Source organism: Myotis yumanensis, unplaced genomic scaffold (genome assembly GCF_028538775.1).
Source record: "Myotis yumanensis isolate MYYU_CA2020_CCGP unplaced genomic scaffold, mMyoYum1.0.hap1 SCAF_4, whole genome shotgun sequence".
Taxonomy (NCBI): domain Eukaryota; kingdom Metazoa; phylum Chordata; class Mammalia; order Chiroptera; family Vespertilionidae; genus Myotis; species Myotis yumanensis.
Genome location: NW_027223755.1, coordinates 6,202,864 through 6,491,221, shown reverse-complemented (window position 1 = coordinate 6,491,221; position 288,358 = coordinate 6,202,864). Strand labels below are relative to the sequence as shown.

Here is a 288,358-nt window from a genome sequence, read left to right as displayed (position 1 = left end):
AACATTGAAGTGGATGTACACAGGTTGCAGAAACTTCTAAATCTTGTGTTTCATCCTAAAGTTTATATGAACTTTGCACCCCGTTCTGTGGTAGAGATTAATACTGTTCACTAAGTATTTCTAGCTCCTCTGGCCACATGTAGGAGTGCACTTCCCTGACCCTCTGTGAAGATAGGTGGGCCTACATGACATGCTTTGGTCAATGAAGTGTGTGTGGAAATGATATCTGCCACTTTCGGATCCAGCCCATCATTTACTCTAGCTGTCTTTCCCTCCACTAGACAAAAGGCAAAGTTCTACAGAGTCTGCCCCATGAATCTGGATCCTGAATGAGGACAGAGTGGGACACGGGTCTCAGCTGACCCTTGTGGGCATGTCATATGAATGAAAAATAAATTTTGTTGTTTTAAATCACTGAGATTGGAAATTTTTGTTGCCACAGCATAATCTAATTTATTGTGACTAATATGTGTTTCATGATATATTTGTAGTTGTTTAAATATGCAAATGTATTCCACTCCAAGTTTAGGATACTTTTAGCACTCCAGAGAGACACAGCACATTTATCTAGTGACTTGGTATTCTGTCTCCACTTCCTGCCATGGGAGAGGCACAGAACCAGATGGCTGTTGGATTCCTTCAAATGCTCATATTATGTCATCCTTTGTGCATGAGGAGGGAGCAGGCACCCATGAAGGTTGTGCCTCTGTCACTTCACTAAACCAAATACAATTAAATTAATTGGATTAGAGAGCTGTTATATCTAATTTTGGAGCAATTGATTAGATTTTCATGGGGTGAATCTGATTTGGTTGTTATTGTTTCAGTTATCTTAATGAGAGAATTGGATTGCACAGCGATCCCACTGATTGTTTTGGCAACTGGCCTGCCAACTGTTGGCCATTTCGCCAGCACCACAGTCTGACCCCAGGACAGGATGTGACATTCATTCACTTGCATGCTAAATTCAAGCATTTTTTCCTACAAGCTGCTATGTGTCAAGTACTGTCACATAATTAAAAGTATCAGCTGTAAATATTTAAAATGTACAATGTCCCCTGTATACATGCCACACCAAGAGCTCTAAATATTTTATGGTGCTATAAACTTTGATTGGGTCAAGCTTCGATTTGAAACTATGTGCAGACCTCTACTTCCCCGAAGGGCTTCATTCCAACATTCCTCAGGATCAAAAATTGATCGTTACTTGTTCTTAAAAACAACTGATTCTGATTCCATCGATTCAAAATGAAACCACTCGTGCAATGGTGGGGGAAAGGACTCCAGGCTCCAGGACGCCAGTCACTTGTCTGTTCCATTCATTGCTGTGTGCACTCAAACAAGGCCTGGGCTGGCTGGAGATGCTTAAAGATAGTGGATGAATAAATGAATGAGCAATTAACTAATGACTGAGAAGCACCAATATTTCCTTAGTTCAGCTACTTCCCAGAAGTGAAGGAACTGTTCTTCTGAACATATGAAGCAATGTCGCTTCGTGGCTAACTGCTTTGGGCTTGTAGTTAGTTGAGTTTGAATTTGATTTCTGATCTTGCCAGTGCAGCATACTGTATTTTCCAAAGATGGTCACAATAGTATCTCCCATTCCACACATTCTTTTGCGATATGAGCTTTCTACGCCCCCATCATGAGGTAGTTGATTTCTCCACTGTATTGAATCTGGGTGAACTCAGGGACTGGTTTGAGCAATACAACTGATCAGCAGTGAGATGTACCAGTTATAGACTTAGCCCTTAAACTGACCGGGCAGTTTCTGCCTCCTGCCTCTTGGAAACCAGCCATCAGGTAAAAAACAGGAACCCTGGAAATAACAAGGTTTTAATTAGATTACTAGATTATAGAGTGGATGATTAAAACGTGGGAAAAGGGTGCATTTTGAGAGAAAACAGGATAGATTCATTATTGGACATGCTGCATTTGTTTGCCTTTGGGGCACTCGACCTTAGCAGGGAGTTGGTTATACAGCTTTGGAACTTAAAAAGAGAGAGATGTATTGAAGATATAGTTGTTTCCACTTTTAAAGGACTCGATCTCATTTCATTCAACCCTATAAGCAAAACAAGGCAAGTGTTCTCGCTCACGTCCCTCTTACAGATGAGAAAACCGCTATCCTACAGAACTTGACTTCAACAGTCGATGTCACCAGAAACAGCAAAGCCAAAGTAGAAACTTGGTTTTCTCTCTGCTGGTCTTTTGGTGAATTGTGTAGGCTGCGATGAAGGAGGATGCAGCTTGGTTTTCTAAAGCTGGGGCTCGTGCAGTTACCGAGCCTATAAAATTCACTGAAAATAAACCCAGAAACACTAGGGTAGCCTGGGCTCCAAGGTCAACAGAAGCTGTGACAGCAACAGCTAATTGGATATGCTGAGAAATTGATCAGGTGCAATTGCAGCTCTCGAGTTAATGGATCAGCACTGAATCTCACCAAATTAAATTAAAACTGCCTCCCTGTAAAATTAAAATTTTCCCCGCTGGTGCGAGGACAGCCTGCAGGCTCAGGATGGTGACAGTATTCCTTAGAGAATGGCCAACATGACAAGCGTGCTTTCCCAGTCCGTGGGCTCGCTCCCCCCACCCCCCTCAAGACTGAATGATAATGCAGCACCACTATGAAATATGCTCAATCATCTGTCACTGCTTTTCCTGTGCCTCCACCAGAGATAGGAGTTCTGGCATCTTTAGTGTGTCATTAATTTTAGTTATGCTCTAAACATGGAGTAAGGAGGTCTCCCAGGCTACGGGTGACTGACAGTGTTTAGACAAGTCCAATTAAGTTTCTCGTGTTCGGAGAATCTTGGGAAGATAAATAAATCACTGAAACTTGCATGATGAACACAGCCATTTGGCAATGGGTGCTTCTCCCGGGACAGCGATGCGGGCCTGTCAGGGGAAGGGTGGAGACAGCTGAGCGAGCCGTGCTGGGACCAGCATCCCAGTCACGGATGACCTCGGCGCAGCATCAGGTCAGCTCTGTTCGCACGTCACCTCCTCCCTACCCCTAGGCGCCTGTGCCTGCATCTCTCTTGGTAAATTGTGGACCAAAGACACTTCCTTCCCTGTGGTGAGGAGGCCGTGCCCAAAGGCGATCGATAATTCTGTGACCAACACACCTGAACCCCGCTGTTCTATTCCCAGGGCCTCCCACCAGCCCTTGCTCTGCCCCTCAAGTCCTGACTTCCCAGGATGCCTTCCTACCCCAGGTGTGAGCAGCAGGTGCTAGTTCTTTCAGAATTCTCACCTGGAGCAGTAGACCGCCCTCCCCCAGCCCTCTTCCCGCTGCCTCCCTCCATCACGAGGGCATCTGTGAATGATGCTCACGAAGATCTCAGAAGCCATTAGGAAGGCCCAGGAAATGGATATGCAAAATAATTACTAACTGGCATTAAACACTCCTGTGAATGTTCCTGTTTGTTTACACCACGGTGGTTATCTGAAACATTTCAGTGCATATACGTTAGCCATACATCCTGGGGCACTTGCAGGGGGAATGGCATAAGGTCTGCTCTTAAAATACTTCAGAGAAAAAGGGGAGGGGGCTATCCGTCAGGGTCCTGTCAGGAGACAGAAACCACACAAGTCATCGTAATGGAGGACTGGGCATGAAGAATTAGTAACCAGGTCACCGAGAGGCAGAGAGAACCTCGGGTGCCGGGGGCATGGCAGCTGCAGGGAGCCTCGAAGGCCCCGGGGTTGGGCAGCAAAGGGAAGGGGTCACAATGTCAGGACCCAGAGGCTTGGGGTGGGCCCTCGGCGGGAACCAGAGCTCCCAGGAAGAGTGCTGGTCTCCGGCCCAGGGGGACCCCAGGGCCTCTGAAGTCCCCTGACAACTCCAGAGGCGCTCGGCTGCCTGGGGTCTCTGAGGAGGCTGGGGTGTGAGTTAGAAAACGTGCCAACTGGATGCTGCCATTGCCCTGGAAGGCTTGGCCGCAGCCAGGGTAATGCAGCATCACGGGGAGGTGTAACAGATAGGGGCCAACAGGAGAGGCGGGTCCCTCTCCCCCCACCTGCCTCAGTCTCCCCTGAGCACCCACACACGGGCGAGTCCAACAGGGAGCCAGCTGGCAAAGCAGAAGGGAGGTTTGTGGAGCCCAGGGCCCAGGGAACATGGAGGGAGCTGAGATGACAGCTTAACAACGGGCATGAGGGGCTCACAGAGCAGCAGGTCAACTGGTGAACCTGGACGAGGCATGGGGGCCGGGACACGATTCTCCCTACTCGTGTGTGTTCGGAAAGTTTCTATAGCATGAAATTAAGGTTTTAAAAAAAGGAGTTGACAGGCTCACTTTTTAAGAAATTTTTGAAACCGTTGGTGTTATTAGTATAAACACATCAACATATCAGCATTACTTTAATGGAAAACATTTTTTTAAAGATATATCTACAATACTGCCATTCAAGGAAAATGTTTTTCTTTTGTAGACATCATTTTAAAGACTTGCCTTATTGAGAATCTCAAACCTGGGGTAACTGGCCCACTCCGTGCATTGGGAATTCCATTTTAATCCTCTCAACGCTTTCTCCACGGTTGTTTTTCTATTTAAACAAAGTCAGTGCTCAGCCTCCATCTGCATTTAAGGATATGACCTAGCTCACGGTCAGACTGACAAAACTGTGGTTTAACGTTTAAACTTTTAACTTTCACTTTTCTCTATGTATCTTTTCTTTCATCCTTTCCTCATTTCTACTCTCTTTGAACCCCCTCCAGGTAGCCAATGGACACAGCATAATCCACAGGGTTCAATGGAATCACCAAGAAAGGCTGTTACGGGGCACGGCCAGTTAGCCTACCAGTGATGGTGAACCTTTGGAGCTCGGCATGTCAGCATTTTGTAAAAACCCTAACTTAACTCTGGTGCCGTGTCACATATAGAAATTTTTTGATATTTGCAACCATAGTAAAACAAAGGTTTATATTTTTGATATTTATTTTATATATTTAAATGCCATTTAACAAAGAAAAATCAACCAAAATAATGAGTTCGCGTGTTACCTCTGACACGCATGTCATAGGTTCGCCATCACTGGCCCAGATGGGCTCTGCATGTCACCCAGGTCACGGCGGGCATTTCCTTCCCCTTTCCGGACAACAGGTCGCCTCCCGGACCCCACGTGGAAATGGTCATGAACTGGGCTGGGTCTCAGCTGCAAGAATATGAGTGATTCCATGTGAAGTCCCACCCTGTCTTGTGCTTCAGGAAGGCTGCCCTTGCTGGAATGTGGAGAGTGGACGAAAGAGGAGCAAGGCTGGGGCCAAGGAGAAAAGTCAGACTTGGAATCAGTAATTCAGGCCAAAGCAGATGCTAACTTGGGATGAAGAACGGCAGTGGACGGGAACAGGGTCTGAGAAATGCCGGGGAGGCAGAACCAACAGGACTTGAATGCAGATGGGAGGTGAAGCAGCAAGACAGAAAAGTCAGAAATGCCTCCACATTTCTCTTGCGTGAGTGGTGAGTGGGTGATGCTCTCATTGGCCGAGAGAGAAAGTCCAGGAGACCCCTGGAGGGAGGAGGTGTTGAGCTGCTTGAGATCTGGAATGTGGGGATTCTGAGGGACACACGCAGAGGTGCACACTAGCAGGTAAGTATTCGGTCCTAGAGCCCAGGTTTTGAGGGATCTGGGATGAAGGTATAGGTAAAGAGTTCTTTTTTTCCCATAACTGTATTTATGTTTAATTCCACAAAGATACACACATGTATTTGAGTTGGAACCAACTCAAACTACACAGAAAGTGTCTCTTGAATGCCCTCCCCCAGCCTGGTCCCTCCCTGAAGTAACTGCTGTTGTTGCCTCACCTACACTCTCCCAGCACTCTCCCTACCTTTACAGACAGACCTGGACGTACCGAACTGTGTGCTCTTTGCTTGTTTGTTTACCTGAAAGGTGTGTGTCTGTTCAGGTCACATTCTCCAGGAAACAGACTCTTCCAGCCCACTTCCATCCTCGCCTCCAGACTCCCCACCCCATTGCCTGTGTCCCCAGGTTATGCATATATGCCTACAAGTTCACTGGTTTGATCCTATTCTTTTTAACGGCTACATAGTATTCCACCTGAAGATGTACCACGGTCTCTATCATTCTTGTTAATGGGCACTCCGGTTGTTTCCAACTCTTTACTGTCAGAAGCAATCCTGCAGATCAAACTGACTTCCAGCCTCTGGGAACGATGGAAGGAGTCCCTCCCGGAGGAACCTGACATGACACAAAAGCAGCTCCCCTCAGTCCCTGGAGAGCAGAAGAGCACACAGACTCTTGTGGGGGTGATACTCAGGGGAGGGGCGCTCTACAATGAGAGTTCCCCATTTCTGTGGCTTTTCATCTGGCAATTGATGTGGTTCATTTGGCATTTTGGCACCTGGTGGTGAGGGCACCGGTGGAAAAACCCACAGTCTTTCTAGTCAGCAGAATCAGAAAAACAAAGCTGGGAAGCGGTTGTGAAAGTGAGTTGAGGAATCCTGGCAGGGAAGAGAATGGAGACCGAGAAAGGATCCCTACACCTGCCTCCCCACATCTCAGGCCGGCCCAGGAACCATGGGCGCAGCAGGCGGAATGAGGCAGCTCAGCTAAAGCAAATGATTTGAATCAAGACCAGACCTGCTGCCCAAAGAAACACACTTTGCAGTTCCAGCCTCGCGAAGAAAATCGCCTGCTGCGACGAAGGAAAGAATACACATTCTAGAAAAGTAACAAAACACGGGATCTCCATAACTCCACATTCGTGGTATACACGATGCATTCCAAAACGACTTGACATGTGAAGAATCAAGAAGATAGAGCACATTTTCAAAAGAAAAGAAACTGAAACACATCTGACCCTGAGATGAACCCGATGTTGAAATGAACTGATATTGTCACAGCAGCTATTTTGACTAACCTTGATGAAGTAAAGCAAAATATGTGCTCAGTGAATGAAAACATAGAAAAACTCAGCAGAGATATTCAAACAACAAGAAAAATGTGGAAACTCCAAATCTGAAAAATACAGTATCTGCACATTTTAAATGACTGGATGAACTTAATAACTAAATGGATATGTTTTTAAAAGTAAGTAAACTAGAAAATAAATAAAATAGAAAAACAGGAAGAAAAAAAGATTGGAAGCTGAACAAGAGACTTCTCAGATAATATCAAATGGTTCAACACACAGTTTCAGAAAAAAATAGAGAAGAAAAAATATTTGAAATAATAACAGCCAAAAGTTTCCCAAATTTGTTGAAAAGCAGAAATTTACAGATTCAAGATGCTTTCTCAACACCAATTAGACACTCACATTGAAATGCATCAAACTGCTGAGCCAAAGATAAAAAACCTTCAAAACAGCAAAAGAAAAATGATGCATTATATCTTAGGGAACAGAATGGAATTAAGAAGTGAATTCTTATCAGAATCCATGGAAGCCAGAAAAAAAGTGGGAAAATGTCTTTATAGTACTGGAAGGGGGAAAATGATTTAGCAAAAGTATCCTTCAAAGATGAAGACAAAATAAAAACAATTCCAGATAAAAGAGACTTTGTTTCCAGCAGACCCAGACTATAAGAAATGCTAAGGGAAGCTTCTTAGGCTGAAGGGAAAAGATTCTGGATGGGAATTTGGACCTTCAGAAAAGAATGAATGGCATCAGAAATGGTACAAATAAATAAATGGGTAAATGGGAAAAAATTTTCTTTTTATCCCTCTTAATTTTTAAAATAAATCTGTTTAAAGCAGAAAGGAATGGCATTGTATTGTGAGATTTATAATGTAGGTATATAACACAAAGGACAGAGGGGTGGCTATAACTCTATGTATTTGCAAGGTTTCCATATTTTACACAGTTACCATGTTAACTGTGAACAATTAAGAATATATGTTATAATCACTAGTCAACCATTAAGAAAAACGCAAAGCTAAAAAGGCAATACAACAATTTAAACAGGATTTTAAATATTCAAATATTTTAAGGACAAGAAATGAAAAAAAGACAAAAAAAAACAGAAGAGAGGTGAAAAAATAAAATGGTAGACATACCTAACATATTAATAATTACATTAAATATTAATGGATTAAACAATTCAATAGACAGAAATTGTCAGAATGGATATTAGAAACTACCATCTATAAGAGACATATTTTAAATGTGAAGATACAAACTCAAAGTAAATGAATGGAAATATATACATACACCTACCCCCCGTCTCCCCACCCACCCCATCACCACCCCCCCCCCCCCCCCCCACACACACACACACAATTCTAATAGAAAGCATAGAATACTGCAGTGGCCAAATGAATATCAGACGAAATAGATTTCAAGATGTGGGTTGAATTGTGTTCCTCGAAAAGATACCTGTGAATGTGACCTTTTTTTGGAAATGGGATCTTTGCTGATGCAATCAAGGAGGTCATTGAGGATTAGGGTAGACCTAAATCCAGTGATGAATGTCCTTATAAGAAGAGGGAAACTTGGACACAGAGACAGACAGGGAGAAGAAGCCTGTATGACAACATAGACGGAGATTGGGTTGATACATCCACAAGCCAAGGAACACCAAGTACTGCAGGCAACCATCAGAACTGAAGAGGCAAAGAAGGATTCTCCTCTTCAGCCCACAGAGGGAGCATGCCCTGCCAACACCGTGATTTTGGACTTCCAGCCTCCAGAACTGAGAGAGAATACATTTATTTTGTTTTAAGTCACCAAGCTTGTGATACTTTATTTTTATAGCAATCCTAGGCAACTAGCAGACAAAACCAAAAGTATTATCACAGATAAAAGGGATTTTTTTTTCATTTTAATAAAAGGATCAATTCATGAGGAAGGCATAGCAATCATAAATGTGTATGTAACTAAAAAGAGAGATGCAGAAGGTATGAAGTAAAAACTGAATGAAAGAGAGAAATTGACAACTCCACAGTCTTAGAGATTTTATCAATCTTCTCTCAGAAATTAATAGAATAACTAGACAAAAAAAATCAGCAAAGACATAGAAGATCTGTAAAAACACCACCAACCACATATAAAGGAAACTGCATATAAAGAAAAGAAATGCTATTAGCCTTGGAACATTCTTTTCTGCAATTTTCCTGATGTCCTCAATTATAGTCTCTGTTTTTCTTCTGATATGAACATGTTTACTCTATTTCTCAAATTGTGGTTACAAATGTTTTTAATTTGCTTTTTAAAAATACCTTTCATCTTACATCATTTATGCAGCTTTTTTTTTTTTTTGCTTTCTTCTTAATCAGTCATTTTAAACTTCCTTTTTCTTACCAACTATCTCTCCCACACATTGATCTTTTCTGTTTTGTTCATATTTCTTTTTGTAGAGTTCTGGTTTCCTTAGTATAATAGAATAATAATAGCAAACACTTCCAAATGCTCTAAATATATTCAGTCTTAAAATCACTTGCCACAACCCTATAAAGAAGTACTATGATTATTCCCATTTTATTGGTCAGGAGATGTAGGCATAGAGAAGTAACTTAACCCAGGTCACAGAGCCAGCAAACGGTGGAAGCATTTTTAACCAGGCAGTTGGGTCCTAGCTATGCTCTTGGGCTATGGAATCTGTCTCTCTAGATTGCCAAATTACATTTCTTGATTCCTTTTTAATAACTTCTCTTTTATTTCCTCTTTATCAGTGTCCTCATTTTCAAATATTTTGCTCATTCTATTAGTTATATTATTCTTCATCAAATTACTTTCATGATGATAACACCTTTATCATCATAAAATTTTTCTTTCCATGCCTTCTGTAGTGGACTGAAAAATGCCCCCCACCCCACCCCCCCACAAAAAAAAAAAAAAGATATTCATGTACTAATCTCTGGAACCTGTGAAAGTTATTTTATGTGACAAAATCTTGGCAAGTGTGATTAAGTTAAGGATCTTCAGATGGGAAGGTTATCCTGAGTTACCTGGGTGGGCACTAAGTGTAATCACATGCATCCTTAAGAGAGAAGCAGAGGCATATTTGACATACACTGAGAGGAGGAAGTAATTTGAAGACAGAGCAGAGAAGGAGACTGAAGTGATGTAGCCGCAAGCCAAGGAATGTCGACAGTGACCAGAAGCTGGGAAAAGCAGGGAACAGATTCAGAAGCACAGCACTGCTCCCACCTAGATTTCTACCTAGTGAAACTGATTTCAGACTTCTAGCCTCCAGAACTGTGAGAGGATAAATTTCTTTTGTTTTAAGCCACCTGGTTTGTGGCAATTTGCAACCACAAGAAACTAATACACCCCTTCTTTCAGTTACACTGTTAAAACCTTTTCCTTGTTGCCTTCTTCCATGAAGAGGGATAATTTTATTCTTTCACTTAAAAAATATTAGCTATAGACCCACTGTGTGCTAGGCTGTAGGGATAAACATGTAAAATAGACAGTGTCTATTCTGAAAGACCTTGGGTCAATGTTGGGCAGAGTTGGGCAGGGTATTTTCAAATAAAATACTTTAAAGTAAGTAGCATGAGATTGAGAAAGGTTACGAGATCACACAGGAGGGGTATGAATTTGAGAGGACCAAGCCTGACTTCTTCAAAGAGGTAACATCTCATCTGAGGCTTGCATGGGAAGTAAGGATGAACCAGGCAAAGAGTGGTGTTCAAGGCAGAAGGAACAGCATGTGCAAAGGCAGCGATTAGTTCACCCTCTGGTCCTTTGCATCTGAAGGCACCCTTATTTTCCTTCAATTCACTGCTAAGACCCACAACGTGTATTTTCTTCTGTACCCTGTGCTTAATAGTGCTTTGTTCATGTTTATTAATAACTAGAGGCCCAATGCACGAAATTCATGCAAGAGTAGACCTTCGCAGCCCCGGCTGCCTCTGCCACCCTCGCAGTCCCGGCTTTGTCCAGAAGGTCGTCCGGAAGGTCATCCAGACAGTTGTTCCGCTGTTTGGCCATTTGGTCGATTTGCATATTACGCTTTTATTATTATAGATTTAAAGGATAAAACATACTTTTAACACAACCAGTTTCCTTGCTTTCTCTTCTGACAACATTCTTCAGTAGGAGACCCAGCAGCTGAGGGTTGGAGATGGGAGTCCTAGCTGCCATTTCCATGCTCACCTGCCCACGTCTATGATGTCTTTCCTCCACAGTCCATGAGTTTCTCGATAGAACACACAGGACAACAAACACGGACATGACCCCTAAACGTGACCTTCAGAAACTGACTTTTAATTTGTAATGTTCCCAAAGCCTCCGGAAGCCACTGTCTAATCTTTCTGCCTCTGTTTAAGAAGTCTTAGCCATCTCTAACAATGGCATGACCTCACCATCCGGCTAGATCGTTAACTCGCCATGGGCAGGAACTGACCCTTCATCTCGCTTGTATCTGCCCCTGCTCTCTGGCCAGAAACTGCACATAGAAGGTGAAGGGAAAATGTGTATGAACAGCTGTGTTTTCTTTCTTTCTTGCCTTTATAGTGTGTGTGTGTGTGTGTGTGTGTGTGTGTGTGTGTGTGAGAGAGAGAGAGAGAGAAAGGTGAGAGAGACAGACAGACACCCATATTTAGGTCCACGTTCTGTACAGTTCTTACCTCCGTAGACATGAGATCCTTTACCCATGTCTACTGATATTTCTCCACTAACCTCATCAACACCATTATAATAATGTGATATATTAAAGAGCAAGAACGAAATTGCACACTGTGCCTTCTGTGAGCTTTGAGCCTGCCAAACAGCTTTGAAGGTCAGAGGAAGCATTTAATAATAATGACCTCAAGAATTCGCACACATTTTTAAATTTTCTTTCCCAACTGAAGGCCGCAGGGGGGAACCCAGGGGTTCAGGAAACGGTTGGCTGTGTAGAGAAAATGGTGTCACTTCAGAGCACAGCTGAATATATAGAGCGAACCCCCCTTTCCTCCTCAATTTCACAAACATTGGGTTGGCTGAGTTCTCCAGCGGCCCAGCCCTGCTCCAGAAGGTCTTTGTTTATCTTTGCAAGGACAATTAAGTGACAGGAATGTGTAATAGAGTGAAGGCGGCCAAAACAAACAGCTCTCGGTAAACACTGTGTCAAAGTGGCTATTGTTGCTGGTGTGTCTGCAAGAGTCAGAAACCACTTGCTAATAGTTTAATTCCATTTCTCTGCAGACTGGCCGATCCTGTTGCAGAAGAGGGACCCTGTGGTCTGCTGGGGAGAGAGGAGCCTGGCCGGCCCCACATTTCACAGCATAGCTGAGCCACTGACTCATGGGCTCCACGGCTTAACCTCCGGGGGCTTGTTGGAAAATTCGATAAGATGTGAGGCTGCACTGAAAATCATTTGTGGTGCAGCTGATTTGCTTGACTATAGGGTAGTCTCAGACTGTGGGCTGAGGCTGACTGAGAATAGCCCTGAGGGCCTGGATTGGTCAAGGTAAGCCTCACACCATGCAGGGAGAGTCCAGGCTGGGAGGGTATCCTGGAAAGGACAGGAGAGGCCCTCTGCAGAATCAATAGGTGAGTCTTCCCAGTCTCATCCCCATCCAGCCTCAGCCAGTAATCACATTTCCCCATAAAATGGACCATGACTGGATCTTACCTATGTCTGGAGTCCCCAGCTCCCCGGCACACAGTGACTGCCCCGTGCTCCCTCGCTCCAGGATCTGAGACTGCGGGGACTTAGTGTGAGATCAGCGATGCTGAGACAGAGGTGAAGGTGAGGGGAATACAGAGCAAGCCCTTCCTGGGTCTGCAAAGGGGAGAGAGTGTAATAAAACACATGCACCTGAATGGAAAGATGACTGACTAAAATTCGGTGAGTTAAGTTAAAGGAGAAAACAATTCGAGGAAGGAATGCTTATCTCAAAGGAAACTGACATTTGGTTCTGCCATCAGGTTTCTGAAAGGCAGTAAGGGCCCCCCAGGGATGGTGGCCTCAGATCCGGGGCCTGGGACTGACAGCGTTTTCCTCCTGGAGGACTGGCCTTTGAAGGTGAGACTTCTGATAAAGCCTACAAAAGCCCCAAGGGAGTTTCCAAATTGCCTGGGAACCTGATAAACTGTGTGTGAAATGAGCTCCCAAGGCCAATAATAGCTGATTTGTGCTTAAAACACCTTTTAGCTAGGATAGCCCTGAACAGGTCAAAGGAGAATGGCTTTGGAGAAATAAGCCATTAGGAGGGGACCGGAAATAACCCGACAGCCATGGCTGTTTGCTGTCCTAACTGTTCACAAATCTGCAGACAGCATCTGAGTGGAGTACATTTTCCCCTTCGTCCTATCATGGATGAAACTGCCAAATTGGTAAGAGGGGTTGAAAAGTTGTTCTGAGTACCCACAGGAACTTGCCCTCTGCCTGGGGATTTGGACATCACTTTCAAGGCCTGCCTGGCTCAAAGTTCAAAGCCCTTGAGGTCTTCCATAGGAGGAGTACTTGGTTCCACCATCAACTCCCAAAGAACCAAGAGGAAAACATCACTATCATCTTGGGATGCTTGGGATGAATGAGAGAGGGGAGGACTGAGAATGAGAAGAAGATAAATCCAGAGGAAGCCAAAAGAATAAAGGCTTCATAGTAAGACTTTGAACCTAACTTCCCTGAGTAAAGAGATTTGGATAACAGAGGACTTCCCAAGAACCCTGCACTCACACGCTTACAACTACCAGTCATTCACCCATTCATTTTGTAAAGAGTCCTGATTGTCATCTGCTTGCGTAGCATTGCCGTAGGTATTGAACAGGATTCAGAGATGAGAAGCAACATGATCATCTGAGAAACATGACATTTGAGCACCTACCCAAAATACACATCATGAATGATAACATATACATGCCAAACTAGTAATTCAGTGTGATATGGGCATTTTTATTTAAAAAGAGAGATAGAGAGATCACTTATTTTATTTTTAATAAAATATGTGTTTTATTGATTTCAGAGAAGAGAGGGAGAGAAAGATAGAAACATCAATGATGGGAGAGAATCAATGATCGGCTGCCTCCTGCATGCCCTATGCTGGGGATCGAGCCCACAACCTGGGCATGTGCTCTTGACCGAAATCAAACCCAGGATCCTTCAGTCCACAGTATGGCGCTCTAACTGCCAAGCCAAACCGGCTAGTGTGAGATCACTTATTTTAATTAGATTGAATTGGGATAGAGAGAGAACAGGTGTATTCACAACAAAAAGAAGAGCATAAATAAGAGATCAGAAGTCTGATAATGCAAAATGTGTCTGTAGACAGTAGTTTCTATATACAGCAGCGTCCATTTAGGGGAATATAGGATATGAGATTCATAAGAAGCCTTGAATGATAGGCTTCACCCTATAGACAAAGGGCATATTTGAGGGTTTGAGTCACCCCTTCATTCATTCATTCAACAAGCATTGCTCGAGTATGTTATATGTACCAGGTCCTTTACCTGAGTGAAATGGACAGTGGGAAGCTCACAGGCAGAGAGGTTGATGTCTCTGTTGAGAAGCTTGTATTCTAAAATATGGATGGTTGAAATGACAGCTAACTAGATGTGCGGGGGAAGGGCAGGCTCCAGGCGCTGTGCACACCAAACATTTCTATCACACTCAGAAGAGGCAAAGAACCCGACTCTTCAGTGTTTTAGGAGCAAGGAAACCTTTCCTAGAAGGTCCAGAGTGGACACCCCCTCACACTTCTTTGAACAGAATTGGACCACGTGGCCATTCCTAAGCCATTCCTGGGTCCCTGAGAAGGGAATGGAATTGCCTGACTGGTTGGTTAGCCACATGGGTAGGTACTGGTGAGGAAATCTGCATGGCGACTAGTCTGAGCAGGAGTTACTGCCAGACTGCTAGTTAGGAAGTTTCAAAGGCCTGAACTTGTTTTGTGTATGGTGGTTAAATAGTTTTGAAAGTAGGATGTAAGAGATATTTTGAGGAGAGAACAGCCATTAATTGAATAGGGGGGAGGGGAGGGACAAGTGAGAGGAGGAAGAGGTTTCCAGGTTGAGTTTCTCCTCAGAATTGATCTATAGAACAACAGAAAGATGCGGAGCCACTTACTAGTTCCAGAAACTTGGGAACTGTTCCCAGACTTCAAGTTCAGTTGTGGTTAACAATGAACAAACAAACAAATACCAAAGTAACCAGCAGAATACAGGACTCAAGAGCATTTTATTATGTGGCAAGATAGGGGTGAGCTCAGCTAAGAACAACACACACAACAAATTCTTCACATGGCTTACGACCACTTCATCTCCCAGAAGGTTGAAGAAGTGATAAGGAGGACCATTGCTCTGCCCTGAATTTTGAGCAGCTGCAACAAACTAGTTAAGAAGAAAAGAACAAGGAGGCAGTACATAGTAGCTTATACTTTAGGAAAGGGGGACAGCACCACCTCAGTCACATGTCAGCTTTCAACATTAGGGGGCTGGATCCTCAGAGTTCAGAGAAGACACAGCAGGTGAGAGGCTCCCTGGAAGGCATTCTGACTACAATCCCACCCAACACAGATGGCCCAGGACTGGGAGGGGTGGTCACAGGAAGTTAAGTGGCTCCCTGAGATGCTCTCTGATGACCCCAAATTTTAGAAGAATATGCATTAAAAGATGGAATGAATCATCATCACAAGGTGGATATAACCTTGGCTATGAAGGAAGATAGAATGGGCGATAAATCCTGGCACTGACTCTTGGTAGCTGTGTGGCCTTAGACAAGTTGCATAACTGATCTGTGCCTTCTTTCCCCATCTTTAAACTTTCTTCCCCTTCTCCTCATCTCCTCCCGTCTTTCTTTTTCTTTTCCCTGTGTCAGGGTATAGGACTGAAGCTCATTGGCCTGAGAGAACTGAAGATCCATCCAAGAGAGGAGCTGGCCTGATGCCTGGTAGGTGTAAATGAGACCAATCAGGTGGGCCTGGCTGAATTTATCTGAGGGATCTGGGAGGACCTGGGGTGGGTGGATGGTGGAAACACTGCTCATTGTGTTTAAGGAAGTTTGGCCAAGGAAAGGGAATTGAATTCCAAATTTCAAAAGTGCATCAATATGGATGCCCCCAAGTATGGAATTTGAGCCACCTTCTAGAATAGGTTATTAAAGGAGATTTGAGTGGGAGATTTAGAGAGCCAACACTAGACCTATACCATTGTCTCCTCTGACAGGGTTACTAGACCAAGAATCAATAGGGAATGTCATAGACACAGTGGGTCTGGATGTCATGAGGCAGTTGACAAAGTTTCTTATGATATACTTGTGGGAAAATAGAGACTGTGGTCGGGGGCAAAGAGATTCATGTGGCTTCCTGCCCAGCTGGACCACCAGAGGCAAAGGATGCTGAGGAATGGTCCACTCCAGCCTGGAGGGGACCTGAGGCTAGTGTCCAGGGACGCGGCTGGCAGGAGACCTCAGCCTTATCTGATATCCTATCCTTAAGGGAAAATGTTTTATGTTGCATGTGTAAGTGAAAAATAACTTTAAAATTTGTAAATATTTTAACAAAATATTTCAATATAATATTATAAATCTTAATTATTAAAATGATATAATTTTAATAATAAAATATCCTTTTGTTATTCCCCCATCTTTGTCAAGAGAAATCCAATCATCTAAGTTCCTTGTGCTGAATTGATTGCAAAATGGTTTTAATTATTTACCTTTTCCTATATACATATCCTTGGCAAAGACCTTGCAGCATCTCCCATGAAGACCTGTCCCTTTACCTTGAATGAAATGGTCTGGAAACTTCCATGACTAATATAATGGGGCAGAAGTGATTGCATGCCATTCCAAACCCAGGTCTTCAGTGGGTGTGTGTGTTTCTGCTTTCTTTCCACCCCCAGTGTATAAACAAGGCTGGGCTATCCTGATATATAATAAAAAACACATCGTCTGGCACCCAGCCAACAGCCAGGGACCTGCCAGCAAGTGAGTGAGGCCACCCAAGACCAGCCCAGTCTGCCCTGACCACTTACACCTGAGCAAGCCCCATCAATATCACATGGTCTCGGCCAGTCCTGCCAAACTTCACAGCTGATCTGCTGACTCATAAGCATTAATAAAAGCGTACTGTCTAAATCACTGGCTTTTGGGGTGGTTTGTTACGTGGCAACAGCCAACTGTACTAGCCCATACAAACTTGTCCCTCTTTCTCTGTCTTAACTACTCTGGCACTCGTGTTCTTTGCATCAGCCACACTTTGAACAAATCATGTGTCAATTTCACAGCTTTACCTGGTCTACCCACCTCACCCATCCTTCTTCACCTGGCTGATCCTACTCATCCTTGGACTCATCTCAGGCACCCCCTTTCCCAGGAAGCATTCCCAGAGCTCCTTTCTCCAAACCTCTCCCCCCCTCTTGTTGAGTGCCTCTGCTATCCTGCAGATGGTACTTATCTGGGCCTTTATCATAGCCCCATCTTAGGTTACATTATCTATGTACTCAGCCTTCTACTCTTGCTGCACTCTGAATTCCTTGAAGGTAGAATCTTGTCCTTTATCTGTTACTCCAACAACTAGTACAAGTCCTCACAAGGTGTCAGTGCTCTCTAAATGTTTGTTAAGTGATATGAATTAAATGGAGCGTAAGAGACTGTAGCCTTGAAAAAAAATGATATGAATTAAATGGAGAGAAAGAGAATTTAGCCTCTAAAAGATAAGATACAAAGGGATGAACAAAGTTAATAAATACACCATTCGTTTGGGAACAGCTATAGGTTACTAATCAGATCTTCCTTGGTCCAGAGCAGCCGTGGCCAAACTACGGCCCTCGGGCCGGATCCAGCCTGTTTGAAATGAATAAAACTAAAAAAAAAAAAAGACCATACCCTTTTATGTAATGATGTTTACTTTGAATTTATATTAGTTCACACAAACACTCCATCCATGCTTTTGTTCCGGCCCTCCGGTCCAGTTTAAGAACCCATTGTGGCCCTCGAGTCAAAAAGTTTGCCCGCCCCTGGTCCAGAGGAACCAGTTGATACATTTTGGCTTTTTTATCCATCTACCCCTAGCAGGTAATGTGTTTCTGGAAGAAGGAGATAGCACCACCATGAAAACTGTTTTATCTGTAAAGGATGGCTGAAAAGACACGCTGAGCATTCATGTGAATTTCAAGACAGAATGGTGGGTATTGCCGGCTGACTGCCTTCTGACATGCCCACAGGGGAACAGAGGGAGCTGTTCTGCAGAAACATACAAAGCAAATGCTGAGGAGCAACTACTATACGCCAGGCACTGTTCTAGGCATGGGTGAGCCTGCCGGAAACAAACCAGACAAAATCCCTGCTTTTATGAAACTCATATTTAGTAGGGTCCGGGAAACAAAGAGGATAGGCAGTGAGAAGGAGTGTGTGTGTGTGTGTGTGTGTGTGTGTGTGTGTGAGAGAGAGAGAGAGAGAGAGAGAGAGAGAGAGAATGGCTGTTTCCTGGCAAGCCCCTGAGAATGAGAACCAATGGCCTGTGGGTTCTGTGACGACCCCCCATGGTTCTCCAATGAAGTTCCTGCTTGCTTATGCCAGTTAAAGTTGGTTTCAGTTACTTGCAACCCCAGGGGTCTTCACTGAGACTCATATGAAATGCATATGACTCCGCGTCCACTCCCTTCACCACCAGGTTGGGTCGGGGAGGAAGGGGACTTCGGAAGATCAGTAGGTCAGATGCCAGTGGAAGAGAATGAGAACAGGTCCGTCCCTTGCCGCTGCCCTGCGCCAGGTCCCAGGTTCTGGGTCTCGGGGCGCCCAGTGTCCACACGAAGGAAGACCGCGAGAAGCTGCTTCCCCCGATACTCGGCACGGCCGAGCAAAGGTTATGCGAGAGGCCGCGTTTTATGCTCTCTACCGCATCCAGGTATTATGCTTATTTCACATTTCTACACCACTGGGCGATAAGCAAGGAAGCACATTATCTACTCAGGCTTACAATAATAAATAAAATCATTCCAAAACAAGGAAAAACCCTCCTTCCCCCAGGGGCTCAGCGGGGAGAGGCGAGGCAAACAATACAGGACAGAAATATGGCCGTAGACGAGTACAGGAAGTGATAAATAGACCGTGGCGCAGCGTGGCCGGGCTTCCAGGGGCTTTTGGAGAGAGCAAAGGAAAAGCTATTTGGACGGCGATCAGGCTGGTGTGCGCGGCAGAGGGGCGCAGGTCCTAGGACAGCGTGTACCCCATCCGCGGAGGAGCCTCTGTTCTTGGGGCTTAGCTTTGGAACCGTCAGCTTATTAAGAGGATAGAGATTTTTAACAATTTTTATAAAAGCACCTTGCCATTTCGCCAAATCTGCTTTTATTTTAATGACTCCTACAGGGAGATGCAGACCTTTCCACTTTCCACTTGCTGATTAATTTCCTGTTGACTCTGAAGGTAACTGAAAACCTTTGGATGAAGCAGAAATAGCCTTCATGCGAGTGATTCTTGCTCAGGGATTGGGTCACTTGGGGCCAGCCTGTAGGGGCCTCCTCTGAGCTCTGGGTGGGTGGGTGGTTTTGGTTCTTGTTGATTTACAATGTGTCCACCAATAAACCATTCAACAAAGAGTCCTTCTTCTCCCTCTTCCAGTGTCCTGGGAGGTTCCCCTGCATGTTCAACTCCGCAGCCCAGCGCTAGGCTAAGTTATGAAATCGACTCTCCCTGACGCATCCTCCCACCCAACCCCTTCCTGTGGCTTTTCCCATCATTGGGATACTTTCTCCATGTTGAGGTTCCTCAATTTCATGCATTTCACCAAGTTTTCATAGCCCGCTGAAAAGAAAACACTTTCTGTAAGTCATGTACACTTGGGTATGAATTGAAGTCAGATGACTTCTGCTCCGGGCACCCATATACTGACCCTTGCATTTGAAGGACATGGAGGTTAAAGGGAAAAAGCAATGGCTGGTTGTTCCAAGACTCCACTTGACTCTGGCCTTTAGGCAAAAAGCCTGGGTTTTCGGGGCTAGGCTCTTCACTTCTTAGTCTTCATTTTCCTAAAAAAATGCTATTAACACCAGAAACTTCACTAAAGGTAATTTCTAAAGTTCATCCTGCTCTTAAAGCTGTGCATTCTGGGGTTAGGAGAGGGTATTTGAGGGGAACTGGAGCATCGCCAGTCACCAAGCCAATCACATTGTGTTCCAAATCCTTTTTATTATTATTACTTTTTTATTGATTTCACAGAGGGAGAGGGAAAGAGAGACAGAAACATCAATGATGAGAGAGAATCATTGATCGGGTGCCTCCTGCACACCCCACACTGGGGATCAAGCCCACAACCCGGGCATGTACCTTGACTGGGAATGGAACAGTGACCTCCTGGTTCATAGGTCAATGCTCAACCACTGAGCCACACCGGCCGGGCTGCTCCACCTCCTTCACCTCAATGCCAGGAGATCTGAAGTCGCCTTCCAGCAACTGACATCCAGGGTCTGCAGCTTTTCTCTCTGGGAACTTCCTGCCAGGATTTCAAGCCAGGAGAGCTCCATTCATTATTCTGAGTGTCTACTCAGACCTAAAATACCTGCTAGCCACTTCATAAGTCCTGTGCCCAGGGCACCTCCAGGACCATTACGCCAGCCTTTCTCACTGCAGCGGGACAGGACAGCAAGATTCCGGAAACGCGCGGGACTCCATGCTCCTCAGGCCTGAGGACCCGTTCAAGACCCGGGGAACACCAAGGTGGAGATGCGTCTTCTAGGCCCTACCCAGGTGAGGGAGCTACTCCACCTCACTTTCTTCTCTCCTCAGAATCTATGTAGATTAGGGGGTCTCCATGCCATGACTCTGTGTTTCACTGGGGAAACCACATTTTGTACCTTCTTTTCTCCCGACCTCTTGCATTACCTTGAATAACTCACATGTCAGCACCCTGGCTGTTCCAGCCCCTCAGGCTCCAGGATCTTCCTGTCCTCCAATATGTCAAATTAGATTTCTTTCAGCCTAGTGTTCACCCAATGAATCCGAGGACTCCCAAGTTTCCACGGACAGTTCTCCGTGCTTCCCCTAAACCAGTGATCGGCAAACTCATTAGTCAACAGAGCCAAATATCAACAGTACAACGATTGAAATTTCTTTTGAGAGCCAAATTTTTTAAACTTAAACTATATAGGTAGGTACATTGTTATTAACTTAATTAGGGGACTCCTGAACTGGCCTTTGCTAAAAACATCCTCAATCTGATTGAGGTACGTTCGCTGAGGTCAACCCCTTCCAACTCTCCACATCCACATTCGTCTTGTATACTTGTTTCGTCTATCTCCTTTCCGAAAACCGACTTCTGCGCATGGGTCATGAAGTTTCAATCGCAGTGTACGCGCGCGCCCACACGTATTTTGTGGAAGAGCCACACTCAAGGGGCCAAAGAGCCGCATGTGGCTCTCGAGCCGCAGTTTACCGACCACTGCCCTAAACTATTCCTCTCTACTCTTTGTACTGTCTCCGGTGACCATCCTCCGTCTTCTTCACTGTTTTCCTCCATCATTTGACACCAACCCCATTCCTTCATTCCCTCAAAGCACCACTAAAAGACTATGAGTGTAATTATATGGACAGTTTTGTGCGAATAAAGGGTGTTACCACACAGAATAGCAGGCATCGACTTAAACTTGAACATCAGACTTCACCATCCTCCAACCCAGCAGCCATGGAAAATTCCAGTTATGTAGATTTGCTTTTTACTTTTGGGGCCACATCCATCCACTCAAGAGACTTTTTCATTTTTCCCTCTCACTGTTACACTCTGCTCCCCCAAAATTCCTGATAATTTGCTGCATGCAGGGAAAGTCTCTTTTTAATAGCCTAGGCCAGTGATGGCGAACCTATGACACGTGTGTCAGAGGTGACACGCAAACTCATTTTTTTGATTGATTTTTCTTTGTTAAATGGCATCTACACTGATAAAAGAGAAACATGGTAATTGGCGTACGACCGCTACCCTTTTCATTGGCTAATCAGTGAGTATATGCAAATTAACTGTCAGCCAAGATGGCGGCCGGCAGCCAGGCCGGGATCAACGGAGCCGAGAGGCCTCCCGCCCCCGGGATCAGCGGAGCCAAGAGGCCTCCTGGCCCCGGGAGAGCCTGATGGAAGCCCTGTGTGTTTATGCACCCTGGGGGTGCAGAGGTCCTGTCCTAGGCAGAGGCCTATGGCGAAAATTTCAACTCTGAGAAGCAGCCTACGGGCTGGAAGGCGGCTCCTCTGACCTCAGTGCTGGAGAAGACCATTAAGCAGAAAACTAAAGAAACCGATTTTACATCATTTCTCAGGTGGAGAACAGTTGGCATGTAAGCCCCTGACCAGTGCCCAGCCTCTCCTCTGTCAGTCTATCTCACTCTTAGGTACCATGTTCTTTGTTCTGTCTTAACTGCAACTCATTTTTAAACTAGATTGCTTTTAAAAGAAGACTAAATAAAGTTTCCCTTAAGTTATTTAGGTGGTGCTGGGGCTGCTGGGGGCCTGATAGAAGACACAAACACGCAATGGGGGGCCTGTACCCAGCAGCCCCAAGGCCCGCCACCTTGGTGCTGGGGCTGCTGGGGGTATCAGAGACACAAACCCGCAGGCCCGGCACCCAGCAGACCCAAGGCCTTCGTGGCAGAACTAAGGAGCAGCAAGCCAAGCCGTAGGAAGCAGCAAGCAGGTGGGCAGTAACAAGGGAGGGGTCCCGGACTGCAAGAGGGCACATGCGGGGCTAAGGGACCCCCCACCCATCCCCAGTGCACGAATTTCGTGCACCAGGCCTCTAGTTTAAATATATAAAATAAATATCAAAAATATAAGTCTTTGTTTTACTGTGGTTGCAAAGATCAAAAAATTTCTATATGTGACACGGCACCAGAGTTAAGTTAGGGTTTTTCAAAATGCTGACATGCTGAGCTCAAAAGGTTCGCCATCACTGTCCTAGGCTCAGCTAGCCTCTGGGGACTAACACAGCCCTGTACTTATTCACTTGGCTAAACAGAGGGCAAAGGGGACGGAGAGTGGTTAACATGACATTTTCTTTTCAGCCGCATCACTACTTGAGCAGAGCACCCTCCTAGGTCACAATTTCCGTGTGTCCGCTGTCCCTGTTCTGCTGTGCCCATTCTGGTCTGAGGTCAATTTCTTGATGTAAAAATCCACCTATGTCCGAGTGTGCCAAACCACCCACCTGGTGCAGGTGGGAGCAGCAGAACATCAGAGCTGGGAGGGACCCACAGGCAGTCCCCTCCTCCACTTATGGGTGAATAAGATCAAGAGCAGACTGGGATCAGCTGGGCAGGGTAGAGGATTCATGGTAGGCTCCCAGCTTCCGGGGTTCACGTCACAGTGGTGTGGCTCTAGGTGGGTTACTAACTTCTCAGCAGGCTGAGAAGATAAATGAATGAATGCATGCCAAGTAGTTGGTATGGTGTCTGGACATAGTCCCTCCTCAATCTCATTATGACCCAGGGTCCCACAGCCAGTTAGGATAAGCTGGATCCAAAAACCAAGCTTCTCAGCTTCCAGGCCCCTGTGCCTCTTACTTTGCCAGGCAATGAAGGGTGACACACAGCTGAGTCCATCTCGCTGGGAAAAGAAAACCACTCCACCTGCAGCAATCAGGGGCTACGTGAAAAACAGGGGGCAGGACAAGGCCATGATTCTCCATCTTGGCTGCACATTAGCATCATCTGGGGGATTTTTCAAAATCCTGATGCTCAAACCAATAAAGTCAGAATCTCTAGGAGTAGAGCCGAAGCATCCATCTGTTTTAAGCCTCCCCGGCAATTTGAATATGCAGCCAAGGAAAAGAATCATTGGCTGGAGTAACCATGACACCTTGGTAGGCTACCTCAGTTCAAAGAGGTTATGCGATTTGCTTTCGATTACAACTTTGGAAAGCCTGAACCTGACCAAATCGTATGACTTCTCTTCCAATCATTTTTTTAAAGCTCTCATTGATTAGGCTTTTTTATGTTCCAGGCTGGACACTTGGTCCACTGACCCAACATAATAACCCTATGAGGCTAGTCCTTTAATTAGCTCCACTTTACAGAGGTGGAAACTAAGGCCTGGAAAGATGAAGTCAATTGGTCAACGTGACACAGATATTGAACAATGGATGTGAGACTCAGACACATGCCTTCCGACCCAGAGCCCATGGAACTAGACTGTGAGCCCATCGCACTGCCCGACTACCGAAGCGTCCTTTCTCCGAAATGCTTATCACCTGCCACCCACCCTCTGAGGGCAGAGCTCTCCCCAACCACCACTAGCACCACCTCCACCACCTCCTTGACAAATGGCATCCCCTCCCAAAGCTACAAGACTTGATGGAATCCTTGGCTGAAGAACTGTTCCAGACTTGTTAACATCAAGAAAAATGAGAGTTTGGTATAAAAAATCCTAAAGGAAGACTATCTCCCTGCATCCAGGACGGAGATGGCAGCAGCTGTGCTGTGGGTATCAGGTCATGGAGCACATATGTCGAAGCCATCACCGAGCCAGGAAAGTCATTCTTCCTTGCTTCCCTGCCCTGGTGAGGACAGAAAGGAGGCACCCTGAGGGATCAGCAGAAAGGGGCTGAGCCGCCTGATGCTCACAGCTGCCCTAACACATCTATTCTTCAACTCTCCTTACCTTATTGGTCCTAAAACTCCTTTTCGCTCTGCGAAGATCTAAGTTAAGTGTCTATCGTGGTCGTTTTGTTTGTTAGATCACTGGCAACCTGACTGCAGGGATGATTTCTACTCTCTCATATGCACCTACGTGGGCCTAGGATGCTTCCACTTCCCATGAGCCTTCAAAAAGGTCAAGGCCAACGTCCTGGCATTAGAAACACAGACAGTCCCCGAAAGGATGTGGGTGATGTTGCCGTACCTTCCCTGCCCAAAAAGTATACACAGGCTGGGGCAAAAGTGGGTTTACAGCCGTGAGTACACGCGACACAGTTTGTTCTTGTATTATTATTTATTAACTAGAGGCCTGGTGCACAAAATTCATGCACAGGGGTGGGAGGGTCCCCTCAGCCCAGCCTGCACCCTCTCCAATCTGGGACCCCTTGGGGGATGTACGACTGCCGGTTTAGGCCCCAGGATCAGGCTTAAACTGGCAGTCGGACATCCCTCACAATCCAGGACCACTGGCTCCTAACTGCTCACCTGCCTGTACCCCCTCACCACCCTGGTCGCCCCCAAGTGCCCCCCCCCTGCCAGCCTGGTTGCCCCTAACTGCCCCCCTGCTGGCCTGGTCACCCCCAACTGCCCCTCCCCACCAGCCTGGTCGTCCCTCATTGCTCCCCTCTGCCAGCCTGGTCACCCCTCATTGCCCCCCCTTGCCAGCCTGGTCACCCCCAACTGCCCCCCCCCCCCCCCCCCGCTGCTTGCCGGCCTGGTCACCCCATGCGGCCTGTTCAGTCTTCTGTTCGGTTGCGATGGTCGCTTAGGTTTTTATATATATAGATTATTGTATTATTTTCCATACAAACGACTGTAAACCTACCCTGTCTGCCCTGTATATTCTCTAAATGATAACGGGAGGTATTTTTAAAAAGTCAGTTACTTGTCCTCCATTCCTTGTTGTGATATTTCCAAAATACAATGAAAGAAACTTGGAGGTTTCTGAAGACAGCTGAGAGCTGGGCAGGCTCGTCCTGACTGCAAAGCCCCCTGCTGCTGGGACTGAGACCTGGTCCTTGGTCAGACAGGGAACAAACTGTGCAGCTGCACTTTCAACAAGTCTGGGCCCCGTGGTACACGGTAAACATGACTCAGGTTTTCTTGGCTTCTTCTTTCCTTTCAGTAAACCTGTCATTTTCATAAAAACAATATCACATGCAAATGGGACTTTCCAGTGTTTTCCAACAGATCGGCAGCTGGTCCTCAGATTCTCACCAAAACCTGACTTTTCTTCTGCCTGTAGCCATGGCAGGCCATCAGTACCCTGCCGGGCACAGAGCGGAGAGGGGGTTCTTCTCGTGTTTCCTGGGTTCTTGGGAATAGCTCAAATTGCCCCAATCTTTAGGGATTTGCCCCAGCTGGACATGTTATCTGATATGATAGTCATCTCTCTTCATCCTAATACCCCCTGTCAAACGTGCAATCACACATGAAAAGATGCTCGATGTCCTATAGGAGAAACACAAATTAAAATCACAACGAGGTATCTCCTCACATCTGTCAGAATGTAGATCATCAATAAATCAACAAACAACAGGTGCTGGCGAGGATGTGGAGAAAAAGGAACCCTCGTGCACTGGTGGTGGGAATGCAGGCTGGTGCAGCCACTGTGGAGAACAGTATGGGGTTTCCTCACAACATTAACAAGGGAACTGCCTTGGGACCCAGCAATTCCACTTCTGGGAATAGATCCGAAGAAACCCGAAACACCAATGCGAAAGGATGTATGCACCCCTATGTTCATTGCAGCATTATTTACAATAGCCGAGATCTGGCACACGCCCGTCAGTAGATGAGTGGATAAAAAAGCTGTGGTACATTTACCCCATGGAATGCCATGCAGCTGTAAAAAAGAAGAATCTCTTCCCCTCGCTACAGCATGGAGGAACCTAAAGAGCACTATGCTAAGTGAAATAAGCCAGTCAGAGAAAGGCAAATATCATATGATCTCATTTATATGTGGGATCTAATGAACAAAATAAACTAGCAGACAAAGTAGAAACAGACTCCTAGATACAGAAAACAGACTGACAGCCGTCAGAGGGGAGGCAGGTTGGGAGGCAAGGGGGAAAGGGGAAGGGATTAGCAAAAGAAGAAAATCCCTCATAGACACATACCTCCTTGAGACAAGTACAACTACATCACTGGTGCTGCAACCCAGCAGAGGCCCTCACAGGCCTCCCTCCAGGGCAATGAATAATACATGAGCATTTTCAGGAATTGCTGGAAGTATGACACCCACCCTACTCTTTCCAGATTTCCTGGAAGAATCTTGATTTCTTTCTGACGAATAAGTCCATTAAGCAGGTAATGAAATTTGCTTTGATTCTGAGACTTTTGTAAAGGTTTCTCGTCCATCAGACCATTCGGCAGGAAAGCTCCCCCTGTGCTGGGCCGTGCGTCGTGATGGTTGGCTTGGAAACCTGGGGCTGCAGCCCACATACAGAGTGACCTGGGTGAGGGGAGAGCAGCCTGAGCAGGCAGGTGTAGGCAGGTCTCCGGCTCCTCCCACCCCTCACCTGGCCCCCCGCACCCCAGGTCACGGAGGGTGAACACTGACACTTGCCCGGGAGCTCACGGTAACGGGAGCATTCTACTTTCTTCCCACAAAGCAAATTCCATGCTGCCTTTTGGAGAAGATCAATCTGACTCATTTTTCTTTCTTTTTTTAAAATATATTTTTATTGATTTCAGAGAGGAAGAGAGAGGGAGAGAGAGAAACATCAATGATGAGAGAGAATCACTGATCAGTTGCCTCCTGCAAGCCCCCTAGTGGGGATTGAGCCCACAACCCTGGCATGTGCCCTTGACCTGAATTGAACCTGGGACCCGTCAGTCTGCAGGCTGATGCTCTACCCACTGAGCCAAACCAGCTAGGGCAATCTGACTCATTTTTCCTTCTGAGGGTCACATGACGACCTGCCATAGGCCCCAAATTCAACAGTCACCAGGGCTGCGTTGCCAGATGTGCTCCCTCAGTCACACTGAAGGCCCAGAAGGCCTATGGGACTAAACCCACAAATGCAACCCAACAGCGGGCCCCGCCCCAGATCAGCAGGGGAGGGGTCTCCCTGCTGCTCCCTCACCATTTCCTCTGAACTCCACCAGCCCCTCTGGCCTCCTCCTCTCATCCTTTTCTCCCTCCCTCTCCCACCCCTCAAGTGCAGTCTGGTCAAGTGTGGGAGCAGGATTACACTCGCCCTGCGGCCCTGGCGGGAGTAAGGATCTCACCAACAGTGCCGGCCCGGCCAGAGCGTGCTGTGTCCCCACCCTTCCTTCCTGTCACCTTCCGATTTATTTCCTGCAAGCTGCGACCCTTCCTTGGAACATTAATTAGCTGTGATGCGTTTTTTATTAGAATTCTAGGAAAGTGATAGCCGTATGACTCACCCTTCACAGCTTAAAACAGTCTTCACTATTTTTTTATAAATATTTTTTTATTAATTTCAGAGAGGAAGGGAGAGGGAGAGATAGAAACATCAATGATGAGAGAGAATCATGGACCGGCTGCCTTCTGCACGCCCCCTACTGGGGATCAAGCCCCCAACCTGGGCATGTGCCCTTGACCGGAATCAAACCTGGAACCTTTCAGTCCACAGGCCAACGCTCTATCCATTGAGCCAAACTGGAGAGGGCAGTTTTCACTATATTTGGTGGAGGCAGATGAGTGTTTGGCTAGATGCTTACTGTATGGATTTACGACCATCTGTAAGCATTTTGGGGGTAGGGGGGGACCAGCACCACTGGTTCCTAATGAGGCTTCGCCATATCACTGAAACCCCGAGTGAAAACAGATGGGCTGAAATATCTTCGCATGATCTCATAAATGGCTTTATTTAGGAATACAACAGATTTCCTCAATAATGTTAGTTTTAAGAAGTTATAGTCTACCACTCCGCTGAATAAGAGGGTGATTTTACAAACTATACTGTTATCTAAGGAATTTCATAATCTATACAATCATGAGCTTATTAAATAAACTATGTAAATGTGTGTGGCCCGTCTAAATTAACTTAGGCCTAAATCAATCAAAGTCTAGATAGATAGACCATGATTTAATTAAACGTTGAAAGCGTGACTCAAGGCACTGAAGTAGACTGATGTTTACTGCCAAGAGCATCGTCAATACGACAGATGAATGAAGGGCAATGGGTCCTTCAGGACTGAAATAGACGGAGGCATCAAGGTGGACACAGCTGTCCGGCCGGTGTGGCTCAGTGGCTGAGTGTCCACCCATGAACCAGGAGGTCACTGTTCCATTCCTCGTCAGGGCACACGCCAGGGTTTTGGGCTCCATCCCCAGTGTGGGATGTGCAGGAGGCAGCCGATCATCATTGATGTTTTTATCTCTTTCTCCTCCCTTCTTCTCTCCAAAATCACATTGTTTTAAAAAGATGGACACAGCATTGGAAGTGTTCCTATAATTGCTCAGATACGTGCCTGTAGGGCAGTTTCAGAACAAGCAAGCCCACAATGTAGTCATGGGACGTCACAGCTGTGCATTTTCATTCTCAGCTTTTCTTGCTCTGGCTTTGGGTCTTTATGTTTCTCCTCACCTTCTTGTAAGGAAATGCCTTTTCTTTTCAGTCCCGTGCTCGCCTTGCACATATGGCTTTTGTAACACATCTTCTCCCTTCCACCTCATCTCTGAAACATGGCCCTGCCCCTGGCAGCCTGTGAGTCTCTGTGCTGTGAGGCGGGGCTCCCCTCCTGGAGTAGATGCAGACGACCCTCCGCCCGCCTGAGGCCTCTTCAGCCAGGTGTCCCCAACAAGGACCCGTGCCAGCTGTCGGGGCCCCAAGGCATGAAGCAGAAAATCCGTAGGCAGGAGTGTGGGTACCAAAGCTCAGTCACCCCAGCAGACTGGCAGGTGTGAGCTGGGGGAGCTGGGACAGGACGTCAGCCCAGGCTCTCCCGGGAACCTCAGGACACCCAGCCTGCCTCTGACTGAGGAGCCGTGGCCCCACCACCAGGCTGAGGAGGGGACGTTTGTCTCCATCCCGGCTCTTTCCTTTGGCCCTTTGCAGCCCACCCACCGGCCCCACCCATGCCTGGCTCCCCACTGGGGTTCACTGTACCATGGATTCTCTCTCTGGCTTTTCCAGTTAGAACCTTGCCATCACCTGTGTGGTTTAAGCAGCGTCTTTAATGCCTCTGGCAAAGGAGTCGGGAATTTGGGAGTTTCGGCCTCTGGCAGGGAGTCCACGGGCTTCCCTTCGGTCAGAGGCTCTTTGGGGTCCTCCAGACCACGCGGGGCTCTGGCCCCTGCGTGGCCCCATGGCAGGGCCTCTATTCCCCCATAACCAGCTGGCTCTCTGAGCTGCCGGGATGGAGAAAGGTGGTCCCACGCCCCACGGAGGCCGGGACACACGGGGCTCCCGGGGCAGGGCTGGGCTGGGATTCCCCCCTGCTGGCCATGCCTGCTGGGGAGGTTGGGAGGAGCCGGTGCAAACCTTTCAGCTACTGTCGCTTCCTTTCCTTCTTCAACAAGAGCTTGGTCCTTCCTCCCCAAGTTCTTGAACACTCTTGGGAGACTCAGACGGAGAGACGCATTGTTTAGGATCAAATTTAAGATTCCCCAGAATTTTCCTCAAGAATAGACAAAACCCAGGGCCTAAAACCCTCCTCACTGCCGACTGGGATCCATGAGGAAGGTAAATGGGGAGGGGGTGGGGAGAAAACAGCTCCTAAAATGACAGTGGTCAGAGTGTCTGACCAACTATATATATATAATTTTATTGATTTCAGAAAGGAAGGGAGAGGGAGAGAGAGAAACATCAATGATGACAGAGAATCATTGATTGGCTGCCTCCTGCACATCCCTCTCTGGGGATCGAGCTCCCAACCCCAGAATTAAACCCGGGACCCTTCAGTCCACAGGCCAACACTCTATCCACTGAGCCAAACCAGCTAGGCGCAGTGGTTCTCAACCTTCCTAATGCCGCAACCCTTTAATACAGTTCCTCATGTTGTGGTGACCCCCAATTTCATTGTTACAAATTGAACGTAATTAAAGCATAGTGATTCATCACAAAAACAATATGTAATTATATATGTGTTTTCAGATGGTCTTAGGCGACCCTTGTAAAAGGGTCGTTCGACCCCCAAAGGGGTCGCGACCCACAGGTTGAGAACTGCTGAGCTAGGGCCTGACCAACTCTGGAGCAGTGGGAGCTGAAAGCTTCTCTCTCCTCTGCATCCCTGGCTCCCACCCATGGCGCCTGCCCTCTGAGCGGCGCGGGCCATGCGCTAGCCTGCAGCGCCACCTAGCAGAGCCAGAGTGCACTGGAGGAACACCCAGCTGGAGGTTTTGGTTTCTTTGTTTTTGTTTCTTCCACAACCAGAAAAGGGGGTTTCCATGTCATTCACAGAGTTCTGGGAAGTGGGATCTGTGTAAAACCCTCTTGCACCTGATGGAAAACATTTATTAGCGTCTAATGAGAAAGCGTGGCCCAAAGGCGATAGCGATCAAAACAGCTGGGACTGCAGTTTTGCTTCAAGAGTAACCTGATTTTGCCTCCAGTTACAGATTTTGTCGATTTGGAAACTGACAAAGAACGACCCCTTCTCCTGTGTTCTTCCCTTTGCCCTGTCTCCTTTTCTCTCCCAGGGCAGATTCATGCCTGCAGGATGCCAGGAACCCTGGAGGGACAAGTGGTTCACCAGGGGCAGAGGCTATAGGCAACCTGGGTAGACTACAGTCACAGGGCATTCTGCTGGCTTCATGATATTGCTGTCCCCCTCTGGGTTCAGCAAAGTGAGCAGGGCTTCCCCTGCTCCCACAAACCCAGCCCAGGGACACTACATCACCCTCCCCACCAGGGACATGGCCCTCACCAGCAGGGTCACCAACCTCACTCACCATCATGGACACAGCCCCGCCCAGGCTGAAGCAGCCCTTCCCACAGATGTGGATAAAGCTCCAAGGAAAACAGAGACTCAAGGACGCATCTAAGCTTCCAGGGAAAAGATGGTTCTTTTTGTTTTTTGGGTTTTTTTGTGAGTCCTCACCTGAGGATATTTTCCCATTGATTTTAGAGAGAATGGAAGGGAGGGGGAAAGACACAGAGAGAGAAACATCGGTGTAAGAGAGACACATGGATTGGTTGCCTCCCATATGAGCCCCACCCAGGGCTGGGGATCGAGCCTGCACCTGAGGTCTGAGGCCGTGCCTGGCTGGGCAGCAAAAGCCGTTTTGATGCCCATGTTGGGAAGAGACAGTCTTCGCTGACTCCGTCCACACCTTTGGGAACACCTGGACCCCCGGGGCTGGACCCCGGCATCAAGTGCTGAGGATAAGGCCTGGCACGTGGAGTTGATTACCCCGGCATTTAAAGGAACAACCCGGAGCTTCCTTGTTCGCTAATAAACCAGCCGCCCCCACCCGCCACCCCCAGTGCCACCGCTTCCCGAGGCAGTCTTCATTCCTAACACAGCAAGCTGTGCCTGGGAGCCAGGTGCAGGGCAGATTTCTGGATCTCCCCACACTGGCAGCAGGAATGGGAGGAGGCAGAGAGCTTTCCAAACTTCTTTTAGGAGGAAGCACGCCCCAAAGCTTAAAGGCCACTGGTCTAAATGCTGCTCAGCTGATGCCATCCTCGGACTGACAACACCATTGCTTGTTTCCACCTGCCATCTGACCGCTCGCCAAACCCCAGGCCACCTCAGGCTGAGCCTTCAGCCCGCCCTATGGCAGCAAGGCCTCCCCTCATGTTTCAGTTATTAGATTGTAAGTTTCTCGAGTGCAGGGAGCCTGCCTGGCCACTCTGTGCCCCCAAACAACCATAAACTCATGTAATTTGGGGTTCCACACCCAGGCAATTTGGAGAGTGATGCCTTTTCTGGATCCATGAATATGACCGAGAGTCGGATATTATTAGTCAACTGGATTGACACTATAGCCAAATGAGAACACGTCTTCACTTTCAGAGCAGTGGTTCTCAACCTTCTGGCCCTTTAAATACAGTTCCGCATGTTGTGACCCAACCATAAAATTATTTTCATTGCTACTTCATAACTGTAATGTTGCTACTGTTATGAATCGTCATGTAAATATCTGATATGCAGGATGGTCTTAGGCGACCCCTGTGAAAGGGTCGTTCGACCGCCAAAGGGGTGGAGACCCACAGGTTGAGAACCGCTGTTTTAGAGCATCTCTTAAGGGTCAGCCTGTGTCTATTGTCACTGACTGAGCCATTATTGTCTTCAATCAATGCCTCACAAGAATCAAATTACAAAACAACATTAGGAATGGCCTATTTCTTAGGAAGTGGCACCCGGGTGTTTTTTCCCCGCAAGGTGAGTGAGTGCCTTAAGAGTTTACCAGAAAGCCTTCAACACGGTGAGTAGTGCCGATGAAACAGCGCTTTATCTTTAGAAGACATGGGTACACACCAACACACGTGACTTTTAAAGGTGGAGCATAGTACAACACGTCCCTGAACTTTGCTGACAAGATAAGTGAGGTTGTGCTCAGGCCTCAGGGTGGAAAGGTGGCTTGAGGAGTTTCATGCTCTAGTACTTCTAGGCCTCGTGTGGCGGTTTTTATTCAGTCCTAACTGAAATGCAAAAAAATATATGTATTATAAATAGCAATTTAATTTAAGAGCAAAGTAGTCTATACTCTTTCTATTTTTCATTCTCATCCTGCAGCCATAGTGCAGCATCACACTCTCATCTGAATTGAGTCAACAGATGACCAACAATTCTTAACTCTTTACAGATGGGAAGACATGAGTAGATATAAATGGCTTCCTTGGCTGCTATATTATATAGCTTTTGCCTCCAGGTCTGAATGCAATGTTTTGTCCTAGGCAAATCCAGAAACACAATCTTCACTTGTTTATAGTGATGTGCTTATGTCATAGTGATTGCAATGACTTAAGGAACAGCTCTTTATTTTTTTTGTTAATCCTCATCCACGGATATTTTTTCCATTGATTTTTAGAGAAAATGGAAGGGAGGGACAGAGAGAGAGACAAAGAGAGAGAGAGAAACATCGATGTGAGAAAGACACACATTGATTGGTTACCTCTTGCCAGAGCCCCGGCCAGAGCCAGGGATCAAACTGCAACCTAGGTACATGCCCTTGATCAGGAATTGAATCCAAGACCCTTTGTTCCATGGGCTGATGCTCTAACCGCTTAGCAAACCAGCTAGGGCGGGAACAGCTCTTTAAGTGAGAACTCTGGTCATGGCGAGTGGAGCACAGGCTCTCCTTCCATGCTGTTATCAGATACTGTTATACTGGAGCTGGGGGCGGGGGGTGGGGGGGGGCGTTGGGGGGGCAATGGCTTCATGCACCTCCATACCAAACCAACTCCCCGCCTCTGATATGTACCAATGATCTAATGGAGAATAATGCTGCACTAATAAACTACTGCTCTGCAAAATGTGATCAACTATATATGCACACATACATGAAGATACATTGTGAATTCAATATAATTCCAATCAAATCCCCTGGGCTTTGGAGAAACTTGGCAAGCTGATTCCAAAATGTATATGAAAGAGCAAAGGACAAAAAACAGACAAGACATTCAAAAAGAAGAACCATATGGGAGAAGTTACCTCCCAGATACTAAGTTATTCTAGGGATAAAGCAATTAGGATAGCGTAGGATTGTGAGAACTCATATGGATGGACCAGTGCAGCAGGGAATACATGCACAGAAATCTAACTGGTTTTTTTCTAGAGCTGACTTTGCAGATGCCTGGGGAAAATGATCTTTTTTTTCAATATATGGGTATGAAGAAAAAGAATAACCCAAATATTTAAAAAATAAAATTGAACCCTTCCCATCACACACAAAAGCAATTTTTACTGTATTAAAAACTTAAATGTAAAAGCAGAATTACAAAATGTATTAAAGATTAGTAAGGGCCGAAACCGGTTTGGCTCAGTGGATAGAGCGTCGGCCTGTGGACTGGGAGGTCCCGGGTTCGGTTCCGGACAAGGGCATGTGCCTGGGTTGCGGGCACATCCCCAGTAGGAAATGTGCAGGAGGCAGCTGATCGATGTTTCTCTCTCATCGATGTTTCTAACTCTCTGTCTCTCTCCCTTCCTCTCTGTAAAAAATCAATAAAATATATTTAAAAAAAAAAAAAGATTAGTAAGGGAAATTATTTTTCTGGTTTATAAAGATTTCTTTGAAAAAATATGTGCTATAAATAAAATTATTCTTAAAATGAGATAAACTATATTGTTTACATTCCTTAAAAGGCACCATAATGAAAGAAAAAAGTAAGTTAGAAACTGGGAGAAGGTATTTGCAACACAAAGAATTAATCTCCAGAATATATGAAGAACTCCCATAAATCAATAAGACAAAGACAATCCAACTGATAAATGGGCAAAAGTGGTAAAAGTGTATTTCACAGGAGAAGAGAAAGAAATGAACAAATATACATGGAAAATGCTCAATCTTATTGGAACATAAAAAACCCCCATACAAATGAAAACCACAGTAACCAGATACCATTTTATACTTAAACACACAAGAAGTAAGAATCCTGATAATACCAAATGTTACTGAAAATTCACAGCGATAGTTATACCACTTTGCAAAATAATTTGGCATCAGTTAGCAGGTTATAAAAGTGGCTAAACTTTCTGACCCAGTGTTTCCACCCCAACGTCCCTAGAGACACTCTTGCACGTGTACTGAGAGACTCATAAAAGGATGTTTATAGCAGCACTGTATGTAAAATAATTTAGACCAGACCAAGTGTTAATAAACAATAGAATAGATAAATAAATTGTGGTATTTTCACAATGAATACATCAATGAACAAATAAAAAAGATACACATAGCAGATGGAATTCAGAAAGGAAATACTGAGTAAAATAAAGCAAGTTGTGGAAGAATATATGCAGAATGATTTCATTTATGTAACATGCAAGGACATGCAGAACTAAACTATATTCTTTGGGGACATAAAATTACAAGGTAGAGCTATAAAGAAAAAGAAAGGGATGATGGGAAGAAAAATGCAGGCAGTAGTTATTTCTGCTCGGGGAGGAGGAGGAGAGGGGGAGGGAAGGAGGGTTTTGAAAACTTTCAGGATAAGGGCCATGCTCTTTGCTAAAGTGGGTTGTCAGTAATGGATCTCTGTTGTGTTCTTTTTATTAAAGCTCCTTGCATTTTACTAGATTTCATTAGTTTTTAGATATGTTTTTATTGAATTCAGAGAGAGGAAGGGAGAGGGAGAGAGAAATATCAATGATGAGAAGCATTAATTGGCTGCCTCCTGCTGCCTCCTGGGGATCAATCCCAAAACCCGGGCATGTGCCCTGACCTGAAATTCAACTGTAACCTCCTGGTTCATGGGTTGATGCTCAACCACTGAGCCACACAGGCTGGGCAAATTTCACTAGTTTTTATATGTACTCTGTGTAGTTCTATCAAGTTTCATCTCATGTATAGATTCACGCAATCACCACCACAATCAAGATACAAAGCTGGAATAGTTTGAATATAGATGTTAGTTCACAGAAATATATTAAAAAGACCATACACTGTGACCAACTGGTATTTATTCCAGGGATGCAAGGCTGGTACAATATTCACAAATCAATGAAAATGATGTATCACATAAACAAATTGAAAGACAAAAATCAAATGATCATATCAATGGATGGAGAAAAAGCATTTGACAAAATCCAACACCCATTTTTGATAAAAACTCTCAGCTAAGTAGGAATAGAGGGAGCATATCGCAACATGATAAAGGCCATATATGACAAACCTACAGCAAACATCATACTCAATGGGCAAAAACTAAAACCATTTCCCCTAAGAACAGGAACAAGACAGGAATGTCTGCTCTCACCACTCTTATTCAACACTAGAGGCCCGATGCATGAAATTCGTGCAAGAGTAGGCCTTCCTTTCCCTGGCTGTTGGCACCAGCTTCCTTGTGGCACCTGGGACCTGGGCTTCCCTCACACCTTGGCTTCATCCGGAAGGTCATCCAGTCTAATTAGCATAATATGCTTTTATTATTATAGATAGTACTGGAAGTCCTAGCCATAGTGATCAGACAAGAAGAGGAAATAAAAGGCATCCAAACTGGAAAGAGGAAGTAAAACTCGTATTTTTCGCAGATGACATGATATTGTACATAGAAAACGCTAAAGACTCCACCAAAAAAACTACTAGATTTAAAAGATGAATTTGGCAATTAGCAGGGTACAAAATCACCACCCAAAAATCTATGGCTTTTTTTATACACCAATAATGAATTCTCAGAAAGAGTGACTAAACAAACAATCCCATTTATCACTGCAACAAAAAAATTAAGACACCTAGGAATAAACTTAACCAAGGAGGTAAAAGACTTGTACTCAGAAAACTACAGGACATTGGAAAGAGATAGAGGAAGACACAAACAAGTGGAAGAATATACCATGTTCATGGATTGGTACAATTAACATCATTAAAATGTCCATACTACCCAAGGCAATCTGTAGATTCAAAGCAATCCCTATTAAAATATCAACAGCATATTTCACAGATCTAGAGAAAATGCTCCAAATATTTATATGAAACCAAAAAAGACCCTGATTAGCTGCAACAATCTTGAGAAAGAAGAACAAAGCTGGAGGAATCACAATACTAGATATCAAGTTATACTACAGAGCCATCATAATCAGAACAGCCTAGTACTGGCACAGAACAGAGACCCCAGAAATCGACCCAAGCCATTACACTCAGTTAATATTTAACAAAGGAGGCAAGAGCATACAATGGAGTCAAGACAGTCTCTTCCATAAATGGTGTTGGGAAAATTGGACAGATACATGCAAAAAAAAATGAAACTAGACCACCAACTTACACCAAACACAAGAATAAACTCAAAATGAATAAAAGGCTTAAATGTAAGTTTGGAAACCATAAAAATCCTAGAAGAAACCATAGGCAGTAAATCTCAGACATCTCTCATAGCAATATGTTTACTGATATATCTCCTACCTAGGGCAAAGGAAACTAAGGAGAAAATAAACAAATGGGACTACATCAAAATAAAAGGTTTCATGTCAGAGAAAGACAAGTATCACATGATCGCACTGATATGTGGAATCTAAGTAACAAAGTAAATTGATGAACGAGTGGATCCAGAGACAAGGAAGCATGGAACAGAGTGTGGAATCTCAGAGGGAAGGTGGGGGAGGGTGAGTGGGTAGGAGGTGATCAACCAAAGACCTTGTATGCATATATGCATAACCCATGGACACAGACAATAGGGTGATGAAGGCCTGGGGTGGGGTGGGGGGGCAGGGGCGGGCTGGAGGGGGTCAATGGGGGACAAAGGGGGACATATGTAATACTTTCAACAATAAAGATTTTAAAAAATATATAAATAAATAAAAACTAAAAAAAAAAAAAATACAAAGCTGTTCTATCTCCACAAAGAAGCCTGATAGTCACACTCTCCCCAACATGTAACCCCTGGCAACCAGTTGCCTGTTTTTATCACTACAGTTTTGTTACCCTATAACACATATTTTTAATGTTCTTTTGTATTTATTTAATTTTTGTTTACTCAGTTTCAGAAGGAAAAATGCTTAATACATAGAACAGTGATTCCCACCATCAATCATGAGCCCATGAGGGGAGGGGCGGGGTGGGGTGGGGGGAATATGCCCGCACCTGCTGAACTGCAGGCACTTCACGTTCACCCCAACTCACCTTGCTCACCCCTTCCTACCAGACCACGGGGGGAGATATGTACCTTTCTCCCCTTTAGAGGGTCATCTTAGAATCAGAAGACCGCCTGTCTTCCCCACCTGCCCCTCCCCTTGATCTCCAGCGCTGGTTCGGGTAACAACTCAGGACAGTCTCTGTTTCAGACTGCAGTGAGCCTGGCATGGGGAAAGCGCACCAAACACATCAGCACAGGCGGAGAAATGCCAGATACACAGAGGCATTTGATCTTGTCCAGCGGCCTCACACCTGAGGCCTGCTTTACCGGCCCCATCCCTTGCCCAGGCGGGCTGGCTCCCGTGAAGCAGAGGCCCTGGCCCATTCACGCAGAGCCAGTTTAGTTGGAAACCAAATGCTCTAGTGAGTCACAAATTCATTAGTCAACAGAGCCAAATATCAACAGTACAACGATTGAAATTTCTTTTGAGAGCCAAATTTTTTAAACTTTAACTATATAGGTAGGTACATTGTTATTAACTTAATTAAGGCTTAGGAAGAGCCACACTCAAGGGGCCAAAGAGCCGCATGTGGCTCGCGAGCCGCAGTTTGCCGACCACGGCTCTAGTCCACCTGAATCCCAGTCTCACTGCCTGCCTCTCCCGCAACCTACCCCACTATGCTTTAATGTGCCTCCTTGCTCCATCCAGCCTTCTGGGGATAAAGCCTTCCCCCACTCTGTTTTTTATTTAAAAACAAGCAAAGCTGTTGCTCATTGGGCTCTTATAATTAATTCTCCTTGATCTTTCAAACCTGGTTCAAAACAGCCTCCCCCCCACCCCATCCAGTTCTCCTTTTTCTAGTTTGGTGTGTTTTGTTTCATTTCCACTTTGTAGTGCTCAACCAGACATGCACAGGCAGACCCTGTTTGGGCCACAATTGGTTCTTGGAATTTTCCTCATAGAGGGGATCGTGTTTCCTTCCAAGAACAATGCCATGACTGGGCTGCGTTCCTGAAGGAAGCCCAGCCACAGTGAAATTAAAGTGTGCTCCTTAGGATACTCTCGTGGGATTTGAAATGCAGGTTGTGGACAAACAAATCTGGGAACCACTGGATGTAATCAAGTTAATTCTCAGCCCCTGCCACTGCAAGAATGCCCAGATCTTGTCTGGGTGACCCACAGACCTTTTCAGGGGAGCAAGGGGAGGTTTCTACTGGCAGGAGATTTGAGTGTAAAACCACCACCAAATTAAAACATATATGTGACAACAATGTACCTTTTTATCATTATTAAATGTATTGGATGGCCGTCACAATGGGCTCCCTTGCTTTTTACTCACGTTTCTTCCACAAGCATTGATCTCAAGAGCACTCCCCAGTAAATGAGTTCCAAACAACTCAACCTGTGATGAGTCAGATAGTTCTGTAGATCTTATAAGGAACAGCCACTCCCTTCCATATATATGGAGATGAGAGAGAGACTTACTTTAAGGAATTGACTCAGGATTGTGGGGGCTGGCAATTCTGGAATCTGTAGGGGAAGCAACAGGTTGGAGACTTGGTTAAGCGTTGATGCGTTGCAGCCCGAGTCTAAAGCTCAGGCAGAGGTTCTCAGTTGCTGTCTAGAGGCAGCGTTCCTTCTTGGGAGACCTCAGCCTTCATTTTGCAAACCCTCAGGTGACTAAACAAGGCTCACTCACTCCCTTTTTCTTCATTCCTCAAAGTCTACTGGTTTAAATGCTAATAGACCTGAAAGATACCTTCACAGCAACATCCAGACTGGATTTGACCTAGCCAAGCTGGCACACAAAATTAAATTAAGTTACTTAGCGTATATACTCAGTAGAGAATGGTGAGGAATGGTGAGAAAAGCAGACAAACAATAACCAGCTCTGAATATGTGTTACTTTTTCTCTTTTTTTAATGTTAACAAAACGTCACTGCCACCAACCCAAAGTGAACAGAAGTTTCTAACCTGGGGTGCAGTACATGAATAAATTTTATTCAAATAAATAATTTACAAACCTGGGAAACAGCCTCTGGTTGAAACCTAAAGTGAACAGGAGATGAAGGAGAGGCTGATTTATATAAAGTGCCCATGTTGGTCCCTGATTGGTCCGTTTTTCACAGCCTGCTTGGTCCAAATAACACTGTTCTGATTGGTTAAAATCTCAAGCTCTGATTGCTTAGTAAATATGCAAATGAGGATTAGTTGAGAAGCTCTGATTGGACAGGGCAGATCTCAGTCAATTGGTCAAAATAGCATTCCAGGAACTCCTTTATAAGGTTGGGTTCAGGCCGCAGGAACCCAGTGCAGGAGGCTTGGCAGCGCAGTCTGCAGCTTTTTCCTGAAATGCTGGGAGTGTGAGAGGCCTCTGTAAACAGTGGCTGCTAGGTTCCGGTTATGAATTTGGGCCCTGTTAACCACAATGACTCCTTTTGGCAGGTATATTCCTTCTCGGGTTCAACAATACACAAATAGCGATCTGTTATAAACAGTATTTCCTACCTTACTTTATTCACGTTTTATATCTTGGAGATGTTTTCATATTAGTATATGGTTTCCTCATTCTTCTTTTCTGACGTATAGTATTCCACGTTGTGGTTGTGCAACAGTTTATTTAACCAGTTCACTGCTTGGAAGCATTTACAGTTTTCCCTGGGCTTTTGCAATTACAAACAGTGCCACAGCAGATACTACTGAAATACATCACTTGCATCTGTGCAGGGATGATAAATTCCCCAAAGTATAATCACTGGGGAAATTAGTAGAAACATATTGTCAAATTGCACTTTGTAGTGTCTCATCAATTTATACTCTTTGTTAAATTGCATTTTTATTGATTTCAGAGTCAGAGGGGAGAGAGAGAGAGAGAGAAAGAGATCAATGATGAGAGAGAATCATTGATCAGCTGCCTCCTGCAAGTCCAACACTGGGGATCAAGCCCGAAACCTGGGCATGTGCCCTGATGGGGAATTGAACCTTGACCTCCTGGTTCATAGGTCAATGCTCACCTACTGAGCCACACGGGCCAGGCTCAATTTATACTCTTAACCAAAATATATGGCCTGTGTCCAATATAAAATGTTATTGAACTTTTGGATCTGTCAATTGTCTAACTAAAAGATGGTATTTCTACATTTTAACTCATATAAATCTGCACTTATTACATCAAAGATTTGAATAACAAGAGATCTTAGAATATGTATCTGTAGAATGGGATGCCAATACATCAAAATCTTGTAAGATTTTTCTGAGAATCACTGCAAATAAAATCCTTAGCATAATGTCTGACACAGGGTAAATATTCAATAATTATTTGCTTGTTGGATATTTGATGCCCCAAAGAAAGCAATTATGGTGATTTTGTCCTCCAGAATGAGGAAATGGGCATGGCTTTATAGGAAAATCAAGTAAAGAAAAACTGTATGCTTACTGAGAGAATTTTTTTTCTAGGTATTTTATGTAAAACATACAATGGATATTATTTTGCATATTCTTTTCATGTAAATAAAATACAATATATAATTAAAATATCACCAGTGCTTTATCCCTGTGTCAACCCTTGTTTGGGCCTTAGCTCTCTCTTTTGGGGTTCAAAATGTCTCAGGGACAGTGTGAAGATCAGTGTTGCCAGGGGATGGGGGTGGAGAAGAGGACTTTTAGGGGAATAAAAATACTCTGAATGACACTACAATGGTGGATACATATTATACATTTGTCCAAACTCATAGAATACACAACACCAAGAATGAGCCCTAATGTACACTATGGACTCGGTTGATTATGATGTATCAGTGTAGGTTCATCAACTATAACAAATGTACCACTCTGCGGGGTGGAGGTGGAGATGATAATGGAAGAGGTTATACATGAGTGGGGACAGGGAGTATATAGGAAATCCCTGTATTTTCCTCTCTATTTTGCTGCTCTATAAAAAAATAAAGTCTTAACCAATTATCTAAGGGATTTAGCTGTTGTTAGGCTGCCCTTTTCCCTCCCTCCCCCACACCCCTCCTTGGAACAAAGGAGAAGCCAAACCATCAGCACAGCTCACACTCTTGTGTCCGATCCAGAAGGTGTGGAGCCCTTCTCACGGTGTCCTGCCTGAGGGTGGAGGCGGGTGAGAGGAGCTCCAGGAGCTCCTACCAGTGGCAGGACTGGAAGTCACCCCTAGAAACCGGGCCGCAGGCCTTGCTGTCCTCCGTTGACATCCTGGGCATCACGGGGAAGGAGTAGCTGGGGGCTCCTTTGCATCTATTTACATTTTTAAAAAGGATTGGCCCAAGCTTCATCTTTCTCTGCTCACTTGAAATGATTTTCCATAGAAAATTCAGCCTGGTTCTGGCATTCCCATCATAAAGGAACATTTTCCACTGACAGCAGCATGTGCCTAAGACAGTGATTTTCAATCTTTTGCATCTCATGGCACACAGACTACATAAAATTCTATGGCACACCTGTCAACTTCATAATTTCTGAGCAGCTACTGCAACAGAGGTCAAATAATTTTAAAGAAAAACAAGAGCCCTAGCCGGTTTGGCTCAGTGGATAGACCATCAGCCTGCAGGCCAAGGGGTCTCGGGTTTGATTCCGGTCAAGGGCATGTACCTTGGTTGCAGGCTCCTCCCCGGCCTGGGCCCTGTTCCAAGCTCATGCAGAAGGCAACCAATCAATGTGTTTTTCTCACATTGATGTTTCTCTCTGTCTTTCCCTCTCTCTTCCACTCTCCCTAAAGATCAATGGAAAAATATCCTCAGGTGAGGATTAACAAAAAAAGAAAAGGAAAATAAGAAAAAAGTATACTATGACAGTGAAAATTTGCAGTGATGATTTTTTTGTTGTTGTTGGTTGTTGCTTTGTTTTTTTAATTAGTGAGCAAGCTACCAATGCTTAGGGCTGAATCAGAAATGCTACTTATCAACCTGAACCTTTCCAACTATATGCTCACATTGACACACACACCACCACCACCACCTTATTTCCAACTAGAGGCCCGGTGCACGACATTCATGCACTCAGGGGGCGGAGGGAGTCCCTCAGCCCAGCTGCGCCCTTTTGCAGTCTGGCAGCCCTCAGGGGATGTCCAACTGGTTGTGGGGAGTGGGCCTAACCTGTCAATTGGACATCCTTAGCACTGCTGCAGAGGCGGTAGAGGCTCCTGCCACCACTGCTGTGCTCGCCAGCTGTGAGCCTGGCTTCTAGCTGAGGGGTGCTCCCCCTGTGGGAGCACACTGACCACCAGGGGGCAGCTCCTGCATTGAGCGTCTGCCCCCTGGTGATCAGTGCACGTCATAGCAACTGGTCATTCTGCCGTTTGGTCGATTTGCATATAACCCTTTTATTACATAGGATAAGCCCTTGAGTAATGCTGATGATGACAGTATTCAATGTCTTGGGATTTAAACATCTGAAACCTGTTGAAGAGACAGTGACAGAAGCCAGAGCTGGAGACTACCATTGGACGGCTGGCTGGTGAAACCACTGCAAAAATGTATCTAATGTACACGTAGAAAAGAAAGTGGGTTTGCAGGAAAATGTAAGGAGAAGATATTTTAACTAATCTATGGGGGAAAAACATAATTTTTGTAAAATAAATAATTCTCTAGCAAATTATCCAAGAGCAGTAACAGGAGGCATTTAACAAACTGGCAGCTGAGCAGAATGTGGACGCCTCTTGTTCTGAATTCATTTGAACTAAATAGAACCAAACTGTCCCAATTAAAGTGAGTGGCTGAAGTGATATGTGCAGTGCCAAGCTCTAGAGATTAATACCTCTGTGGTTCACCAGTTCTGATACTCACAGAAGAAGAGGTTGTGTGGTTAAACTGTGTCCTGCCAAAAAAAAACAAACAACAACAACAAAAAAACAACAACAACCAATCAAATCATTGAATGTTCTCTTTAACAGCAATGTACACCTTACACTTATTTCATGTATAATATTGATCCTGACAATGGAATTCATGTTATTAAGTTTTGTGGGGTTTTTTTAATTTTTATTTTATTGTTTAAAGTATTACAGATAGTAGTACATATGTCTCCTTTTTTCCCCCATTGACCTTCCCCCGGCCTCCTCTACCCCCTGGCACATGCCCTCACCCCACCCCCCCAGTGTCTTGTGTCCATTAGTTACACTTATATGCATGCATACAAGTCCTTCGGTTGATCTCTTACCTCCCCCCTCTCAACACTCCCTAGCCTTCCCACTGTAATTTGAAGTTTTATAAAATATTAATCCTCCTCTTCTCCCCATGGGGGACAAATATACTCCCCTACCCCACTGACTCTGGGGCTTGGCCAGGTGTCTCGCTTTGGACAACAAAATGTTAGCGGAGGTGACAAGAGCAGCTCTGAACGTGCTTGGGTGACCTGGCTTCTCCCTTAGGCGTCTGTGACCTGCCATGGGAAGAACATATCCTGGGCAACTGTCAATCAAGAAGAATGTGAGGACACAGAGCAAATCTGAACACAATTATGACCGGTCACCAAAGCCTGAAGCAGAACCATGAGCAAAACACGCGCACACACACACACACACACACACACACACACTGTTGCAAGTCCCTGAACTTTGTGTTGTTTTGTTATGCAGCATTATAGCACCAGTGGCTGACCAACACAGAAATCATCTACATACATGAACTTGAAACTTGAAAGCAGAGGTGTTTTCTAAGGAGACTGTATAAAGTAATGACCCTTAACCTACCTAAGGGTTGTGGACTTCCTTAAGAATCTGTAATGTCTTGATCAGATTCTTCTCCAAACTTTCTTGCATCCGCCCTTCTCTACCAGGTCTCCAGGTGAGTCTGTCTGATTGGCAGAATCTAAAACACGTCTGAAACTCTAGCTGCATAGCCTTTGAAACCCAGGAGAATGTTATGATGAGATCTGAGGGAGACATCCTACTCTTTCTGATGTGCCACCATGTGGAGGAGGAGTTTAGGGAGGAAATGAGAAGATAAAGCCAGAGAGCATTAAGAGAACCCAGTGTCATAAAAATTATGAGAGTATGAAGAAGCAAATGGTTAACCACATGAGTAAATGATGCGAAGGAACACCATGTAAAAATGTAGAGAATCTACTGAATTGGACAATAATGATGTCCTGGAGACCAGAACAGGGGCTGTTCATAGGGATGGTGACCAGGTGAGAAGGTAGCCCTCTTATAGAAGCTTGGTTGGCCAGGGGAGGGCAAAGATGTGGTTACCATCCATGTGTTCTTGTGTAATAGTGAATTATCCCTCACAAAGGGACTGGTAAACTCGGTCTACCATGGACCCACTAGAAATAGTCTCCATCTCTCTCTTTGTCATTTTTTTTTCATTGTCTTCTTCTTAGTCTCTGGACCAGGGGTCTTCTTCTTGGGTCTCCCAAGTCTTCTGGTGAGTCCATAGAAGTGACTCTCAGATTTCCCTTGCATTTGCTGGTTGTCAGATTGTCACAGTCCAGCATCTGCAGACTTGCCTTTGACCCCCTGGCAGGAAGGCTTAAAGCAAGTATGTACTTTAAGGAGCCTGTTCTCTAAAAAAGGGCCACTAGAGGGCTCTTTAGGGCCTCTTTCCGCAGCTGGTCTGACAGTTTGGGACCTGTAGGAGGCCACGGAGGGACTGAACAGAGTTCTGTCATATCGGTTAGGCTGCGAAGGTGGACAGCCGCACCACAGAGGCCATGCTCGCCCACCACCCACTTTATTTCTGCTGTGTGAGTTACTCTCCGGCAAAGGGGCTTCTTAGAAGCTCCATTTCTCATGAAAGTAAACAAACATTTAAAATGTCGCTAATGTTGATGCAAGAAGCATCCAAACCTGCAGAGAATTTTTATGGGTTTACTTGAGCCAAACCGATGACAACTGCCAGGAAGCAAAATCTTGATGAACTGAGAAAATGCTCTGGAGAAATTTTCTTTTTAAAAAAATGTTTTACTTAAATGTATTGGGGTGACATTAGCTAATAAGGTTATATACATTTTAAGTGTGCATTCCTCTGACACATGATCTATATAGTGCATTGTGTGCCACCACCCAGAGTCAGATCTTCTGTCACCATATATGTGAACCCCTTCACCCTGAGCTTGTCAGGTGTAGCGTGTGGCTCCTTTTTTGTTCACGTTAATATAGTCTAATTTATACTCCCATCAACAGCATTTGAGAATTCGCTGTGCAGCCACACCATCAATAACATTGAACATGATCCATCTTGTCAATTTTACCAAAATGACGAATTAAAAATACATATTGAGCCCTGGCCGGTGTGGCTCAGAGAGTTGGAGCTTTGTCCTATGCACCGAAGGGGACGGCTCAATTCCCGGTCAGGAACATACCCAGGTTGGGGGTTCAATCCCTGGTCAGGGCATGCGATCGGTGTTTCTTTCTCACATTAGTATCTCTCTCTCTTTCTCTCTCTCTCTCTCTCTCTCTCTCTCTCTCTCATCTCATTATTTTAATCATTGGGGGTATTTTAATTTTTTTTTTACCAAGAAATATATTTATATGGGTAAAATTCAAGAAATACAAAAGGATAGAGTTAAAACTCTCCCCTATGTCCCTTGGCCACCCACTTCTCTTTCCCAGAGGCAACTGGTTTTGTTTCTTCTATATCCTTAGAGAGATTATTATTGACTAGAGGCCTGGTGTACAAAAATTTGTGCACTGGGGGGGGGGGGGGGGGGCAGTCCCTCAGCCAGGCCAGTGCCCTCTCGCAGTCTGGGACCCCACAGGAGATGACCACCTGCTGGCTTAGGCCTGCTCCCCAGGGGATTGGGCCTAAGCTGGCAATCAGACATCCTTCTGGCAACCCGGGAGCCCTCGGGGGATGTCCACTTGCCAGCAGGGAGCAGGCCTAAGCTGCAGTCAGACATCCTTAGTGCTGCTGAGGAGGCGGGAGAGGCTCCCACCACCACTGCTGTACTGACAGCCGTCAGCCTGGCTTGTGGCTGAGCAGAGCTCCTCCTGTGGGAGTGCACTGACCACCAGGGGGCAGCTCCTGCATTGAGCATCTGCCCCCTGGTGGTCAGTGTGTGTCATAGTGACCAGTCATTCTGCTGTTAGGGTCAGTTTTTATATTACCCTTTTATTATATAGGATAGAGGCCTGGTACATGGGTGGGGGCCGGCTGGTTTGCCTGGCCAGCCTGGGTAAGGGGCTGATGGGTGTTTGCAGGCTGGTCACACCCCCTTCAGGGTGTGGGTCCTTGCTGGGGTGCCTGGCCAGCCTGGGTGAGGGGTTGATGGCTGTTTGCAAGCTGGTCAAGCCCTCCCCAGTAGGGACCCTCACCCCATGGAGGTTTGGTCAGCCTGGATGAGAGGCTGATGGCTGTTTTCAGGCTGGCCACACCCCCTTTAGGGTGGGGGGTCCCCACTGGGGTGCCTGGCCAGTCTGGGTGAGGGGCTGAGGGCCATTTTCAGGCTGGCCAAGCCCCCGGGCGACAGAAGCTCCCATCCTTTCCTTTTTTTCTTTTTCTTTTTATTCTGGGTTTTATTTACCTTCTATAATTGAGACTTTGTTGCCTTCAGTGGAGCTCAGAGCCAGCCAAGATGGGCGGGAAGCTTGGCTTCCTCCATCACTGGAGCAACCAAGCCTCCTGCTCACTCCAGCTCTGTGGCTGATGGCCGCCATCTTGGTTGGGTTAATTTGCATATAGTCACTCTGATTGGCTGGTGGGCGTGGCTTAAGGCATAGCAAAGGTATGGTCAATTTGCATGTTTGTCTTTTATTAGATTAGATTATAAATTGAGCATAACAACCAAAATAAGTAACAAATTAGGCTCCTTCTGAATCATGGAACACAGTCTTTGATATTTTTAAATTATTACTTGTTAAAAATTAAAAGAACACATGATAAAAAAACTAATCTGCACAGACGGGTGAGAAATAAAAAGCACAAGCCTCCTTTACACACCAGCCCCTTTCTTCACCTTCTCCCCAAGAACAACCACAGCTACGGATTTCTTATAATCCTACTCAAAACACGTTCATGTGTACATCCCATAAATATCACCAAATAGATGCACAGACACACCAAACACTCATTTCTGATTCTTCCTTTTTTTTCACTTAATTATATATCTTGGACATATTTGCATAACAGCACATAGATCATCTTCCTTCTTTTGATTTTTATTTATGAACCATAAAAGGTTTTCCATCTTCTACTAGAAGGACTTTAGGTTGTCATTAGTTTGTTGTTATTACACACAATGCTCTTTTTTTCTACCACCTCCCCACTTCCCCAACAATGTTTTTCTAATGAGCATCTGTACATGTGTATTATAATTTTGCTCCTATGAATGTTTGTAAGCCTAAATTTTTAACCAAGTGAATATTCATTTTTCCCCCTAATAACAGGGGGTGGGCATTTTCAAGAGAAATTGTCTATTATTATCCTTTTTAAAGACATTTACACCTTCATCTTTAAGTATGTTCCAATAAATTCTAGGAAAACAAGTTCTTATAATGATTTTTGCTATAAGCTCCAATAACATTGATTTAATAACATTTTTCTCCATCTTGGGTGTTTCATCTTATTCTAGTTTAACTTGGTTATTTTGTGTTGAATCTGAATAAACATTTCTCCCTGGCCTGTTCCCCAGAGAATGCCTTGGGAGTGTGGAAATTACCCGCACATCATTTCAGGGGGACTAAGCATCATCTGATCATATTTGATAATGGACAAAATAATTGCTATTGTGTTAGAGCTGGATGAAAGAGGCTGCACTTAAGAAGCTAAGATTGAAGATAAAAGGAAGTGCCTTTAGGAAGTTTTCTGTTTAATCTAGATAAAATTGGTTTAAGCACAAATGGAATGAGAAAGATAAAGACACAGCTTATTCTAACTCCCTCAAATAAATTTTGTTTTTGGCATGTGAACAAAGTTCAGAGGAAATTCAAAGACAGGTAAATAGTAGAAATGAAGGATACATATTGTAATCCATAGAGCAGACACTAAAAGTCCTGCAAAGAGGAATAACAAAAACTCATAAAGAAAATTAAAATGTAAAAGAAGGGAGAAACCAAGAAAGAGAAGAACCAAATAAAAAGAGGAAACAAAACAGAAAATACATAGTAAAATGGTAGGTTAAACTCCAGCATGTTAATAATTGCCTTGAATGTCAGTGTGCTAAACACTTCCTATCACATTAAAATGCAGATTGTCAGAATGAATTTTTAAAGAGTGCCACCTACATGCTGTCTGTAAGTGATGCTATTTAAATATAGATAAAAATTAGCAAATAGTTCCCAAAAGTCCCCAAAGTTCCCATCTAATTCTTCCCCAAAGTATTTCCCCCCCTCACTGGATTAATGTTCTATTCTTTAGTATTAATTTCCGCACTCATATTTATTAATTCCCATAACCATAGGCCAACGGAATCAAACAAACACTAAGTCAACATTCCCCCTAAAGCCCATGGGGAGAAAGAAAGTAAAAGATCCAAACAAGTCCTCACCATTGCCTGGCTTTGGATGATTTCTGGAACCAGATGGGAACACAGTTACAATATCTAGGAGAAGGAGAAATGTGTAAAATCAATCAATCCATTAGTCAATCTTCAAATAATACCCACTTCAAGCAAGAAACTCCTTTAGAACTCTTAAGGATGAGGTCATACCTCATTTAATTTACTTTACAGATATTGGGAGGGGGGCAATTCATAATTAAGTAATTCTAGGAAATCCCCTGAAATTATTAAATGTGAAAGTTCTAGACAATTCCCACCTTTTTTTTGGAGGAGGGGGAACATTTGGAAGTGATAGATGTCTCTTAGCTAATCAAGCTTTGTGATATATCTTAGATTTAAAAGTTTCCAGAGGGCCTACTTTGTTTTTCACAATGCAAAATAACATTTTTATTTCATTAAGTTCTCTTAAAAATATTGCCAGTATCACCAGCAATCATAATCAGAGCAGCATGTTTTAAGACCTAAAAGTGACTCTTTAAAATATCGATTGTGCTAATACACCAAAAAAAAATTATATGAGAATTCGTATCCCTGAGGGCAATTGTAAGTCATCATCCATTACTTACTTGAAGCCACTTTCTTCAGAAAACTCCCAATTCCTTCACATGGGTTCTTGTGTAATATTGGCTACCAAATGCTGGCAAACATATATAGATATTTATAGAAGTTGAACAAATAGAGTAAGAATAGCTCATTTCATATACCCATACTTACACCTATATCTATATCCATATCTGTATCTATATAGTATATTAATGACAATTTTATAACTATTTTCCTCCTGAGAAGTTGGACAGGGTAGGGATATATCCCACTGAGGCCTCCCCTCTAATAGTTACACACAAGACTTTCCCATGGAAGGTGGAAGATGATGGAGAACGGATCAAGGATCATTCCCAGGTTTTTAAATTTGGTATCTAAATGAAAGGTTGGGCCATTCACATAACATAAGAGAATCAAATGGGGAAAAGTGACGGGTTCCACCTTGGACCTGTGGAGTGTGATGCACAAGTAAGTTGGTCTGGAGTGAAGAGGAGATAATTGCACTGGAAAGGAAGAATCTGGGGTTACCAAAGCACAAGCGATCACTGAAATCAGGACCATGGATGTGGTCATTCAGGAGACCGTCGAGAATGGAGGCCTGGGACACACCAACATCCAAGGGACAAGCAGAGAACAAGAAGCCCACGGAGGTGACAGAAGAGAGAGTCGGGAAAGGGGGGAGAGAGGAGAGAGCTGTGCCACTGACATCAAAGCAAGAGAGGACATCAGGGAGGAGTGTCAACTGAAGCAGAATAAATATGCGTTTTCCCAACACAACCTTGTCCGTGCTAAGCAAGGAAGGGTGTACCAGCCCTTGCCTTAATAAGCTATTGGTATTTCTCATCTTTTTCCTATCAGCTCTTTTCAGGCTAATTTTAAAAAGTAACCTTCGGAATATGTATCACATACATACTTTGCTAGGGGTGCTGTTACAAATTACCACAGATTTAGTGGCTTAAACATTACAGAAATTTGCCCAGCCAGTGTGGCTTGGTGGTTAAGAGTCAACCTATGAACCAGGAGGTCACAGTTCAATTCCCTGGCAGAGTACATGCCTGGGTTGCAGGTTCGATGCCCAGTGTGGGGCGTGCAGGAGGTAGCTGAACAATGATTCTCTCTCATCATTGATGCTTCTATCTTTCTCTCCCTCTCCCTTTCTCTCTGAAGTCAATAAAAAAATACTGTTAAAAAAAAGGCAATTAGAATGATGCGTACAGTAATTGAATTTTCTGTGGGCACCTGTTGGAAGAGGTCACTGAAAGGATGTGAGCTCAGCTGACCCCGGAACTGGACCTAGGCGGTCAGAGGCTCATCTCTCCCTCTGGCCTTGGAGTGTGTGTCCCTGTTTCCTTATTAGAAGCCTTCGCAGCGCGCTGTCCCTAGAGACTGTCTGTGTTCCTGAGACCATCTGGATGGTGTACTTTACTGAACAGCAGTAAAGCCTCTCCAGAAACTCATTAGATTCTGGCGGAAGGGGTGGAGATGTACTGCCTCCGGGCCCCCCAGAGCACTCTCCTGTGGAAGTTTCCCTGCTTATTGAACTGCCCCTCTCCGATCGGGCATGTGGGGCCAGCTTCTAACTTCTCCGGGGATCTCCCGAGGTTTGCCACCAACAACACGGAATTGTTTTGCACCTGAGCTTCCTTCTGTTGTAATCGGAGCCCAAAGTAACTTACCACTCCCTTTGCAGAAACTGTTCACTCTCAATACTTTTTATTTGGCATCTCATCTGCTCAGGGAGGTACCCCTCCCCTCTGAACTATTCTATCAAGAAGAAAGTCACTTTTTTTTTTTTCTCTTCTCAGCGAAATAGAGACTCAGAAAGCCTTTCCAACCCGCTGGGGCCTGGCTCGCCCGTTTCCACAGCCATGCAGATAGCTAAATGAATGGGCTCCCTAAAACCCTGGAGGTAATGGGAGGTGTGGCAAAGGCACACACACGTATTTAGACAAAAGCACCTTTTCTTCATCATCATCAAATATTTACTATGCGCTGCAGTAGTCTTCATGGCACCATTAAGTGTATTCAGGCATAAAAGAAGTCTTTCCGTGCAATGACATTGGGGAGGAGCAAAAAGTATGGGCAAACACAAAAGTGACATCTGGAAAAGTTCTGACATGAATTTGAGCCATTTGTCAATTCGAGAAGTCATTGTGAGGTATGATTCCCGGCAATCCTTCTCCATCACTTGGTCCCCTTCCAGCCCCACAGCCCCTGCCCTTAGTGATACTTTGCAGGGTCCCCAGACCCGGAGCAGAACAGGCTTAGTTGACCAGGCGCCCTGCCCGGAGGAGCCAGCCTCAGAGACCGCGCCCACGGAGACCCGCGCCCAGGCTGTCCTCCCTGCACCCAGGCTGTCCTCCCGGGTCCAGGCTGTGCTCCCTGCGCCCAGGCTATCCTCCCTCGCCCAGGCTGTCCTCCCTCGCCCAGGCTGTCCTCCCGGGTCCAGGCTGTGCTCCCTGCGCCCAGGCTGTCCTCCCGGGTCCAGGCTGTGCTCCCTGCGCCCAGGCTATCCTCCCTCGCCCAGGCTGTCCTCCCTCGCCCAGGCTGTCCTCCCGGGTCCAGGCTATCCTCCCTCGCCCAGGCTGTCCTCCCTCGCCCAGGCTGTCCTCCCTCGCCCAGGCTGTCCTCCCGGGTCCAGGCTGTGCTCCCTGCGCCCAGGCTGTGCTCCCGGGTCCAGGCTTTCCTCCCTGCGCCCAGGCTGTGCTCCCGGGTCCAGGCTTTCCTCCCTGCGCCCAGGCTGTCCTCCCTCGCCCAGGCTGTCCTCCCGAGTCCAGGCTATCCTCCCGAGCCCAAGCTGTGCTCCCGGGTCCAGGCTATCCTCCCTCGCCCAGGCTGTCCTCCCAGGTCCAGGCTGTGCTCCCGGGCCCAGGCTGTGCTCCCGGGCCCAGGCTGTGCTTCCGGGTCCAGGCTGTGCTCCCGGGCCCAGGCTGTGCTCCCTGCGCCCAGGCTATCCTCCCGGGTCCAGGCTGTCCTCCCGGGCCCAGGCTGTCCTCCCGGGCCCAGGCTGTCCTCCTGGGCCCAGGCTGTCCTCCCGGGTCCAGGCTGTCCTCCCGGGCCCAGGCTATCCTCCCGGATCCAGGCTGTGCTCCCGGGTCCAGGCTGTGCTCCCGGGCCCAGGCTGTGCTCCCGGGCCCAGGCTGTGCTCCCGGGCCCAGGCTATCCTCCCGGGTCCAGGCTGTCCTCCCAGGCCCAGGCTGTCCTCCCGGGCCCAGGCTGTGCTCCCGGGCCCAGGCTGTCCTCCCGGGTCCAGGCTGTCCTCCCGGGTCCAGGCTGTCCTCCCGGGCCCAGGCTGTGCTCCCGGATCCAGGCTGTGCTCCCGGGTCCAGGCTGTGCTCCCGGGCCCAGGCTGTGCTCCCGGATCCAGGCTATCCTCCCGGGTCCAGGCTGTCCTCCCAGGCCCAGGCTGTGCTCCCGGGTCCAGGCTGTCCTCCCAGGCCCAGGCTGTGCTCCTGCGCCCAGGCTGTGCTCCCAGGCCCAGGCTGTGCTCCCGGGTCCAGGCTTTGCTCCCCGGCCCAGGCTGCCTAGAAGCGGCAGGATTGGGGACTCCACACCAGCTCCCAAGTCGATGGGGCTCTCGACAGAGCAGCATACCTATAAAGAGAGGGCAAACGTATATTTGCAAAGTCCTCAATGTGAACTGTGTGCCTCCAAGATCCACAGCACTTTTCGGAGGAAAAGAAGGCCACGGGCAGCGCCCAGGGCTCTGTGAACCGCAGCTTCTGGACTGTCCAGGACGTTGCTGGAGGGACGAGGACCAGGCGCCGAGAAACCGCTCACGCACAGGACTTCTCTGAACACCAAACGGGGCCGCGGGTTCTGCCCAGGTGGGGGCCACAGGTGGCCGCGGGCTACCCCCCCTCCCCGCCCCCCACAGCCCTCGCGGGTCTGCCGCCTTCCCCAGCGCCCCGACGAGGGCACAAGGGGTTGTGGTCCCCAATTTTCCTCCCCAGGCCTCTCCCACTCCCCCCCCCCCCCCGCCCCCGCCCGGTCGCACCTCGTCCCCCGCAGGGTCCCATCCTCCTCCCACGGGACCCAGGGAGGCGAATTCCTGCGGGTCCCAGGGGTGCCAAGAGCGCCGGCAAGACGGGAAATTGCAAAAGGCCGCGGCCCTCGGCCCTCCCCCGCGGGTTTCCCGTAACTCCCGCCCCTCGGCGCCCGTCCCGCGGCTGATTCATAGCCCGGGCGCCCGGCCGCCTCCCCACCCGCAGCGCGCCCGCCATCCGCGCCCGCCACTCGCCGGCCGCCACCCGCGCCGTCGAGGACGCGTCGCGCTCGCGGAGCCTCCTCCCGCCCGGCCGCGGGTGAGTACCGCCCGCCGCCCGCGCCCTCCGCGCCCCGCTACCCTCGGCGGCCCCTCCGACCCGCGGACCCGGCGCGGCGCGCGGAGAACCGCCACCCCTCGCCGCCCCTCCGATGGCCCCGCGGTCGCTGAGCCCGGGCCCGATCCGCGGGGCAGCAGGGCCTCGGGGTCCGCGCCGCTGGCCCGCCCGCCCGGCGCGGGCACCGAAGGGCTCCTTCTTTCCCGAGCGCTCGCTGCGGGCCCCAGGCTCCTGCCCGCGTTTGCCGTCCCCGTCCCGCGGCCGCTCCTCCCGGGGTCCGGACGCTGGTGGCGTCACAATCCCCTCCACCCACCCCGCCTCTCTCCCCACACACCGCCCGGGGCGTCCGTGTGCTCCCCGGACGCCCACCCGCCCTCAACTCCGGGGTCAGTCCGTCCCTCCGAGCCGCGATGGCCCTCGGCCTCCGTGTACACCTGGCGGCGGGGCGCGCACCGCAGGCGGCGCCAGCACAGGTGGGCGGGACGGGCCGCGGAGCCCGGCCTGTGTACGCGCCCTCCACCCCCTTTAATAGGCAATCCTGGGGGTGCAGGGCTTAGGAAACTTGTCCCGGCCATAGGAGCGGGCTGTGGCGGCGCTGAAATCGCGGAACCGGCTCCTGACTCAGAGATTCATTTCCTGAGAATCCTTCGTCCACCCTCCCACCACCCGCCCGTCCATCCCGCTCGCTGCGCTGTGGCGGGAGGCGAGGTGCCACGGAGAAATGCCGTTTGGTAGCCGACAAGTTTGAAGACGTTTAGCGAACAAGCTCTCCTCCCACTCAAGAGGAATAGGGGTGGGGGCGGGTGTAAACAGAGGCGGGAAAGCGTTGGATAAGGTGCAGTTCACTGGGGATTCAGGAAAGGAGCTTTAGGTCTTATTCCCAGGCCTGAACCCGACATTGGGGCTTGGGTCAGGTTATGCATCGCCTTAGCCTCAGTTTCCTTGCCTGCAACATAACCATGGTCCATGCTTCCTAGGGACCAGGTACCATTGTAAGCATTTGACCTGTGCTCGCTCGTTTAACCTTCGCCACTGAGGTAGGGATAGTTTTGTCATCCTGTGGCCACACAGCAGGCAGGTGGCAGAGGCAAGTTTGACTTGGGAGTTTGCTTATCACAACCATGCCGTGCCTCAGACTGGGGGCCCTTTTAGGACGGGTCCCGGGGCTGGTGTTTCATTGTTCTTCTGCTCTGTCTCTCTCTCAGATCGTCTTAAAATGTGCCCAGAGACCCTTGAGGCTGAAGGACTTCAAATGGTCATAGCAGCCAGAGGTTCCCAAATTTAGCTGTGCCTCAGAGCCATCCCTGGGACTCTCAGAGCACTGGATGCAACCTCAGAGTCCTCAGGGCATGCCCAGTGCGCTGCCTCCCCTGGTAGCATCCAGTCCTGTTGTGGGAGGGAGCTCACCACCTCACATTGCTGGACAGAGCTAATTCTCAGCTGTCACTCGCCTCCTTGTGACTTACATCTCGGCCCCAGTTCTGCCTCCTGTTGTCCCAGCAAATGTGTCTAAGACCATCGCTTCCACACCGGTCTCCTTTCTTCAGGCTGGACGGCCAGGAGCAGCCACGGGAACGCACAGAGGCATTCCAGTCTCTGGTGCTCTGACAACCCTCTGGTCTTGAAAAAGGAACCGAAGCGGGAGAACCAAGTACTGTGGTTTTGAGAAAGGACGGGATGGGAATGCGTCTGACTAGAGGAAGCAGTATGCCCTCCTGTGGGATCTGGGCTGGGCAGCGTTGGCTCAGGTAGAAGGAAATCTTAGTGTCATCTGGCTCCCGGTCAGGAACTATGAGCCCTGGCCCTCCCTTCCCAGGGGGAGGCAGTCCTCCTGTTTGGAAAAATATATATGAAATGGGGAAGGAATCTTGTGAGCAACGGCCCTCCCTTTAAGCAGGCTTTCTTGTAGCTACATAAAGCAAGAATATCCTCTCCCACACCTGTATTCTGTGTTTTTCTCCCAGCGTTCCCTCCTGTCTCCTTTTAGTTCTACTGGTTTTCAGCATTTATTTTCTCCAGGTTGTCTGCTCTTTTATTTTTATGTTTTTAAAATAATGCAGCCCTGGCCGGTGTGGCTCATTGGTTAGGTATCCCAGGCACTGAAAGGTTGCCAATTTGATCCTCTCTCAGGGCACATGCCTGGGCTGTGGGCTCAGATAGGGAAGGGGGCACGCAGGAGGCGGCAGATTGATGTTTCAATCTCACATAGATCTCTCTCTCTCTCTCTGTAAAAAAAATCTTTTAATAAAAAGTACAAATAACTGAATAGATTCTCAAACAACAGAGAAGTAAATGGAATGAATTGTACGAGTACCATCATCATTCCTACTCTCACACAGAAGAGGGAAGGCTAAGTTTGGAAAATGCCATTCCAAGATTTTCTCTATATATTTGCACTGTGTGTGTGTATGTGTGTGTGTGTGTGTGTTCATATGTGTAAATGAGATCTTACTAGACATTGTGCAACTTACTTTTTCACTCCCAAGTCTTAGAGACCTTCCCATGGCTGTGAGCACCTCTGTTGGTGATGGCTACATGGCACTCATAAGTAGAAGTCCACTTCCTCCGCCCTTCCCCTTACTAATGGTCCTTTTAAAGTCCTTCCGCATTAGCAACGGTGCTGCAGGGGACACTGCCTTCATCTTGGGGCTCAGCCTGAGTATTTCTGTAACTAGATTCCCGAGGGAGCTATTCTTGCATCAAAGGGTTTGTTCCCTTTTTCACTTGACAGCTACAATCCTTCCATTGCACCACTGCCCCCAGGGCAGGTACTAATTCAAACTCAGTGCATGATAATTTGCTTTCCTCATCCTTCCTAATATCAGCTGTTACTGTTTCCAATTTAAATTTTCAAATCTGGTGAATGAGTGAAACGGAATAAGGCAGCCATCTCCCACCAGCCTTTTCCAGAATTCTCCTCATCTTGCAAAACTGAAATCTCTGTACCCATTAAACAGTAACTCCCCAATCCACCCCCACCTCCTCACCCACTAGCAACCACCATTCTCGATTCTGTCTCCATGAATTTGACTACATCTAGGTTCCTCCTCTAAGTGGAGTCATACAGCGGTTGTCTTTTTGTGCCTTGTTTGTTTCGCTTAGCAAAATGTCATCAAGGGTCATCCAAGTATCAGCACTTTCTTCCTTTTAAGACTGATTAATATTCCATTGTGTATCTATGCCACATTTTTGCTTACCTGTTCAGAATACTTTTACTTTAACTATTAGAGGCCCAGCGCACGAAATCGTGTGTGGGTAGGGTCCCTAGGCCTAGCCTGTGATCAGGGCCATCTTCTGCCCGCTTGCCAGTCCCCAGTCCTGCCCCATCGCTGACACCCACCCCGGTGCCCCATGGTTCCCTGTTGGCCATGCAGTGATTGGAGCCTGTGGAGCAGGGGCGGGAGGGGCGGGGGGTAGCGGGGAGGGACAGAGAGGTAGTCAATGCACCTCGTAGGGACTGGTTGATCAGCCATTCTGGTCATTATGCTGTTATGTTCGCTGGCCTTTTATTATATAGGATGTTTTGCTCCTTTTATTATATAGGAGTTTTAAATGTCTGTGTAATCAACTCTACAATCTCATGATTTCTGTGCTTTGTCTAGTTTAGGAAGGTCTTCACCTAAAAATTATTTTAAAAATTATCTTGTCTTCTAATACAGTATTTTGGGTTTTTACATTTAGCTCTTTAAAATATTATATTTTTGTAGAAGGTGAAAAATAAGGATTAATAATTTTTTCTAGAGTTCTGGACAGCTAACCTAATACTAGTTATTAATTCATCCATCTTTTTCCCCACTCGCTTGAAATTCTGTTTTTATAGTGAAATAAATTCCTATTTATACAAGGGTCTGTTTCATAACTTTATTCTATTTCACTGATCCTTTTTTGCCTCTTTCTATGCCAGTATTTCCCTCTGTTAAAAGCTATAGCTTTTACAGGGTGTCCCCCAAAAATGTATATACACTTTAACAGCTGACAACTCAATTTTGAAAATGAAATGTATTTTTAATAAACACTACCTTTATAGTTATTCAAAGTGTGTGTATACATTTTTGGGGGGGACACCCTATATTTGTACCTATTTTTAAAAATTTAGAAAAGATTCTTGTATATTTTCTCTTTTCATTAAACATTATAGATAGCTTGTCAAGTTTAATAAAATCCTGTTGGAATTTTTCTTAGTATTTTCTTGGATTTATAATTGCTAGTCATTTTGATATGCCTTCATGAACATTCTGTGTGAGGGGCTGTCCTTTGGCGAGTGACTCACCTGGTTTCAAGTTTGTGTTATTATGCCAACCTATGTCAGAGTGACTTTAACCTTCCTTAGCCTCGATTTCCTCATGTGTGTGTGGAGATAATGATGGAATCCCTGTCATAGGGCTGTTGTGAGTACAAACGCATGTAACTCACTCAGCAAAGTGCCTGGCAGAGACTTAGCTTCCCAGGTGCTAGCTGGGATTGTTACCATAGCAGGAAACAGTAAACATTTTTCACTATAGATCGATATTCTCCCAGGAGACAGAAGTGTGCCATAAATATTGAATCTATCATGTTTCTCAAACTCCAGTAAATCGCTTGGAGAGCTGGTTGAAGTACAGATTTTTGTTCAGTAGGCCTAAGATCTGACCTAATATTTGCATTTTTTAACAGGCTTGTGGGTGATGTCAGTGCTCCTGTTCTTTTGTTCACCCTTAGAGTATATAGTCTTTCCCTGATAGTTAAGATTATTCTGGTAGCAATAGTATTTCCTATGAGGATAAGTGTGATGTACAGGAATTGCAAATTGCTTTCTTTTAATGTTATATGCTACAGAACTACATTATAGTTGTTGCTTTCTTCTTCTCTTCCCTCCTTTCTCCTCCTTCTCCACCTCCTCCTCCTTCTCCTCCTCCTTCCAATCCTCCTCCTCCTCCTCCCCATCCTCCGAGGAAAGAGGGTTAGTGAGAGCACTAAATATAACATCAAGTTTTACTCTTAGATCTGAAATTCTTGATTGAATGTTGTGGTTGGAGGAGCCCTTATGTTGGGCTGAAAAGGCTTGTCTTGAGTGGAAGCAGCTGGGGGACGAGGGCTTGGTGTGAGTGTGCAGATGATGCAGCTGTGCAGCCCAGAGGCCGAGTCAGCAGGGCTCCTGCAGTGGGTTCTCCCGAAGGTGCGCCTGGGCACAGCTGTGCAGTCGCCACGCTTCTCTCCCAGAGATGGTTTCCTGTGCACACCCTTCTGGACCTTGCTTTTCCATTCAGTACGCTTTGGACATTCTTCCATGTCAGTTCATGTATGAGTTCATTCTTTGAAACAGTTTCATAGTATTCCTTTGTAAAAATGAATAATTATACATTATATTATACTAGAGGCCCGGTGCACGAAATGTGTGCATGGGAAGGGGGTGTCCCTCAGCCCAGCCTCCACCCTCTCTAATCCAGGACCCCTCAGGGACATCCCTCTCACAATCCAGGACAGCTGGCTCTTAATCGCTCGCCTGCCTGCTGGCCTGATCCCCTTAACTGCTCTCCCCTGCTGACCTGATCCCCCTAACTGCCCTCCCCCGCCAGCCTGATTCCCCCACCTGCCCTTCCCTGCCAGCCTGATCCCCCTAACTTCCCTCCCCTGCCAGCCTAATCCCCCTAACTGCTCTCCCCTGCCAGCCTGATCCCCCTTAATGTTCTCCCCCACTGACCTGATCACCCCTAATTGCTCTCCCCTGCTGACCTGATCCCCCTAACTGCTCTCCCCCGCTGGTCTGATCACCCCTAACTGCCTCTGCCTTGGCCCCGCCACCATGGTTTTGTCTGGAAGGACGTCTGGTCTAATTAGCATATTACACTTTTATTAGTATAGATAGAGGCCTGGTGCACAGGTGGTGGCCGGCTGGTCTGCCCTGAAGGGAATCCCGGATCTGGGTGGAGGTCCCCTCAGGGGGCGGGACCAGCCTGGGCAAGGGGCCTGGGGTGGTTTGCAGGCCGGCCACACCCAGATCGGAGTGGGGGGTCCCTGCTGGGGGCCAGGGCCATCCTGGGGGGAGGGGCCCCCAAGGCTTTGCAGGCTGGCCACGCCCTCATTGGGGTGGGGGTCCTCACTTGGGACGGTGCTGGCCTGGGTGAGGGGCTAAGGGCCATTTGCAGGCTGGCCACACCCCATTGGGGTGGGGGTCCCCATTGGGGGGCGTGGCTGGCCTGGGTGAGGGGCTGAGGGCCGTTTGGGGGTGGTTTGCAGGCTGGCCTAGCCCCCGGCTTTATCCGGAAGGATGTCCGGAAGGTCTCCAGAAGGTCTCCCGGTCTAATTAGCATATTACTCTTTTATTAGTATAGATTATATTATACTATATTTCCTCATTTCTTTTGATAGATATTTAGATGTTGTTTGCTTTTTCTCAACATAAATGCTACAATGAACATTATTTAAAAAATGTATTTTTGTATAGATACACAAACACCACACACACACAAACACACATACACACACTATAGGACACAATTTCAGAAATAATATTTCTGAATCAAAGGTAATGCATATTGAAATTTTATTAGATAGTGCCAAATTGAAGGTGATAAAATTGTACTTTTTGATCATTAGTAACAATGCCTACTTCTTCAAACGCTAACCAACGCTAGATTTCAAGAACTTTTTTGAACTTCCCAATAGGACACTACACAGAGACATACACAATTGCTGTTTTAATTTTAATTTATTTAATTATTAGTGATAGTGTCCAGTTTTTCTTTCTTCTCCTTTGGTTCTTAATATTTCCTTCTTTTTTATGAATTACACATGCATGCTCTTTGCCAGGTTTTCTACAGAGTTGCTTGTTTTTTTCTTTTGATTTCTAACAACTCCTTCCATAGTAGGGTTGGGGACCCTTCACCCTAAATATTGAAACTCCTGTTCTGCTGGTTGTCGGTCCAGTTGGAGCACTAGCACTTTTAAAGTATGTAACCAGGGTGGCCATCTTTATTTGTGTCGCTCCTGGGTTTCATACTGTGGTCGGATAGACATTCCCGTGGTTCTTTCACCAGGTGCACATCCGCACCTGTGCTGGGTGAACAGCGGAGCTCTTTCTTTCACACAGTCCTGGCACATGACATCATCGGGCGCCGGGCCAGTGTGATGTGTAGCAACACACCCGGGCGCTTGGGAAGCAAACGACTGGTCATGCTTCTCACGGGCATTTTCTGCACTGGGGATGCTTCCCAGGAATAACTGTTTCTGTAAGGACAGAGCGAGAAGTGCTGGTGCAGAAGAGCAGGCCATGCCCTCTCCAAAGCCGGGCTGTATTACGCAGGTCGTGTTTACACTGACAGACAGTCCACCGCATCGTCACTGTGCAGAGAGACAAGGTTTGAATGAGAAGCTCTACAAAATGAGTGGGCAGTTTTTCTTCTCTCTCCTCTCTGTTTCCCCGCGGAGAAGGAATGTCAGCGAGAGACCATAAAGCAGACAGCAGTTGGCCACAGAAAACGTAGAAGGGCCTGATAAATCATCTATTTTCATTAAAACGGGAAGTAGGGAGAGAATGTGAGACACATTTTTATTCATTTATCAAATATTTCTGGACAGCAAACGTGTTGTGGGACTGTGACGGACAGGGGGGAATAAATTCCAGCTGCTCATAGTCTAGTTGGGAATGACAATCTGAAAAATAGAGAGAAACAAAGAATGGGTTTGGGGAAGGACCAAGGAGTGTGGGTGAGGCAGGAAAGCATTTTTCCTTTCTGAATTCTGCTACTTCATGCTTCCCCGACTTCTTATTGGAAATCGGAAGTGCACACTCCTCACTGAGAGCTGTGGGGAGAGAAAGCCTGGGTGGCCTTTTCCATGTCAAAGGCAGAGCTTCAGCGGGGAAAACCAGCCCCCACTGGGTGTACCTGACGCAGGAGGGTGTACCTGACGCAGGTGGGTGTACCTGACCCAGGAGGGTGTACCTGACCCAGGAGAGTGTACCTGACCCAGGAGGGTGTACCTGACGCAGGAGGGGCACCTGCTGCTGAAGGAGCTGGCCAGCCGAGACCCAACACACAGCCCGTGCCTTTGAGGCGATGCAGGAAAGCCAGGCCTAATTTTGTATTTTGGTTTTGATCTATATGAGAGGGTGTAGATGTCCCAGGGCTCTGTGCTGGGTCCTCTCTTTTCTGTCTGTACTCCCTCTCTTGGCTCTATGTATGCCCTGAGGGCTCCTGCATTTATACCTGGGCCAGGACCCTCCCAGGAACTCCTAGCGTGTATCCAGCTCACTCCTTGATGTCTATTTCCATCTCCATGTTGCAATGGAGCCCCTGACACAGCCCACTGAATCTCTTCTTCTGCTTCTCCATTCCTGTCATTCCATCCTCCCAGGGGCTCGGCGAATGCTGGCTCACGTTGTCACCACCACGCCCTGCCAGCTCTGCCTTGCCATCCCTTTGGGATTCCCACCGCTGCCATCACCCTGGTCTCAGCCAGCGTGGTTTCCCGGACTGGACTGCTGCTGTGCCCCCTCCCTGCCCTCCCTGCCTCTGCCCTCAGCCCGCAGTCCCTTCTCACTCGGGCCTCCCTGCCCCTGTGAGGTGGAGCATGAGGTGCCGCGTGGTGCCCTCTTTCCCAGAGTAGAAGCCTCAGTGTCAGAAATGTTTCTCCGGTTTCTCTCCTCCCTGTGGGCCCCAGCTTCACCCCCTGCCCCTTCCCTCCTTGCTCACTCCCAGGCCTGGCTCCTCTTCCCTCCACACTGCCAAGCCCTCACCTGCCCCAGGATCTTTGCACAGGTCGCTCCCTCACCTCCAGGCTTTTCCCTATTAGTCAGGGGCCCATCAGCAAACAGCTGGGCCCTCCGAACTGAGAACTCGGGAGGATTTATGCATGAGGCGTGGAGGGGGCCGCGTGGGTTGTGTAGTCAGTCACCTGGGACTTGTAAGCAGCCTGCTCTGAGCCCGGGAGGGCTGTGTTTGTCCCACAGTGTGAGCCCCTGTGCTGCTGGGAAAACCATTCACAGGGCATTTCCTAAAGGGGGTTCCACGGGCATCGCTAGAGTGTTCCAGCTGCTGAGGCTCATTCTGCACATTTCGGTGAGCCAGAGTGTGTGGTCCTTCTGTAAGAGATGCTGAGGTGGTGGCCGTGCAGTGACACCAGGGAAGGAACAGCCACGTGGCTGGTGTGCGGGCAGTGGCTGCAGGTCACGGTTGCCACCTGCCCAGCATGCGTAAAACTGTGCACGTCATAGGGATAGAAATTAAAACAGCAAAGCTGAGCGGTGCTGAGCTGCCCCCAGGCCCAACCTGCTGCGTGTGAGCCGGCGGGAGGGGCAAGCTGTTAGGCAACACAGTCCCGGGGTTCCCCAGGCTTTGCCGCCACACCCAGGCCACGGCAATGCGTCCTTCCTCAGTACTTACGTACTTCACTTGTGCTTTATGACAGCTTTTATTCTTTAATTTCTGCTTACCCTGAATGAGGAGGCGGCTTCTAACTTTGGGTTTTACATTTCTCTACTCCTGTGACTTAATTTTGCAACATGTAAAGTATCGGCTCTGCTAGAACCCCACCTTTTTGTGAACACGTCAAACAGGCCTTTCATGCAGAGGACATGGGGCTGTGTGCCTGTCACCTCCTGAATTCTCTGCCTGGAAATTCACGGATGAGACTTCCTTGCGGGGGTGTGGGGGTGCCTGCGCCCTGGGTGACTTCACACACTTCTCCTTGGCATTTTCCTGGGCTTCCCTTTGGTTCCCAGCAGAAACTGTTTCTCTGACATGAGTCCCGCCTCCCTGACCTTCTATCCAGTTGCAATAGGAACCTATTTGAAGTTGAAAGTGCAGACTTTAGAGAGGTGTGGATGACCTGTTGGCCAAGTGCAAGTAGCAGAGAGCCATGCTTCAAAGAATGTGAGCAAAGGTTGTCGTCACAGACTTCCGCTTCCGTTGCAATTGGGCTCAGCTCACCTGTAGGCAGGTTTGACTGCAGTAGAGTCATTTAGTGTTGGGTTTACCCTCTTCCTGTCTCTACTGTCGATCCCATTTACCTGTAAATACTATTAAAAAATAACTTGAGCCCGGCCGGTGTTGCTCAGTGGTTGAGCATCGTCGACCTATGAACCTGGGGCTCATGGTTCGATTCCTGGTCAGGGCACATGTCTGAGTTGTGGGCTCCGTCCCCAGTAGGGGGCATGCAGGAGGCAGTTGACCAATGATTCTCTCTCATCATTAATGTTTCTATCTCCCTCTCCCTACCTCTCTGAATCAATAAAAATATATTTTAAAAAAATAACTAGAGTGTGGGGAATGAGAATTGATGATCTGGTTCATTGATTCTCCAGAGTTTGCTGAAAGCCAGGTGGCCAGACAGAGGCAAATTTTGACCTTGCACTGTTCCAGTGCTTCTCTCTGTGATGAGTCAGATTTGAAGTAGAAAAGCGAAAGCCGGTGCTTCCCCTAACACACTGCTGATTGAATTAAGAGCTCGTTGGCCCCTCGGGGTCATCCAGGCCCGTTCTCGTGCCCCCGACTGTCCCGTGGTCAGAGGCCCTGGTGAATCAGGACACTCTGTGGCCGGTGGTTGAAACCCTCTCTGAAGGCAAGAAGAACGGGAACTCGTTTTGAACAGTGAAGCGCAGTCTCCGTAGGTGGAATGTGTTCACTCTTCCCAGGTGTGACTCTACTGAGGGAGACGGGGAAGAGGGACGATGAGTTCCTGATGAGTAATTCACATCCAGCCCTGTTGAGACTGGACTTTGTTCTCTTTCTAATCAGTCTTTTATATTTAACTTCTGTTTCCTTGCTTTGCCCTTCTTTTAAAAAAAATATATTTTTATTGATTTCAGAGAGGAAGGGAGAGGGAGGGAGAGTTATAACATCAATGATGAGAGAGAATCATTGATCGGCTGCCTCCTGCACGCCCCCTTCTGGGGATCAAGCCCACAACCCAGGCATGTGCCCTTGACTGGAATCGAACCCGGGACCCTGCAGTCTGCAGGCCGACACTCTACCCACTGAACCAAACTGGCTAGGGCTTCTTTGCCCTTCTTTACCAACCCTTGGCTTGCTTTGAAGAAATTGGTGGATAATTTAGCTCCTGCCACGGAGCCTGAGTGACAGACAGCGTTGCTCTCACATCTGGGATCAGCGGGTGGTGGCTGGGTATGGCGGGCCTCTGGCTGAGCTGGGCTGGACTGGCCCCGCTGGGGTGACTCAGCTCTGCTTCCTGGTTGCTCACTCTCCTTGTGGCTCCAGTGGGGTAGCCCCGAAATGTTCTTTTCATGCCAAAGGTGGAAATGGAAAAGAGCAAGCAGAAATACATACGTCTCTTTAGGCCTAGGCTCCCAAAGCACACCATCACTCCAGCCTCATTCTGGCCAAAGCAAGTCACGTGAGTGGGGACATGTGCCCTTCTTATTGAGTGGGAATCCGGAGTCACGTGCCAATGGGCATGGATACAGGGAGGGAAGAAGAATGGCAACTTTAATGCCATCCTCTACCACAGTTGGCTCACAGAAACTCGCCCGAGCCAAAATTACATACACTTTCCTTTCCTTGTGGTTTATTTTTTTTTTTTCAGGAAACCAGAACCTATGGCACCCGTGGCAGTCTTTCAGGCAACATTCCTCTTGGCGTTGCTGCCTTTGAGTACTTACCAGAGCGAAGGTAAGTGGAAAACACAGTGGAGAGAACAATCACATAGAGAAAAAAGGAGGTGATTGGTTGCCTTGGAGAAAAGTTGCACAATTCTTTTTTCTTTGGAAATTACATGCAATTGGTGAGTAACAACAGGTACCTTAGTCACAAGCTTCCTGATCTTCATGACTCAAATCTTAATAAGTCACCTTTGACCCTGACCTCCTGGCCATGGGGGCGTTTGCGAGTAGACCTAACCCTGCAGAACTTTATGGCTGATGCGTTGAAATGGCCATCACCAGGGAGCTTTCTGTACCTCGCTGCGGAGAGGCGGGAGAACTGCCCGGGGCTGGCGGCTAAGTCGGAACACGCTGTGTGTCCCTCAGCCACGTTCACTGAGAAGCTGTGAGCTGCAAGACAGCCCTGCTCGTGCTGAAATGCTCTGTGTGGATTTAAGAAAAGCATTTATCACTTAGCTGCTTCCCCAGGGAGGGTATTTTGAAATACATTAACTTTTATAAACCAAGTCAGTAAGAATTCAATTCTTCTAAAATGTTTATGGGTACTTCAGTTTGAAGGTGGATTCTTTGAGCTGAGAGTGTTTCCGTTGGTTTATCAAGTGTGTGTTGCTTTCTCCTGTATTTTACAAAGCTCTAACTGTTCTGTTTGTGTGTTTACTTTTCTCTGCACTCCCTCCTAAGACAGAGGAAGGCACATGCTCTCTGTAACTACCCAGACAGCTCCTGTCCGTGGATTCATGAAGAAGACATTTGCAAGAAACATCCATAGAATTTTGCAATTTTCCCTTAAAACTCCATGAAAAGATATTTGGAAATTTTTAGAAAAGGAGATTTTGTTCTGATAAGAGTTCAGTTTTCTGTCTGAGATTCTTTAGGTCTGGCTTGAGTTCTTTCGGCTTCAGGGCACATGAGGAAATGCCATTTTCATGGCTTGTTAAAAATCATAGTTTGACTGTTGGTGTCTTCCCTACTCTGCAGCTGAACGGTAGGAACTAGGATTTCTTATCTGTAGTATGTCTACCCGTCCCCCACCTCGCGAATATCTCAGGGTGACCCAGCTGGCCGCAGGGTCCCACCTCAGAGAACCCCAGGCGCTTAGCCAAGCCTTCGGCTATTTGCTGTGTGCCTTCTCCTCACAAGACCTCTGCTCTCTGTCCCCCTCAGCTCCTGTTGTTTAGACCAGACATGCGCCTGCCTGTTTCTCTCCCACCAGCCTTGTTTCTGCCTCCAGCTTTCTCAGCCGGGCATGCCTGCATTGCTAAGTAATCCTGTGTTCGTCCTCGCCTACACTACTTGGATTTCTTCCTCCATTTCTGCTGCATCCAACCAAGTACCTACTAAGGCTCCCCCCTCACGCTAGTGTCCTCCCACGGGATCACCCACCAGCTCAGGTGTGAGCCTCCATTTCAGATGAAGAAGCTTCTCCCGGCCAGGGAGCAGGGCCAGGGCTCCTTGCGTTAGCCCCGGGCTCGCGTCTGCATCACCAGAGACCAGGATCGTAGCCTCTGGCTGGCTTTTCTTCCAGTCTCTTGTGTGTCTGTACGCACAGACAGAGATAAAGATGTAAATGTGCAGACTTCTTTATAGAAGTGAAATTATGCTGTCTCTACTGGGGATATTTATACTTAAGTGTGTGTGTGTGTGTATGCATATACATATATATGTATGTATTTGAGTGTGTGTATATATATATATGTATATATTAGAGTACATATACTTATGTTAAATATATACTTATTAAAGTACATAGAGTATAGAGTATATATTGTATATAGCATAAGTATGTATACTGGGGAAATATACTCTATACAGCAGTGGGCAAAAGTAGGCTTACAGTTCTTTGTATGGAAAAGTATAAAATACAAGAATAAATAATAGAAAAATAAACTCTGTTTCATTTACTCATAGGTGTAGGCTACTTTTGCCCACCCCTGTATACTTACAAGTATGCGTACTTTAATATAGTATACCCTTATTAAGATGATTAATACAACATACAATGAGAGTTGTTACCTTTGAGGTTAAATGTTCTTCTAGAAATAACATTATATTAAATGGCTGCATCGAGTCCCATCTTGTGAATGGACCATGGTTTATTTCCTTAAGTGGTGTCGGGGCCAGGCAGAGAAACTGGATGGGAAGGTGGGAGGAGGGGCTGTGATTGAACCAGGTCAGTCTGATTCCCCAGCCTGCCTTTCTGGCAATACTCCAGGGCAGCGTTAGGGAAAGAGAGGGAAAGAGTGCTGGGCCGAGGGCCAAGGGCCTTGGGTTCTGGTCAAGTTGTGCGGTTTTGGGAAAGTCACTTCCTTTTTTTTTTTTAACCTCAATTTCCTCATCTGAAAAACAATGGGATTGGACTTAATCTCTAAATCCCTTTAGCTCTCTGACTTGACCTTGGCCTTCCCCACTATTTCCCAAGGAAGTCCTAGATGGCTTTTGACCAAATTATTTTGACTGACTGATGTCTCTCCAGTATTTGAGTCACTCAACATTTGCTGATGCATATGCCAGTCTAGGACTTCCCCTTCCATCTTACACAGCATCCAGTAGCTTGCTAGAGTTTCCAGAAATAAAGCTGATACCAGCAGTTAACTGGCTCATTCAGCAGCCAGTCACTGAGTGCCTGTGCTGGGACAGGTGTGGTATTGGTCTTGGTTTCACTGAGCTGAGTAAGCCTTGGTCTCACCCCTGTTTAGCTCGAAGTCTATGGGGAGACAAACACACAACAAACTTGTACAGCGCTCTGCGATCAGTGCTCAAACAAGGGCCTCTCGAAGCAGCCACAGGGAGCAGAGAACGCCAGGCAGGACACATGGAGGTGTTAGTGAGGAATGGCTTGTCAGGCACTTGAGACCTCATGGAGATCCTGGATCTCTGTCATTTGAGATCAACATGCGCTATGGGTAAGACACTGTGCCAAGTGCTGGGGACAAGAGTCCATCCAAAGACGCATAAGCATCAACCTCTGTCCTTCAGGGAATTTGAATATAGAGAGCAACAACAACAAACAGGCAAAATGAAATACGGGCTCAGAAAGATGGGAGGATTTTGCATGCAGCCCACTTTCTCTGGTGCCATTGGCTCCACAAGGATTAAAAACATGCCCCACCAGTTCCATAAGGGACCAGCTCTTTCATCTTGCCGAGTCTCCTTTTAGTTGGAAGAATGAATGCTTAGAAGGTGATGTAACTCCCTCCCTCAGGGCCTATCCTGAACTGGGCTGCTTCCTGAGCCCACTGGTCTCTGCAGGTATGATTTATGTTTGAATCTCTCTTCTTTCACAGACTCTGTTACACCACTAACCCCCCTACACTTGCAATCTCTCATTATTTCAAGTCATTTGTGTCTCTCCAATAGGTTCGTTCCTCGAGCAAGGAACCTTGTCACGATTACTTTATTTCACAACAAATGCCTCATATGTTGCGGGTGCTGCTCTCATCCAGAAAGTTCAGTGAATTCTTGCCAGAGGTGTTTTAAGTTCTGTGCATTGAGATGGGCTGTTTCCCACTTTATAACTATATAATGAACAACAAAATACTGACTTTCAAAACAAGCTTTCATTTTTGACTTCCAAAAATATGAAACTGATAGCAACAAGTCCTGTTGTTCAGCCCTGCTGTGAATTTCCAAGCCAGTTATAGTGTCCAAAGAAGTGTCCTTTATTGTTTCATTGTTAGATAAATCTGTGCAATTTGCTTAATTATTTATTGTTTGTATTATTTGTTTCACTGTTTATCAATATATTAACTTGCTGTGTATCGTTGAGCAAATCGTTTCATTCATCTAAGTCTTAATTTCTTCATCTCCAAGTGATTTCTAAACTCCCAGCTTTTCAAGGTGTCTGACTTTAGGATGCTCACGTGAGCTGTACCTTTCAAAGCTAAACACTGATGATATTGAACAATACCGACCTGTGGCTATCCAATCCTACTCCCATTGTCACTTCACGTCTCGCTTGGTCTTTCAGTCTTGTCCGAACCTTTATCGCTGAATGTGTCCGTCAGTTCCACACAGCAGTCTTTGCATCTAAAATGGAGTGTCCACAACCTGCCTCATTCGGAATTAAAAATGGCTTTTCAGATCGAGATCAGTAGAATTAACAAGTCCAATGTCATCTGGGTGGTAAGTTTTGTTTTGTTTTGACTCTATATTTTAAAAATCCTTTTCTGGTGTCACCAATTTTCTTTTATGACAGAAAATCCCAGTATGGAAACACGTTAGCAATGCAAAACAGTGTTCCTAAACAGCCGCATTTCTGTATTTTTAGTGAAGAGGATTGGGAACGAAGTAATGCAGGGGTCCTCAAACTTTTAAACAGGGGGCCAGTTCACTGTCCCTCAGACCGTTGGAGGGCCGGACTATAGTTAAAAAAAGACTATGAACAAATTCCTATGCACACTGCACATATCTTATTTTGAAGTAAAAAAACAAAACGGGAACAAATACACTATTTGTATTTGCATGTGGCCCGCGGGCTGTAGTTTGAGGACCCCTGAAGTAATGTGACAATTTGGTTGGGCAGGTTGGATGGGACGCATGAACAGCTCATTTCTTCGGTCCTGCTGGGCCCCTCAGAAGGCTGTTGGGTCGGTCCCAGTGAGTACTGACTCCCCGTCTATGAAGATCAACCAGCTTAGTCCTCTTCCTTCTTTCTTCCCGTTCCACCAGAGACTCTGTAAACAAGATGTAATTTTGGCAACATTTTTTTGCCAGCGTGGCTTCCAGTCAGTCTTTGCTTGCACTGTGCTGACAGCAAGGAAGAATGAATCTGGCACCTTCTTGTTCTGGCAGGAAAGCACTTTCTTCATGGTGGCCTTGGTCACATCACAGGTGGCTTTTCCTGAAACAAATTAAGTGAGGAAAATCCTGATGCCACATTTTTGCTTTTGAATTACTTGGTTGGATTTTTCACTCGTCTTGATTCCTATCATGGCTGTGTCTGTTTTGCCTGATGCTTCCTCGTCTAGTGCAGCAGGCACTTGGGTGGTTTCTTTCAATGATCGTGGATGGTCTGGGGCACCTTAATACTCTGCCGGGGCATCCGTTCACTCATTGTCCTGGGATGGTGTTTTCTCATTGGAGGGGTGTGGAGGAGCTGCCTGGAGAGAAGGCAGACACGGGTCGTGTCGTTGCTGGGGCCTCCCTTTACTCAGTGCAGGGCCACTCCTCTCGGGCCGTGGAGGCCGGGGTCCAGGAGTCCCGATGGTTAGCTCCTTCAGGAAAGCAGGAAGGCCACTCATTTTAAAGCCTCCAGTGACTTTCCTCATTCACTCTTGCGTCTGAGGTCTGAGTGAAATATAGTTCTGACTCTGTCGACGTAGGATGGACAGCAGGTGTAAAACTCTACCCCCAGTGAGAACTGTTTAGTGTTCTGATGATAACACCAGCCATGTCTCCGGAGAGCTGTTCACCTCCCAACATCAGCACATCTTCCCACCCTCCCACCTCATACTGACCAGTTCATGAAAACAGCCCAAACACAATTCACCACGTTAAAAGAAAAAAGTCACAGGATTGATGCATTCAAGGAAAGTTTTCTCTCCTCTTCCCAAGGCTGTAAACACCACAAAGCACAGTGTGGTTAGACGGAGCCCACGCATGGTGTCGGGGAGAAGCCAAGCCGCTGCCTGCTGATGAGCTGGGGGGGGGGGGGGGGGGGGCGGACGCGGGGGGACGGGGGCAGGGGGGGCGGGGAGGCACTCAGCACATGGCCTTAAACCAGCAGTTCTCAACCTGTGGGTCGTGACCTCTTTGGCGGTCAAACGACCCTTTCACAGGGGTCGCCTAAGACCATCCTGCATATCAGATATTTACATGACGATTCATAACAGTAGCAACATTACAGTTATGAAGGTTATGAAGTAGCAACGAAAATAATGTTATGGTTGGGTCACAACATGTGGAACTGTATTTAAAGGGCCAGAAGGTTGAGAATCACTGCCTTAGACCGTGGGCCCAGGTCCGGGCGCTGTTCAAGGCGAGTGTCTGACAAGCTCACGACAAGGGTGTCCTGCCCAAGGGAGGGTCGTTGACCAGTGCTGTGAGGCTGGGGTGCGGCCTGACTTCCAGCAACTGGGAAGAAGGGCTGTTTGAGCCAAAAAATGTCTTTATCCCGAGGTCATTGAAAAGATGGGAGTGGCAGGATCTGATTGGAAGTGTTTAAAACGCCTCCTCTGCATGTGCTGTGGAGAGCAGGTGGGGGAACAGGAGGAGGCCACGTGTGACCAGCAGCAGGCTGTGGGGTTGGTCCAGAGGAGAGGCGCCTGGGGGTGGGGGGCAGTGGAGGCAGAGTGGCCAAATATGAGAGAGAGGCAGGAGGGGAGACCAGTTTTGGCTTGTTGATATTATTATGGAAAGGTCACCATGATGGGTACAGTTCCTTTTCTTGGTACATTGAACAATATTGAAGCAAAATGTACTTGAACTTCTCAGATTAAATAGTGATTAATGGTCAGGTCCACTAACCTGGTACTTAATAACATGTTTTATAATCTAGAAATGAAGGGATGCCACACACTGAATAAAATATAAACAACGTACACGTCGGAGTTTTGCGTCGATCAGGGGCGAGGTCAGGTGCGCCCAGGTGACTGAGGTGTGCAAGGGTAGCTTTTAAAAGCAGGACTCAAGTAATTCTCTACTAGCTGGCAAGACTTTTCTTAGCAGGTCCTGTGTGACCAGCACTGTGAGCACCTTCATCTCTGGTCTCTTCCCCTAAGAATGAGTTGCTTCCATTTCCTTTCACTTGCTCCACTCGGACCCCCTGGAATTGGAGGCCCAGAGCGGTGGGAGCTGAGTCTGTGAGAAGCAAGAGGCTCTGGCCGGTTCCTCGCTGAGTCGTCGGAGCACGGGGAGCCGGCTGGGAAGGATGGCCCGTCCTGGCTCATGCTATGGAGTTGCAGGGGGTGTGTGCTCTGGATTAAGTCCAGGCAAGCCCTTTTCCAGGACAGTATGGCTGCGTTCCCAACAGTTTCTCTTGACTTCCAGGAGAACTATAGCACCACTGTGCAGCAGAACCAGACCCTGCACTGGACATGGGAATCCGAGCTGCCTCTGGAATGTGCGACGCACTTTGTAAGGATACGGGGGAAGGAGGATGACGCCTGGGCCTCCCAGCAGAGAATCTGGAGCAGCTGGAGCTCATGGGTGGAAGTGAATGGTAAGAAGTGAGGTGATGCCCTGGCTGGTTTGGCTCAGTGGATAGAGCGTTGGCCTGTGGACTGAAAGGTCCCAGGTTTGATTCAGGTCAAGGGCACATGCCTGGGTTGTGGGCTCGATCCCCAATAGGGGGCGTGCAGGAGGCAGCCAATCAATGATTCTCTCTCATCATTGATGTTTCTATCTCTTTCTCCTTTCCTCTCTGAAATAAATAAAAATAAATGTTTAAGAAAAAAAGAAAGAAGCGAGGTGATGAAAGAGCGAAAGGGTTTAATGTAATAATATTTGGGGATCAATAGTCCTCTTTGTGGTACTCGCAGGACACCAGTCGTTTCCTTTGGCTCCCATTGGAACGAACAAGCTTGGGTGGGAAACTAGGCCCCAGGAGAGAGACGTCTGAATCTATTCATTGAAATAATTATGCAAATCCAGACCATTTTTATTTCATTTCCAAATGTGAAGGGAAGGCTAAGGGAGCCAGGCAGAACACGAGCTGTACATGTTTGTATTAGAATGACACACACAGTGTGTGTGCGGCTCTGCCACTGTGTCCTTGGAGCAGTCACAGGCAACATGGAAATGAATGACAGTGATTGTTTTCCAATAAAACTTTATTTACAAAAACAGATGGTGGGCTGGTGTTGACCCCTCAGTTAGTTTGCCAGTATCCCTAATGTGGAGAGAAGGGAGGGACATATGGAAAAATGAAAGCCATTCTTTGAGTAATGAGACTATAGATAAATACACTTTAAATATCACTTAATCTTGATAACTTAATTTTGTTGTGATTAAAATTTACAGTGGGTATGCCACCATTTCTTATGGTTCAGCTAAGCAATATCATTTGGTTCTCTCAACTATATATCCTGCCAACTTATCTGGAATTCCAACCAACAGAACCATTTCTTCATTAAGTGCTTATTCCAGTTTATGCTCTCAAATGGATAACATTAACCCATGAGTAGTCTAGGGATTAGTTTAATACTAAATAATAGAATTAAATCTACATTCTTGTCACTGTTTTAAGCACTATACATACTGAGTCCTCACATCTGCACATCTGCCTGCTTCACAGATGAGGAGACTGAATCACAAATAGGTTAAAAAAAAACCCAGGCAAGGTAATTAATTTATAGAGGGGTGTAGCCATAATTCCAACCCAGACCACCAAGGCCCAGAAACCATTGCATCCTACTGCTGGAGGGATACACTCATAAACGAAACAGCAGTTAACAACACAGTAATGAGAATGAACTTCATAAACAACATATCTATTTTGATAAAAAATACACTACATTTCTCCAAACTATCATCTCCAAACTAACTCAAGAATAAAGGGGAAACCTGATTATTCCTAACCCCCAATGCACTGGTTCCCCAACCATGGTCACACGTTAGAATCACCTGAGGACCTTAAAGAACACCCCATGCCAGGCACTCTGCATGGGCGGCATGAACGATGGCAACCGGGGTGCCTCGCAGGCCAGCAGCGGGACTGTGGTGGGCTTGGGAGTGGGGACTAAAGGAATCTGAGCAGTGGTAAGCGCAGGCAGCTCTCCAGGGAGGCCAGCTGTGAGGGGCAGGTGGAGAGGGGGCCGAGGCACGCCTGGGGAGCACGATGCTGCTGCTTAAAATGGGAGAGACGGGGCTCTTACATGCAGGTGGGCCCTACATAGGGAGAGGCTGATGCACAAGGAGATGGCTGAGTGGCTGGCATTTGTGAGGAGGCAGGAGGGACAGTACACGTTAGAGATTGTGCAGGACGCAGCTGTGGAGCTGGCCAGACCTAGCGTGTGTGACTGTGGCTTTGCCACTCGAGTGAACTTGGGCTCAGTCCTGCCTGACCTATGGTTGTGAAGGGGAAAGATGACCTGAGATAAAGGACATATCACTCAAGACAGGGCCTCCCACGTGGCTGGGGTTCATGGAGCAGGCCATGGTCACCCCCCACTATCGATCACCCAGCCGTCCTCAGAGGCCACATGAAGGGGTCTGGACAATAGCTGCGTGCTGGCGTGACACTGGGAGCTGGCACGCAGGACTATGTTGTGTGCGCCCACGTTCATGGGTTTGCTGTGGGGAGCGAGGCCCCTATTTTCTCCAGAAGAGAAGCAGCTGAAGTTGCCTGTGGAGAGTGAGACGGAGGGGCTCTTTGGATTCTGAGTCTCTTTCTAACCGAGATGTCTTCTCTCTTTCAGCTCTGAGTTTGCTTGGACAAGGCCCGCCGCTTGTTTTCCCTATAGATAAGCTGGTGGAGGAGGGATCCAATGTCACCTTCTGTTACATTTCTAGTCGCAATCAGAGTAAGGTATCCTGTCGCTTTCATGGCCAGCCGATCCTCGGAAAGCAGCTGGACACACACGTGTCTGTGTTCACCTTGATGAATGTTTCCTTCATTAGTACCTGGGGGTCGAACCTCTTCTGTGAGAACGATCCAGACATCATAACCGGCGCCGAGCCCGGCACGGTTCTCTTTGTCTTCAGTAAGCATGCGCCTTCTCCCTGCCCTCTTCCCGCTTCCTAAGGAACCGAGGGGCCCCCTTCACCAGAACACAGTTCACATTTCCACTCATGGTCATTTCCTCTGACCTCCCAAGTCTTCCAGGAGGGACTCAGGGAAGGAAATCCTGGAGCAATCCCAGCAGGATTTCCTGACGATGCCTGGTCCCTGTTTGATGCCTAGAAACCAGGAGTATTAAGGGGAGAAAGCTCAGGTCATGACCTGGAAATATCCCACGTTGCCTTCGCCCCGAGGGGCAGCTGGGGTTGGGGTCTGGGCACCTGGGCTGACTCTCTCCTGGGCTGGGCCTGCCAGGTGGACCACATTTCTTAGCCTCTCTGAGCTGCTGTCTGCCCCTGGGGAAGGGGGACGATGACCGCTGTTGTGAAGATTAGTGGACGTGGACGGGGCTGGCCCCGCACTGCTAGCTGCACACAGTAGGGACTCCGCACACGAGGCCATCACTTCCATCACCCCTGTGGGCGGCCGCGGTGGGGAGGGAGCACTGGGGTTTTCTGTAGCTCTGTGTGCACCCGTCCTGTCCAGGGGCTCCTCTGTTCTGTCTTGAGATGGCCCTTCCCTGCACAGGGCAAGATCTGCGACTGTGCCCTCGCTGCTTCCCCGACGAAGGGCCTCCCCGGGCTCCCGGGCACTTGGTTTGTGCTCCTTGGCCTGGCCTCTTCGGTCGGCACCATTCTGGCGCTCCCAGCTCCCCGCTGCAGAGGGTAGCAGGTTCCCCAAATCTGAAGGACTTCCTGGCAGCCCACGCGGTAACCCCCAGGCTCTCTGTCAGCCACAGCTTGGGAAATGCAGCCCCAGGCAACTCTGACTGGGTTCTTTCATTCTTTCACTCGCTCTGTTGCTGAGCAACACTCAGAGCGCCTACCAGCAGGCGCTGGGTGTACAACATCCAGCAAACACACCCGGGGCTGAGCAAGCAGCACTCCGGCCACTCGCGCCCACGATGTGCGGAAAAGCACGGGGCGGGGGGTGGGGGGCCAACGAGCGTGCACATGGGACACATCCATGCAAGGGACCCTTTCGCTGCCAGACCCCAAGCAGAGCTGTGCACTGTGTTTGCCTTTGATTTCACGAGGCCTTTCGTCTGTCTTTCCTTCCGGTGGACAGAAGTACTTGAGGAGCCCAAGGGCTTTTCTTGTGAGACTCGGGACTTCCGGACTTTGAACTGCACTTGGGATCCTGGGAGCGACACTGACCTGCCGAAATACCACTCCCAACGCTACGCTTTATTTGAATCGTAAGTGAGCTCCTTACATTCTTGACAGATTCGTCCTCATTTGAATCCTGGTGACAACATAACAAAGGCCACGTTTAGATGTTGTGAAAATTTGAACAGATATTTTAAAACCGCCCTGACAGTCCTAGGAGCTCTTAGGCTGGTCCCTAAGGACGTCCAACCCGAGTTTCATCAAAGGAAAGTGTACCATCAAAATGACAAGACAGACCAGGAATGGTCGGTTCATCTTGACGTGAAAATACTTCCATCTTTTTAAATTAGAGTTCCAGCTGCGTCTACCTCATTTCCAACTTTTTAAGAATATCCAAAGGAAATGGAGGAGAGGTCTTCCCTGCCTGCGAGGGGGAGTCGGTGACTCACCGTCCCACATTTCACCACAGAAATCAAACTTGCTGAAACAGTATTTTCGTCATGGGCGTTGGTTGATGATGGACGGATGCGCTCATGTGGAACATGGTTTAAAGCCACTGAACATCCCCGAGGAGGCTGCCATGCACTTCCTCACTGACCAGAGCGTAACCCCTGAAATTGTGTTTTTGTTTTTAAGATTTTCTGGGAAAAAGAAATTCTGTGAACACAAAACCTGGTGTACTTGGCAAGTAGCTCAAGACTCACAAGAAACGTATAACTTCACACTCATGGCTGAAAACTACTTCAGGAAGAGGAGCGTCAATCTTCTCTTCAACCTGGCGCACCGAGGTGAGGCTAGAGCTGCCGTGGCCATGTCTTTGTTTGGCACACGGGGTGGTGGTGGGGGAGGTGCGGGGCGGTGAATGTGCAGCAGGTCTTTGCCTAATTCACATCCTAAGCGAAAGTCACCGTTTATGACTCTCTTCATGGATGCCTGTGTGGCCCACAGTCCCCTGTTACTGGTTGGTTTTGATAATGTAATAAGCACCCATGAGCTTACCGCTCAACCTCACAACGAGGACAGTGACAAAGCCTTACTTCATGTCAGTCCCGTAATTCTTCTTATTCCGGTTTCCTATTTTGGTTAGACTCTGAGTTCTGTTACGTCCTCCCCATGGGCTGCTTCTTCAAGTTCAGGCGCCCCTCCTCCATCTGCCCGATTAATTTTAGGGGTCCTCAGGTAGTTTCTTTCTGTATTTCGTTCAGAATTTCTAATATAATCAGTGAGAGAGAAGGGTGGCAGTTGGCTTACTCCATCCTGGCTGTAAGTCTGGTTTTGTTTGCCATTTTCTCAAAAATAAACAAAACTACTTACCGAATAAGTAAAGGAGAGATGAACCACTTACTTACCAAAGTCTTTTGGATCTGTGCTTGAACTCTTTTTACTTTGTGTCCTTATTCTCCCCCCACCCTTTTTATTTTTTTGGCAGTTCACCCAATGACTCCCTTTAATGTGTTATTTGAAAGTGTAAGCACCACAAATGCCACCATGACCTGGAAGGTCCATTCCCTGGGGAATTTTTCCACGTTTTTGTGTCAGGTTGAACTCCACGGCGAAGGAAGAGTGATACAAGTAAGGACACTGCTTACTACTCTATTTTCAGAAACCCCTTGATGCCCCGATCAGAGGGCCAGAGGAGCAAAATCTCTCTGCACTCTCATTTCTCTGTGGGTTCCAATGGGGTGGGTTTTCAGGGTTGAAAAAGGTCCCTGAAATTCACTGTAGACTTTCAGATGGGGGCCGTAGAGATTTTTCTTCCCGAAGAACTAGTCTTACCCCAGCTCAGGCTGTGCGGTGCTGGGATTGGGCTTTGTGGTGGGGAGCGCTCACCGATCTTCTTTTTCATCAAGCAGCACAATGCTTCCAGCCAGGTGGACGGTCAGTACTTCTTCAGCGGCCTGGCCCCCGCCACAGAGTATGCGGCCCGAGTGCGCTGTGCTGCCAGGCACTTCTGGAAATGGAGTGAATGGGCCGGCCAGAACTTCAGCACACTCCAAGCCGGTACGCTCCGATTCCTGGCATTTCACGCAGGGATCTAGACTGACTGATGGGAGGTGGTTGTCTTCTCTGGGAGCTCTTGTTTGTACCAAAAACTAAGGGGGAAATACTACAAAAGAGGCTGGGTGCTATCTTCAAAAAGACAAAGAAGCTGGCCCTCGTTGGTTTGGCTCAGTGGGTAGAGTGTCGGCCTGTGGACTGAAGGGTCCCAGGTTCGATTCTGGTCAAGGGCACATGCCCGGGTTGCGGGCTTGATCCCCAGTGGGGCCCATGTAGGAGGCAGCCAATCAATGATTATCTCTCATCATTGATGTTTCTATGTCTCTTTCCCTCTCCCATCCTCTCTGAAATCAATAAAAATATTTTTTTTAAAAAAAGAAAAAAGGGGAAGTAGTTGAATTAAATGGCTAATGAGATATGAGTGGGAAGACATCCACTTGGAACATTTGCCACTGGTGTTATTTCTACTCTCTATTTTCTCTCTGATCTTTGTTTTCGCCAAAGTGGTTTCTAAGCTCCTGGCATTGCTGGATTCCCGCTGGACTTGGGGCTGTGTTAATTAGTAAGGACTTTTAACTCAGGACCAGCAAACATAGCGTCCATGCCAAGGAAAGCATTGGTCTCATGCCAAATAACTCTAGGCCAACTTTGGAAATATAATGATATTTGGAAACTTGATTGTGATTGATAAGTCATTGGTTCAGCAACAGCAAACCGTGAGCCCCCTCTGGCATGCCCTCGGGGGCCGTTTCCTCAATATTCCAGATCAGAGAGTTTTTCTCCAAACCACTGTGTTAGAGCTCCAATAGGCCTCAGCAGACTAGATGGCCCAGCCCTACTTCAAGATAATGAAGTACTACCATTGCCCAGTTTACTGATGAAGCAACTTGGGCCCATAGAGTGAAGAGACTTGCCTAGTTTGCAAAGTTAATGAATGGCTGAGAAGTAATAGTAATAATAATCCTATATAATAAAAGGCAAATTGTCCCCTCGGGAGTTCAACTCAACAGGAGTTCGACCGCTGGCTATGACATGCGCTGACCACCAGGGGGCGGTGCAGAACGAAGGAAGGCCCTGGCAGGCAGCTGGGGGAAGGAAGGCCCCGAATGGCTGATGATCAGCTGCCTCCTGATCATTGGCCAGGCCTAGGGGCCTGACCTGTGCAAAAATTTCATGCACTGGGCCTCTAGTAATAATAATAATAATAATAATAATAATAATAATGGCTGACATTTATTGAGTATGTAGTAGGTGCCAGACACAACTCAAAGTGCTATCAATGTGTTTCTCTTTTAACCCTCACAACATGCAGTCGGCACTATTGCTATCCTTACCTTATAGATGCAGAGACACTGAGGCTCAGAGGATAATGAACTGGCCTAGCCAGTGACTGGGCTGTGGCTGCACCTCACAGCCAGGCAGGCTGACTGCAGAGCCCGCCCTCACCCGGAGCTGGATTCCACAAGTTCTGTCTCCTGCTGTTGTTACTGCAACCTTGAGACCTGGCTATTTTAGGGCCAGAGGAAGGATTGCATGTATTTATTTTAGTCCCTTATTGTTCATGTTTGTAGGCAGGCAGAGCTCTTTCTGTTTCACCTAAGGAGGCTTGTTTAATTTAATTTAATTAATTTATTTATTTTTTATATTTTTATCGATTTTTTACAGAGAGGAAGGGAGAGAAATAGAGAGTTAGAAACATCGATGAGAGAGAAACATCAATCAGCTGCCTCCTGCACATCTCCTACTGGGGATGTGCCCGCAACCAAGGTACATGGCCTTGACCGGAATCGAACCTGGGATCTTTCAGTCCGCAGGCCGACACTCTATCCACTGAGCCAAACCGGTTTTGGCAAGGAGGCTCATTTTAAAGCAGCAACTCTAATTGAGGGGGGTGGGGATGGCACTGCCTGCGTCAGAATCTATGCACGGGGTTGGTCACTGGTCACGCTCAGCAGGCCTCCTCGTCGTGTCTGGGGTTCCTGCCCAGCCTGCCCATCCTCCCACTCCCCAGGACCCCGATAATTTTTCCTAGCTGTGTGGATTCCTCAAGGGTCCCCCGCTGCAGAAAGCCCTGAGAATAATATGGCATATTCCTCAGTTGTATTTTATTAAAGAATGTCTACTTGAGTTAGTCTGCTTTTTATGCTTGGTTTTTGCAAATTTATTCCAACATTATAATTAAACTTAAGTGCTAAAGGAAAATGGCAAAAAGATAGAGATTTTAGTAAACTGTTTCTTTTAGATTATAGTCTAATAAACCTGAAAACACTTAGCTTTTGATGATGACGAGAAATTAGACAAACCTACTGATGGTGAATTCATACTTTGCTTTTTAACCTCTGAGAGCACTTTGGTGAATGCTGGAAAGCTTGAGCTTGTGTGCATTATAATCACACTTTGGTGTAATCACAAATGACACTGGGTGGAAATTATGTTGACATATATGTGAAGCACTATTGACTGTGCCACCGTGGTCTCTTCTTAAAACACCAACTTATGAACCAGCTAAGATTTTGCATTGAACTTGGGGCCCCCTATTGGGCCTGAGTATTTCAGTAAGATTTTGATTTAATGTTGGCTTCTCCAGCGGCTCCTTTAGCAAATTGAAATCTGCTTCAGTAGAGCCCAGCCGGTGTGGGGATTTACCTCAATAAGCTCCTAGAATTGGCCTAAACGGATAAAATGATTCCAAAATTCTTTGATGGTTCCCAGAAGCTGAGGCTTGGTGTTCATAAAGGGCTTCTAGGGTGGCGTCCTATTCAGATACAGCAGACCTTTTGTTAAGCACCTACTATGTGGGCCTAGTGAAGCATGAACAGGGTGGCCAGGGATAAATGGGAGAAACGTCACGAAGAGTGAGAGAGGAGCCTCACGGAGAGCCGCCGTCACTGGAAGCTGGAATGTGTGGCTCTGCATTCACATTGTGACCCAGGACCTTCCTTGGTTCGTTTCAGCTCCCTCCAAGGCTCCTGATGTCTGGAGAAGCGTGAGGTCAACGCTGGGATCTTGTAATGTCACTTTATTCTGGAAGGTGAGACGCACTGATTCAGAAGGCCAGCTTTCTGTGGCCCCGTCCTTCACCGGGAAACAAAGCGGACTTGGCTGCAGTCTTCCAACGTAGGGAACTTAGGGAGGGTCCTTACCGTGAATGCGGCAGGGGAACCCCACTCCACACCCACGTGGCTAATGCTTGCATGGTTCTGTCCTTGACCTTGACTGCCCACTGCACACATGACCTTTCTCATTGTCAGAACCTGCCTCTCTGTAGCCTCTACTCTGGGCCCCCTCCAACTTGTGCAGCCCCAGGGCACGAGTGTTATCAGACTTTGAATGGCAGGTCCTTGAGTCTCCATGTGGGAGAAATGAGCACTGACCTCAGTACAAGATCAAGCAGATAGTTTATGGAAAGGGCTGTGTGCAAGGGAGTCGACCAGAAAAGAGGAGTCGAGCTCCCCAGGAAGCTTATGGAGGGCCCTTGGGGTGGGTGGGGGGTTGCGAGTGAGGATGAGATGCTCATCTGGTGGAGGCTGAGCCGGGGAGTCACAAGATGTTTTCCCTGGTCAGTGGCCCGCCCAGAGGGCCCGTACAATGACGCTTGCGCAAACATTCCCATTACCATTTAATTGGCAAAACAACCGTTTTGCAGACCATGCTGTTAAGAAAGGAGGTGATTGAGTGCATTCTTCCCTCTAAGGATGTGGTTAGGTAATTTCAAGGACAGAATTTCATTGAAAGCAGGGAGTCACGGTCAGGCCTCCGAGGTGGGGCTCTTTGGGCCAAGCTGAAGTCCAGCGTGACCCCACAAGTGTAACTGGAGAAGCACGTTTATCTCCATACTTCAAAGTTACGATTATTTGAGTAGTCACAGCATGTCTGTTTAAATTTATGAGGCAAGCTAAAACACTGTAATATAACCTCTAGGGTGCCTTTGACCTTGACGAATATGCCCATGGCCACCCAGAAGGCCAGGTTTGTGTTCAGAGCTCTCAGGTCCCCAGCGGTTGATACCAATGCTTGGCCCCCCTGAGACAGCTGGCCCAGCCACACACCCCCTATGTCTTCCCACCTCCACTCTGGCCCCTCCGCCACGAGCCCTGTGTGCACACGTGTGGACATGCCACTCCGTATGTCCACGTCCTGTCCACCCTGTCTCAGGTCTAGGTGGTACCATCAGTCCCTGGGAAAGTAGGACTGAGGGACAGGCCCTGGGAGTGGGCCTGGACTAGGTGAGCAGGGAATTCTCTGCAACCAGGAATCTTCTAGGAGGGACCGTGGGCCCTGGGGAAGGGGGTGCACAGCTGTGGGGGAGGGGGGAGGACAGAAGTTGGGCCCTCTGCCGGGGCTCATGGATAGTTTCTCCCCTCAGTCTCTTTTAAGTCCCGGCTAGAGAGCCCCCTGTTCTCTCAATTCCTGCCTCGCTCCCTCTTCTGTGGCCACGTTAGGAGGAGCTCAGCCCTCCGGAGCCTGCTTTCTGCTCAGCTTTAGAGAAGACGGCCTGGTGAAAGGCTGGGTTAGGGGGTTGTTTTCTCTATTAAATTGTGGTAATTTGTTGGTGGGTGCACATGTGTGTGTAGGCATTTGAGGGACAGAAAAGATGAAAAAGTGTGCAAACTCCTTCCAGCGGGAAGCCCATATTGAAATGATTATCTATGTTTTTCAGCCACTGTCCAAATCGCAGGCCCATGGGGAGGTTCTGTTCTACAGTGTAGCTACAGAAAACCTGGACAGACCGTCCAGCTCAAAGGTCTTCTCCATCCCTGCTCCGGCCAACGGCACAGAACTAAGCCTTGACGGGTGCTCGCACCAAATCCGCGTCACCGCCAGCAACGGTGCGGGCGCGTCTCCCGCGTCTGTGATGGTCATCGCCGGGGATCCCGGGAACCGTGAGTTGTGCTTTGTCTCGTTTTATTCTCTGGGAGGACGTTGGCGATGTTACAGGTAGAGAAGGGTGAGTTGGAAAGACAGTAACTCGGGCGACGGAATGTCCAGTGACCACAGTGTTCGCGGTTCCCCTTTGGACCAGGCGTGTCCGCGGGCTCCCCAGGACAGTCCTCCTCGTGTGGGGAGAAAGACTCCAGCCATCGCTTGGGCCGTTTCTGCCCTGGTGACTCTTCAACAAACGGGAAATTATCTCAAATTTACTCAAATAAATGCACCAGCAACAAACAGCCCTGACAGAGAGTGGGGGATGGTGTAAATGTGGCTTGCGGCTTATGAAGGATGAGTTGCAGGTGTGATATTGTAAACTATGTTGTCAGTCCTTGCCGCCTGTAAAAAGCCCACGAACATTCCAGAGACCATAAGAACCAGTGTCGTATCTCCAGAGGGGCTTTGCCAAAGCTGTAGAGTGAATGTGGAGACTGGCTACACCCCCCCTAACCCCCATGAAAGGAGCAGACAAGGTGGGAAAGACCCTGCACGTAAGATCAGCGGTGACACTGATTGCCCTCGGGCGAGCTGGGAATGGGGGTTGGCACCCTAACCCCACGGGAACACTATGAGCTGATGCACGCTTCAACATAATACAGTTGACATCCGGGTCATTCATGAACCTTGCAACACTGTCACTACTATTACATCCTCAGACCCTGCTTACAGGGTGAGGTCAGGTGGTATAAATGTACCATTCACATTGGGCTTAAATTGGGGTTACGTGGGCTAGGGTAGAGGGTGGTGGTCCTTCATCTTGTTTTAAGAACTATGCATTACATCAAGTAAGAAAAAGAAAGTAGGATCGCAGAAGAAAAACTAAGGAGTTATTTAACACTAGAAGCCTGTTGCACAAAGAGATTCGTGCAAGAGGCCTTCCCTTCTCCTGGCTGCTGGCACCGGTTTTCCTCCGGCACCCGGGACCAAGGCCTTCGCTCCGGCCAGAGCCGCCTTCCGTCCTCCGGCTTCGTGGCTCTGGCTCACCTTCAATCTTCGCTCCGTGGCTTGGAGCTTATGTATGCAAATTAACCGCCATCTTTGTTGGTGGTTAATTTGCATATCATGCTGATTAGCCAATGGGAGGCGTAGCGAAGGTACAGTCAGTTACCCTGTTTGTCTATTATTAGATAGGATAAGCTTTGCCTGCCGAGACAAGTACTTATGAGAGGAAATGACTGTATACAACATTCTGTCCTCATTAGAACCAGAACAGGAAAAGCAGGCATTCCATTCCCCCTGGGAGAGGGGAGACGAAAGAAAGACTGCCTCGCAGGAGGCCCAGCCCAGACGCTACTGTCTGTTTTGGGGTTCCCACCATACCTTCCTTCCCCGTGTGGCCTTCAGACCCTCCCCACCCTCTGTGGGGCTCCCTCCAGCCTCCCCTGGTGTTTGCATTCTTGTCACTGGAGTGGATGAAGACACAGGTGTCCTCTGAGACAGACCAAGGAGGTGACGCCGGTTGCCGCCTCTACCTCTACTCCTCAGACAGTCCTGCAGTTGCACAGAAGCAGCTTGATAAGAGTTGTGGTTCTAAATCCTGGGTGAGGTCTTAGTGTGAATAAGTGACGTGAAAATGCTGCTTCAATGTGAGAGAGTTGTGTGTCTTGGCTGAAGGGAGAGGGAAGCCCTGTCAGTAGGGTACACAGAGGCCTTGGGGAGCTCTTTGCCTTGGACCAGGGCTGCACGGTCCTTTGGGCACCCCAGCTGGGTAGTCATGTGGTGCCCTGGCAGAGTTAGCAACACCACACTTTCCCATAATGCTCAGCGGTACGTAGGATAGCCAGATAAAATATAGGACGCAGGTGAAATTGCAACTGCAGGTAGAGAGATTAAATGTTTAATGTCTGTACCACGCAATACGTGGCCGCAGTGGGTGAATTTCTGGGCAGCTGCCCGTGGGCTCACTCTTTGATGGGGGCCGGCTCCCTCTCAGATGGAAGCTGAGACCACTGCCTGGGAACGGGGCAGGCTGTGCAGTCAGCCTCGGGAAATGGGGGATTCCCATCCGCAGGATGTAGGGTAAGCCAGCTTTAAGTCGGTAGGACTGGTGGTCCCTTAAGACCATGTCACCTTTTCCCCAGTTGTCCGACCTTACACAGACTGCCTGGGCACATAAACTACGTTGAGGTGGCAACCTTGGCCATGAGGAGTGTGCACATCCTTGCATAATGCAACTTAGTACCTATCCAAATTGTCTTTTCTCTTTTTGTCCTCGCCTCAATTTCCACCCCTCACATCTAAGAAACAGCAGAGGTTAAAGAAGAAAGAGTTCAAGGCACAGGGGACGGAGTCTCTATGTCTTGGAAACCGCCACCTGGAGATGTCAGAGGCTACGTGGTGGACTGGTGTGATGGTCCCCGGGAGTCGTCCTGCGATCTCCAGTGGGAAAACCTGGGCCCCAATGCCACCAGCACCGTCATCCGCTCAGGTGAGAACCTCCCACGTCACCATCTTGTCCCATCCACCTTGCAGCACGATCGGCTAGGACAGTGGTCGGCAAACTGCGGCTCGCGAGCCACATGCGGCTCTTTGGCCCCTTGAGTGGGGCTCTTCCACAAAATAACACGTGTGCGCACGCACGTACAGTGCGATTGAAACGTCATGGCCCATGCGCAGAAGTCGGTATTTTGTGAAAGAGCCACACTCAAGGGGCCAAAGAGCCGCATGTGGCTCTCGAGCCGCAGTTTGCCGACCACTGGAGGTTGTCTGGTCACTCTCGAAGATGCTCTGTGATAAATTCATCATTTTGAAATTACCAATCCAGCATGGGTGCTAGGATTTCAAATGTTGCAGGTGATATGCCCTGAGGTTTGACCTTAGATCTACTTTGCCAGAGAATATCTGAGCCTAAGGCTGGGAGAGGGTTTCATGATTTTCATGAATTTGTGGTCTCAGCCATTACAAACTTTTGAACAATAATAGATACAGAGGCAGAGCTGCCTCAAACTGATTGTCAAACTGCAGTGGGAAGGCCGGGGACGGTTGGGGGGCAGAAGGGAGGGGAGTAAGAGATCAACCGAAGGACTTGTATGCATGCATATAAGCATAACTAATGGACATAAGACACTGGGGGGTAAGGGAGGGCAGGGGATTGTCAAGGGCGGGGGGTGGGGGAAGGACACATATGTAATACCCTTTGTAATACTTATTATAATATTTTTTTAAAAAAAATTAAAAATAAATAAATAAAAGATTAAAAAAAAAAAAGAAGAATTTGTGGTCTCAGATGAGTGGCAGCATGACATTCTAACAATTGTCCAGAGAGCTTTTACAAAAGCAAAGAAGTGAGTAGATTTGGGTGACATCTAGGACAGTGATGGGCATCGATCATTGACTCCTCAACTTTAATGGAACATACAGAACTTACCCCCCACATTGGATTTGTAATTTCAAGACTGCCATATCAGTCAAATCAAAGGAGCCTAGGTTTGTGGCTTGAGCAGGGGTTGGTAGCGCCATCTGCTGGACTCAAGATGAAAACATGGGAATTGTTTGGGTCCAGAGGGTGATAGAGGCCCTGGAGGGAGGACTGAGGAGGCGTGGTTCCCTTTGGCTAGAGAACGTCAGTGGCATGGTGGGCGCTGCGGGTGGATTACAGTGTGAGGGAAAGCCAGGAAGTGGAAGCAAAGCCTCCAGACACTTAGCTCTCCTGGGCAGAGAGGGCACATCGCTGGAGGGGGTTTGCGTCAAAGGAGGGCTGGCAGTGGCTCTCTGGTCAAATTCTGCACGGTGTCATGCACACGTGTCATACACACGCCTGAGGTGTCATGCACACATGACATGCACATGTGTTTGAGAGCTCTTCCTCCAGGGATGATGGAGAGAACAGTCCCATGGGCTTGCTTGGAGACAGTGGAGGACTCCGAGGCCAGTGGAAGGAGGGCAGGCAGTGGGGCCGAAGGGCAGCACCCCGAGGAGATTACTAGGGGGACACAACTTCCGTTTTCCTTCTTTTCCTTTTCAGGAGGAAAGAGAGGGTCATCCTGTGCTGTTACTGAAAATCTGTGGATTTTTCTTCTCTAGATGCTTTCAGACCAGGGGTCCGATACAACTTCAGGATTTATGGAATTTCTCCAGAAAGGACGGCCTATTTATTGGAGAGAAAGACAGGATACTCCCAGGAACTACGTGAGTTGAAAGCGTGTGATGTGCCCACGGAAGACTTGCTCAGAACAATCTAGAGACTCAGCTTGGGGTGTAGAAAGATTCCAACACTGTGCCTAAGTTCAGTGTCTTCTTGGTTCTGGTCATTGCGTTCTTAACAAATTATTTTTAAATCATACTAACATAAGACATTTTCACTGAACACAATGTATACCAGTAAATGCTTTGCAAAAGAGGGCAAAACCATTGCTAACTTTCCCAGAGTTCACATGTCCCTGCACAGAGACTGTTTTCAATAAACATGGGCACTCACTCTGTGCAGGTGGATTTATGTCACTGAAAGGAGGACCACAGCCAACTCCAGAGGCTGCGGGGCTTGGGCAGGCTGAGGAGTCTTATCTTTTTCTCTAGAAGACTTATGCCTTGGCATCGTTTGGGAGAGCTGGGAAGAGGCTGAGCAACCTCCTTGTTCAAGCCTCCCCTTTCGCAGATGTAGAAACCCTCCCCTTTCACTGATGCCCAGAGAAGCACAACACAAGGTCACACAGCAACAAGAGAATACGGCTTTTTTAGAAATCGTCTGTTCCTGAATTCTAGGTGCAGCTACCCTTGCACTGCATGGTGTAGAACTGCGTGGGTCTGCTTACATGAGGGTTTGTGTGGGTTTTTTTGTGTTGGGTTTTTTTTTCCAATAAATATACAGTCAGGCCTCCACATCCCTGGGTTTCCCATCAGATTCCCAACTTAATATTGAAAAATACGGTTTTTGATCCGTGTTTGGTTGAATCCACCGATGTGGACTGCCAACCATAGGCACTGTTCTACACCACACACCATGCTCTATAAGGGACTTGAGCCTCCATGAATGTTGGTATCTGCAGGGGTCCTGGAACACTTAGAGAATATTTCCAAATCCTGACTCTTCTTACCCCGACTTCCTTCCCAGCTCCTGCAAACATCCCTCGCGTGGACATAATCGACCTGACACTCCACTCCTTCACTCTGAGTTGGAAGGATTACGCCACTGACTCCCAGCCTGGTTTCATCCAAGGGTACCGCGTCTACCTGCGATCCAAGGCGGAGCAGTGCCCCCCGGGGTTCACAAAGGCAGTCCTCCCAGGTGACATGCGTGTTTGTTTACCCTTGTAACATGTCACTGTTTGAAATCATGCGGCAGGCTGCCGTCTATGACTGTGTCTATTCTTGCAGGTCAAACAGGTTCTTAAACAAGTTCGTAGGTGGACAGGATGGTGGGGGCCAATATTTTAACTTAAAAACCATGTGGCCTGATATTTTTAGAAGCACCTGAAGTCCCGCCATCTCCTTAAGAAAACCTGCCACGTAGGAAACTTCCTTGCTAACCCCCTTTTCTTTTTCCCTTTGACCTTGTTAAAGGTTATTTATGTATTTTTAAAAAATTTTCAATTACAGTTGGCATTCAGTATCTATATCTATCTAGCTATATATAAAAGCCTAAGCGACCAGATGACTGAATGACCGTTTGACCGGTTGCTATGATGTGCTGATGTGCACTATCATCAGGAGGCAGATGCTCAACCCAGAAGCTTTCCCCTGGTGGTCAGTGCGCTCCCACAGCAGGAGTGCTGCTCAGCTGACCGATGGGTGCCTGGCGCAGGGCTCATGGCTGGCCGCTGCAGCCCGGAGACCACAGCGGAGTGGCAGCGAGCCTATTGAGCAGCGGGGCTGCAGGCGCAGTGAGTGCAAGATGAGCAGGAGCGGGGCAGCGCCCAGCCTGGGCTCGGGCTCCTCCCCAGCCACCTGCCACTTTTCGCACTACTACATCCCTTGGGGGATGTCGGACGATCTCTAGCCTGCGGGGATCGGGCCGAAACCCGCAGTCCAACATCCCGCAAGGGATCCCAGATTGCGAGAGGGCACAGGCCAGGCTGAGGGACCCCACCGGTGCATGAATCCATGCACCGGGTCTCTAGTTACTTTCTATTAGTTTACAGTGTACAGCATAGTGGTTAGCACTTACCTAATTTACGAACTGGTCCCCCAATAATTCAAGTACCTCCTGACACCATGGACAGTTATTACAACAATGCTGACTGTATTCCCTATGCTGTTCTTTACATGCCTGACTGTTTGTAACTACCAATCTGTAGTTCTTAATTCCTTCACCCCAACCCTCAGCGCCCTCCCCTCTAGCAACCATCACTTTGTTATCTGCGTCTATGAGATGTCTTTATTTTATAGTGACTTTAGAGAGGAAGGGAGAGGAAGAGAGGGAAAGAAAAGCATCGACTGGTTGCCTCCCCTATGCACCCTGACCAGGAATCAATATGAGACCGTTGGGTGCAGGGGACGACATTCAACCAACTGAGCCACACCGGCCAGGGTTATGAGATGTATGTTTAAGTCTCTGGCAAGAGCTTGCCACCTATTACAGAACTGTTCGCTCTCCCCTGATCACCAACATCTCTTGCCTAGTGGATGTTTTGCCTTTCTGGCCAATTCCTAAAAATGTCCCTGCGTGATGAAATTATGATTTGATTTTTTTTGTTGTTTTAAAAATGTTCACAGTGCTGAGTCAACAGGAGTGTTAGCGCCAGCTCTCTCACATTCCCAATGTTTTTTAAACCACAGATAACTCAGTATGTTGCAAACATGACATCGACAACCCAGAGCAAAAGACATTTGTTGTGGAGAACCTGCAGCCGGAATCCTTCTACGAGTTCCTGGTCACTCCGCACACGAGGGCCGGCGAGAGCCCACCCCACCCCTTCAGCAAGGCCACCACCCCTGACCAGCACGGTGAGTGTCCTCAGGGCAAGGCCGCCGCCTCCCTGAGCCCGGGAACGGCCCCAGCACACACAGGCCCGGCTCCGTCTGGACGGGAGCTCTCTGTCTGTTTCTGTCTCTAGACCAGTGATTCCCAAAGTGGGCGCCACCGCCCCCCGGTGGGCGCTGCAGCGATCCAGGGGGGCGGTGATGGCCACAGGTGCATTTGGGGGCGATAAATAACTGCTATTAAAATTTTTAAAAAATTAATTTCCAGGGGCTGAGTAATATTTTTTCTGGAAAGGGGGCGGTAGGCCAAATAAGTTTGGGAACCACTGCTCTAGACCAAACTGTTTCACAGAAAATGTTACAGATTCGCCCTACAGAAAACAGCTGAGTGGGCTACTCGGCCTGATCATGGCCCAAAACCCGCTCCTGCCTCTCTCCTGCCCCCAGCACTGCTCTGGCGCTCAGGCCCGCCAGTTTGAAAGTCACAGATGGCTTAGTGCTGGCTGTGGGAGAGCCACACGAGTCCACCGGGGGCAGGCAGTGGTGTGTTCCCCAAGCTGGGCTCAGGGCAGCTGGCCTTTGAGCTGGTTTCTCTGGGTGGCGAACTAATTGCTTCCTGGACTGGGCTTCTTCGGGGGCGATGAGAGGCGGATGTGATGAGAGGCGGGTGCAGTTGGGCAAGACGTATGTGTTCCCAAACCTGGTGTTTGCAGACTTGGTGGGGAAAGGGTGATAAAGAGATCATATTTTCAGCCCTAGCCGGTTTGGCTCAGTGGATAGGGCGTCAGCCTGCGGACCAAAGGGTCCCGAGGTCAGTTCCGGTCAAGGGCACATACCTTGGTTACAGGCTCCTCCCCGGCCCAGGCCCTAGTCAGGGCTCGTGCAGGAGGCAACCAATCAATGTGTTTCTCTCACATCAATGTTTCTCTTTGTCTTTCCCTTTCTCTTCCACTCTCCCTAAAAAAAAAAAAAAAAAAAAAAAAAAAAAGGAAAAATGTCCTTGGGTGAGGATTAAAAGGATTAAAAAAAAAGAGATCGATATTTAAAAAATGCTCTTGGCCCGAAAGATGAAGAACGAAGGAAAAAGAATGGTAGGAGCTGATTAATGGTGAATAGGAATCTCCTGGCAAAGCCTGGCCTGCACCCAACAGGAAGTGGGGGAGACAGACTGATGGAGGAAGGAGAAAGCAGAGGGCACAGAAGGTCCACAGGAAGCGGGAAGGGTCTTTGAAGAATTCCCCCATGAAAGACAAATGGGCCGAGATGTCTGCCTGACGTGACCAGCTGTCGCAGGTGCTGAAGGTGGGGCTGTGGGACAGGATGGGCTCCTGGGTGGAAGTGCTGCCCCGGGGCCCTGACCGGTGATGGGGACACGTGACTGCAGGGGCAGCACGGGGCACTCACTGCCGCCTACGGAACATGGCCCATGTGTCCAAGGCAGGTCACAGGAACACGGCCCACGTCTCTAAGTCAGATCATGGAAGATGCCCATGTGCCTAAGGCAGATCACGGGAACATGGCCCACATCTCTAAGATCACGGAACACGACCCATGTGTCCAAGGCAGATCACGGGACCATGGCCCACGTCTCTAAGTCAGATACAGATTTCAGTCAGTGAGGCACAATATTCGAGCCCTCTTGCCATTTGGAGTTAATTTCTAATTTATTTTCAGGCTATTTTTCTTCTATCTTTGGTATTTACTTGGCTGGTAGAGGTGTGTGTATACACACACACATATATAATACATATAATTCTCTCTATCTCAAGTGTATTTTCTGCTTTCATTCATCTCCCCTCTTTGTGCTAAGCCTCCTTAGCCTTCGCTGGGACTCTAGTTATTATACCGATTATTCTTAGAAAGCAAATCAGTTGCTGCCGAACTGCAGTGACAAGAGTGCCATTCTGCCGTCACAAGACTGGCACAGACGCCCTGCTGAGTGACAAAGCGCAGGCCCGCCCCTTCTGTCTGATTCCACGCAGAGCACAGAGGCACATGGGTTGTGCTGCTGAAGACAAGGCAGTGGTTCCCCTGGGCGGGAGGTGGCTGCGTGGGGACGCCAGGGAGCCTTCTGGGAGCTGGTAACGTTCCTTTTCTTGACTGGGGCACTGGTCACCGGGGTGTGTTCAGTGTGTGGAAATTCATCCAGTGAAAAGTTTAGCAAACCAGTCTGAGGTTTGGACACTTCTATGGTCAGGTCCCCAGGCTTGCTCTCAGTTCCATTTAAAAAGTCCGTCATTTAACCCGATTTTGAGCCAGCTGTAGTCGCCAAAGGGGCTGATCTGGAGAGCAAGGTGCTTTTAGTGGTGTCAGGACAGAGTCTCTTTCCCTCTCCCTGGTGTCAGGGTTCCTTTTGGCCAGTTGTCCAGGTTCCTGCCACCCTCTCACCATCTGGGTCCTTTTCTCCGGAGCTGAGCAGCCTTGTAGCACCGGCTGGGCATCTTCCCAGGCCTGTCCTCCCTTACAAAACTCTAGCACTCCCCTCCCCATCCCTCCCCAATCCAACCCGTTCCTTCCGGGACAGCACGTGGTGGGGCCGGGGCCTGGGGAGGGCAGGGAGCACATGGAGGGACAGAATCCACTCCATGTGAATGGCCGTCAGCCTCCAGACCCTCCCTGTGCACTTAGCATTTGTCAGAGAGGGTGCGGCAGCCAGCGGAATTCCTAATGGGTGGCTGGCACACAGTGGGAACAGGAAGAGGGGCACCAAGGAAATGAAGCTCCAGTTGGGTTGACTTGTCAGAGAAATAGCAGTGGAGTCATTATCCAGTTAAAACATTCACTACATCAGAGACTAACTAGAAGGGGTGCAAACCCCAGGTTTGGGGACAAATACTTCTTGTCCAACCGCACGCGTCTCTCATGGCCCTCAGCAAGGCCAAATCGGGAAGCGAACCTCAAAATCTCAGTGGCGTACAGAAACCAAAATCTCTTTATGCTCACGGCCTGCTGGGCCAGGCGGGCTCAGGTGTGTTTCACACAGCTTCCCTGGGGCTCAGGCGGAAGGGGCAGCGGCGATCCGGGGCACAGTCTCCTCCTGGCACATATCAGGCGCACAGAGGGCAAGCAAAACTGTGAGCAAGTGCATCGACACGAACTCCTACCATCCCATTGGCAAACCCAGGCCCATGGCTGCGCCCCAAGTGCCGGGGCACAGAAGGACACGCCATCCGCCATGACACTTGGGCCAGAGGGCAGAGTAGAATCTCACACGGGTGAGGGGTGGGGGTAGAGAACTGGGAGCGATGGCCCATGTATCAGAGGAGATATCAGGTCTGATCACAAGTGTCAGGGCAAGTGTGCCCTGTGCTGGCTGGATGGTTGTCTGTCCACCCGCCGCCCCCATCTGCCGCCCCCACCCCAGGCAGGCAGATCCCTTATTGACTCTTACACATGTAGACTTTTGAGAAATAATAAACACATAAAGTTTCTCTCAACCTAAAACTTATTTTTCTTCCTTTGAGGAGGGAAAGGTGCTCATTTAAAATATCGCCTTCTTTCTCTTCCAGCCCCTGCACTGATCCGCATCATCCTCCCCATGGTTTTCCTCCTCCTGCTCCTCACGGTCCTGTGCTATGTGAAGAGTCAGTGGTACGTGTGTGAGGGGGTTTATCTAGGAAGAGAGTCAGGGAAAACTCTGGAAAGAAGTCTGATAAACAGAAATCACACCAATAATATGAGGAATAGGCTGGAAAGGAAAAGGGCAGAGGAGGCTACGAGGAAAGTTGAAAAAATGTTCAACATTTTGCTTTTGGGGTCAATATATAAAGGAAACCATAATCATTTAAAAAGATGAAAGACTTGTTCAATAACAACAGCTAATGTTTGTACGTCACTCACTGTACAGTTGGCCATGTTCTAAGTCAAGCATGTCAAACTCATGGCCCACGGGCCACATACGGCCCACAACAAATATTTTTGTGGCCCAGCCAATATAACGTTATGTAAGAAACATTTTAATAAAAATTTCGTAACTTAATTTTTATAATATCCTATTATACATAATCTATATATATAAAAGGCTAAGTGACCGACTGTCCGTTCATCCAACTGTCCAACCGACCGGCCGGTACATATGACTGCACTGGCAGTTTAAAAATAAACGTTGACTCACATATGCACGATACATATAAAGCTCTTGCTGACACCAATTGCACACGTGTCTTTTGATCTGTCCTTGTCGATCGTGAATTTGGTTGTTTTTGTTGACATTCTGAAGCTGAAAGAAAGCGGTGTCGTTGACAGAATATGTCCGAAGACCAACTATTGGCACAACTGTCCCTGTCTGACATGGCCTTCCATTTAAATTAATTCCAAGACAGTTTCCAGTGATGCCAGCATTTGCAATGACTATTAATAAATCATGAGGACAAACTCTAGACCATTGGTCACCAACCTTTCGGACACCGTGACCACCAGTGGTCCGCGGACAACTGGTTGGCGACAGCTGCTCCAAAGGCTTCCTTAAACCCGCAGTCGCCAACCTTTCCGATCTCACTGACCACCAGTGGTCCACAGACCACCAGCTGGCAGCCGCTGCTCTAGACAGAGTAGGAATATTCCTACCTGAACCTGCTTTCAGACATGGTCAGTTATATGTTGCTTTCTCTTAAGTTCGAAGAGCGTGTGACGTTAAAGCTGTAAATACTTAATCACAAGGGAAATTAGTCAAGCACTCTGAAAGTGTATTTACTCAATGTGGTATACAGGGAGATATCAGAATAAGTTTAATCAATTTATCAGTCAATGTTTTTATCAATGTTGTTTTTATATCATGTTTTTGTTGTTTTTATATCATGTCTTTGTTGTTGTTATATCATGTTGTTTATTAGTCAATTTATATATTATTTTCATATACATTTGCCGCACCAGCATGGCCAAGGGTGAACCTGAGTGGGGGTGGTGAAAGATTTAGAAAAGACAGACAAGAGAAGAAAGCTGGGTCTGGGTGGGACGCTGCCCCCTCTGATGGAGAGAGACAGTGCCACGGTCTATAAGCTGTCTCTTTATTTTATAGCCAGATTCCACGGGGCAAAGTAAGGGCATGGTTACAATGTTCTCATGGATTTTGAATCTACTCAATTACATGCACCTGAACTCTATCAAGCCCCCATCACTCAGGCACGTGGGGCCACGTGTTTGGACCATAGGTTCAAGCTTACAACGATAGCTGTTGGCTATAATTGTGCTGGGAAGGCTTTGCCCTCCAAGCTGGGACTTGCACGTGGCCACGAGAGGACTGTGCCCTCTCATTAGTCCGAGGCTTGAACCTGTCCAAACACTGTGGCCGCTCTCCACATACATTTGACTAATTTTCTTTCATCTCTGACACTTCTATTATAGAGAAAGGGCAAATAGCAATATTAAAATATTTCTTCTATTTAATTTCCTTTCAATGTGTATGAATCCATGCACCACTAGTTATTAATAACAAACTACAACATTCGCTAATGACTGATTCCTATAATCGTGTTGCATTCATTTCCCTTTCGTGCCTTACCACAGTTGCCCCATTTCTCTCTACTAATACCAGCAGCAAATATTTTAGCAGCCAATTGCCATGTCATTAGTCTTAGACTGACTTGGTGTGCACAACATAAATATTTAGCTTTCGGAGAACAAGAAACATAGGTTTATTTGCGTTACGCTTATTAATTTGTGCAGTTATTCAGTGTCTGGTAAGTTAATGTTCAAGAAAAAAATATTAATTTTTATTAAAATGTTCTATAATTTAATGTTAACATCTATTTCAGCCCTTTGTATTCAGCATGTCTCTATCGAAATAAACCTACGTTTCTATGAAGCTTTTGCTTTTTTGCAGCCCATATACACTTAAACCTTGTTTATTTGGCTCGTGTTAACCTTTGAGTTTGACATGCTTGATTTAAGTGCTGACATATAACAACTCACTCAATCTCACTGCCCCACCTGAGAACCGTCATTGTCTCCATGGAACTGATGAGGAAATTAAAGGTACACGAGGGTTAAGCAGCTGACCCAAGGTCACAGTTAGTGAGCCACAGAGCAAGGTTACAACCCAGGAATCTGACTTCAGAGTTCTCATTCATAACTATTCCAACACATTGAAGCAAGATTCAGTCTCATTTTCACTGCTTTTCTAGGATGAAGGAGACGTGTTATCCTGACATTCCAGACCCGTATAAGAGCAGCGTCCTGTCCTTACTAAAACCCAAGGTAAATGCTGGGGAATTGTATGGAAACCCTAGACCTATGAAACTCCAGCCCCGGCTGGGCTGTAGCAATCGCACCTCCGTGGACTTCCTAGGAAGACAGACAGAGCGAGCCAGGTCCCCGTCTCCCAGGGCAGTGGGAGGGGGACACCCTGCTAACCTCCAGTTAACACTGACCAGGAGGGACCGAGAAAAGCGGCAGCTCCACGCGCCTCCCACAGACTTAGGCCCGCGTCACATTTGCCTGTTTCTGTTTCCGTGCCAGGAGAACGCCCACCTGACAATCATGAGTGCCCATGACTGCATCCCCGACAAGCTGGAGGTGGTGAACAAGCCCGAGGGGATTAAGGCCCAGTTCCCAGGCGCCAGGAAGTCGCTGGCAGAAACGGACCGCACTAAGCACGACTACATTTACCTCCTGCCCACGGAGAAGAGCTCCGCAGGCCCGGGCCCTGGCATCTGCTTTGAGAACTTGACCTACAATCAGGCAGCCCCTGACGCTGGGTCCTGTGGCCCCGTCCCAGCACCCCACAGAGCCCCCCCAGGGCTGGGGGGCCTGCTGACTGCACCTGGGAATTTGCTGACGTCCCTAGAGCCGAGCTACATGAACTCCCCGGGGGAAACCCCAGCCGGAGAGACCACTCTGAATTACGTGTCCCAGGTGGCCTCACCCCCATCTGGGCCCAAGGACAGTCCCCCAACAAGTCCCCTGGAGCTAGCACCCCGTTCCGAGTACAGAATGCAAATGGCCGTCCCCCCGGGTCTTGCCTCCCCTTCCCCGAATGAGAAGAGCAGTCTCTCCTCCATGAGCCTTTTGGATCCAGGCGAACACCGCGGCTAAGCATACGTCCCTTTCACACCTTCACGCCGTTACAGAGACACCGAGAGGCACGGCCAGCCCCACCCCATCGCCAGGCCCCCTGTGCAGCCCGGTGAGCTGTCACGGTGGGCAGGTCTGCGTCAGACAAGACCACTGCCATCGCGCTAGGTTTCCAAGTTCAGAAGCCATGAAACTGACCTCCCTCCCTCGCAGCAGGCTCGCTGTGCAAACGCCCGCGTTGTGGGAGCGGGGACCCTGCTTACCTGGTGGCTGCGTGTCCCAGGCTCGCCTTGTAACAGCCTCCCTGGCCCCCCTCGCAGGGGCAGACCCCATCCTTGCAGTCCCGGGCAGGGCGGCTACGGTCCTGGAATTCAGCCTTTAACGAGAAAGGTTTCCATTAAGTTCCACCCCCACGTTTCCTAATTTAAGGGTAAAGGAACCAGATTGAAGCCTTTAATTGAAAAGGCCGTCGGCATTTCGTTTCTAGAGCCTACGTTGTCAGTGTTTACTTATTCTAGGTGCATTTCATGAAAATGTCACAGATGTCTGAGACCGACACAGGTTGGACTTGTCTCGCAGTGACAAGAACTGGCAGTGCATTGGCGCAGTAAAAACTCCTGGGGGCGCAGGCCTTGTCTAACAGGTGAGACAGTGCACGCGTCGGGAAGACCCCCACCCTGTCCTCTCTCACTCGCCACCGTCAGAGGGACTGGCCAGGGACTCCCAGTGTCAGGACAACAGCGCTCCCACTTGGTGGACGCCGGTCGGCCACCGGAATTGTTGATGACTACCTCAGAGAGAGGAAAGCGCAGCATTGAGTAGTTTTGTTTACTTTCCATGGTTCCTCTTTTCTTTCAAGAACTGCCAGGTACGTGGCCTGTGTTCATTTGGCATCCTTTGGACTGTGCAGCAGGTGGTCAGGGCCAAGTACCCCCTCCCCCTCATCTATATGTCTGCATTAGTGAGTGAAGCCACGCTGTGGGACCCGTTTGGGCAGAGCTCGTAGAGGCCACCTGGAGGGAACTCGCTTCTGGCTCAGCAGCCTCATCTCCTTTAACCTGTGGATGCGAAGCAGCGCAGCAGATGCTCCGTGCACGCAGCTCCTCCCTCTGCCTCCTGCCCGTCACGGCAGCCGCAATGTTGATCGATCACGTTTCTAAACAAGCACACCTGGGGGTGCCGTTTGCCTAATGAAGACGGCACTGCCTCTGCCTCTGGTACCCCACGCCCCGCACTCCACGCTCAACCCCACGGAGAGAGGGAGGAAAGGACCCACCTAAAGCCAGGTGGCCGTCAGCCGGCCTCCATGTACCTGCACACACCAGGGCTTCTGTTCGGGCTCTTCAACACTGTGCCCGCATGTATCTAAGCCTTTTCCTAACACAGTACCAACGAGTATCTTGGTTAGTAATTCTGAGAGGACCTTGGGTTCAGTGTTGTCATTCACCCTCGTGTTCCTTTGTCACGATGCAATTGTAAAAGCCCACAGAGATGTCAGTGGCAGTGATGACTGACTTGTAAACACTCTTTTATAGTTTCTTTAAAAAATAATGCATGCCCTGGAAGTCGTTTTTGTTGTAACAAGCTCTAATTAAAGTGTTTCACCACTGTTCACGCTTTCTCTACCTCCATGAAATAGAAACCTAACCATCAGCATAGCTCATAAATCACCCCAGGAGCTGGTGTGCCCGGATGCCGCTCTAACCCTCCCCGTCAGGATCTCTGGCATGAGGCCTGGCGTCTCTGTCCACCAGGCATTCATTCGGATGCACACTCAGCTTTGAGACTCACTGGCCTAAGTCAAATGAAGGCAACTTTCTGAACCATAACAAAACACCAGTAGGAAATGCTAGACTAATAATAACCGTTTGCTTACAGTTTCACTGTAACTATAGTTTTGGCTATAAACATTCCTCTCCCATGTTCATAACCACCAAGTAAATTAGTATTTCAAACCTTCAGTTTCAATACTATATGGGCAGGGTACCCTGACGATTCAGGCTGGGGCAGGGACCTTGTCGCACAGCAGCTACGGAAGTCTGGTGACATTCTAACACCCCACTCCCATGACTTCAAGCGAAACTGGCTCTCCCTGAATGTGTTTATTAAGGTCTAGTTGAATTAGACATCTGTTTGTCCTAAGAGCTCTGCAGAAAGATAAGCTGGTCTTCATTTCAAAGAATTTAGAAAACATTAAGTATTTTGCATAAAGAACTTTAAAGATAAAACGCCTTGAGAATCGGTTAAATTTTTACAGCATGGTGACCAAGTAGTATGTTCAATTTAATGGACTCAGCAAATGCAATTGTCTTCGTCTCTATAAGCCTCAAAGAAATAAAGCTTCAGTATACTTCGGTTTCTTTTTTTGAGATCAAAAGTAGTTGTTATAGTCTGACTGTCCCCCCAAAATGTGTATGTTGAAATTCTAACCCCCAGATGATGGTGTTGGTAGCTGGGGCCTTCGGAGACGATCAGGTCACGAGGCCGGAGCCTCCGAGAGTCAGACTGATGCTCTCAGCGCAGGGAGCTCCCTAGCCCCTTCGCCACGCGAGGACACAGGAGTCCGGGCGCTGCGAACCCTCGCCTGGCCTGGCCTGGCCGTGCTGGCCCTGGCCTGGCTGCCGGCCCATGCCTGTGAGAAAGCAGCTCCTGCTGTGAAGGCCCAGCATGTGGTGCTTTGTGACAGCAGCCCCAGCAGCCCGCAAGGACTAAGACAGCACTTGTTTGAATATTTTTACATATCGGAGTTTTAAAAAATGAAACAAAGTTCCTCAAGTTCAGCTATATTACCACATTTTCCAAAGATCAGCTGTAGGATGATTCACTGTATTTTTTTATTTGGGGGCCTACTATTTAACGACACATACCGTGAAAGGCAATGAAAAACAATACACAGAAATGTGCTTCAAGACCAAAATATCCAAAATAAATCTATTTCTAAAAGTGAGACATTTTACAACACTTAATCAGCTGCAATAGACCACAGCTTTGACAGCGAATTTTAATCTCCAGGCTTGCTAATTTCCCGTGGTGTATTCTTCCCCCACTAGGTGGCCGTATGTTACCCTGTCTGCTCAGGCGAGTTTCTGCCTGAGAAATCAACCGCCTCCCACAGAAGTCATCATCCTATAATTTTTATTGTACGTCAATTCCTCAAAAACTTCAGAACTGTTCAGAAGATTGATCCATTTTTTCGAGACCCTTGATAATGATTTGAGGGTAAAACTGTAAAGATAGGTTTGATTATATTATGAATAATGATTAAGAGAGTGCAGATATTTGAAGACATTTTGAACAAGCCAGGAATGTGTCATTGAACTAGGTTATCTGTGTTGCTTAAAAGTCCCTTTTACTGGGAAGCATATATATCAGCCTCAGTGGTACATACTTCAAATCAACACTGATTGTTTTAAAATTTCAAACAGAACAACACAAGTTTAAGAATTTTAAGTACATTTTATTAAGAATGTATCCCTTTGATAAGATTATGCTTCAGGAGGCTTTTAATGCCCTTGACATAAACTGTACACATTATACAAAAACAAGAAAACCACACACAAAAAAAATCAAGGTGAGAAAAACCATTTAGGGACAAACCTTATTTAAATTATACACAACTCAATGAAATATTCTTACGGAAAATATATAAATACTTTTTCTTTCTATGTTACAGTTATACAATATAAATCAAATTTCAATGTCTGTTCAGTGACCTACAAACACCAGAACCTCCAAATATGTAGCAGCGTATTACTAAATTAAAAAAAGAAAGTCATGTGGCCAGGGAGCATTAATCTGAGATTTTTTTTCACAATCCCTTACCACTTTTCAAAACTAATTTACACCATTTGTTTTACAATGCAGCATCAGGGTTTCTGACAGGCCAGTACTGGAACATTTCCAACTACTATCTATGAAACATTTTTATCTCCCCCCACCTCTGCCCCAAAACTTTGCATTTTGTGCTAAATCAACCTTTTTAGTGGCAAAATTACAAGGTATACTTTTTGGCATAAATTATATTTCTCAAATTAAATATTTTATTTAAAAAATCAAACAAAATGTGCAATTCACGCATGCTGTGGCATAGCCATCCACCTACATTACAAACACACTCCAAAGGGGGGAATCCGCATTCTGTGTTGGTCAGACAAACCTACTATGAATGAAAACTACCCTGGGCACCTGGGACTGAAAGAAAACAATAGTGCTCCTAGAAAGGGTTCAGATTTCCATGTCCTTTGAGAAACACTGCTGTTGATTCACGGGCATGCTTTCATTACGAAACTCTCACTGAAGGACTACTGGTAATCATGTATTTCCTGACTGGCAGACAAGGGAGACCTTTCCCAACTTACATTTTGGAAAAGCTGAAATGTTCTTTTATTCCAACAGTTCTGGTAAAACTCTGGCAATGAACTCTACCTTTTCTTTTCCCTATGGTTTAATAGGTTGTGAATCTGAGATAAAACTGGAAGCACAGGACAAAGGGAAAAACCTTACTTCCAAAGGACTCTTTTCCAAGGTAGTTTACAAAGCTCATCTCACACAAAATCAGCACCTCCCTCTTACCATGCAAAAATAATTGCAGTTATAATTTGGATGACAATTTGGTGTTTATTGCTTAATCATCTGTGCTTAATGTGGGATAAAACGCATCCTCTGAATGGAATGAAAATCTGTATATAAACAGCAGTAGACAAATCTAAATACGCATGGACACCCCATTGTTGAGCACTTTGCCATTGTAATATGCCCTGAAAAACTCAGCTTTAATTGTTCCAAGCTCCAGATAAAAGAGCTGAAAACTATTAAAGACACCATTTTAAAAGGACTTGCACATATATTAGAGTAACTAGTATAGTAATGTATATACCCACCTCCAAAGAGCCTTTTTTTAATGTCACTGTCTTACAGGATGTCCAAATGCTACCAATCTTCATTAAAAAATTTTTTTATTAGGGAGAAGAAACTTTTCCCCTCAAATCTACCTAAGCATAAATAGGAAATAAAAATGTAAGAAATTTTAGATCATATTTAATTACGAATACTAATTTTTAATTTTATCAGTATTTAGTATGTGAAGCTAAAATCTGTTCTTGAAAAAAATTTCAATTAAAAATACTTTACTATTAGAAATTCACAGTTTACAATCAGCACAACTGGCCAAATTCCTCCAAACTATCAGTAATTACCAATAGTACAGATTTATATGAACTAAGATTAATCCTAAAATCTTGAAAACCTATAGTACTGACATTATTTTGGTATTTTTTAGTCTGGTAATATCTATCATTTATAGATGATTTTCTCAATTACTTCTATTACCACTGACCCCATTCCTAACCTGTTCTGCTATAATTTATTATTTTTAAACCCCTAAGGTGCTCGATCACTTGGCACTGCATGTGAGCATTTTTCATCATTAATGTCTACTTTTATACAAACAAGTACTCAAAAAGAACATATTCGACCTGTCAGTGAAACATATACACTTAAGTACATTTGTTCCTTAAATTACTGATAACCAAAAAGCTCTGAGTGTCTCCCCAAACTAAGTGCTATAGGCAAATATTAGGATGCATACATACAAGTCTTTCAAAGTAATTATAAAAACACAAACAAAACAGTTCAGACAAACAGTAATGAGACTTCATTTCAGGATGGACGAGTGAGGTGGGGCCCCGGGATGGGGATGATGTGTGTGACAAAAAAGAATTACTGTTACCTTCTGAGGGGTAAAACCACAGATTTTATACTCTCTATTAATATTAACTGAGGTAGTGTTTAAAATGAATGTCTAAAATAGGTTAATCCCATTGTGAATAAGATGACTATGTTACTGCCTTTGGAGTTTTTAACCACTATCTGGTCTAGTATCTCTAACATTTGGTTCTCTGGAAAGCAGTTTAATCCCCCAAGACCAAAGACCAAGGTGACAGGCAAATTATTGTCAACATTTAAATGAACATTTGGGTTAAGGATAAGTTAAAGTATAAAAAAGTATGTTTTGTCTTCAATTGGATTTGAGAGGAAGTCTAAAGAACCACTTTTTAACAGAAGCAGCAGTCCAGCCCTTGTCTGCTTCGTAGCATGTCACTTGCTACACAGTGCACATGAGAACAGTTCATGAAGTGCAGTCAGAGGTGTTATAAAGTAAGATGAAATGTTTCGTCCCAATGGGAACTTTCAGTGCCAGTTAATTAAAAAAAAAAAAAAGGTATTTCTGTGAGTTCTGCTTTCTGGTTCACAGGGTTCTTTACAGAGATCTCAGAGAACGAGCCCATTGTAAAGAGGATCTGTGACCTGGAAAACATGAATCAGTGTGTTAGGATGATGTCAAAGCTGATGTGTGACTGTAAAAATGGCACACACAAATGATTAAAAAAGGGTCCTAATTAGTCCAGCTGGAATTTTTTTCTATTTATATATAGACCTTAAAAAATGATCCTTTCATTTACAAGCATTCTAATGATTGGCCATGCTATTTTTATATACAAATTTGCATATAGGTTTAATTTCTGTTAGACATATACAAATTAAACACATAAATAAACAAAACCTTGCCCCGTCAACTTAATTTCACAACTGTGACCAAGGCAATTACTGTACTCATAAACTAACCAATCACTGCATTTAGTTTGTGCAAAACAAGAGCACTGATATAAACATTAAATTACTGCTGCTTTAAAATTTGGTACTTAAGGCTTTTCACTACAATTTTTAATCATAATAACAGTGTCATTAATAATTTTTAAAAGGAAATATGGCTTTTCTTTTCCCATGGAATGTGTAGTAAATTGTAGGCAAACTTAACTTTTCCTTAAAGTATCATTTAATGCTTTCTTTTGCTTTAGGTCTGCATTAATAGTGCTTATTCAAGTTCCTGTTTAAAATGGTAATATGGGAGGAGGATGAAAACGGCAGTCCACTGAACACATACATATGCACTCTAGAAGTGGGAAAAAGCTGAACTGTAAAATGATTTTCTGATTTTAATCAGGAACTGTAGTGAAAAACCTTAAATCGGTTCAAATAGCCTATAATAACAACACCTTGGAACAAAACTGCAGAGAAGGAAAACAAATAAAAAACTTTATGAAAATCTAATAACATAAAAATAACTTATAAGTCCCGGGTCGTTGAGGCTCTTCTTTCGCTTTGAGGTTACAAAGCTCTGACGTAGTGTTACAGACACTAGGGAAAGTTCCCTCATACCAGCAGTTACAGCACAAACCATTGTGCTGATGGATGACGTCTCGGAGACACTGACTCCTGGTTTCCATAAATTAGTTAACAAACAAGGCATGTTTTTATTTGCCCTAAAAAAAGGGTTCAGAAATAACTGTGTGAAGGGTGCCTCTGTGTATCCTATTATTGTTCCACTGTTGTTATGCACGTAAAATGAGAAAATAGAAAACCTATGTAGGTATTCAGTGCTTGGCTCTTGCATACAATGGTAACTAAAACTTTTAAAACTGTGGTAATGAACAGTGAACCCCCAAAGGGGCTCCAGGGGAGAGAGGAAGATGTTTGCTTAGGGAAGTCGGCAGTTCCACTGTTCCTGCACCCAAACTGTTGGCACAGTGCACAGAAGGCGCTCCTGTCCCTGCTGCCCCGTCCGCGGCGTTATCAGCGGCGTTGACGAACTGCACAATGTGAATGTGTGAATAGCATCTGCCTACATACATCCTAAACACGAGGTCAGGACTCTGCCGATGGATCAACTACAGGTTGCTTTGGTGGTACTGCCAACACAGCCTCTGCTTCTTCATGCATCTAGGGAAGAAGTGGTCCAATTTAATGACTTTCTAGTATATCAACAGATATCTCTCTTTTAAACACAGAATTATTTTTGAAAGATAAATTTCAGTACAAATTCTACTTACTTGTAAAAACTGTACATCTTGAAATAATTCTTGTATGAATCTCCGACACTGAAGTCTAAACGTGCAGTGTGCCAGCAAATGGGAAACCTCCGAGTAAAGGCAGATGTCATCAAATGTCTGTGGATACTTCTCCTTAATTCTGTAATGAAAGGCAAGACTATGGAAGAAAACTATAACAACAGCTACTTTTGCCCCAGAGTACCTCTGTTTAAATATTCTTTCTCCAGATACTAATGATTAGATGGCATATCTGGGGTGATGGTATACGAATATAAAATATTAAATATTCCTACTTCACACTTAAATTAGAAAACTCACGTTTTGAGTTATCTCTTAAAATAATCAAAACCCAAATGTTTCTTGAAAAGTTAGAAATATTCTTTTTCACTGGCATGAGAAATTGCAAAATTTATTTATCAGTCTAGGATGACTCAAATATTTTCAAAATTAATGTTTTAAAATAGAAATAAGTTTGTGTTTTTTTTAAGTTAGACTGAAGTTATTGATGCCCTGGACTGAGCTATCTGTTTGTATCTTTCAACCTTTAAACAGTAGCTTTCACAGGACAGCACCTGAGAATCAGTGGTGGGGTGGACCGGGCAGTACACAGCTCAGGGCCATGACTCTAGAGCCCAGGCCAGCCTGCAGTGGGCCCCTGCATCTGCGTTACTACTGTGTTTAAAGCCTCCAAGGAGACGCTGAGGTGTTTCTCTTTTGAGGACCATTGCTTTAAATCGTACAAACCCAAAATGGTGAATATATAGTTTTTTACCTTGTTGCTGTGATTTAAAAAACAAAAACAAAAATTCTGCAATTTTTATTGAGAAAAAGAAGGAAAAGTAGAGGAAAATTAACCCAAGAAAATATCATTTTTAAGTAGGCCAGCTTTTTTCATGCCTGGGATGAGGAAAAAAACAAAAACAAAAAAACTTTTTGGGCTCAGAATTCCCTTACTTTCTTAAAAATTACCAAAGACCCCCCAAAACTTATTTTTTTGTGTTATGGCCATAAATAATTACCATGTTAGAAATTAAAATAAGAAACTTTCAAAATATTTATTCATTAAAGAAATAAACCCATTACATGTTAACATAAATACATATCTATACTACTAATAAAGAAATATGCAAATTGTCCAGGACACCGTCACAATAACAGTAACGAATGAATAGCAGGCTGCATGGGGCGACAAGGCTAGCAGGGGGGTTAGTGAAGGATGACCAAAGGACTGAAAAGCAGGCTACGTGGGGCAACCAGGCCGGAAGGGGCAACCAGGCCAGCAGGAGGGGCAGTTGAAGGCGACCAGGCTGGCGGGGGGGCGGCTGTTAGGGGCAACCAGGCCGGCAGGGGTGGCAGTTAGGGGTGATCAAGCTGGCAAGCAGAGGCAAGTGGTTAGGAGCCAGCAGTCCCGGATTGTGAGAGGGATGTCCGATTGCCGGTTTAAGCCTAAACCGGCAGTCAGACAACCTCCAAGGAGTCCCGGATTGGAGAGAGTGCAGGCTGGGCTGAGGGAAGCCCCCCCCCACCCCCCGTCATGAATTTCATGCACCGGGCCTCTAGCATTTTAATAAAAAAAATAACTAGACTTTCCAAAACTAGAAAAGAAAGAGTAGTATTATTTCACATTTCCACTGATCTCTTTAAAGTCTGGCTAAAAGAAGACAGCTGGGTTAACACACCTGCTTCTGCTTCAGTCTGTTATCACATGTCATTTGGTTGAAGTACATGAAGAAAATCTAGCCTCACACAGATATGCCATCCTGAGAACTACTGATATAAGCTACCTTTTGAAGTTATTTCAAGTATCTTTTTCACAATAAAAAGCAGAACAAAGAATACTCAGGCTCGGTATTAACTTACGTTAAAAGCCCAGTTTCATGACATTTAGTTGAAACTGAACTACTCAAGTTAATGACTAATCTTAGGACTTCTTTGCGAAGGAGTATACGGCACATTGGTGTATCATCTGGAATTGTTTTAACACCTGAAAAGAAGATTAAAATATTTTATCTATATCACAATAGAAAATGTTATAAGAAATGGAATTTGTTGTTAAACTTTACCTAAAGATTTAAAACTGGGCCCTGGCCAGCTTGGCTCAGTGGATAGAGCGTCAGCCTGTGGACTGAAGGTCCCAGGTTCAATTCCTGCCAAGGGCACATGCCTGGGTTGCGGGCTCGATCCCCAGTAGGGGGCATGCAGGAGGCAGCTGATCAATCATTCTCTTTCATCATTGATGTTTCTATCTCTCTCTCCTTCTCCCTTCCTCTCTGAAAATAATAAAGAAATATTTTTTTTAAAAAAGATTTAAAACTGAGATAAACTGCACATACTCTGATCATTTGGGAACAAAATTCTTTCTAATGAAAGGAGACAACTAAGAAGGTACATATATATGTTAATATAGTTAAGTGCAATAATTGGCTAAACAGGCCTCACTAAAATGGATGTCATAGTTCTGAGACAACTTTAACAATATTTAGGAACAACAATAAACTTATTTATTAACAATGCTGGCATTTGAATCTAACAACTTACCTAGCAGCAATTCTGTGCTTTTGGTGCTGCTGGCTGAGCCTTCTTGAGACACGCCGTCACTACATCCAGAAATCCCTGAGAACTTAGAGGGAACCACTTCTAAGGGATTATGGAGAGTCTGCTCGCACCAATCAGAATATGGAATGTCTTGAAGGTCTGAAGAGAAAGATCAGTTATTTCAATTAAAGTGTCTCAATGGCTTAATTCCTGTGCTTGTATTGTATACCATACAGGAGATGCTTCCTTGTAATTTCTGTCCAGTTTCCAACAATTATGTTTCATAATGAAGATTTTCAAAGTAGACTACTCAGATAATGAAATTTGTTAAATTCTCAAGAAGTATACACTACATACAATTTTATTTAAAAATTCAAATAAAGATATATATAGCATAGAAAGCACCTTATCTATCCCTCTCCCATCCCTCACAACCCCAAACTAAATATCACTCTCCACAGAAAAATATGGTTAAAAGTCTGTATATAAATTAATCTTTCTTGCTTCTTTGGATGTAAAGGGGGATTATACTATGTGTATTGTTCTATGACTTCCTTCCCGCCCATTTAATAATTACCAATGTAAGAACCATACTTCCCCGGCTTATCACTACTATAACTGAACTATGAGAACTTATGAGAGTAGAGAGGAAGGAGTGTCATTATCTAGCTCAGATAAAATACTCCTTACACTTAGGATGGGGTAGACTTACTAAATAGACAGTGTGCTTGTATACAAACTTGCATGTGTGTAAGAGAGAGGGACAAGAAGAAACAGCAGGAAAACGCTGAAAAAGGCCACAATTTGTTCAAAACTTTATGTCAGTAAGAGTATGTCAACTGTAAGAGAAGAGAATGGTGAAAAAGACACTAGTGAGGCCACACAAAGAGTCTTGTGTGCTGGGCATGAACAGACAGTGAAGAACTTTCAAGAAATTAATCCCAAGGAACAGTTTAAAAGTAAACTAGAAGGGGCCAAAATTGGAGACTGAAACACCACTCCAACAAGGAGGTGCTGGCTGAACTAAGGCTGAGGGCATGAGAATGCAGTGTGAGGGATGCTGGATAGGGCTGGGGATGACCTACGTGTGACTGGAGCAGATTCAAATTCAGGTGGATTCATCCAGAAGGACGTAATCACTCACCTGAATGACTACATATTGCACTTAGTTGGTTACTGGGTTGAAAACCCAGAATTTGAACACAGACACAATACAGGCAGTTATCATCTGTATGCTCTTGTAGCCCAGTGTCTTCTGTGCTCTCTAAGAACAAAGAAGCATCTGAATGGATTGAATTCATTATTTCCGTAAGACTCATCTGCTGCCTCAGCAAGTGGAAGGAGTTTTTTACCAGACCTCCAGTGCCAGATGGAAGACCTGTGCAGAAGTAAACAAAACACACTGGTAAAGACAGCATCAATGATCCTTCCTTCAAGTGCCTTAACCTATGTAAGTTTACAGGAGGGAGGCTAGAGAAGAAAACCAGAACTCTTCTTACCACTCAAAACTGGGAAAAGAATAATTTGCTTTAATTAGGAAACTAATGTAAAGCCAGCAGATATGTTTCTATTACTTTAATATGAGGCTTAGGTACAAAATGGAAAACAGATTATACAATGAAGACATCGTTTTAGTTATCCTCAGTATTTTCATAAAGCAAAGTAATAATTCTGAGTCTAAAGTGGTACTTCTTTAAAAGCAATAATCACAATGATAAAGCCTTAAACCTATGGCTGATATGCATATATTTATTAAAATATGACAGACCATAACAAAGAGAGATCATACAATATATAAGTACATTTTTATCTCTCTCTATCCTTTGCCCAAATGGCTATTACTTAGACCTATGAGGATTAGTGTTACAAATTTTTCATGTATTCTTTTTTTAAAAACAGAAATAACTGACCTAGTTTTTGTCTTCTTAGAGGCTGGGTACTTACTTGGAAAAACATTTTCTTATGTCCATTACACACACAAAAAAATGTGGTTTAATTTTAAATGGCCTCAATTATTTTGGTATAAATGATCCAAAAGTAAGTATACCTGAATTTGTAGTCATCCTACCAAAAACAACATCCTTTTAAATTTTCTTAAATTTTTTTTTTCTTTTAAATACAAAGAGAAGTCTCATGAGAACAAAATCATGAATTACCTCCTGCTTCATGAACAAACACTCTTGCACCTCGATCATCAATTGGAGGTATGGTTTTAGTCTGAAAATAGGGAATATCCTTTACCTAAACCAGATATAAATCACAGTTAAGTCCAGCTATAAAAACAAGTCCACTTTATGAATAGTAGCAAAAACAAATGAAATGCACTTTAAATGGAATTACTATAGCACATGAACCTATAACAAAAAGTTTACTGAAGAAACTTAAACTACCAAAACTTGACAAAAATAACAAATAACTCTTAAAGTCCTTGTCTAGTCTTGGTGATTTAAATGGACAGCAAAGTAATTATTTTCGAATTTATCCAAAATGTATTTAGACATCTAAGCAAATGTATGTATTTTTTAAAAGTATTTTTACTGCTTTCAGAGACGGAGAGAGAAACATCAATGATCAGAGAGAATCACTGATCTACTGCCTCCTGGATGCCCTCTACTGGGGATCAAGCCTCATCCTGGGCATGTGCCCTGACTGGGAATTGAAACATGATCTCCTGGTTCAAAGCTCGATGCTCAACCATGGACTCACACTGGACTGGCCAAATGTGAATTATTTAGGACTATCTATCAGCTAGGGATTGTGAGTATCTCATGGGATTCAGGCCACCTTAAATGACTGGGTACAACATGTGCTGTCCTGTGTGAGAAAAATAGGATCAAGGGTTAAAAAACAAGGAATACATTGTGCACCTCATACTTACAAAATATTACATGTCAGTTTTATCTCAATTTTTAAAAAGCTAACAGGAATAAAGTCAAATGTGACTAAAAGGGAAGGCTAGGAATTCACTAAATTTCTACAGAGAATCTATTATATAAAAGCCCAGTGACCCTTATGGTGGGATGACCAGAACGACCGGTCACTATGACACACACTGACCATTAAGGGGCAGACGCTCAACGCAGGAGCTGTCCCCTGGTGGTCAGTGGGCTTTCACAGCAGGAGCGCCGCTCAGCCAGAAGTCAGGCTCACGGCTGGTGAGTGCAGTGGCGGTGGCGGGAGCCTCTCCCACCTCCATGGCAGCGCTAAGGAGCAGTGAGCCAGGTGGTAAGGAGAGAGCAGGTGAGCAGTGAGGAGCAAGCAGGCAGGTGGTTAGGAGCAAGGAGTCCCAAGTTACGAGAGGGCACAGGCTGGGATGAGGGACATCCCCCAAACCCCCGCACAAATTTTGTGCATTGGGCCTCTAGTATACTGATAAAGAAAATGAACAAGATGCCAATTTATCATTAAGGCATCAGAAGGGAAGGTAGTGTTCTAGGGACTTGGAGGTACTAAATAAGAATATGTGACAGGTACTTCTGGAAGATGGCGGCATAGGTACACACTTATACTTGCTGCTCGCACAACCTCATCAAAACTACAACTAAAAGACAAAACAGATATCATCCAGAACCACATAAAGGCTGGCTGAGTGGCAATTCTACAACTAGAGGGAAAGAGAAAAGCACATTGCAACTGGTAGGGGGTGCAGAGGTGCGGGAGTGTGGAGCTACAGAGGCACGCGCAGAAACAGGCCAGCAACTGGGTACGCTGTTGTCTTTTTCAATTGGGAGGGAGATACAAGCTCCCAATTGCTCTGAACTCCAGTTCTGGGGACCCAAACTCATACAGGGAGAAACTGGACTGTCTGGCATCCGGCCAGAATGCAAGGGCGGCTATCTTGCAGAGGTGCTTGCAGCGATCATTGTTCCTGCATGGGGCCACGGGACACAGAGACCCAGGGAACTCTCCCAGGCAGGGCTGACTGGCAGTCATTGTGGTTTGCTCCACTTTGATGATTCCCTGAGGCCCCGCCCCTCCCAATTTACAACCCCACCCAAGCAGTGAGCAGAGGCTTTTGCATATGAATGGCCTGTTCTTTTGCAATCTAAAACCTAACAAACTGCAGCTTCGTCAAAGAGCACCAAAGCTTCCAAAAGAAGGCCTAGACCATTGGTCCAAACTCATTAGTCAACAGAGCCAAATATCAACAGTACAACTATTGAAATTTCTTTTGAGAGCCAAATTTTTTAAACTGAAACTATATAGGTAAGTACATTGTTATTGACTTAATTAGGGTACTCCTAAGGCTTAGGAAGAGCCACACTCAAGGGGCCAAAGAGCTGCATGTGGCTCACGAGCCACAGTTTGCTGACCACTGGCCTAGACAGCAGCCTGCATTGCTTCACAGCTGGGCCTCATCTGGGCACTTCCAAACCTCAAACAAAGAGGAGGAATCTGCAGATCTCTCTGTAGCTCATGCTGGGTGGCCTCAGGCAGTGGCTGACTTTGCACCTCCTTGGAGATCCAAGAGCCAGTGTACCCAGTTGTCAGAGTGAGACCATAACAGAGTACAACTCTTCACATCCATAAGCGACACACCCAAGGGCAGACTTAGTGAGCACCAAAGCTCCACTGAATTACGTCCTGCTCCATAATGGTATCTCCAGCACAGCAGTTCTCCCATTGTAGACACAGCTGGTCCTCACAGCCAACTGGCCTGGTGGTCAATTCCTCACAGTGATACCAACAGCAATCAAGACTTAACTACCACAAGACTGTGCACACAGCCCACAAAGGGGTGCACCAAGAGTGTCCACCTTAGGTAATTAGGGAGGCTGAGCCACTGGGCCCTATAGGATACCTAGCACACAAAGCCACTCTACCAACACAGGGAAGCAGCCAAAATGTGGAGACAAAGAAACATGTCACAAACGAAAGAAATGGAGGAAAACAAACTACTGGATATAGAGTTCAAAACCACGATTATAAGGTAACTCAAGAATCTTCTAGAAGTCTCTGAGAAGTTTAGTGAGACCATCAAGGATATGAAAAAGGACCAATTAGAAATTAAGCATACACTTACTGAAATAAAGAATAATATACAGAGATCCAACAGCAGACTAGAGGACCCCAAAAATCAAGTCAAAGATTTGAAATATGAAGAAGCAAAAAACACCCAACCAGAAAAGCAAAAAGAAAAAAGAATCCAAAAATATGAAGATAGTGTAAGGAGCCTCTGGGATAACTTTAAGCGTAGCAATATCCAAATTATGGGGGTGCCAGAAGAAGAGAGAGAGCAAGATATTGAAAATCTATTTGAAGAAATAATGACAGAAAACTTCCCCTACCTGGTGAAAGAAATAGACTTACAAGTCCAGGAAGTGCAGAGAACCCCAAACAAAAGGAATCCAAAGAGGACCACCCCAACACAAATCATAATTAAAATGTCAAGGGCAAAAGACAAAGAGAGAATCTTAAAAGTAGCAAGAGAAAAACAGTTACCCATACGACTATCAGCTGATTTCTCAACAGAAACCATGCAGGCCAGAAGGGAGTGGCAAGAAATATTCAAAGTGATGAATAGCAAGAACCTACAACCAAGATTACTCTACCCAGCAAAGCTATCATTTAGAATTGAAGGTCATATAAAGAGCTTCACAGATAAGAAGAAGCTAAAGGAGTTCATTACCACCAAACCAGTATTATATGAAATGCTGAAGGGTATTCTTTAAGAAGGGGAAGAAGAAAAAGGTAAAGATAAAAATTATGAACAACAAAGTGACAACAAATACATATCTATCAATAAGTGAATCTAAAAATCAAGTGAATAAAAAATCTGATGAACAGAGTAAACTGGTGAATATAATAGAATCAGGGGTATAGAAAGGGAGTGGACTGACAATTCTCGGAGGGAAAGGGGTGTGGGGGGTGCGGGAAGAGACTGGACAAAAATCGTACACCTATGGATGAGGACAGTGGGGGGGGGAGGGGTAAGGGCAGAGAGTGGGGTGGGAACTGGGTGGAGGGGAGCTCTGGTGGGGAAAAAAGAGGAACTGTAATAATCTGAACAATAAAGATTTATTAATAAAAAATTGAACAAGATTTTAAAAACAAACAAAAAAAGAATATGTAACAGGTGAGAAAGGTGAAATGATTTTCATAAAATTTCTTTAAACTGCTTTAAAAATCATTTTCTCCAAATTAGTATTCACTCTATAATTTCTAGCAAGCAGGAAAACCAACTCATAAGAAAACAAGAGGATTTAGGATACCTGGAATATATCGTTGATGTCTACAGGAAGAGCAAGACCAATATAGTCATCTGAGCTCCCGTATGTTGCACTGGACACCATGGACCTCACTGAGGATGATCGCTGCAGGGTATTTTGGTTAATAGGACTCAATAAATCTTCTTTATCTAACGAAGCATAACTTAAAGCTTTCATGAACCTATAATACCATAAAAATCACTTGCATTAGTGTTGATTTATAATATTGACCATAAGAAAATTTTATTTTCATATATTCACAAAAAATAAGTAGCTAATAGCTAGTCAAATACTAAACAGGGCCATCTTATCTACTGAGAACATATAAACACTTGAAAATATTTAGCTGTTATAAACTGATAGAAAAAAGGTTATCAGTAATGTTGACTGTTACCAAAAACAATGTTATGGTCCTCCAGGCATAATTCTAATATTATTTTTATGAAAATAAGAATAATTTCTTACCTTTTTTTCAATAATAATTATTTCAATGCTTTATCAACATAAGATTCATGTAGACAGAAGTCAGACACAAAATAGCAAAAATGGTATAATTTGTAACTACAAGATAGCCTTATATGAAATATTTCCTCCATGTACTCCTTACCAGTGATTCCATAACAAATATGGCCTACTGATAGGCACCTTTCTCAGACATATCCTTATTCACGCAATAGACATGCTTAAATATTTACTAGGGATCTGCTTTGTATATACAAGGAACTACTCAAGGTTCCACAGTATACGCATATTGATATTTGGAAACCCAAGTCACTTAAAGTGTAATAATGTAGTCCGGCCAGTGTGGCTCCATGGTTGAGCATCAACCCATGAACCAAGAGGTCAGGGCACATGCCTGGGTTGTGGGCTCAATCTCCAGTAGGGAGTGAGCAGGAGGCAGCCGATCAATGATGCTTCTATCTCTCTATCCCTCTCTAAAAATAAATAAAAACATGTTAAAAAAAATAAACTGTAACAATGTAGCCTGGTATTAAAACAAAGAATTACATGTAAAGCACACAAAATAAATGCTTCATAAACAGTAGCTATTAAAATCATCATAGTGCCCTGGCCAGTGGGGCTCAATTGGTTGGAACATCATCCATGCCCCCGTCCAGGCACATACCCAAGATGGGGGTTCGATCCTTGGTCAGGGCACAAATGGGAGGCAGCCCATCATGTTTCTCTCTTACATCAATGTTTCTCTTTCCTCTCTCTCTTCCTGTCCTCTTTCTCTCTGGAATCAATGAAAAACATATCCTCAGGTGAGGTTTTAAAAAATTAATAAGTAAAATAAAGTTATCATAGCTAAAACCACTCTTAATTTGTACTAATCTCCAACTAAAAACCACCCGTAATTAAAATTTATGTATTTCAAAAAATAGGTGAGTGGTTTTTAAAGTGTAGTGTTATACCTCTCTAACTACGTAAAACTCAAGGTCTACCGGAGTGGGCAGAAAAGGATTACTTGTTTTTTCAATCTCTAGTTCAACCAGAGTAGCTCCATTTAATCTTTTCCACGTATTATTAGGTTTCCATACAAATGTTTTGTAAAGAAAGCAACATTTAAAAATCTCAAAACTTACGATCTAGCCCTAGCTGATTGGGCTCAGTGGATAGAGCAGTGGCCTGCGGACTAAAGTGTCCCAGGTTCGATTCTGGTTAAGGGCACTCCCATTGGGGGGCGTGCAGGAAGCAACTGATCAATGATTCTCCCTCATCAGTGATGATTCTATCTCTCTCTCCCTCTCTGAAACAAAAACAACAGCAACAAAAAAACACACAACAAAACATACAATCTAGTCCAGTCTCCAGTAAGGGAGGCACATGAAGTGCAAATAGAGAAAAATTCATGAACTTCTACTAACAGAGATTTATGACGGTGAGCAACTGGCTGAGAGGTTTGCCTGGCTTTGTTCTAGATTGCTGAGGTCTGCAGAGCTAGTGAATTCCAGGCATAAGAGACATTATGGCAGGATTTGTAGAACTCTGTCCAAGTTCATTTACTCAGTGTCAGGACTAAAACTCAGGATTAAGGATTCCTACTTCAGTGTTTTTCCTACTATGCTCCAAGGCACAACCTGAGTGAGATATGTTTTTAAGATTGCTGGATTCATGCTATCCATTATACCACAGGTATCAGTATGCCTACTCTTCTAATTTTATTAAGAAAATGAAAAAAGGAAAAATCTTCTCAGCCTGGATTCCAAGCCATTATTTTAAAATAAATTTATAGTTATCATCATTGTTTTCATTGTCTCTGAATTAACCAAATAGGAAGACTAATGCCAACACGATTTTTTTCCTCCATGGAACCCGGTACAAAGTAAATTCTCAATACAGTTTGAAGTATAAATGAAAAACTTGATGAACATGAGTTCTGTTAAGCCTTCATGCCTTTGCATAAGCTGTTCCTATTTCTCTTGACTGCTTATTCTTGTTTTTATTATTTCTCTCGCAAGAAATATTTTCTCTCACCTATTCATTCTTTATAATGCCAATGATTTGGCATTTTACTCTAGGAAATTTCCAAATCTTCTTCTCCTGTTCTAACAGAGACTATAGGAAATAAGATCCTAAGAACCCAGAGTGGTTAGAGAATAAGCAACTTGGGATAAATGTCTTTCTGGTTTATTCTTTTGAATATTTAAGCACTACACTTTTTATCTATGCTTTTTTATTCAACTTGGATAGAAATGCCTGCTTCAATAAGATACAATGAACCTAATCAGATGGTTCAGAGTTAACAGCACTCGGGTCACTGCTGAGCTGTAAGATGGTAGTGCTCCTACTGTTTATTTTGGGGTGCTGTGTTCCTTACTGTCCCTGGCTGAATGCTACCAGGCTACTGTGGTTTTCTGAGTTTTCAAATACTTTCTGGTAATATTAAACTTTCCTCCTCTGCTACCAATTTTATCAGCTGACCTTTCCTGTTACAGTGTGCCTCAATAAAAACTTCTAATTGCTGCTTCTATGGGCCTGAAAACCAGACATACTAGCTGGTGAAATAAATATTAACAAACTTTGAATGCAGGTCAGAGGCACCTCCTATGAATAAAATTCATGAACTTTTACTGCCTACGTTTATACTGGTGAGCTGTTGAGAGGTTTTCTGGCTCTGTTCTGAATTGATGAGGTTGCCAAAGCCAGTGTGTTCCAGGTAAATGATCCATTACTGTATAATTTATGAAATTCTACAAGAGATATAATTATCTGCTAACAGGAACTCCATCTACTAAATACGTTAGCATTACTGAAACAAAATTGCTTAATAACAACTTCTTAATGTGATTAATATTTTGGTTATATAAGAACCAAATGGATTACATTAAAAAATGATTACCGATGATGATGATGACAGCTAACTTTTATTGACTACTTAATATATGCCAGGCACTATTCTTAGTATCTAACAAATACTAAATAAATGTAACTGAATAATCTGAAACTAAAAAAGTTTTAGAAGTATTTGGCCCAACAAAAATAGGTAAAGAAATTTTTGCAATAACCAAATTTAACACTGTACCCCTAAATTTTTTACTTTGACCAGCTTGCTATATAATCTTTAGATATGACATAGAAATCCCCTAAATGTTCTTGAGCACAGGCAAATTGGTATTGCTGAATCCTGAAAGGCCAAATAATTTTTTATGTAAATTAGGTTCTGAGCTGATAATACTTAAAACTGAAAATAATTTCCCTAAAATTTTCAGTTATTTAAAAAAAAAGAGGTCAACTTTTGGAGCCTTAAATTGACCTACCTGAAAAAGTTGTTTGTTATTGTAGGTCTTAAGCTCCTGATTCCCCCGACATGCTTCTTTTTAAAATCGATCCTTGCAAAAGCGAGAATAAAAAAAAAAAAAAAGCTTGTGACTTGTTTGTCTTTGAAAAGCATGTATGTTTACTTTCAGGGCCTAAATGAGTTTCTTTTCCCCCCTCGCAGCTGCAAGAATCCATTTCAAATCATATCGGGTAACTAGGAGCTTACAGCCTACCATAGTAAACAATGGTAATAGGTCAGTTTGGAGGCTTTTATGTAGAGGGAAAACCTAACTAATGCTTTCCATTTAAGTCTGTTACAATGCAACCATTACTGTTCATTTTAAATGCGTTTACTCACCTGCTTGGTGTTAACCTGGACTCGAAGCTGTTGGCCTTCATGGTGATGGTATCAGTAAATAGCACATCTTTTGCTGGAGATGCCAAAGCTTCAGAATGAGACAGAGATGGATGCATTCTTTGTTGCTGTAACCTTTTCAGTGTAGCGTAGCCAAAGGCATCTCTAGAACTTGTGTAACTGAAGTTACAATCTGCTAGACTTTTAATTGTAGCGATAGAGGGTGCTTTAAGGGACTGTGCTCTTCTGGGAAGTGTATGAGAAGAACCCGGAGGCACCAGGGATACTGAATTTGACTTGGAGAGAGATAGATGGTTAGACTGTGGCGTTAAATAGTGGCTCGTCTTAACAGTTTTAGTACTTACCACAGTACTCATACTTCCACAGTCTGTGTCCACAGTCGTAGCATCCACACCTACTGTCTCTCGGGAGGGGCTTGAGCTCATTGAACTTATGCCACTTGTTGTAGTGTCTGTATTGAAACTTTGGCTACGCATCTTCATATGCGAGCTTGTTGAACTTTCCACAAGTAATCTCTCTCGGCTTGTGTTTTCTCTGTGATTCTCTGTACCAAGACTCTTGGTGAATTTTAAGTCATTATCTCCAATACTTGGAGTACTACCAGTGTCTTCTATATGCCTATTCCCCACAAATGAAGTTTCTAACTGTAATGTTTTCTGCACTGTGGATATGGGTGTAAAGTCATCACTCTGAATGAAGTCAACACTAGGATCCGTGAGAGTTCTGATCCGCCTGTTGCTTGTCTTGTTTTCAGATGACAGTTTCCCTCCTTTTGGATCACTGCTACTGCGATGTTTTTTATTAGGCAAAGTAAGGGAATTTAAGATACGATTCTTCACAAGTTTGCTAGACCCAAAGAAAGGGAATGAATTTTTATCCTTTACAGGTCCAGGCCGATCAAAAAAGGATGGCTCTGCGTCCTCACTGATGTCGAGGAAGAACGTGCTAGTGGAGCTGCTGCCAAACCGGTCGTCCTCCATTATGAACATACCTGCGACGAAAGGACTGATTAATAACAGCACATAAAAATGACGAGCAAAGTCATGGTACCAAGTAGTGACATGTTTCAGAAAATTAATTTTTAATAGCTGAATAAGAAAAACATTGTCAAAAATGAAGGGTTAAATTTATCTCTTCTCTCAAAAATGAACATGTGAATATATCTTTTAACACAAGTATTATGAGTCAACAATCTCTGTATCTGAAAAATGAATTAAAAACTATGTAAATGAAGAAGGTTGGCAAATAGACATTTACTTAGATTACATGACAAGCAAAAAAGCGGAACAGTTCTCCTGGCACATGGCTTATTATTTAACTCTGAAAGTGGGATATTTCCAAAGGCTATTGAGAAAGGAAGGGGAGAAAAAATGTAGGTTGTGACTATACACACTGTTGTGAAAAGATACGCATTCTTCAAGAGGCTACTATTGCCATATTATCTTAGAAAAAGGTAAATTAGAAATGGAACGAATACATATAGATTTTGATATTCAAATACAAATGTTAACTGGCTAACTTTATAGGAATATGTCACAATACTCACTTGATGGCGCAGACTCACTCTCACTGTTATGTCTAGAGCTGGTTGACTCTGAGTTCAAACTCAAGGTGCTTGGGATAGATGAGAGCTCATTACAGAGCTGATCCACATCATCGGGAACCACTGGCCACAGATGTTTGCGACTGTGCCTTACAGCATCCCAGTTATGACATTTTAGAATATCACAGCCTTGTTTGGTTTTGGCTATGAGTCCAAGCACATACACGCAGGTCCTATATGTAAAAGATGTAGTAGTAACAGTTTATAATTCCAAAATGAAAATTCTTAAAGCACTCACAAAGTATTAGTTTGCTATGTACATTCCATTTTTCTTCAAACGCCATTAAAAACTGTTAGGCTTGTGGAAAAATGTATTGAAACGAGTTAGGTGTAAATTAGAAGTAATAAATAACATGAAAACCTTCCTCATAAAAATACTAATTATAATGAAATAATTGACAAGAATATAATGCAACAAAAAAACATACATATTAACTTTTCTGGGATAAATTTGAAATATTTGGACTACTGGACCACTGGATATTAGACACACACTACACTTCACTGTTTATTTGCAAGGTTAACTGTAATGAGAAAAATAGAATAGTAATGTAACGAGGAGCTCCTTACGGTGCTGAACTTAATGCATTTAAAAATCTCTATCATTAGGACTCCCAGTGAATTAACTTTGAGTCATAACATGCTCTTCCCTTACACCCATTAGTGAAGAACAATCTATAATAATAAAACTGTAATATGCTAATTAGACTGGACGTCCTTCTGGACGAAGCCAGGGTTGCAAGGGAAGCCTGGGTCCCAGGTGTCAGAGGGAAGCTGGTGCCAGCAGCTGGGGGAAGGAAGGCCTATTCTTGCACGAATTTCGTGCATCGGGCCTCTAGTATATTATACACTAGAAAGACTTCTGAGTTGAATGATGGAAAGTTCTTACCCTCTGATGGAAAGAACCTCACACTGTTTCGCAAGTTTTAGTATATCTGGAATCACATTTTCTTCCTGCAGCAAATTGAGACCCCAATTTGATGAGCCAATATTTCCCTGAAAGAAAAGAAATCACTTATATCCAATTTAATACAAGAGATTTGGAAAGCAAGCCCTAGCTGTTTTGGTTCAGTGGATAGAATGCTGGACTGTGGACTGAAGGGTCCTGGGTTCAATTCTGGTCAAGGGCACATGCCTGGGTTGTGGGCTCAGCTCCCAGTAGGGAGCATGCAGGAGGCAGGTAATCAATGATTCCTCCTCATTATTGATGTTTCTATCTCTCTCTCCCTTCCTCTCTGAAATCAATAAAAATATATTTTAAAAAAGAAAGATTTGGAAAGCTAGCAAAAAAGAGAAAAATTTAATCCCATCTATGAGGAAAAAATGTGAAATAAACTTCAAGTAAGAAACTTTAGGAATTAATGTTCGATTTCCCTTAGCAAGAGAACTAATAGTTTAGTCATCTATTTTCCAGCTAAAATTTAATATTTAAAGGAGCAGGAACAATATTGGTCATAGAATATAATGTTCCATATAAAATTATTTTTATTTATTTACTATTAATGGAAAAATTATAAAAATAAAACATTATGAAAATCTTATAGAAGTGTTTATTACAAACCAAGGCCCAAAGAGATGCTTTCAGTTTTTTAATTTCTTCCCATTTATCTAAATCTGGTGTACGAACGTTGTGACAGAGCTCTGCAATAATATTCTGGAGAAAGAAGAAAAAAAACATATAAGAAACAGTTTTCAATGTATTTTCTTATTATATCTGAAAACCTATTTAAGGTTTGCCTTCAGTAAATCTTGCATATTTATAATTCTAAAATAATTTTATGTAAAATTTCTTAAGAAGCAGCACGGACTTTCAGCTAATATCCTAGAATTAGCATTCATTAGCCATGTGGACTTGATACTTAGTATTACAAAAATATTAGTCATAATTATCATTATTTAAATAGAAAATAATACAATAACACCAAGATTTTATAATACTATATAGATAATAGTACATTGAGCATACCACTTACTTCGGTGCTCACCAAAGGTAACTGAATCTGTTATCAGATTCAGTTTAATTTCGCAATAAGAGGAATGAAGAAACTCAGTTCTTTAGAATGTTTTTACTAAGACAATCTTCCCCAAAACACTATAAAGGAAAAACTCAGACCTTCACTGGTTACAGATTTTATGTAACAAATTAGTTTTGCAAAAGGTGACACAAAAATCAAGGAAATGCGTGCAAGCTAATAGTATGTCTAAAGATTATGAACACAGACTATCTGAGTCCATTATAAGATGGATGCTTTAAAAGCAATATGCCACCGACCTTAAGACTTTTGAGGAATTTTTGCAAAAATAATACTTTAACAAAATTAAGATTTTTCCCTACTTTGTAGCTACTTAAATAAGCAGACTATGTTTTTACCTGTACTTCCAACAAATGACAGCCTGTTTTGTGGTGTACCAGTTGTCCATAAAGGTGTACAGGCAGGTAGACATGAGGACGCTGTAATCTAGTATAATAAAGATGATTGATATACCTATAGTTCATTTAAAATATGCTAACTAAACAATTACTAATAACAAAGTACTAGTATTAGACAGATATAGTTATTAGATATAACTCCCCAGCATAAATAAAAATGGAGGTGGAAAGCATGATGATTTCTCTAGAAAAATAATAGTTTATCTGGTCTCAAAGTAACAGTAAGAGAGCCGAGACTAAGAAAGATAGACTAGTAATAGTAAGAGCATGAAGGGTATTTGAATGCCTTATACGTAAGGATATTCTCTGTATGCTAGGAATGCCACTGGAATTTTTGAAAAATCAATGCCATCCTCTAAGAACATTTTTGTCAGTGTAAGAAATAGAATATCCAAGTACTCAGAAAACTTCAGAAATTAATGATTACAAAATGGTTTTAAATTTTATATTTGAGGATCAGTAATAAATTATTCCATTAACTGATGGTACCTTTGGTTACTCCGACGAACATAGTTATCGCCATCAATGGGCTTTCGATAAGTAGTAAGTGCTTCATTAAGTTGTTCCTCAATCAAATCAACATATTTTGAATTATATTCCTAGAAGATAATATTGTTTTAATTGTATATAGTTTCATAAATTCACTAAATTTATGTTAGGTACCTAGCAAGCCTTAGAGCATAAATATGAGAAAAATAAATATCTATTTAAGAAATTTAAGACATTTTTGAAAAGAGTAGAACAGAGTACTGTGAATGTAAATGTTCTAGCACACCCAAAATATTTCTGTTTATACTCCTCTGACCCCATTTTCAATTAATGGGGTCCACACTAGTAAGTTAATAATTTTGTTTTTTATCTTATTTCAATCCCTTTCCCCATTAAAAAAAATAGCTTCTTAATATTAAACACTGAAGATACTCACTTGAAATTTTAAAAAGGAAATTAACTGAGTTCTATCATTTTAGCAACTTTTGGTAAGAAGTAATATCTCTTTCCCCACTGATGTAAATCAGATCAAGAGTAAAAAATGTTTCCAACTAAAACATTTAGTCAATCTCATTGCCATCTTTACTGCAAAAGATCTTCACTTCAAAGTGCTTTAAAAAATTGGTAGAACCTCTTTAGAAGCAATTTAACAGTATTTATCAAAAATTTAAATTCACATACATTTTAACTCCACCATTATGTTTTTAGAACTTTATCCAATAGACATACTTACAAAAGTATGGAAAGATATACAGGGTATCCCCCAAAAAATGTATACACACTGTAACAGCTGATAGCTCAATTTTGAAACTGAAATGTATTTTAATAAATACATTTATTGCTTTTATAATTATTCAAAGTATGTGGGACACCTGATATATGCTAGAGTATTCAGCAAATACTGTTTACGAAACAAAAACACTGGTAACAATTTAAATACCCATCAAAACAAGAGTGGTTATAAAAATTAAGGGAGCCCTGGCTGGTGTGGTTCAGTTGACTGGAGCGCCATCCCGTGCATGGAAGGGTCATATGTTTAATCCCCGGTTAAGGCACGTAAAGACAGCAATCAATTGATGTTTCTCTCTCACACTGATGTTTCTCTCTCTAAAACCAATAAAAACCAACCCTCAGGTAAAGATTTAAAAAAATTAAAGTAATATATTATGTAGGCACTGAAATGAACTAAATTTAAATAGAATATACACAAAATCAATAGTTCAATAACAAATAACTGTAGCTTAAAAAAGGATAAATAAAAATAAAAATAATTACATAGAATTTAAGACCTGACTTCAGATAAAATTTAAATATTAACATCCTTAGTTTCAAAATATTGATGATATAATAAAAATATCCAAGTTCACAAATCTATCTTCTAAGTTAATACATACAAATTGAATCTTATTCAATAGAAAGTTACCTTGTGCCACTTTTCCAATTGTTTTGCTACATAACCCCTTTCATTCAGATAGGAAAACCCTTTTGGAATGGAAAGAAATCTGAAAATGAAAACAATCGATAGTTTAACATTGAATCTGACAAAACACATTAAAGACTAAAATATCTCAAACAAAAAATATGTTTAAGGAGCTTAAAGACTAGAAACAGCTCCTACCTAAAACAAAAAGGTCAACTATTATTGATTGTACTTCAAATACAAATAAATTTTCACAATCTTTGCAAAAAACACACAAATCTAATCACATTAGAGAAAATGCCATGAAATGCATGAGACACAGAATGTAAAAGAAACACTAAAGATTTAGAGGATGTCCAAGGTCCTAAAGCAGGCCCCTTTCACAAGTTTACAGCTGACCTCCTTTTTAGGTTATCCAGCTTTGACATATACCACCAGAGAACACACAGAAAACAGAACTACAAGGAAGACTGATTTAAAATTTACCTCAGAAGGAGAAGCAAACCTTTGTCCCCAAGGTGGGATAAAGCTGGCTTCATCTGAATAAGAGCATGAAGATTGGCCTAAAATAAATAATTAGGCAAGTGAAAAATTGCACTAACATAGTATATTCTCTATTTTCAAAATACCTATAATATACACATTATAATTTCATAGTTTTCTATTAAAATTGATGTCTGCATACTTTATTAGAAAATAATGAAGCATCACCTTGTCTTCACAGGCTTCATCAAGGATATCAAGAGCTTCAGAAGAAATTGTTTTGTTTTTATCATGTAGCTGGGTCACTAGTAATTCAATTCCCCAGTTATTGAAGAATTCAACATTAGCTCTCAATAATACTCTTAAATGTTTGGTTGCATAGAGCCTACAGGCCTATAAAGACAAATGAAAACATTTTTATTTATTTTATTTTTTTAATTTATTGATTAAGGTATTACATATGTGTCCTCATCCCCCCATTACCCCACCCAACCCCCCTGAAAACATTTTTAAAAAATCCCACAAACTTCACCACGAATAGCCTATTTGACTTTGTTTTGGGACAGTTCTGCTACTTGAAAAGGGCAAAAAAACTGGAATTGATCATCTAGTTCTTGTATGAATATTTTTCAGTGCTAATAAAATAAAATACTTCTGTTCCTATCTAGCTGCTTCCTCCCCTTTAAATAAAAATATGAGGACTGGATGGAGTTCTTTGGAGGAACTAAAATTTTACAGTCAGCTCAAATTCCATCCTATATCCTTACAATTTATAATTAATTTTAAAGTTTAAAAAGGAAATTAACTGACTAAAGTCTATAAAACAATAAAGTACCTAGTGATTTAAAAAACAACAGAATCATTGTCTGTTATACTCACATCAGTGGCTGCAGTTAGGATCTTGGAGAGGATGACTCTGGCCAGCCCGTCTCTGCTGTAATCCAAGCTGGAAACAGTCAGTTTTAGCAAGTGATCTTGGTTTTTCAAGGAACAAAGGTTAAGGAGACTAAAAAAAAACACAGAATAAAAATAATGAAGTTTATTAGAAATTATTGTATCAATTTGTTAATTCACTAAACATTTTTAAATTCCTAATATGAACAGGCTTTTCTAAAAGAAATCATTTAATGACAAGTGAAAACAGAATCTAGAGATGCTCACCACTGAAATACACTGCATTTTTCCAGCATTTTGACTCCATGAGGGTGGCAAGAAAGTGTTCCAATAAATAAAAAGTAGTGTTGACTAAGGGTGGTCAATAAGCCGTTATTTTGAAGACTTCTTTCAGGTTTCATTCCAGAGGAGGCATTGAGCCACTGAACAATATCTTTTACTAGATCTTCTAAGTACCCTTGCCCATCCTAAAAGCAAATACATTGTGATATTGTTAGAAAAGCACTTAGTACCTATAATTAGAACAATTAACCTTAATCAAGTCCAAAAAATTTAATAATGATGAAGTTACAAATAATAGATTGTCAATCACCTGAGTACCTTATTGTTTTTAATAAAAAATATAACATTGCTGTACTTAATCCCAGTAGACACAATGCTACATGAAGATGGTGTTATTTTCCATTTTACAAGGAGTAAACCAGTTTTTCTAGAAGGCAAATTACTGCCCAAAGTCACAAAACTAGCAGGATTCAAATTTAGGTCTGTGCTCATTCCCTATGTGTCTAAATAGAGTTTATGCATTCAGAAGTAAAAGGGAGCAAATATAATAAAAAACATTTGCTCTGGAAAATACTCAAAGTGCTTATTACCTCTTCAGACTCAAGAAGAAATTCTGTAAACTGGCAGCCCACGACTGTAAGCTGCTTTGACTTGGCAAAACCCAGGTCCAGGTTGGCATATAATTTACTGCTAGGCTTGTAAAAGTAAAGTAGTCTTCGTACAAACCTAAGATCAAAATTAAATTAGCAGCCAATAAACCAAGCAATTATTTTAGAAAGAATCTTAACTATAACTTATGAAAAAATAAGGTTTTGAATGTTTTGTCTAAACCATTGGGTGGTGGGCGCATGTGCAATATACAGATCTTGTAACAGAAACCCACACCTGAAACCTGTATGTCCATGTTGACCAATGTCACCCCAATCAATTTAATAAATAAAAAAGCAAGCAAACAAACAAACCACTGAGGTAAATGACAAGAAATTTAACAAGCACATTTGGTACATTACACACACACACACACACACACACACCAAAAAAACAAGCCCCCCTCAAACCCTTTATTTTAAAGAGATCTTTGTAGAATAAGAATTTTATAGTGAGATGCCTGAAAGAAATTGTTGGGGAAAAAGGTGCTAGCAGGAAAAATGCAGATATATAACATGGCTAGAAGATAAGGTTGGGTAAACAGCCACCTGGACATAAATTTTCTTCTATTGTATTTCATGAAGAACTTTGTACTATGGATCTATAAATTAATCTTATACTAGGTAATTGTAACCATGTTATCACACTATGATTTTGTCATTTATTCTTCACAATTAGGCAAAAAGCCAAGTGTAAAAGCTGCAAGTAGATTTTAGGTTACTGAATTTATGAAGCAATGAACATAATTTCTGATATTTCAATGTTCTAGTTTTTAACATTACATTCTAAGCTTCATTTAATTTAGTTCAATTAATTTCATTCACTATAATCCAATCTAATAAATGTGCCAGTTACAGAAGTGGGAGAAACAGCTGAATGAGACATCACCTCTGTTCTCAGGGAGTATAAAAAGTGAGTGCTATGCCTCTTTATTCCAATGTGGTTTATATAGTCTACATCTCTCTCAAACTTTAATGCAGATATTAAATTAAAATCACAAGTTGGTAAATACAATAAAAAAAACATGATATAATGGCCCCCTTTACTTCTCCAAGTAGATCAGTACTGGTGGCTGGTTACCTACCTCAGAGGCAGTAAAATGCATGGCGGTACTAGAAAAGAGCATAGGAGCTGAAGTGCTCCATTTGCTATGAACATGAGTATGTCTTGGGGAAGGTGTGGAGTATTAACTTGATTAAGGGGAGTGTAAAGAGGAGGAAGAATGGCTAACCCTCCAAAGGCAGATGGGAATAAAAGTGAAATATTAATAATGGCCCTCATTTTGGGAGGGAAACACTATGTCCTTATTATGCCATTTCATACATTAGCATTAAGATTACTACATAGTTGATATTATCCAATTTGAGAAACTTTTATATTAAGTACTTCATTTGCTCCAAAACTAAAACCACAATGTAAATAACTAGAAAGAAAATTAACTGATGCTTTCTGGTTATAAGACTATGTATATATAAAAATGTATAAAAAGATGACCCCCTGCCCTAGCCGGTTTGGCTCACTGGATAGAGCATCGGCCTGGGGACTGAAGAGTCCCAGGTTCGATTCCGGTCAGGGGCATGTACCTTGGTTGCGGGCACAGCCCCAGTAGGGGATGTGCAGTAGGCAGCTGATCGATGCTTCTTCTCATCGATGTTTCTAACTCTCTAACCCTCTCCCTTCCTCTCTGTAAAAAATCAATAAAAATATATTAAAAAAAAAAATGATGACCCCGGATTAACAATTTTTCCACTTTATGATGGTGCAAAAAAATACGCATTTGGTAGAAACTGTACTTTAAATTTTGAATTGTGAACTTTCCCCAGGCTGGCAATACATGGTACAATACTCTCTCCTGAGGCTGGGCAGTGGCAGCAAGCCGATACTCCCAGGCAGGTATGTGATCATAAGGGTAAACAACCGATACTCTACAGCACACTGTGCGGCCGGAGTTTTTTATATATGGTGTTCTGAACACGTTCAAGGTAGGCTAAGATTTGATGTATGTTCAGTAAGTTAGATGTTATAATGCACTTTTGTCTTTCAACTGACAATGAGTTTATAGGCACATAACCCCATCGTAAGCCGAGGAGCATCTGTATGTATGTGTAAAATATACCAAGTATTACAATGTACATATGCATCTTCAAAGCACCCATTATTATTTTAGCAAGTATTAGGTATAATTCAAAGCTACGTTCTTTACACTTAAAAGCAAAATAGTTCTTACATACCTATGTAACTGTTCATCTTTATAGTTTCTTAGATTTATATTTGGCCACTAGAAAAACAGAATGTTTCCATTATAAAAGTATTTACCAATTACCAAACATATAATTATGATGAATTACAATGAATAATAAAATGAAGACAATCACACCATCACCAAGAAGTATCCTGCCATACCTTAAGAATGGTCCCTATAAGATTCCAATTCCATTCGAGATTCTCTTTATGCTGAAGGACTTGGCTATCTCTAAGGTTCATTAAAAGAGCCTCCTCTGTATCCTAAAATCATCAGAAATAAGGAAAACTAAGGCAAATTTTCTTACATCAGAAAAGTCTAAAATTTAAAAACAAAAGAAAATATTTTTCATTTTAAAATGAATTATCAAATGTTTTTTACTTCTAAAGTTGTAAAAACACAACTCTAAACTGCCCAGTTATTATAAAACTTAGAAGCCATCGGGAAATCCATAAGCATGAATAAAACTGAAAAGTCAAGCAAGTTTATGTCCCAGTATACTAAAATCCAAGCAAGTATGTGATACTTAAGGAAACCGAGTTATAGATTGCGATTTCTTTTCAGTACCTTAAGAACAAATATATCTTTCTGAACTCTGAGATATTGATCCCGTTTCTGATGTGTTGCAATTGCTTTCTGAATAATGTGATCTAAATGAAGGCTGTAAGGCTTAGGTCCTCGTTTCTTCATTTCATGGAAGCGTTTTAAACAGTTCAAGGCTGCACTGGCTCTCCTAATGAGAAAAAGATTCAATTAACACTATAGCGAGCTAGCATAATTTTAAAGAGATCACTTTGGTATATCACTCTATTAAAACACATAAATTCAAGGATAGAAATTATCACTAAAAAGTAAATTATCTAATCAAATTTGGAAACACAAAGAAAAAATATCAAGAACACTGGAAGAAATTCATGGCCATAAAAATTTAAGTCTATCAATCAGGCTTTGGGAAAGCACATTTTTCCATCATGAAACTACTAAAATAAAAGCTGAAAGCTACCCTTACACATGTAAGCCTATAGTCAGGATCAAAATGGTCCCTAATGTCCCAAGTTTATAATTCAACTTCAGTTTGCTAAATAATAGTATTTTCATTATAGAATTAAAATCAATAAATAGAATATTATTTATCTACTAGAGGCCCGGTGCACAAAAATTTGGGCACTCGGGGGGGAAGGGGGGTCCCTCAGCCCGGCCTGTGCCCTCTCACAGTCTGGGACCCCTCGGGAGATAACGACCTGCTGGCTTAGGCCTGCCCCCGGGTGGCAGAGGGCAGGCCCAATCCCTAGGTGCAGCCCCTGGTCACGCTCAGGGTAGGGCCGATTGGGAGTTGGGGCACAGCCCCCTGTCACACTCAAGGCAGGGTTGATGGGGAGGTTGCGGTGCCACCCACTGTCACGCACAGAGCAGGGCCAATCAGGGGGTTGGGGCGCTGCCCCCTGTCACGCACAGAGCAGGGCCCATCAGGGGGGTTGGGGCTCCGTACCCTGTCACGCACAGAGCAGGGCCCATCAGGGGGTTGGGGAGCTCCCCCGTCACGCACAGAGTAGGGCCGATAGGGGAGTTAGGGCACTGCCCCCTGTCACACACAGAGCAGGGCGGATCAGGGGGTTGGGGCGCCGCCACTGTCACAAACAGAGCAGGGCGGATCAGGGGGTTGGGACGCCGCCCCCTGTCACACACAGAGCCACAGGGCGATCAGGGGGTTTGGGCACTGCCCCCTGTCACGCTGATCCGGTGCCAGGAGGCCTCCCGGCTCCGCTGATCCCGGTGCTGGGAGGCATATTACCCTTTTACTATATAGGATAGAGGCCTGGGGGCCGGCTGGTTTGCCCTGAAGGGTGTCCTGGATCAGGGTGGGGGTCCCCACTGGGGTGCCTGGCCAGTCTGGGTGAGGGGCTGAGGGCTGCCTTCAGGCTGGCGATTGACCGAATCTCCCAACCGCTCTTTTTCTTTTTTTTTCTTCTGGGCCAGCTTTAGCTCTGGCTCTAGCTCTGAGGCCTCCGCTGCTGGTTTGTTTGCCGTTCTATAATCGAAACAATGTATAACTTCAGCTCTGAGATCCCGGCTGGCTATATTTGTTACAAAGTTTCAAACTGTCGGCTGAGAGTTGGAGTCTGCAGTCCCTGCAGCAAGCAAGCCTCATGTTCGCTTCCAGCTGCCTGGCTGCCGGCCGCCATCTTGGCTGACAGTTGATTTGCATAAGGATACGCTGATTAGCCAATGGGAAGGGTAGCGGTCGTACGCCAATTACCATGTTTCTCTTTTATTAGTGTAAATAGTGAGGCCCACATGTATACTTCTGAATAAAGCCAACTAAACTTTTGAGAATGTATTATAACTGTCAACAAAATTTCATAGTTCTGAACAGCTATGAATTACATTTCACTAATATTATATAAAATATGAGGTCCATATATAGATGATTGAGGTTGTAACTGGAAAAAAAAAGATACCCCTGTCCTAGACATAATCTTTACCAAATGAAAAAATTCCTACTAGCACTTCCCAGTCAAATTCCACCACATTTATCTTATTTTATTATTAGCACTGGAATTTTAGCAGAGCTATAGCTACCTTATCATACTTTTCTTTATAGATTCTATACTTGCAATATATCCTTCAGAATTTAGCTTACTTCAATGCCTATAATAAGGGTTTCTAAATTCCAACATTAATTTAACCCCACATATAATATACATGGTTAATCTTTGTGCTTTATTAATTTGAAATAATTTAGATATTTTTTAAATAGCCTGAATTTCTGCTCAAAACATAAAAAAGTCCAAAAAAGTCACAACCAACATTTTAGTGATCTGGTAGAAAGTTTATGTCCTTGTCCAAGAACATGCTAGAAACATGCTAGAAAAAGTTTGTATTGTGGCCTACAATACAAATGATTAAATAAAACTATTAATTTCCCCCTTATTTATAAGGCTTCCCTGAAAGAATTTCCAAGCATACCTTACACATACTACTTTATAAAAAGAAGAGGTTACCTAAATGGTGAGTATTAAAGGTGCTAGGCACAAACTTTGCCAGAGCTCTGATACTTACAGTCTCTTTTCCTTAGGGATATCAAAGGATGCTGCCATATTCATTAGGGTTGGCAGGCAGTGCAAATGATGGCTATGTGAATGAGGAAGAATTGTGTTTGCCTAAAATGAAACATAACATTTTATGAGAACTGAGAAATAGAAATATTTTATGGTCTAGATCAGCAGTTGCCAACCAGTGATCCGTGGACCACTGGTGGTCGGTGAGATCCGAAAGGTTGGCGATCGCTGTTCTAGAGTATCCACAGATATAAAACTAAAGACTCTGAGGTTTTACTCATGAAATTAACTTAATGATTTACTTTCCAATATTTATAATTTTTTTCTTACCTACTTTCAATGAGAAGATGTAACAAATAGACACATTACATTAACAAAACTGTAAGTTTCATAGATCTTTTATTGTAACATTAAATTATATTTTTTAAGTGGTAGACAATTAAACTCAATTCTTAAATGATCTAAAAAACAATATATCAAAAGTTATATCCAGAGCTATAATGTTACATTAAAAATATTTAAAATGCTAGATGCAACAATAACTTACTAGCTGACTTCTTAAGTCTTAAAAATCATTATCAAACAGGTTTACTTCATATTCTGACATTTAAAATAAGAAACTTATTAACTCTTGCTTTCCACATAAAATTTTACCACTCAATCTGCTTTTATCAATGAAGATAACTAAATTAATTAAATGTAGAAGCCAAAATATAAAAGAATAGTAAGCAATGAACTAATAACACTGCTATACTACTCAAAATTACCAGCTTTTATATTTCAAGAGAATCATGGAATTCTGATGTATAGGTAAAAGGAACAGATGAAATGTTAAAATTGGTTCCTTTATATAAAAGCAAATAAATTTGGATATTGATATGCTTACAGGAAATATTTTAAGAATTAATAATAATCAAACTTGAGAACCTGCAATATTACTTAATTCTTTCATAGATGGGCTGGAGAACAGAGTGGCAAGTGGCTAAATAAATGATAAACAAGAAAGTTATCATTCAACTCTGTTTAATTCTCTTTCCTTCACTCACACAACCCAGCTGCTATGTGGAAACAAACAAATAAAAAAACAACTGGGCCAGCCAGTGTGGCTCAGTGGTTGAGCATCAACCCATGCACCAGGAGGCTGCTGGGTCAACTCCTAGTCAGGACACATGCCAAGGTTGCAGGCTCGATCCCCAGCAGGGCTGTGCAAGAGGCAGCCGATTGATGATGTTTCTCTCTCATCAATGTTTCTATCTCTCCCCCTCCCTTCCCCTCTCTCTAAAATCAATAAAAACAAATAAAAAAACAACAACTGGGATGTAGGGGTGCTAAAACAACATAAACAAAAAAATACACTGCCAATAACAGCAAGTTATATATATGATTTTAAAAGACGTGCCATAGGGTTTCTTCTTCTTTAATGAGTTTAAAATGGTTCTTTTTATTTAGTATTAAGAGGTGACCTATAAACAAGAATTTTTATCTTACCATCAAAGTCCCCTCATTGCTGGGAGTAAGGAATGGTCAGATCACTTTCCTAGCTCCCTTTTTGCAGAAGTTACTGATATCACAATATCACGGGAAAAAATAAAAAAGATTCCCACTCTGTGAACCTCACTACAAGTTGACAGAGAAGACTATGTTCAAATAAGGCAGTTATATTTAGAAATTTTGTAGTTTTCTACATTTCAGGCACTGAGTACCATATTCCATTCTAGCTGATTGAAGTAATTATAGTTTTTTAATTCCTAAAAATAGAAAGCCTTTCTAAGAGCGATTAAGATTTATAGCACTTAAGTTGTTAATATTGAAAGTTAGTATAAAATATTAATGATATGAGGCATATTAATATCAATATGTAAAAGCTTACCATATGTAAAAGCTCTCCTAAAAGGATGGTAGCTCTAACTGAGATATGGTCATCGCTGTTTGTTATCACTTCAACCAAACCCTTTTAAAAATAAAAATAAAATACCATAGTTGCAAAATAGTATACATGAACATATTTATGCATCACTTGTCTGTTGCTCTGAAAAAATTTTGTTAGTAAAAATATATAAAATAAAATAGTGTTTATAAGTCTTACCTCTAAAAGTCCATTACGAATAAATGCGGAGAGTACCAGTGCCAAATAATTATCCATGAGGTCTGGCCTGTAATAAACACAGCACAGAAACAGTCTCACTAATATTCATATATTACATAATCTACACCAATAAAAGACAAACATGGAAATTGACCGTACCTTCGCTATGCCTTAAGCCACACCCACCAGCCAATCAGAGCGACTAGATGCAAATTAATCCAACCAAGATGGTGGCCAGCAGCCACGGAGCTGGAGAAAGCAGGAGGCTTGGTTGCCCCAATGATGGAGGAAGCCAAGCTTCCCGCTTGCCGCGGCAGGCTCTGAGCTCCACTCAAAGCAACAAAGTTTTAATTATAGAAGGTAAATAAACCCAGATACCTGCTTTCAGCCGGCTGTGGCCACGGAGCTGGAGTGAGCAGGAGGCTTCCCTCCTGCCCGCCCTGGCCGGCTCTGAGCTCCTCTCAAGGCTACAAAGTTTCGATTATAGAAGGTAAATAAATCCCAGAATAAAAAAAGAAACAAGAAAAAAAGGAGAGGCTGGGAGCTTCTGTCACCAGGGGGCTTGGCCAGCCTGAAAATGGCCCTCAGCCCTTCACCCAGGCTGGCCAGGCACCCCAGTGGGGATCCCCACCCTGAAGAGGGTGTGACCAGCCATGCAAACACCCCTCAGCCCCTCACCCAGGCTGGCCAGGCACCCCAGTGGGGATCCCCACCCTGAAGAGGGTGTGACCAGCCATGCAAACACCCATCAGCCCCTCACCCAGGCTGGCCAGGCACCTCAGCGGGACCTCCACCCTGATCCAGGACACCCTTCAGGGCAAACCAGCCGGCCCCCACCCATGCACCAAGTCTCTATCCTATATAATAAAAGGGTAATATGCAAACTAACCCTAACAGCAGAACGACTGGGAATGCCTGGTGACTATGACACACACTGACCACCAAGGGGCAGACGCTCAATGTAGGAGCTGTCCCCTGGTGGTCAGTGCGCTCCCACAGGGGGAGCTCTGCTCAGCCACAAGCCAGGCTGACGGCCAGTACAGCAGTGGTGGTGGGAGCCTCTCCCGCCTCCTCAGCAGCACTAAGGATGTCTGACTGCAACTTAGGCCTGCTCCCCGCTGGCAAGTGGACATTCCCTGAGGGCTCCTGGGCTGCCAGAGTTATGTCTGACTGGCAGCTTGGGCCCGATCCCTCAGGGAGCGGGCCTAAGCCAGCAGGTGGACATCCTCCGAGAGGTCCCAGACTGCAAGAGGGCATAGGCCGGGCTGAGGGACCCCCTCCCCCCCCCCCCCCCCCCGCCCCGAGTGCACAAATTTTTGTGCACCGGGCCTCTAGTTTAATATAAAAAACAGTCATTGTAATAAATTTGAACCATTTCTGCATCTAAATTCTACCTGGATCTGGCACGATGAGGAAGAATAGTTTTTGCTTCAGCTGCTACAAAGCCATCTGAGAGTCTCCAACTGTCCTGGAATCTGCCTGGATCTAAAATAGTTAAAAATAAATAGTTAGGAGAAAATTAAACAAGTGTATATAACTACAAGCTAGCCAGGCTATAAATAATCTTTTTAAATGTTGGCTAGGAAAAAAATAGACTAAAAAAGGCATTCAGAAAAAAATGATTTATATAAATGTACACAAATCTAACTATTTTGGGATTCTGGGGTCATTTGTCTAAAATAAGAATTAGATTATATAATTTGAGAATTATATAGGTTTCTTGTTGTCTCCTCTTCCTTTCTTGGTCCGTATTATTATTCATTTCATTGCTCATTTGAAGAGCTAGGATGACAGGAGAAACTAAAAATTTCTTATTTTTAGAAATTTATTGGAGGTTTTACTTTTATATTAATTTCATGCCACTATAATGCAATAAGAAAAGAAAATTATACTCAATATTTAGTTGAGTACTTTTTCTTTAAGGGATTGTCTCCATTAGGTTGCCATTTCAAAAATTATAATATTTGAATAGATGCAGATGCACCTCGATACTTACCTACACTGAGCAGCGCTTCTATGAACTCTTCAGTCACCACAGGCAGAGGAAGACGAAATATGTCATAAAGTACTTCAAGCAGACCTCTCTGCAAATGCAAATAAATACAGTTCATTAACTTTTATGGGGGGAAAAAATCTTTGCTTAATGATGTATTGAATGTTCTATTCTCAAAATAAAAAACTGATAAAAACAGAATAGGCTATACTACTCTCTGTCCGTGGATTCATTCTTTGACTCTGGCAGACAAAAAATCCAGGTTCCAGTCCAAAAATTCCCTTTCAAAATGGTGCACTGGCCGGGAATTTCGCCATAAGTCAGTCAACCTTCTTCACGTGGAATGGAGAATTTCGGATTTCAAGCCCTTGCACCTGCCCCTTCAGGATGTCTACAAAATTGGTGGCATTAGTACTGTCCCTATGGACACTGGTATTCCCAAACCCAGTATAACTAATGGTTATCTTTGCTCGAGTCAGTGTTACAACTGAAGTCTGTTGGAACGCATTATAAAACTTGAGTGAAGCTCTTCCTAGGGGCAGTGTGGGCTTCAGTGTCAATGACACGTCTATCCAAGATGCTCATCATGCACCATGGCTGGGGACAGCCAAAATGACCCATGAAGCAGCTGGCTTCACAGCTCAGGTGATTATCCTGAACTATCCAGGCCAAACCTGTGCTGACTGCTTGCAAGTTTTCTGATTAAACCTGTGAGAAGATTGATTGTCATTCTGGAAAGAAGCTGGAAGATCGCCCCAAATTCTAGAAATCTGTTGATACTGTCAACATTGCTGTGGTTCCTGACAAGCCCAGGTGTGTTGAGAGCGCCTCCTCTGGGTCATTTTGCTGTTCATGATATGAGACAGACGGTTGCTGTGGGTGTCATCAAAGCAGTGGGCAAGAAGGCTGCTGGAGCTGGCAAAGTCACCAAGTCTGCCAGAGGTCTCAGGATCTCAGAAGGCTACATGAGTATTGCCACTAATACCTGACACCCAGTCTTAATCAGCACTGGAAGGAAGAACAGTCTCAGACTGTTGTCTCTATTGGCCATGTATATTTAATAGTTTAAAAAAATGGTTACTGATAATGCATTGAAAACCTTCAGAAGGAAGGAAAAATGTTTGTGGACCATTTGTTCTGAGAGAGGGGGAGGGGGACTTTAAATTATTAAGTTTTTAAAATTAATACTTTTCAATGAAAATCACTTGACCAACCATTTGTCACACAATTTTGAGACCCACTAAAACACAGTTTCTTAAGAGAGAAAAAAAACCCCCCCCAAAAAAACAAAACCCAATATATTTCAGAAACCTACTGCTATCAGGCCTATATTAGATAAAAAATATATTAGACAAAAAATAACTATTAAATGCTTACTAAATACAAAATTTAATCTCTTCAATAAATCTTTAGTAACCCCACTGTACACATGAAGACACAGGTTTAAAGGTTAAAAGCAATATGCCTACCCAGCAGGCATGGCTCAGTGGCTGAGCATTAACCTATGAACCATGAGGTCACAGTTTGATTCCCAGGGTCCTGGTGTGGGCTTGATCCCTAGTGGGGGTGTGCTGAGGGCAGCCAATCAATGATTCTCTCTCATCACTCATGTTTCTTTTTCTCTCGCTTTCTCTCACACATACTCTCTCTTTCCCTTCCTCTATGAAATCAATAAAAATATGTATTTTTAAAAAGTAGTATGCCCAAGGTCATAGAACTATAAGTAAAGCTAGTAGTCAAACTTCAATCAACCAGACTCCAAAAACTATGTTCCTTCATCATTGCTGAGTAAGAAGTCAACTAAACTGCCCCAACCTCTAGATGCCTGCTTCTGGATCTTTCCACCTATAACCACATCCATTTCCACCATCACCTGAAATAACCTTTTTACAATTACTTTCTTCTATTAAAAGTCCAAAAAATGAAACAATCAGAATAACTTTTACAAACCCTTATTTCCATATTTGGTATGCAAAGTACTCCAATTAGAGATTGAATCCCAGAGTTTCCAGGTTTACATAAATTAATAATACCTAAAGTATAAAAAGAAAAAAAATCATTGACTTGAATTTCAAAAAAAGTTAGTAATTTTTATTTTTCTCTTTGAGTTTGGGTTCAAAATTATTTGCTTAAGTCATCAAAATGGTATTTCTCAAACTCAGATGTTTGATGTAATGTGAGAGATTACAGATTATGATACAGTCTCTATAGATCAGGGCCACATGCAAATACAAGTATTGTATTTGTTCCCCTTTTGTTTTTTTACTTCAAAATAAGATATGTGCAGTGTGCATAGGAATTTGCTCATAGTTTTTTTTAAAACTATAGTCCAGCCCTCCAACGGTCTGAGGGACAGTGAACTGGCCCCGTTTAAAAAGTTTGAGGACCCCTGCTATAGATCATACTCTGCACTAATCAGGAAAACGGAGGGTTGCATCTCATGAAGCAACTGTGTTCTGGAGTTCATTTGTCAATCAATTTTGGATTTTGAAATATATATAATAATGTTACAAATATACAAAAGCTTATAACTCATGAACAGTACCACAGTGTCTAAATACTATTTAGGAAATTATTTCTGTGAGAAAAATGTTTTCAGAGTTCTAACTTGTAATGCCGGTATTTTTCTCCTTACTTCATTAGGAGGGTTGAAAACTCTCAACCGCCTAAGTTTCTAACGATGGATCAGTATATAAGGGATAGAGGACAAACTGAAGCATGGTAGAAATAATGTTTAAGAGATGCAGGGGAATAGAATGGCGGAGCTTAGAGACTGGAGGTAAGGAGAATGAGAAGATAGTAGCTAGGCTGTCCTGGTGGTTAGAGCAGGATAGAATTCATGTGTTGGTAAGATAAAAACTGCTCTAATGGCAAGGAAGTTGAAGGATGGCAAAAGATGATAGTTGTACCTAAAGGAAACTAAGTTAGAGTGAATTCTGAAGTAAGGGCAGTGATAGTTAAACTTGGCAGAAGGACTGTGTTGGTTTCTATGTTAAAATAGTGCGTGGAGGCTGGTTAAGTATAAAAAAAGAATGTGTGATTGTTGGGCCCTCATAAATACCTAGTTTATCCACGAAGGTACAGGGAAATAGGTAGTCATGAGGACACAGCATGGAGATTTTACCAAAGCACTGAGAGGTCAGGGGAAGTCACTGAATACATACTGGCTAGGGGCCAATGGCTGGGATAGTAATTTGTATGAAAAAGATATCTTAGCGTTACCTAGGTAACACAGATATGTTTAGGAAAATTTTCTTCTGTTTACTGCTACACTCCGTGGTATGCTATTCCTTAAATTATTCTACAAAGTCAAGAAGGAAGAAGGTATTTATTAATATAAAATAGCACACTTAGTGGTGGTATTATTTTAAGAAATATGTTTGCTTTCTATTCCACAGAAAGATAAAGCATGCTTACTCCCTCTTCTCAAGAAATGTAGGACTACTAATAGCCTACACCTTGCTTATTTGGTATTAATTATGTTTTATATTGTCCTTTTAGGTAACAAACTTTAGTTACATATACAGCTAACACCCTTATATATACATATATATATATCCATATATATATATATACATCCATATATATATACATACATATATATATCATGTTTAATTTTAATTGCCCAGGTAATCCTGAGTACATAGACTTACAGATAGTCAATTTTAATAATTCTGTGCAAATTCTTTTAGGTCTAAAAATAACATGTAAGACTAGATTAACATCTACATTAGATGCTGCATAATAACTTAACATTTGAAAACAAAGTCAAGTAACTTACCTGCCCATGACCGGAATGTTGCTATGATTCCCATTTTACTGGCTAGAAACCTTGCTTCTCTGTCTTCTCTGTGTGTGGTAGTGGAGGGGGGGGAAGAGGGAGTCAAAGAAATATGTTAAAATAAAAAGTGAGTTTTTCCTGGTACTGTATCAGAATAAGCACTATCATTAGTTAGCAATTAAGTATTTACACAGGAAATTAAACAACTTGTTAAAAAAAACAAAGATTAGATCTACCTCAAAGCAAATTACCTAATTACACGGGAAACTCCCTCTCCAATTGAAGATTCACAACATGGTTTAAAATAAGTTACTCCTTCTGTCCCATAATAATAGTAGCAAGTGAATATTTAAATGGGAATTATTGGCGAATGCAGCTCTAAGTTATGTTGTAGCGCAAAATTGCGAAGCCTTCAATCAAAATCAATGTTTCATTACATCTGTCATTTGTTTTGACACATCCTTCAATTTTTAGGTTAATCTAATTATTACGAATTATAACTATTTTTCTAATTTCATCCGCTGATCGAAATCAATTGTTTTATTTCAGTTGAATATCAACCCATTGTAAAAGTAAGATGAAAAAAACAGAGTTTTCAAGCAAAGATCGAGTTGCAATTGTCCAGTTCTTGATGCATCAAAAGAAAAAGGGAAAGTTGCAGAAAGGTGCAATTATGTTAGCTGCAAAACAATTTAAGTGCAACAGAATGACCATATCAAGAATTTGGAAATGTGCTTCTGAAAATAATTGTTAAGGAGAATCTTATACTAATGTTGATTCTTTGAAAAAAACAAAACTGTGGACATAAATGCAAAGATTATGGAGAAAAACTTGAAAAACTTAGACACATTCCTCTTAGCAGAAGAGGCAACATATTAGCCTTTGATAATATTTCTCCCAAAATACTGGATAATACGTTTCTGTCACTTCAACAACTTATGCTGGAAGCAACGAAGAATGATGGCTCCAATAATTTTAAGCTCACGCATATAGAGAAAGCAAAGCTTCGCAGCCAAGGGATCCATACTACAAGTTTAAAATGCAGTCACGAAATTATTGAAAAATCCAGAAACTATCTTAACACTCAAAATAAAAATTAGGAGTACTATTTTTAATTTGTTGTTTAATTTAATCTAGTTTTTTTAGTAATAAATTAGAGGCCCAGTGCACAAAAATTTGTGCACTTGAGGGGGAGGGGTGGGCCCCTCAGCCCGGCCTATGCCCTCTCGCAGTCTGGGACCCCTCAGGGGATGACCACCTGCTGGCTTAGGCCCGCTCCCCGGGGGATTGGGCCTGAGATGGCAATCAGACATCCCTCTGGCAGCCCCGCAGCCCTCGGGGGATGTTAACTTGCCAGCGGGGAGCAGGCCTAAACTGCAGTTGGACATCCTTAGCGCTGCTGAGGAGGCAGGAGAGGCTCCCACCACCACCACCGCTGTACTGGTAGCTGTCAGCCTGGCTTGTGGCTGAGCAGAGCTCCCCATGTGAGAGCACCCTGACCACCAGGGGGCAGCTCCTGCATTGAGCGTCCCCCCCTGGTGGTCAGTGTGTGTCATAGTGACCAGGCATTCCCAGTTGTCCTGCTGTTAGGGTCAGTTTGCATATTACCCTTTTACTATATAGGATAGAGGCCTGGTGCATGGGTGGGGGCCAGCTGGTTTGCCCTGAAGGGTGTCCTGGATCAGGGTGGGGGTCCCGCTTGGGTCCCTGGACAGCCTGGATGAGGGGATGATGGCTGTTTGCAGCTGGTCACACCCCCTTCAGGGTAGGGGTCACCACTGAGGTGCCTGGCCAGTCTGGATGAGGGGCTGAGGGCCGTTTTCAGGCTGGTGGGTGACCGAAGCTCCCAACCTCTCCTTTTTTTCTTTTTTTTTTTTTTATTCTGGGATTTATTTACCATCTATAGCTGTCACTGGAGCTGAGAGCCGGCTTTAGCTCTGAGGCTTGGCTCCAGCTCTGAGACCTCGGCTGCTGAAGGCAGGTATCTGGGTTTGTTTGGCTTCTATAATTGAAACACTGTTGCAGCTCCAGCTCTGAGGCCTGGCTGGCTGAAAGCAGGTTTCTGGGGTTTGTTTAGCAGCTTCTATAATTGCAACATTGTTTCTTAGAGTGCAGCTCAGAGGCCGGCAGCGGCAGGCGGGGAACCCTGGCTTCCTCCATCACTGGAGCAAGCAAGCCTCCTGTTCGCTTCAGCTGCCTGGCTGCCGGCCGCCATCTTGGTTGGCAGTTAATTTGCATATCGCCCTGATTAGCCAATGGGAAGTGTGTCGGAGGTACAGTTAATTACCATGTTTGTCTATTATTAGATAGGATGTTGCATTATGTATTTATTTTCTTTTGCTACTATTATTATGGGACAAATTACATTCATCAACTGCTACTATTATTATGGGACAGAGGGAGTATAAATTTTGACTTTTCTATTTATATTTTCTATTTATATTTCCTGCTCTTTTGGAAAAATATTCTTAGATAGCTCATTAACACCTTTAATTGAGCATTGGAGACACCACCAGCCTGCTTAGTAAGCATTTCTCTCTGGAGGCTGCCCCTCAGGAGAGAAAACTACCATGTAAACCTCTTACTTTTATCACGTGTATTCAAGTTGCTTCAAAATTTTTACCCAACTTATTTGAGCATTTTCAACAAGCAAGCTCAACACCTATTCACTGAAATGTTATTAAATAACTGGATAGTGTTAATATCAACAGCTTCTTTCTACTTTGTAGTTGTGTATCCAATCATCTCACTTGTTCCTTTCTATGCAATAGTTTATGACAATTAAGCAACAGAACTATAGTTTTCACCTTTCAGCAACACAGGTCTGAACTGCACAGATCCACTTAAGTGCAGATTTTTATTTATAAATATGTACAGTACAGTAAATGCATTTCCTCTTCCTTATGATTTTCTTAACATTTTCTTTTTTCTTGCTTATTTTAAGAATGCAGTATATTTGTATTTAAGTTTTGGGGGAGACAAAAATTATACACAATTTTCAATTGTTCAAGGTGTCACACCAAACCTGCATGTTGTCTAGGGGTCAACTGTATTTATATTGGTTAAACATTTTCCATGGGTGACTTATGACCAGTTTCAATACATATAGCCGTCTTATACTCCATGCCACCTCAACCATCTCTACCCTGTCAACTGTCCATTTTTTTCTGTGCCCTCTTTTACTCTTCCCTAACAGAGTTCTTAACAGTTTTGAAAATACAGAAATCAAGAGAACTGGGAAAGAAAAAACAGAAGGGATAAAAATTTTAAAAAGACAGAAAATCAAAGAGCAGTAATCAGGTACTCTACGAGAGAAATGAAACATTTAAAAACACATACACAAAAACAAACACACTAAGCTCTATAGCATCACTTAAAATGAGAATATAACAGAAACTAAAATGGGGGAGTAAGGGTGGTGGAAGAAATGAGAATTGGATAACTGTCTAAGTTTTCAATGCTCCTTCTCTTAAAAATGTTAGTAATATCACTTCTATCAACTGCCTGGTCATCCATTTTCTAACCTACTCACTAAATCTGTAGTATTTAAAAAAACACATTTATTTCCTTATTCCCTGCCACAATGTACTCATGCTCCCATTAACTGCCCACACTCCAGAAACTTAGTATAAGTAAAGTTCAAACCCAAATAGGAAAAAAAGAATTTGGTGAAATGTATTTTCCCTCTTCTAACTCTAAAAAATACCCCGGGTGCTCTCTTGCTTATCCTGATAAATGCCCCCATCCCCTTGTGATTCTGTGTCCTAATCCCTGGATCCTGTGTACTGTATATGATATCACCACCATGATAGTAATTATTTTATGTTTATAGCCCAGAAGACCCTAAGAAAGGGAGATTGTTGGTAGGCTTGATCCAACTGAAAAGTTTTCTCTAGCTGGTGGCAGACAAGCAAGTCTGAGAGAGATTCAAAGCACAAGGATTCGAGCAATTCTTGCTGTATTTGAAGATGGGGGGAACCATGTGGCAAAGAAAGAGGGTGGTTTCTAGAAGCTGAGAGTAGGCCCTAGCTGACAGTCAGCAAGGAAACAGAGTCCTAAGTTGTAGAATAGCAAGGAAGTGAATTCTGCCAACAACCTGAGTGAGGTTGAAAATGGATTTTTCACCACAACCTCCAGATAAGAGCCATACCAGACTTCTGAGTTACCAAATTCTGAGCTAATAAAATGATGTTATTTTGACCTGCTACACATTGGTAGTAATTTGTTACAAAGCAATAGAAAATGCATGTGCTCTCCATCAATAAAGAGAATGTCCAAGTGTCATTTAAAAAGTCAAGAAAAGGGGCTTAAAAATCCTGAATTCAAAACTTAGCAAAAACAGGTTTGATAAGTCTTTTTTATTTTTTTATTTTATTTTATTGTTTAAAGTATTACAGATAGTAGTACATATGTCTCCTTCCAACCCCCCCCCCCCCACATTGACCTTCCCCCGGCCTCCTACCCCCTAGCACATGCCCTCACCCGACCCCCCCAGTATCTTGTGTCCATTGGTTATGCTTATGTGCATGCATACAAGTCCTTCGGTTGATCTCTTACCTCCCTCCCCCTGCCAAAACTCCCCAGCCTTCCCACTGTAATTTGACAGTCTGTTCCATGCTTCTCTGCCTCCGTATCTATCTTTTTGTTCATCAGGTTATAATGTTCTTTATTATCCATAAATGAGTGAGATCATGTGGTGTTTTTCTTTCACTGACTGGCTTATTTCACTTAGCATAATGCTCTTCAATTCCATTCGAGCTGTTGCAAATGGTAAGAATTCCTTCTGTTTTATAGTAGCATAGTATTCCATTGTGTAGATGTACCAGTTTTCTAATCCACTCATCTGTTGATGGGCATTTAGGCTGTTTCCAAATTTTGGCTATTGTAAATTGTGCTGCTATGAACATAGGGGTGCATATATCCTTTCTGACTGGTGTTTTTGGTTTCTTGGGATATATTCCTAGAAGTGGTATTACTGGGTCAAATGGCAGTTCCATTTTTAAATTTTTGAGGAAACGCCATAGTTTTCCACAGTGGCTGCACCAGTCTGCATTCCCACCAGCAGTGAAGGAGGGTTCCTTTTTCTGCGCATCCTCTCCAGCACTTGTCATTTGTTGATTTGTTGATGATAGCCATTCTGACAGGTGTGAGGTGGTACCTCATTGTCATTTTGATTTGCATCTCTTGGATCATTAGTGACTTTGAGCATGTTATCATGTGTCTCTTGGCTTTCTGAGTGTCCTCTTTCGAAAAGATTCTATTTAGGTCCTTTGCCCATTTTTTGATTGGACTGTTTATTTTCCTTTTGTTGAGTTGTATGATTTCCCTGTAAATGTTGGAGATTAAACCCTTATCGAAGATAACATTGGCAAATATATTCTCCCATGCAGTGAGCTTTCTTGTTGTGTTGTTGATGGTTTCTTTTGCTGTGCAGAAGCTTTATACTTTGATGTAATCCCATTTGTTTACTTTCTCCTTAGCCTCTTTTGCCCTAGGATCTGTGTCTGTAAAGATATTGCTACGACATATGTCTGCAATTTTGCTGCCTATGGAGTCTTGTAGGATTTTTATGGTTTCCTGTCTTACATTCAAGTCCTTTAGCCATTTTGAGTTTGTTTCTTAAACAGAGAACATCTTTGCTCAGGACATGATATGCTAGGATGTGGTAAGTCCACAGTGATAAAGGTGATTAAAGATATATAAAACCACTGTTTTGAATTCCGGAGAAAAATGAAAAACAATAAAAATATAGGGATATTTCACAGTGTTCCAAACTTAGTGAGGAATTTTAATAGCAAAAGCTCAAAATAAGCAAGTATGTCTGCAACCCAACAATCCTACTAGGAAAACACCTCATAGCATATTTACTGGAATTGTGTCATACATACAGTACATTATTTGACCTCTGAATGAGTTTAATTAAGTAAAAGGTTATTCTAGAATATCTAGTGAACTATGTGCTCTTCTCTCCCAAAAGACCCTGAAAATTATCCTCTCATTTCTAAAAAATAATCTTTACTCTAACTCCTTTTATTTCCCTTTGAACCTTACTCTCAAAATTCTACCTACACTATCTTCCTGTTTACTCAATTTGTTAAGGAAGCTCTTCATTCCATCCCCCTTATTTCATTCTTTTAGTCTCTCAATGTAATTATGTTAAAAATACATACAATAAAAAAAAAAAAACAACCAAAGATCTAGGTTTCTACTGCAGCCTAACTTACTTTTTAAGAAAATTCTCACCCAAGGATATGGGATATATTTTTAGAGAGAGGAAGGGAGAAGAGAAGAGGTGAATAGGGGGAGAGAGAGAGAGAGAGAAAAAGAAACATCGATTGGTTGCCTCCTATGCACACCTTGACCAGGATCAAATCCGCAACCCAAGTTTGTGCCCTGACAAGGAATCGAATCCACAACCTTCTGGTGCACAGGATGATGCTCCAAACGATTGTGCCACCAGCCAGAGCATAACTTACATTTTTTAAATAAGAAATTAAATCTAAGTCTTTAATTACATTAGCAGAGACAACATAACTCCATGAAATAATACATTTACTCAAACTCACACTGTTCTGGCTCTACATGCAATCAGACAAATTTAAAACTTTAACAGCAACACACGCCATCTTTAGAGTTATAGGAACACATGATACTTACTTGAGCTGTCCTTCAGCCGTATCTGGACTATGTCTGTAGTGAAAATCAGTATAGGGCGCTAAAATTCGCTAATAAAAAGAAAAGCAGGAAGAGAAAAAGTGTCCTTATTGTAAAATGCATTCTTTCTGTAACAAGCTAAAATTAATTCTACTTCTCTATATCCTTAATTGGGTGTACTGTTTGAGAAACTTATTTCTTTAAATTCATCATCAACAAATATACTTGAGTAATTTTTTAAATGTAGAAACTGAATTTTTGAAATATTAAATTGAGGTATAACAGAAATGTATGATTTCATGAATTTTCTCAAACTAAGTGCTCTCCTTTACCCAGCACCAGATGAAGAAAATATCAGCAGCCTCAAAACCTCCTTACCCTCCTTTGTACTCACAAGTCACTACTGACCCCTGGATTACCACCCTGACCTCTAACATTATGAGTTAGTTTTGCCTATTTCTGAACATTATTTAAATGGTTTTACTTTATAAATTAATTCTGCTCTTGTTGCTAGTATAAAGAAATATAAGCTATTTTTGTGTATTGTCCCTGTATTTAGCAACCTTGCTATAAATTCACTAATTTTAGTACTTTAACCACTCTATCTCATTTTCTAAAGTTTCTCACTGCCTACTGCATTACTGATCTGAATTTTAATTTTAAATAATTTAAGATACAGAAGACATCACTGATATTGTTTTTGACAATCAGTATTTTTTTATATTTAGTCACATATATTTTTTTTCCTTCCTCCATTTCCTTGTTTGTCTTAGACCATTTTCCTTCTGATTGAGAACTCCCTCTAGCCATTCTTTCTTTGTTTTTAAACAATACATATTAATTATCTCACATGGTTTCTGTAAGTTGAGGCTACTAATCATCTTTTCCTGATCACCAACTGAGTTAAATTGAGACTATGTTGCAATTTTGATAAGCTATAGTGAGTACACTTCAGTTTTCCTGTGTCTACAGTATGGCCCTCCAGTGCTTTCAATAGAAAGCTTAACAAGTATTTTTCTCCTTAGTGTTTATTTTTTCTTAAGTTTTGAACAAAGATCTTTAGCTATCCATCCAGGATAGCTTTAGATTTGAGGAAATGTCAAGAACAGGAATCAGCTATGAAATGTCCAGTTTTGTCACTTTAGTAACACACAACTGCCAAATGCTCCTCCTGTTTTTCTGATCTCAGCAAAAACCCAGGTGGATTTTCAGCTTGTAATTATATCCTGATCAGTAACTGGACCCAGGAAAGAAAGCAATTGCATCATCAGTGTATACTACTTCTTAAAGGCCTTTCATCGTTTGCTCATGGCCCCTTGCCTAGGCCTTTGCATCCTATGCGCAGCATATTCCACTGGGCTTTCCTCAGGTTTTAACATGGTAGCTTCTACTTTGCACAGATTCTCACTTCAGCAAATGTCTGGAGGGGAAAGACAGACTTCGTAGACTTTTCATATCTCCAGGCTTGTCATGCCATAACCCCTAGGACTGCCAAATAATCCGGTCTTCTATCTAGGCTTTGGTCCTATTTTTAGTTGCTAGCCCAATCTGCAAGTGCTCCCAAGGGCATCTATGGATCTTCAGGGAAACTCTCCAAGTATCTTCCTTCCTTCCTGGTCCTTGTTGCTTTCACAGCTCTATACTGAATTAAATGTATGAATTCCACAAATACCCAGCTTTTCTTGTTTTCCATAGCAGATGCTATGAACTACTCTATATCTCACTCTGAAGTGTAAGTTTAATAAATGTTTCTTAAATTTACTTTAAATTACAGTTAATTTACAACCTTTACAGAGTATCTATTTTATTAACATTATTATATTAAATCTACATTTTTTCCTGAGATCAAAACATATTACATATAATATAAATAGAAGCCAGGGCAAATTTAAAAAAGGGTTTCTAACAGGAGGAAGATTTGGGCCTAACAACAGACAGTAGCACTGAAAATGTTTTTTGTTTTTTTGTATGTAGAAAAGGGAACCAATTATCAATTTACAGTGAAAATTGATAAAATTTAACACACAGAAATGAGGACAATATTCTCTTTGCTGCAGTTTCTACAATGAAGAAGATGTTAAAGTAAAAGATGATGATGATAAAGTAGATGATGATGATGTTGAGTACCATCCAAGGCAACCAGTATTTGTTAGGTATTTATTTTGTGCCAAGTACTAAATAAAATATTTTATGTAGATTAGAATTAATATATGAGAAGCACTCGAAAATAATGCCTAACTCATTATAAGCTTTACATTAGTATTAGCTACTGCTATTATTACTGCTATTGCTGCTGCTGCTGCTGCTACCGCTATTATTATAGTACTTATTCTTCACAACTCTTCAAGGTATAAACCATGACCTTCATTTTACCTAAGAATAAATGGGCCCAGGAAAGGCTAATAAATAGCCCCAAATCATAAAGCTAGTAGGTCATACAGTAAAAAATCAAAACCAGATCTGTTCAGCCCAAAGTCTATGTGCTTAATCACTGTGCTATTCTGAGGGATCTTGTTAAGGAAAAAAGAAACTAATTTTGTGGTTTTAAAGAACAAGATAGGAGCAAAGATATAGCCATCTACTTAAACATCTAACATATTATTTGAAGTATTTTTCACTTTGGGCTTTTTAATCTGCTTTACAATTAAACAAAAAGGAACAAAAAGGAGGCCTACACATATTATCTTCCTTCACTATAATAATCTTGCCAATCTTAAAATTATAGATTTTTAAAAATAAAACACACACAAAAGAATGTAAAGCTATACATACAGTAAAATGTAAAAAATGCCAATCTATTCCCATTGGACTACCTAAAGTAATGTATTTAAAATCACATGTAGAGAAGAATATTGTACTTAAATCTGTTGGTATGATATAAGCTAATGTCAATGTTATAATCTAAAACATTTTTAATATCCCTAAGAGAAACAAAACTAACATTTAGGACAATTTTATATAAAATGATTTAGAGAGTCAAACTAGGGCACAATAAATCTTTTATACCTGGCATAATTTCAACCCCAATACAAACAAATTGTGAGTTTAAACTTACTCTAAATGATATCTGTAATAAACAACAATGTAGTATAGTCACACAAATAAACAATTAGAATATAGTGTGTGGTATTTCTGTTCTAACTTCAACTATATACTTTATTATAAAAGATTAATTATTTTAGTCTAACTATGAAAAACAATGAATTAGTAAAAAAAAATTTTAATGTCTTCTATTTCTTTCAAGTATATATGGTCATTAGTTGCTAACAAATGCTTCTAAGTTCAGAGACTTTTAGCATGGTTTAGATAAATAAATGGTGTATTTTTAGTAAGATCTATTCACAAACAACATATTAAAGTCTAATTTAGCTATAGAATATTACTGGGAATAAACCAGTATTAGTAAATTTAGGTTTGATAATGCTTTGCAGCATTTACTTACTTTAAAATTGTGAAGTGAGAGTTGTATTTAAAGTCATTTTAAAACTAGTAAAGAATATTAAAGTTCCTACCTCTAATTCTACATCAGCTCGCACATATTGTCGGGTCTTTGGATGATTAAGGAGGTGCAAAATTGTAGTAATGAGGGCCTCATTTATTCGACTTAATTGGCAATCGATCACGTTTTTCAAGATGGTGTTTAGTCCACCTCGAAGGGCCACCACCTCTGGATTCTGAAGTGCTAAAATAAAAAAGAAAAACTTAATATATTATATAGGGGATAATTAACAAAAAATATTCTGAAATCGGGGCTTTTATTTTAAAACAATTTCCTTTCTGACTTGGAAAACTCTCTAGTCAATGATATTGAAAAGGGCACGTGGATATAATGTGTCTAATAAGAGGCACTGAATATACTTCCCCAACCTCTGATTTTAATTTTTATGTCTCTAAATTGTTTTTTCATATCCTTTGTTCATATTTCACTGGAATGGTTTTTCTTTCCTATTAACTGAAAAGACTTTTTTATATAGTGGGAATATTAGTCCTTTGTTTCAAATCTTTCATCAGATTTGTAACTCTAGATTTTAAACTCAGATTTTAAGCCCAGGAACTCCTTTTCTTCAAAGATCAGGCACCTCAATGTATGCGTGCACAAACATGAGGTTGAACTTTTTCAATATGTTGTTTGGCCATGCATATATTGCTTTGAGAATCGTCTGTTTTTCCTATTGATCTGTATATAAATAAGTTATTTACTTATCATGTTTGTTACTTTTTATTTTCTTTGTTCTTTCATTGTAGGATGTTTTCTTGCCTTCTTACAATAAAATCTGAAGCTGCTGAAATCTGATTTTCTTTGTAATTCAAAATTCCTGTTCCTTACAATGATCAGCAAATATTCATCCACTTTTCTGTTTTCCCCATTTAACTCATTTTTTTAAAATATATTTTTATTGATTTCAGAGACGAAGGGAGAGGGAGAGATAGATAGAAACATCAATGATGAGAATCATTGATCAGCTGCCTCCTGCACACCCCCTAGTGGGGATTGAGCCCGCAACCCAGGCATGTGCCCTTGACCAGAATCGAACCTGGGACCTTTTAGTCCACAGGCCAACGCTCTACCCACTGAGCCAAACCAGCTAGGGCAGCCCATTTAACTCTTTAATCTTTTTGCATTTAGAATTCCTTTTTTTTTTTAAAAAAAAAAATGTATGATAGATTATTGCTTTTAACTCACACCAAGATATTAAGATATAGTATGGTTAACAAATGTCTGAAAGACAGACTTAAAGAGATTTGATTTTAATTACCAGAATTTGTACAATTCTTATGTACTAAATTTCATGATGAGAAAAACTTTAAAAGTTATAGTGTTAAGGTCATTTAAGAATTATTTGTTAAATAACAAGTCCTCTATTCTCCTATCAGTAATGTGTACTACTTTTTCATATCTTTGTTCCAATAACTAAAGAATTTATGTGTTAAAGACATTAAGGAATGTTACATATTCTTTCTAAAATACTACAGTTTTATTACTTAAAATTCTAACCTAGTTCACAGATAATAGCAATGCATGCTCGGACCATTCTGTCTCTTTCTTGAAGTCCATCATTTCCAACTGCTATTAATGAGTTGGCCACAGAGCTAGGAAACAAGGAAGCATTCACAGTAATCATCTGTAACAGGGAGAAATCAGAAAAAGAAGTTACTTACTTCATAATACATTTTTAAAACCTACTTTGCTTGGTTTGAGGTTTTTAAGATTATAGAGTTTTTATAAGATTTAGGCATCGCTTTTAATCTTCTGCTTCATATGAACATTTCAAATAATTAATATAACTAATAATTGATGCAACTGATGTTAATATCATTACTATAAAAAAAGTGTTGCTTTTTTCCCTGACAGTCCAGATCATAAATTAGTTGACCAACAAAATTTAATGTTTCTGAGATACTAAGCTCCTAGGAATAGGATCTACATTTCAAACACTTCTCGATACCTAGACATAGTATATTAGTGGGGACAACAGCTATCAACACACTACTATACTACTGCATTCCTGACTTCCTTCTCCATATACCCATTTACCTCATTATCTCTACTCTCATCCCCATCAAACTCACTGACGTGGCTCCCCATTCTTTTTCACTTGCTGTAATTAATGTCTGATAATCTCCCTATCTGTAGCCATCATTTGTTGCTATTCCAAAAGGCAAAGTTAATAATCTATAATCTATCTTTAGTATTTAAAATTTTACAATAGAAATAGTATGTCTCTGGTGATAAACTTCAGATGAATCTCACTTTAAGTGAAAGCTATAATTGGCAATAACATTTGGAAAACTGAAAATAGATAACATGTATCTTCAGTTAAGGAAACAGAAAAGAAAACAATTATGTAGTGAATGACTGTTTAATAAATAAAGACTATTGGGTAGATGAAGTATTTCAAAATAAATTCCTGAAGTGGGAGTAGAAGAAAATGTTTTCTTTTACTTGGGTGGTGATAAAATATTGGGATAATTAACCTGTCCTAGATATTACTGCATTTATAATCCTGTTGAAAAATAAGACTTTTACTATGAAACAATTAGAGGATGCAATATAACTAAATTAAAAATACCCAGTTAAGTCTTATAAAGGGTCAAAGGAAAGATCTGTATTGACTAGAGTACTTACACATGATTTATGTTATTTAAGAAGCATTATGCAGTATTACAAGGTTCAAATGAAATGATAAGATACTGCTCCACATATTGATGTTTAAGTAATAAAACTGTAAGTAATAAAAATCTATTGAAAATAGATTTTCAATAACTATAGAAACTACAAAATTCTCACATTCATTTCTTAATCAGTATTTTCTATTCATCAGAAATGTTGGAATAGGAGAGAAGGGAAAGGGGGTATAGAAAACTGATCTTTCTAGATGACAAAATTCTAACTTCTTATGATATTAATTTGTATTTTAATATTTATTGATCTATTATTATGCTTATAAGGAGCTTGTAAGAAAAATATTCCTCAAAATAAAACGTAATGTATTCTGGAAAGGTAGTTAGGAAGCCAGGCCACTTGGCTCTCAGAGCTAAACCTACCATTAGTAAACTACTAGAGGCCCGATCACGAAATTCGTGCAAGAGTAGGCCTTCATAGCTGTTGCGGCTACCTTGGCCCTCACAGTCCTGGCTTTGTTCTGAATGTAATATAGAAGGTCGTTCCGCTGTTCAGCCATTCGGTCTATTTGCATATTATGCTTTTATTATTATAGATTAACTTGACCAAATCAATCTTATCAGTGCTTGTTTCCTCATTTATAAAAGGATGCTTATGATCAGATGACTTCTAGAATTTAAAGTATAAAATCTTAATCTATGAAGCTCAAGTGCTATGAAAAAGAATACCCATAATTTATTTTTTATTTTTATTTATTTTTATTTTTTTTACAAATGAAATCTTATTTTCCAGGGAAATATATGCAAAGAAATTCTTTAATTCTGTGCAAATCACAAAAATCTGAGTACTCAATAAAGAAAAAGTGATATAATTCATCTCTCTTCAAAGAAAAGTTTAATAACCTTTTTAGGCATGATAGGACAAACAGATATAAACATATTAATGAGTAGGTAATAATTTGTAAACTTCTATAAAGGAATTAGACAGAGTTCTCTAAGGGGAATATCTGAAATTTGAGCTGAGACTGAAAGATGAATATAATGTAGAAAATGGTAAAAATTAACAGAAAGAGTAAGAAAGAATAATGATCTTAACAGTGGCAAAGGGCAGCTTGTCCGCACTTATCCTATTCCTATATTATAAAAGGGTGATATGCAAATTGACCGAATGGCAGAACAACTGGTCGCTATGATGCACACTGACCACCAGGGGGGCAGACACTCAAGACAAGAGCTGCCCCCTGGTCGTCAGTGCACTCCAAAAGAGGGAGTGCTGCTCAGCCACAAGCCAGGCTGACGGCTGGCAAGCGCAGTGGCGGTGGCAGGAGCGTCTCCTGCCTCCACGGCAGTGCTAAGGAAGTCCGACTGACTGTCCAGCTCCTGGGCTGCTAAAGGGTGCAGGCCGGGCTGAGGGACCCACCCCGCCCCCATCACCACCAGTACACAAATGTTGTGCACCAGGCCTCTAGTAATGGCACAATGAGGTAAGTCATAACTGGTTGGACCAAATGCTGGCTCTGAATGCCAAAGTAAGAAGATAGTACATAATACTAAAAATAATTGTGGGCTAAATGGGTTTGACAATCCAAAGAACTAAGTTCTTGCACTGGATATGCCAATATCTTGCTATGAATCAAGGACAAATAATTTCCCTAAATGAATCTCTTGTCAATTGTAAAAACACAAAAACAAAACACACACACACAAAAAACCTGATATATTATTAATCTTTTATTACATGCATTAAGAAATGATATATAAAGAAAATGATGACTTACAATTTAAAGAAAAGCAATAGCTGACCAGTGAAAAAAACTACATTGAAAATCAAAGAGATAAGAAAGGATTGCCTGGACTGGAGAGACAAGGGAAAAAAATCACAGACATTGAAAAAGAAACAAGAAAAATAAACAAGAACCTTCCGAATGATTGAAGTAAGTGAAAGTGAAGGAAAAGTAATATGAGTATTCCTTAATTACTCATAGAGCAGTTATCCTAAAGCAACAAATACTTTTACTTTTAAAACTAAAAGAAAATACTTTTACAAAAAAATTTAAAACTTTTTTGCATGCATATAAAAAATCCTCAACAATTATAATATTATCATTAATTTCTATTACCTCAGTTGCCAAGATGTTACTGAAAAAAAGAAATGTTTGCTTTGGTTGTTAAAAGTACTAATGAAATTATAGTTCCTCAGGCCAATAGAGGCCACTGTTCATTCAGCAAGTGTGTTTTCCCTTTAACTGCTTTTAGCTAAACCAAGGAGAAACCCTGTGTCAGGACTCTTCCTCTGAGCTTATATTCTACCATCAGGTACAAGTAATATTCCTGCTCTTGGATTCACAAACAGTATCTGCCACAAATTGCTAAGTACTTCAGAAGATAACACACAGAATATAATTGTGTTATGGAGTTATTAAATTGTTTTCAAGAATCTGTTTATTTTACTGGCCATTTTGTAACCTGTACAAAAATGTTTACAAAATTGAAATAAAATGTTCTTTAAATAATTTTTTAAAAGTGAATTTAATTGTTTGAATCCATTTGGAGTGGTCTTTTCTTCTGAACGCAATTTCTAGGGCAACAATTCTCAAAGTGTGATCTAGGAAACTAAGGGACATTTTCAGGGATTCTGCAAAGGTAAACTGTTTTCATAATAAACCAAAGACCTTATTTGTCTTTTTCTACTCTCATTCTCTCACAAGTATATATTGAAGTTTTCCAGAGACCATTGCATGTGTGAAAACACATCAGATTGAATACCAAAGCAAATATGATAATCCAGCTATCTTCTATCAAGACAGACATTATTTGCAAAAATCTAATATAATGCCACTCTACTCATTTTCTTTTTTTTTTTTTAATATATTTTATTGATTTTTTACAGAGAGGAAGGGAGAGAGATAGAGAGCTAGAAACATCGATGAGAGAGAAACATCGATCAGCTGCCTCCGGCACATCTCCTACTGGGGATGTGCTCACAACCCAGGCACATGCCCCTGACCGGAATCGAACCTGGGACCCTTCAGTCCGCAGGCCGACGCTCTATCCACTGAGCCAAACCGGTTTCAGCTCATTTTCTTTTTAAAAATAGTTACTGTTTTTAAAATGTTATCTATGTTTACATGTAATGATTATGTTATTTTTAATATGCTAACATATTTTAATGTCTCAATTTAATCCCTAATATGATAAATATTGACATAAATAACTCTAATAACCAAAAAGTTATTCTAGGTTCTTCAGAAACAACTTCGTTTTCTTTTTTTTAAAAAATATGTTATTGATTTTTTACAGAGAGGAAGGGAGAGGGATAGAGAGTTAGACACATCGATGAGAAACATCGATCAGCTGCCTCCTGCACACTCCCTACTGGGGATGTGCCCGCAACCAAGGTACATGCCCTTGACCGGAATCGAGCCTGGGACCCTTGAATCCGCAGGCTGATGCTCTATACACTGAGCCAAACTGGTTAGGGCGTACAACTTTGTTTTCTTATCTTGAATTCTCAAAATCATGGCAGTAGGAGAGATTGTATGAATAAATCAAATTCATAAATCTAATTTTTAAATGTAAAGACACAAACTATGGTTCCAATATGTTTACCTGTAACAAAAATTCATAATTTCCAATCTCACTCTTTAAAAAAATTACAAACATCTCTTAAGACAACTCATCCATTTACTCTTCCTTACTATGTTCACTAGTAGATACTATTCCTAACACAAGCTAGACAATTGGAAGAAAAAGGAAAAAGAAGGAATCTAGTTAATGTACAAACTCAACACTGCACATTCTGGAGCATGCACTGAATTCCAAGGTGGGGAAAGAGAAAAGCAAAAAAACTTAATTGATAAATAATTTTAGATGTTTTTACATTAAAACAAGCATACACTTCATGAGTCTCATGAATGTTTAGAACCAAACATGATACTTTAAGATGAAACATGATAAAATTCTTTCATAAGCTATGTCCTAACAAAGCTAACTCAGTTCACTGTTCCTCTACCCTTAGGGCATCACATTACATGTAAGAACAAAAACTTTCTTGAAGGCCTCTCACTAGAAGCATTATGGATTAACCTTAACAAATTCTCTTGCAGAAATTGAGATTTTGACTTTTTATCATATACAATGGCCTGAATTCTTATTGCAGCTGCCTATAAATTGTATCCAAATTTATCTTCAAAACAACTATTGCAATTATTTGGGCATCTGTTTAATAGTATTAATTCCAAGCATATATTTAAGAGAAAAATCAAGGGAAGAAGCACGTAGTCCTCCTTTTTCAATAACATATCAAAACATTAATTTCATTTGCATGTCTACTAAAGAGAGAAATACTCTTTACAATAAATATTTTATAAGAAATATTGCTCTAGCTATACCTAATAACATAGAATAATTACACAAATATTTATGCTCACCTCAAAGTTTCATAAATCTATTTAACTCATATATAATCTTAAAAATATTTACTGAGAATTTAGCTTTAGGTTTTAATAAGAAGATTTCATAAAATAGTCTAAATCTAAAAATGCAAAATATTTAACATGGAAACCATAAATCTGCCTTTACTTTTAGACATGGAACATACCTTTCTGACTAATCGAAGTGCTTGTGTCCTCTCTACCTCGTTGCTCTGCTGTATGTCAATGCACCTAAATAATAAACAAAATGATTATTGATAAAAGTCTTATTAACAAGTTTTTGTAAAACAATACCACTAAATCAGACCCATATTCATAATGTCAATATGGTATTTAAAATGTTTAATACACATGAATTTGTAGTACCAGCTGATATTTAGTTAGCTTACACATCTCTAGTGATAAATACTTACTATAATAAAACATTTCAAATCTACTTCATTTACAACTCTAGGAAATGCTATAGAATATAACAAGTAAGTCACAGAATTATATATGTCTATACAGAAATAATAAATATAAAGTACTAGAAATCTACTGAGAAATATATTCATCTATCTTTGATAAAATTCAGATATTTTATAAAAAACTGTGAAAGGCAAGTATTTTAAGCTTACAATTTAGTTGTGATTTTAACCAAGGCCTAACTTTTATATGCAGGGGTTGGCAAAAGTAGATTTACAGTTGTGAGCATGTGAAAGTTTATTCTTGCATTAATTATTGTATTATTTTCCCTATGAACAACTGTTAACAAACTTTTGCCCCACCTCTGTATTGTGACTGAGTTAAAAGTTTTATGTACTAGCCACAATAACTCTATTTTGCCAAAATATAATTTGAAATCTGAATGCACTCCAAAAATTAATGCTCAATCAAATATCACTTAATTGACACTTCTCTCTAAAATGTATTAAATTGTTCAATTTCTAGTCTCTGATTAAGTCATTTCATCTGTATTTACACAGGTCATTATTCTAACCAACACTTTATATATAGTTTGCTATTCAAAAGCATTACTTCTCTCTTTATATAATTAATCGAGAGAAATTTTATTAAAACATAAATAGACATAGAATTCCATTTCTGGCCACAACAGAGAGGATTGGCTCAGACACACCCTCCGGCCAAACACAATTATAAATGTTGAACAAACTACTTTGTAAAGACACTGTTAAAAGGGCAATGGGTAATAATCCTTCTAAAGAGAAGCACAAACTCCATATTAACCCCATGCTTTGTCACTGGGGGCCCTTGTCATTCCCTAGTTTTAGGGAAATAGAGTCTTAGCAGAAAGCAAAAGTCCTGTTGGATTGAAGGGACAGGTTGAACTTTGGGACTTGAGGGTGAAATCCCATAGAGAAGAAAATACAGGAAAGTGAGCTCAAATCTGCATACAATACCCTCTTCAAGGTACATGCCAATTTCTATGTTGTGCAAAAGCAGGATTAAAATCCAAGAAAGCAAGCAAAGAGCTACTGCTGACCTAGTACACTGCTGCTGGGAATGGAGACTGGTGCAGCCACTAGGGAAAAGAGTATGGAGTTTCCTCAAAAAAATTACAAATGAAACTGCCACTTGACTACTAGGAATACATCCTAAGAAACCCAAAACACCAATCAGAAAGAATATAGGCACCCCTATGTTCATAACAGCAAATCAGGAAACAGCCCAAGTGCCCATCAGTAGATGAGTAGATAAAAAAGCTGTGGTATATTTACACCATGGAGTACCATGCAGCTGTGAAAAAGAAGGATCTCTTACCCTTTGAGACAGTATGGAGGGACCTGGAGAGTATTATGCTAAGCGAAATAAGCCAGCCAGAGAAAGACAAGTATCACATGATCTCACTCATAAGTGGAATCTAATGAACAAAATAAACTGATGAACAAAATAGGTCTAGAGACATAGAAGCATGGAACAGACTATCAAATGTGGGGGTGGGTGGGTAGGTGGGGAGAGATTAACCAAATAACTTATATGCATATATGCATAACCCATGGACAGAGACAACAGTGTGGGAAGGCCTGCGGGGAGGGAAGGAGAAGTCATTGGGGAAAAAAGAGGACATCTGTAATACTTTCAACAATAAAGATAAATTAAAAAAACAAACAAAAAACCTACTGCTGAGAAGTTAAGAAACTGAGCAGAAATTTTAGCAGGTACATAATACCAAGATAGATGTCAGGTCTCAATTCTAGTCAAGGTGAAGAAGTTCTGCTGAATATCTACACTTTCATTTGAGATCAAATAGCCACTTCCTAGAGGAAAGGCAAAGCTAAAACCGTCAGCATGATATGCCAACATACCAGAATAAATCTTAACTCTCTTAAGGGAAGAATAACATGATCCAGAGCCAAAAATTTGGTATACAATGTTCACATCTAATCAGATAATATAAAATATGCTTTAAACAAACGAAGGGCCAAGTAAACAAAAAAGTAAGAAAAGAAAATGACAATAGAAACACAAGTGATTCACATATTGGAGTTGTCATTACAGGGCTCTATAAATAACTATAATTAATATGCTCAAGGGAGTAGAAATAGGAGAAACCTAAAATCTTTAAATAAGAGTAAAATAATAGAAAGACAACTAAAATTAAAAATTCAAGAGACTGCCGAAACCGGTTTGGCTCAGTGGATAGAGCGTCGGCCTGCGGACTCAAGGGTCCCAGGTTCGATTCCGGTCAAGGGCATGTACCTGGGTTGGGGGCACATCCCCAGTGGGAGATGTGCAGGAGGCAGCTGATCGATGTTTCTCTCTCATCGATGTTTCTAACTCTCTATCCCTCTCTCTTCCTCTCTGTAAAAAATCAATAAAATATATTTAAAAAAAAAAAAATTCAAGAGACTGATTTACTAGCAGGATGGAGGAATTAAAAAAGCCACATTGAAGCACAAAGATTAACAACAAAGAATGAAAGTATAGTAAGGGTATCAGACAAATCGGGGGGCAGTGAACGGATGAACAGATTCAATCTATATAGCTGGAGTACCAGAGGATAGGAAAGAAGAGAACAACACCAAAAACAACCATTTAAAGTAGCCAGAGGAAAAAAAGACACATCAACCCTAGCTGGTTTGGCTCAGCGGCTAGAGCGTTGACCTGCAGACCAAAGGGTCCTGGGTTTGATTCCAGTCAAGGGCACGTACCTCAGTTGCAGCCTCCTCCCTGGCCCAGGACCTGGTCAGGGCACATGCAGGAGACAACCAATAAATGGGTTTGTCTCACACTGGTATTTCTCTCTGTTTTTCCCTCTCTCTTCCACCAAAAAAAAAATCAATGGAAAAATATCCCCGGGAAAGGATTTAAAAAAAAAAAAAAAAAAAGACACATCACTTACATCACTTATAAAGGAACAACAAAAATGAGCAACAAATTATTGTGCAATAGGTAAAAATAAAATATATCCAAAAAAATTTATTTGAAGCACTGAAAAATAGTAACAGGTCATTTTAAAAAGCCTTCAAATAGGAAGGCAAAGGAGAGGCATTTACAGAAAATAAAAGATGAGAGAATCTATCTCCAGTAACCTGCACTACAAGAAACAGTAAAGAAAATTCATCAAGCAGACAGAAAGTGATCCAAGATGAAAGTGTGGAAATGCAAAAAGGAAGACTACTGGGGTGCATAAATAATGTAGGTAAATATCAACTGTTGAAGTTTAAAACAATAACAATACTATCCTGTGGGTTAGTAGGTTACAAATATATATAGAAGTAATAAATATAGTGATAACACAAAAGAGAGGAGAAGATATAGTCAAACTGTAAGAGGCTTCCTGCATTATGCTGGTTGTAATAAAAGTGATAGACCTTAATAGGTGAAGGATACATGTTGTTATCTCTACGGCAACTGCTAAAGATGTTAAAAGAAGAGAAAAATTCTTGATCATGCCAATAGAAACAAAAAAGGAGAAACACAAGAACAGAGAACATATGTGACAAATAGAATGCAAATAGCAAGATAGTAAACAAATTCAAATATATGAAAAAACTGGTAACTAAATGACAAATGCATGGGTAATTACATTAGATAAAGTCCAGATACCATTTATATAAAAAAACCACTAAACATAGTCTAAGCACTCCAATTAGAAGACAAAGATGTCAAACCAAAGTTAAAACACAAAACAACACTTGATATTTATAGGAGACACTTAAATGTAAGGACAGAAAAGATAGAAAGTGAGTGAATGAGAAAAGGCATATTATACAAACCCTAAATAGAAGAAAGTTGTGCAGCTATATTTAGATAACATGAACACTCATAAAAGAAGTACAAGGGACAAAGAGAGATATTTCATAACTATAAAAGGATTCGCCCAATGTGAAGGTTTAGTGATTCTTATTATGAATGCAATAACAAAGCTTCAAAAAAGCAAGAACTGACACAAGAAGTACAAAACCAGAATAGTACTAATAGTACTCTACCTGTTAAAGAAATTGAGTCCATAATCTTAAAACTCAAATAAAGAAAACCCCAGGCCTAGACATACTCACTGGTGAATGCTACTAATCATGTAAGAAAAAAAACAAGACCCATCTAACATAAATTTTTCCACAGAATATAATGAGGGCAAAACTTCCCTAGTTGTTTTATAAAACAATTATACTCTTGCTGTCAAAATCCAAACACGGACATTAGAAGAATAGAAAAACGAAGGCCAATAATTCTCATGAGTATAGCTACAAAAAATTGCCACAAAATATTAGGAAACCAAATTCAGTTATACATGAAAAGGATGAGACATCATGAACAAGTGGTGTTTACTTCAGGAATGCAAACAAAAAACAGAAAAAATTCCTCTGAAAGCCTATAGCAAGTTTCATAAATAAGGGTGAAATACTGAATTCTTGTAGTCTGAGTTAAGGAGCAAAACAAAGTTTTCCACCATTTCTAGTCAGTGCAATATTCTAGCCAATGCAATAAGGAAAGAAAAATAAAGATATAAGGATTGGAAAGGGAAAAATAAAATGGTCATCACTTGCAATTAATACTTATGTAATAGAAATTCTAAAATAATTTTAAAAACAATTAGAATCGAAAGTGGATTAATTACATTAAGTAAAAATATATAAATTATTAAAATATACCTTAAATAAACCTAACAACTACGTGCAAGATCTGTGCACAGAAACTACAAAATGTTGTTGAGAGAAATTAAAGTTCCAAATAATTAAAGGTTTGGAAGATTCAACATTATTAAGATGTCAACTCATCCCAAATTAACCTAGAGCTTCAATGTAATTACTACTAAAATCCCAGAAACTTTTATGGAAATGGTCAAGATGATTATAAAATTTATATGGGAATGCAGATCCCAAAATAGCCAACAGAATCTTGAAGAAACACAGTTGAAAGACTTATATTAACAGGTATCAATATATTCTCAAACTACAGTCATTAACCCTGTGAGAAACTGGGGCAAGAATGGACAAATAGACCAACTAATGAGAATAAAGAATGCAAAATAAATCCATATTTATCTGATACCTGATTTACAACAAGAGTGGCACTAATCTAGAAGTGAAAAAAACCTTTTCAACAAATTCTGCTCATATTTACTTGATAAAAATAAAAATGGCCATTACCTACTAAAATGTATTAAAGAATAAATTCTTTAGGAAAAAACATAGAATACCATCTTCCGAAGAGATCTAAAGCATTAAGCTATAAAACAAACAACCTCTATATTGAATTTTATTAATTAAGAAAAGTGAAAAGGTAAGGAAGAATGATTTGGAAAAAATATTCTTAATATGCACAGCACACCTGAAAGGAGTCACATACCTAAGATATCAAGAACTCCTACAAAACAAGATAGATAATCAAATTTACAAATGAGCAAAAGACAAGGAGGATACCCAAATAAAAAAGGTGCTTAACATCACTACCCATCAGGGAAATGCAAATTAAAACCACAAAGGGAATTCACAATGAAAACCACAGTCAAAAGGGTATAATTAAAGACTGAAAATAGCAGGTGCTGATGAGGATGTGGAGAGACCGGAACTCTCAAACATTGTTGCTAAGAATGTAAATCAGGACAATCATGTTGGAAAACTGTTGGCAATATCTATTAAAGCTAAATATACATAAACCTTACGACCCAGCAATTCCACTCCTACATATGTATATATCTGAGAGAAATGAGTGCATACACTAGTATATGCCCATCAACAGAATTATACAGAATGTTTAGGAATGCTTTATTCAAAATAGCTAAACACTGAAAACAAGTCAGAAAATCACCAACAGAATGGACTAATTGTGATCTATTCATAACATGAAATACTACACAGTGATTTGCAACATATGATGTTCAAGAACAGGAAAAACTTGTCTGTAAAGAGAAAAGCCTGAACAATGTTTATTACTGGTTGAAGACACAAGGAAACTTGACTGGGATGCTGAAAGTGTTCTATATCTTACTCGGAATAACAGGGAACTTGGTTGTCTATATCTGTAAAAATTATCAGGCTCTACACTAAAAATTTGTAGTTTATGATAGGTATGCTAAGACTTAATACAAAATTTTTAAAACATATAAAAACATAGATAGTTCCCAGAAAATTACCTGGCTATTAAATAGTCCACTTTCAATTTAAGCACCTTCTGCAGAATAGTGGAGTCCTGGATGAGATATCGAAGAGCTCGTAGCCCTGCTGCCCGCACTTCTTTTGCTTCATTCAATAAAGCCAACCGCAAGCTGTTTGAAAACAGACAAAAAGTTTTGCTGTACAAGTTTCAAATGCATATAAAATTGTGGTATAAAATTCTTCCTCAGTTGAAATAAGCAAAACTACTATTTATTTTACACATAAAAATAATTTTGCTGTAAGCCATGGAACTTCACTAGTGATATTTTTTCATCTGTGCTTCCTTGGTACATTCTCATCAATCAAGAAAATGTTGAGTTTTGTCCTATCTTCTATAGTTTATTTTACATAAAAAATGGGACATTAAATATGCCTTTTTCACGTTGTAACACATATGCCACTATAATCTGTTGCCCTTTATCTGCCTACCTGCTTCCACTCTAAAAAAAAAACCCATTGTGTTTAAACCAGTAAGTAAAAATCTATACTAATAAAAGGGTAATATGCTAATTAGACTGGGAGACCTTCCAGGAGACCTTCCGAACAAAGCCATGGTGGCAGGGCCAAGGCAGAGAAGGTTAGGGGAGATCAGGCCGGGGGGGTGGGGGGGAGCAGTTGGGAGCAAGCAGGCCAGCAGGGGGCGCCAGTTGGGGGCGAGCAGGCCGGCAGAGGGGAGCAGTTGGGGACAAGCAGGCTGGCCAGGGGGCAGTGGGGGGCAGTTGGAGGCGATCAGGCCGGCAGGGGGGACAGTTTGGGGCAAGCAGGCCGGCAGATAGAGTGGTTAGGGGCAATTAGGCAGGTAGGCAGGTGAGCAGTTAGGAGCCAGCAGTCCTGGATTGCAAGAGGGATGTCCAACAGCCAGTCGTTGGACATCCCCTGAGGGGTCCCAGATTAGAGAGGGTGCAGGCTGGGCTGCACCCCCCCCGCCCGCACAAATTTCGTGCACTGGGCCACTAGTATTTTATAATGACAGTAGGCACAAATTATATCCTTTTAATTCCTAACCATACCAAAAAGATGGTTATACTACTATTAGAGGCCCGGTGCATGAATTCGTGCATGGGTGGGGTCCAGCCGGCCCACCCCGATGGAGGCCCATGGGACCAGGCTGGCAGGGAGGAGGGGCCATGGGCAACTGGCTAGCCGGCTCCACCCCCGATTGAGCTGGGGGGGGGGCAACTGGAGGCTGGGTCAGTTTGGGGGGGGGGGGGGGGCGGTGACCAAGGCCCAGATCAGGCTGGTTGGTTGCCACAGTGCACATCATAGCCATAGGTAGTTCTGGTTGTTCCACTATTCCGGTTGCTGGGTTTTTATATATATATATATAATGTTATGCCTCTATTAGTGGGCATGAGCAAATCAAGTTTGCCATTTAGAAGTTTAAATTGCAGAACTCCAGGTATTTTTCAACATTAGCTTTGGCTCTTTATATTTAATAATTACAAAATATCAGAACAGGATAACAAACAAACAAAAATTGGAAAACCTGAATTTTTCTAATGTTTAAATAACTGTTTCTATAAGACCAAATATGAGATATTAAAGTATCCTAATTTAAAATTACTAAAACTGATTAATACTAAAAACCAGAAGAGAGAAGAAACTGAACTACACTTACCAAATTATAATATCCTCATAGTTAAAACCCAATTTGTCTTCACTGTGGCCAATATCACAAAGAAGCTGTCAGAAAAAAAAACACAAATATGTATGTATTTATTATATATTTTTGTCTATATACATTACTCCTTTAGACTGAAAAATAAAATACTTTTTTTTTTAAAATATATTTTATTGATTTTTTACAGAGAGGAAGGGAGAGAGATAGAGAGTTAGAAACATCGATGAGAGAGAAACATCGATCAGCTGCCTCCTGCACATCTCCCACTGGGGATGTGCCCGCAACCCAGGTACATGCCCTTGACCGGAATCGAACCTGGGACCTTTCAGTCTGCAGGCCGACGCTCTATCCACTGAGCCAAACCGGTTTGGCAGTACTTTTAATAAATTTTTTAAAAAATATGATTCTAGCCCTAACCGGTTTGGCTCAGTGGATAGAGCATTGGCCTGCAGGCTGAAGGGTCCCAGGTTCGATTCTGGTCAATGGCATGTACCTTGGTTGCGGGCACATCCCCAGTAGGGGGTGTACAGGAGGCAGCTGATTGATGTTTCTCTCTCATCGATGTTTCTAACTCCCTCTCCCTCTCCCTTCCTCTCTGCAAAAAATCAATAAAATATATTTAAAAGAAATATGATTCTATAGTTCAAGGATACAGATTTATTTCTACTGCCTGATGGGTGATAGAAACCACTGAGCATTGATTCAGGAACCAAGAGGTCACTGGTTCAATTCACAGTCAGGGCACATGCCTGAGTTGCAGGCTTGGTCCCCAGTTGGGGGGGGGGGGGTAGGCAGGAGGCAGCCAATATATGATGTTTATCTCGCATCGATATTTCTAGCTCTATTCCTCTCCCTCTCAAAATCAATTAAAAAACATATCTTTTTTAGAAAAGCAAGAAATTGTTCTTTAATATAATTATACCAGACTAGAGACCTAATGCATGAAATTCGTGCAAGAGTAGGCCTTCCTTCCCCAGGCTGCCGGCACCGGCTTCCCTCTGGCACCTAGGACCCAAGCTTCCCTCGAAGCTCTGGCTTCATCCGGAAGGATGTCCAGTCTAATTAGCATATTATGCTTTTATTATTATAGATAAGAAAACACACTGTTGATGGCATTATAAACTGAAAATATTTTGTGGAATAAACTGAAAAAATGCACCAGGATCAGAAAGTACTTTTGATGATTTATATTAAAATAACCTAAAACATAAAGCACAATATGCTCAGGACATTATTTACAGTAGTAAGAAATTAGAAACCAACTTAAGGAGGAATTCATAAAGGAGGAATCTTATGCAGCTATTAACATCAAAAAGGGACGTACAAGCATAGGTGATTATTCTCTGCTTGTCTGTATTTTATAAATGTTTACAATAAATATATATTACTTACATTATATGTGTGTGTGTGTGTGTGTGTCTTAACAGTAACATTGATTGACAATTAACCTTACCATCCCTAGAAAACTAAGTAATACTTTTGTAAATGAGGACAACTTAGGCTTACAGATGGTCATGACTTCCTGAGACCACAAAGCTAGTAAGTGGTAAAGCCAGAAATCAGACTAAACCAGTTTGAGTCCAGAGCTCACTGTGAAAAATACTACTACAACTTTGTGCTGAAATTATTTACACAGGGAGAGGGGAGCAAAGTTGGATATTAAAAAAAAGAATACCTAAATATTACCATCTCACTTCATTTCTCTAGCTTCAAAAGTGGTATGAACCAAGTCTGGAGAACCTCATTCTGGCTAGACACTCAATTTAAACATATAAAATGAGTAAATAAACTTAACTATCATTTGTATCAGAACAGCTAACTAAAAACATACATTTAAAACTTGCCCATTTCCAAGGATTAGAACGCACACACACAAAAATGCACTTATCACTATTAAAAACAATTTAGTGCCGAAACCGGTTTGGCTCAGTGGATAGAGCATCGGCCTGCGGACTGAAAGGTCCCGGGTTCGATTCCGGTCAAGGGCATGTACCTGGGTTGCGGGCACATCCCCAGTAGGGGATGTGCAGGAGGCAGCTGATCAATGTTTCTCTCTCATTGATGTTTCTGACTCTCTATGTCTCTTCCTTCCTCTCTGTAAAATATAAAAATATATTTTTTAAAAAAACAATTTAGTATGCCCTGGTCAGTGTTGCTCAGTGGTTATAGTGTTGGCCTGAACACCGAAGGGTCCCAGGTTCAATTCCCAGTCAAGGGCATATACATGGTTTCAGGTTTGACCCCTGGCCCTGGTCTGGTACATGTGAGAAGCAACCAATCAATGTGAGGTGTGTCTCTCTTACATGGATATTTCTGTTTCTCTCTCCTCCTTCCCTCTCTCCCTTCCACTCTCTCTAAAAATCAATGGGAAAAATATCCTCTGGTGAGGATTAACAAGATAATAATTTAGTATTTATTTGAGATTTCTCAAGTATTTCATATTACTAGCATTGTCACTATATGGTACTACATATTAATAAAAAAGAAAAATCAGAACTGTTTATGATTGTAATCATGGTGTTATTACTCAGATCTTGGACACACTCTAATTCATAAACTTCATAGAAAAATGAAGCTAAGAATTTGTTTATATAAGACATTGAGCTTTTAAAATGGGAAAAGTTACTTTCTTAAAACAATGGTTTATATATGTATCAACAAAATTTCCAAAGAGGCAATATTTGCATTCTTCTTCCACAGCGGTAATGAATGTTAAAATGAAATGTTCTGAAATCCTAAAAGTAAATATACAAAAGTCCTGTCCTGTCAAGTGTTGGTTTCTCCTCTAAGTGTGTACTTGGTCCTCATTTCCTGAATTATCTTTTTCACACTTGCCAAATAGATTAGATTCAGAGAACATAATTTCCAAATTACCCACCTTCTCAGATCACCGAATATATGACTGTTCACTATTTCACATTTGCTCTAGTTAGCAGTTTTGGTGGAAAAGTAAAACAAAATTCAAAGTTATGTCTATGATCTCATAAAACACAATTTGGAAAGTATTTAGAAATAAGCATTTTCTGCTACCTAATATCAACAAATTTTAATTGCAAGAAACATTTCTGAGGAAAATGTCTACTCAATTGGAAAATGGAAAATCACAAGTAACAACTACAAAGAACAATTTACAATGAAACAGCATATTAGTCATAATCCATGTCTTTTTTTCAGTGATAGCAAGGGATGCTAGGGCTATGCTTTTAGTGGTGGCTAAATAATGCTTCCAAGATTTTTCAGAATTATAAAGGACTTACTGATCAATCTCAAATCAAAATACCTTGTTTGAATTAGAATTACCCCAGAGACTAAATTTTCTATACATACATAATTTACATATATCAGAAATAAGAAATTAGAAGGTATTGCTAAGAGCCTAACTTCCAATTATTAAAGAAATATAATGTTTACTTTTCATCACCAGGAATTCACCTATAGTAAGATTTAAAATATAATAAGAATTATTTTAATACAAAATTTTTATAGTGACTCACTACCTTACCAATTACCACCTAATTTAAATAACCAAATCCTAAAGTACAAATCAACCCCCTTAATTCTTACTCCAGGAAAGAGGCAGATAGAAATAGCAAGTAAAGCCCTGACTGGTTTGGCTCAGTGGATAGAGCATCAGCCTGTGGACTCAAAGGTCCCGGGTTCGATTCCAGTCAAGAGCACATGCCCGGGTTGTGGCTCAATCCCCAGTTGGGGGCATGCAGGAGGCAGCCAATCAATGATTCTCTCTCATCACTGATGTTTCTATCTCTCTCTCCCTTTCCCTTCTCTGAAATCAATAAAATATATATTTTAAAAAAAAGAAGAAAAAGAAATAGCAAGTAAAGCACTAAATTGGTGAGTTTAAGCAATGGGACTCTCAGCCACCTCAACTACTGATTGAATTACGAATCAATCCTTAATCTTTAGTAACAATTCCCTCACTATCTTAGCCATTACAGGTAATTTCCTATCTCCTGTATAAGTTCTTGAAATGTAATATTGCCTGCCCTATCACTGAAGTTTGTTACATTAAGAATAAATCACCGATTATGTTTAGAAGTCATTAAAGACCTTGCAAAATCTAAGAATTCTTGGCATAACAGTCACTTAATATGCAAAATTATTAAACATCACTCAACACTTCACTGGACTTCTGTTGCTCCCTATTCCATGTGTTTTTGTGACCAGCAGTCACAATGCCTAGCTGAATGTGACCAAATAGGATCAGATTTCATCAGAAGACACAAAGAAAGGGCTACCCTCTCTCTTTTAATGACTGAACGCTGTCTCTTAGTCATTTGGAAATTGTCTAAGAATACTAGTAAAGCTAATCTAAAAGAAAACAGAGCTGAAAAATGGAGAGACAGAATGCAATTACCACTGTTCAACCCCTGGGTTTTTTGCCTGAAATTTGGATCCAACATTTGGTATTCCTCATCACGAAAGCAAGTAACTTCTTTTTACTTTAGCTCAGTTGAATTAGGTTTCTTTGTTATTTATAAACCAACTTAAGCATTCGATATCATCAAAAGTCTAAAATTATGAACATAACTGTTAAATTTAGTATAAACAAAACAACCCAACAAATTCAATGAAAATATAAAATAGAAGTCTAAACCCACCTCTAGATAATAAAAAATGAGATGATTAATAAAATTAATTAAAAAATATAATAATCAGTTAAAACTGGGCAGATAAATGCTACTCCCATTTTACTCATATTGCTCTGAAGGTTAAATAAATGGTTCTAAATAAGCAACAGATAGAATAACCCAAACTTTTAAACATCTTATCACAGAGTAGAATTCCACAGCATGCTCTTTTCAGAGGGCACTTTAGAAGTTAATTTTAAAATAAAAAGTACAAATGCTCTTGACTAAGAAATCATACTTCGAAAATTCTTATACAAATATAGCTATAAAAAAGTATATCTATATTTATAGAAAAGGAAAGAATTCTATAGTATATTGGGAAGTAGGAAAAGGCAAATTGCAAATCAATATATCTCATTAAAAAACCTTTGTGTACACACATAAAATAGTATATAAACTAAGCACTATGTTAAATACCTCTTTTTAAGTCTTTTAATTCACACACACACACACACACACACACACAGAGACATTTATAATTATACCAGAGAAGGATAAATACTTTCTAAGGGTTCCCTCTGGGGAATGGTATTTTTGTTCCCCCTGAGAATGGGGAGATGGATGGGAAGCATGTGAAAAAGGATTTGCACTATTTACTATATATTGTTCTGTACCATTTTGATACTTTATATTTAGCTTCAACTATTTTTGAAGTTTTTAAAAAGAGAACAAAATAAAGATTCCTTTGGGGGTTTTAATATAAATATGTGAGATTAAATATAGAAAAAGAACTTTTAGAATATAAAAGTTGAAATACTTTCATCTTTAAAAACAGGTCTTTATGAGCATGTTGATAGTTTTAAAAATAGAATACTAAGATTATATTCATCAGCAGTCTGTTATACACATTACTTTATCTAGTGAAATGATGTCAGGAGGCAAGCATGGCTGTATGACATTCACATGGTTATAGGATCACATAGCTAACACCCTCACTCTCTTCATACCTTAAAAGGAGGTTTAAAATTCTAGAGGTGAAGTCTACCCTATACAACATTTTAGCTCAATGATCTACTAAATTAACATAATCCTAAAAGCTAAGGCTTACACTTAACAAAACAAATGCTAAAACAACAAAAACTCGTATTTAAAAGGCAAAATTTTCCTAATGTAATATAATACCTTTAATTAAACACTTATGTGCCAAGCATTGGGATAGAGAGGTATATAAGAGGAGAAAAATAAATATTAGCTATAACATATGTTTAAGAAACTCAGTTCAATAAGACAGTAACCTACAACAAATAATAAAAGAACAGATAAAATTTAGTAGACACATATATAACCTGTTATGAGAATACAGAGAAGGATGACCAATTAACTCCTGATTAACAAGCTTACTGGCATCATAATTATTTTTCTCTTTTCCTTAGTCTATAGAGCTATTCTTATGAGATTTCTGAGAGTTTCTACATTTTACTCTATAAGGAAATAAATAAAAGCTTTTTAGGAATACCAGGTCTGAAATATGTATTATTAATATGACAAATATTAGTAATATATTTATTAATCTACCTCTCCAACAAAATGGAATTCAAAGGCACATTATATTATGATTAAATTCAGTAAGCATTTATTTTGTGCTAGGCATTTAGAGACATTTTCTAATAAAACCTATAGACATTTATTTACAGCAGTGATTCTTAATTCTTTCAGAATCCTAATTGTCAAGAGATGTGAAAGGACATATCTAGGTGTCAACCTAATTATGACAGAAACCATGAATTCAAACAGGACATAAACCTCTATTAATATTTTTAATAGTTAAATCTAAGCAAGTGGCAAAAACTTATTGGAGCTGAGTGAAAAATGGTGAAATAAAACTGGAAGTTTAATAGAAGGGAGGGAACCCAGGAGATGCAATCTGCAACCTTGGAACAACTTTAGGTCTTAAAGACTTGACATTATCTGACTAGAACAATGAAGGAAGGTATTTGGAGACTTTTCATCACATTCATAAAAATAAAAACATACATAGGAATATTTTTTTAAATATATTTTATTGATTTTTTTACAGAGAGGAAGGGAGAGGGACAGAGTGTTAGAAACATCGATGAGAGAGAAACATCGATCAGCTGCCTCCTGCACACCTGCTACTGAGGATGTGCCTGCAACCGAGGTACATGCCCTTGACCAGAATCGAACCTGGGACCCTTCAGTCCGCAAGCCGGCACTCTATCCACTAAGCCAAACCGGTTAGGGCAGGAATATTTTTGAAATTCTCTTCTCAAGCACCTAGTCAGTGTTCTTAAAAGTTGTTTGTAAAAAATCACTCTCATCTCATATAAAATAATTTTTTCATCTGTTATATAAAAATAAATGCCAGAATATTCCAAAACTTCACTGAAAACACAAATGTACTTGATCCCCTATGAAAAAACTAACCTATTTTATATTTACTGCACAACACGTATTGACAAAACAATTTTGTTACATAGTGACTATATACTTATCCCCTTTTGCTTCTATACAATCAAATCAAATCCAAGCAATAGTCCAATTATCAGATAGAAAAAAAAAATTAAAGATTTTAGAGGGTTAAAATAGTGCTGCTCAAACTTTAATGTACACAGAAATTCACAGGAGAATCTTTATTAAAAATGTAGATTCTGATTCAGTAGGACTGGAATGGGGCTGAAAATAGTGCGTTTCAAACAAGCTTCAAGGTGAAGCCAATGCTGCTGGTCTGTGCATCACAGAATAGGAAGAGGTTAAAACATACAATTATCCCTACTTAAAATTGAGAAGAACAATTTATATTTAGTAAACTAAAATGGAAAAATAAATTTTTCCGAAAGAATCCATTCTGGTTTCTATTTATGGCATCACCTCAAATAATAGGCATTTCAATGTTTCCAAAAGTTGGCTTTCCAGGATTACCAAGCACAAAAACATACCAATCCATCAAACTTGGGAATCTTGGCTACTAACAGAAATCAAGTCAATATTTATTTGGGATGAGGGCCCCTGCATTTATCTTAGGCTCTAACTGAGAGCCAGACAATGGGAATAGAGTATCAGGGAAAGAGAGAGGAAGTTCTAGTATTTCTCTGGGAATTATGATGTCTGTGAAATGCAATGCACACGTACTTATGTACAAACATTTATCATATATCATCAAATGAAAATAAGTATAAGAAGGCAAAAACAATACATCACTATGTGTGAATAATAGTGAAAACTGGATTATGGATTTCTCAGTGATCTTTTTTTTCTTTATTCTTTTCTGAACCCACCAAATTTTCTACAACAAGCATTTGAATAATACTTCCCTTATTCAATGACACTTTTAAATTAGAAATCAGATGATAAAACCCTGAGAAGCATTAGAGGAAAGCACTAATACTGGGAGAATACTCAAGAATTCTTATTAATGATGGTTAAGAAGCATCCAGTAAGCATACTAAGGAACAAAGAATTGTAGATGATAATATTAATATTCAAGTTACTTACCTTAGTAAAGTTATTCAAATGGCCCAGCTTTCTCATATTTGAAACCCCTTGCAATTTGGCCACATTTTGGAGAATCTCCCTTAAGTTATCAGAAGGTTCTAGAAGAAAAGACAGATAATTCAAAAGAGTATTTTCCTAACCAAATACATAAAACATACAGAATTAAAATGTCACAACTTTGGCTTTTAATATAAATTCTTACTCTCCATCTCAAATCCATCTTCTTAGGTCACATCAAAGTCCATGTGGATGAGTCATCAAATGACCTTCGCATTTATACTCCACTCATATCTATGGTCCAACTCTGTATGTCATCATCTGGATTTATTCAATCACTAAATCTTAAATTGCAACACCCCACATTTCACTTCTAAAACACTATCCTATTTGAACCACTAAACAACTGTACAAAATATAGGAAACTATAGCTCAAGAGACTGGGCATCAGCAAGTAAAGAAAAATGATCCGTAAGAGATGAGAAACAAGCAAGTGTGCTCTACAACTGTCCTGGCTTACTGCCTTCTCTACGCAGTCTTCAGGCCTTGGTGCTAGCAGGAGAAACCTAGGCAAACCGTTTAAGTTGAAGAGAGAGAGCTCATCTTGCAAAGGGACCCCTCAAGTAGTCAGTATAGCAATGGTTGGTGCATGTATGTGTGTGAGGAAATTACCACTCAAAAGAATTAAAGGGAAGAGTACCTTGCATTCATACAGGACAGGGAGTTGTGCTTGTTCCTAAAAGCCAAATTGAGAAGTCTTAGCTCAGTGTGGGTAAAAATCAGATGTAGACTAAACATTTCTTTGACTCCATTTAACAAATCTTCAAATATAAGAGCTTTAAACTGATTCCAAGTAACTAAACTATGTTTCAGACCAAAGCTCAAAAAGATTTATAGGCAGAGAAAAAAATACGAAGCATGTAACAGGGCAAAATTTACAATGTTTATCATCCATTCAAAAATTATCAGGCATGCATGGCAAAAAAGCAGAAAAACATGACCCATACTGAGCCAAAAAAATCAATCAACTGAAAATGCCCCAGAACTGACATAAATGTTAGTATTAGCAGAAAGGGACATTAAAACCGTTTTTATAACTGTAGTCTATATATTCAAAAACTTAGAGGCATGAAAGGTTTACAAATGCTCTCAAACTACGGATGGGAATAACAGCATAGAAGGTAAGAATTGTAAACCTGAAGACAAAGCAACAGAAAATAACCAAAACGCAACAAAAAGAGAAAAAAATAAAAGCACATCAGTGAACTATGGGACTTCAAGCAGCCTAGTATAATTAAAATATGTGTAACTAGAGTCCTCAAAGGAAAGACATGGGGGATAGAAATATTTTTTGAAATAACAGATGAAAACTTTCCAAATTTGATGAAAATAAGCCAATAAATCCAAGAAGCTCAACCAACACCAAACACAAGCAACATGAGAAAACTAGACCAAGCCACATCTTAATCAAATCAAATGCTCAAAATCACTGGTAAAGAAACTCTTAAAAGCAACCAGATTTAAAAAAAAAGAAAAGAAAAATTACATAGAGAAAAGCAAAGAAAGGATGACAGCTGATTTCTTGTGGGAAACAAGCAAGTGAGAAGATAGCTGAACAACATATTTAAAATATTTAAAATAAAAAATGACATAAGACATGTATAGAAACCATTCTTAGCCCACTTGCTTTACAAAAATAGGCCACACGCAAATATGGCCCCATGGTCAGCAGTTTGCCAACCACTGGTAAAGACTGTCGATTTCTTCAGGTTGCCATACACTATTTTTCTATTAATATACTCAGCATTATATTTGTTTGAAAGAAAACAACAACACAATCTAAAAAGAAACTGTATCACATGCAGATATTTTAGTGTAAGAGCCATTATGACTTCCTTTGAGATTTTTAAATAAACACAATACCAAGGAATTATTTGTTTTGAATTAGTGTTTTCCTCAGCAAATGAAACTGTTTGCACTGTCCTATTTCACATTTAGCTTGCATCTGTTCATATTCTGTTACACTGGGTGTTAGCCAAAACAACCACAAATTGATCATTCATTTAATCTTAGAAATTTTGGATTTATTTTTTAACTCCAATAAAATTCTATCTAATTTTAAGTGATTTTAGAATATGTCCTTAAAATTAGTCACTGAGACTATCTTAAAAGTGAAATGAAAACAGTTCATCATTGGGTGGGATCAGATCTCATTAAAAAGAATTGCAAGGTCACTGTTACTGGTGAGCCAATGATGTTAAAATGATTTAACTAGATAAGAAAACTTTATAAAAACTTTACAATAACTTTTAAAGGTAATTTAGAACCTGCAGCAATTTGCAGTCAGAATTAAGGATCATTAGAGCCAGTGCGAAATTTACCTAATGGAAATATATAACCTAACCATTTTATATCAATTTTTAATTAGGATGACAGGCACCAAACAAAGAGTTGCACTAAAGTGATGACACTTACTACAATGTAATGATCTGACATGATAGTCAAGATGATTAGTCTGAAAAGATATATACTTCATAAAAGCTTGCAGATTTCTAATTATTGCCTATTTCTAGGTATAAACTAATTGCAGATTTTTTTTCAAGTACAATCATGTAACAACCACCTTATACAATCATATTCAAAATAAAATCTCATATCTGAGTTCATTCATTCAATAAGTATTAACTGAAAAACTATTATGTCAGGTACATTTTAGGTAGTGGGAATACATCAATAATCAAGACAGAACCTTCTTTAACAAACCTTATATGCAAGTGAAAGGAAACTGACCGTCAACAACAATAAGAAAACAAAATAACAAACAACATGCACACAATTTAAAAACTGACAGGCAGTAAGAAGGCAGCACTGAAACAAATGTTTGTCTAATAAATAATGATATAAAATGAACCTAATACACTAGAATACAGATGTTATCATTGTCACTACAAATCAAAGTGAACCAGCCTTTCAACTTCCTTCCCCCTTCACCCCTTTCTCTTTTACATAATCCTATATAATAAAAGCCTAATATGCTAAGGGTCCAGTTGACCGGTCAGTCGTTCAACCAATCAAAGCATAATATGCTAATGATATGCTAAAACCGCTCAACCACTCGCTATGATGTGCACTGACCACTGAAGGCAGTCAACCAGTGGCTATGACGTGCACTGACCACCAGGGGGCAGGTGCTCCAACCAGTAGGTTAGCTTGCTGCTGGGATCCAGCCGACTGGGACTGAGCAAGATGGGCCGGACACGCCCTGGAGCCCTCCCGCGGTCCCTCCCCGGTTGGCCAACCTCCCATGTCCCTCCCCACCCCTAATAGTGCACCAGTGGTGTCCCTCGGCCTGACCTAAATTACCTTAAAAGTCAGGCCGAGAGATTGGTCCCTCGCAATCCAGGACCCCTTGGGGATGTCAGAGAGCCAGATTTGGCCCGATCCCCAGGCCAGGCTGAGGGACCCCACTGGTACACGAATTCATGCACTGGGCCTCTAGTTAATTATAGGAACTCCCCAACTATGGAAGAATTTCAAGGTTTCTTCATGATATGCTAATTCAAAAGAGTATTAGGGCCATTTTAGACATGAAATACTATAATGCTCATGTGCTACAATGTCCCCATGGTAATGAAATGAGACTCCTGATCTAGCCAGTAAAGTTTCTTCCTTACTGGCTAGATCAGGAGTCTGTAAACTTTTTTTGTAATGGTCCACAGAGTAAGCATTTTATTAGAATTTGCTGGTCGTAAGGTCTCATTGCAATTACTCAACTTGAAGTTGTACCAAGAAAGCAATCATAGAAAATACATAAATGAATAAATATGGGCTATGTTTCAATAAAATGGGCCTGGCTCAAGAGCTGTAGTTTGCCAAATCCTATGCTAGATAGTCAGAACTTAGACTAGGAAAAGTAGTGAGCAAGCTGAGATCAATGTGGCTTTTATTGGGGCAGGGAAAAATGGGAGGAAAAAAAAGAAATTTAAGGAGAGTTTACCTCTTTATTTCTTCCTACTCTATTTGTTTCCAATCTAGCTTCTCTGAAACTGTCCCAATTATAGTGCTATGTGAGAAGTCTAAAGCACAAATGAGATAATCTACTAGGATATTCTCTGAACTCCTGAAGTTTAGGAAACCCGCAGCTGCATAAGGGGAAAGGAAAAAGAAACTGCCTTGCTGGCTATGACGACCAACCTTACAAATGCAAGGAAGCAATGCACAAAAGAACTACTAGAATTATGGTGGCTCCTTTTCCTCTTATTGTGTAATCCTTAGTTCCTGATGCATCTCTCTGGATGTAATGAAATAACTGAAGTCAATGCTAAATATCTAGCAATTTAATATCTTATAAACACACACACACAGAACCAAGAGAAAACTACAGAAAATAAACCTTTTGTCTATATGCATCTACAGACACATACACACACAGACACTCAACTGCTCCTTTGGATTAATTCTCTGTGTATGTGCACATGTGTGTACACACACTCAGATATATGTATATATATATGTGTGTGTATAAAAATGAATTTATTTTCAAATATTTTCAATATATACTGCTTTGAAGCATGCTGCAATATATTATATTAATATCTTTACCTATTAATAAATGTACAACATATAATTGATTTTTATATAAATTTAGGTTCAAATATACATAGTAAATTAAGGTCCACAAACTACTGGCATACAGCTATTTAGGAATAATGGAAAGAAAGACAATTTTGGAATGAAAAAGAACTGGATTGAAGTGTAGCTTTTTCGTCTATAAACAATGTAATTTTGACTACAAACCATGAAACCTCATGGGCATCCATTTTCTCATATATATAGTGAAAATTGTAATTACCTACTATGAAGCCACTATTACAAGATATGAGGAAAATAATTTGTCTCTGAAACAATTCACCAAGTAAACGAACCCTACAAAAGAATAGAACAGCTATGCCTAAAGGCTGAGACAATTGTGATACACACCCAGCCTGCTAGCATTATTTAAAAGTCATATATTTTCTTGCACAGCTACTTTACTGTTACTGTTTTTCTCCATGAAACATAACTATTTATAGTTCAGATCACTTCTCTGACAGGTGGCTTCTAGAAATGTAATTAAGGGCTTCCCTCTCATCTATATATATAAAACCCTAATATGCAAATAGACCGAACAGCAGAACAACCAATCAATCAAACAACGGGTTGCTATGTCGTGCACTGACCACAAGGGGGTGCATGCAGAACATGGCGGGCGTCAGCCACAGCGGGACAGTGAAGCAGGTGAGCAGGTTTCCCAGACCAAGGTGGGGCAGCAGTTGCTGTCATGAGGTGAGCCTCTGGTGATTACTGAAAATTCTTTGCTCCCGTGTGCTGGTCCTGCTTGCACCAGCTGCTGGCCTCCGATCACCTCTCAGGGCTTTTCACCCTGCTTCTGAGGGGCGATCGGGGCCGGCAGCCGCCTCTCACACCCGTTGCCGGCGCCAGCCCTGCTCGCACCCACAGCTGGCGCCGGAGCTGCACCCATTGCCGGTCCCGATCACTCAGCACCGTCAGCAGGTGCGAGTGATGGCTGCCAGCCCCAATCGCCCGAGGGCTTCTCCATCTCCCCCTGCTCCTGAGGGGTGATCGGGGCAGCAGCCTTCACTCGCACCCGCTGATGGTGCCGGACCCATTTGCACCTGTTGCTGGCACCAGACCCAATCGCTCTGTGCCTTCAGCAAGTGTGAGCAGGGCCGCTGGCGCCACTGTCAGTGCATGGGAGCGCCATCGGTGGGAGTAGGGCAGCCAGCAGAGAGGGGACCAGGGGCCATGGCAGGAGGGGCCGGGCGGGGACATGGAGTATGGGCTGAGACCCACCCCTGTGCCCACTGCAGCCTCACGGCCCATAGTTTCTTTCAAGGTGCACAAATTCATGCACTGGGTCCCTAGTAAACTAATAAAAGAGGTAAAGATACAAATAAACTAATAAAAGAGCAAAAGGTATAAATACACTCAATTTGCATGTGGGTTAGAAATCTGAAAAATGTTATTACAATGCTATTTTCTAATCCTTCCATCTGTATTCTTGATTCCACATCTTATTATCTCATTCTAATACTTCTATCATTAATTATTTCTCATCGATTTCAGTCTTTAACAAAAAGGCTTCTGCCTAGTTTCCCATTTTTGAAGTGACATCACTCCTTTCTTTTACCAATCTCTCTTGAGATTCAAGTTAATTAATTCTTACTTCATCATCTCCTAATCTCCATCAATCAGGTGTCTAAGCCACTTCACTAAAGTTGTTGCCATTGAGTTTACTGAACAATGCAACAACTTCTCAGTTATTCAAACTGCCTGACTTCTCCATTACAGTACTGGCCAATGCTAACCCTACCTTCTCTACTTTGGTTTCTATAATTACACAATCTTGGTCCTCTTCATACCCATTTCTCACTGTTCCTTGTGTGTCTCCCTTAAAAATTTGTATTCCTTCCTCCTTTTTCATATCCTTTAGCATTACCTAAAATTCTATCCTTTGCCGTTGGGTTTCTCTTTTCACTGTCTCCATAAACTCTAACATATTTAATTTTTTTAATCCTTATCTGAGGATTTTTTTCCCATTGATTTTTAGACAGAGTGAAAGGGAGGAAGAAGGGGAGAGAGAGACATCCACATACATCCACTGGTTGGCTCCTGCACAGGCCCCAGTCGGGGGCAGGGTATGAACACACAACCAAGGTATGGTGCCTTTTGACCAGGAATCAAACGTGAGACCCTTCAGTCCTCAGGTGGAAGCACTATCCATGGAGCCAAACCAGCCAGGAATAATGTATTCAATTTTAATCTTTGAATATATTAAAGCTTCAATTCTTCAAAGTTTCAATTCTATATGTTTGGTGGTCTGTCTACCTCAAGTGTAATATGTCTTGTAATCATAGTAATTCACCCTTTAAAAAAAAACACACACACACACACACACACACACACTTTCAAAAAATTCCTTCCTCGGGCAATAGTAATGTCTGATCTAGGAAACTACATCTGGGTAGTGGGTAGTTACCAGATATTACTGAAATGTCTTAGCATATGTATCTTAAGCACCTCTTTTTAAAAGAAAAATGTAATTTTTTCCTTTTCTGATTGATTTTAGAGAGAAGAGGGAGGGAGAGAGGGAGGAAGGGAGGGAGGGAGGGAGGGAGGGAGGGAGGGAGGGAGGGAGGGAGGAAGGGAGGGAGGGAGGGAGGGAGATATCGATGTGAGAGAGAAACATTTATCGGCTGCCTTTCATACGTGCCCGAAAGGGGATCAAACCATCCAATCACCAGCAAAGGTAGAGTACCCAGGCCCAAGTAAAGGTCAATAAAATGTGTCATCTGTGAACAAATTATACCAATATTATAAGAAAAGTAAGATAATATACTGAGGAAGCCCAAAGAAAGAAGATGCTCAATGCTGCTGGGAAACTAAGACTGACTTTCTGGAAAACTTGTTGCTGGCTACAATGAAGAAAGTGGATTGGGAAAGGATAGAACTAAAATAGGAAAAGTAGTTAGGAAGGCAATGAGAAACCGAACAAAGGCATGACAACAGAAATGAAAAAACAGATTTTGCAGTTATTTCTAAGATAAAATCATCATCATTAGTATCATTGTAGATCTGATGTGAAGAATAAGGACAAGGAATGAGGCTAGAGTGTCTCCTGGGTATCTGATTTGGCCCCATTAAAGTACTGCTCTTAATCTAGATGGGAAATGTAAAAAGATGTTTAGAATATAAGTGTCTGATTTGGCCCCATTAAAGTACTGCTCTTAACATAGATGGGATATATAGAAAGATTTTTAGAATAATAAGAGAATTAGTAAGTTTAAAACAGAAAAGTTTGATATGCACGACTACATGGTTAAGAAGTTGAGTAAGCAGTAAATAAATTGGTCCGAAACCCTCAAACTCAAACACAAATTTGATAGTCATTTATTCAGCCAAATTATATTTATCAAACACAATACAATGCGCTGGGGCTATTCTAGGCACTGAGGATGCAATGGTAAACAAAACAAAGCAGCCTTGACTTCATAAAACTTACATTCTAGGGAGACAAACAATAAGTGATATTGTAATGGCAGTAGTGGCAAGGGCTATGGAAAAACAACAATATAGAAGAATGTAAAGTGATGTGATGGAGATGGGGGCTACTCTAGATGGAATGATCAAAGCGGGCCTCAACGGTAAGTGCTATTTGAGCAGAGAGAGTTAAATGAAGGGAGCAAGGCTACATATATTGGGGGAAGAAGGATCCAGACAGAATGCAACTGACATACAAAGGCCCTGAAAAAAGAACACAAGTAGCAATGATTGGCAAGGAGGCTGCTCTACCAAATACAGTGAGCAAGAGGGAAACAGTTAGGAAATGAGAATAATTGTAGAGGTAGCCAGGGACTAGATTATAATGGCAGTCATCCCAAATAATGACAATATTTTTTAGAAAAATTGTCTTGTCACACATTAATACAGTTCTGAGAATATAGCAGGTGCTCAAATAATTTTTTTCAAATTAATGAGTGAATGAATTTACAAATTTCCATTATATTTGAGCCCAATTTGTATTTTACCATTTCCCAAATTCTAATTCATCCCCAAAGGACAAACCAAGTAGTAATTTAAAGGACTACTTATAAGCTTTAGCAATCATCAAAAGTAGAATTTTTAAAATGTTGTGAACAGTGACATCACTACTAGAATTAGTACATGCCCTTCAAAAGAGATTGCACAGAAGGAAACATCTACTTCAAAATCTATATATATAGAACCCTAATATGCAAACAGACCAAATGGTGGAACTGAACAACCGGTCACTATGACATGTGCTGACCACCAGGGGGCATGTGCTGAACATGGCGGGCGTCAGCCATGGCAGGATAGTGGAGGTGAGTGGGGGAGCCAGACCAAGGCGGGGTGCTGGGCACTGTCATCAGGGCGAGCCTCTGGTGGTTACTGAAAATTCTTTGCTCCCATGCGCTGCGACCCTCCCCGGCACTTGCACCCGCTGCCGGTGCCCGGTGCTGGTCCCGATCACTCAGCACCATCAGTGGGTGTGAGCAGCAGCTGTCGGCCCCGATCACCCCCCAGGGCTTCTCCACCTCCCCCTGCTCCTGAGGGGCTATCGGGGCCAGCAGCCGCCTCCTGCTGCTGGCAATGGCCCTGCTCGCACCTGCTGCCAGCACCCGGCGCCGGTCCCAATCACTCTCCCAATCACTCGGCACTGTCAGCGGGTGTGAGCAGCAGCTGCTGGCCCCAACTGCCCCTGAGGGCTTCTCCACCTCCCCCTGCTCCTGAGGGGTGATCAGGGCAGTAGCCGCTGCTTGCACCCGCTGACAGTGCTGGCCCCAATCACTCCGGGAGCAGGGCTGCCAGCAGACAGGGGACCAAGGGCCGTGGCTGGAGGGGCCAGGCGGGGATGTGGAGGATGGGCAGAGACCTGCCCCTGTGCCCATTGCAGCCTCGCTGCCCACATTTCCTTTCAAGGTGCATGAATTCGTGCACTGGGCCCTGAGTATAATATAAAACTAGACTTTCGCTAAAACAGTACTTCATTTGATAAACCCTTTGTTACTTTGTAATGTTTTAAATAATCAAAATATATTTCAGACCAAGTTCTGATCATATTTAACAGCCAACAGTTTAATATACTACTTCAGTTTTATGCTAGAAAAAATCATTTAAAACACTTGGAAATAAAAAAGATACATCAGTATGTACAAGAGCAATAGCAATGTAATCTTGAAAAACATACTTAAAAATAAAGATGTACTGCATTTTGGCATTCCTAACTGATAGAATTAAACAAGCACTCACTCAATTCACCACTAAAAATAAGTATTCCTTTGATAGCTAGTAATTCATACTGTTTAAAACTGTTCAGTGTGTCCTAGCCGGTTTGGCTCACTGGATAGAGCGTCGGCCTGGGGACTGAAGAGTCCCAGGTTCGATTCCGGTCAGGGGCATGTACCTTGGTTGCAGGCACATCCCCAGTAGGGAATGTGCAGGAGGCAGCTGATTGATGCTTCTCTCTCATCGATGTTTCTAACTCTCTATCTCTCTCCCTTCCTCTCTATAAAAAATCAATAAAAATATATTTTAAAAAATAAATAAATAAAACGGCTCAGTGAAATAAATAGTCTAGACTCAGAATCTGCAAGGATCTTTCAAGGTTATTAATGTTCTCACCCTTAGAGAATTCTGAACTCATTCCTTTACATACTTCCAAAGCGTAAATACATAAATATTTAAAATTTGAACCAGGGTGAGGCAAAAGTAGGTTTACATATGTTTGTATGGAAAATAATCTATACTAATAAAAGGGTAATATGCTCATTAGACCGGACATCTTCCAGGTGTCCTTCCTGACAAAGCCGGGCCTGGGCGAAGCCGCCCGCCTGTGGTCCCAGGCACCTGCGGCTCAGGTGAAGCCACCCGCCCACAGTCCCCAATACAATAAGTAATAATACAAGAATAAAGTTTGTTTCGCATACTCACAACTGTAAACCTACTTTTGCCCCAACCTGTATTTAAAATGAAGTAAATACTAATATATATTTTTATTATTATTTTAAATGTTTTTGATTTTTTTTAAGAAAGAGACGAAGGAGGGGAGAGAGAGAAACATCGATCAGCTGCCTCCCATACATAACAGCCCTGGGGGTGAATCTGCCACCCAGGTTATGTGCCCTGACTTGGAATGGAACCGTCCACCTTAAGGTGCCCAGGATGATGCTAATATTTTTAAATTATCAAGCACTCAGAAAATGCACTTCCTCAGAAATTTCTTCATCCTCATCAGAAAGTGAATATTTTTATTTCACTTTTACATTTACTCTTGCCTCTGCATACTGAAATAAGTAAAATGTTCTTTATTCTACTAATCTATGCTAAGCACATGTTGCCAAGTTGCTTTCAAGTATTTAATCAATTTTATGCTGTACTCAGCTCTAATTTCTTGAGGATAAATACAAAAAGATGGGCAGTGGAATCTTTTTCTATCAAAGCATCACCAACTAAAAAACAATGAAGGATTAAGTTAAAAAAAAAAAACTTGATTACATTTTCTTTCAAGTCAAGGAACATAAAACTATAATGTACAGCCCAAGAAAAATGTAGAATGTCCTATTATTGAGCTCCTAAGAAAGACAAGACATTTAAACATATATGTTCTTTCAAGGAAAAGCATCTCTGTTTTGTATTCTAACAACTTTTCAACTCTGATATACTTTTAAAACTACATTGTTGTAAATCTAACATATTAACACACTGATATTGCCTCATTAACATATTATTATTCACACCTGAGACCCGCTGCATGAATTTGTGCACGGGTGGGGTCCCTCAGCCTGGCCAGTGATCAGGCCGATTGGGGCCGTGGGAGGTTGGCCGGCCGGAGAGAGGGGCCGCAGGAGGTTCCAATCAGGGCCATGGGGGCCAGCCGGCCGGGGAAAAGGGCCACGAGAGGTTGGCCAGCTGGGGGGGGGGGGGTGGAGGTTGGGGGGGAACGGCAGGAGGTTGGCTGTGGGAGTGCACTGACCACCAGGGGGCAGCTCCTGCATTGAGCATCTGCCCCTAGTGGTCAGTACGCATCATAGTGACTGGTCAACCAGTCATTTGGTCACTTAGGCTTTTATATATATAGATAGATGAACATATTATTGAAGTGAGGACCAAGTTATGTTTATCATCCTCTCTTTTTCTCTGTAGAAATACTAAACCAATTTTGGTAACTACTCAACCAATTAAATTAGGTCAACAAAACTTCTATTGGATTTGATTTCTAATTTTTCCAACTTTCTAACCTGTAGCTTTGAACTCTTTATAGTGATCTGTTTATTTCTGCTTTTTCGCTAAACAATGGTTAAGGGAAAAAAATTAAAGAAAAAAATTCACCTATCTAGATGTGTTAACTGGCTAAAACCCATTAAATTAAAAGGTTAAGCTGAAGAGGCAAAAGATAGAGATATTCAAAAAATGATTTAAATTTTTTTTAAATATATTTTATTGATTTTTTACAGAGAGAAAGGGAGAGAAATAGAGAGTTAGAAACATCGATGAGAGAGAAACATCGACCAGCTGCCTCCTGCACATCTCCTACCGAGGATGTGCCCGCAACCCAGGTACATGCCCCTGACCGGAATCGAACCCGGGACCCTTCAGTCCGCAGGCCGACACCCTATCCACTGAGCCAAACCGGTTTCGGCTGATTTAAATTTTTTAGAGAAAGTTGGAATTAGTGTAATTTTTCTGCGCTCTATCCACTTACACAAAACTACTGCTCATCCAAAAGAAACTAATCCATCCACATCATAACACACCTAATACATCTAAGCAGACTTGATTAAAATATCTAACTTTAACTCAACACATAACACAGTGATATAACATAATATTGGGAATATAGAGTAATATATAAAAGAGTACAGCCTGTATGAGCATGAAGTTCAAAAACAGGCAGAATTAATCTATCCTGTTAGAAGTCAGAATAGCAGCAGTGCCCTTGGTGGGAGAAGTGGTGCCTGGAAGGAGATAATCAGTTTCCAGAGCATTGAAATATTCTGATTATCCATGTGTTCAATTTGTCAAAATTCATAGAACTGTACATTTATGAAAGACATTTTTGGATCCATGTTTTCTTTTAATTAAAAAAAAATTTAAAAATAACATTCACTCCTCTCTCACTATATTAGGTACTTTGACATATAAAAAGAAAAGAGGGTTTAACAGCTCCACAAAGTTTTCAAGGCCCTCATAACTTACTCCTGTCCTGCAACTCTAATATAAATGCTAAAATTATATATCCTTATTATTCCTCAGTAAAATATTTCATGCCTTTGCTCATACCCTAGTCCTCCTGATTTAACCACAGCCTAATTATTCAAAGTTGAAACAATGCTCCCCTTTCTTTTACTTTTTCCAACTCAGGCTTCTCTCTCCCTTCCCTCATCCCCTTTGCTTTACATTGACCACATAAAGAACACCTGATATCTACTTCTTTTTAAAAAAATATATATTTTATTGATTTTTTACAGAGAGGAAGGGAGAGGGATAGAGAGTTAGAAACATCGATGAGAGAGAATCATCGATCAGCTGCCTCCTGCACACCCCCTACTCGGGATGTGCCCGCAACCAAGGTACATGCCCTTGACCGGAATCGAACCCGGGACCCTTGAGTCCACAGGCCAACGCTCTATCCACTGAGCCAAACCGGTTCTGGCCTGATATCTACTTCTTTTTATCTATGTGCCAAAACTGTAATAAATACTTTACATTTTACTACTCCTCAAATAAGTGTTATCTCCAATAGAGTTGAGAAAATATCCTCAGAAAAGGAAACTTGTCTGAATTCAAAAACTTCTAAGAAGCAGGTCCATCTGACTCCAAAGCCCATGCTCTTATAAGGCTCCAGTGCTAGACTGTCTCTGTATCATGCCATTAACATGTTATTACATGTTATTTTGTCCATATTAGTCATATTTTGTACCTTATTATCTACTTTTATATTATCTCACTACCCATATTGTATAAAAATATACCAACTCTATCAAGTCACATCTCACCTTCCTTGAATTATGCTGAGATAATTACCTATCTGAAAAACAGCCAGAATGTAAAAACAAGCACTCCAAGAAATGGCAATAAAAATTGAAACAGTGTATCATCACCAATTTTATTCACTACAGTTCATATATATTATTGACAGTAGCACTCCCCCCACCCTTAAATCCTTATAATGACAACCTATTTCTCTTTATTTTCCATTCAGATGAACAAGGCCAGGTATATCGTTTTCATTGTATAACACACTGAAAGTAAAAAAATAAGGAATTAAAAGACTGCTAAATATAAAAACAATAATTGCAATGTAAATGATAGCTGAGAACAATGAAATAGCACATAAGATTAAAAGAGCAATCCAAAGTTACATAAGGTATTAATAAACACAATTAATGATGATGACCCTAGCCAAAAAGTTAAAATATAATTGATATTTTCTTCTTAAGAAATGAAAGATGTAATAGTTCTAGAAATAATTGAATCTAAAATGTTTAAAAGCTCAGCCAGTAACTTGCTTCCTGAGTACTGCAAATAAAGTCCTACAATATATAGAATAGTCATTTAGTTACTAATTATTCCAGCATCATGGGCTATCTGACTTCTTTTTAGAAAGACTGTAAAGGATTAAGTACATGAGATTTAGAACCAAAAACAATAAATAGGATATGAATCCTACCTTTCTTACTTACTGCCAAATGACCTGGGCTAGTTAGGCTGCCTCTGGGCCCCATTTCCTTCATAGGGATATTAATATGTATTTCCTTGGTATGTAGGAAGATTAAATTAGGTAATTTAAGTAATGTTTTTAACTCAGTACCCAACATATAATAAGGCTCAAAATATGGTAGCTGCTGCTGCTTTTTTTGTAATAAAAGACCATATAAACTAGAACAATACCAGACACACTGGTGGTTCTCAATAAATACTTGGTGATCGGCCTATAAAATGAGAGTAAAAGGGTAAGAGTCTGTCCTTAATAGCATACACAGTGTACAAATTACACCTACTGCAACTCTATTTCCCCTCAGTTCTACTTTTTATTGGTAAATACTTCTAAAATAAAAGAATAAAAGCACTGTTTCAAAGGGAAGAACTAGAACCAATTACTGAAAAATTCTTTTATTAAATTTTTGGTTAACTTGATATGAGAATTTTACTAACAAACATAGCTGTTCAAAGAAACAAACCCTTTTGAATAAGCTACTTATCAGTGAAAGATCTGAGTGATAATGAATGACATGTCAGACACTATAGAGAACATTCCTGTTTTGAATAAGAGCACTAATAAAATAATTTCTAAAGTAGCTTCCAAATATGCTTAAAAATAGACAATATTTACAGATAACCGTGTATCTCCCAATACACTCATATTCAAATACCCCAGGTGAATATTTAGTGGCATATAATTACTTGCTTTTAAAACAATTACACTTTCCTATGGTACTTTACAACGTAGACATAATTATTGAAGTCAACAAGTTTTCCTAGAACTCATAAAGTCTAAGCTTTTAATATAAACAAAAAAAAAACTATTAGAAAAATCAGCTACATGACTTTGTAAAAGGAATTTCAAATCAGCAAAAGACAACTGCAACAATTTATCCAAATGTCTTAATCTTTTTATTTCCTTTTGAAAAATATCCAGCATCTTTTAATATTTCTTTTATTTTGCTAAGTAAAACAATAATATACATTTATGTATTCAAAACAATGTTGAAACATGAACACATACTAAATTCTCCCCAAAGGGAAAAAAAAGGCTATTTTAAGGTTATTAAAATATACGAAGTGATTTAAACATTTTTAAGACTAGGCCAATCTAAAATTTAACTCATTAAAAGTTATAAAAATCTTATGTTAAAAATTATTCTTATATTAGAAGCCTGGTACACGAAACTCATGCACTGGGGGTGGGGTGGTCCCACAGTCCGGCCTGCTCCCTCTCGCAGTCCTGGATCCCTCGCTCCCTTCCTCCTGCCGCCTGTTCGCTCCTTACTGCTCAGCTGGCTGCTCCTTAGCGCTGCCACAGAGGCGTGAGAGGCTCCTGCCACCGCCACTGCACTCACCAGCCATGAGCCTGGCTTTTGGCTGAGCGGTGCTCCCCCGTGGGAGCGCACTGACCACCAGGGGCAGCTCCTGTGTTGAGCGTTTGCTCCCTGGTGGTCAGTGCGCGTCATAGCAACCGGTCATTCTGGTCATTCCACCTTAACGGTCACTTAGGCTTTTATTATATAGATGACACATGAAATCTGACCTGCTTAGTACCACATTAAGTATGCCATTCAAACATAACACTAGAAATTACAACCTAAGTAATAATATAAAACCACATCGTTTTAAATAAAGTAGGAAATAGTTATTTGTATTCAAATATCCCATTATTATTACTGTCTACTAATGTCACATGTGACAGATATGATTAAAAACTTATCTACCTGTGCTGAAGAAAAAGTTCCACAATATTCCACTTGCCACCTAGCCACACACAGAAACTGCCATGTAGCGAAACATTACAGTTTACAGCTCACCTACCTCCAACCACTGGAGTCTTCTCACTCTTTCTGCAACTCAATTCCCCTCTGGTTTTTTCTTTTTTTTTTTTTCCTTGGGGGAGAGGGCTGGTGGTGATGGTGGAGTGGTGAAGGTTAGGGAGTGTATTATACAGAATTATGAATAGAAAAGAAAACGGCAATTAAAACTTTTAGTATCTGAGGGATGATCATTAAGCATGGAAATAATTAGCAATATTATCTTAAGATGTGATTTCTCAGAGTCAGAAACTACTGATAAAAATATTATGTGCACACATCTAAAAACAGTTAAATATACTTTTATCTGGCAACCTGCTCCTTCTTAGTCATTAAAAGTAAATTACTTGAAAATCTTCTTTACTAGTTTCTGAGGCTTTTCACTTTACTTTTTATAAGAAATACATGAAATTACACTGGACTGTGAACAAGTTTACTAAAATCCCTGCAAGTGGCAATCCAACTCTCATTTTGCTACTTTGAGAGCAATAACTTCCCAAACACTGTTTATCTTTTATCAAATAACTAGAGGGCTGGGTAAGGTGTCTAGATTTGGCAATGAAATATTCCATGTTTACTCAAGATAATCTTAAAGTATTTTATAACACTGTCAGGTCACATGCTTGAATTTTGAGATCAGAAAATACAATCATTTTAGTGTAAAAATAACAAAAAATCCCTCTTGTAGTCTCTGCATCCATCTATCTATATAAAAGCCAAGCCAGCAGAATGACGGGAACAATAGGTCACTATGACTCCCACTGCGGCCGGCCAACTGGCCCAATCAGGTGCAGGATCGGCCGGCCAACTTCCCGTGGCCCCTCCTCCTGGTTGGCCCCCATCGGCCCTAATCGGAGCAGGCCGGACCCCACCCATACACAAATTTGTGCACTGGGCCTCTAGTCTAGAAATAAGTTTGACAACAAATGTAGAGCCTTTTGAGCATGCAGTATTAATGAAAGGAGAGTAGACACATATACTACAAAACAATGGACAAAAAAAATCATTTATGCTTGGGTTTGGAATGCAGCCAAGCATTTATATACTCATAATCAAAAGCACACAATCACTGCACAATATGCCTAAAATCTCTCAGTCCAGCACTGCCTTCAAAGATCAGAAGAACTCTAGTTTAAAACATAATCAGTCTTCAGTAGTTAAGAGATTTACATGCAAAACTCATCAACATTTTCTCAATATCTTTTCTTCAAATACTGTATAATATGCCAGAATATGTTAGTTCACAAATTAAGCTGTGATTTTTTAAACACTGATCCAGAATTTTCACTATTCGAGACCTTTTATGCAAAGGTCTTACAGGTGTCAACCTTCTATGAGGTCTTCACTCTATCATTCCTTACCTATCTCCCATTTTTGTCTGAATTTCTCCAGCTTTTGATTCCTTTATAAAGATAATTGGCAGGTGCTTCAAATACTACTGTCTTAAACTATGCCCTGATTCAGGAATATCCCAACTATAATATAAACTCCTTAATGCCAAAAATTATGCCTTCCTGATTTACAATAACACTTACTAACCTAATTATTTATAATGATAAAAGCATAATATGCTGATTAGACCGGAAGGCCTTTTGGATGAAGTGGGGCTGTGAGGGCTGAGGCAGCTGCAGTGCTGGGGCGGGGGCTGAGCCCCTTAAAGAAATTTCGTGCATCAGGCCTCTAGTATTATATATTCATCAAAAATATTTTGACTGACATTAACAAACCACTACAAATCCAAATTCTTCAACATATTAGGGTAAAAAAAAGGTAAAGTAATTGAAGGAATTAGATTCTTTATTAATTCAAGTAATTAAGGTTAAAATTCCTTTCTATATTTACTATACCCAAGTGACTCCTTAAAAATATTGTTTGATATTTAATATTTTATAAAATATATTTTATTATATTTTATATAAAAGGCATCATTACCAGGTACACTGTTCAGTTTATGCAACCTGTCTGGCTACATGACTTTGTAAAAAGAATTTCAAGAATGTACTTTGGTTTAGGTTTTCTTTCAACTCTACGACTTTAAACATATGAATATTATATTTAGCTAGTTTTGAATAATTATTTTCAATTTAGTTTGGCATCGGCATAATTTTATGAGTACACTCATCATACAGATATAACTTTAAAGTAGCTATTTAGCTTTAACCTGGCCACACTAACAAAAAAGCACAGGTAATACAAAACAATGGATGATCCAAAAGCACAGCCAACTCTCAATTATTCATATGTAGTTTACCTAATAAATATTTCAGTCTGTTTACTTCCACTATTTAATAGTATTTGTTTAATAAATAAAAATTGATGCTATTAATTCAAATAAAAAATACATCAATTTACTGTAGGAGAGGAAAGAATATAAAAGATTCCCAAGGCGCATATAAGTAATGCTGTTTAGAATATACATTTAGCACTCTTCCACCATTATTCACCTTTTTATTACGTGCAGGTAACTGAGAGTGGACTGCATTTAGCTTGGTGATAGTGGTACAGATACACAAGCATGCAAACCATTCACTCACCCCACAGTGCTTTTCACAGCCCTATTTTCAGTAGCCTGAGACCTGGGAGGGAGGAGGCAGCAAGTCACTGCAGATGATCACTTAAAAGGAAATTGAGAGTTGACTATAATTTACATTTAAAGTGCTATGAAATAGCATCACTCCTACATGTACTAGTATTCATTACTGTTTATAGGAATACCTCTCACAGTGACTTAACAGGGCTGTAAATGCTTTCTCTTTAAGCTTTCAATATCCCAGAAACATAGGGATATCTGAGAATCACAAAGACAGAAAGCGAAAGTGCTACAAATGTAAAGTGGTATGCATTTTAGAGATTAGGAAACTGATACCCAGAGAGGTTAAGTAAACAACTCAGTCATCCTCAGATTAAGGAAGAGCATAACTCAGTTCTCCTAACCCCAACTGCAATGCTAGACTCTCTCTGTCCCTTAAACCCAAAATTCTCCTCTTGGCTTCAGCGATCTTGTAATTTTCTTCTCTTCTGTTGAACCCTTTCTTCGTACTGACCCGTCCACCATGGCATACACTTTCATCAGTTTATCCTCTAACACTCCAATGTTCAGCTCTTTCTCCATTTACATTCTTCATGTTCTCAAAACCCTATGCAGGGAACAACCAGATCACAAGTTCAGAACTACTACTAAAACTTCCATTTCAGTATCTGCTGCTAGCTCTCACACATCTCTGACAGAGTCAATCACCTTAAATTCAAGAGCAAGGGACTCATTATCATACTTCCCAAAATGATTTCTCCTTTCATGGCACCATCCATTTCACTGTCCCTCAGGACTGCAAACTTAAAATGCTCTTTCACATCTGATCTCAATACAGTACATACTACTCCTGCTCCTTTTCTCTTCTCTCCATTCTTCCATTTAATTAATGCTTCAGTTATTATCATATGATAGATGCTGGGGAAGAAGTGTGATGTCCAGTGAAAGAAAAAGAACTGGACAAAGAACTTAAATAAGACAATGGTAAGTGATATTTAGAAAGGAACAATCAGAGATATGGGAAGCATAAATTCCCACTGGGATGATTAGGAAGGATTTCCAGAAGTGGCATGTGACCTAGACCTTAAACTAGGAGTTTGATAAATAGTGCTGCAAATGGACTTCTAGGCAGAGGAAACAACCTATGCAAGGTCAAGTAAAGAGAAACTGCATGCCATGTGCAAAGATTAAGTCATCTTTGACTAAAGCAATGATCCTCAACTTAGGCATAACAGAATCTTCAAGAGGAAGAATGAGGAAAGGAGAGGTTGGTGCTACTAGCAAATCTCCCCAAACCTTCGGGAAGCACTGTGTATAAAGAAGGGAGGGAGTGTATTCCGTAAGTGCAACTATACAGAGAGGTAGACAGATTGAGAACAGTATGGTTAAGACCGTACAGAAGAACATTTTGAAATAAATCATCAAAGGCCTTCAATGCCAAGCTAAGAAATTCAGATTCTATTCAGTGAGTAAAAATGGGCCTGAGAAGTTTAAATGGGAGATTGTGTGTATGTGTTTTGTTTTGTTTTTTAAGGGAATCGGATCTAGATTTCAGGGAAATAATCTTGGCAATTGTACAGCAGAATAATTAAAAACAGGTGAGAGAAAGATGATTTTACTATCATCCAAATGAAATAATGAGGAGGGGAACTAGATCAACGACAAGGGAATAGGAGAGACTGGATGCAGTAGATAGCTCAGAGGCAAATTGGAGGAACTTCCCACTGAACAAAGAAGAACACTAGGCCACTAGCTTGAGTAACAGAGGATGGTGGTGGTACCTAGCAAGTGAAAAGAGGTATGCTATGGGGTGCAACGTTTCACACATCAGGACTCTGAGATGAGTACCAGACACAAATGATAATGTTTTGCAAGTTAGAAGAAAAAGTCTGAATAAAAGTGTAGTTATCACAATGATCTCAATTTATGGAATTTTGAAGTCATGAGTGAAAAGGCTGCTCAGGGAGACAGCACCAGTAAGAGAGAGAACAGAAGAACCTTAGGGATCGCTGCTTGAAAAGTTGGAAGACCAGCTAGTCAAGAGAAGCAACAGCATAAAAGGTAAGAATCAAGAGAATATTTTACAAAAGTCAAGCAAGGAAAATATAGTGGCTACAGTGCATGATACATTAGTTAGTTACTAGCCCTGTGACCCTGGCTGAATTACCTTTCTGAGTTCAGTCCTTTAGAATTTCAAAACCCATATCCTCAACTGCAAAATAGGAATAATAAGAGTACCTCAAAAGGCTGTTGAAGACTAAGTGAGATAATAATTTAATACAGTACTACTAATAATAGAATGGGGAACATTCTACAGTGGTTAAGGAAGAAAGCTATGGAATGAGAATAAACTATTCTGTCTATAGAACCCACAGAAAAGTAACTGTTTTGTAATCTTTGTATTTATTTTTCACATCTCTCAACATCATCCCATACCCAGTGTAGTACTTGACCCATGTGAAAGATACAAAAACGCTGCTGAACATGAGAAAACTAAGCCAATAGGAAGGCAGACATAAAGAAGCAAGAAATCTCAGTTCTATAGAGAATATTACACATTATTAGAAGCATAAAGTAAAGATGCTTTCTTCTGACTCAGAGAGACAGAACTATGGGTGAAATGAAATATAAAGGGAAGACAAGGGGACACATATCAGACAGCTTCGACCTTCATAACAAAGAAGTAAAAGTTCTCTGCACAGAGTAGGAGGATTACAAAGTCAATCTGGAACCTGAAGAATAAATTAGGTGATTCTCCATTCCAATATATATTCAACTTCATTTATGTCTCCAACAGTCCTGGCTCAGTCCCCCATCATCTCTCAGATGGTAACAGTGGTCTCCTAGGCAGTTCCTCTTCCTACAGACTTTCGACTTTACTTTTCCAAGGTGTAGAAAGCCCACGTTTCCTTCCACTTTGTCCGTGACTGTTCTCACAAAAAGCCAACCCCTCTGTGAAACCTTCTCTGATCCTCGACCAACCAGATCGTTAATCATTTTCTCCTCTGGGCTACTTCTGTTCCTGAAACAGTTTGATTACTTAATTTATTGTTCCATATTGTAAACACTTCTTTATGTCTGTTCCAGTAAACTCCTAAAAAGGGAGTACCATCTTCCTCATCTTTATTCCTCTGGCACTTATTTCAGCATTTAGTATATAATAGGCATTCAGTCAATGTTTGTTTTATCTAACTGAAGTGAGTAATTAAACAACATGAGTAAGCTTCTAACTAGAAGAAACCAGAAAACAAAAAGTGATTGCTCAAATCGTCATTCAAAAAACCTTCCTACTTTTCTAATTATTAAACACCAATTAAAATAATTTTTTTATTTTTACTAATGGAAAGGTAAAAGAGTTGGATAAACAAAAAAAACCTTAATACTTTTAAATAAATTATATTCTCATAATTACATTTGAATATAAGTGTGTCCATGTCCTCAGAATTCACTGTGAATATGATAATTAAATTATACTAGGAAAGGCTTACACAGGAAAAATACTCTTAGTCTTTTCAGTACCAGGAAGAGATGCACAACTGCATTGACAAAAAATAGACTATACTTGCAGAAGAAGTAGCTAAGGGAAGCATATGGGTTTTAAAATAGATTTTGGCATGCAAAACTGAGACTATTTAATGATATCTATAGCAAATATCAGGGATTTTCACAAATTAAGCAGGGTAGCTGTCCAGACAAAACTGAACGCAACAATTAAACAGTAAGTTGCCCGTAAGATCTACTGCAATGAAGTTCCTAAACTAGAATAAAATTAATCTATCAACATCTTTTAACAGAATCTTAAAACTCTCCTATGCCTCAAGAAGCTTGCAAAACTAGCCAAGTTATTATTACTAGGAAATTTTCTAGAGTCAGGAAGAAAAATTCTAAGGTTCTATAAATTAAATACCATATTTTACCTTAAGTTCATTAATAGATTGCTCTTTGCTTATACTAATTTACTGGTAATCTCATATTACTTTTTTACAGTTGTTATATTCAAGAACTCTACTTCATTTACATCTAATTTAATGACTCAAAAAAAAAGGCTCATCTGGCATGGCTCAATGGTTGAGCATCGACCTATGAACCAGGAGGTCATGGTTTGATTCCTGGTCAGGGCACATGCCCAGGTTGAGGGCTCGATCCCCAGTGTGGGGGCTGCAGGAGGCAGCTGATCAATGATTCTCTCTCATCATTGCTGTTTCTCTCTCTCTCCCTCCCCCTTCCTCTCTGAAATCAATAAAAATATATTAAAACAAAAAAGAACTTCAATACCCTAATTCCTTATTAGCAAGTTTGTAATACTCAAAACAATCATTTTAAATATTTTAAATGTGGTATGAATAATTTTGATTTCACAACGTAGGAGGGCAACTAACATTAAGTTAACATTACTCACAAAGTATCAGGTCCTGTGCTGAGTACTCTAAGCACTAGTATTTTACTTCTCACATTCTAATAAGTCTTTGAAATTTTATCTTTTTTTTTTTCTGAGATGAAGAAACCAAGAGTTAAGTAAGGTCAAATAACTTGCCCCAAATCACCTAACTATTAAGTATCACAGCTGAGATTACAACCAAGAACTATCTGACTGTACAGTCTGCTCTCTTTTCCTAAAGGAATTACAATGACCATGACCTTTATTTTATAATGAACTTTGTTAGAGAGCCACACAATGACGTGCTCAAAGGTTACATTAAAAAAATCAGAATGAGAGCAAACATTGCCTCACCATTATAAATACATATTTTTTGGTTACCTAAACTTTATCTAAACACACTGTAATCCAACCACAAACAGCTGCCCTTCAGTTGCAATCCAGTGTCCCACAGTTCTCAAAATATTACTAAAGTGTAATTCCTCATAAATTTTCTTCATGTTAGATCCACAAGCCTTCTGGTTAACAATGAAATGTTTGTCACAATAGCAATTTCTTGAACAATAGTGTCACTATATAATGAATCTCAGATTACTTTTTTTATTCTAAACTTTCCTAGGATTCAGGAATACCGTTCTCATATAATCTCTCACTGTTAGCTGTATATTGCTTTTGCAATCAGTTTCAATAGGCTGTGTATATTTTCTTTACAAATTGAAGTACATTTTGTCAGAGCGAGCAGAAATAGCATTTTCTGCACTTACTGTATTCCCTAGAAACCCCTATGATCATATGTGTTTACTAAATGTTCAGGAAATATAGTATTTTAAATAGTAAATGTACAGCATTATCTGTATATATGAGTAAAACTGAAGTAAACCAAAGATATCAAACCAAATATCTCTTTTACAACCCAAAACTTTGACACCTGCCAGAGAAACCACCATATATAGGAACTCAGCAAACTCAATAAAAGCACAACTGTAACTTGTTTCTAGCACCACATCCAGGCAGGTTTTTAAGACACGAAATCTAATAAATGATCTTTTCACCTCTATCTAAAACATACAAATTAGTGATTTATATAAACCTCTGTTAGAGAACTAAACGCTAATTTTGAGCCCTGTGGGAATTTTGCTTATGTTGTTAGGAAATTGACTAAAACATCTTTTCCCACATATATGAAGTCCCTCGACTTTCAGAATAAACTATTGTTACAAGAATGTACTCTGGTAGCTAAATCTAAAAAGTGGCCTCTTGGTGTATAAAACCGTCATCTTACATTGTGATAGTCAAAAAAAAACAAATTAGAAACGCACTATGCTTTCAATTAGTGACGAGCCCCAACAATGAGCCCACGTCTAATACTGCGGGTAACAGTCTGTCCGTGCAACACAGGTTAAAGGTGGTTCTGTAGAAGGCTATACAGAGCGTTTACGGCCGTTTTTTAACTTCCCGGCGCGTTGTTCAGATCTCAGAAGGGGAGCCGATTCTGCAGCTGCTCCAGGCTGCGCTCTAAGAGCGCTCGGGCCGCTGTGCCATGAACTTCTCGGCGAGGACACCAAACCCTGCTCACCGCGGCGGCGGCAGACAAACCGCGCCCGCAGCTGCGAAGCCTCCGGCGGGACCCCGTCCGCCGCTCTCGCTACGGGGACCGGACGCAGAGGCGCGGGCCGGACGCGGGATGCGGTCCTGAAACGCACACGCCGGGCGCCCGCAGCTCCCGAGGTGTAAACACACCCGCGGCCGCCGCGGAAGGTAAACAATGAACCTGCGGCCGGGGCGAGGGGGCGGCCCCAGCCAACCCGGTCCCAGCGGCCCGGCCCCGCGGCGAGAGGGAGGAAGGGAGGGAGGGAGGCAACGCTCCTCGGACGCTGAGCAGCGATCGCCGCCCTCGGTTTTCCTGCCGAGTGACCGCCGCTCGCGTCCCCGGGGCGGTGGGCGAGGAGCACACCGGCGGGCGGGCAGCGGGGACCGAGCAGGTCCCGCTTCGGCTCGGGGGCCGGGAAGGCAGGATGTGGTCGCTCTCCCCTCCGACATCCTCCCGCAGCCTCGACAACAGCCGCCGCCGCCTCCGGGCGCGCCGGGACTCGCCTGCACCCACGCCGGGACCCCGGGAGCCCGGAGTCCCGCGCGCGACTCCCCGGCACGCACGGCGCCTCAGGCCCGGAGCAGCGCTCGGGGCGAGGGGAGCGGGCACCCCGCGAAGGGGGATGGGTCCGGGAGGCGGCCCCGGGCTGGGCTCCCGCACCCCGCCGGTCCCGCGCGCGGTCCGCCCCGGCCCCCGGCCCCCGGCCCCCGCCCCCCGGCCCGCAGCCCTGGCCCCTCCCCGCACCGCATCCTCGCCCGCGCCGCCCGCGTTACCTCGGGTCAGGTCCAACGGGACGTTCTCCTCGCCGCTGTCATTCCGCCCTGCGCGAAACACACACACACACAGCCCAGTTAGGACCCGCGGGCAGGCCGGCGGCGGCAGCCCCGCTACGGCCGGCGCCCAGCTCGCCCCGCTGCCCGGGGCCGGGGCGAGGCAGAGGCCGGGGGCGGCGGGCGCCGGGCGGCGGGAGTCAGGGCTGCGGCGGGCTTACCTCGGATTCGGAGGTTCTTCAGCGAGCGGCCGCGGCCGATCGCCGCCATATTGACGGGTTTCAGTCACAACACCGGAAACCTCGCCCAATCGCGCGAGAACCCGTCCCCTCCCGCGCGCCGGCCCGCCCCTCGCGGCCTCGGCCCCGCCCCTCGCCCCTCGGCCCCGCCCCTCGCGCCTCGGCCCCGCCCCTCCGCGGCGGCTGGCGGGCCGGCGGGCGCCCGCGGGTGTCCGTGCCCATTCGGGGTCTGGGTGCCACCGGCGGCTCGTGTGTCCTCCCCTCCCGCGGCCAGACGTTGCGGCGACGCGCCCGGCCCTGCGGGTGCAGGTCGGCGGGAGGAGGCATCCCCGCGAGGGGACCCCATTGATGCGGGCGTATGGCGTAGGCGATGCTTCCCCTCCGGCCGCCGCGGGAGCCGTGGTCCCAGCCGAGGCCACCTGCTGACACGGTCCTGCGTGACCCTCCCGCTTGCTTGCAAGCGCTAGGATGGCATGGACGACCCACCCGCCGCCATCACCCCTTCTTCATCAATTAAAATGATTTCTATTAAAAACAAAAGGCTGCGCGCAGTGTTCATCATTTCCCTTCCCAAAGGCGCTCTGCTCCAACCCAGCGAACACGTAACAAAGTTTGTTTTCCTCCCTCGCTCTGGCCGCCGCGCGGAGCAGCCATGCGTCTGCTCTGCAAAGCCGCGCTCGGCGGGAGCCCCCACGCGTGGAAGTGGGCGGGGAGGGTCCGCCCGGCTGCGGTGCGGATGGTCGTCCCGGCGGTGGGTGGGTCCCCGGGTCCTGCCCGCGGAGGCCGGGAGGCCGGGGTCGGGGTTTCCTCTCCGCGGGACGGAGAGCCTCTGAGGGCTGAGTCCGGGTTTTCTGTAGCTGCTGGGACGGGGCTAATATAAACGGGTGGATTAATATTTTTAATGTGTAAGCTTATCAATTGTTAACGCGGGAGACTTTAATTCTAGATTTTAGAAATCTAGAAACTGCTTTAGCTGATAACTGTACATACACCTGGCCCCTGAGCCAGCAACTTTTTCTTAAACTAAAGGCAAGCCGAGCGTTTTGTTGCCTCCTATGCTTCAAACCCTTGTCTTGACTCCTGAGACGGAAAGGTAACTGATGGCGGAAAGGTAACTGATGGCGGAAAGCTTGCCTTAGCCACCTCTCTTTGCCAGCGTCCAGTTCATGCAAAGTCCGGCACCAATAAATGACCAATATATGATCAGTTGGTTGAGTAAATGCCCGGATTACTTTGTTCCAATCCCCTTCTTGCTTAAAAACACATACCAGTATTGGAGACACTAATTGCATTCGTTGGAAATAGTGAACAATGGGAAACACTTAAATAAGCAAAGGTAGGGGTTGTGATATTAAACCAAGCGAGAGGTTACAAAATTCCCATTTTTATAAACGTTTAAAATACATACCAAATTAAAAGTGTACTTTATGAAATATTGTACATGTCTGTGCAGGTAGAAAAAAGTCTGAGAAGTTACACATTAAAGTGTTACATGATTTTCCCCCCTTAGTGGTGGTGAAACTACATATATATAGTTTTTGTTCTTGTTTGGTGGTCTGTGATTTTAAAATGTCCTATAATTAATATATGTCAATTGTAAATTGAAAGTTTTAAAAAGAAAAAGGAAAGCAGTATGGAGTAGTATCAGGAAAATAAACTAGGAGCACTGTTTCCTGAGGATACTCCCCTCTGTGGGCGCCAGGTCTTTCTTATTACATGTGCATCAGGTATCTGACGCTGGTATTGCCCTTAGATTCAAGGATGCAACACAATCAGAGTACTTTTTAAAAATATCTCCTGACATCACCAGGAATAATGTTAATCACAACAAACTTGTTCTCTCTCTCTCTCTCTCTCTCTCTCTCTCTCTCTCCACTTAAGTCTTGGTGCAAATGATTTCTTCTAAGGCAGCGATTCTCAACCTGTGGGTCGCGACCCCTTTGGGGGTCGCCTAAGACCATCGGAAAACCGTATATAATTACATATTGTTTTTGTGATTAATCACTATGCTTTAATTATGTTCAATTTGTAACAATGAAATTGGGGGTCACCACAACATGAGGAACTGTATTAAAGGGTCGCAGCATTAGGAAGGTTGAGAACCACTGTTTAAGGCAAAAATCACAAAACTTGAGGTCTGGCTAAAAATGTTGTGTTTCATCCCTCCTTGTATCACCACATTTCACCATTTTAGAAGAGTTGAAATCAATGGAAATTCTACCAGATTCTTTAAATTGTTCCCATTTTCAAACTTTCTTATGCCCATTATTCTAAGTGAACTCCTTCTTAATACAATTTAACTTTATTTTTTCTTTCAGTCTTTCCTAAATGTTGAGTACAATTGATCCAATTTTACATTACTTAGGGTGCAGAAGAGCCTGAATTCAACAGCCTTTCATCTTTATAACTTGTCTGTTCCTCTGTTTAAAGATCATAATTCAATTACTCCATCTCTTGCAGAAGAAAAAAAAAAATTATGCCTCTCCAATCTTACAATGAAACTAGGTTTTCCTCTGTTACTGTTTCAGTCACTTGAATGGCTGTGTTCTCCACATTTGTTCTTAAGATGAATGGCATTTCTAATAAAACAAAAAAAACAAAACAAGTACTTAGTGTTTGCAAATGACACTCAACTAAGAAATAGGAATTTAGGTAAATGTTAGTAAGAAATACACTTCACAATGTTGTGTTTGCTTTTTAAACAATAGCACTACATTATTGACCCTAGTCTGCTTGTTATTTCTTAAAATCTCTAAGTTATACTCCATGCTTGCCAATTTCTAGCCATTCCTCTTTTTGAAACTTGTTTTTCTTCCTTTTTCATTTTAGCCCACTCCTGTGTCTTACTCATTTTGTTTACTTCTTACTACTTCTCCAATTTTCTGGGTCATTTTCATTCTAATCTGGTCATTGAGAATGGGACTTCCTCTTCTTAGTTTTCGTTTCCCAGCTAGGTTTCATTTGCTGTGTGAATGAATGCTTTTTCTCATAGTATTAGTCATTGATAAAAAAAAAAATGTTATATGAGATTAGATCCAGGACCACACCTCTAAGAGATAACTGCTTGATCCAGAAGATATAATGACTCCATTGATAGTCACTCTGTGGGTTCTATTTTCTGTCCTACTGCACACAGCCAATAATTCTAGTTTATAAACCTAATTTGATTGGCTTCAGATACAGTGGTAACATTGAACAGAAACAAAGTCGTGCCAAAATCTTAGTTCCCTTTATCTATCTGCCCTATTACATAGGCCATGTGAAGATAAAGCAAGTCAAAAACCACATTTGATCAGTCTCTTTTGGGGTACTTTCTCTTCAGAGTTAAACCACACATTTAACATCTAGATAAAGGCCATTAAAACGACCGGCAATGGGTTACATTCAACAAATGTTTTCATGCTACACAGGGTTGTTTATAAAGATCCAGCCTGGGTCACAGCAGAGAGGAATCTCTCCATGTTGCTCCTTAAATTTTCATCTGTCACAAAATCTCCTTTACATTTTAGTTTTAAAATTCTGTAAGGTATAAAGGCCCTATAGGAACACAGTAGTAAATGAAGAAAAGCCTATGTTTGGGCAAGAAGAAGATCCATATACTTACAGAATAAAATCTGGAAGAGTATGCACTAAAATTTCAAGTGATTTTCTTTGGTTGGTAGAATTTTGAGTGATTTTTAAAAATCTTTCTTTTCCCCACTTTTATTTGTCCTAGAAAAAAATTTTTACTTGTGTAACTTTTTTAAGAAAAATATTTTAGAGAAATTTTGTTGGTGATGCTAAATCACAATTATATATCTTGGATTATAATGATTTGTTAAGTAACGGACCTATCAAAATTGTTTGTTTGTGCATCTCATTAAAAAAATTTGTCCACATCCTCGTATGCATCTGTGTTTACCTTTTCATTAAGTAAAACATGAATATGAAATAAAAATGGTTAAAAGTAATTTTTAATGCTATGTTGCTAATGGCACAAATAAAAGCAATAGGACTAAATATATTTCATTATTTTTAAAATTACTTGTTTAATAATTTGCAATACAGCAAACTCAAAAGTTGAATTCTAAGAAAAGTTTATTTGGATGTTGGGATTTAGTAGCTGAAACACCATAAAATCCAAATAAAAAATGGGAGAACGACTCTATTGACTATAGTTCCTAAGTCATTAACACTCATTTTTCAATTCCATCCATCAGTTATCCGAAAGTTTTTTATGTAATCTGGCTAATAAATGTCTATCGTTCTTAACATCAATCTGTTTTCATAGCCAACGGGAAGGCATAACATTCAAAATATTTTAGCAAATTGTTTGAAAACTCTTAATCTAAAGAATTTTAAGCAGCTTAGGAAAATGTTTCCAAGATTTTTAAGTGTGTAAATATCATAGAGCTGACACATTTATATTTTTAATTGTTTCAGAAAAAAATCACAAAACTGTGGCAATGTATTCAAATATCTGTTTCTAAATGTTCTGTAGCACATTTCTTTTTATGAGTAATATCTTTCTTTGTTGTTGTTATCACATTTACTTTGAAGGGGAAGATTAATATTTTTTAAAATATGCCACCAGTCATCATGAAAAAAAGTTTGCCACTAAATAAATGTCAAACATTTACACAGTATGAAAGATTTCCATAGTCACTCCCCTTCTCTTTTCAGCGTGTGTGAAAATTAAACTGTATATTAAAGGCATTTATTGTGTAAAACTATCACATGTGGCACTATCTCCGTTCTTCTGTGAATTCCCCTAATTCTTAAATTTCATTTATAGCAACTGCTTCATCGATTTTTCATAAAACCTTGCTTTTATTTAAGAAGCTGTTTACTGATAACTGCACATTCCTTGGTACATATTTACTTTGGTGGCACAGAAGAAAAGTAGTTATTTGTGTATTTCATTACTGAACAGAATTTAGCAAACACTGTAAGCTGAGACAAGTGTAGACGCTTCTATTTTTCACCTAACTAACTGTACAGAAAGGCTTCTATAATACCTATTTGTTCAAATACCTTTTTCTTCAAATCTTCAGGTTATTTTTTTTCTTTTTCTGTTTCCATCTTAGTTGACAAATGTGACTGCATCTTAGTTTTGTCAACAAATTGTTTTCTTTGTTTTTTCCCAACCATTTTTAGCATAGCAAGAAATGCCACTATATTGCCCCCATATGTACCTTTTTGTCTGTTACCAAAAAGAAGTCTCTCTTGTTGCAAAGTGATGGATTCAATATGCATGACTTTTAACATCACTGAAAAAAGATATAGAAAATTATCTTCCTATTCTGAATGCTTATTTTTAAATATTTTGCTAATCAGAGAGTTTTATATTATCATTACCCAGCGTCTCAAAGAACAATTTAATTTTTTTTTTAATCTTTATTGTTCAGATTATTACATTTGTTCCTCTTTTTTCCCCCCATAACTCCCCTCCTTCCAGCTCCCACCCCACCCTCCACCCTCACTCCCCACCCACTGAGTTCATCCATAGGTGCATGATTTTTGTCCAGTCACTTCCCGCATCTCCCACACCCCTTTTCCCCCAAGAATAGTCAGTCCATTCCCTTTCTATGTCCCTGATTCATTATAGACACCAGTTCATTCTGTACATCAGGTTATTTATTCACTTGATTCTTAGATTCATTTGTTGATAGATGCATATTTGTTGTTCATAATTTGTATCTTTACCTTTTTCTTCTTCTTCCTCTTCTTAAAGGATACCTTTCAGCATTTCATATAATACTGGTTTGGCGGTGATGAACTCCTTTAGTTTTTCCTTATCTGTGAAGCTCTTTATCTGACCTTCAATTCTGAATGATAGCTTTGCTGGATAAAGTAATCTTGGTTGTAGGTTCTTGGTATTCAGCACTTTGAATATTTCTTGCCATTCCCTTCTGGCCTGCAAAGTTTCTGTTGAGAAATCAGCTGACAGTCATATGGGTATTCCCTTGTAGGTAATTGAGCCTCTTTCTCTTGCTGCTTTTAAGATTTTCTCTTTGTCTTTTGCTCTTGGCATTTTAATGATGATGTGTCTTGGTGTGGTCCTCTTTGGATTCCTTTTGTTTGGGGTTCTCTGCGCTTCTTGGACCTGTAAGTCCATTTCTTTCTCCAGGTGGGGGAAGTTTTCTGCCATAATTTCTTGAAATAGGTTTTCAATATCTTGCTGTCTCTCATCTTCTGGCACTCCAATGACTCTGATATTAGTCCGCTTAAAGCTGTCCCAGAGGCTCCTTACACTATCTTCACACTTTCGGATTCTTTTTTCATTTTGCTTTTCCAATTGGGTGTTTTTTGTCGAATCTTTGGTTTGATTCTTGTGCTCCTCTGGTCTGCTATTGGGTATAATATTCTTTATTTCAGTCCGTGTATGCTTACTTTCTAATTTCTTTATCGTAGCATCGAGGGTCTCATTAGTTTTCGTGAGGCTCTGCACAAATTTATGGCAAGCCCTCAAAATTGCGATTCTTAGCTCCATATCCTCCATTTCTGTCATGTTTTTTTGTCTCCGCATCTTTTATGCTTTCTTGGTGCACCCCCTTGTGGTCTCTGTGCGCAGTCTTGTTCTAGCCAAGCCTTAATTGTTGTAGTTAACACTAGAGGGATTTGACCACCAGGCCGACTGGCTATGGAAATCAGCTGTGGGAGAACTTCAGTCCTCAGGGGAGGCGCTAGTCCAGCCCTTGCCTGAGGCGATCGGCAAATGGCTGTGCGCAGGGTTTGGGTGGGGCGGGCTCAACAGGGCGGGGGGAGGGAGCAGCTATGGCCGCTCTCAGTCCGTCCCCAGGGGCTCTGCCTCTCTGTCCCAGCAATCGCTGCAAACCTCGGAGGGGCCGTAGCCAGACAGTCCCGCTTCTCCCGTTTGAGTCTGGGTCCCTAGAGACTCGCCCGGATCTGTAGCCCAGAGTCTGAGACTTGCTCCTGATTGAAAACGACAATCGCGCCCTCAGCCGCCAGCCCGCTTTGCGCGCGCACCCTCACCACCGCACCGCCGTACCTTTAAATTTTCCACACTGCGCCTCCGCTGAGCGTCGGAATGCTGTTGTTTTTGCTTCTAGTTGAAGAGTCTCTCCTCAGCCAGCCTTCCCGTGGTTCTGGTTGATGTCCGCTCCGACTTTTAGTTGTATTTTTGAAGTGGTTGTCCGCGGCGGCAGTCTCCGGTGTTTACCTATGCCGCCATCTTCGATTCCTCCTAATTTTTAAAAATTTGGCTGACATTGTTACGTCTGATTAAATTATTGTGGCTTTTTTTGTGCCATGATTTTGATAAAGTGCTATAGCAGGGGTAGAAGCATGTGATGTTTCACATTTGAAAACGTTGTGCTTGTGCTTTCACTATTTTACATACATGCAGTGTTATCGCAAGGTCCTTTTTAATCCATGTGTCCGTTTTGAGAAGGAGGCTATAAAACACACTCCTTAAACCCACTTTCCTGGGCATGATAATTGGCCCCGTGCTCAAGAGGGAAGGATTCCTGACAGCGTGTTATGAGCGCCTCTGAACCACAGAATTCCCAATCTTCCCTCAGGTTACCTTGTATGATGCGTGACAATTTAACTACTGACCAAATGACAGCTCTACTGTCCATGTATATAATACATTTTTCTTTTCTTTTTTTTTTGGTTAGAAACATCCCAAACTCCTCCATCAAAAAACATAAAACAAAGAAGAAGTCACTAAAAGTTAAGGGACAGCGAGCACATGGAAAACTGGAAAAGCAGAGCTGACAAGTGCCAATAGCACACGGGAGATCTGAAGACTCTGCCAGGACCAGGAGGTAGAAAAGCCTAAGGGGAGACTTCTGCATGAAGCCCGGGGTCCGAGAAGTGGACCAAAGAGGACCCAGGGTGGTAGCGCCCCCTGGCTCCTAGTGGTAGCAACTACACATCCTTTCTGGAGGGAAGTCCTAGGCTCCTCACCACTGAAGATGAAACAAATAACAGCTCCTGTTCAAACATCATCAGCTCACAGGAAAAAGTCATCATGAATAATAATAAGAAGTAAATATAGTTACATCTCATGAACTTCAGGTATTGATGATAATAAATAGAATATAAAAGAGCTGAGTATGAAATTATTTTTTAAATGAAGAATTTCTGTTTTCATTCGTGTTGGAAAATAGGTGTTGGATTTGATTTCTCACAATCGACAACTATTAATCTATACAAAATATATGAACAACCGTGTTTAGGTTTTGGACAATAGATGGTACGGCACTATGACCTGGAGAGAAAAGAAGTAAGCAAGGTGAATGCCGCATTCTCTCTGGCTTTTTCCTGAGGATATCTTTCAAAATGAACACAAGCTCTGGAAATCAAACAGATGACACCAGTCTCACTGGGTGAAGGGGAGGGGGGGTGAAAGCGAAGGGCGGGGGGGAAGCTTGAAGATCAGACATAGGAGGCACCGGACATTTGAAAATATTAGAGAGGAGGTAGTGACAGAGCAGCAGCTCAGCTCCAGAAATCTGTTCTTGAATCCTCTTGATTATTTAGCTGAGTTTTAAGCTGCATAATGACAGGATGAGACTGAGGCCCGGCAGAGAACAGCTCCTGGGAAATGTGAACTGAATAGAGAGTCCAGAAGTTGCAGATTGCTAAGAGTCATGAGAGTTCCAACCAACTAGTACAGAAACTGTGGTGAACAGTCTGAACATTCAGTTAAGACCTCCCAAAGGCGATTATTTAGGAAGAGTGTTGCTGGAGACCCTGTAAAGATAATAATTTAGGGAAAGAGCTGCACTACCCCTAAAATAAAAGTTACTATAGACACATCCAACAAAACCCAAAACCAAGTCTCAACAGGGCCAGTATGATCTGCAAATAAAGTAACCAACGAATGGGGGGAGAATCCTACAAAACTCATTAAAAAGAAAGCAACAATATTCCAACTCTCAAACACATTTATAATGTCCAACATATAATACAATTATATTACATGTAAAAAATCAGGAAAATATGATGTATGGCATGAGAAAAAAAATAGTCAATAAAACAGACCCAGAGATAACACAGATTTTGGAATTAGCAGAATTTTACAAATATAGTTGAAGATTTAAAAAGAAAGTGTGACATAATGAGTGAACAGATGGGGGCTCTGAATAGAGGAATGTATGCTGTACGAAAAGAATCAAGTGAAAAGTCTAGAAATGAAAAATACAATATCAAAATCAAAATGTAAGAATCCATCAGAAGATAACATATGGGACACTAAAAAAGAAAAAGGATTAGAGAATTTGAATATAGACCAATAGAAAAAATATGAGAAGAAAAAGACTGCGGGGCGGGGGGGGTGGGGGCCTTAGTGACCCATGTTAAAAGAAAAAATCAAACAATCTAAAATATCTGTAATTAGAGTCCCAAGAAAAGGAGAGAGAGAGAGATTAGGACAGAGAGAAATATTGAAGAAATGCATTCGCACGCTGCTTAATGGCATTTCAGTCAATGACAGACAGCATATATGATGGTAGTCCCCTAAGATTATAATAGAGCTGAGAAATTCTTATTGCCTATGGATGTGGTAGCCCTTGTAACATTGTAGTACAAGACATTATGCATGTGGGCGCAGTGATGGCGGTGTACATAAACACACTGCACTGTCTGTGCTATAAAAGTATACCACACACAATTATGCATAGTACCTAGTACTTTATAATGATAATAAATGACTGTTACTGGTCTGTGTATGGACTGTACTATGCTTTTTATCATTATTTTAGAGTGCACTCTCTCTACTTATGATGTGAAGAGGGCCAGCTTTAGGATTTGGTTCATACAATTTTCTGTCTCTTCCTGTTTACCATGAGAACCGTTATTTCTGCAGACAATTTACTTCCGATCTACCCCTGTCAAGTGACTGGCCAATGCACCCATTCCTCAGATGCTGTAGGAACTGGCTGCTAGAGCTCACAGCTGAACTTTATTCCAGAGAATTGTCCTCAGACCAAAGGAGCAATGATGCTCAGAGATGTCTCACATAGGAGATGGAGGTTGGAGGAGGAGGAAGCCTCTGGCAGCAATGACTGTGTCAAAGCTGCAGCCCAGCCCCCTTGCCTCAGTGTGCCATGACCCAACGAAGCCATTGCTGCTTCTGTGTTTCCTTCTGGGATCAGGCTGAGGCTGGGCTGCAGCTGGACCCACATCCTTGCCCAACTCCTTCCCCTGAGCTATCTTGCTTCCTCACTCCTTACAGGTTTCTCCTGGGTGAGCCCCTCAACAAATCCCTCACACAGAAATGCCAGTCTCAAGCTCTACTTCTAGGGAACCCACCCTAAGAAACCTGCCTAATCCATCTGCTACAGCTGTCCAAGGAAGAGGAGATGTTTGTGTTGCTTCTCTTCTGGAAGAATGCGTAAAAACCTTCATGTGTCCTTGAATACTTTGTGGTTTTGGTTTCTAGTCCTGTACATTCATTTAGTTCTCGGAGGTTAGTAACCATCATCGCGTGGTGGACCTCTTCTAGGTGTGTATGTATTAAAGAAGAGAAACCAAACGACAACCCTGGTCCCCTGAGGCATGTGGGTGGCAACAGCATTTCAGTGCTTTTCTTAACATAGCTTCTACCATTTAGGGTGAAGCTCTGACAAGCATATCATTTAGCTAAAGCACAAAACCCAAGTCTCATCATAATTTGAACACTTAAGTGCTGCTGCTAGAAACGCGATGGAGAGTCAAGCTTTGGTATCTGCTGACATGTGTTAGTTCATGAATTTGAAGGGAAAGAGATCGTTTACACGCTTGCATAAAACTCTTCATCAACTTAAAGTTTTTGAAAAATATTGCAATATTTCAACGATCTTTTTCCAAGAACTGAGACAAGAGGGCTGACATTCATTGGTGGCCTTAGGTATTAGCTCTCCTTTGCTAATAAGAACCTGGCCACAAACAGCCTATATTAGCTATTGGAAAAGTGCCAAACCACAATTTGACTTTAAAGTTCTGCTGGGTTGCAGGCCATGGCATTTGCAACATATCCAGATGCTGAGGAATTTGTGTGCAGCAGCATTAGTTTTTATGATGGTACTAGAGGCCCGGTGCATGAAAATTCATGCACTGGAGGGGTTGTCCCTCAGCCTGGCCTGCCCCCTCTCACAGTCTGGGAGCCCTCAGGAGCAGGAGGCAACCTGGCGATCAGGGGAAGGTGATGCCCCATCACACCTCTGCTGCTGCCACTGCCGGCAGTGCAAGCCTCGGCCGGCCCTGGTTACCTGAGCCTAAGGCGGCCCTGGGTGGCTGGGGGGCTGAGGGGACTGGGGGACTCTGGAGGCAGGCGCACGGAGCAGCTGGGCCTGCCTGGGGGCGGGCCCAGTCTTGCCCGACATGGCTGAGGGGACTGGGCGCCCCCATCTTGTGGCTGTGGGTGCTGCCACCTTTGAGGGCGGGGCAGCCAATTAGCATATTCCCTCCCTATTGGCTGTGGGCGCAACCATCTTTGTGATGGCGTGAGGGTCAATTAGAATATTCCCTCTTTATTAGATAGGATTCCTATTAGATCTTTCAGTCTCATTTGCTGCTACCAACTGAAATGGAATCTGGCTGTCATAAATACTAAATAAATTTTGTCCATCACTCACCCACACAAAAAGACTCCTCATTATTGGTGAGTTGAATAGCTAGAGAGTAGCCGTGCTTGATCTGATTTATTTCTCATTATAAATGGCAGATGTTGTAGACTTACCACATGGGTCAAATCAGGCCTAGAGGAATAATTTGCTTGGTCTGAATACTGTATTTAAGAAAAATTAAATCAACTGTTTAAAAAAAAGTAGGAATTGCATATATACCTTGATAATCACCTTCTTTTGAAAAATTGAAGAGTCTATAAATACTGGACCCACAATCATCACAGTTGAGTCATAGTATCAGTAGATCCCAGATGGGAAACAAATGGCACACTCAAGTTGGAAAATTTGAGAACTGTTTGCAAATGTATGTAGGGTGTGTAGGGAAACCACAGTCAAGAGCAGTCCCCTGGAACTGGTAACGTCAGGGAGTGGTTGCAAATCCAGAAGGAACAGGAAGGAGTAGATCTGGAACCCAGAGTCAGCAAGTGGAGAAACCTGTCTGACAGAGCTGTGGCCTTGGGTGAAGGACACAGCCGGCTCATGATGGTCCCTCAAGGAGGAAGCTGGAGGAATAAATATCTAAAACTCGCTCTCCTGTCCCTCTAATGACTTGCTGGTGCTCCTCATTGGCCAAATGAAACTGGAATTTATAAGTCAAGGGAGCCTCTTGAGGCAGTCCATAAAGGTTAGTCTTGGGGGGCCTAGAGCAGAATGGAGAGGTTGGAGAGGGGGATGTGGAGGGCCAGAAGATGGCTAGCTGAAATAGCTCTCACTCCTGTGCAGAGCACTTATATTCTGTTTGTCACAGTCTCCACCATTCTCTATTATGCCCATACCAAAGCTACATATCATTTGCCATTTATCATTTATCATGTTGGCATTGTGATGTTTCTTGTAGGAAAGAATCATTTCTCTACCAGTGAGCAAGAAAAAAATAGAAGACCAAATTCTTCAAGAAAAATATTACCATGTGTTTAATATGTAAACAAAACAAACCTTGGCATGGTGCATCTCTCTCCATATATCTACATCTACATGTATATCTATTTGACAACTATCTCCCTACAGTTTAGTTGCAAGAAATGCCAAATAAAAATTGATGTGCCACACAGGAACCTAATACTCAAATGTAGAAATTGGACATGGCACAAACATTGCATTTATTCATTATTTTTAAATTTTTATTGTGTTTAATATTAAGTGTTTTTGTATTACTCTCAAAAATCAGTTGGCGAATAATTGGGACTTAGAGCAAGTTTACTGCCATTGAAGTAATGCTCATCTTCATAGGATTCCATCACATGGACATGTTCAAAGTGTGTAATAGCAAATAGCAAGCAGGGTGATGATAATAGTTAATGTGTGTCAGACACTGCACTCAATGCTGAAGTACACACAACCCTGCAAAGGAAGTACTTTCATACCTTATAAATGAAGATCCTGAGTCTTAGCGAAGTTCAGACTTTAAGGTTACATACCTTAGCTGGTCATCTGAAGCAGGAGGTAGGAGAAATGATGTACCAGTCATGAAAATGAACCCTTAAATATGTGGCACATTTGTGACAATATAGGCAGCATCAGAAAGTATTTCAAAATTAATCATAATAATAATAAGTGGTAATATTTGAGTCAGGATGGTATGTCCAATACAATGCTTAGCTTTTTACAGATGTATAAAGAGAGAAAAATTATAAATCTATCTTTGCCAAGAAATTAAGATCTTTGATTATACCGCATCTCTCTTATGTTTTCAGCTTCCCCTCTCAACTAGATCCTTCTCATTAACTTATGATGAAGCTCAAGTCTTTTCTGTCTTAGAAGACAAATAATTCCTCAAAACAAAATAAAAAAGACCTTTTTTATTTTCCCATCTGGGTGTCACATACCATGTTTCTAATTTGTATGGTAAACTTTTTTAGAAAAAGGTGTCCATAATGTTGGTCTCAATTTTGTGACCTCCCCATTCATTTGTGGACATGGACTGTCAGACCCCTCCTAAGGGAAGGGGGAGTTGCAGGATGCAGCTGGATCCCCTGCTGAGGGGTGTGTGGTCTGCAGACCACAGCTCTCTTCTCCTTCAGCTCTCTTCTCAGCTTCATCCATCTGGCACAAGGTCATGCTCTTCCCGGGTGGCCATATATGGTGATAAGTGAGGTGGAGGTCAAAAGGCTGGTCATTTTGGCCTGACGGCAGATAACTCCGAGTGGTAGCATTTACTCCCGAGGTCCACATCTGGTTGGCTGAAGATGTTTAGTGGCTAAGCACTCAACTCATATTAGAGTTAATTAAAAATTGGTTTAAAAAATTCCTTCCCTAGAGAGTTTGATTCAGCTGATCTGCGGAGGAAGATGTGTATTTTTACAAACTCTTCGGCTGTACTGTGTCCAGTTCAGATCCTCTGTGTCCAAGATGAGGTGAAAATGCAATACTTTTGTTTTTCTGAGAAAAGTACACGTGTGAGAGGAAATGGGGAGGAAGCTGGGGAAGGCTGGAGGAACCACCAGAGAACAATGCCGGTCTGACCCCAGTGAAGGGCGGGATGGCTGGGTAGAAGCATCTCAGAGTGCTCTGCTAGGTAAAGAAGCTTTAGCAAGGCTGATGGGTGGGCTGCAAACCAAGTCACCACGGAGGACTCTGTATCTTTCAGGATCCGGCCAGCCAGGCCCAGCCATTGGTTCCACAGGAGCCGTCTGTGGGAGGCGCGGTGTTGGCCCAGCTGTGGTGATGGATTTGAGAGTGCAGAAGCTGGGGTCTCTGGTCAATGAAGCTCCCTATGGTTGGGGGTCTGTGAGGCACATTCTCCTGGCTGCCACGTGACCCTACAATTTTAAGACAATGGGATGAGAAAGGAAGATAGAAATGGGCTGTAGTGGGAGATATGTTTGGGATTCAAGGCAAGGTTTCCTGCTGTTTTTTTAATGGAAAAGACCTCAGTGTATTTATAAGCCTAGAGGAGGGAATCTGTACAATGGGAGAAGTTAAAATAAAGAAAAGGAAGGAAGAAAATATGGATAGAGAGAGGGTGTGTGTGTGGGGGGGGGGGGGGGGGGGTGGGAGAGGGTGGGAGAGAGAGAGAGAGAAAGGGAAAGAGAATGAATTAATTGTGGAGGAAAAAAACATGGGAGCAGGCAAGAGGAAGAAATGGCTTGTGGCTATCGATCCGAGAAGCACCGTCTTATTCTCTAAGCCAGTGTTTGGCTATGGGGCTAAACTTGAATGTTGTTGGAAGTTGAAGGAAACTGCACTTGGTTATCACAAAATCGGAGGCAAAGCATCAGGAACACTGAAGGAAGTTTGGCCCATCCTCTGAGGCTGAAGCAAGAAGAGGTCACGACGGGCTTAAAGAAGGACTCTTGCAGATGTGGCATGAAGTTACGGGAGAGAAAGGCAGATGGCCTGGATTTTTTGATGAAGTCCGAGGCAAACTTTTCTGCTGAAGGTATTATTAATTTGTTGCTCTTCTTACTTGACCAAATCCCAAACATCTATACTAATAAAAGAGAAAAATGGTAATTGGCGTACGACCGCTACCCTTCCCATTGGTTAATCAGCATATCCTTATGCAAATTAACTGTCAGCCAAGATGGCGGCCAGCAGCCAGGCAGCTGGAAGCGAACATGAGGCGTGCTTGCTCCCGTGACTGCAGACTCCAACGTTCCCCACCTGACTTGCTGGCCTCTGAGCTGGCAGTTTGAAACATTCTAACAAATATAGGCCGGGATCTCAGAGCTGAAGTTATACATTGTTTCAATTACAGAACGGCAAACAAACCAGCAGGGGAAGCCTCAGAGCTAGAGCCAGAGCTAAAGCTGGCCCAGAAGAAAAAAAAAAAGAAAAAAAGGATCGGTTGGGAGCTTCAGTCAAAACCGCCAGCCTGAAAGCAGCCCTCAGTCCCTCACCCAGACTGGCCAGGCACCCCAGTGGGGACCCCCACCCTGAAGGGTGTGTGACCAGCTGCAAACAGCCATCATCCCCTCACCCAGACTGGCCAGGCACCCCAGTGGGGACCCCCACCCTGAAGGGTGTGTGACCAGCTGCAAACAGTCATCATCCCCTCACCCAAGCTGGCCAGGCACCCCAGTAGGGACCCCCACCCTGATCCAGGACACCCTTCAGGGCAAACCAGCCGGCCCCCAGGCCTCTATCCTATATAGTAAAAGGGTAATATGCCTCCCAGCACCGGGATCAGCGGAGCAGCGAGGTCTCCTGGCACCAGATCAGCATGACAAGGTGCAGCGCCCAAACCCCCTGATCGCCCTGCGGCTCTGTGTGTGACAGGGTGTGGAGTCCCAACCCCACCCCCCCTCCACGGGCCCTGCTCTGTCTATGACGGGGTAGAGCCATAACCTCCCCATCGGCACTGCTCTGTGGGTGACAGGGGACGGTGCCCTAACTCCCCTATCAGCCCTACTCTGTGGGTGACGGGGGAGCTCCCCAACCCCCTGATGGGCCCTGCTCTGTGCGTGACGGGGGGGGGGCAGTGCCCCAACCCCCTGATTGGCCCTGCTCTGTGCATCACAGGGGTTGGTGCTGCAACCTCCCCATTGACCCTGCCTTGAGTGTGATAGGGGGCGGTGCCCCAACCCCCCAATCAGCCCTACCCTGAGCGTGACTGAGGGTGGCATCACAACTCCCCAATCAGCCCTGCTCTGAGCCTGACCAGAGGCTGCACCTAGGGATTGGGCCTGCCCTCTGCCACCTGGGAGCAGGCCTAAGCCAGCAGGTTGTTATCTCCCGAGGGGTCCCAGACTGCAAGAGGGCACAGGCCGGGCTGAGGGACCCTCCCTTCCCCCCCAGTGCACAAATTTTTGTGCACTGGGCCTCTAGTAAAACTATAACAGAAGTAATATTTAGTACATTAAAATTCATACTTCAAATATTTATTTTATATTAAGATGATAACCTATTACATAAATCTTTCCTAGGTGTGTGAGCCTATTTCTTGGTTTATAAACCAAAACTCTAAAATATTCCCTTGATCTAATTTGGAATTAAAAAAAAAAAAACTGATACTCTATGGAATTTATACTGTTCTCAATCAGAAAAAAACAAAAAACCGCTGGAAATATACTGTCAGTGTATTATGTATATTGGTAACCAAATTTAACAAACAGAAAACATTCTGGCCCTGGTATTAAGTTCATCATGTGAGCTTAGACTCGTTTCCTTATCAAAAGGTAAACATAAAAATATTGCATAATTGGGGGGATCTTTGAGATCAGTGGCTTCTCATCTGGGGGCCTCACACTTCCAGAATGTATAAATTGAGCAGTCGACATTGATGTTCTATTTTCAAATTCCAATGCATCTAATGGGAATCCTACTGTACCCATGTGAAGGCCTTGAGGTCCTTTACAATCATTTGAAATTATTTCAGTTCCGTGGGTCACTCTTCAGAAGCAATCTTCTTGGGAGTTAGGGTTTTGCATTTTGTATCATGATGTTTAGTGTTCTTAGCATTTGGGACCCAAATGCTTCGAATTTTGATTCTAGGTTGCTTTGGGAAGAGGGTGCATCAATAGGAACACCCGAATATGAACGCTAGGATTGATTAATTTGCACTCCCTCTGTTGGCCAACTTTCCAGTGAAGCGGTTTTTTAAAGAGCTCCATAGAGGTAATTGAAAAACAAAAACAAAAACTTTTTAAAAAGTCTTCATAGTAAAGATGCACCATAAAAGGGTAATTTCAAATTCCAAATTCCATTCTGCATAATTTTAGAGTAGGCCTCACTTTTACTCCACTTAGAGCACTTTAAACAGAGCACAGGATTATGAGGCCAGCGTAGGAATCTGAAAAAAGAAACCTTCAGATCTTTCCACAGTTTTAATCTTAGGTGTGCATACCAAAATGCATACATTCTTATCAAATAATTAACACATATTCACAATTAACAAACAGGGGCAAACTTTATACAAAAGTTCTGCTACTATTATAATTTTTGAAAAACATTTAACCCACCAGCAAGAGAGACAAGAGGTCAGCCTTTTTAAAGACAGATCATTTGAATAGAGAATATAAGATATAGTCACAATTAGAGGTGCAAACAATAGTTTTCTTCTTGTGGGTCCTTTTTAAATATTTCTTTATTTTTGATCCTTGGATATCTTTAGACAACACAGTCATTTCTTCTCAAATGATTATTTTTTGGAAGGGGGGTTGCTATTGATGGTCTAAAAGAAGCGCCTTCATCATTTTAGCTGAGGCAGAGATGGGATATTTAATAATTCTTATCTCATTGATGTAGTCTTCCAAGATGTTGATTAAACAGAGAGGTCATTTTCCAAGTCCAAATGTTAAAACTTTATAAAGATACTCAGAATTTACAACAAATGATAACAAGTAGTTTTGTGCATTCATTTTCTATGATAACCAATCATGTATGTCAATTAAAACCCAGACTTCATATTGGCATCAAACACTGCAGAATGACCAAAGCTGAGGGCTAGTCATTGTCATAGATGCAACCTGAAAGAAAAAAATGCAAATTAAACATGGTTATACAAAACATATACCTTCTGAGTGTTCCAAGGTTGGAAATATGGGTGATGCATATGTTCCTGGCTTAAAATTTTTAAAAAGTAGAATTGGCTTCTTTTATTAAAAAAAAAAATTAGTTACATGGAAGGCCATATATTTAGTTCACTTTTATTGCTCAGTGTTCAATTCCAATAAAGTTTATGGACAAATTTATTCTCTAACAAAATGAGACGGGATTATTTTCTTTTATTTGCCACTGAATTAAATGTATTTTGTTGTGGGCATTCTGAATGAGGTTGGAAATATTAAACATCAGTAAGAATAAGTTTAAAAGGAACTAAAAGGCAACATGATTAACACTATGCTTCATGTCAGTTGAAATTAATTTTTTAGATCATAATTTAGGAATATATAATGCTTAGGAAACACTAGTGAGTATTACAGGTTATGAAATGAGTACCAGGTACACATATATTTTGTCGGTAAAAACAATTCTTATTAAGATTCATGGTATAATAAAAAATTCACCAACTATTTTTCTACTTCTGTTTTCAAAGAAAATAAATGAGATTCTTCCTTACTTTCCAGGTATGTGCAAAAATATTTTTTTTCATTATATGAGGACATTTACCTTTTCTAACATTTTCAAGTGGTTCAAACTCTGATCAGATTGGGAGGTTCTAATAAATCAGCAAGCTATTTTTGGAATTTGACAGGACAATAGGTTCACTGTCTGTTCTCTGTGGTCGGTGCCATGGGAGACTTACCATCAGCTATATCATCATAGATCTCTCCATCACTGTAATTGTAGAAAAGAAATTTTATTTTTAAGGAAAATATCTTCTTAACATGAAAGCAATATTTAGATGAAAAATTTAATAATATAATTTTATATGACCCAAAGCCTTTAAGGTTGAAAAGTTGCTATGCATTTATAAGTGGGAAGAAATTTCATATTCATCTGCACCTTCTTTCTTTGGCTTAATCTAATCCTCTTTTATTCTAAAAAACACTTACTGATTTCATTTCTGCTTATGATAGACACAGTAAGCAGAAACACGCCTCAGGAGCACAGCCTGTGCCTTTCTCATGTTTAGACCCAGCAGTGAACCTAGCATACAGCTGAGCTTGCTAAGAAGAGTTTGTTGAACTAAACAAACTGGAAAATCATGGGGTATTAGAACCAGTGGGGTTTCTAATAAAATAAATTCATTATATTTGTTAATATCAGATTTATACTTTTACTTGAACTTCAAATACTGAATGGAATATAATATTTGACGTAGAAAACGGTTTCTCATAATTTTAAAATATTAGTTATAAAACACATAAATATTAGTTATCAAATAAGTAGCCAAGATATAGTTAGTATGGTGATTCTTATGTAATATAAATCTAAAACATATTTATGGTGATAGGCAACATTCATAATACTAGTTCTGGCTATCTTGACACATTTTAGGGTTTACTGGGCCCTTTGTGAAATATTCTATTCTACATGCAGATTGAATGTCTCCCATGTCCCAGGAGATATAAATACGAGGAAGACACAAACTTTGATTTCAAGAAGCTTATAATCTAATGGAGGAGAAAACGATATACACATAAGTAAAATATAAAGTATCGTAAATATTAATTTAGCCTTGAAATGTAGGACACAGTTTTAAAGTCCAGAAATGTGAGGTGACTTTGTCATGCAGACCAGACCCACATTTGGTTCCTGTTCTAGCTTTGAGCTTTTATCATGAAGCAGCAGTAGGCCCTTCAGACTACTGCCAACCGTGGCAGATGCTCTGAGTTCCTATGTCTTCTGTTTGGATCCTTTCTCTGAGATTGAGGGCGGCTTTGGCTAATGCAAAATCTGATACAAATGCAGAGAGGACAGATTTTTCTATTATCCACTAAAAAACTTATGAAGTATTCATTTCAATAGTTGGTACACCAATAATTACTTACGAAGACCTCTTTCTAAATTCTCTCTTAATCACCCTTAATAATCACTGGGGAAGCTCTCCTATTATTTAGCACACATTCTTTCCATGAAATTTGTGTGTTTTATAAAATAAAACCTATCGAGAAGCCCCATGCCAGCACCGCGATTAATTCTCTGAAGAAAACAAAGTATTATGATCCTTTTTCTTTTGATTCTATACTAGTTTGCAGACAGAGCCCTTAACATTGATTTCTCTCTTTCTGATTGGTGCCAGGATGTTTGTGGATATAGTCTGTGAATCCTTTTTGACTTTTTTATAAAGCTGAATTCTGTAAATCTTTGTGATGGGACATGTTTACCCTGATAATGGAATCATTTCTTGCACTGGTTTACTTGGAACAGAATCTCACAATGTTTGAACGGACTCTGATAGCACACTGCCACCAGATAGTGACAACAACTTATTCATAAGAATAGAAGAAGCATTGATTGCTATATTTTCTCTGGCATGCCTCCAAAAAAGACAGCTTCATACTCTACTACACCTGGATTGAGTAAAGAAAAGTCCTCAATTAAGGAAAAATTATAAACTATTAATAGGTGATATTAACACCGACTGAGTAGACAATAATTGATCCCTGATTAATTCAATTCAACCAACTGCATTCATCAGCAAGTGAAATGAGAAGTATCAATGAAAGTGTTCGAGGCTGTGACCTATCTCCAATGTTTGCAATGTCTCTCTCCAACAAACATGTAAAACTATAAACTGTATAATGGTGAATGAGAAGGGCTTCTTGTCTATTTAAAGTGACACTTTATGAAAACCTTAACTTTATTATGGATTATGGGTACTGACATTAGTATGACATTAGTACAGCATATTGTTTTAAATTGATTTCTGGTAGTTCAGTAGATTATGTTATTTATCATGTTAAGAATCTTTCTTAAAGCAAAGCATAACATTCTTTACAAGTATAACAGAAAAAGAAAATGAGCTTACTTGTCCACCAAGTAACTCCTAAGGACATAACCATCTATGAAAGAAAAAGAAAATGAATCTCATTAGTAGTGCAGACTTGAAAATGTTTACTATTCCTTTAAGAAACTGAATTAGGGTTGAATCGATATATATAAAAGTCTAATATGCTAAGTGTCCGACCCTCCGACCGGTTGCTATGATGTGCATTGACCACCAGGAGCTGCCGTGACACGCACTGGCACCGTGGACCTGGTGCCCACAAAGCAACACTCGGTTTCCCACAATTGGGACACAGGCCCCGCCACCACCCTGGAGCAACAGCCCACCAAATCACAGCAGACGCTGCTGAGACCCCATGGTGCAAAATGCCGCCCACAGCCCAGCCCAACCCTAATGGTCGCCAGGTAATGACGTCAGGTAACAACTGGCTTCCTTTCCCTAGCGACGACTAGCATCCTTGTAGTTTCTTCAGCCCAGGAACACAATTTGCTTTATAGCCAGGTGGAAACATTTCACACTGTAACCAAATGCCTGTGAAGCATTTTCTTGTGCCTCATCTCATTTAATCCTTACAGAAATCCTGGAGTAGGTAAATAGGAGACTTGGTGGAATCCTATTTTCTTTTCATTAGCCAGAAAACGAAGATTTAGAAAGTTTAGAAACTTGACCCGACTGAAAAGAAGAAATGGTGGACCTTGAAAGGTTTTCTCACTGCACAGAATAGAATCAACACTGCTGCAGTTAAATATTTTACCCTTTGTTCTCCCTGCATGATCTACAATAACAATCTACTTCGTGTTGATATTTACTGCTGTGTTGCTGACAATTACCCAAAAGACAAGTTGGGGTGCTTCACTGAGCTGGAAAAAGTTTAGATACATCAGAAAGCAGGTCTAATTAAGCACGTTTACTCTCTATATAAAAAAGGCTAAATTGACTCGTGCATGCGCGATACTTATTAAGCTCTTGCTGGCGCCAATCGCATGCGTGTGTTTTGATCTATCATTGTCGATTGGAATTTGGTTGACAAGTCTATTATAGAGAAAAGGCAAATAACAATATTAAAATATTTCTTCTAATTAATTTCCTTTCAATGTGCACAAATCCATGCACTGGGCCACTAAGTTAATATAATATAACATAATATATTGAATAATTGTATATCTATCTTCAAATATGACCCGTTTTTCTTACGTCCACTTTTCTCTCCTTCATTTCTTTTCTCTCCAACTTTTCTCTTTCTCTCTCCAACATGTCTCTTTTCCTCCATTTCAAATCCTTCCATCTTTCCCCTGTAAATATTTTTTGTCCTTCTCTAAACTACTGCAGGTTGTAGTAGAAGGTCCTTTCAAATTTCAATCTGTTTCTTAAAATATCACCCACCTGACCCATAGGAAGAATTTAGTAAGCATAGTTTCTCAAATTACAAAAGTAGTTCATAGGTAGGTATGTTAAATACTACCATATCTAAGATTTAGCTCTTCCAATTTTAGTATATTGGGTAGAATGAGAACTGCTTTCAGATGCCAGCTATCCAGTGCTACTTGGGGGAACGTGCATTCTACACGGCCTCCTCCTGGCTCTCTGATCTTCAGCGTGAAGGACCTTCCTCTACTGCTCTTGCCGTTTGATAGTCTCACTAGTTGCATTTTCATCTTTCATGGAACAAATCATTACAGAAGAACACATAACAGGGATCCTAGTAATTCCCTGGTTAAGTAGGAAGTAGACCATATTTTATGCAAGAAAGCAAAAAACAAAACAAACAAAAAAACCCCACAACTTTTTTGAGCACCTTCTGTTTGCCCGTCAGAGTGTAAAAATACTCTTAGTTAGAAAAAACATAGACTATTTTCTTCAGAAAATGTCTGCTGACATCTCATTACTATTATTAACTTTTGAAAACTCTGTTGTATGCTGGAGATTAGTACCATTTACTGCTTTGTCAATACAGCCTGTAAATCACTTCCTTAACTGAGTCAATCTATTGGCTTTGATCCACATCAGGTATAGTTTGGGTTCTAAATCAAAGTAGATGTGTAACAAAGAATAAACCAGAAAGCTCATAAGCAAAGATTTACACAAATAATAATAAACTAACTTAAACATATTGATGTCATATTACTGTTGATTTCACATGAAAACACATGGTTTTTAAAAATTAGGATCATACAACTGAAATTGTAGATTAAAATTTAAAAAAAATAAACATTCCTTTGAAATATTCCAGGGTGAAGAAAACTTCACCAAAATATTTTCTCAAGAAATTTACCACCTTCAAATGAAAACTGTTGATAAGAATCATACTTGAAAAAGAAAAAATCAAGGTTATTTTTTAATTTCTTCAGTATAGAAGTAATGAAGGATGTTGCAAAATGATAAAAGCACAGTAAAGTAATATTTTATTCAGAGTATGAAAAATTAAACCATTTTATACCTTCTTTTTATTTCAGACAAAGCAAAAGTAGCAACTTATTCATGTAAGAACAACTAAAATTTATCATCCTGAGGGAGTCTTATCACAGTTCCTTCACTCATTTCGTGTTAAGAGACATTAAACAAGGTATCTATCATCATTTAACACAGTTTTTAAAGGGAGATAAGCTCATCTCTAACAAATTCAATTTTATGTGTCTCTGATGAGAAAAATGGTGCAGATAACAAGGTTTAAGAATAAATTGTGGTTCTGTGTCAGGTTCCAATAACTAAATCTGTCTTTATCTGTACTTATTATGTCCAGGGCCAGAATCAAATGTGAATAGTTCTCCATAGATGGAAATAGTCACAAACTTTTTTTTTAATTAGTTAAAATTTGTGGTTTTATTTAGAATTTCTCTTAAAACACATTGTGGGGAGACAATACAACTGTGTTCCCATGACAGATTCATGTTTAAGTTAATAATTGAAAAATAATTACATAAATAAACTAAAGCTTTTAACCATTATGTCAATCTCATAGTGAGTTGTTGGAGCTTTATAGTCTCTCTGAACTAAAATCAAAAGGCAGAAAACTAGAGAAATGTGTAAGAAATTATAGTGTTGTCAAAGACTGGAAGTATTCTGGCATCAAATATATTTCTGGTTCAAAATATTTAGAAGATTAATAGTAATAAAGCTAAAAACAGAGAACATAATCATGATTTTTGGAAATAAAAGGTTTTTTGTTTCTTGTGCTGTTAGGTAATCTATTTTTTAAAACTCAATTATGCTAAAACTGTGTAGATCTGAGTAAAACACTCTCTGTAATTAAGCATTAAAAAAAAACCATCCTTTACTTGACCAAAACTAATAACTCATTACACAGCTTAATGATCTAACTTCACAAAATAAATTACAAAAATAATATTCTCTTAGATTCTCAAAGCCCTCTTATGACATTTCCTCTACATCTTGCCTATTCACGAGTTCTATGGAAGAGCTCTCTCTTTTGTTGAATGCTCCATTTTTGTTGTTGTTGGGTGTTTGATACATAAACATCAATGATTGTGAATATTTTAAAGAAAAATGCATCCAGGAGATCAAGTGTGGGATGGCACTGTGCTGCTCTATTCCAGTTCCCTGCAATGATGTGATAATTGGGGGCTCAGTAGCTATAAAATGACTATTAAATAGAATTTTTACTGGGTTAATGACTTTTAATACAGCATAGTTTTTGCTGTCTAATACATTAAAAAGCCTCTGCTAAAACTTCATTCTGTTAAAAGCATGCTTCATGACAGTGTCAAAACAAGCGACTTGCCGTGAATTTTTATATAATCTCTCCATTATGGTTCCTGGAGATAATTTTTTTGTAGTACAAAAATACTCTCTTTGCCCACATGTTCTATGTACATCCATCATAAAGGAATGATAATGAAAAAATGCAAGCACCCAGCTGGTGTGACTCAGTGGTTGTTCGTTGACCTATGAACCAGGAGGTCACGGTTTGATTCCCAGTCAGGGCACAGGCCGGGGCTGTGGGCTCAATTCCCAGTGGGGGGAGTGCAGGAGGCAGCCAGTCAATGATTCTCTCTCATCATTGATGTCTCTCTCTCTCTCTCCCTCTCCCTTCCTCTCTGAAATCAATAAAAACATATTAAAAAATACAAGCAAATGAAGTGAATAAAAACTGCCTTGTGGTTCTGTACCATGTGGAACGGCTGCCATGTTTAGTTAGCCCTATAATCTTGTGGGTTTTGGCAGGGATTCTCACACATAATATGAAATTATTATTTGGAAACCTCACATTCATAGAACGGAACACAGTGGCTTGAAACAAATGTTTTGAAATATGTGGTGGGGGAGAGCTCGTTAAGGAAGGAACACCCGCCCCCGAATGTGCCAGCAGTGTCTTCGGCAAACATTTGCCTGCTACCGTGCAGCTGTGTCCCAGGACTAATGACTCACCTTTCAGAGGGGTGCTGTGAACATGAAATCACTGAGGAAATACAAAGTCATCTTCAAAATGGGAAACGTCTTCATTCTAATAGTTTCAATTTTTTCACTTGATAAAAATGACAACTTTGATTTTTTTTCTTCATTATTTCATGTGTGGTGAGCAAGTCCGGATATAAAGTGAAATTTACTCAATTTGGCCTCATGCAATTTACAAAACAATGAAATCATATTGTGTAGATTAACCCAGGCAAGTAGAACAATGTCCAATTTCAAGGGGAAATGCTCACAATAAAAGGGAAGAACGAAATGCAGTGTATAATACTGAATATAAATGATTATAATATTATCCAACTTTTACAAAATGTTCTCTCTATGTAGGTATCTCTCTCATTTCTGAGGATTCAAATCAAGGTGACTTCAAATTTCGAAACTTACAATTTTTTCTTCATGTGTTGTTTTAGCACTGAAACTGAAATTATTTAAGCCAAGAATGGTCAGCTGGATTTGGGAAAATTTAAAGCACCTTCAAAATCCCCCTTTCTCTGATCTACAAAAGAAATGGAGGGCATTTCAGCCACAAATAACTCAGCCTGTGTCTCATTGCATATTTTTGTAGAAAAATTTTCTCCAGTGACAAGAGGTGGGAAAACTCACAGCTCATGAGACATTGAGTTGCGGAATATGCACAAATACTAGGGAGAAATGCGAAACATTTGGGAACGTGCCAGAGATATCTATTTAAGTTCTCAGCGCCTTTGAGATCTGCGCTTCACAAGTCAGTGGGTGAGACTTGATCGGATGTGATAAAGCCTGTGAGAGGCTTGCCCTCGACTCCACAATGGGAAGGGATTAGCGTTAATGCTTTAGCCTCTAGTTTCTATCATTACCAACCTAGGGTTTAAGTAAGCAATGTTTTCTTTCCTTTGGTGGATTAAAGGAGAATGGAGAGTAAGGAAAACATTAGGGTCACCATGGTGTTGGATTGCAAATGCCTTTGCTGCTAATCAGATGATGCAGAAATAAGGAACTGAAAGTTTTAAGGGCTCCCAAATGATACAGGACAAGCGGACTGCAGTACTAAGGCTAAGACAGAGAACTTCCTTCTCCTAACCAGTTAAACTATTCAGCAGACATTTTCCCCTGAATGCCTGGTTGTCAGACTTTTATCTGGTTCTCCAACTGCAATGTCCAAATTGCCAAATTCCATTCAGCAAGCCCTGAGCAAGGTGCCAGGCACTTAGAATGTGTTGGCACAGCAATGTTGAGAGCCTTTCATGGAAGCTACTCTCAAGCTCAGAGTCTAATAAGAGTAATAGACTCTTGATTGGTAAACAAGGCAATTAAAGCCGCAAAAGCAGTAGCTTGGTGGGGCAGGGGAGATATTAATTGTGCTGGGGTAGCTGGGAGTAGGGAGTGGATGTGCATCCAATTTTAGACGACAACTGGGTTGTTTTTAATAGACAATTATGAGCATTCCAAGTAGAATAAAATAGCTTAGGAACAGTGGTCGGCAAACTGCGGCTTGGCAAACCGCGGCACTAGAGCCACATGCGGCTGTTTGGCCCCTTGCGTGTGGCTCTTCCACAAAATACTGGCTCTTCCACAAAATACTGACTTCTGAGCATGGGTCACAAAGTTTCAATCGCACTGTACGTGCGCAGCCGCACGTGGTATTTTGTGGAAGAGCCACACTCAAGGGGCCAAAGAGCCGCAGGTGGCTCGCAAGCCGCGGTTTGCCAACCACGGGCTTAGAAGGATGAAATAGAGTAATTTATTGGGGGAATGACAAATAGGAGTTTGTAATTTTAGGGTGTCCGCTGCAGGTGGGAAATAGTTGATGAGCATGAGCATAGATCAGAAAGGGGTTTCTGTACGAGGCTAAAGATATTGTTAATTGATTTTTAGAGAGGGAGGAAGGGCAAGGAAAAGAGAGAGGAACATTGATGTGAGTGTGGAACATCGATTGGCTGGCTCTTGCATTCCTCCAACCAGGGATTGAGCCCGCAACCTGGGCAAGTATCTTGAATGTCTTGCCACCTTCCCAGGGGTGGGCTTCCATTCCTGAGGAGCAGAAGTGGTACAAATACCACAATTTGTTTCCCACTGCAAGCGGGAACTGCCACTCCAAGTTCCCTCCTAGATGAAGCTTTAATTACTCAGTGGTAACTGTCTTCCATCCCTTGTTTACTTCTTCACTAGCCTGTCTGTGTTTCCCAGAAATCACCTCTCAAATGAAGAAGCCAAATTAAGTCCAATCCAAAGAAAGTCTTTAAATAAAAACAGGTACGCACATACTACCGATGTAGCCATCTGGTTCCCATCCTGTTCGAGATGGACCCCCGAACCAGCTAAGAATTGCAAAGTGTGTTGCTACTGCTCCGGGGAAAAATGATAAAAGTTACATGGATTCCTTGAGTGTCATCTCCCAGAATTTTATGTAATGTTTCCACCTTTCATTTTTTAAAGATGATGAATTCCAAGAGGACAGGAGCCTTCCAGTATTCCTCACAATACTTAGGATTACTGATGTCCAAACAGGGACTGATAGCAGCTTACAAACAATCTCTGAAAGGCTACTGCTTTGCTTCATTCTCAAGACCCACTGGTTCCTGTGTCTGGTACTGATACCTACCTCTGCTCAACTACATCTATACCTATACATGTTTGCCGAGAAGGGCATCCACATCCTTGTAACTAACATGTTCCATGGACCAGTGGCATCAATGACCTGGGAGCTTGGTAAGATGCAGAATGTCACCCTTCACCTCAGACCCGCTGAATTAGAATCTGTGTATTCAAAACAAGTCCCCACATGCTGTGTAGGCACTTTGATGTCAAGGAGCATGGCTCCACATGGGATTTATGGTTGGGGACAGGAATCTCAGAAGAGCTTGGCAAGGCTTCCTTCCACCAGACCAAGGGCAAGGTGCAGTCTGGAGCGTGCGCACTGGAGACAGATGCGCATGACCAGCCCTAGGGCCATTCTCTGCTGTGAAAAATGTGAGATAATGTGCAACACAGAGGAAAGGAAACATGTTACTTAGGTCCATCAACCTAATCATCCCCTTTAATGTTTTTATTGACATGATTTTTAACATGCCTATAAAGCCTATCCCACACTAAGCAGGCTTCTTTTCCCTCTTATTATTGTATCCGGAGAATTTCCTCATGTTATTTTCGTGATCATCATGGAAAATATTTAATTCGGTATATCTGTCACAACTTATTTAATTATTTAAAAATTTTGAACATTTTTATGACCTTTTTATCCTTAGAGTTTTTCTGCATTGAAGGCCATTCCTTTGGTACATGCCCCCAAATGCTAGTCTGAAAGGGGCTTTTTTTTGCTTCCTTGAGCTCTGGGTACGCATTACCTCCAGTAAGCGCTCAGTCTTAATACCACGCTGCCTTTTCTCCTTTGTATCCACCTTCCATTTTCCCCTGCGAAAAGCCAACCACACCTCCTCCATGATAACTTTAGCTCCACTTTCCCCACCCTTGAGTCACTGTTTTGTTCTTAAAGCTCCATTTCAGTTCCTGTCCCTGAGTCACCTTCCTGTCATTAAAATTCGACTGGGAGTTCACGGGTTCCCTGCAGGCTAATGTAGCTGATATGGGGCAGCCATGCCGGCTATCCGATTTCAAATATAGGGCAACATAGTTTTGAATGACTCTTTCCTTGGCTTCAAATGCATAAGCGTCCTTTCTAATATTTGACAAAACATTTGCATCTGCCTGTTTTCCTAGTTGACAGAGTCAAAGAGAACAAGGACTGTCTTATAGGCACTTGGAATAGTATGCAATATTACATGTGTCCGCACAGGAAATGAAAGCAAGGAATTTGCAAGGTAGGAAAACTAGAAACTCCAGGTGTGACATACGCTATATAATTTCAAAACCAGGCCAGAGCTAGTGCCCTTCACTACTTTAGCAGTGGCTCTCAACTTTGGTGTACAGAGGAAGAAGCTGGGAAGAGTTATGATCACAGATTCCCTCTGACCCCAGAGCTCACGACTCAGGAAGTCAAGGGTGGGTGCAGGCAACTGTGATTTCAATGCACACACAGGGTCTCCTGATGCTGGGTGTCTGTGGGACCCCCTTTTGAGAAGCACCAATTTGGCACTGCAGTGGGAAATAGAGCAGGTGGGAAATGAAGAGATGGAAATCAGATATGTTGATTGCAACACAGCAAGATTCCTTAATGTTTCCCATAATTCACAAAGCATAAAATGAAAGAGTTAATGAAAGCAGGGGTGGTCATTGAGCCTTGTTTGGCTGCTAAATTCTGAGGGCTTCTCAGAAGAGTAGTCAGTGACTTACATTTGCCTTCGTCATTCCGGCAGAGAACTTTTGTATCATCGGTGTTTTGTATAACTTCGAGGGATTCGCCAGGCTTCACCTGTAGCTCTCTGTTCCCCCACTTTTTAGAAGTTAAGGATGGAACAACTGTGGTTGAATACAGGACCCTAATTTCACCATCATACTGGAAAAAAACACATTATTAATTGATGAGTATTATTCAAGTAACACATTTATTGATGTATTTATTAAGAAAGTCTTTGCTAAATAAACAGTTCCTTGTTTTTAAAAGATAATGTAAGAACAGCGAAGAAAAGTTTTTTTTTTTTTTGAAAAATCACATATAACCTCACCAACCTAATTTAATATTTTTAATTAGAAAACTTATTAAAGTTTATGTACATTATTATTTTTATACACTCATATATTTTAAAGTTATAATCACTGTGTTTAGCTAACACCTCAATAACCTCACATAATTACCATTTCTTTTTTGTGGTGAGAACATTTAAGAATTACTTTCAAGTGTATAATACAGTATTGCTAGCTGCAATCAGCATGCTGTACATCAAATCCCTTAAACTTATTCATTTTATAACTGAAAGTTTGTTCTCTTTACCCTTAGACCAACATCTCCCCATTTCCCACACCCCTCCTGCCTCTGGTAAACCCTCATTCTCCTCTATGTTTCTGCAAGTTTGGCTCCTTTTAGATTCCACATTTAAGTGACATCATACCATATTTGTCTTCCTCTCTCTGGCTTACTTCACTTAGTATTAAAGTCCATCCATGTTGTCACAAATGGTAGGTTTTTCTTCCTTTTTCATGGCTGATTAATATTCCATTGTATATACACCACATTTATTTTATCCATCTTATTTTTAGATTATCTTCTTATCAAAGTTCAAAGGATAGCTCAATTTAGATGGTTATTTTAGTATGTATATTATGTATGTATGAATTTGCTTAATTTGTTATAGGAATAAATTTAAACCTAAAATAAATTTCATAGAAAATATAGGAGTTATGATGGATAACTGTGATACTGATCATTATACTTCTAAAATATTCATTTTGGAACTTAAAAATCATAGGATTTTTTTTTCATTAGCACTCTGTATAATATTTAAATATAACATACTTTAAATTTTTTCCTGAAGTCTTTTTCTTCTTTTTCCTGCTTTTTTAGCTTCTTAAGGTCTCTCTCTTCTGTTTTGGCCTTGGCTCCTTGACTGAGAAGGCAGAACACATGTAAAACAACACTTAGTTTAGAAAATATAAAAAGAATAATGTATAATAAAAACGTCAGTCATAACATTGAATTTTTGTTAAACTTTGTTTTTAATTATTTTTCTTAATACAGCCATTGTCATAAATGATGACATTTCATAATGCAGAAGAGGCTCTTCAAGAGAATACATTCCGAGTTAAAATGGAAGGGAGAGATGATCTAATAGTTGAACTGTATGAAGTCACTGAGGAATAGTTTAAACATGGTCACATGTCAGTAGTTTCATATGATTCAACCTATTCTTGAACCCCTTCTATTTGTCACTCCTTCCTAGATAATTAAATGAATCGGCCAATGTCATAGAAAATGCTTTTTTAAAAAGAGCACTTAAAAATGGATTTTCCTAGCTTAAAAAGTTTATCCATATATTGGCCTTTTCATATCTACTTAAAGTGGAGCCATAGTGATACCAATTGGACTAGAGCCAATTGTTGTAAGAGGCGAATAAGCCTAAGACAGTGGTTCTCCAGCTTGGTCCCACACAGCTCACCTGGGAAGTTTTCTGCCATATATATTTATGTATATGTGTATATTATATATTTAAATATATTTTTACTGATTTCAGAGAGGAAGGGAGAGGGAGAGAAAGATAGAAACATCAATGATGAGAGAGAATCATTGATCGGCTGCCTCCTAGAAGCCTCATACCAGGGATCGAGCCTGCAATCTGGGCATGTGCCTTGACCGGGAATCAAACAGTAACCTCCTGGTTCATAGGTTGATGCTCAACCAGTGAACCATGCCAGCCAGGCTTACCTGGGAAGCTTTTAAAAAATAAATTGCCCTTGCCCAATTCCTAGCAATTCTGATTACATTAAACTAATTTAAAATTCAAATTAATTAGACTAAGTGGGGTTGGTGTACTGAAAGCATGTCAAACTCAAAGGCTAACACGGGCCAAATAAACAAGGTTTAAGTTTATGTGGGCCGCCAAACAAAACAAAAGCTTTAATTTTTATAGAAACATGGGTTTATTTCAATAGAGACATGCTGAATAAAAAGGGCTAAAATAAATGAGTTAACATAAAAAATAGAACATTTTAATAAAAATTAATATTTTTCTTGAACATTAACTTACCAGACACTGAATAACTGCACAATAAGAGTAATGCAAATAAACTTATTTTTCTTATTCTCTGAAAGCAAAATGTTCCCTGTTGCGCACACCAAACAAGTCAGTCCAAGACTAATGATGTGGCAATTGGCTGCTAAAATATTCGCTGCTAGTATTAGCGGAGAGAAATGGTGCGCCTGCTCATAAGGCACATAAGGGAAATGAATGCAACACGATTATAGTAATCAGTCACTAGCAAACGTTGTAGCTCATTATTAATAATTATGTATAACAGGATATTGTAAAAATTAAGTTACAAAATTTTTATTAAAACGTTTCTTACATACCGTTTTATTGGCTGGGCCACAAAAATATTCGTTGTGAGCCGCATGTGGCCTGCGGGCTGCGAGTTTGACAAGACAAAATTTTGTCTATAACTGATTTATTTAAAATGTTGTTTCTTCAATTCTTAACCTTAGAATTTAGTGAATTCCCTGTGAGATGAGTCAGGACAATATTCTGCTTCCTCACTCAGTATCTCCCATCCTATGGTACTCTGGGCAAGAGTGGAACACTCCATACCCCATGAGCACTCTGACATTATCAGAATATACATGAACGTTAAAACTTTCCCCCCCAAAAAAGAATTTATTTAAAAATAGAATACTATGCTAGAGAACATAAAATTGTTTTAAACTCTGAAAATAAGCAACTGGTAAGAAAACAGTTGCATGTCACATTAAGTTGAATCAGCTGGTGTTTATTTTTCTTGAAGAAAAGGGTCAATGTGTGACTCTGGGTTCCTAGAGAGCTGTCGCATGGAATGTAGTGGCATTTCTACAGTAATATAAAACAGAAGAAGGCATTGAACACTGCCAGGGATAGAAGCCATTTCCCAATGGTGAGGAATATTAAAGCTAAACAGTACTGAAGATGACATTTCCCATTCATGGAGAACGGAGACAGGAGGCCGGCTCTCCTTTCGGCTTTTTTGTCATTCTGCCTATGGAGCGTGATGTTCATCTATAAACGACAGCACATTTCCCTTTGGTTTCTTCAATCTTGGCACTGTCTCTTGTCCAGTAAAATTAGTTTAACAATCTTGATAAAAAAGAAATACTTTGAGTTTATTTATGCATTTTTTACCAGTGCAGCTCAGAAGACATCACTTATTGTATTCCACTTACGTTACTTTCACCCTTCAACTAATCAAGTCCAGAATCTTTTTGTTCACTTTTCTTTTTTTCTTAAAAAAGCCAGAGATGTGTTTGCTTTTATACACAGTAGGTATCAGATCATCTCACATTGTTATTGAACCATAAAAATACATCCTACCATGTGATTTCCTATTTCAAAAGAGTTTCCAAAAGGAACGCCTTTTGTATCAACTGACTTTAGATTATCTCACAATTTTAGCCTAAAATTAATTTGAAACCTTAGGTGAGCTGAAGAATGTCCCTATTCATTGTTGACTTTTTATTATTATTATTGTTATTATTATTTGAATGTACCTTTGAGAAACTGATGCTTTTGTGAAAAAGAGACAGACCAGAAGTCCTGTTAAAGAACAAATCTTCCTCCCATAGAAGAGGCTTAAACAAGGTGGGTGGAGGCTGATGTGTAAGAGAAGAGTAGTCAAGACAAAATGGTTTTGGGGAAAGAGTAAAAATAAAGGGAGGAGATGAATCAGTAAGATCAATGTGATCAAGCTCTCAAATTTTTTCTCAGTGAATGAATGAATGCAGACATCGGTGAGTCACGGAGCAGAGGATAATCGGGAAAATGAGCGGGACCACAGGGGAGGGAGAGGGGAGGGAAAGGGGAAGAGGTAAGGAAGGAGAAAGAGAAAGAGGAGGGTCAGGGTTATCCACTTACAAACCTGGCAGAAAGTTAGAGCTGGGACCAGGGAGAAGACAGAGGGAACACGATCTCACACCGCAGATGCACACCCATCGGAGTTTGATCTGAGTTCCATTTTTTTGAGCAGTCTCATTTCCATCACTTCATTGTAATGAGAACATCTTACTTACCTCATGTCTGCCGAAGACGAGGGGTAATCAGAGGCATCAACATCATCATAAACTTCTTCCCCCACATCTAACAAAAGACAAAATATCAAATGTAGAAATGCTGTTAGTTTAAATTTCGACATGAGCATTTAATGTTTCAAGGAGAACAAAATAAGTGTTCCTGTGGCCTCTGTACATTTCTCCCGGAAGTAGTGTCTGTTCCTTAACGGGGAGAAGTTCTTACCTCCTTGGATGCCTGTGTTAAATGTCCCTCCAAATGCCAGTGACCATGAAAAACCCCAAACAGTGACAGGTTATTGGAAGATTCACAAGTGTGATGAATGGCAGTATTAGTAGGTTACTGACCAAAAAATCACATTATTGGTCAGTGGCAGTATTGAAATCAAGATTTTTTGGGGATTTGAGGTATTATAATAATATATCATTTTATTTTTAAAAATTCTTATTTATTTTAACCTTCACCTGAGGACATGTTCATTGATTTTGTTTTTTTTTTAAAGAGAGAGGAAGTGGGGGTAGGGGAAGAGAAAGAGAGGGAAAGAGAAACACTGATGTGAGGGAGAAACATCTGTTGGTTGCCTCCCCTATGTGCCCAGACCGGGGATCAAACTCACAACCCAAGTATGTGCTCTTACTGGAAAGCAAACCCACAACCTTTTGATGTATGGGATGACGCTCTAACTAACTGAGTCACCTGGCCAGGGCTCATTCTATGTCTAGTCTGTCTATCTACTTATCTATCTACCTCTCTATCAATCATTCTCTTTTACTCATTGATCTGTTCCTCATTAACTTTTATCTTACAGTAATATTATGTATATTAGGTATGGCACCACCTTAAAAGGGAAAGAATATTCTACTAATAAGACACTTCTGTTACCAGCAGGTATTGAGAATCCATATTGGTGGAAAAGTTGCTATGACCTTAACTGGTTCAATAGCTTTTCCAGTCTGTGTAGTTACTTTTCCTCCTTCTAGACATTTTGTTAATAAAGATCCACAGCAAATGAAGAGATGAGTGGAAGAGTATAAATGTTTTAAGGAACAATTATTATTGAAAATTTAAATGTTCTCTGGTAGTGGCAAGGACCTGATTTCCTTTAAATTTGTATGTGTGTGTGTGTGTGTGTGTCCCACTTCGGTTACTTAATTTCAAAGGATAAAACCTGCTTAGCTATTTGAAAAATCCATAATAAATATGTTGAAAAAAAATGACACATTGGTTTCCAGATAAGGAAAATATTACTATCCCATGTACATACATTTAGAACATAGAACAGTGGTTCCCAAACTTATTTGGCCTACCGCCCCCTTTCCAGAAAAAATATTACTCAGCCCCTGGAAATTAATTTTTTAAAAATTTTAATAGCAGTTACTCATCGCCCCCAAATGCACCTGTGGCCATCACTGCCCCCCTGGATCGCTGCAGCCCCCACCGGGGGGCGGTAGCGCCCACTTTGGGAATCACTGACATAGAAAAAACAAAAGAAAATTAAAACAAAAAATACAATTGATCAAAATTTCTTACATTTTATTCCTGCTCTTTGTGGAGCTGTTTCTTGAATATGCTTTGAAAATTATAGATTAAGACACAAGGTCATCATGATGACCTTGTGTCTTAATCTATATACTGCCACTACCAGAGAACATTTAAATTTTCTATAATAATTCTGTTACCAGCAGGTATTGAGAATCCATATTGGTGGAAAAGTTGCTATGACCTTAACTGGTTCAGTGGCTTTTCCAGTCTGTGTAGTTACTTTTCCTCCTTCTAGACTTTTTGTTAATAAAGATCCACAGCAAATGAAGAGATGAGTGGAAGAGCACATACTAAGTTGCAGGCTCCTCCCCTACCCTGGCCCTGATCAGGGCTCATGCAGGAGGCAACCAATTGATGTGTTTCTCTCACATCAGTGTTTCTCTCTGTCTTTCCCTTTCTCTCCCACTCTCCCTAAAAATCAATGGGAAAATATCCTTGGGTGAGGATTTAAAAAAAAAAAAAAGCTGATTGAAATTGTACCAAAAATTTTTTTTTTTATATTTAGCAGTGGAAAATTTTCCAAATATAACATAAATTAGACATTTAAACAAGTAAAAAAAATAGATTTAGAAGGGCCTTGGTGGCATCTAATCTGACTTGTTTTTAGAAATCGTTATGCAGAACTCCAATATATGAAGCTCTGATTGGATTGGGGTGCGGGAACAGGGGAAGTTGGTGTCCACCCCTGCCTGTGTATCCCTTTCTCCATTATGACCCTTATCCACTGGAAGAACTGTTTAAAAACCATCAATATTTAAAATTTTCCTCTTCAGGCTATTTCATTGTTGAGAAACTGTGAAGTTACTAGACAAGGTTACACAACTTATTATTTTCAGTCAGAACTTTAATCCAGATATTATGACTATATCCAATGATTTCTCACTCCCCAATCTGCAAGAAATGAGATGTATAGTTATATATAGTTAGTTTTTATGACTTACCCAATTGTTTAGGAGGAGCAGGGAAACTGGAAAGAAAATGAAAACACAATTATAATCAGGCCAGTATAAACACCGAAATTGACTCCTCTATTTGAGAGAGACACGAACAAGTAACAGACTGGGGGCTTATTGAGGCTAATCAATCTGTTGACGATCATTCCTTTCTCATCCTCCATTTCTCCATTAAGTCCAGTTTCTGTCCATTGATTTGGAATTTAGCAAGACTCTTTTGAACTCCAATGTTAGCCCAAAAAGTCAAGAGTCAAGACATTCAGTGGTTTATTTTCTCATAGCCATTGGATCAATGTTTTCAGATTTGTTCTATGAGGTATGGGCATATTATTACCACAAGGTAAATTCAATGGCCTCAATATTTTGAATTCATTGTGGCATAGCTCAGGCCAAAACTGTTTGTTTGACTCAAAGAGTAGAAAGGTCTAGGAATCTTTATATGACCATGTTTCCCCAATATATATCCCCAAACAGGAGAATGGTGAATAAGAGAGGCATATCCATTGAAACAAGTAAGAGAGAGCTTATTAATAGAAGTGATCTGAAATCAGGATTGGGTGTCATTTAGTTGCAACAGAAAAAGATCTTTGCTTTTATTACTCCCTGAACTTTAAAGACACACACACACACACACACACACACACACGCACACACACACTACTGGAAGAATGGTGCACAGTTTTACAAAAGTATGAGAGGTCATTAGTTCAAATAATCCAAAATTAGAATTAGCTTTTGTGTAATTGAAGCAGAAAAAATAACCATGGCTTTTATTTCTAAGCAAGGATTATATTTGAGTAATGCTTCATCAAAAGATTTGTTATGTTCAGCTATAATTTTAAGTGTCCTATTTATTGAGTGATGTTTTAGTGTCTCGCAAAAGGGTTGAATCATGTACCAGATAACATGATTAAGATCTTTCAAATTCACATGAATGGAATTTGTACTAAGGGTTATTTTTGGATGGAGAGAGAAAATTGTTGCATTAATTTTTATTTAGACAAACTGAAGATATTTAGGATAACTTTAGTATAGTATAAATATATCATTCAAATAGAATTAATATGTCACTATTGTGAAAGTGAGTTACAAAAACTTTAAATAGTGTGTTTAGAGAAAGGAAATTCCAAATGTGTTTTTTATGTCTAGCAAATTACTTTTTAAAAGAGTAAGTATATTTTGCCCTAGCTGGTTGGGCTCAGTGGATGGAGTGTCAGCCTGTGGACTGAAGGGTCCCTGGTTCCCTTCTGGTTAAGGGCACATGCTTGGGTTGGGGGCTCAATCCCCAGTAGGGGCATGCAGGAGGCAGCTGATCAATGATTCTTTCTCATCATTGATGTTTCTCTCTCTCTCTCTCTCTCTCTCTCTCCCTTTCTTTTCTGAATCAATAAAAATATATTTTAAAAAGAGTAAGTATATTTTGAGGATTAGTTAATGTAAAATATTATATAATAAAATGTGGCATAGGAATTGTGAGCTTTTAGATCTAATGTTACAGTTTAAAAAGTCCTATTAAGTTATGAGTGTGCGAAGATATGTGCGAGCACATATATGTATGTGTGTGTATTTGGGCATGTTTGTCAGGAAAACAAAATATATCTTTGAACTATAATGTTTTTTTAAATACGTTGTGCTCCTCTTATGTAAATGCATGAGTTTAAGGGTGAGACAGTAAGTGAGGCTAAGATAATTAATTTAAAATAATATTAAAATTGTGTAAGTCTGTCAGAATTCGGTTATCAGTTACAAAGTATTAGTAGGATTTGATTAAATTAATATTAGTGTAGTTATTGTGCACTGGATTTGGTTGGTTGACTCTTACGATGAACCTTCATTATTGTCTGACTCAGAGTCTTTAGGTTTCTCTCGTATACTTTTCTTTCTGTCATCTTTTCCCTTTAAAATCTTCAAAATCCCCCAGGACCAGGAGTTACTCTTCTCTTCAACCTGTAGTGTGGAGCTTAGGGGCATGCAGGCATTGATCAGAATGGAATAATCAGTGGAACACGAAGACATTGGGTGGACATTCAGGCTTGCTATAAGTAGGCTGCGCTGATCATTCAGGCAGTGAGTTACTCATTGTTGTAAACAAGATGATGCAATTAAACTTACTAGTACAAGTCATGAGCTTTGAATACTGCTTCTTAGTAAGGTAAGGAGTAGGTACGTTGTATTTTTTTTTCTATTTGGTGAGTTTTCTCTTGGTTCTTAAAATAGTAAGCTAAGTCAAGATTAAGTTTTAAACATCAATTGAGCTTTATTTTTTATTAAAAGTAAGTAACTAATAGGTCTTAAAATTTAAAATATGCCATTTTGAAAGTTTAAACAACTAAAGGGTAGGGTATTCAGTACTGGTTTTGCCATAGATAGAATATGGTCTCAATTTATTTGGAGTTCCTATGACTATGATTATTATACAAAGAATAGCCAGGCAACTGATTGACTCTTTGGAGCCTGTTGTAAAAGTAAATTCTTAATTGGTAAATAAATGATTGGGAATAGTCTGGAAAATAAAAACTACAATATCTGCAATTCTTTAACCCTTTTTAAAATCACTTTTTTTGACGTAATTATCTAGGTTTTTCCAAACAATATAATAATTCATTTGAATGTGGTGTAATTACACTTCCTGATTTATGGCTGTTAACTAAACATTCAAATCATTGTTTGGTAATTTAAAAAAGAATACCATTTCTGCTTTTTTATTCTAACTACAATCCAAAACTTCAGTAAATACAGTAGATTTTAATAAATACAATAATTTGCAAAATGGAAATTCACTGATGATTCTTACCCATCATCAGCATCTTCCTCTTCAATCCCATCATAAATATCGTCATCTGGGGGAGGTGGGAACATCCCTTCATTTGGGTTAAGAGGGAAAAAGCTTCTGTTAATTTTGTAATTTGGTCATGTAATAGTCGCTTGAACTTTGATAATAAATATGCTTCATTTAACTGTACAAAACATAGTAGCTATTTAAGTAAATAGCTACTTAAATAAAAGTGGTAGCTATTTAAATAAAAAATAATTTTACTCTCTCACTCTCACATAGATAGTAGGTACATAGTTCTGTGTATAGAATTTTTAGAGATGAATATAATACAAATATGAGGGATAATAAAAGTTACTGTGCACTAGAGAGAAATGGATAGAATAAATATTAGAAAAAGAAATATTAAATAAAGAATAGAGTTAAATATTTATTGTTAAAAAGAGAGGGGAGAAGATGATAAGAAAAAGCAGGCTGCGTAGGGTGACCAGGCCGGCGGGGGGTGCCGTGAGGGGCGACTAGGCCAGCGGGGGCGAAGCAATTGGGGGCTACCAGGCAGCAGGGGGAGGCAGTTGGGGGTGACCAGGCCAGCAGGGGGGGGGCAGTAAGGGGTGACCATGCCAGTGGGGGGCGCAGTTAGGAGCAATCAGGCCAGCAGGGAGGGGGCAGTTGGGGGCGACCAGGCTGGCAGAGGGGGGGGGGAGATCAGGCCAGCATGCAGAGGCAGTGAGGGGCAATCAGGCTGGCAGGTGCTGGGGGGGGGCAGTTAGGGGTGATCAGGCAGGCAGGCAGGTGAGCGACTAGAAGCCAGCGGTCCTGGATTGTGAGAGGGATGTCCAACTGCTGGTTTTGGCCCCATCCCGGCAGTTGGACATCCCCTGAGGGGTCCCAGATTGGAGAGGGTGCAGGCTGGGCTCAGGGGACCCCACCCCTGTGCACAAATTTCATGCACTGGGCCTCTAGTTTACAATAGTCAAGTGTCCATTAGTAGATGTTCATTACAGCATTATTTACAATAGCCGAATGTCCATCAGTAGATGAATGGATAAAATAGCTGTGGTATATTTTAACAATGGAATACTACTTGGCTATAAAAAAGGACACCTTACCCTTTGCAACAGCATGGATGGAGAGTATTATGCTAAGTGAAATAAGCCAGTCAGAGAAGGCAAATACCATATAATTTTACTCATATGTGGAATCTAATGAACAAAACAAACTAACAAACAAAACAGAAACAGACTCATAGATAGAAAACAGATGGACAGCTGTTAGAGGGGAGGGGTCCGGGACTGGGTGAAACAGGTGAAGGGATTAAGCAAAAAAAAAAAAGTCTCATAGACACAGAGTGAAAGGGGAGTAAGGGGAGGTAGGAGAGAGTAAAGAGGGGACAGATAAATGGTGATGGAAGAGACTTGACTTGGGGTGGTGTACACACAGTACAATATACAGGTGGTGTATTATAGAATTATACAGCTGAAACCTATATAATTTTATTAATCAATGTCATGCCAATAAATTTGATAAAAATTTTAGAAAACGTACAATGAACTTGAAATTTGACTTTTCGGATGAAAATGTTAGCTGCAAAGTTTTAGTAAAAGTCCCTTATTTTGTTGATGAGAAGTCAAGGGGTCTTTAGGAGTCACAGCTGAGGTGACCATATAAATTATACAATCAAGGATACTTCTGAACATGAAGGAGGATGCTCTAGTAATGATGCCAGTACCACTGGCACAATCAGCACTGCCCTGGGCCCACTGAAAGTGGAGCCAACTTCTGACCCATAATGAGCATGGGAGAAAGAAGTGAATTGCTCAGGTCACTTGGTGACCAGGGCTGAAATCCAGGCCATTGGTTTCAGTCCAGTGTTCATTCTACCACTTTAATATGCACCTCATGAGGTGCAGACAAAGGAATTTCATCATTAATATACACAAAAATGTTGAAGACTTGGAGAAACTTCTGCTAAAAGTGTGTGCTTACCTCCACTTCCACTCTGACTGTGGCTAGAAAAGAAACAGAGACAGATTAAATTCGCATATGAGTTATGTAGTTATCAGGAAGAGAAGTACTTGTATTGTGCAGTTATACTAAAGAGAAATAAGACTCCCGTTATAAGTTCTTAGGATATGTGAAGAAGAAAAATTGTTCTGTTTCATAAGAGATGAATAGTAACAAGGCCCGTAGTAACAAAGCAAAATACAAAACAAATTTAATAAGAATCAAGTGAGTTTTGATACTATATAAAGTGTTCAAAACAATGATACTGTTTGCTCCTAACTTTTTCCCATAAGGCAATTTTTGGATTATATATTATTACATCATTCCATAGATGGATTTATTTTAAAAAAGAGTATTATTCCATGAGGCATAAAGAACTATTATTGCATTAAATCAATTCTCTTTCAACATCTTATAACCATAGCATTTTGCTCTTAGTACATAACATTACATCTTATTTTAAACAGGACAAGTTTTAAAAATTGAAATCTTACTCATGGCGCTTTATAGAGTGTAGTCCCTGATTTTCTAAATCCAGACTGCTTGTATTTCTTATTTATTTATATATCATTCTATATCCCAATATTTATTTATTTATTTTTTTGTTAATCCTTACTCAAAGATATTTTTTCCGCTGATTTTTAGAGAGAGTGGAAGGGAGGGGAAGAGACACAGAGAGAGAAACATCGATGTGAGAAAAACATATGGATTGGTTGCCTCCTGCATGCCAACTGCGGCCGGGGATCAAGCCTGCAACTGAGATATGTGCCCTTCACTGGAATTGAATCTGTGACCTTTCAGTCCCCAGGCCGATGCTCTAACCACTGGACCCCAGCTAGGGTACTATATCCCTAGTTTATCATCATCTGTTTCCTTGCCTGTGTTTGCCACTAAAATGTGAATTCTGTAACAGCAAAGGAAGTGTAAATTGTGAGACCTGGAACATCTCAGAATTCATCTGCTTCCGTTCCCTCAATCTGTTGAAAAGAAACGGAAGCTCTGAGAAATTAAGTGACTTGGCCAAACCTTTTCAATGAACTGAAGAGCTGAGACCAGAACCACAGCATCCTGCGCTCCTAGAGAACGTTGTTCTGGCTGCACTCCCTGGACTGCCATGTTGACCCTTTGGCTAATCTACCCACAACAGCTATCAGTCTGATATTATAACCAGACAGTATCATTATATACTCATATCTGCTTCCTCAACCTTAAAGGCAGATTAGAGAAATTGGTCTGATGCAAATCTATGGTTAATATAGAAATAAAAATGTCTTGTTAATGGAACTTTATAGAAAATCACTCTATAAATGTTTTACTATGTAAGCAAGGAGTTAACTTTTGATGAAGTTTAAGTATCCTCTTACAACTATTTTCACACTCATATTCTCTGACACTTGCTTTTGAGCATAAAGCAGAGAGTTAGAATTATGTGAAGAGTTACAATCTGGTTGGCTGACATATATCCCATCTTGGAAATTCTGATACTCAATTCCCAAAGAACCAGGTTATCAGAGTCAGGAGCAAAGCTGCCACACATGATTTAATTCCTAGAGGAATTCTGTTTTTATAAATTTTAGGGAGAGAGGAAGGGAGAGATAGAATCATCAATGAGAAACATCTATCTACGGTGCCCCGCACACCTGCTACTGGAGATCAAGCCTGCAAGCCTGGCACGTGCCTTGATGGGGAATTTAACTGGCAACCTCCCTGTGCATGGGTTCATGCTCAACCAACTGAGCCACCCCGGCCGCATGCCTAGAGCAATCCTTTAGCTTTCTCAAACCACTCACTGTGTAGAATACAAAACATTTAACAAATGAAAGAGAGGTAAGGAGAGGAAGAGTGTGAGAAAAGAGAAGGAAAGAGAAAAAGAATAAATGGAAGGAAAAAGATAGGGAAACATATATAGAAAAATTTTGCTATGTGATGGAGGATTGGAATTTGCATTTGTAATTTCCTTTCTTTCAATTTTCATATTTATTCCAGAAATTGTCTTAAATGAGAAGAAAAAGAGAAGGCCAGCTGTCAGGACCTGAGCCTTTAAGCCTGTGTCTGCTCAGAAAGGTTGTAGTGCACAGTCAGCTCTCCTTCCCCTGGAGGGATCAGGAAAGAGCAAAGAGTGCAAGGGACCAGGAGGCACTGGAGGAGGGAGGAGAGGAGGGGGCTGTCTCCTATTCTTGCCAGGACAAGCTGCCGGCTAGGCTATCGTCAGCATCTTTTCTTGTTCTAGGGACAAAGCATGTTCTGTTATGAGATCCCTGCTAGCAGCAGCTGTAGTTTCAAAAACAAAACTTGTGTAGAAATTATGTCTCTTCTTTCATTTTCTTATTGAGCATGCACGAGAGGAATAGAGGCTAGGCAATATTGTCGTTCTATACTTGCTTAACATATGGAGCATTAAAACCATACTTCCAGTTTCATTTTATTACACAGAAGATTCTCTGCTACATGTCTACTAACTGGAGCCTGTCTTTTGGAGTTGTGGGATGTAGGGACTTGATGAGATGGAGGAGGTAGTAATGTTTGGGAATTAGTCACCTAGTATGGTTAAAGAATGCTCAATTTAAAAAATACCCTTCTTTTTTTGTGGATTATTTTTTCTTGAGTATGTGCATCACTGTACACATGTATTTATTAATACGATGCGGTTCTTCAGCCCCAAAACAAGAGAAATGAGATTTTGAAAAAATAACTAAAAGATAAACATACTATAACATGCTAATATAGGTAGAAGATGTATGTCCAAAAATTCTATAAATCTCAGTCTGTGACCATGTAGAACATTAACTGACCTTGAAACTGACATTTACTGACTCCCAAACTAGGTTAATGGGTTTCTGATGACTAAAGCCAATTCATGATCTGTAAACACCAGTGCGCATGTTGCATGTTTTGATGCAACATGGGGAAGACCACAAGAGGGAAATTTAATTCTTCATGTGTCTTGAAAGTATGTTACTATTTTTGATAGTTTTAATTCTTTTTAATGGTTGGTAATTAAAACGCTTTTTTCTTTGAAATCTGAGTGATGAAGAAGGCACACATTTTTACCAGAGAGAAGATCTAGCACAGATCATGTGCTTGGGGACCACAGTGGCGGATTCCCAGTGCCACAATGTGGGCCTAGGAAAACGAGGGTTTGTTGCTGGGGTGGACATTGTCCTTCTTTCCCTTCAACTTGAGATTATGATTTTGCCAGGAAGGGGAGACGCTGGAGGAAAGAAGGAAAGAAAGGAGAGGGGGAATGGAAGAGCAAGAAGGAGAATTATGGATGAGGAAGACCGGAGCTAGGGAAGAGACACAGGAGGAGTCATGGAAAAAGGAAGCGGAAGCCTGAGAAGGGGAAGAAGAGAAGAAAAGGGACATGGGAAGAGTTGCCTCCTCTCTCCTCTTGGCTCCTCCATCTCTTGTTCGGTTCCTCTGCTGTGGGAAGGTGTTCCCAGGATTTATGTGGGGTAACTTCATCCTAATCTGGTGGAATGAATGGGCAATGGAAAGTTGGCCCCTTAGTTGATACACAGGGATCATAGGGAATGGAGTTTTTACTTTTGTACTTTTAAATATATTTTTATTGATTTCAGAGAGGAAAGGAGAGAGAGAAATAGAAACATCAATGATGAGAAAGAATCATTGACTGGCTTCCACATGCTCCCTACTGGGGACTGAACCCACAACCCCGGGACATATCCTGACCTGGAATTGAACCATGACCTCCTGGTTCATAGGCCGATGCTCAACCACTGAGCCACACCAACCGGGCTACTTTTGTACTTTAAAAGAGTGAAATAGAGTTATAATAAAAAGCATTCACTTATTTTCTGTTATATGTTCAAATAAGAACAACAACTATATTTAGGCTCAAAGATTTCAGAATAAAAATTTTATATTTCTTAGAACTAAGTGTTATATTTCATGCCTTATATTTTACAAAATCATATTTATTTTAGGCAACATATCCCTAAGGTCAAATGAATATTATAGAACAGCATGTTGGAACAGCGACCTATTTGTCAAGATCAGACAAATGGCTCATTATTTTTCAAGGAGTATTTGATACATGTAAACAAAGAGTAAAACAAAACCATCTGGAGTTTCAAATGGCCTTGCACCCATATTGAACTTACTGTACACGGTCATTCAGTTTAGTGGCAGAGAACAGTAGGAAACATGGAAGGTAAAATACATAAGGGCCTTAAAACCCATAATCCCTGGTGAGGAGACAGCCTGAGCTGTGCAGCTTTGCACATACCTGCTAGCCTCATCTTGCTCTGCCACGTCATCATATACTTCTTGGTCATCTTCAGTGGGTCTCGATGAAAGAGGACCCAGAGAGTTTTTCTTTCGTCTCAAGGAATCATAGTCAATCTGCACAGCAGTGGTTTTAATGTAGCCATCTACCGAAAGGGGAATGATGTATGTTCAGGTGACTGCAGCTTAAATAGCTTAAAGTTATGAATAAAATATCAATTACACATTTGCTCTTTAAAGTGGCCCCTGGTTTCTTTGCTTGCAATTCTGATTCATAGACTTGCCATGTAGACACATGTTTTACTGTACCTTGTCCAAGTTTTATGCTGCTGTGGTTTGGAGTTAGCCTAGAGTCTGTTTTCAACATTCCAAAGTGATTCACATGACTCTCTCTCTCTCTGCCACCCTCCCCCCCCCCTCCCCCCCCCCCCCCAGCCCCCTTTTAACATCACCGAGGAGCCTAATGCTCTCTTTCCCTCCCTGGAGTCATAGAAACATTTACATTGTTCCCCACTGAAAGATAACACAGACTACGTGAAGATGGAACTACCAGTACGCCTGTCATTTTAAATCTTCCTATCCTTGTCCACCCAGAACAAAACTCCTAACTCAATGGCTATGAGTAGTTCTGGAAACATTCGTGCGTTTCTCATTTTTGGCTCCAAAAGAGGACAATCTGAAGTCATAGGACAATGTGCACTCACATGACCCCCTGGTGGTTCTGCCCAACCACTTCCCCTCCGGGTTGTCCGTGATTCGAATTATTTCAATAGGCTCGCCTTGCTTGAAGCTCAGCTCATTCTTGCCCCCTTTGACATCACAGCAAGCTCTGGCTTGATGGATGACTTCAATGGGGCCGGTTAGCTGCAAAGAGGAAAGGGAAACAATCACAACAGGCTTCTTTGCTATTCAGAGAATCTTTAAGGAATGCAGTTTGAAAGCCAGTATGTCCACAGCTTGCCAACCTGCCTGTTTCCAAGAGCTACAAGTTTAAACTAGAAATGGAGGGGGAATGTCATTCCTGGGATGCTCTTATAGGAGCAGTGAGGGGAAATTCCCAGGGGTCAGGCAGGACCAGGGAAGAACAGGTGCATGTGCTTGGGGTCCCGGAGGGAGTGGAGGTCTGTGGACCTTAGCAACTCTGCGAAGGGCTTGCAAAGGAAGCCACTGGTAACTGAATACCGCTTATGTATGACAATCCACTCTGGGTGCTCTGTGGTTTTATGGGCTATTGGGGTGGTTTGCCTGGTACGGGGAGGTCTCTTCTCATACTGCATTGTGAAGTTATTCCGATGGTTCTAGAAGGCCTAGAACAGCTAAAGGAGGGGTAGGTGATGGGGGGGGGGGGGGGGAGGTGTACTCATGGGAAAAGCAATTTCATTCATTCCTTTTTTTCCCTAAGTTTGTGGTATTGTCTGTGTATGAACATGGAGTAGACATTGCCTGCCATAAACAAAATAACATTTTAGAAATAGCTTTGTAAATAAAAAACCCAGCAAACAAATGTTGTGAGGTTTTGAAAATTAATATCCTAATTAGTACAGTGGTTTCTTGACATCAGAGGAATCATCTAGTTTAAACCATAAATCCTGAAGATCTAATTTTCTAATCTTAAATTGCTATCTTCTAAAACAGAATTTCTTGGATCTTTTGATATGCAAATATGCATTGTGACTTTTGCCTTATTTTATTGAACTTATGATGCTATGAATTGTGAGACAAATCATTATGTACCCCTGAGAAAGAAATAAAACAGCTTAACTTAAATTATGATGTGCCACTAATGTTAAGATGCATCCTAACTTCAGAATTTCAAAATGCAAAATATTTTATGTCTCAGAATTAAGGAAATATGGTATTATGGAGCAGTTCTTACAGTTATTTAATTTATTTATTTTTGACATCCATTAAGATTTTTGGGAGGAATACAGCTTGTGAAGTCCTAGTCTTGAGAAACGTTTGAGTTCATATTTAGTGGTATGATTCCCACACACTATATTTTTCTTACTAAAAATGTTATTTGGATGAATGAGTGAAGCAATGCAAAATTGATCTCTCCAAAAGAAACACAGGAAAAACTTCACATAATTCCTTCAAAACTATAAGCTCTCTCTTTGTGTGTTGGGAAGACTTTCATTTAAGAAATTAATTTTTCATATATTCCACTTGAAAAATACAAATGTTGGAGCCATACATTCTGGAAGAGTAAAATGTTTTACTATTCACATTGTAATCCTAATTTTACTTACCTATAGTAAGATTTTTAAAAATTTAATGAGAACTTATAATAGATACAGTGCTTTATGTGCACTAATTTACTTAATTCCCCAACAAACATGGATAGCTGGAATTTGAATCTACCTCTCCTCAACTGACTAAGTTTTACATTTTCCCTGCACCATGTTGTCGAAGTTTAGTTTTAATATAATAAATATACTGAGAAGTTATATATGAATAAAATTTTTACAACTCAAACTATGTAGTAACTATTTTAGGGGAATTCAATGTTTATAGAAAACTATATGAATCCTTTATAAAGTAAAGAATAATTTTGTAACTCACCCTAAAATATAGCTGACGTACCAGACCCACACCAGATGGGCCATGGCATCCAAGATGGTGAAGCCAAGAGAAGAGAGCAGGCGACATAGTGTTAGTGGTAGTAACAGGTGTCACACATCAGAACCAGAGATCAGAGGAGACAGAGGTCAGACATCCAGGTAGATGAAGAGGGCTGAGAAACAGCTGGTATCAGAAGTCAATGTGTACATATGCTTAAAAGCAAGGCACGTCTAGACTTTGGCAGGTAGAGTAGCTCATAGGAACTTTTTCATAAGACAGTGTATTTATGTCTTCTTCTGGAGACACTTGTGTCCCTTGCACCACTATAATACATGCCCCAGAGATGTGTGTGGTCCCAAGCTCATAGCATAAGTAGTTTAATACGGAGTGTGTAAGGAGGAGAGCCACAATGGGTTTGAGTTAACTGAGTATTCATTCACTCAGTCAACAGATTTCCTGGGTGCCCACTAAGTATAAGCCACCATATTTTATTTGAATTTTGTCATATTACATGGGATAAGGGAGCATATTGGACAAAAACAAGTCTGTTGTGAGGATAGTTACTCCTTAGAAAACAACTAATTCTCCAGCCATGTAAGGTTTCAAGACAGGTGCCCCTTTTGTGTGAAAATTATAAGAAGAGGTTACTCTTTTCTACCTGTCAGCAAGCACACTCTTACTTTAAACTTCTTCTTTATCTCTTGTTCTTTCTTTTCTCTCTCCTTCTGTTCCTTTTTCTCCTGCTCCAATCTCTTCTTTTCCTCCTTTTCCCTTTTCTTCTCTCGTTCTTTGGATGCTTCTCTGTGGATAAACATTGTTAGGCTGTTTCAACAGCCGCAGGCATTGATGTGATAAGGCTCACTATCCAGAGGGGTTTCTATCCACAAGGGAAGATAGTATCTGAAGTCACATGAAGGTAAAAAGCCAAGGGGGAGGGGGGGGGGTCAACATTCCTGGATGTGTGATTGTTCTTAAAGCCCGCAGGAGGCACACAGAGAGGACTCCTTCCAAAGGCTCTGCTTTCCCTACAGCCTGTGCAACAAGGGAAGGGACTGTTTCTAAAGGTGCTCTTGCTGCTTGTTGGAATGTCTCTCCCTTCGCCCCCCGCCCCTCCTCCCACCCCTCTCGTCCATGTCCATGCACTCACAGGTACAAGAGCACACACATGGGGTCTATCTAGACTGGCAAGATTCTAGTCTCTCTTCCCGCCTATGTGGCTCAGTGGTTGAGCATCGACCTATGAACCAGGAGGTCACAGCTTGATTCCTGGTCAGGGGACATGTCTGGGTTGCAGGCTTGATCCCCGGTAGGGGGCGTGCAGGAAGCAGCAGATAAATGATTCTCTCTCATCATTGATGTTTCTCTCTCTCCCTATCCCTCTCTTCGTCAATAAAATTACATTAAAAAATATTCTGGTCTCTCATGCAACAGCGTTTTAACAGAGTTCTCTGTGAAATCTTCAGACAATAAAGACTCTGTAGTCCTTTGTATTAAAATAAAGGTTACCATTATATGTCAGTCATTTGAACAAAAAAGCTTTCCCCACCTTGTGCTGAATATCTATCCATTCTCCCACCTACAAATCATTCTATTCATCTTAGAAGAAAAATATCATGGTAAAAAATGCAACTCATACATGTCTTCATATGTTTCTCCATCACTTTCTTCCTGTCAAGAAAACATGAATAATAACTAAGCTTAATTATTAAAAAGGGGAGCATACACACATTTTCATAGATCAAGCACTTAGCAAAACAAACATAAATTTAAGTGTATGTACATTTGGCTTATTTAAAATATTTTTTTTTCCTTTTTAGAGATAGACCATGAAAGTAAACCCCAGAAGAATTCATTTTATCTCCTGCTATGTAATTCAGACTTAAGTTTATGTTCAGTGCCACAGAATTCCTATGAGTCAGAGTACCAATTGGTATTTAATGTCTCAAGCATTTTAGATGAACTAAGATCATAAATGGGAAAAATATCTTTACTCGTAAGAATTTTCATTTGTTAGTTTATACTAATAAAAAATGAATCGCAATGATTATTAAATATTCTAGTTCCAGCAATATAATATGAGAAGGAAAAAAACTGACCTCATCTAGATTTCCAGCACCTAAAGGGGTTAAAAAAAAGAATGAAATTTATCATACTGTAATTAAGAAGCACTTTAATACAGGATTACTAGATGTAATATAATATTCCAGATAGTTCATAATCTAACAAAACTTACTAGTATGTTTTATCAAAGACATAGAAGTACAAAATAGAATATGTGGTTTAGATCCTTACTATGGCTTTTTGATACTTGTCATCTAATTATAAAATCATTTCATTGGCTTTCATAAGATAATGAAGACACCCTTCATTCTCTTTATGAAAGGCACGCACATGTGCTCTGGGGCATCTCTGGAATAAAGGTATTATCAGAAACTCACAATTAGTTTTCTCTTTTTGACTTACTTTTTCCCAGTGATTTGCTTTCATTATCAAACAAATCAAGTTAATTATATTTTTTTAAACAAGATAATTTTCCCCCTAGAGATAGGACTTCTTCAATAAAACTTATAAAGCTTAAATTATAAGGTAAAAATTAATAATTTTTATTGTATTAACATTTATATGTTCAGTGAAGGACAGACTGGGCTAAGTTAATAGACTATGAACAGAATGACAGAAGGTATTTGCAATCTCTGCAGCTCACATGGGATTAATATCTGGAATACAAGAAACTCCTCCTACATGTCAACCAGAAAAGGACAACAACCCTAAGAAAAAAATGGTCAAAGGATATAAACCGGCAACTTCCAGATGAGGAAACACAAAGGCTAATGAACAAGGGAAGTACTCAGATCAACAGAAAGCAGAGGTAGGAAAATGAGGTATCATTTTATACATGTAAGACTGGAAGCAATTGGAAAGCTGAATAATACCATGTGCTGGTGAAAGGTAGGCATCTTGGAACCTTCCTGCCCTGCTGATAGGAGTGTTCACAGATGCAGAGCTTCTGGAGAGCCCTCGGCTCCCACTCAGTCAAAACGAACACACCACAGCTTCGGAGCAGCCATGCCACTGCTGGGTAAGTCTATCTCCATAAAGAATCTCTCAGAGGTCCACATGGGGGCAAGGAGGTGCACAGAATTATTATTTGTTGTACTAGTGAGTTGGAGTAAAATGTAAAATGTGAATGCATAGGATGCATACCATAGAGTACTTAACATGCATACCATGGGGTACATACATGGAGAACGTATGCAGTAGTTAACACCAACGAATTAAATATAGTTCATATAGCAGCATGGACGGGTCTTCCAAAACACATGATGTTGAGTGAATAAAAAAGGGATCAAAATGAGCTCTAACATAGTATTCATGTAAATTGAAATATATACACACATACAACAGTGTGCAAAGAATATATACAGACACATACACATTAAATACATTAGACTATTTGTCTCTGGTAAGGGGAAGAGAGGAGAGAGAGTGGGTCATGTTGATAAAATGAATAAATCAATAAAACTAGAGAAGGGACTTGCATGGATCAATGATGATGCTGACGCCCCATTAAGAACCCTATGAAATGATTAAGTTAAACTTCTGTAATATGTGGTAACAGAAGGATAAATGAAACTCCTTTTTGCCCCTTACCATCAAAGTGCACGGCACCATCTTGATTGTCTTCATTGACGGGGCTTCTGGAAACAAGAAAGAAGAAAAGGTGAAAATAGAACCAGTCGATGCTCACCTTACAGTAAAAAATAAGAAAAGATAAAAATTATTCTCTTTTAATTCTTTTCTCTTTAATGTCTGCTCTGATGAAAAACGTCAGAAGTCGCTAGAATAGGCTTAGCCCTATATCTGTGCTGCAACTGCTGCCAAGAAATGGAGCACCGGGAGCCTGAGCACAGAACTTTCCGTGTCCACAGTGAGCACATTGCTTCAGGGCAGCAACAGGTTTTTTTTTTGTTTTGTTAAAACAGCACTATGTCAATCATTCAATTCTGGGATTCTGAAGGCATTTGCTTGGTTTATGGTATAGAAACCCAGGAGAAACCAAAGGACTTGTATGCATGCATATAAGCCTAACCAATGGACACAGACAACAGGGGGGTAAGGGCATGAGTGGGGGACTAATGGGGGGATAAGGACACACATGTAATACCTTAATCAATAAAGAAATTAAAAGTCAATAAATAAATAAATAAAAGTAAAAAAAAAAAAAAAGAAAAAAACCCCAGGAGATTTAGTTCTAATCTTTTTAAAAATTTTTTTTCATGTATTTTTTTTTATTGCTTAAAGTATTACAAAGAGTATTACATATGTCTCCTTTTTTTTTCTCCCCTTGACCTTCCCCTGGCCTCCCCTACCCCCCCAGTGTCTTGTGTCCATTGGTTATGCTTATGTGCATGCATACAAGTCCTTTGGTTGATCTCTTGCACCCCCCCCCCCCCCCCTTAAATGTATTTTTATTGATTTCAGAGAGAAAGGGAGAGGGAGAGAGAGAGAGAGAAACACCAATGATGAGAATCACAGATCGGCTGCCTCCTACACGCCCCCTACTGGGCATTGAGCCTGCAACCCGGGCACGTGTTCCTTGACCGGAATCAAACCTGCGACCCTTCAGTCTGCAGGCTGTCACTCCATCCACTGAGTCAAACCAGCTAGGGCTAGTTCTAATCTTTGACTCCTTTCTCTTTTCCAAGCTTACTCCCCTCATTTGTGGCTTGGACTCCAAGATGCTTCATTTCAAACCACTTCACTCCAACTGCTCTATACAGTTATTAATGCCTGCGCTTGGCAAATCCCTAATTATTTATGGAAGATCTAAATTTTCTATTTTTATTCTCCAGTTGATTAGCATAGCTGGAGAAAATCGCCACTTTATTGATTCTGGATATTACAAATAATTGACATTTGATCTCGACTGTACCCTCTGCACTATTCTATAATCTAATTACCCTTTCTTTCTAGTCAACCCTCTCTTGCATCTAGGTCAATGGCAATTCACCACTTTCCTCTCCTTCTCCCCTAAAATCAGGTGACCTTGTTTCTTACTTCACTGATAAAATAGCAGCTCTTGGGTATGAACTCTCTTAAGAAAATACATTCTGTAACCCCCCCCCCAAAACAAAACAAAACAAACAAATGTCTCTCTCACACTGATGAAGTCAGGTGAGCCAATGGCAGAGCATGACTAATGCGTCAACTCTCCGATCCGGAAGAATTGAAAGCATTTGTAATGAACAAAAAGGTTATAATAGCAAATTCTTACTTTTCCTCCAATTTTAGAGCCCCCCTGTCCCCCCGGCCCCCAGAAGAAACCCAAACCAAACCTTACACCGACTATGATGACCTTAGGAAAAGAACTGTTTAACCTTTCCTTTTCCAACCTCGGTCACTTCCCGTTATTTGTTATTTCTTCTTACCTCACTTTTCCTGTCTCATTACTATTAATAACCATGCAATGTGCTTTGTATACTAAAATATTCAACCATTGGTTCTGTTTTCACATGAACAATTAGACATACTGTGAAAACTATCACTGAAAATTTAAAATAGCACAAAAAGCGCGTTACACTAAAGCTGTTGAACACTGAGCATGAGAAAGATGCTCTTTAGTTCCCCTCGTTGTCTGAGGAAAACAGCAGAAAACACAGCTGAGTTCTGACCACTAGGTGGGGAGACAATACAATTTAAAATACGATATAACTTTGGCCTCCACGACTTTGTTTTTAAAGCTCTTTATTCTTTCTAATTTTCACCTGCCTCCAATCTCTTCCACTCTTGTGGCACCCTGACCTGAGTGAAATAATCACAGGTGACTTCTGGGGAGCGGGCAGGTGAGAAAGGCCACCCTGTCTCCTGAAACCTTTCCTGGATCCGAGGGAGAGATGTGTCTCCTTGCCCTGGGCAGTGAAGACCCCACCCCCGTAAGCCTCACTAGTCGGTTCTTTCCCTGGAAAGCCGGTCCGCACCCGCACCTGAGCACCAGTCCCACTTGCTCTAGTCCCTGGTTCCGGGAATGCTTCCCTTTCGTTGCCATTATTATTTCCCCTCTTCACGGGATCTTTCTCATTAGTATACAAACATTGTTCTTTCTTTTATTTTGGTTAATCCTCACCTGATGATATTTTTTCTACTGATTTTTAGAAAAATAGTAGGGAGGGAGGGAGGGAGAAGAGAGAGAGGAGAGAGAAACATCAATGTGAGAGAGACATATTGATTGGTTGCCTCCCAAAGTGCTCTGACCTACAAGGACCAGAGATCAAACCTGCAACCCAGGTATGTGCCCTTGATCAGAATCGAACCTGCAACCCTTCGGTGGGCGGGCCGATGCTCTAACCATTGAGCGCACCAGCCAGGGCTTTTATTTCTTCCATCTTAAAAAAAAAAAAGTACAAATCTTAATTCCGTTTTCTCACTAGTTATTGCCCCATTTCTTTGCTTCCGTCTTTTTTTCATGCGCTGTCTATACTTGAGTTTTCCAGTTGCTTTCCTTTCTTGTTCTTTTAAAGCCATTTCTTTCTTTCTTTCTTTCTTGATTAAGGTATTACATACTTGTCCTTATCCCCCCCATTGCCATTTTAAAGAAGCCTGTGTCCCCACTACTCCTGAGACTTCCACCCACACTGGCCCTCGCAGCCCACTGCTTCCTCCTGGGGAACACTACCTTGTTTCTTGGGTTTTTTTTGTTTTTGTTTTTTTTGTGTGTGCTTTATTGGTTGTTCCTTTCTATTCTCCTTTCCTGCTTTTTCCTTCTCCTAGGACCCAGGGCTTGTTCCTTCTCTCTAGTTATCCTCACTCCCTTAGGGACCTTAACAGTCTTGGGACTTTAAGTGTGGAATATGTGCCTCTGACTCTCAAATGTGTATTTTTACACCAGAACTCTCTCTCTCAGACTCATCACTCTTATACCCAATTGCCTGCTCCACGTCTCCACTCGTGTGTTTAAGAGACACCTCAAGCTTCACATAGCCACTCCCTCCTGACCTTCCGCACCCCAAACTTGCTCCCCTGCAGCCTCTCCCATTTCAGTTGATGGAGACGTCATCCTCAGTGTTGCTCAGGCCAAAAGCCTGGGAGCCATCTTCCATCCTCATTTCCTTTCACATCCCAAATCCAAATTGTTTCAAAATATATTCAGAATCTGCACACCACCCTGGTGAGACGCCCCTCTATGTCTTGCCTGCATTTCTGCGATATCTGCCTAACTGCTCTCCCTGCTTCCACATTCGCCTGCCGTCTCATTTCCCTTGCTCTACTCCAGCCAGTTACCTCCTTCCTAGTCTTTGAACATTCTAGGCCTTTGCTCTGTCTTCTCCACTTAGAAATGTTCTTCTCCACTTAGAAATGTTCTGCTACAGGTGTCTGCACATCTAACACCCTCACCTTGTTGAGTCTGAAGTGTACCTTCCAAAAAGGGAGCCACCCCCACATGGTTGAAAGTTGCAACACACTGTCCCCATTCCCACCCTTGCACTACACCACCCAACCCTGCGCTATTTTCCCCCACAGCATTCAATGTTTCCTAACATACTATATCCTTTACCTGTTTGTTATTTTTATTCCTTTGCTCTTTTGCCCCTGTCTTATGTGGGCAGGGGTCTTTGTTTTATTCACTACTTCCTGAACTCTTATTACAAAGGCACAAAGTAGTGGCTTAAAAAGTAATTGTTGAGTGAATGTAAAATAATCTATTAGCTCTTGACTCTCAGGGTGGCCACTGATTGGAGATGGGAGGAATGGCATTCGCAGGCCAGCAGAGGGAGCACCAGGGAACACCTAGGTGTGTGTTTTGAAGGGTGGTGGTGTGAAGAAAAGCACAGAAACACTCATATTTTAAAATTTTACTTAAAGAGTTTTCCGTAAGTTTCCCTCTCACATTAAATGTAAAATTTTGAGCCAGACTATCAAGATCTATTTTGCTTTCATTTCCTCTTTGTGTCTTATCTAGCTTCCTCTACTTGGGGGAAAGTTTCTAACCCAGATATTTCTTCATTTTGGAATTTACTTGAGCTCTCTGATGAGAGCTTAGAAGTTCTCACTATATAAAAATATTACATTATAGATGTCCTTTAGCTTTCATTTTCCCTATCATCTTCATCTGACAATTAACTTTCAGAAGCTCCAAATACATAGGGTGTCCCAAAAAATGGATACACACACTTCAAAAAATTATAAAGGCGGTATTTATTAACATATATTTCATTTTCAAAATTGAGCTATTTTGGGGGGACACCCTGTAGTTGATCTAGGCAATATAACTTCTAAGACTCTTATTCCTCTCCATCTTTCTTCTGAGAGTATGTATTTTGTGGAGTTGGCAACTCTTAGATGAATCAGACTTTGTAATTAGAAGTCCTTAATAAGATGGAAATAGGGGTAAGGTAAAGTTGATTACAATTGGTGGCTTTTGCTATTATTTTCATCAAATAAGAACTAGAGCCTGGCTGATCAGCAGGTCCTTTTCAACTTTGCAAGAATTCCCTGCAAAGCTGGGAAACTGACCAGCATCCTTACGAAATAGTCGTACAGGTTACCAGGCTGTTTTTAAAATCCTTTCTTCCTTCTACAATATTTTACTCCCCACCCCATCATAATGGATTCCAGGGAGTAGGTTAGCACAGCAGGCCCACAACTACTATTTTTAGAAGAATCTGCTACCAACGTTGGCCCTTGGCCTGTATCTGGAAACACAGCTTCTAAAGAATTCCCTCCACTGATATGAAAAGCTGCCTAGTTGTAAGAGTGCTTTGCTGTGTCTAGACCAGTGGTCGGCAAACTGTGGCTCGAGAGCCACATGCGGCTCTTTGGCCCCTTGAGTGTGGCCACGAAGTTTCAATCGCACTGTACGTGCACACCCGCACGTGGTATTTTGTGGAAGAGCCACACTCAAGGCGCCGCAGTTTGCTGACCACTGGTCTAGACTATATGAACACTGTGATTAGGATGAACGGCTGCTTCTTTTAGAAATCTGGCACTTTGGTAGTTGCTAGGTAGCAGGTGCCTATATGACCAGCTTTCAATCAAAACTTGTCTCTACTAGGCTTTCTGGGGAAGCAGCATCACGGGTGCATTGTGTTTTCATAGTCTGTCCCCAGCCCTAGAGCAGAGTCCTGCTGTGATAAACCTGAGCCGTCAGCACTACCTGTGGTGAGCCCTGTGAGTCCTTTCAGTAAATCATCACACATATGGGGGCTTTGGGGGCCTCCAAACAGCAGGAATAGTGCCAAATACTCCTTTTCACATATCTTTGATTGAGCTATTATGTACCAGTCTCCATGTCTTGTAAATATTCAGGAATTCATGCTCAAGCTATTTAATACAACCTCTCACTGGAATTACACAGGACCCAGGAGCCTGGCTGAAGCCAGAAGCTGGGGTAAGGTCACATCATAAAAGTCAAAAGTACTAAGTTCAAATCAAGTGGGTTAACTTATCAAAGTAGGAAAGAGATTAAGAAAAGGACACAGGTTGAATACATATGAAAGGAAAGTAATTACATAGAAATCAGATGTATCGAAGAACACATATTAATTAGTTATTTTAATTAAACTAATATTTCTTTAGCATTTATATGTTAGTAGGCAGATGGCTTGCATTCTTATTTGGTAACTGTTTGGAAGGGTATTCAGTTCATCTGAACTCATGTCATTGGCCATAGAGAAGATAAAAGTCACTTATGTGCTCTAACACCTTCTGGTGACTGCCTTTGAATCTTCCCAAAGCGTAATAAAGTGAGACATAGTGGAGGCTACGCATGACTAGCATGTTTCCAACCCCTGCTCTAAATTGTAATCATCAACATTTAAAGAAAGCTGTCAATCAGATATTATTACTAACAGGCTCTATTATACAGATTACGGATATTAAGACTTTAAGTGCAAAGAACATCCATCTGGTAGGGGATTGAAGTGAAGAAAAAACAAACTGCAGCTCAATATTACTTACTTGTGGAAAAGGAGAATCATGGGAAGCAATTCTCTAGAAGAACGAGAAGATCTAGCCTCACTTGCCATAAAGATCCATGCTTGCCACAGTCTGAATACTTCAAATAAAAAATCCCACAACATTTCATTCTACTCCAACCTTCCACTTGCTTTTTCCTCAACCAGCTATTCTGGTAAATCACAAAAAAAGAGCCCCTGTGTAACCACCCATGTAGTTCTGACATTTCTAAAATGTGCCCTCTAAGAAAATTGAAGCTTGAATAAAAGTTTCCTAGGTTTTTAAAACAGCTCAAAAAATGAATGATGAGAGAAAACTTGTTTTACTTTGGACTCAGACTGACATTGGCTCAGGTTTCTGCTCTATCCTTGTGTGACCTTGGAGACGCTATTTAGCTTCTGTAGCGTTCTGTTTCCTCATCTGTGAAATGATGATAACACGAGTAATTCATTACGATTATAGGGACTGTATATGTAAAATGCCTAGCACATCATAGGCTGTCAGTAACATATGGTAGTAGTGGTGGTGCTGATGGTGATAATGGTGGTGGTGTTGGTGATGATGATGGGGAAAAGGATGGTGGTGGTGCTGACCTGAAAAATGCTTCAGAACTTTAAAAAAGGCAGTAGAAATTTTCTCCCGATGAATGCTTAAGAGAAAAAACCACTGTAAAAGCAGGTAAACAAGAGTTGCTCAAGGGTGTGGAGGTATGAGAGCAGATGCTTAGACATTCTTTTTCCCTGTTAGCTGTCCACCTCTGTGTCCCCAGAATTTTACCATGTAACCCTCAGCATTCAGCCAAGCACCTTTTGGAAATCTATGGCAAGAGACTGACAAAGAAATGACAAGATAACCTTTTACTTACTTTAGATCTAAAGGAGGTTTAATGTTTCTGGGAGGTAGACTTGGGACTGGCGGTTGTGTTGGGTGAGAAGCTGGCAATGGCGGTTGGCTGGCCGGATGGGATGGTGGAGGTGGTGGTAGGGAAGCTGTTGAGTAAGGCGTTTGGCCTTTGCTGGTACCTAAGAAGTAAAACAAACAATACCATGAATTAAGACAAGTCTTCAAGATACAAGAACTGGTTATTCCAAGTATGCAGAATTGAGAATTTTAAACATAAAAATGTAAGAAATGCATCCTAAGTTGAATTAATGCTTTAAAGAATCTAATATTCCAAGTATTATAGGACATGGCATTTTTAATGTCCTATTTCTTCTACTTTTTCAACCTTAATGAGGTATAATTGACAAATAAAATTGTAAGATATTTAAATGTACAACATGATAACTTTGTACACCTATATATTGTTTAGGAGTCCTCCACCCCCGTGGAGTTAATGAACATATGCAGATGAAACTTAGAAGTGTGCCGCTTCTGTAGATATTACATTGTGAATGGGATAAAACATTCAGGAAACATTTTCCCAGGATTTGAAAACTGTTACACAACTCAGCAAAGTAGTCACTCAATTACTGGAAAGTGAGTGAAGGTCTGACATATATCTTTGTTGTTTCACATTTGTCTTGTTAACATAAGTGAAAATATTAATCAACATCCAAGTTAGAGCTACACTCGTTCATTAACTGCAACCATAGGTTGGCTACAGATGTAAAAATCAACACTGGGCTATATGGAATTTTCAACGAAAAGTACTGTATATTTTATTACCGGTATTTTGTGTGTTATACATCCTTTATATCAATACAATTTATTATATGTATGTATGTAGACATAACACACCTACACACGGTTTTTCCTGGAGAACTTGTTCCACATTTGCCAGCATACCATTGATTATTTCTAAAATCTGCCTGGCTTCCATTGGCTAAGTAATGAATCGAATCACTTGTCTCTGTATCTCCAGCCTTGGCTTGGACCCTCGTCCTCTTTGTCAATCCCCGATTCACTTTCTGATTTCATATCTTATGCTTAGGAATTATACACGTTGCCTGGTTTTCCTAAATGTAGAGTTTGTATTTTGTGTCCTTCTTGCTTTGGGGCAAATTTTTGAAAGGCAAAGGGGGTGGCCTCTTGAAAAACATTTTTAGTTTCACATGTCTGAGCATTAGTGAGGTCATTTTTTTCATCTTTATAACCATTTTAATTTTTTTTCTTTTTTTTTCTAAATATATTTTATTGCTATCCTACAGAAAGGAAGGGAGAGGGATAGAGAGTTAGAAGCATCAATGAGAGAGAAATATCCCGATCAGCTGCCTCCTGCACACCTCCCACTGGGGATGTGCCCGCAACCAAGGTACATGGCCTTGACCAGAATCGAACCCGGGACCCTTCAGTCCACAGGCCGACACTCTATCCACTGAGCCAAACCTGTTAGGGCTAACCAGTTTCATTTTAATGGTATTATCTGTTCAAATCCTTTGCCTATTTTAAAAACAGTATTTGCTTTTCCTTATTTGTTCACAAAACCTCTTTATTAAGGATCTTAATTGTTTCGCTTCTTACATGGACAAACTAAAGAGAATAATTTGACTGCTTTGGCTCCTGCCTCTGCCTGTCCATAGCAAACAAACAAACAAACAAACAAACACAAACTAAAAACAAAACAACAACCCTAAACCTTGCCACAAACAATCAAATCTTAAAAATCTTCAAAACCTTTAAAGAAAATGTAGTACTTAACTAAATTTCCTTAATGGTCAATGGCAGTGTTTTCAATGGCATATTATACAAAAAGCTTCCCAATTCCTTTTAGATATTTCCACCTCTCTCCAAAGCTCCTCACTTGTGGTGATTATTAAGAACATTGCCCTCTCTCCTCACTGTTCCGGTCCTCCTCCTGGAGCGCTGAGATTGCTCAGGCCCCGCACTCCGGACTCCTGCCAGGCGCAATCCTCCCAGCAGGAGCTCATCTCCTTGGCAGCTGTTTTGGGGGAGTTGAGGTAGAGAAAATTAGTTCCCTCATAAGTCAGGTTTATAAAAATTCCTAACTGAAGATATTTTCATTGGAAATAGTGTATCAATTTCATTTTTGTCATAAGGTCAATATTTTGATATATGTCTTTTCTCTACATCTAAATCAACAAAAAAATTCTTTTATATATAATTTCTATCACTTAGAATTACATTTAGAAAGATCTTTCCCACCCTGAGAACATATAATTATTCACCTTCTTTTTTCTTCAACTTCTCCAGTATTTATTTATTTATTTACATTTAACTTTTTAAAACTATTAGTAATTTATTTTGGAGTAAGGCCTGAGATCAGGATCTATTTTTACGGTTTTTATTGTTATTGTTGTTCTTAAATCATTTAGCAAATGCCCCAGCCCCATTTATCTAATAAGCTATTACTTGCTGATTCGAAATGCCTCTTTCATTATGGAATAAATATTTACCATCCTATTGGGTTTGGCAGATGAAAATAGTATCTTGTTATTTTAATTTATAAATGATGCGGTTTGATAGATTCAGAAGTGATTTAAAAGCTGTACACAAAGAGAATAAGTGACTGTGAGTGGATGTTATGAACCATGGCGCACATATGCCACTTGTGACATCTTTTCATGCAAAAACACTTGACAAGCAGGAGGTGTTACCAGATGAGAGCAATCTAAGGGCTGGAGGCGAGAAATTACAGACGTGGTTTGGGGAATTAGAAACACTACAAACTGACTTAACCCCCAAACCCACATGCTTGCTCACCTTTACAGAGATTTTCTGAGTGGGCCTCTGAGGTGGGCCCCACTGCTCTGTTTGCTTCCCTTCTCCCTTCCCTCACTGTCATAACTGCAGCTACCTGGAAAGAGCATGCCTGCCTTTCCCCTGGACTGGGAACCCCAGGGGTCCCCCTGCAGCTGGGGGCAGCCACCTGGCCACAGGCAGGGGAGAGCGTGCCTGAGAGTGCAGCGGAGCCAGAGGAAAGCAGGGCTGAGAGGAGCGGGGGGACTGGTTGGCTTCATGAGGCTCTAAGCCAGTTGTTTACCTGGCCTGTTCCTCACGAAGCTTGGGAGACACGTGCTACAGTCTTCCTAGGCTCCACCAGCATTTAGCTGTGAAACATTTGATTTTCAAAATCTGTGGTCACTTTCAAATATTACCAGGAATATATTTGCATGCATACAAAATAATTCTAAGAACAAGCACCTTAGTTTTTCAGGGGAACAAAAACAAGTAGACATCCATTACTGTAAGGTGATTGGCTCTAAAATCTCAATCTGGACTTTTTAAAAAGTATACCAACATGTAATTAGTAATATTGGAATTCTCAAAAGCAAACATCTAACCTGTTGTGATGGAAAGAGTGGGTGGATTATAACAAAATAAGTAAAAAAGAAACAGAAACTTTGAATCTATAGGAAATTTCTGATATTAATGATAATAACATAAAGTGATCACTTTTTTTTTTTTTTTTTTTTTTGGGCCAGGTACCATTCTAGGCATTTCACATTTGTAATCTTGGGTATATGTTGTTAGTTTGTTTCCATTTGATAGTTAAGTAAACTATCCAAGTTCAGGGAGTTTGTAAATGATAGAAGTTGGGATCAAACTCAACTGGAATTTGAATCCTAGGCAATCTATATATATATATATATATATATATATATATATATATATATATATATATATATAAAAGCCTAAGTGACTGAATGACTGGTCAACCGGTCACTATGATGTGCACTGACCACCAGGGGGTAGATACTCAATGCAGGAGCTGCCCCCTGGTGGTCAGTGTGCTCCCACAGCCAACATTCCATGGTCTCTCCCTCTGCAGCCAACCTCCCACCGCCCTGATCGTCCTGCTCGCCAGCCACCCCACCTGTGCACTGGGCCTCTAGTTTCTTATAATGTCTTTGGCCTCACTGCCATGTTCTATTGCTCCTCAAAGCAAAGAAATGGAAATTATTGGTAAGTTCAAATGAACATGTTAATATGCTCTCCTAGGATCCGAGTGTAAGCCCAGCTTTTCCAGTGGGTACCTTTCCTCTTAGTGGAATTTCATAAGACTTTTCAGTTTTAAGCAGAGCAGAACTGGCTTTGGAGAAGGCAAAGTAATTCTGAGGCACATATTCACACATATGGGTGTTTTAAATGTCAACTTTGTAATATATATCATAATTTGACTTTGGAAACCAGGTAGCAGGAAAGTAGACATTTAGGAGCTGGTAGAACATGGGTCCCCAAAGATGAATGACTGATGCGAGCTGGCAGGAAAAAAAAAAGTCTCAAGGAATGGAATTGAGGAATTTGAAATAAAGTCATTAAAGAACTTAGAAGATATAAAGTAAATAAAATAATGGAAACAACAACAAGCTTAGAGTTAGTTGGCATCAAGAATTGGAGATATAAAATTGAAAGGTAATACCCCAAACTGACCTATTTATGGATCTTATCCTCCAATGCTTAGGGGGTGTTGCCTGTGGGTTAAAAATATTGGACCTTTGCCCTAGCTGGTTTGGCTCAGTGGATAGAGCATTGGCCTGCAGACCGAAGGGTCCTGGATTTGATTCCGGTCAAGGGCCTGTACCTTGGTTGCAGGCTCCTCCCGGCCCTGGTTGGGGCTCATGCAGGAGGCAACCAAATCAATGTGTTTCTCTCACATCGATATTTCTCTCTGTCTTTCCCTCTCTCTTCCACTCTTTCTAAAAATCAATGGAAACATATCCTCGGGTGAGGATTAAAAAATAAATAAATAAAATAATAATAATAATAATAATAATAATAATAAAGTAAAATACTGGACCTGAAAAGACCACTTGGCACTCACTCCTTCCTCAAAAATGACAGAGTTGTGTAGGGGTATGGGGCCCACAGCAGTGGGGCAGAACTTGACTCTGGACAGTGCAGGATGACTTCGTGACAGTAGCGAATCAGGTACATTTGCCACCTAATGCCCACGCTCATCCCAAGTCAGATCCAGGAACTGTATTCCTGGGCATTTTCACAGAAGCTTAAGAGTTCGAGAAGGATGGGGGCGGAAGAAGCTCTCCTCTAGCATTCAAAGTCCTTTTAGCTGCTCTAATAAAATCGGCACAAAACAGATGAACAAGAGAAGGTAACCAAGTTTCATTACATATGTACGCATGGAACTCCACAGACACAAGAGGCTCCGAAACGGAAAGGTAACTGCGGTCTATGTGACATTCCAAGCTAAGGATGGGGTGAGGCCCCTTGGGGCTTCCGAGGGGAGGAAAGTCACTTCAGGACGGTAAGAAGAGCAGATGTTCAATCATTAGACGTTTGCCCTGCCTTATGGATCGATCACACAAAGTCATTTCTGATTCTAACTTACTGTGGGCGAGGCCCCTAGTTTATGTTCTTTAAAGGAGAGATCAAAGTTTCTTGTGCACCTGCAGGGTCTCAACTGCCTTCAGCTCAAAATAATTCACAGGCCAAAGTGGCACATGTTGGGGAGGCCTGTTCTGAACCCCTGCAGGGAGAAACTGGGTATTTTGCTAAAAAAAAGTCAAGTGGGAACTTGACTTAAGTTTTGCTGTAACATTGGAACTTCCACAACAGATGTAATAATTTTAATAATAAAATTCTTAACGACAATAAAAATGAGACTAATGGCAAAAAGCAAAAGAGAACTCACTGTGCTTGTGTTAGGGAACAGTTCATACTGGTTACAGAAAAACAAAATGAGGTGGGTTGGGAATGGAGGGAGAGAAATTGCAAAATCTTACAGACACGAAAAAAGCTCTGAAGGGTCTGGGAAGTTAACAGTCTCTGGTTCAAACTTTTCATTTCTTTAAGTTTGGAAGCTCAGAAGAGGCTTTGCACAAAGCCATATGCCTCGGCTCAGGCACACCCGGATGGGTGGAACTCCAAGGTCATTTTATGAGGAGGAAACGGCTAGGAGGGGCCCTCTATGAGTCAGCGGTACCAGGAGTTATCTGGCCCTGCCCTGAGGGTGACTCCAGATTCCCTCAAACACAGACTCCCCGAAGTGATGGCATTCTGTCAGCATCTAAAACTCTATAAACAGAAAAACAGAATTGAGGAAAAAGAAGGAATGGGGAGAAGGGGAAGGGATGAGTAATGAAGACACAATAAAGGCGCTAGTATACTCATAGAAGAAGGAAATTGCATTATTTCACAAGCTTTGCACTTTAGATTTTTCTGCAAAGCACATACTGGTTTTAGATATCGTTACATAACACTTCATTTTTTTAATTAATTAATTATTTATTTTTTAAAAATATATTTTATTGACTTTTTACAGAGAGAAAGGGAGAGGGATAGAGAGTTAGAAACATCGATGAGAGAGAAACATCAATCAGCTGCCTCCTGCACACTCCCTACTGGGGATGTGCCCTCAACCCAGGTACATGCACTTGACCGGAATTGAACCTGGGACCCTTGAGTCCGCAGGCCAACGCTCTATCCACTGAGCCAAATCGGTCAGGGCTGTTACATAACACTTACAACACAAAGGTCTGTGTGGATTCAGGAAAGGCATCTCCTAGATTCTGACATTTATGACTTTCGACTAAGAAGGTACCTGTAGTCTTCACGTCCCAGAACGCTAAGGAGCATTTGGAACTGTGGTGCTCCATTTCCTTCTTAGTCTCTGATTCCTTCACAAAAGACACTGCATCATATTGCTCTCGATTACAATAAATCCCTGACCCTGGGCCAGGCATTTCTAGTTCTGGTTCTGCTGGGATGCCTTGGAATTAGGCCAGGCATCAGGAAACGTGGACTTTATCACCAGCGGGCTTTCTGTCTTTGGCAAATACGTTAACCTTCACATGGTTTAATTTTTCCATCTATCCAATGGCAGGAATACGATTCCAGTCACTTCACAGGAGTCTAAGGATCAGAAGAGCTCATGTACACCAAAGCATCCTGAGAAGTTCGAAGCATTGTGTAAACAGGAAATATGATCACAGAAAGGAGTGCTGCAGATAAAATTATTACCAAGTTACCCTGACTTCAAATATTTTGAAGGCATTTATATGCTTATTTATTCATTGGGAATTACTATGTGCCTGCCCCAGAATTTAGACATTGAATTGGCAACTCGGAATATAGACTTTTAGTTTCTCTGGGCCTGGGTAGGCATGTAGCTATTGCCCATCCAAATGGGGAAAAAAGCTCTAGCTGCTGTATGGCATTTCTGGAGTCTAACTGGTGAATTCCACGTTAACTGATTTGTAAATCAGCCCAGGTGTACACATCATGGAACCCCTAGCACACTCACACTCACCTACACCTCAGGACCGAGTCTCGCGAAGATCTTACCACATGTGCTGGTGTCATTCAGACCTGATTTGACTCCTAATCTCATCCAGTACTGGCTGTAGGACACGGGACATTTATTTCCCTTCCCTGGGTTGTGTATGCCCTGCCTGTTACGATGGCACAACTGATTCCTAGCTTATAGGATGACTTTGAGAATCATACATAATATGTGCACCTGCCCAGCATATAACAGGTGATCTACTTATGAATCCCAAAGCCTAGAACTGTGTTCTCTATGGAACAGGCCCTTAATAAGCCTCTGAGGTCACTGTACTCCCATATGTGTAGAGGGGGTGAGATACTCAGACTTTTAATAACTTAAACTTTTTTATTTTAAACTGCCACTTGTGCCTGACACAACATGCTAATTCTGCGCATCTGCCCACTGTGTGGACAGCAGGCTTCTGAAGAGCCAGGGCGCTTTAAGTGCAGTGTGGCTGGCTGGGCTAACACCCAGCAGCCTCATGCTGTCCAGAGAGCTGTTCTTCATTGTGCACAGAGCACTCCCACGTGCTTTCTTATACTAATGTTCTTTTCTTTAAAATTCCCACAAATGACTCATTTATTTATTCATCTTCTTCCTGGTTAAACGGTAACCGTCTGAAAGCAGCTCTACTCTGCCAGCACCTGGGCATGGCCACAGCGCTGGGCATCTACATTCACAGCAGGGCATTTCCTTCTTTGTTGATTTAGACTTTCTTTTTCCCTTAGGAAAAAAAAAAACCGAACTTAAAATATTTTGTTACCAAATAAATATGTACACAGTCAAACATTCAATAAAAGAGGGAACACGGAAAGAAAACCTCACATCTAGATCCCAAACCCCGGGCCCCATCCCCAGAGACAACTGTTATCAAACTCTTATGTGTCTTGCAAGAAATATTCCATTCGTTTTTTATTTTTACACAAATGTAAAATATAATACATTATTCTGGACTTTGCTCCCTTAACTTGGTTTTAAAAAGAGATTGTTTTGCCCTAACCGGTTTGGCTCAGTGGATAGAGCGTCGGCCTGCCGACTCAAGGGTCCCAGGTTTGATTCTGGTCAAGGGCATGTACCTTGGTTGTGGGCACATCCCCAGTAGGGAGTGTGCAGGAGGCAGCTGATTTATGTTTCTCTCTCATCGATGTTTCTAACTCTCTCTATCTCTCTCCCTTCCTCTCTGTAAATAAATAAATAAATAAATAAATAAATAAATAAATAAATAAATATAAAAAGAGATTGTTTTATATTTTCACAAATAGGATGATCAGTTTTCATTTTTATTATTACTTTTTCCCAAAGCTGTGGAGTTCCCTATTGCATGGATTTACCATAGTTTTTATTTGGCAGGTCTCATCACTTATAGATATTTAGATTATGTTTTAATAACTTTGTCAAGATGTAATTTACTGGTTTAAAGCATATAATTCCTTGGCAGTATATTTACAATTGTGTGCCCATCATTATAATCAAATCTTAGAACATATGAAACACCATAAAACTAAGCCCTGTACCTATTAACAGTCACTCCCTCTCTCGCCCACTCCTCAGGCAACCACTAAGCTATTTTTGGTCTCTATAGGTTTGTCTGTTGTGGACATTTCATATTAATAGAATCATACAATATGTGGCCTTTTGCGACTGGTTTCTTTCACTTACTTGTTTTGCAGTTTATGTTGTAGCAGATATCAGTACTTTATTTTTGGCTGAAATATAGCCCATTGCATGGGTTATCACATCTATTTATCCATTCATCAACTGGTGGGCATTGAGTTGTTTCCACTTTTTAGCTATCGTAAATAACTCTGGTATGAACATGTTCGTTCGAGTCTTGGTGTGGACATGTTTTCATTTTTCTTGGGTATATGCCCAGAGTAGAATTGCTAGGTGACTCCATGCTTAACCTTTTGAGGAACTGTAGGTTGTTTCTTATATGTTTATAGTTTTGGATTATTAGACAATCACAATTATAAAATTATTCTTGTACTTATTCCTTTGACCATAAGTGTAAATGTATCTGTAGGATAAATTCAGGAAAGTGAACTTGATAGTTCAAAAGAAACCAACAGGAAACATTTTGGTAAATAATGCCAGTTAGTGAGACTTGTAGGTCTTTTAGCCCAAAGAATACCTGTGTTACCATAACCCCACCAACATTGTGCATTATCATACTTTTTTAGTTTTAACAATCCTGATGGGTAAAAAAGAGATATGACATTTCAACTTGCATTTCTATGTTTAAAAGTGAGGCTAAGGATCTTTTCATACATTTTTAAGACATTCTATTTGTGTGTGTGTGTGTGTGCGTGTGTGCGTGTGTGCGCGCGTGTGTGTGTGTGTGTGTGTGCGTGTGTTAGTTAAGCAGCTGAAAAAATGAACATTGTCTCTTTTATAATTGGGATTTGATCTAATATAGAATATTACTGACAATATAGGCATATATTTAGGTCAAAGTAAATTTCCAGAAGATCCTCAGCAGCCTTCAAAGGTAAGAACTTGAAACTTCTGGGTCACTGGGTTAGAAAATCTAGTTTTACAGAATTTTTCCTTGCCTTAATTCAGAGTTCTCTGTCTTTATCTTCAAAGGATTTGTAAACTCATTGTGGATGGAAAATTTTGAAAACAAATTTAGTAGAAAACAAAGCACTGCAACGATATTAGTAAGAAACCCTTTGCTTTGAAAGCAAGTTGCCAAGAAAATGTTGATTAGCTTAGAAGAATCCATCAAAATGGAAAAAGAAGTAATACTGAAACATCAGTTTTTGCATATAGATAATCAAAGTTAAGATGAAGGCAAAGAAGTAGAGATCAAAACATACATGATCAATTAGAAGAAACTAAGTAAAGAAAGGCTTTGATCACTAACTTAAATTTCCCCATCTCAAACGGAACTTCAGCCTTCAATGTCTCTGAATATTTAAAAACCCAATAACTTTGCTGGCTATCATATAATTATTTGCATAATTATATGTAGTCATGAATGATTTTATTTATTTTCAATTCATAAAATAACATGAAACTGAATTAGGCAGTATTTTGACAGACAATTTCTGACTTTTGAATCTTTTATTTTAAAAAAGTGTTAAGTATTATTTTAAAAAGAAAAAAGTGAGGATGTAAGAAATGTGTTTTTTTGGTCAGATGCTCAGAGCTTACAGAGTGCCTCTTTCTGGATCCATAATAGACCATAATTGGGCAGGAGATAATCACTGAATTTCTTTTCTTCAAATGCTAACGTTGTTTAAAAGTACACTAATAACTTGCATGGGGAGGAAAGAAAGCACTAGAACTCGTTTTAGAAACATCCTCAGATTTACTGATCCTTGTGTTGGAGAAATAGTGAATGTTTTGGGTGAATGAATACTTTTCTAACAAAATCAATATAACCCAGAATTAAAACATCAATGAGCAGAGAAGGAGTAAACATAGATGCTACAGAGACAATATCACAGCTCAGAAGATGGGCAAGTAAAAATAGATGCTCCAAACTCAAGTATCCATGGAAGCCAGGCAGGAACCTACATTTTTATCCTGAGCTGAGAGTGTGACTGGTGAGCAGATTAATGCCCTGCCTCAGTGGGGAGATAAGAAATGGGGGGTGGGGTGGAGGGAGGTTACTACAGGGTTCCTGCCATTGTAAACATGTGAAGAACAAATCTAGATTTTTCTTTAAAAATCTTCCCATTTTTGCCTGGCCGGCATGGCTCAGTGGTTGAGTGTCAACCTATGAACCAGGAGGTCACAGTTCAATTCCTGGTCTGGGCACATGCCTGGGTTGTAGGCTCCATCCCCAGTGTGGGGCATGCAGGAGGCAGCTGATCAATGATTCTCTCTTGTCATTGATATTTCTTTCTCTCTCTCTCCCCCTTCCTCTCTGAAATCAATAAAATATATTTTTAAAAAACTTCCCATTTTTGAATGTTGACAACTGAGACAACTAAATAAAACAAAACAAGTAAAACAAAAAAAAGACTCTGCACACCAAACAAAACACATTTATGCTCTACATTAATCTGAGTGACGCCTTTTTTTTTTAAGTAAAGGAAGAGGAAACTGCCATAAAGAAACAGTTTATTAAGGGAAATTGCCTCATCATAGGTTCATCCGGAAAGCCGGTTTTTTCCCCCTGTTAAAACAATGAGATTTTAAGGGGGCGCATTAGACCATCACAGGCACAGGGTTACAATGAGTTGAGAAAAGAGAACCAGAACTGCCAGCAAGAAGCCAGAGCTTCCTGCAGCGCCCGCACAGAGGACGAATCACTGGACAGGCAAAGTCACCACAACCCAGTGTCGCTGTAAGAAGCACAGTTGTGTGGACAGACGAGTGGAAGAGAAGGTAATCGGTTCAGCTAATGTTCACACTTCTGTGACAATGACTGTTATTGTTGTTGCTTTTTTTGCAAGATCATCTACGCAGAAGAAAGGAGGGACCCCGAGTCAAGAGACAGCACAAAAGTGTTAGATGGTAAATGGAGGCCCTGAGAAGAGAAAGACAGAAGAAGGGAAGGGCCAGAAGAGAAAATATAAAAACTAAAGAGAAGCTCCTACTAGAGTTGTGATCTCAGGTCTCTCCCTCTTCCTTCCTTTCTTAAAAAAAAAAGTATTTTTAATTACACAAATAATATACTAATCATTTCTGGAAGAAGTTTTACAATACAGATAAGTAACATTTCACATGGCTTCTCACTCCCTATTGCCCTCTCCTTCCCAGAGGCAGCCTCTGTTTATCTTTACTGAACTTTTTCTACAAAGTTACTCACCTCTGTTCATATGCATAGAAATATCTGATTAAAAAACTAAATATTCCTGTCCGCTGAACATTGTATTTACATATACGGAGATCACCTGATTCTCGGGAACTGTGGCCAAATGTTTTGGGTTTGTCTCCCCGCCTTGATTTCTAACACTACGGCCATGAACATCCCCTTACATGCTCCTCTGTGTACATATGGTTGGAGATTCCTAGGAGAGATTCCTACAAGTAGGGTTGCTGAGATGAAGGACTTGCACACTTTCTGCTCACAGAGTTTCTGTGAGATTGTCCTCCAGTGGGGCTTTGGCCGTGTGGACTTGCCAAAAGCTTCCCTCCTCCTATCTTCTTCAGGACTGGACATTTTAAAAATCATTTTCTAATTTTACCAACACAATCACCTAATCTTGCTGAGCCTTTTTTTAACCTGTAAAATGATATAAATTCTACTTCACAATAACATTATGATATTTATGTCAGTTGACAAGAGTGCTGATTGCAAGGACCTAGCTCACAGTAGATACCCCATAAGCATTCATTCCCTTCCTTTATTACAGATTCCTTAGTGAGGGAAAATATAGTCAAATTGAGTGCAATTGCATAATTTTCTTATGGTGCTGTTAAAACTTTGCAATTAGTAGCATGTGTTTAATCACTGAATAAATTCACCTTTTAGTCCATATTCATATTCTATTTTTAATTACAGTTTTCTAATTAGGAATATTTCTTTATAGTTCAGCATTACTATGTTACTATGTTCAATGTTGTAACTCTATTTCCCACTACATTTCTTTTCTCAATCAAATGTACATAGCAATCATAGAAAAATTTTTAAGGTACCTTTACCCAAAGATAAAATATTAATAAATTTTATAATATAGTTATTTAAAAGATAAAATATTTTATATTTTAGAAACCCCAACTGAAATAGGACTCCGAGTTTCTGAAATGAATCATATTTCAGACTCTTATTCAGTTGTCAGAATTCACCTCTTCATACACTGTTATTAGGCTGATTATCACACTGAGGTCTGTTTAGAGTGCTTGAGAATCACTTGGGTTTACTTAATAAACAGGTTCTAGAAACCACCCTTAGAGATTCGGATTCAGATGCTTTTGGGTAGGACGCAGAGGTCTGCCTTCTGATGCTGATTTTTTCTTCTTCTCCTTTATTTATTTTTGGTAATCCTCACCTGAGGACATTTTCTCATTAATTTTTAGAGAGAGTGGAAGGGACAGGGAGAGACACAGAGAGAAAAACATCAATGTGAGAGAGAACTATCGATTGGTTGCCTCCTGCAGGGCCCCAACCAGGGTCAGGGATCGAACTTGCAACCAAAGTACATGCCCTTGACCGGAATTGCCCCGGGGACCCTTCAATTGGCTCTATCACTGAGCCAAACCAGCTAGAGCTCTTCTCCTTTAAATGAAATAGTACAATTCCAGTCAGCTAATGCTAGTATTACTGATCTAGTAAAAGGTTTAGCTTAAGGTATAAAAAGATGTTTTTAAGATGAATGCTTAAAGAGAATTAAAAAATAACCTGGAGGTAGCATTTATTCACATTTGTCTATTATCATATAAGATAGTGGTTATTGAAGCATAAACCCAGCACCACCAGCAGCCCAGCAGCCTGTGAGTGCTTACTGGAAATTCACATTCTCAGGCCCCATCCAGATCTACTGAATGAGGGACACTGGGGCCGACAATCCTGTTTTAGTAAGCCTTCTAGGTGATGCTGCCGCGCTGAAAGTTTGAGAATCACTGGTGTAGAATAAATGGGGGATACCTTGTCGTATTTGAAGGCCAACATAAAAATGTAGAAGGCTGTGAAGAGACTGGTAACTTGAAGTAGTCATCAAACTTCTAAGCTGTGCAACGTCTTGCCTGAAATGTACAGGGTGGGGCAAAAGTGGGCTTACGTTGTTCATATGGAACATAATACAAAAATTAATCAATCATAATATAAGAATGAATGCTGTGTTTTGTGTACGCACAACTGTAAGTGTACTTTTGCCCCACCCTGTATTATTATGACAACCTCTCCTTGTTCAGTCTTAAAGCAGGGATTGTTTATTTTTTAATTTTTATATTTTTAAAGATTTTTAATTGATTTTTAGAGACAGAGGAATGGAGAGGGAGAGGGAGAGAGAGAGAGAGAGAAACATCCATGTGAGAGTGAAACATCCATTGGCTGCCTGCTGCACGCCCCCTTCCTGGGACCAAGCCCGAAACCCGGGTAACTTTTTGGTGCACTGGGTGATGCCTAACTAACTGAGCCACACTGGCCAGGGCAACACATTTTGTTTATTTTTGACCCTCAATTAAAATGTACCATGTACTAGCTGACACTTTAATTAGTACTTCATTCTTTTTTTTTTTTTTTAAATATGTTTTATTGATTTTCTACAGAGAGGAAAGGAGAGGGAAGAAAGTTAGAAACATTGATGAGAGAGAAACACCGATCAGCTGCCTCCTGCATGCCCCCCACTGGGGTTGTGCCTGCAACCAAGGTACATGCCCTTGACCGGAATCGAACCCGGGACCCTTGAGTCCGCAGGCCGACGCTCTATCCACTGAGCCAAACCGGTTCTGGCGGTACTTCATTCTTTGAAAGCCCCTTGCCCTTTCTACAAGAACCAAACCTTATATGATCCAACCATAGCCGTAGTGAGAGAACCTGGTGGTTAGGAACAGGAAAAGCCTCATTAAAAGGCCACAGCACTACCCATTTCACAGTTGGATGGATAGGGAAGTGACAAGTAGGAGTGGAGGGTGATGAAAGGCAAAGGGGGGAAATCAGAAGATGACTTGAGGAGATGGCAGAATGAAAAGACTATAAAAAAGCAAAGTGACCAGGAGTGCTCTTTAACGTACCATTTAGAGCAGTGGTTCTCAACCTTCCTAATGCCGCAACCCTTTAATACAGTTCCTCATGTTGTGGCGACCCCCAATTTCGTTGTTACAAATTGAACATAATGAAAGCATAGTGATTAATCACAAAAACAATATGTAATTATATATGTGTTTTCCGATGGTCTTAGGCGACCCCTGTGAAAGGGTTGTTTGACCCCCAAAGGGGTTGTGAACCACAGGTTGAGAACCGCTGGTTTAGAGAATGCTGGCAACCAGTTTTCTATCCAGAACGGGAACAGACCTGGGCAAAGTGGATTCACCAAAGGGAGTGGAATCCCTTTTAACTACGTATGGAGTGAATTACCAAGGAATTCAAATCTCTGTTCCTAAAGACAGAACCACAAAACCATGGCCAAAGGTAACATTTAAGAACAACATGGGGATCCTGACCAGTGTTGCTCAGTGGTTGAGCGTCGACCCATGAACCAAGAGGTCACGGTCCCATTCCCAGTCAGGGGACATGCTTGGATTGTGGGCTCAATCCCCAACACAATCATGTCTGTCCTTTCACATAATTAATCATGTAAAAACTTGCAATTTGCAATGATCAGACGATTAGTCTTCATTTGGCACCGGTTGAGAGTGGCTTCACTTTAAAGTGCCAATCTTTGCAAAGGTGAACGCTGCTTGTCTCTCCAGGAAGTCATAAACAGTGGGAAGAGAAACAAAGATGGAAACATGAGAGTGTTTCAGAAATGGGGTTTTCTGTTAAAGTGAAAAGCAACACAAGAATAGCAACACGGCCTCCTGATTTTCTGATTCAATCATCCCGGGTACCAGTGGTTTGGTTTGGCTTTCCGAGGCCATTCTGATGGAGACGGTGTAGGCAGTGAAAGTACAGCGAAGTTTCCCCTGAGATGCAGGGGTGAAGACGGAGGCTAGCCTGGCTTCCTCATACAGAATGCATTTCAGACTTTGGAAAATGTGGACTATCTCGGGCACGTTGGCCCCAGGAACAATGTCAGCTGTCATTGTTTCCAGGCACCTGTGGCCCACACTTACTACTTCAGTACCATCCTGAATTTAGTAACATTATACAGCGGCCCTGCGGGCTAGAGCCTGGACACCCAGACTGGTTTCCTACGGGCTGTGGCTAAGCCCCAGGTTGTTGCCTTTGCTGCTGCCTTCTTACTATAATGTCTTTGCTATTCAGAGAAGCTTCTATTTATTAACAACTGGAAGAGGTCTGTACCTTATCCATTCCTTTCATTGCACAGGTCCCTAAAACTGGCAGGCACCTAGGGGTGATCAAATTCACCTCTCTGGTTTTGCAAATGAGAAGGTGGTCAAAGAAATCGCTTGTTCTGGATCACCCACGGTTGACAGAGTTGAGCCCCAGATGTAGTCTCTTGACTTTAAACCCAACTACACCGTCCAATTTAAGAACTGTGGGCCGACTGGATTCACTAGGACTTATGGTGCTCACACTGGGGGCCGTGATAGAATTAGGGAATTGTTAGAATGCAAAACTATTTTTCCCCAGTAAGTTTGTCAAACTTTGCAATTGTTTTAATGCAAACTTTTAAACCTTAAAATTTATATGTACAAGGGGGCTGCTGTACATGCTTCTCCATCTCTCTCATGTTCTGAGGCTGCGTGTGCATGTGTGTATGCTTCTGAGAGAAGGTGCCTGCAGCTCTGGCTCTGAACTACAAAGTTGCTGAAGCTGTTAGAAGCTGCAAGAATACCCACTTCCTACTTTACTGGTGACATATTTTTGCAAAGCTGTTCTCACTCAGCTTCCCCATCTCAAGCAAGTTGAGATGTAGAACAATGCCTCAGGTTCCTTTTTATGCTGCTTCTGCTTTGTACAGTAAAACAACTTTCCTGGCAAACATGAGAGATTTTTCGCCAGTGAATTTGAATTGTAAGTATTATCTGCTACTCTGCATTTATCTCATGTAGCATTTCCTCCAAAGCTAGTTCCTGGGAACATTGGCCTAAGCTATTTTGAGACAAACAGAAAGAGAGAGAGAGAAAGAGAGAGAGAACAGAATAGAGCTCTGTGGTCAAATATGATTTGAAAAATTGCTGCAAAGTATATTCTCCCTTTGATATTCATAATACACAGTAGTGTATTAAAGACCATAAAAATGAATTTAACTTTAATTTAATTAAACCCAGGATTTCCAAAATATGCTAAAATCACCCTAACCCATCACATTTGCTGCAGAACTCTCAGTAGATGGGCAATGCTGAGGTAAGTGCCAACCTTTACTGAGTGCCTTCTGTATGCCTCATGGGGTCCCAAGTACTTTATGGAATAAAAATGTTTAAGGCTCAAATAGTCAAGTACAAATCAAACTGTCGTCGGAGACTCAGGGTTCAATTTTGGTCACACCTCTTACTACTTGAATAACTGGGTAAATTACAACAATCTCTGAGTCTTAGTTTTCTTCATTGCAAAATGGGGAGAATAAGAATCGATGGTGATATAATGTGTGGAGAAAAGGGAAAAAAATGCTGGTAGAATATCCAAATAAAGTAAAAGAACATGAGCGATGCTTAAGTTTTTTAACTCCACCAAGATTCAAAAAAAAAAAAAAAATACGGAAACCCCGTCATTATGTTTTTAATAACAACTGAGGCTCATTTTTTAATCTCTAAAGGAATGTCCCCTGATATTTATCATTAGGTATAATAAGACAGAGTTCCCCTCCATATCTTTTAAAATCCTGCAACAGTTTTCTGATAGGTACCTGATAATTTTCTCATAAGCTTAGGAAATCTCTTATTTTAGGAAATGTATCTTGTGGGACACACAGAAAATGCACGAAGTTTTAAAATCTTTCTAGCCCTGGTTCTCTGTGGGTTTGTTAGCCGTTCCCCATGGGAAAGTAAGCCTGTTTTCACATCAGCTAACTAGAGCCTCTTAAGCCCGCGGTCACAGCAGGCAGCCTCTGCAGTGTATTTTCTCTGTCCCAGACACTGTTCTGAAAGCTCTGCTTAGGGAAACACTCAGGTAATTCCTCAGAACCCTTCGAAGGTGGGTAGCATTATTGTCCTCCTTATAGGTGACGAAACCGCAAATTATTAATTTATCCAAAGTCTGACAGCTACTGAGGGGCAGCCCTGGGGATCGAACCCAGACAACCTGGCTCTAGAGCTGGCCCACTGACCACCGCACCGCTCCCCTTGGTGGAGCTGGACAGCAGTATTGGGTGGAATTCCTGGGTGTGTGTGTGTGGCGGGGGGGCACGAAACATGGGGTTGAGTAGGAAAAAAGAAAAAAAGATGAGATCGGTTTCATTCTTAGGGGACAGGGAACAATATGCAGGGTTTACCTTTTCTGTAACTTTTTACTTCCCACTTCCCCGGTGGATTCTCTAAGTTACAGAGAAGCTCACTCCGCTACACCACTAAGCTCTTACCTCTCTCCACCCTCAGCACATGCTCATCCATTCTCCTGGAGGCCTCTGTTCGCGGCCCCCACTGGCCTGACTGACAACCTGCTCTCTTAGGGGCTCAGCTTAGGCGTCACAGGAGCCTTTTCCTCTGACCCTCCAGGATATTTAAGTTGGGGGCGGGGGGGTAGAAGAGCCCGTTGGCTTGTCTGTGGCTCCTACTACAAGACAAGGTGCTCCTTCTTCCTAAGATACAAACAGGAAAACTCTATCAGACCCTATCACGCCGCTGGAAGAAAAGAGTGTGTTTCTTTCTACCCGAGCTTTGCCTCTCGTGTTTTATGTTCACGTGCCTCATCGTTCCTCCTACGCTCTCCACCAACGCTGAATTCCTACTCCAATCCTTCCACCCTGGTGCGAGCAGGGGATCTCTAGTAACAACCCGGTGACGAGCACATGCAGGTTGGGTGTTGGCTCTGACTCTCAGGAAGTCCCTGATGTGACACTGGCCAGTTCCAGGAAGACTGTGTGGGCAGGAGTCTCATCACCACTATGGTTATCTGGCCAGGTATCCAGTTCCTTCGGGGGCAGAACACATGAGAGATGGAAGCAGAGATTCTCTAGCAACCAATACTGGTGCTGCTGCTGTCTCCATGGAGTGGTAAGTGGGGTAGGTGTTACCCACAGAATGCTGGGCTCATTAACACTGACTACATAGGTACTTCTACCTCTCCTGTCTCCACTCTGTTATCATGGCGTGTGATAAACCCTCTCACTGAAGCTGCCTTCTAAACCAGGCCATCATACTTTACGGTTTTAATTTTTAGTAGCTATTTCACCAGGATAAGTCTAAGAAATTACATAAGTGATTATTTTTCTGTATATTTTTGAAACAGGATTTTAGATATTGACTGGCTCAGCTATGCTTTCGTTCAACCAATGCTTGCCAAGCACGCAATACAAAGACATGTTGCTGAGTGGAAGGGATGTGCGGATGCATGGGGACTGGCCCTCCCTTTCATGGGACACACAATACACAGGGGTTCAGGTACAGAACTAACACACACCATGTGGGATGTAATGTGCATGATATCGCAGGAAACGTTCCTTTAGTTTTGGGGGTGTAGCTGACCTACCAGCTGGTCATTAGATGAGCACTGTTCAGTAGAATGTTCTGGTATGTCAGATATGTACAATACCAGTGCTGTCTTACACTACAGCCACCAGCCACAGGTGGCTATTGAGCATTTAAAATGTGGCTGCAGGAACTGAATTTTAAATTTTATTTAATTAATTTAAATTTAAATAGCCCCCTGTGGCCAGTAGCTTCTATATCGGAAGTTACAGATCTAGGTAACAGTCTATCAGACAGACACCAATGTAAAAACTCGGCAAAGCATTGGGTCCCAAGAGGCAGGCTGAGGTGTCAACAGTGTAAAGAGAAAACTGAAGCTCTTATGAGCATCAGACCCTCGTAACAACCTTCCTATTTCACTTCTCAAAACCCATCATTTTCTAATCAAAGGATCTGTCAGATCACCCTCTTCCCATTTCCACTGCCACCTCCTCATTCAAGCTCCTGCCTGTATCATTTCTCTAAGTGCTTCTAGAACCATCCTTCACAAACATCAAATATGACCAGGTCACCCTCTTATTTAGGCAAAAGCTCCAAGTCCTTAACATGGCCTGTAAGGTCTGGCCTCTGCCTACCACCCCAGTCTCATCTTTTATTGCTTTTATTCCTTTCTTCCATTGCAACCCCATTTACTTTATCATCTTTTTATTGTTCATGAAACAATCCTGGAGTGAATGGAGAACAAGGGGGCAGGTACAGAGGCCACTGGTGCGTGTGTGCGTGTGTGTGTGGTGTCAAATATTAAAGACCACTGCCATTTGGTTTCACCAAAATTTTTGTTTTGTTAATCCTCACCTGAGGATTTTTTTCCATTGATTTTAAGAGAGTGAAAGGGAGGGGGAGAAACTGAGAAAAAGACAGCAATTGCTTGCCTTCCATATGGACCCTGACCTGGGCCAGGGACTGAGCCTACAACCAACGTACGTGCCCTTGACCGGAATTGAACTCGAGAGCCTTCCGTCCACAGGCCGACGCTCTAACCACTGAACCAAACCGGCAAGGGCTGGTTTCACCAAAATTTGAGGAAGTTCCTAGAAACACTGTGCAGATGCCTCTAAGCAATAAAAGTAAATGCTTTCATTTAGGCCCAAGGTCTCTCTTTGTTTAATATAAGTTTTAATTCAGTGGAAGGCTTTCCCAGAGATGCAGGCCACGTGCATCATTTTAAGTGGGTTAGCGTGGCCTATGCAGGTGCAACATGGGGAAACTGAGCTCATGTTAGCACCATCTCACCCTTTCACGACAGCTCCAAACCAGGTGAAAACAAGGAGCCATTGTCACGCACTTTGAAGGTCAGAGCACTTGGCATGTGGGTGACGTCAAGTCAAATATTTGGTAAAATCAAGTGCCAGTGCGAAGAGAGGCCTGTCTTCCCACCACTACTTTCCCAGGACAGTTGGCACCTCTGCCCCACACACTTTGGTGCTACTGTTCCCTTCTCTGCCTGTTGTTGGTATTAATTTTCTAGGTGTTTCAGGATATTGCCATTATCCTCAAAGTTGTTCAGGGCAGAATTGTCTCCTAGAAGAAAGGAAACGAGCTGCAGGCGGGGCTGGCTCCAAGCAAAACCCAGTAGACAAAGTTTGTCTTCCCCTATGTCTCCTGCTGGTGTTTGTTTCTCCTTTTTAGATTTTCTCACTTTGGTCCAAGGAGGGAAGTGGTTGGATCCAAGATGCCTTTAGTGACAAGTGCAAACAAGCGCACTCTATGCACTGAACTGCTGGGACCTATCCTAAGAGTCCTGGCCCCTGACAGGAGGACTGGCTGGAATTCCTGGCATGTTGGGGATGAATCCTGCCCAGCAGTGCTCTCTGACTTCACACAGGTGAACGGCCAAGGCCAGCTCCAGTGGCCCCTCAGGCCAGCCTGAGTCCACAGCTGGGAGGTCTAGAATGGTTCCTACCAACTGCCTGCTTCACAGGCATCTCCACCCTTACCTTCTATGCTGTCCAGAGCTTCCTGAAGGAAAATGAGTTACCAACACTGCTCAAAACAAGCTATTCCTGACTTTGTAAAACATGAACAAGTATTTGCCATTAAAAGAAGAGCTTAGCCCTAGCTGTTCTGGCTCAGCGGATGGAGCGTCAGCCTGCAGACTGAAGGGTTCTAGGGCACAAGCCTGGGTTATTATTTTAATATTTAAAAAAAAATAAATAAAAGAAGAGCTTATTTGAGTGGCTTTTTAATTTAAAAACATTTTTATTGATTTCAGAGAGGAAGGGAGAGAGAGAGAGAGATAGAAACATCAATGATGAGAGAGAATCATTGATTGGCTGCCTCCTGCATGCCCCCTACTTGGGGATTGAGCCTGCAACCCAGGCATGTGCTCTGACCAGGGATCGATACTCATCTACTGAGTCAAACCGGCTGGGCTGTGACATTTTTAAAATTGTTAGTGTGCATAACTTTCTCCTGAGCAGGTTATTAAAAGTGGAGATGACCAGGCCCCATTTATACCTGAATTAGAAGTTCTGATTTGGGAAGGGGGTTGGTAGAATTGGCCAGTAATGGTAGAATTGGAGCGGGGGCGGGGGAGGGGGGTGATCTTAAGTTTTTAAAAATCTTATTCCTACATGGATAGTCTACAGGCCACACTGGGGAAAAACACTGCCTTGAGAAATGATGGGTAAAAAGGAAATATTGTAACTGGTGTCAGGAGAGATATTTTGACATGATGAAAAGTTATTTCATCTCATGGCAAACCCAGTCCTATTTGACAACTTAGAAGAAAAGTCAATTTTCAATTTTTAGAAACAACATAGTAACGTATTAAAAACTGATTCCCTAGATGAATTTTGTGACCATATCAGAAAATGTGATCATGTTAGCCACAGTTCCATTTAATCCTCATAATAACCCGAAGACACAATCTACTTACGTTAACGGATGAGGAAAGTGAGGCTTTGAGAGACTAAGAACCTTCTGTGGGCCCCAGAGGGAGGGGCAGAGCTTGGATTGGACCCCAGGCACAAAGCATCTGCTCTGAACTCTCCCTGGTGCAAAACAATGTGTCAATGCCTGGTTTTTCAAGACCATGAAGAGTGCTCCTGTGTTATAGGGCATAGAGCTTCTCCTAGATCAGTGCTGATAGTGCGGGCAGCAAGCTCTCTTATCAACTTCACGGAGAGATTAACAAAAGTTTCCAGTTTACAAAAATACAGCGACAAGCCCGAACAAATGTCTGTTTTTATCAATGCCACATCCACCCTTCCCTTTCATCATGGGGCTCACAGATGCGGGGTTCTGTCTGCAGCATCAAAACTTGAGGGCGCTCTCCTGCAAACCGTGTGCCTTTGAAGATCAACTGCAAAGCGTTACACAAAATAGAGGCACCCTTTAGTTAAGGACAACTGCCTACCTGTCTTTCGCATTGACTTAATTTCTTTTATGTGCTACAGGAACATGGGCCGATTTTGAAGATTAGAGACACTAACCTTGTTGAAGAAAAAGAGGGCGTGTTACCAAGTGATGAGTTATCTGGTTAGTGGGGTAACCAGGCCAGTACAGCTGCACTCGGGTGCTGATCGGACTCACAGCATAGAAACACCAGGGGATTTAACTGCTCAGCCCTGAGCCCTCCTGCCCAGTTTCAGTGGCGGGGCGAGGGCGGGGCTATCACCAGCCACGGAGACCTTACAAGGGAACAAGTGTGGTCACATGGCCAGGGGCGTGGGCTCCTTTGTCATTCTGGCCTCTGTCACAGCAGCAGCTCTAACAGCGATACACACTTATTCATGTTTTCAGAGTCTGTTTATCTTAGCACTACGGTTCTTTTCTTCGCCTTGAGGACTGCCATAGTTGGTTTTTAATTCAGGGAGTAGCAATTATATGTGCCATGTGAAAAAGACTATGCTGAGCTAACCTGAAGGCCACTGCAAGGCAGAAACTGAGGAAAGGAATAAAAATAAAAGGGAATAGAGAAGAGGAAAAGGGTAGAAAGGAGAGAGAGGGAGAGAGTGGCAGGAGTCCTTGACTCCAGAGTTCTATGTGGGGAACTCTTCTGGTTCCGCGATTTTCAACCTTTTACTACTATCCTGCAGCACACCAAAAATATGTTGTATGTTTTGCTGATCTGAGAAAAAAATAGGTATACTTTTGATTCATTTATACCAGACAGCTATTGTTGTGTTGGCTGCTGTCATATTTTTATTTGACAATGTAAGGGAAAAGAGGTCAGTGCCCCTGACTAAATAATCAGGGATTGCATGTTTTAAAAATTCTTGGGGCACACTGGTTGAAAATCCGTGCTCTAGGCTGGTGGTCAGGGTGTGTACAATTTAACCACTAACTGTCAAAATACTGAACTAGCTACATCCCTCTAAGGCAGTGGTTCTCAACCTTCCTAATGCTGCGACCCTTTAATACAGTTCCTCATGTGGTGGTGACCCCCAACCATACAATTATTTCGTGGCTACTTCATAACTGTAATTTTGCTACTGTTATGAATCATCATGTAAATATCTGATATGCAGGATGTATTTTCATTGTGACAAATTGAACATAATTAAAGCATAGTGATTAATCACAAAAACAGTATGTAATTATCTATGTGTTTCCCGATGGTCTTAGGTGACCCCTGTGAAAGGGTCATTCGACCCCCAAAGGGGTCGCGACCCACAGGTTGAGAACCGCTGCTCTAAGGGCTCCAGAGATTCCTTAGAGATCCCTGGACCTCTTTAAGCTCCAGCAACTAAAAGGTTAAGCCTGACATAGGCAAGGACTTTTAGGACTCTGGTACCAGCCATACAGATGTTAGATATTTGAATAGCACCCTAACTAAGCAAATTTTTAAGATCAACCATAGGAACCTACCTGTTTGCTTAAACAGGTCACTCACTCATTTCCATATTTTGATATAATCACTAACTCCTAGTATCTTATCTCATGGTATTTTGTTTTGTTTTGTTTTCAGAAAAATACCTGGGGCTTAGAAATCCTACCCCTTTCCATCATCCCCTTTACTCCTGGACCAAGCGAAGTCATTCTCTTAAACTGCAGTATTTCTCATTGTGGCCCAAGAATGACCTACCTTCGAGCCACCTGGTGATGTTGATAGCGATTTCAATCCCTGGGTGGTTCCTGGGAACTATGGGGGCATTCTTATGCAATTTTAAGTTTGATAACCTTTGAAATTATGGCCCAATTTTGATGTTCTCTTATCCTTCTGAGAATATGATGCACATATTGGTGGTCAGAATGTCTATCCATTTTGGCTCTCTCCTTAGAGACCCATTTAGTGTTACAATGACCAGGAAGACATGTAAGGAACACTAGTTTGCATGGGAGTCCTTGCAATATTTTAATCCAGAAAGAACCCGAAAATTTTCAAATTCTAGATCTGGCAAAAGAAAGCCACCCTCCAGCGCTCTTATCTTCTAAGAGGAGAAAACAACCTGATTATCACATCCATTTGGAAGAATTCAGATACTGTACTTCTATCAGGATTGACCAAACTTTTCCTGAATGCATTCTATTCATCAGTAGCTTGTTCCTAGTAATATAATGAATATTGATAGCAATACAAAATAAAACCACTTCCTCCCACCTGGCTATCCCTTTCAACTATCTCCTTCCACTCCCAGAAGAGGTGGTAAAGATACCTGTGAATAAGAAACATCTGCTTATATGCAAAGGAAGACTGCAGCTGAGTTTAAGGCTTTGGGTTAGAGACAGTTGGGCTATTCTGAACAAAAAAAAAAAATGAAGAAAATGTCCTTATTTTTCTTAGCCATTGAGAAGGGGGAGTCAAGAAGTGAGGAAAAGAAGGAAAATGGTGAGCAATGGGAGAGGGGACAGGAGCCCGAGTTGCAAATACTTAACTGCTTTAAAAAAAAAAAGTTTGTGGTGCCCTAGTAGGTTTAGCTCAATGGATAGAGCGTCAGCCTGTGGACTGAAGGTCCCAGTTTTGATTCCAGTCAAGGGCACATGCCCAGGTTACAGGTTTGATCTCCAGTGGGGGATGTGCAGGAGGCAGCCAATCAATGATTCTCTCTCATCATCGATGTTTCTATCTCTCTCTCTCCCTCTCCTTTCCTCTCTGAAATCAATAAAAATATATTTAAAAATAAATAAATAAATGAATAAATAAATAAAAGGTTTGTGGCCCACATGCCATCTCAAGTTTCTAGCTTCTATGCAACGTAAACTCCTGCCTCCTCACCCCTTCAGTGAAGTCTGTCGTGCACACAAACATGCCTTCAATGAGTGGTTTGCAGTGAGAACTAAGGAAAAGCACCACGTCTTGTTGGGGTGACTGCGGTATGGCATAGGGTCAGTCAGGCAATTCCTAAACCCATCCCAGGCAGAAAGAGCAGGAACTGAAAGTCAGAAGTGAGCCTGAGAATTCAAACCACTTGGTCCTTCATTGATCTGTGGAGACTACTAGATTTTTCCATTAGACATGGCTGGTGTTTGAAATTAACTTGATCCAGATTTTTAAAGACCATGCCAATTGCTTTTTTATTTCCTACCTTAGCTTTTCCATTTCAAAGGCATGACGGCACATGGAATTCGCCATGTTTTCTTAGTTCAGAATTCAGCAGCCTCTTTGGTCACATGCCTCCATAACCCTCAGCATTTTTTCTGTGGGTTTTACTAGCCTGTTTCACTGACTCAGAAGAAAGGAAATTTGTGGCGATGGTATGGAGAAATGGAAAAGAACAAGATTTTTAAAATAAATCTTAGCTTAGAAGATGAGAATGAAGAAGAAAGCAAGAAAATAAAAGGGAGACAGATGGTCGGGGCAATGGGTCAAGGTCATTTCCTAGGCCTGGTGGCCCAGGATGTCTGCCATAGACTGAAGGTTTGTGCCCCCCAAATTCATATCTTGAAACCTAACCCTCAATGTGATGGTGCTAAGAGGTGGGGCCTTTAGGAGGTGTTAAGTCATGAGGGTGGAGGCCTCATGAATGGGATTAATGCCCTTTTAAAAGAGACTCCAGAGGGTTCCCTTGTCCCTTCTGCCATGTGAGGACTCTGTGCGAAGACAATCATTTTGAACCAGGAGGTAGACTCTCACCAGCCACTGAATCTGTCAGTGCTTTGACCTTGAACTTATCAACTTCCAGAACTGTGAGAAATAAGTTTCCCTTATTTCTAAGCTGCCCAGTCTATGGTAATTTTGTAATAGCAGCCTGAACTGACTAAGATACTACCTCACCTTGTGATGGTCCACCCACACAGTCGGTCCATTAGATAATTACTCAGACTTTGTGGGGAAAGTAGAAGTTCCCAACTGGGAGGTAGAGATCTGGCAGAAGGTCTAGAAACCTCAATTGGTTGCAGGCCACTCAGCCAGAGGATGAGTTATTCCTCCCCCTGAGGATTAAGAACTCAAAGACAGCCTCTTTCTATAAAATAGGGAGGTTTCCTGCTTGGATCTAGAAAATTGTCTTTAATTTAGAGCAGGGGTCCTCAAACTATGGCCTGTGGGCCACATGCAAATAAAAATATTGTATTTGTTCCTGTTTTGTCTTTTTACTTCAAAGTAAGATATGTGCAGTGTGCATAGGAATTTGTTCATAGTTTTTTTTTAAACTATAGTCCCGCCCTCCAACGGTCTGAGGGATAGTGAACTGGCCCCTTGTTTAAAAAGTTTGAGGACCCCTGACTTAGAGTAACATGAATGACTGAAATGCATTTTATAGACTTGCCTTATTTCTCTTCTACATCAAACTGCTTTTGAAAAAAAATGGCTGAGGAGCAAGTCAAGGTGTGTGTGTGTATAGCTTTTTTACCCAATGTAGGTGAACCAGAACTAAGGGAGAAACAGGGTCCTGGAGAGGCTGAAGTCTAGATCCTCAGGAACTGAGAGTACATGCAAGGGATACCCCAGCTTCTTCAGGGTGACAATTGGGAAGAGAAACAGGAAATACTGTAGGGTTTGAAAACAAACCACTTACTGAGGGGGCTTTTTAAATCTAGGATTCTTTCACCACCTAATAATAGTTAAGCATTTTTTATTCCAGCATAAGAGGAACAAATACTCTAACTCACTTTGGCTATCTGTGCTATACATCTGCCCAGCCATTTTTTTTTAAGACAGATTTTTAGTTGCTTGGCTTTACCACACAATTACTTTGGGAAATACAGGGAGCTACCTTATTAAGAGGATTGTAAGAAAATCAAGAAGAGAGAGCAGTGTTAAGTGGAGAGAAGCGTTCTCCTTGCCCCTCTTTGTCTCAACACACCCGTGGGCAGCCCTGGGAGGCACAGGCTGGTGGCCAGGAGCACAGGCCCAGGGCCGGGAGCACGCCAGCGGCAGAACGAGCCACCGCACTGTGCAGTCAGCAGCTATATGCCGACTGTTGAATAAACACAAACAGCTGATTCGCCGTGCAGGTTCTGACTTTGGGGAAAGAAAAACCTCACATGGTTTTTTTTGTGTGTGTGTTTTTTTGTTCAGGTTTTTTTCTATAACCAGATGTCTCATCTTCGGTTACTTTTGTCTGATAGTATCTCTAGCTATTGGGTGTTCTAGATGTTTTTTTTCTACCTTTGCTATGCCAGACAGCACAAAGCCTAATAGTTTTTCTTTAGTAGCAATTGAAATAGAAGAGCATATGCTTCTTGTCTATTTACTAATGCTGACATAGCAGTTAAATTCTCCAACTTTTGGGCTACTTTTCGCTTCCTTCTTTCTCATATGTTGGAAAAGCAACTACTTTAGTGCTCTACATGGCTCCCTGGGCTTTAGAGCCAGATCATACCAGGTAATTGTGCTTTCTTTAAAAGGATATGAATTTGTGTGTTCTTATAAATTTCCAGATAGCTCCATAAAAATGGGTAGCTGGGTTTCTACTCCTGAGTTATTCTTGTATAAAAGTTAATTTCATTTTCTTAAATAAAAGCCATATGCACAAAGAGGTGCTTTTAGACTATGAACCCACATTCAGAAATAGTTTCCAACAAGACAAAGAAGGACCGTTAGTGGCAACTGCACATTATGGGTAGCTCATTGTATTTCTCAGTCCTTTAACACTCAAACTCACTTTGGGTTTTATTTGACTGGGCTTAGAAGTTATTTTAGCAGATTCTATGAAGCAAGGCATCCCTGCCCAGTGAGAAGATGTTCGTTTCACTCTTCTTATCTAGTTGTTGCTGTTTTTTAACTTTATGTGTGTAAGCACAATTGAGTAATTATAAAGAGCTTTTATGTATTTGATTCTGAGACCTGACTTTCCTTTTAATCTCCTCCTTCCTTTCTCAAGTAATTGAAATTTCATTTTAATGTGTTTTTTTAAACTTTTTTGGATTTTTAATGACAGAAACAAAATATATATCTAAAACCGCAGCTTCTGGAAGAACCATTTGTTCTTGCCGGTCTTGTATCTCTCTTCAAACTTGACTTTGGCCTCCCGCCGGGCCTTGCATTTTAGAGCGGGGTCAAATTTCATTTTAGTGTTTTTACCTTCATGGGTTGTATGATTAGTTTAAGAATGAACTAATTTTGATCCAATTTGGCATACATTATAGCATCTCATGCCTTTCATATTTCAGCCACTGTAAAAGAAAATATTTGTTTATGTACAAATCTTCTTGGATCTAGCACAAATGCTACTAATGTTGAAATAATGCCAGTTGACTGGCAATCTATCCTATATAATTAAAACCTAATATGCAAATTGACTGAACGGCAGAATGACCAGTGGAACGACTGGTTGCTATGATGCACACTGACCACCAGGGGGCAGGCACTCAATTCAGGAGCTGCCCCCAGCCCGAAGACCCCTTGATTGCCTCTCGCAGAGGGAAATGACTGGAGGTGGCGGGGGGGGGCCGGGAAGGGGCAACAAGTGTGTGGCGCCAGGCTGGCCAAGGCAGGTGACAGTGGAGGCACCCCGATTGCCCTGCTGATCACCCCACAGATCAGCCCTGATCCCTGGCTAGGCCTAGGGATCCATGCACAGATTTTGTGCATCAGGCCTCTAGTATATATATATAAAAGCCTAATATGCTAAGTATCTGACAGTTCAACTGTTTGACCAGTTGCTATGACATGCACTAACCACAGGGGGCAGATGTTCCAACTGGTAAGTTAGCTTGCTGCTGGGTCCAGCCGATCGGGACTGGGTGAGATGGGCTGGATACTCCCTGGAGCTCTCCCATGGTCCCTTTCCAGCTGGTCAACTTCCCACAGACACACCCAGGCCGAGGGACCCCACTGGTGCATGAATCCGTGCACTAGGCCTCTAGTATCTCTATATTTTCCTTTGCAAGTGGCTTAACAACATACCAACTCCTGCCTCTTGATCACAGGAAGTTGTTACCATGGGGTAAATCATGGCATGTTGCTGCAAACGAGCTTTTACAGAAATTTCTCTTCCATAACTAAGAAAAGTGACTGTCCCTCTTATAAGCAGGGTGAATATCTCTGTAAGAAAATGTTTCCCTATAAATCAAATGGTGTGTGGATTATTGCTGTGCTCACATCAATTTTAAAAGACTATCTGGCATCTGAGCGGTTAAGAAAAAAGAAATCAAAGACCAAATGGAGCACTGAGCAGGGAACTGAGAACCTAACCCTGCTGAGGGGCCTTCTCAAAGGCAGGATGACTTAGGCCGGAGGAGAAGTAAGGTGTCTTACTCCATATGTCAACCCCAGTGGCCCTCTCCTTCTCTCAGCTCATTTTCCCACCCAGTAGTCCCTTCCTCTCCTAGTCTCAGCATAAATTGACTGGCTGGTAAAGGCTTACAATAGGACTGCTGTCTGGAAATTTGCAGGTGAGCGGAGGTCAGGTGCTATCCACAGCCCAGAGGTGAAGCTCCCTCAGGCCCCTGGGTCTCTCCCTTGCCCCACCGTGATTGTGTCCAGAATATTCTTCAGAATAGGAGACTTGGAGAGGGGTTAGGAATGGTCCTCCAAGTCCTTGACTAATAAACATCGGCCAGAGGATGTAAAACCAGGCTGGCTGTGGGCGCTCAATTCATGTGCATTTCCTCTGTTCCAATTGTGGAGGGGCCAATTGA

At 41.8% G+C, this 288,358-nt stretch overlaps 3 protein-coding genes across 10 annotated transcripts in view; 1 reads left to right on the top strand and 2 right to left on the bottom strand.

Moving 5' to 3' along the window:
* The first annotated feature begins 54,377 nt into the window (after positions 1–54,377).
* OSMR (oncostatin M receptor) lies at positions 54,378–99,308 on the top strand. Of its 2 annotated transcripts, none has more exons than XM_070411799.1 (18): positions 54,378–54,459; positions 65,998–66,083; positions 70,041–70,195; positions 73,061–73,232; positions 75,430–75,714; positions 76,860–76,989; positions 77,537–77,688; positions 78,330–78,472; positions 78,754–78,901; positions 81,853–81,929; positions 83,559–83,781; positions 86,070–86,255; positions 87,851–87,955; positions 88,878–89,051; positions 90,542–90,709; positions 94,195–94,276; positions 96,808–96,880; positions 97,142–99,308. In XM_070411799.1, exons 2-18 carry the CDS (start codon positions 66,011–66,013, stop codon positions 97,715–97,717), a joined length of 2,922 nt encoding a protein of 973 aa, XP_070267900.1. In that variant the 5' UTR covers positions 54,378–54,459; positions 65,998–66,010; the 3' UTR covers positions 97,718–99,308. The 2 variants fall into 2 exon arrangements, with proteins under 2 accessions (XP_070267900.1, XP_070267898.1); XM_070411797.1 differs by having other exon boundaries at positions 78,751–78,901.
* A 1,824-nt stretch (positions 99,309–101,132) lies between these two features.
* Positions 101,133–199,061, bottom strand: RICTOR (RPTOR independent companion of MTOR complex 2). 6 transcript variants are annotated; one of them, XM_070411803.1, is made up of 40 exons: positions 199,004–199,033; positions 198,786–198,833; positions 189,518–189,603; positions 173,414–173,511; positions 165,309–165,373; positions 163,669–163,800; positions 157,256–157,319; positions 151,529–151,655; positions 150,045–150,214; positions 146,536–146,603; positions 139,879–139,946; positions 138,048–138,130; positions 136,101–136,188; positions 135,499–135,589; positions 134,105–134,171; positions 133,889–133,969; positions 132,020–132,120; positions 129,527–129,692; positions 129,121–129,222; positions 128,949–128,995; positions 126,660–126,795; positions 126,055–126,254; positions 125,773–125,899; positions 125,122–125,286; positions 124,897–124,973; positions 124,414–124,492; positions 122,991–123,100; positions 122,442–122,529; positions 121,632–121,724; positions 120,960–121,066; positions 120,014–120,243; positions 118,450–119,458; positions 118,091–118,162; positions 114,333–114,510; positions 110,277–110,361; positions 109,265–109,498; positions 108,124–108,279; positions 107,446–107,569; positions 105,586–105,724; positions 101,133–105,475 (listed from the first exon to the last, which is right to left on the bottom strand). In XM_070411803.1, exons 4-40 carry the CDS (start codon positions 173,447–173,449, stop codon positions 105,401–105,403), a joined length of 5,040 nt encoding a protein of 1,679 aa, XP_070267904.1. In that variant the 5' UTR covers positions 173,450–173,511; positions 189,518–189,603; positions 198,786–198,833; positions 199,004–199,033; the 3' UTR covers positions 101,133–105,400. The 6 variants fall into 6 exon arrangements, with proteins under 6 accessions (XP_070267904.1, XP_070267905.1, XP_070267901.1 ...); XM_070411804.1 differs by lacking the exon at positions 199,004–199,033 and adding an exon at positions 192,048–192,089 and having other exon boundaries at positions 198,786–198,809; XM_070411800.1 differs by lacking the exon at positions 189,518–189,603 and having other exon boundaries at positions 199,004–199,061.
* Positions 199,062–216,390: 17,329 nt separating this feature from the next.
* The window catches only part of FYB1 (FYN binding protein 1), a 136,197-nt gene continuing 64,229 nt past the window's right edge, over positions 216,391–288,358 (bottom strand). The window contains exons 3-19 of one of the 2 annotated variants that reach the window (XM_070411795.1): positions 257,921–258,077; positions 250,756–250,802; positions 249,201–249,220; positions 248,741–248,772; positions 247,785–247,905; positions 245,247–245,406; positions 244,544–244,688; positions 240,277–240,299; positions 238,312–238,378; positions 237,340–237,477; positions 235,506–235,531; positions 233,025–233,091; positions 229,791–229,881; positions 228,671–228,833; positions 219,995–220,028; positions 217,826–217,857; positions 216,391–217,046 (exon numbers count right to left, since the gene is read on the bottom strand). In XM_070411795.1, the coding sequence (XP_070267896.1) occupies positions 217,024–217,046; positions 217,826–217,857; positions 219,995–220,028; positions 228,671–228,833; positions 229,791–229,881; positions 233,025–233,091; positions 235,506–235,531; positions 237,340–237,477; positions 238,312–238,378; positions 240,277–240,299; positions 244,544–244,688; positions 245,247–245,406; positions 247,785–247,905; positions 248,741–248,772; positions 249,201–249,220; positions 250,756–250,802; positions 257,921–258,077 (1,346 nt within the window). In that variant the 3' untranslated portion in view covers positions 216,391–217,023. The remainder of the gene's footprint in view (positions 217,047–217,825; positions 217,858–219,994; positions 220,029–228,670; positions 228,834–229,790; positions 229,882–233,024; positions 233,092–235,505; positions 235,532–237,339; positions 237,478–238,311; positions 238,379–240,276; positions 240,300–244,543; positions 244,689–245,246; positions 245,407–247,784; positions 247,906–248,740; positions 248,773–249,200; positions 249,221–250,755; positions 250,803–257,920; positions 258,078–288,358) is intronic. The other variant, XM_070411796.1, reaches the window with a different exon arrangement.

Bases quoted from the DNA above. Each gene is read 5' to 3' on its own strand.
- OSMR (XM_070411797.1), top strand. From the start codon at position 66,011: ATGGCACCCGTGGCAGTCTTTCAGGCAACATTCCTCTTGGCGTTGCTG. The intron at 73,233-75,429 runs GTAAGAAGTGAG...TCTCTCTTTCAG, and splicing joins CTCATGGGTGGAAGTGAATG to CTCTGAGTTTGCTTGGACAA. The intron at 83,782-86,069 runs GTGAGTTGTGCT...CTCACATCTAAG, and splicing joins CGCCGGGGATCCCGGGAACC to AAACAGCAGAGGTTAAAGAA.
- RICTOR (XM_070411800.1), bottom strand. From the start codon at position 199,052: ATGGCGGCGATCGGCCGCGGCCGCTCGCTGAAGAACCTCCGAATCCGA. The intron at 126,796-128,948 runs GTATGTAAGAAC...TTTTGATCTTAG, and splicing joins AAAGATGAACAGTTACATAG to GTTTGTACGAAGACTACTTT. The intron at 109,499-110,276 runs GTAATTCATGAT...ACTTCTGCACAG, and splicing joins GTTTGTTCATGAAGCAGGAG to GTCTTCCATCTGGCACTGGA.